The sequence below is a fragment of the Triplophysa rosa genome, linkage group LG16 (genome assembly GCF_024868665.1).
Source record: "Triplophysa rosa linkage group LG16, Trosa_1v2, whole genome shotgun sequence".
In the NCBI taxonomy this organism is placed as follows: domain Eukaryota; kingdom Metazoa; phylum Chordata; class Actinopteri; order Cypriniformes; family Nemacheilidae; genus Triplophysa; species Triplophysa rosa.
The window spans coordinates 14,532,818-14,812,773 of NC_079905.1; the positions used below are offsets into that span (position 1 = coordinate 14,532,818).

The 279,956-nt window shown below is 38.7% G+C and overlaps 15 protein-coding genes and 1 long non-coding RNA gene across 21 annotated transcripts; 10 read left to right on the plus strand and 6 right to left on the minus strand.

The window, feature by feature from the left end:
* The first annotated feature begins 20,415 nt into the window (after positions 1 to 20,415).
* Positions 20,416 to 23,628, plus strand: hey1 (hes-related family bHLH transcription factor with YRPW motif 1). The gene is made up of 5 exons (XM_057355097.1): positions 20,416 to 20,572; positions 20,840 to 20,915; positions 21,019 to 21,102; positions 21,228 to 21,309; positions 21,903 to 23,628. Exons 1-5 carry the CDS (start codon positions 20,436 to 20,438, stop codon positions 22,535 to 22,537), a joined length of 1,014 nt encoding a protein of 337 aa, XP_057211080.1. The 5' UTR covers positions 20,416 to 20,435; the 3' UTR covers positions 22,538 to 23,628.
* A 1,905-nt stretch (positions 23,629 to 25,533) lies between these two features.
* Positions 25,534 to 34,034, minus strand: stmn2b (stathmin 2b). The gene is made up of 5 exons (XM_057355098.1): positions 33,790 to 34,034; positions 28,330 to 28,425; positions 27,846 to 28,021; positions 27,452 to 27,643; positions 25,534 to 26,649 (listed from the first exon to the last, which is right to left on the minus strand). Exons 1-5 carry the CDS (start codon positions 33,806 to 33,808, stop codon positions 26,590 to 26,592), a joined length of 543 nt encoding a protein of 180 aa, XP_057211081.1. The 5' UTR covers positions 33,809 to 34,034; the 3' UTR covers positions 25,534 to 26,589.
* Positions 34,035 to 37,296: 3,262 nt separating this feature from the next.
* Positions 37,297 to 50,779, plus strand: si:dkeyp-120h9.1 (Y+L amino acid transporter 2-like). 3 transcript variants are annotated; one of them, XM_057354453.1, is made up of 10 exons: positions 37,298 to 37,401; positions 39,420 to 39,995; positions 42,441 to 42,566; positions 43,707 to 43,851; positions 44,232 to 44,355; positions 46,809 to 46,912; positions 47,003 to 47,099; positions 47,199 to 47,348; positions 48,218 to 48,401; positions 50,218 to 50,777. In XM_057354453.1, exons 2-10 carry the CDS (start codon positions 39,560 to 39,562, stop codon positions 50,313 to 50,315), a joined length of 1,464 nt encoding a protein of 487 aa, XP_057210436.1. In that variant the 5' UTR covers positions 37,298 to 37,401; positions 39,420 to 39,559; the 3' UTR covers positions 50,316 to 50,777. The 3 variants fall into 3 exon arrangements, with proteins under 3 accessions (XP_057210438.1, XP_057210436.1, XP_057210437.1); XM_057354454.1 differs by lacking the exon at positions 37,298 to 37,401 and adding an exon at positions 37,497 to 37,752; XM_057354455.1 differs by lacking the exon at positions 47,199 to 47,348 and having other exon boundaries at positions 37,297 to 37,401; positions 50,218 to 50,779.
* Positions 50,780 to 71,987: 21,208 nt separating this feature from the next.
* ripor2 (RHO family interacting cell polarization regulator 2) lies at positions 71,988 to 120,405 on the plus strand. Of its 3 annotated transcripts, none has more exons than XM_057354966.1 (23): positions 71,988 to 72,194; positions 98,073 to 98,193; positions 99,418 to 99,579; positions 99,695 to 99,773; positions 99,927 to 99,950; positions 100,326 to 100,379; positions 108,474 to 108,623; positions 108,976 to 109,039; positions 109,162 to 109,205; positions 109,522 to 109,647; positions 110,329 to 110,477; positions 110,675 to 110,804; positions 111,070 to 111,216; positions 113,263 to 113,916; positions 114,087 to 114,259; positions 114,617 to 114,782; positions 115,144 to 115,276; positions 116,201 to 116,356; positions 116,489 to 116,662; positions 116,740 to 116,942; positions 117,024 to 117,107; positions 117,203 to 117,293; positions 118,461 to 120,405. In XM_057354966.1, the coding sequence occupies exons 1-23, from the start codon at positions 72,119 to 72,121 to the stop codon at positions 118,559 to 118,561; spliced, it is 3,261 nt and encodes a 1,086-aa protein (XP_057210949.1). In that variant the 5' UTR covers positions 71,988 to 72,118; the 3' UTR covers positions 118,562 to 120,405. The 3 variants fall into 3 exon arrangements, with proteins under 3 accessions (XP_057210949.1, XP_057210951.1, XP_057210950.1); XM_057354967.1 differs by lacking the exon at positions 71,988 to 72,194 and adding an exon at positions 81,153 to 81,369; XM_057354968.1 differs by lacking the exon at positions 111,070 to 111,216 and having other exon boundaries at positions 71,989 to 72,194.
* Positions 120,406 to 121,298: 893 nt separating this feature from the next.
* On the minus strand, positions 121,299 to 126,179 carry gmnn (geminin DNA replication inhibitor). The gene is made up of 7 exons (XM_057354963.1): positions 126,097 to 126,179; positions 125,507 to 125,568; positions 122,567 to 122,650; positions 122,325 to 122,481; positions 122,129 to 122,211; positions 121,870 to 121,980; positions 121,299 to 121,770 (listed from the first exon to the last, which is right to left on the minus strand). Exons 2-7 carry the CDS (start codon positions 125,558 to 125,560, stop codon positions 121,519 to 121,521), a joined length of 741 nt encoding a protein of 246 aa, XP_057210946.1. The 5' UTR covers positions 125,561 to 125,568; positions 126,097 to 126,179; the 3' UTR covers positions 121,299 to 121,518.
* A 550-nt stretch (positions 126,180 to 126,729) lies between these two features.
* Positions 126,730 to 130,711, plus strand: lg16h6orf62 (linkage group 16 C6orf62 homolog). The gene is made up of 5 exons (XM_057354964.1): positions 126,730 to 128,263; positions 128,349 to 128,525; positions 128,651 to 128,776; positions 129,239 to 129,373; positions 129,456 to 130,711. Exons 1-5 carry the CDS (start codon positions 128,135 to 128,137, stop codon positions 129,579 to 129,581), a joined length of 693 nt encoding a protein of 230 aa, XP_057210947.1. The 5' UTR covers positions 126,730 to 128,134; the 3' UTR covers positions 129,582 to 130,711.
* Positions 130,712 to 130,755: 44 nt separating this feature from the next.
* On the minus strand, positions 130,756 to 131,492 carry acot13 (acyl-CoA thioesterase 13). Its single transcript, XM_057354965.1, has 3 exons — positions 131,324 to 131,492; positions 131,029 to 131,213; positions 130,756 to 130,948 (listed from the first exon to the last, which is right to left on the minus strand). Exons 1-3 carry the CDS (start codon positions 131,405 to 131,407, stop codon positions 130,792 to 130,794), a joined length of 426 nt encoding a protein of 141 aa, XP_057210948.1. The 5' UTR covers positions 131,408 to 131,492; the 3' UTR covers positions 130,756 to 130,791.
* Positions 131,493 to 131,899: 407 nt separating this feature from the next.
* Positions 131,900 to 134,744, plus strand: tdp2b (tyrosyl-DNA phosphodiesterase 2b). The gene is made up of 7 exons (XM_057354962.1): positions 131,900 to 132,119; positions 132,263 to 132,426; positions 132,542 to 132,733; positions 132,822 to 132,913; positions 133,385 to 133,503; positions 133,755 to 133,925; positions 134,038 to 134,744. Exons 1-7 carry the CDS (start codon positions 131,964 to 131,966, stop codon positions 134,311 to 134,313), a joined length of 1,170 nt encoding a protein of 389 aa, XP_057210945.1. The 5' UTR covers positions 131,900 to 131,963; the 3' UTR covers positions 134,314 to 134,744.
* Positions 134,745 to 135,404: 660 nt separating this feature from the next.
* On the plus strand, positions 135,405 to 141,594 carry LOC130567168 (uncharacterized). 2 transcript variants are annotated; one of them, XR_008964550.1, is made up of 9 exons: positions 135,405 to 135,581; positions 135,691 to 135,755; positions 135,936 to 136,010; positions 136,110 to 136,169; positions 136,268 to 136,382; positions 136,510 to 136,562; positions 136,682 to 136,738; positions 136,850 to 136,949; positions 138,034 to 141,594. It is a non-coding gene; the product is annotated as an uncharacterized LOC130567168 (long non-coding RNA). The 2 variants fall into 2 exon arrangements; XR_008964551.1 differs by having other exon boundaries at positions 136,271 to 136,382.
* A 309-nt stretch (positions 141,595 to 141,903) lies between these two features.
* LOC130567317 (transmembrane protein 64-like) lies at positions 141,904 to 155,068 on the minus strand. Its single transcript, XM_057355327.1, has 3 exons — positions 153,732 to 155,068; positions 147,951 to 148,106; positions 141,904 to 146,747 (listed from the first exon to the last, which is right to left on the minus strand). The coding sequence occupies exons 1-3, from the start codon at positions 154,425 to 154,427 to the stop codon at positions 146,562 to 146,564; spliced, it is 1,038 nt and encodes a 345-aa protein (XP_057211310.1). The 5' UTR covers positions 154,428 to 155,068; the 3' UTR covers positions 141,904 to 146,561.
* A 5,188-nt stretch (positions 155,069 to 160,256) lies between these two features.
* Positions 160,257 to 161,920, minus strand: LOC130567178 (transmembrane protein 64-like). The gene has a single exon (XM_057355126.1). The coding sequence runs from the start codon at positions 161,273 to 161,275 to the stop codon at positions 160,493 to 160,495; it is 783 nt and encodes a 260-aa protein (XP_057211109.1). The 5' UTR covers positions 161,276 to 161,920; the 3' UTR covers positions 160,257 to 160,492.
* A 4,140-nt stretch (positions 161,921 to 166,060) lies between these two features.
* necab1 (N-terminal EF-hand calcium binding protein 1) lies at positions 166,061 to 193,928 on the plus strand. Its single transcript, XM_057354767.1, has 13 exons — positions 166,061 to 166,280; positions 167,246 to 167,270; positions 168,813 to 168,921; positions 171,488 to 171,513; positions 172,188 to 172,285; positions 177,888 to 178,024; positions 185,086 to 185,207; positions 185,435 to 185,578; positions 188,908 to 188,927; positions 189,057 to 189,169; positions 191,497 to 191,574; positions 191,686 to 191,777; positions 192,635 to 193,928. Exons 1-13 carry the CDS (start codon positions 166,194 to 166,196, stop codon positions 192,664 to 192,666), a joined length of 1,083 nt encoding a protein of 360 aa, XP_057210750.1. The 5' UTR covers positions 166,061 to 166,193; the 3' UTR covers positions 192,667 to 193,928.
* Positions 193,929 to 194,366: 438 nt separating this feature from the next.
* pip4p2 (phosphatidylinositol-4,5-bisphosphate 4-phosphatase 2) lies at positions 194,367 to 209,299 on the minus strand. Its single transcript, XM_057355321.1, has 7 exons — positions 208,978 to 209,299; positions 203,475 to 203,632; positions 202,190 to 202,296; positions 200,127 to 200,250; positions 198,757 to 198,809; positions 197,658 to 197,748; positions 194,367 to 195,579 (listed from the first exon to the last, which is right to left on the minus strand). The coding sequence occupies exons 1-7, from the start codon at positions 209,081 to 209,083 to the stop codon at positions 195,436 to 195,438; spliced, it is 783 nt and encodes a 260-aa protein (XP_057211304.1). The 5' UTR covers positions 209,084 to 209,299; the 3' UTR covers positions 194,367 to 195,435.
* A 606-nt stretch (positions 209,300 to 209,905) lies between these two features.
* tmem106bb (transmembrane protein 106Bb) lies at positions 209,906 to 216,433 on the plus strand. Its single transcript, XM_057355530.1, has 8 exons — positions 209,906 to 209,995; positions 210,338 to 210,544; positions 210,682 to 210,745; positions 211,008 to 211,167; positions 213,756 to 213,896; positions 213,992 to 214,041; positions 214,122 to 214,175; positions 214,460 to 216,433. The coding sequence occupies exons 2-8, from the start codon at positions 210,346 to 210,348 to the stop codon at positions 214,587 to 214,589; spliced, it is 798 nt and encodes a 265-aa protein (XP_057211513.1). The 5' UTR covers positions 209,906 to 209,995; positions 210,338 to 210,345; the 3' UTR covers positions 214,590 to 216,433.
* A 3,687-nt stretch (positions 216,434 to 220,120) lies between these two features.
* Positions 220,121 to 232,116, plus strand: scin (scinderin). The gene is made up of 16 exons (XM_057355039.1): positions 220,121 to 220,407; positions 224,872 to 225,026; positions 226,625 to 226,786; positions 227,506 to 227,655; positions 227,826 to 227,918; positions 228,404 to 228,536; positions 228,879 to 228,967; positions 229,049 to 229,264; positions 229,478 to 229,611; positions 229,721 to 229,811; positions 230,311 to 230,481; positions 230,558 to 230,735; positions 230,804 to 230,925; positions 231,122 to 231,199; positions 231,386 to 231,446; positions 231,527 to 232,116. The coding sequence occupies exons 1-16, from the start codon at positions 220,215 to 220,217 to the stop codon at positions 231,694 to 231,696; spliced, it is 2,196 nt and encodes a 731-aa protein (XP_057211022.1). The 5' UTR covers positions 220,121 to 220,214; the 3' UTR covers positions 231,697 to 232,116.
* A 1,416-nt stretch (positions 232,117 to 233,532) lies between these two features.
* Positions 233,533 to 236,034, plus strand: arl4ab (ADP-ribosylation factor-like 4ab). Its single transcript, XM_057354662.1, has 2 exons — positions 233,533 to 233,696; positions 234,330 to 236,034. The coding sequence occupies exon 2, from the start codon at positions 234,433 to 234,435 to the stop codon at positions 235,036 to 235,038; it is 606 nt and encodes a 201-aa protein (XP_057210645.1). The 5' UTR covers positions 233,533 to 233,696; positions 234,330 to 234,432; the 3' UTR covers positions 235,039 to 236,034.
* The last annotated feature ends 43,922 nt before the right edge of the window (positions 236,035 to 279,956 follow it).

Consider the following 279,956-nt stretch of genomic DNA (forward strand, 5'->3'; position numbering starts at 1 on the left):
CAGCCCTACGATGATCCCTCCAGCGACTACCCCTTCCATCCATCTTCATTGAGTCAGGTTGAAAATAATTTATCACCTTCACAGAAACGTAGGTTAAGAAGAAAGAAGGCGTCAGAGTCAGCTGCAGCCTTCCCCATGCCGGCCTCCGAGTCAGCTGCAGCCTTCCCCATGCTGGCCTCCGAGTCAGCTGCAGCCTTCCCCATGCTGGCCTCCGAGTCAGCTGCAGCCTTCCCCATGCTGGCCTCCGAGTCAGCTGCAGCCTTCCCCATGCCGGCCTCCGAGTCAGCTGCAGCCTCCCCCATGCCGGCCTCCGAGTCAGCTGCAGCCTCCCCCAAGCCGGCTTCCTCAGTTGCGTCCCTAGGGCCAGGAGGCCCTCAGTCAGCGGCTGCTTCCCCCGAGCCGGCCACAGACTCTGCTGCAGCTTCCTCTGCTCCCATGTCCGAGTCAGCTGCAGTTTTCCCCAAGCCGGCTTCCCTAGCGGCGCTCCCAGGGCCAGGAGGTCCTCAGTCAGCGGCTGCTATCCCAGAGCCGGCCACAGAGTCTGCTGCAGCGTCCACTGCTCCCAAGTCAGCTGCAGTCTCCCCCATGCCGGTGTCCAAGTCATGCTCCCATGCCCACGCCAGAGTCATCTACGGCCTCTCCCATGCCCACGCCAGAGTAATCTACGGCCTCTCCCATGCCCACGCCAGAGTCAGCTACGGCCTCTCCCATGCCCACGCCAGAGTCAGCTACGGCCTCTCCCATGCCCCCTCGTCCTTTGCCCAGTCATGGCCTCCCAGTTTCAGTTTTGCCCCCATTACCTCACCACAGGTTGGTCCCCCTACCTGTCCTTCCCAGTTGTGGTCACATAGTCCAAACCTTGCCCCTTCTGCCTTACCACAGGCTGGTCCCTCTACCTGTCCTTCCCAGCCTTGGTCAACTAGCTCCAACCTTGCCCCTTCTGCCTCACCACAGGCTGGTTTCCCTTCCTACCCGTCATCTCAGCCATGGCCACCTAGTTCCGGTCTTGCCCCCTTTACCTACCCTCCTCCCCACCCCAGTCCTGGTTCCCCAGCTTTCCCCAGTGCCCTTTGTTTCCCCCTCCCCCCCTCCTTGTTGTGCCCTGGTGGTCAGTGCCCCCTTCCTTCCCCCCATGTCCTTTTGTTCTGTGTTCCCTCCCCTGGCAATCTTGTCTAGTCCCACCCCTTCTTGATCTTGTCTTTTGGTTTCGCAATTGAATCCATGTGTTTCACATTCCTGACAGGTTGGATTTAAACAAACCGTATGGTACATTGTCATTTTACGGTTGAGCTTGGTTTCGGAGTCTAATTCAAAATGTTGGAGAGACAAGTTTAGCCAAGTAACAGTTCTTCTCGGTTTCTTTGGATTGTTATCAGAAATAATTTACAGGCACTCTTTGTGAATGTGTACCTGAAGTTTATTTGGGGTCACAAAAGTGCGCATGCGCAGTAACATTTATGTTGTTAATATGAAACCATCAGAAAAATGATGTGATGCTTTAAATTGTCTTTCTAAAGCATAACCATGTTCGCATTCATGTGCTTGGCCTGCCATCCACACTAACAGAGCCGTGTGATCTTAGAGAAGTTTATAACTCTCAGCAGTTCACATGAAGTTTTTTTTTAAGAGATCAAGGCTGAGACCACTGTGTTTTTAGTTGAGGCCCCGTTCTTTACTGTGGCCCGGCTGCATGTGTGGTGCGGTTCAGGCCTGAGAATGACAGAGGACAACAAGATTCTCCAATTAGCTTTTTTCTACTTTCGTTCTGTCTGGGTCTTTGTACCCACATTCTTTCTCTGTTGGTTAGGGTGTGGTCAGGGGGGAATCTTTTCTGTCGCCTGCCAGTACGTCTGGACCATTGAGGAGCAGTTTGATTATTCTTGGCTTTGTCATCGGAACACGATTTAAAACCACTAGTATTTCTCTTCATTTTTTCACAGGGATGTTTTTGAAAACCCCTACCACATCAAACAGAGCTGTCCAGAAATCCACTTTGTGCTCAGCATGCCATTATAGTGGATTATAGTGGAACAGCGACGATTCTTGTTCTCCAAAAACATAAATTCCTGACTATAAGCAGATGAGGGTTAAATCGGATTTCATAATTTCAATATTTAATGAAGAGGTACCTGTTGCTACGGCGACAAGAAGTCACAGGTCGCTTTGACATACTGCTCTTGGAAGCACATTTGGTCATGTATTCTTTTCATTCAGAGCTGCTTTACAGCAAACAATGACTCAAAGGTTTATGTGTCAGGCGTTGCAGGCCATTGTATACAGTGAATGAGTCTGTTCCCAGTCTGGACAATCACAGAGTGTGATGCAATGAGAAAAGCAGGTTCTGTCAGGACGGTCTGGACTCCGGCGCCTGACCCGTCAGGGATGACATCTTGGCTTTGACCAACACACTGAGTTGTGAGGAGGACAGCATAGGTTTGGATTCTCTTTCTCCATCATCAATATTAATCTTCTTCAAACCCTTTATTACTGGCGTAACTTTGTTTTAAAAGTGGTGGGGAGCACTGGGGACAAAGACGACAAAAACAATACTTTAATAAATTGTTTCTGTAACAACACGTTTGGAATATTTATTATATATAGTGGGCAGTCCGTCCATTGGCTACTGTCATGATCCCTGTCTGTTTTTCCCCGATTATTGTGGACTTTTAGTTTGTATGCCTTAGTTCCTGTTTCCTGTCTAGTGTTGTAGTTCTTTGTAGTTCCTTTTTCTATTGGTTCTGTGTCATAATCTGTTTCAGGTGTGTCTTGTTAGCCCTCTCTTTACCCTCTGTTTTTAAGCTCTTGTGTTTCCTTTGTCTGGTGTCTGTCGTTGTCGGAGGTTTGTTGTTATGTCACTTGTTTTCAGTTGGTTTTTGGCTCTTTTGTTATGTTTCTACTTTGTTTACATTTATTAAAATCTTTACTGCATGTGGATCCGCGTTCCTGCCTGGTTACTCCTGTTACATCTACTCCGCTTCTTGACTCCAGCTCTCACAGTATGTGTGGTTCCCAAACTGTCATTTGGGGAATGTCACTTAGATGTTGTGGTGCTTTACACTTAAAAACTGTTTATTCCTATGACTAAAAATGTCACTTGTTTATTGGTTTATGCATTTTTGTGCTGGACAGTGGATGCACAAGGAAGCGCTGCGAGCGCGGATGATGTACGCATTTCATACTGGCCGCCGTATCTGGAGTTGCGGCTCTCCAGGGGCGGACTGGCCATCTGGCTTACCGGGTGTTTTCCCGGTGGGCTGCTAACGTATGGGGCCGTAATGGATGCGTTTGCCGCTAACGTATGGGGCCATAATGGAGGCGTTGGCCACTTAGACGGACGTATTATAAATGCGCATGCACGCAACGCGAATGCAAAAGACACGTATGCGTGCGTGCATACGCATGCCCCCGTCGACAGATTCGGTGGAGGGCCGATGTTGGCCTAAAAATGCCAGGGCTGATTTTTCTTCCCGGTCCAGCCCTGCGGCTCTCTGTCTTATTATTATTATGCAAATATAACTTACGAGTGTGAGCAATGGGAGATTGTGAGAAAGCTGCACATCTTGCATTTTCAACAAGTTTTAGATGTTAGTGGCACCTTGAATTTAAATTATATTATTTTTATGTTTGTTATATTAAACTGGCTTGATCTAATTTTGTTTATTTTTTTTTTTTTTTATACTAAAGTTTTTCAATGGAATGTTTTACTGTGTGGTTACTAACAGTGGCGGCACTAGGGGTGGGCTTAGGGGGCTGAAGCCCCGAAAGTTTTATTACCGTGCCGTGTACGAATCACTTAGGGGCCGTTTACATTTTGTGACTTTTGCACGCCTACCCATGGGTAAATGTGAGTGGGTCCTTCTCTGTAAAAAGTCTAAAAATAACACCACTTTCCCAGCAGCTTCTGTGGCGTAGTGAGTAAGACACGTCACGAGTAGTATTGATGCTGCATATGAATGCAAGATGGAATCCAACTTTTGCCGAAATACATCCATATCACATATTAGATCATACAATCATTTATTTTCAACAAAATGAAGAAAATATTTGAAAATGGAAAATGGGTGTTTAATAATAAAGTGTATGTTTTAGGTTAAGGGTAGTAGAGAGTTCGATATTGTCCCAATTAGAACAATAAAATGTAATAATTTGAATACATTTAGGGGCGGTTTCCCAGACTGGGCTTAAACCTAGTCCCAGACTAACTAAATGTTAGAAGTGTCTTGATCGAAAACAACTTGTACTGACATATATTAAAATATATCAATGAGATTGTTTTGTCTCTAGATACACACCAGTAATGTTTTTTTAAAAAGACTTAAATATCCTAATTTTTCTAAGGCATAGTCCTTGTGGTGTTGTCACATTAATGTACCGCTAGGTGGCATCCTCTATTTGAGTTGCATAGAGATGCAGAGAGAGAGAGAGAAGAAGAAGTAGAGATACGGAGCGTCTGCCTGCATGCTAAGCTGACTGCTAGATTGGTGAATAAAAGTTACTGAAAGGAATCTACGGTCTCCAGCTTCTTGTCTGCAATAAGACATAACAGTCCTGTTTTAAGATAATCCCTGTCTGGGAAACCGCCCCATAATCATTTACACTCTTCTTATTATAGTATAATGTACAACATTACTTTGTTTACCTCGCTGTGTCGAAACGGAATGAAGTTTAATTTACTCTGAATGAGCTCATCAATATCAATCTAATTGAGGTGGCCAAACAAATGAAGGCGGGATTTGCAATGGATGGACAGAAGCCGAGGTTAAGGTCCGCTAACTGTGAAAGAGCCAGAACGATGTAAGTAGCTAAATGTTTAATGTTTGTGGCACACTCGTGTCAAAAACAGGAGAGCACACCTCAAAGTTCCAGCAAACAGACTTTAATAAAGAGTCCGGGAAAACAAAAACGGGGAAAAAACAGGTATCCACAAAAAGCAGGTAACTCCAGACCGGGCATCAAACATACGCAAAAAGAACCATATAGATAATAATACTAGACATAGAACAAGACATAACACAGGGTATAAATAGTGTCCAGGGAATGATCATCAGGTGCGGGTGCAACAAACGAGGTGGAGGTGAGGGATCGTGGCAAAATATATTCCAAGGGAAAAAACGGAGAAAACTAAACAGGGAAACAGACATAGATGTGAACACCCCCTCTCCGGAAGGCGCGACCTAACACCGTAGAACAACAGAGGAGGCGGGGTGGGACCTCAGGCAGTAGATGAGGGGTTGCCAAAGGGAAGAAGGCAGGAGGTGGTCCATAAGGCTGGGGAGGTGTCCAGAGCAGAGACAGGATGAGGACCCAAAAGGTAGCCAGAAGGAGGTTCCAGGGTGGCGTCGAGGAAGGGAGGAGCTATGGTGGAGAGCAGGCTGACGAGACCTTGGTGACGAGAGACAGAGACGACACCGGAGGAGTCCAGGGTGTAGCCACGCAGATGGAGAGCCCAGGTGACACCGAAGGTCTGAAGGTCCGAGGCGAAGCCAACAGCTCAGGCGACCAAGGCGAAGTTGTGGCCAAGGCAGACCGCGGCGGAGCCAGTGCGACTGAGGACTGAGGATGAGCCGAGGTGAAGGAGGAGCCTGACAACGCAGAAGGGGCGTAGAGACTAGGCGTAGCCAGAGGAGTGGAGCCCCGAGGTGGCGGATGGTTGATGACTGACCAAGGCGGAGCCGGAGGGACGAGGGAGCCTGGTGAAGCCAGTAGGATGCCGGGACATGGTGGAGACGAGGGAGCTGTGAGCGGAGGTGTAGCCGCTGTGTCGGAGGGCCGAGGTGGAGTCTGGGCCTCAAAGGCTGAAGGCGGAGACATGGATGAGTTCAGTTCAGGGGTCAACTGGTCGAGGGCTGACTCACAGACTGATGAAGGCAGAGGAGGCAAAGGGAGGGAGGGTGGGAGCTTGGGAACTGGCGAGGGAGAGTTGGCTGTCGAGGGCAGGCTGGGCGGGACCAGCAGGGAATGGAGCAGCCAAAAATCAAAGTCCAGCATTTCAGAGGCGCCTTGTAGCTCACCCTCAGCAGCGGAAGCATGAATGGGGCTTCCCTCGCAGTCTGCGTAGTCCACCAGAACTCCCACGGCGATGCAAGGTGTAGCCGGCTCACACACTTGGTCAGACGCATCTCGGGGCTCATGCTCCAGGACGAACTCAGGCTCAGTCGCAAGGTCACATGCTGGCTTCGTCATCGCGGTGGGCTTGGGCTCTCCGTCGGCAGTGAGGTCTGGTGAGGTCTTTGTGCTGGAGGATGGGGGGTGGATGGCCTCTGGTTCGGGGCAGGGTCCAGGGGTGTTGGAAAGCACTTGGAGGCTGGACGGGACCGGCTCGAAGGCGTCTGGAAGGCCGGATGGAACCAGCTCGAAGGTCTCTAGAAGGCCGGACGGGACCAGCTTGAAGGCCTCTGGAAGGTCGGATGGGACTGGCTTGAAGGCCTCTGGAAGGCCGGATGAGACCAGCTTGAAGGCCTCTGGAAGGCCGGACGAGGCCGGCTCGTTGCGGCACCCACGCCGTTTCCTACAGCGGAGAGGCTTAGCCGGTTGGGCAGCGTGTTAAGGGAACCCTGGATTACCGCAGGAATTAACATTGGTGGAGAACTTCGGGTTGATGGTGAGGTGAGCTGGGTCCCCCAGCGCGTGGTTCAATGGAATCAGATGAGGATCGATCCTATCCGGGATGGTCTCGCTCACACATAGGCGAGAGCCCATTATCCACCGGATAAGATCGATAAACTCCCTTACGGGTCTGTCCCTGAACTCGGGCGCCAGACACCGAAGGGAGTCCTCATCCAACCCCATAATAAAACACATTGAGAGACTGGTCATCTATACTCACCTCACGGCTCAGTGCAATGAAGTCCTCCACATATCTCTCCAGAGGACGGCCATCCTGGCTGAGATGGTATCTCAGATTGTCCTCTGGAGAAATGTTGAGCTGCAGGTAATCCATGTTAGTCCATCTGGAACTCTGAGGTGTGGTCAAATTTGTTAGGTCTAGTATTCTGTCACACTAAGGGTCAAAAAACAGGAGAGCACACCTCAAAGTTCCAGCAAACAGACTTTAATTAATAGTCCGTGAAAACAAAAACGGGGAAAAAACAGGTATCCATAAAAATGGGGAAAAAACAGGTATCCACAAAAAGCAGGTAACTCCAGACCGGGCATCAAACATACACAAAAATAACCATATAGACAATAATACTAGACATAGAACAAGACAAAACACAGGGTATAAATAGTGTCCAGGGAATGATCATCAGTTGCGGGTGCAACAAACGAGGTGGAGGTGAGGGATTGTGGCAAAATATATTCCAAGGGAAAAACGTAGAAAACTAAACAGGGAATCAGACAAAGATGTGACAGTTTGACTTTCATATAAATGTTAGGGCTGTTCACAAAATCGTGTAAAAACTAGGGCTGTCAAACGATTAATCGTGATTAATCACATTCAGAATAAAAGTTTGTGTTTACTTAATATGTGTCCATGTATTGTGCATATTAATTTTTTATTTATAAATACAAAAACATACACATAAATGTATATATATTTAATACAATTTTGAGATGTATTATTTATATTTACCAATAACTTAAATGACATATAAACGTTTATTAATTTTTATATTTTTCTTAAATATATGCATGTATGTGTATGTGTTTATAAACACAACGTTAATATGCACAGTACACAGACATGTATTATGTAAACACAAACTTTTATTCTGGATGCGATTAATCGCGATTAATCGTTTGACAGCCCTAAAAACACATTCAAAACGCTGGCTGCGTTGCTTTTTCCCTCTTTCTGGCGCTTGGGAGTTTGAGCTCCTTGGGGTCTGCCTTTACTATTTGAGCACGATTGTCGTGCATCAACATTTAAATAACAAACCTGAGTAAACAACCGATATCCAGTAATGCGCAACGCGGTCGCGAACAGACGGAGGTGGCGCGTAAAAAGGTTTTTGCACATGGGCCTGGACCTGACTTGCATTATTAGAACACATGTGGAGGTCTCTGGGCTAAGCCCCAGATATCCACTCACCTTAGTGAAGCTCCACCCCTAACCCCGCCCCTAAGATCACACGAATGAGCCACCTCATAAAATAATTACGAATTGCCATAAGTTTGTGCCTGGACACAAATGACCCAGCAAACAGTTACAGGATATTCTGAATTTTGGCTAATGTTAAAGTTCTCTCAAAGTTCACAAATAATATTCTTGCAGTAACATTAACAGAGTATTTCATCAACACCTCAGCATTATAAAGAACATTATTCTTACATTGAAATATTTAAAAACATTTAGAAGTAAAGTTTAAAGTTTAACTTAATAGGAATGCTCTTAGAGCATATCGTTGATGTGGGGCAGAAACTCCATGTCTCCAAAACCTTTACTTTTCAGGAAATGGAAAAACACAATATTGTTTTATTTAATAATTAGACACTGTGTTGTGCAAGTTGATGAGATGTTTTCAATACTTTTCATCGATTAAATATTTATAAAACCCACAGAGAAACATGAAGTGTGGCCAATAGTAATGATTTATGGTAAAATCACGAAATATAGAAGGTTACTGTCTGACAGCAACATTATTTTTGTTTGAGATCCTAAATTGTGTGGTTTATCAAAGTGTGCTATTTTCTACAAAGGGATTTACAGTTTTCACAGTGAACAAAAGTAAAGTTGGGGAAAACTCCCATAGATTTACTTTTGAAAAGGGACCATAGTCACATTATACACATCAGAATACCATAGAAACTTGAGGATGATTTTTATCACATTCAATATTTACTTATTAATCCTATAACATCCATGCAGTGGCATGTTTTCCACAGTCACGACTCACATTTTCCTCAGAAAATGTTTCATTCTTTCCCATCATATCCCATTCAGATGTTTCCGTGCATCCTTCTCCTGCTCTTCCCAGCTCATTCAGAACTACATAGAAAGTTCTCAGGACTTTGAGACCCTGCACAGGTGCCAAGAAGAACATCTGTACAGATACACTGGCTACCAAAACAGAAGAGCTGGATAGATTCATCTCTCCTCTGCTGATAATTACACTTGAGATGGATCTGCATCTGGCTTTCCCACACACACAATCACCTGTACTGAACCTCAAAGGAACATGCCTGGGAGTGATATTTAAATTCATGACACTTGCCGTGTGTATTGAGACCCTATGAGCTTTCCATCTTGTTTTTCTACGTCTACGGAGTATTACCTCACAGCTCAACCATGTGCTAGAACAGCTGGATCCTGCTGCGGCCAACGGCTGCTCTCTTTGATTACAGCGGAGGAAGTGACATCATCGGCCCAAGACAACAATAAAGGAGACAACATCGCAGCAGCTGAGTGGGACGCATCCGTTTTTTCAACCGAATTTACCCAGCAGATTCAGAGGATGTCATTGGTCGTTCAGATGCACGGATTCGAGGATACAAGACGTTTCATGTCTGTGAATGACGTCAGCGGGTGGGCTCATGAGAGATGATTTCCGTGTAATAAATACAATTTACTTTGGGTTGGCTGTCAACATTCTTCAAAATATCTTCTTTTGTGTTCTGGAGAAGAAAGAAAGTCATACGTTTGAATAAATGATGAAAGAATTGTATTTTTAATTTTTGGGGGTATCCTTTATATGTCCACATACCCTGTATATGGAATACAACATTAAAGCAGATGTCATTTTACTGTATGTACGAGACTGAGCACATGTGTGAGGGGAAGGACCTCACTGACTGTCTCACTAGGGGATATTACCTCTTTTATGAGGCAGTCTGTGATTGTCCTTAGTTCCTGTTGTTCTATTTCTGACTCCGTGGTCGTCTCAAAGGTTTCCCACCAGATCAGATTGCTGCAGCGCACAGCCTAGACAAAACTCCATTCAGGTCCTTACCAGGCCAGCTTCTCCCTCTCTCACCAACCTCTTTCCTGTAACCCTTCCCCGGTCGGGACCCAGCTGGAGAACAATGCGCCGCTACCTACAGAGCAGTGTGACTGGGTGAGACAGAAACCAAACCGCCCCAAAACTGCCTGGGAATTGGCTCCTCAAGGGACAAAGGAAGCGTGTGTGTCTCTGTGTGTGTGTGCGTGTGTGTGTGTGTGTGTGTGCGTGCGTGCGTGCGTGTGTGTGTGTGTGTTTGTGTGCGTGTTTGTGTGCATGTGAGACAGTAGGAGAAAGAGTATTGAATGCGTTTATGCATAATGGTAAATCACAGTTTTACAACAACAGGCCTTTTATAAGAGACAGGGGTACTGTTATGTTATACAAGACCTGTTTTGGGTCCTGGTCCATGGATTCTTCCTTCATGTTTGGTTCAGGAGTTTATGTTATTTGGATGAATATTATAATAATTTAGAATAAACCACCAGCTAAAATTGCTTGGACTAAATAAATGAAAAGCACTTTGATGTATGGTCCTTTGCTATTCTCTAACTCTTGAAACTGCTAATTGGAAATTGGAGAATACAAATGATTAGATTATATTGATGCATTTGTCAGATGCTATTATCCAAAGCAACCTACAGTTTTCAAGAGATAGGCTATATTTTGTTTTAAATCAGTATTTGTGTTCCCCGGGGTTCAAACCCATGACCTTTACATTGCTAAAACAGGAACATCATACATGAATTGTAAATAAAAAACATTCATTATGGCTTATATAGTATGTTGAGGTTTGTTGAATATTTTATGTTTTGGTTTGTTTGGTTTGTTTTTGTTTGGTTTGGTTGTTTTGGTTTTAATAACTACTATTTTTTTAAATGACGGAAAAATATAAATAATAAAGAATGTTCAGGCATCGGTTTGGAAAAAATGTAAAAACTAAACTTACTCAAAACAAGAAATCAGCCAATGAGGTAATAAAAATCAACTTAAATTAAGTTTCACATCTTTAATAAGTATTTAAATGCAGTAATAATAATTTGTTTATTATTATTATTGTTAGTCGTATTATATAATTGTATTATTTGTATTATTTGTATATAATTGTTTAATAGCAATAATAATAATAATAGTCCTAATAATTGTTATTTATTATTGGTTTATTAGTTATTATTAGTTCATTTTTCTTATCCAATTGGCACATATTCTTTTAGGAAATTTTCTTCTGAAAACGAAACTTCATTTTGCTTTTCAAGTAAATGTTTCTCATATTCTTGTATCTCAAATTTTTAGATATTCACATGGAAAACATACTGGATATTCACTTTGAAAAAATGAAAACCAATATTAAGCAGGATATCATTGTTTGCTGTGTTCTGACTTGTATATCAAATTATTGTAAATTAAAGTATCATAGTAATACCATCTGATACCATCACGGTTCATGGTATGAGGGCCCCATATTACCAAGAGTTGAGTATGTTGCTTCTTTCTACAGTCGACAGGCTTCACTCTACCAAGGAAACTTGCTTCCTTGTCTTGTCCCAGTTCAGGAAAATAAATAAAACCAACTTCTTCGCAGGTTAAACACAGTTTGGGAATGTGCAGGAACTGTGTAAGCTATTTTCACATGGCGTAAATCAACAGCCAGCTTCCATAAATAAGCAACACAATGGTATGAAAATAAAGTCTCAAAAAGAAAAGCGTTGGCTTTCCTCTTTTTGCTTGAGCTCACATTCCTAGAAAAGAAGAACTTAAAGCCTAGTCTGCGTATTTCTCAGCCTCCTTGAGTAGTCACTACCAAACTCGCTGCCCACTTCCCGTCAGGATGGTGGTGCACTTCTACTTATTGCTACAACTGGTGGCATATGCAGAAGAGATCTTGGTAACACTTTACATTAAGGTACCCTTTATAAAGCATTTATAAATGTGTTCATTATTGATTAATAAGTCATTTACAAATGCATTATGAAGCAGTTATAACTGCATGAATAAAAAGAGGGATTCTAACGAAATACCTGCCAAATAGTGAGCCATTTTTAACTCACATGTTATAAATGCTTAATAAATGTATTTATTCATTATTTATTTGACTCGAAAGCAGATTCATAATTATCTTGATGTTGTTTGCAATATAGGCTGTCAGACTGGACACTGTAGGGTGTTATGTTGTTTTTCTTAAACCTGCTCACTATTTGGCAGGTATTTCGTTAGAATCCCCCTTTTTATTCATGCATTTATAACTGCTTTATAATGCATTTGTAAATGACTTATTAATCATTAATGAACACATTTATAAATACTTCATAAAGGGTACCTTAATATAAAGTGTTACCGAGATCTTTAAAGTGCGCTAACCTCTGTTATTTACTCACAAGTATAAATATAAAGTATAAGTACAGTAAGTGATATATGTTTAGCGATTAGCATTACAGTACCCTAAATATGAGCAATAACAAGAGTGACATCAATAAATGAATGTTTTTGTAGAGAAGGGGGATGCAAAAGAGATGTATATTGGCACACTTGGCTTGGTATGCACGTTCAAGGACACACACACCACACTCGCTTAAACTGATGGCAGACACCAATCACAGTTTTCTCTGATCAGAGGTGCCTCAGGGCGGGTGTTGGGGGTATGTGTTTTGTAAGTACAGGATGGGTGTGTGGTGGCTGTAATCCCTGACCCCCTCCCTCTGTTCCTCTCCTGGCCTGGGAAGCAGCATCGGGGGGGTCTCACACACAGGGTCATCGTACGCAGACAGCTGCGGGGCTGCCTGTAAGCAGCCGTTACTGCGGCCCTGTCTGCGCCCAATCTGAGCCTGATCCGCACAAGCTGTCTGACAGACATCAGGCCTGATGGAGGGATGAGGGGGTATGCAGACTACACTTGTTTGTGTGTTTTTGTGTGTGTGCGAGTTTATTTAAGTCAAAAATCAATTACATCAAATTACTTGAGAAGTGATTGAATATCAAACCAAAATTCACAATATTATTGCGATATCTTTTGAAATATAAATGAATGAAAAATCTAAAAATCAGTCAAATCATCTTTGTCATCTCTGTTATACTTTTCTGGTAAGAAACTTCCTACCAACAGTGTGAGTAAATGATAACAGAACTTTAACTTCTGTTTGAACACATTTCAGCCTGTAGATCCAAAGCATGGCTATAAAAAGAGGACCTTTGCCTTCCCAAAACTCATCTTTCTGTTATAACACGGGCAGACAGTGAACAACGTCTTCTTGTGCTCACATGTAACAGGAACTTCATAGCTGAGGTTTCAGGGCCTGGTGGAAGTGGTTGGCATGAAACCCCCATGTTTGTGTTTCTGAGCCAGAGGGACCTTTAGAAAACAGTCTGTCAGAGTTGAGAAGCGGCGGTCGAGCAGGGTGTCGCGGTAATGACTGCATAAACACCAATCAGACTATCTAAATCTTACCTTCAAGACCTCTGTAGGTTCACACGTAACTCAAAACTTCTGAAGCGCTTCAGATTAACGTAACAAAAGAGTGTTTCAGAAGAGTTTCAGAAACTTTTTCTCAAAACCCAAAAGTTAGGGGTGAATAATAGCTTTGACAATGCAATGAAATGGAGAATAAATAGAGACTTTGCTTCTCGTATTTTTCTCCTTAGAAAAACTGTAATCTCATGGCTTGTCACAAAGTATGCACAAATTTGTCAAGTCTGCAACCAAAATTCCAATATGACCCCAAACATTGCACATCAAATTCTTGCAAGACCAAACTATCTAAACCATTCACACAAATGTTTCAAGTTCTATGTCAACAATTGGCGCATATGTGTATGAGACCTTGCCTAAAGTAGTTTTGTGATTTACTGCTATATAAAATCATAATGGAAAGAACATTCTGAGAAAAGATATCCTTGATATCTTTAATATTGACTAATATTGAGTAACGCCATGTCAAAGATTCAAATCATAGTAAAATTTATGATTGAAATCAAACTTTGATGTCTTTAATCTCACAATTACACTGTGAAAACTGTTTACTGTGAATTTTGCCGTTTTTTACACATATTTTCGAAATAAGGTAAAAAAAATGTAATATTATGGAAAAACACTGCAAATTTACAAGAAAATTGTGACAAACTGTTATTTTACGGTATTTTACTGGCGCCAAAGCTGCCGGAAGATTGAGGTTTTATTTTTCACAGCCTGGATTTGACATTTTTCACATTTATTCTTACTCATAAATAATTCTAAAGATACTTACACGTAACATTACTAAGAACTCTATTATATTTTCTGTGCAACCTCAGAGCAAGATTTTTTTTCCTCTGAGACAGAATCTTGTAAAGCAGTCAATAATTTTACACGAGCCTGTTGATAGTACCAATGCTCAACTCAACTATTGTGTCAAATTGCAAACTGGGATATCACAGTGATACCTGTCAAACACAACAAAACCACAATCAGAAAGTTAAGATCACATTTCTTACGATCTCTACATAAAAACGGAGGTAGCGGGGCAAAGCCCCGAGCTTTAGAGATGTCACAGTTCCTGACCACTGACAGCTCTGTGATGTTTATGAGGCGTGTGTGACCCTGCAGCTGCTGTCAGCGATCAAGATCGAAACTCCACGACACTTAAACACATCAGGTTAAACACTTGCACTGTTAAATAAGCAGCTTGTGTATCTGGCGAAAGCCTAGACTGTATTGACAACACCTGTCCAGGAACATTAAAAAGGTCAGAAGCAGCAAAAAGAGTGTGTGAATGAAACTTACAAAATATAAGAAGGTGAAATACTAAACATTTGTGTATAAAGACATAAAATAGATTTGATCATTTTCTCTCTTGTCACTTTCTTTCTTCTGCAGAACACAAAAGAAGATATTTTGAAGAGTGTTGGTAACCGAACAAAATGGACCTTCATTGAATGACATGATGGTAAATAAATGATGAAAGAGTTTTGGACGAACTATCAGAGGTATATAACAAATCATTTTAGCATTATTTGTTTATTCATTACTATTAGCTGTAATAAAACGATTTTTCAAAATGGCAAAAGAAACAGGGTGGGGGGGTGACTTTATGCATCTTAAAAGTCCTAAACGTATTTCCTTCATGCAAAAAAAATATTGTCTTACCCCTTCAGGTTTCACTCCCTGCTTCTAGACAGTATCGGGCCGTGTGCCGTTCCGCCGTGTGGGGCTTTTTCCGGTTGCGTCGGCTGCCCCGCCGCCGGCCCTGGGAGATTGATTTCACGGGCTCAGACAGGCCCTAGAGATCCCAAACAATATTGCTGTCAAACAGGCTGCCCTCTGACCCCGTGCATTATGCGGGTCACGGGGCGGCGCTCTCCCAGGCTGCCGCACAAAGGTCAACTACTTGCATGTTTTGATCATCGCTAGCTTCATCGAATTAGAAGCTACACGGGTAAAATGTGCTGTGCTTGTGTGTGAGTGTGTTTGAATATGTCTGTCTGGGTTTTTATCAAATCCTGGCACCTCTGAGCAAAGTGTGAGACATTATTGAGATGAAAGAAATCTTATAAGCAGATGATTCTCCCTTTAAAGGAATAGTTCACTCAGAAATGAAAATTCTTTCATCATTTATTCACCCTCATGTTGTTCAAAATCTGTATGACTCTTTCTTCTGCAGAGCACAGAAGAAGATATTTTGAAGAACGTTAGTAAACAAACACCTTTGGCCCCCATTGACTTTCAGTGTATGACAAAATTCTTTTGATTTCCAGCGAAAAAGGAGTCCCATACAGGTTTTGAGTGACATGATAGTGAATAAATAATGACAATATTTATATATTTTTGGGTAAACTATCCCATTAAGGTCATTGCTGTTTAGGAGAAGCAACTAAATAATGTAGATTGCATTTGTGATTTTCCACCCTATGTGGTTTATTATTTGTTTACATGCCATAGCCAGTATTTTTAACTTTCTGTGGTGTGTTTTATATCTGCCTGTCAAAGCTTGGCTATTTCTTGCTTACACGCGCTCACACACACTCACCGCTAACTATGCAGAAGGCAGAAGATGAAAGCATGAGAGTTCAGAGACCCCCTTTCCTCCCTGACCACAGTCCCGTGGCTGATGTGTTCATATGGATGACCACCCACCTCGAGTCACCCCAGCACTCAAAACACCTCATTACGAGCGACTGCGTCTCTCGTGTACTATAACAGCTCGAGCCAATATCAACTTCATATTAACTACATTACAAAAGAACATAAAACCCATCAGAAATCTTTTATATCACACCTAAAAATGATATTGCTCAGAAAGCCATGGGTTCGGTTCCCACATACCAATGGTTTCTACCATACTGATTGCTCAGATGTCAATATTTGGTGGTTACAATACCCATGTGAAGTCACCCTTAAAGTTTTTAAAGCACAGTTTTCCATAGTCAGGTAAGTGAATTGTAACATCCATAACCGAATGGTCACATGCATAACCGTCCATATTTTACATAAATGGGTATGTGAAAAAAACTATTTTATGTTCTATAAAGAGCCATCCCATCTCCATTTGTTGGGTATTATTGCTTCTGGTCAGAACATTTTAATTCACAGAAATCCTACAAAAATGTTGTCTCTCAAAAACATGCGTAGTTTTTGTCACATCCATAACCCATTCGTTTTCTTCTCTTTTAAAATCAAAAACACGTACATGGGTTGATATTTTTATGACGTCTGGCCTTTATCATTAGAGTTTAGTAAACTATAATCAGATGATTCAATATATTGGTAATAAATACAGAATTTACATTTCAAGTTTTGACTGCAAATGTCACATCCATAACACTTGAAATGCCTTTCTATATATTTTCTGTATATTTTTATTACTTCTACACATTTTAACCTTTTACACACTATTAATTCTTATTTTATATGTATTTTCTTAATATTATTTCTCTATTAAAGCTTTTTAATGCTGGCCTACAAATATAGGAGGAGACGTACAGCTAATCATTACAACACTTCCTCCGCAGACAAAAATACACAAACGCACGCATTACGCACACAACAGCGGTGCATTTCGCACAGATAGTACGTAATTTTGCTAGACGCGGAAGAGGAAAGGCCTAGCGATTAATGCTATAAGTTGGGGAACTACACAAACGCCAGACGTGGAAGAGGAAGGCCTTGCGATTCTTGCTTTAAGTTGGGGAACTACACAAACGCCAGACGCACACCCACGCGCATGCACAAATGGCACAATGCAAGGTGTCACACGTATCTCAGAAATAAGCTCTACATCCTCTCCCAGTGAAAGAAACAAAGCCGGCCTTCCTCTTCTGTGTGGATTGAATACATAGCTATTTATAAACAATAACACGTCCCCCTGCTGCTTCTCCTGAGGAGGACAGGATTGTTTAACGCATTGTTTCAGAAAAAGAACATCTGTCTGCGCGAGTCGCAGGACGCCACAGCACAGCGTGAGGCAGCGCTCCTCACTGCCAGGCCGTCTGCAGGAGCGCAAGTGCGATTTCATCATGTCATCAGTTACAGCCAATGAGACCTAATGCTATTTTTTTTGCTGCCTTGATGTTTGAAAGTACACAGGCTGTTTTGCCTCCTCTTATGTAATAGACACATCGATGCTTATATATTAGCTTTGGTAAACAATCTGAAAGACATAAACTCAAAAAGCTGTGTCTTCTTTAAACTCCCCGTCTGCCCTTCTTGTGTGGGTAGACGACGCTACTTGGCACGGACAAAAAGGGATTGGAATAAAAACATAGCGACATGGAGACCCACTCGGAGAAGCAAAAACCTCAAGCTTGGAATGAGAAGTGGTTCTGGCATGCTTTGTGGGGGGAAATACTGTTGTGCTGTGGGCCCACACCTTCAAAGGAGAGCACTAATCACAACATGTGATGAGACACAAGAACAAAGGCCAACGTCAGGAGAAAATAACAGCGTGGGAAACCTCGGCGAACTTGAGTTACAGCGACAAAAAAGAGCCACCCCTGTCCCCGAGCACATACAAAAACACACACCAACACACGGCGGCTCTCTGTCCACCCCATTCTCCCTGCCACCCCTGGCGGAGGCGAACACCAGGAAGTTCATCCATACTGCCGGGCCGAGGCTGGTAGCAATAAGTACGTGAAAACGGCCAGAGTGCTTCCTCTCATTCAAGTGTGCGGTACTGATGACAATTAGACACGATGTGCGCGGGCTGATAAGCATCCATAAGCAGCCTATCAGAGAGAACCATACAGTACATAGAGAATAATGGGTCAACACATGAAGACTCATGCTGATGTCAATGTGTGGTTATTTAATACTTTTAATTTAGATTACAGACTCACTTACTGAGTTAAAGTTGATTTGGCTGGTTACATATTTAGGGGTTTTGCTAAATTATTGAAGTATTTACTTAGCTACTGAACAACGTGTTAGAGTTTTTTTGGATTACAGTCCACATAGATTATCAGATGTATTCTTCTTCTTCAGTTGAAGCGCAATATTGGTGTTAATATAAATACACTGTAAAAATGATTTGTTGTTTTTTGTTGTTTCAACTTAAAGAAATAAGTTACCTTGTTGCCTTAAAATTTTAAGTTAGTTCAACTTAAAAATATTAGTCAACACAACGATTTTGCAACAAATTCATTAAGTGAACTAATATTTTTAAGTTTAACTAACTTAAAATTTTAAGGCAACAAGGTAACTTATTTTTTTAAGTTGAAACAACAAAAAAACAACAAATCATTTTTTACAGTGTAGTTATATATTCAATGTTTCATTTAAATTATAACTTATTGCATCTAATTATTTATGATTTCATATTAATAACTAATATTTGTACATCAAAAACTGGTCCAAGAGCGCATCAGGTACTTAAAACACAATACTACAAAAACTATGGGTGCTCCAGAAAGGGTGCTAACAAATTTGAAAAAGTGGATTCTTCCAAAAAAAAGCAAAGATATACCACATCCAGGCACGTGGATATTTAAAAAGCCTTCATTTACAGGCCTACATACTAAAAACACCCTGTAAATAAAGGCTTTTTAAAATATCTATGTGAGTGCCTGGATGTGGAATATCTTTGCATTTTTGGAGGTAAGAATCCACTTTTTCAAAACTAAAAACTAATAATTGATCAATAACATGAAACATGCAATATAACTTTTATAACATCATGACTGGAAATGTAAACTTTTATGTATAAAAATGTGTATATTCAAGTAGGTGCTATAACTGATCACCATTTAATCGCCTTTTAGCTTTAACCCTTCAGTCCTGCCAATTATTATTATATGTAAATATTCAGTGTGCTATTATTCGAAATGATATTTGTAGCGTTTGAAAAAAATGTAACACGTTTTTTTTTTAATAAATTGTGATTTTTTTGGCACAATAATTGGTGCCTATCATTCTGCATATATTCTGATAATTATTTTAATATGTATTGTTATTATACTTATTATGATATGTACATACACCGTAAAAAACAACTAGTAAGATTTACTTATATTTACTTAAAAAAACTGTGTCGAAAAGCTTGACACACACAAACAATTATTTAATTTAGTTTAAAACTGACAAAACATTTTAAAATCCTACTTACTTGTTTAGGGTAGCTTATGTGACATATGTGAGTGCCTTGTTTTTATTTATATTTGCTTTGTATAATTTGTTTAGTGAAATTGCTTGTTTCTCTTTTTTGTTTTTATCTGATTGTTTTTATCTTGTTGTTATTGATTTCTAGTATATGTTGAAATTTTTTTTGTCCCTCTATTTTTACTTATGTAAAGCGCTTTGAGATGCTACTTTTAAAGGCGCTATATAAAACAAAGTTATTCTTATTATTATTACTAGTTGTTTTTCAGTGTAGTTGTTATTTTAATGTGTCTACAATTATTTAAATATCTAATTAGTAAGAAGTCGAGTAATTATGCCGAATGGTCTAGTAAATAAAACTGCTGTACGAAATGCAACCCACTGACGCACCAACTGTGCAGTGCATTATGTTTAGCCACCTGTTAAGAACACGCAGTGATCGACGCATGCACAGTGACTTGCCCGTTTTGATCGTAATGTGCCTGAGGGAATGCCCTTAACACACGCTACATGCTGGAGATTCATGAAGTACATTTAGCCTCGGTGGCTTCCTCGTACACACTGCACTCCTTCGGATGAGTTAGTATTAGATTACAGGTTCACACGCTCAGTCGCAGACCGCCCGTCGCCCCAACCAATTGCCCCATTCATTCCAGCGCCGGAGACGGCCGTCGCCCCTGATTGGTTATCAGCGCTCTCCTAAGAAACTTTCCCACGGCTAACGCGTGCTGACAGCCGGCCAGCCACGCCCTTCAGCTGGGCCAGACAACACAAGCGCCGGCGGAACCGGGGGGCGGAGCTCCGCACTCACGGACGAACAGTCTATTGGCCATTTGTTGAGCGTATTAAAAATAGCGGGCGGGGTTAAGATGCGATTCAGTCAGCTGACCTGTCACTCAATCTCGATGATTGGCTACCTAAGCGCCTAGCCCCGCCTCTCTTGGCTTGCTGTAGCGTTGAAATGATACCGTGGGAAAGCTTGTCGGTTCATACGGATGAACTTCTGTCTCACGCTGAGGATACGACCCAGAAGACAACATCGCAAAATGAAGAGAAATCACGACTTTAGCTCCTCAGACAGTGAGCTTGACGAGAACATTGAAGTGGAGAAGGAGAGCGCCGATGAAAATGCGTAAGTTTTATTGATTCGTCTTAATTCAGCGGCCTATATTTAACACGAAACACACTGAAGAGGAATCTGAGCAAGCCTATAATTATAAAAATAATATTCGTTTATTTGTGTTGTCGTGCACATTTTCAACATTGAAAAATGTCAGACCAAATGTAAGATAAATACGTTAAATGTTGACATAACTAGAAAACTGTTGCTTTAAGATGTTTCTCACGCTTCTCTTTTTTAAAGAAGCTGTCTCTTATTTGCTTTGTTTTGTTTTTAAAGCGGCGTGAATTCTCCTCTTGGATCGATGTCTCCATCTACAACCTCTCAAGTACAAGCGAGAAAACGTCGCAGAGGGGTAAGTGCAAGTCTCCATGAAAAACCCTTGACTACAAGTGATCTTTAATGCAGAGTAATAATGTTGTTGCTTTGTAATAATGCTTTCACAATCCTTTCAACAGATCATTGAGAAACGCCGTAGAGACCGGATAAATAACAGTCTGTCTGAACTGCGCAGACTGGTGCCCAGCGCGTTTGAGAAACAGGTGAGTCTCAATCACTGCCACTGACTCACATCTCTAACATATCACCATCATACATACATACATGATCCGTTATTATTGAATAACCCATTCAAATGATTTAACCCACGATCTGTTTTCGTTCTCAGGGCTCTGCTAAATTGGAAAAAGCGGAGATTTTGCAGATGACCGTCGATCATTTAAAAATGCTGCATGCAGCCGGAGGAAAAGGTAATTTTTTAAAACCGCACCCAAGTTGGCATACCACGTCATAATAACTTGCATTGAGTATTATTAAGTATGAATATTACAAATGTTGCGCTTATAAAATATAGGCTACTTATATAAACAATCTAATAATAGGCTATTTTAAATTCTTCAAGAAGGCTCCAGTACATTCATATGAATATAAAATATATGGAAAATATAGATGCATCAAAGTTTCATTACACTTTATGGTTACATTAACTTATCCCCCTTTGAGCATTATAATGTGTGTCTTACAAAAACTTTCAAAAAGATACAACGAAGCTCTTAAAAAGCCCTTCATTACAAATCTTGCAAAGTTTGTTGTTGGATGCACCCTTGAATTAAGAGATCGTGTATAACTGGGGATTTCCCACAGTTCAAACAGTTACCACACAACTGAAACAGGTCAAACGTGTAAACTTTCTTTTAATCTCTGTTGTTTATCTAGTGGCAATTTGGTTTCATTCTCAACCACTCCCAGCATGATCCATTTCGGGCACAATAGTCTTTCCTTTCACAAGCTCAAATCATTATCTGATCAAATCCCTCAACAGCTTTCTCTCTCTCTCCTACAGGTTACTTTGATGCTCACGCATTGGCCATGGATTACCGTGGGCTGGGTTTCCGTGAGTGTCTGGCAGAGACGGCCCGTTACCTCAGTATCATCGAGGGACTGGACAACACTGACCCCCTCCGCATCCGTTTGGTTTCGCACCTGAACAGTTACGCCTCCCAGAGAGAAGCTCACTCCGGTTTGGGTCACCTGGCGTGGGGCTCTGCTTTCGGCAGTCCTCCCGGCCATCTGGCTCATCACCTTCTCCTGCAACAACAGCAGGGGGCGCCACTCCCACGCAGCAGCAGCAGCAGCCCTCCATCCTCCACTTCATCATCATCATCTTCCTCATCTCCATCTGCCCCATCCACAGAGCCACACGCCCCCAGCAGGCTGACTGGCACGGTGATTACCGAGGCAGGGCAGACGGGGCCGCTGAGGGTGCCGCCCAGTACCTCCCGGCCTCCCGGGCTTACGCCACCTTCAGTGTCCAAGCTGTCTCCGCCCCTCCTGACGTCACTTTCAAGCCTTTCCGCATTTCCCTTCCCGCTGAGCGCATTTCCTCTGCTGTCCCCGAGCTCACTGGGTCCTGCGACTCCCTCCAGCAGCCTGGGGAAACCCTACAGGCCCTGGAGCATGGAAATAGGGGCCTTCTGAACTCTAAATGAACATTAGACTCTGTCGACAGTCAAGACTTTCTCTTTATTAAGAGTGAAAAACGATGCAGAACTGATGTACATGTTTGAATTACGCTGCATCTCATGATCTGAGATGGGCTCAGGAGATGGTCAGGTTCTAGTAGTTCAGTACAAATCTAGTTCTTCCCTCAGAGGAGCAAGGTACTATTCAGTTACCTGCCTTACCTTCTTGTTGAAGTGAAGAGATAGATATAGAAATAGAAAGACAGCAAGAGAGAGAGAGGGAGAGGTCATTTGGAGCAAAAGCAATGGTGAGATGCATATAAATAATGTAAAAAATTCAAATTAAATGGAGTTTTAAGGAGTTTTAAAGATGTCCCCAGCGTTTTGATCACAAAAATAAGTCATTTGCATCCTCATCTCAACGTCCAAGAGACGTCTAGGCTTCAGAATGAAAGTATTGTTTAATTTAAAATAAAATAAAAATGTTCAGCATCATCCCTATTGTTCGTATTGAGAATCTATGCAATCCAGTTGTGTGACTGATCTTTTGCAACAAAAACCCTCTCCAAATATACAAGACCTATGCAAGCGAGCCTGTATTCCTCACCTGAACTTCATGAGCAATAATAGTACTTTATTTTTATAAAGATTTTAAATAATTCTGGTCAGTGACCTAAAATGTTTCTACTGTGTTTGTGTGTTAGAAATGTGTTGTTTGCAGGGAAATTTCCTTTTTAACAGTGACAATCTAGACGCTTTTTCACGAGTGACAATCTCTCAGAAATGCACTAATTTAATCATAATAAAAGTTTGTTATTAACAGACTTGTGTGTTCGTGCATACATGTTCATCCATCAGCCCAAAACATCTCTCTCTCTTTGTCTTGAGGAGTGTTATGGAAAAGATTCTTTTTAATAGGGAATTTGCACTGGCATATCAGATATTTCAGAGAGAGGAGAAGAGATATATTGACATTTATACATCTTTGGATGTTTGTTTCCCGAGAATCACACCTTGATAGCGCTACACATCACCAACGGAACTGTATACTGGAAGAGATGGTGTGGTACTGTGTCTGTCCCTCACTGACCTGTGTGACTTTCTTGTAATAAAATCATTTTATATTTATTTGTGTTTTGCCACATTTCCGTTTGTACTTTTTTAGTGATATTGCATAGACAATTACAGTATGTAGAGCGAAAGAGAGAGAGAGAGAGAATGTTTTAGGTTACAAGCACACAATTTTTATGCTCACAGTAAACTACATATTTTATCGTCTATAATTGTTGCCAAAATGTTCAGATCATACTGTCCTAACAGGTGCACGTATAAACACAAGCCTTAGATGTGATTTAATGGATTGAGATGAAAAGTTCCTTTCATGCCATTGAAATGAGGCACTGCACATTTCTATAGGCTTGAACCAGTGCCTGTATGCGTGCGTTTTGAACTGATATCAAACACGACCCAGGGCCTTTCTGTGGCCTCTCTATGTATCCAGGAAGCCATTAAGAGCCAAGGGATATCCTGGACAATGGCAGCCCGGCTGGCCCGGACTGTGAGAGGAGGAGAGGGAAGGATAGAGTGAGATGCGAGGGAAAGAGAGAGATGGAAATGTGGGAGGAGATGGGTGCACAGAGCAGCTTTGTCCCTGAGCAATCACAGCAGCCTGCTGAGCTCCTGGTGTGGTGAACTTCCACGCTAACACCGCTGGTGGTGTGACTACCAGCCAAAGCTTCTTTATTTCTCTCTCTTGCTTGCTTTAAATCTGTTTTAGAGACTTTTATCATGAATTCCCCCCTGGGAAGGACTGTTTGTGAGTTGCATTTGCAAAAACTGGAATTTTAAATAGATGGCTGTAGCTGCTAGTTTAGAAAAGCAGTCAAACTATTTCTGAAGTATGCACTATGCAAACTGAGAGGCTAGGCTATACACATTTTCGGTTTGTATAGCATAACTGAATGACCAACAATCGACCATACATTTATAATATACGATATACATGTCATACTAGTAACAGAGAAGTATGACAGACAGGTGTAATCCATAGGGAAGTAAGCTTTTGTCTGTGAATGTGCGAGACTTCCGGTTCATACGCGCTATAAATAACTAGAAGAATAACAAAGTAGTAAACAGTAATAATTGTGCTACAAATAAGTGTTTTTATCATTTTGACCATACATTAAAATAATATGGCAATAAATGCCAGTTTGTAGCACAACTAGCTGTTTACTGAAGCTAAAAAAAAAAACTCGAAGCAGATTACACCGGAAGTCAAATACAACGGCCGCAGCCACTTGCCATTAAATATTAGGTGGCAAAAAGGCAATATAAGTTAAAAGGTGGTTATAAGGCATAAAGACATTTGACAAAAAAATGAAAAACTCAATAAAGAAAGTAAACATTTAAAACGATATTTCACCAACTTTCATTAAATAAGCAGCGTAATAAGGTCACGTGGCATCAGTCGCCACTGTTGAAAACATCCACGGCTTGAGTATGAGATATGAGATACTACTTTTTATACATTTGTAAACAATGTATAGTCTGTAGCTCTGTACTGTACCTACAGTTATTTTTATTTCCGAACATTTCCAACAACATTGCTGTCAATGCCATTATTATTTATAGGGCTGTAGGCTATGGTCACACAGCAGATGGTCAATTACTGCCACCTGTTGGTAAGTGGTGGCGTTACACTTCAGATTCTTACATTCAAGGTAACAAATCGTCGATGTCCTTCTGAAACCTAAAAATGGTCCAAATTCACTGTTTTTAGTAAATGGAAAAACACCTCAGTTTTTAAAGGATTAAATACTCTGTTGTCGAAGTTGACAAGCACTTTTTAAATACTTTTAAATAGTTCTATTTTAAAAACCCAGTGACAAACATGGGTGACTGATAATGATGATTGTTGGCAACATTTTAAAATCATAATGTACAAAAGTACAATTATGTTTCAAAATTAAATGAAGTAAAAGTAAGAAGCCAAAGACAAAGACAGATATTCTCATTCAAAGAACCCCAAGCCTTTATTTACCAGTTTGCTTCCAAAGTTACAGATGTGAAGGGAATAAAACACACAGCTGGAAGAGAAAGATGTAGGTGGGCAGATCTGTGACATTAAAGCTACTCATACAAGAGCAATGACATGTTCTAACGCTGTCTGCCCACATTGCTTTCGACACACACACATACACACATAACACACAGCATCTTGTTGTGTCCACTATCTCCTTTAAAACCAAACATATTTAAAGCTATAGGTTCTCTATGGCACACTTTGATTAGAATTAGAGAACTACGAGCAATCTCACATTTCCCAAGGACAAAAGGAGAAGGTTAGTTGAAGTTGCTGTTGTGCAGTCAGCATGATTGCAACCCAGACTATGGTCAAACATGGGTCAAGAGACATCACATGATCTCAGCATGGCTCAAACCACAGATTTAGCAAGTTCCTATATTTCATTTTCACTAAATCAGGCTGAGCTTAGACTGTATAAGTGTGTGTGTGTGTGTATGCGTGTGACTCTATACCAGATGATTGACTAAAGAGTGAGAGATGTCTTGACCGGTAAGAGCTGCTTGTACTGTGGCGGCTTTACTCTCTCCAAATGGATATAGAGACAACATGATCATTGGGTTTAGAGAAGACATTGCGAATGTCAGCTACCCAGCAAACTCACAAACACGAAACCCTGGCACAAGAGAAACTATAGCAGATTTGAGAGAGAGAAACAAGTACATCCACTAAAAGAGAAAGAAACAGAGAGAAAAACTTATAAAATGGCACACCGCAAAACTTTTCATTGTCTCATATAAAACAAATAGTATTTACAAAAAAACGACACTTTCACTTCGGTTTCAAATTGAGCAAAAACATTTCATTTCTCAGGACTTTTTTCTGAACTATCAGGAGAGGATGCTGTTGGTGAGGGGGCAGGATCGATTCCTGCAGGGTGTATGAGGGTCTTCTCTACGTGGGGCTGCATTGGTGGGGTGACGGCGGACAGAGGGTCACAGGTATAGGGGTTGTTTGTGGGGGTGATGAGTCTGAGGAGCTTGTGTTCATGCTGTCAATTCTTCCCTTATCTCTTTGTTTCTACGCACCTCCTCAGCGTGCCTCTCCTGAAACAAAAACAACAAATGATGATAACAAATATTGCAATTTATAATATATATGTATATATATATATATATATATATATCTTTGCTCCAGTGCTTGCAGCTTTCGTAATAAAAATATTTAACAGTATTTTAGTGCCCGCTTGTGAGACAGAATAAGACCAAACTATATATCTTTCAAATAGTCTTTTTTTATTTATTTGATGCCTTCCAATAAAATTATCATTCATGTTTGAAAAAAAAGAGAATAAGAACCAACAATTTTTCCCCCAATTTTATTTAATTTTTTTTCAATTTATAACTAATTTGATACCTTCCAATAATACAAAAACATTTATGTTTAAAAAAATTGTCTTTGCTCTAGTGCTGCAGCGTAAAAAATATATTTTTTAATTTCTTATAAATTGATTAACCAATTTGATGTCTTCCAATAAAAAATATCATTTTGGAAACAAAAGAGAGAATAATAACCAACCAAAATTTTCCTTTTTTTTTAAATAGTCTTTTCTCTAATGCTGCAGCTTTTGTAATTAACATATTTTACGGTATTTTAGTGCCCTCTAGTGAGACTGAATAAGAACCAACTATATTTCTTTCAAATTTTCATTTATTTCAATTTAAACATATTTCTTATTACAATTCTTTGCGAGAGAGAATATTTTTCACATTTAAAATGTTTAAATATGTGCAAATATTTTCCAAATATATATATATTTCCAGGGTAAAACATGTCGTTGTGATGCTATGGTGGTTGCTATGGTGTTGCTAAGGTCTTTTGAGTATTTTTAGCATGTTGAGTCCTTACCTTCTCATGCAGTCGCTCCATCAAGGATGCAATGTAGGCGTCACGGTTTTCCTTAATCTGCTCCATCTTCATGTTGAGTTTCTCCTCGGCCATCCTGCTGAAGTTGCTGTTCTCCTCCATGGCCCTCAGCAGGACGTCCCGCTCGTGCTCCCGTTTCTCTGCCAGGGCTCTCAGAATGTCAGCCTCCAGAGACTAGACAGAGAGAGAGGGAGGGGTACAATGAAAGAGAGCGAGCGAATGGAGATGTTATTACCAGCTGACTCGGTGGTCTTAGCCCCAGGAATCTTTTTATTAATTCACAAGGTGAACATTTTAGATCAACAATCAATATCTCATTGCCTACAGAACAGACCAACAGCTTAAAAATCAGATGACTTTCCTACAGGATACTTACTTTCCTCCTGTCCTCTGCGGCCTCCAGCTTCTTCTGAATGTCCTCCAGGGACAGGTCCCTCTTCTTGGGAGGGGACGTGATGCTGTAGTTTCCATCAGCCGTGGGAGAGAGTGGCTTCAGGATGACCTCGAAGGCCTGGCCAGAAGCCCGCTTGTTAATGGGCTTCACCTCCATATCTGAGAACACACGACACAAAGATTTGTCTTTTAGACGCAGCAGGAACCTAAGATTTATCTGAGCATTGCTGGGATTCGAGTCCACAGCCATGCAGTAAAACACACAAATGGTCTTCATCTTATGAAATGAGCTTGTATAACTTTGCAATAACAGACATTTATTGAACCATAGTAGCTATGAAGAAGTCTAATAAACTTCTCACACTGCCAGTACACATACAGGCCAATAAAGACTTTTATAATGAAGCTCAGGTGAAGCGAGCACCTCAAAGCCAAGAACATCTCATTACGGGAATATAATATTTTACCTTCGAACTCTGCCATGAGGGTGTTGCGTGCCTCTGGATAGAGACAGGAGCAGATGAGGGACACGAGGGACAGCTCCTTCATCTTCTCTTTGTAGGCTGTAAGGAAACACATCACATCAAAGAAATCTTTTGACCCAGATTCTCTCATGCAAATACTGAACGGTTTTTCACACATGCATTTGTAATGATGCAGAAAATAACCAAATCCATCTACAGGGTATCAAGCTGGGGAGGGGCCGTGGACCCCTGGGGGTTCATGATGGTACTGCAGAGGGGTCTGTGTACTGATATAAAGCAAAATATGTTTTTTAATGTGTAAATATTAGATATATTTTATTTTATTTGAAATCTTCATTTCAAAAAGCCTTTCAATTTTATATTATGAATGAATGATGGTGGATCTGGGGTCGGTTCGTGTCCTCTATACAGGTTCACAGGACAAACGTAAATCTCAGATTTATATTACAAATATTAAATTTATACATTTGAATATTTAATGGATAATACAGTGGTACAGTGAAGGCAAAATGATGAAAACACTACAGTAATTCAGCACAATGTCAATCTTCTCAAAATCCAGCCTTAAGAAGGGCTTGTTGAGAGTCTGGGTGGGGCTCCAGAAAAGATCATTTCTTTAAAATAAAATAATAAAAAAATTGCTTTCCAAGAACAAACCAGCATCCGTGTCCTCACTTGCTCTGATTCCTAAAAGACAATGTTCACCAGAAGATCCACCCTTCCCCCAGCCATCAGCTTGTGTTACATTATTTATTGGAATCCATTTTTACTCAGACTTCAGTATGTAGTGTGTGCAGAAGAGTGAGGGAGCAAGATCACAGCAGACACGAGGCCAGACGCATATACAGATGGCTCTTTATAATACACAGATTTTACTATAATTAATTCATATGCACAATTTCAGCATCATTTTTCTGTTTTACTGTATTGCACCCAGCAATAAATGCTTAGTACAAATTGGTATACGAGGTTCATTTCTTAAGGGGGGAGGGGTGTTAATAGCGGCACTGAAACCTTATGGCATATGGGACGTTACAGTATTTTATTGTGTATTGTGCCTTTAGTGATGAGGTTTTGGTTAAAGGAGCAATGTGGAAATTTTAGCGGCATCTAGCTGTGAGGTTGAGAAATTGCAACCAACGACTCACTCCATCCCTCCCTTTTGAAGCACTACGGTGGCTGACACAGAACCAGGGGCAGTTCCAGGGTGACTGGATATCCGGGGCTTGTACACATTTGGCATCTAAAAACGTGTGGGAGACGTGAGCCCGCCACTTTCTCGTGTTTTCAAAGCGCTCAGGAGCTTGCGCTGTTGCTGTTCCGTCTGCTGTTTCTAAGCAACCATTAGTTGCGTTCGTTGTGAAGGTCCAGCAATGGATAGATTTTCAGCACTGATGCGCTAGGAATAAAGAGCGTGCCGCACCACACGGCACGGTGATCGGGTTGCTCTCTATTTGAGCGCTTGCAGCACATCTACGTTTAAAATAACGAACTTTCGCATGCAAAGTACGCAAAATGTAAACGCCACCTAAGTTATTCATACAGGGCATGGTTATAAAAACATTCGGGGCTTTACTGAAAATGTTCAGGGCTTCAGCCCCCTTAGCCACCCCTAGCGCTGCCCCTGCACAAAGATGTCGTCACGTTTTCGCTTCTTTGTCGAAGGAGATAATGTATTTACTAAACGCGCTCTGTAGAGCAGTTTGTCCGTTTTGGGCTACTGTAGAAACAACATGGTGAATGAAATGCAATGTAAGGGGACCCGCGGTTTATGTAGATAGAAATAGCTCAATCTAATGTAATAAAATCATAACGTTTTATTATGTAAGGTCTTTATACACCTCTGAACACATAGTTATGTATATTATATTGGATTTCTGTCATCCTCCGAAAAACTACACACTGAACCTTTAAGCACGATGCACAGTATACCTAAAAACAAATATAATTTTTCTTTTAAATACCTGCCACTGCTTAAATGCATTATTGCATTATTATAGACGGTTTCATCGGACATGACACGAAGTCTTCCTGTCTGGGTTTGGCTATAATATCATAATTTATTTTATATTTAATTTATATTCATATTTTATTGTATATTCATTATATTAAAATAAAACTACTCAACAGTTATTGATTCTTTGTGGAGGTCTACCGGAAGTTAAGTTTGGGCCACATAACGTTTGTTTATGTTGTTGCCGCTGAAACCATAGTGGTATGTTTTTGTGGTCAATTATGACTTTTATGCTCCTTAAGAAAAACAGATTTCACTTTTTTAAGGGTTCAAATAGAAGTTTTGAGGGCGCGGGAGACAAGGACAGAATGATCAAGCAAATGAACAGTTTTCTGTCAATTGCGAATAATTGATTTCTGCCACAACATTACAGACAAACACTAATCATTTAGCTAAGCAACAAAACGTATAAGCTATAAATCAATATCCCGAAAGCGCTACTGTGCCGATGCTCTCAACCGCTCCGAGAAGTTTCTCAGACTGCCATCATGCAATGCCAACCTGCCTCCTCCAACTGCTTTCCACCCAAAGGATGCCCGGAATGATCTGATCAACTCGCCCTTGCTTACCGAGAAGCTTATTAACAAATACAGGGTAGCGAAAACAGGGAAGGAAAGATAAGAGAATCACAGCTCACTCCTGCTAGGATGAAAAGCCCTCCGGCAGGCAGCGTTTGGCGTGGGGGGCTTTAATTAGTGATTACTGAAGTGAACCGTTCCTGCCGAAACACTGAGGGGGTGGTGATGGAGATTCAACGCTGTGATATTATCATATGGAGTGCTCAGCTAACATTCTCCCTACTGCTCTCTGTCAATAGGCACAGTAAGATAAGGAGACAGCTCGGTGAAGCAGGTAATTCATGTCAACTGGCCGGTGGATGGATGAAAGGGTTTCAGACAGATGACCTGTACGCTTGCAGCATTCCGATTTAAGTATTGAATTTCCGTCAGAGGCGTCGGAGAACTGGGAAAGAGTAGTCATTGTGGGCCACCCCTCGGGGACCACGCCCTTGGCTAAAGGAGTAGCTATAGCTGTAATAACTACTGATGTAATCATGAAACGACAAATAGTATCACAAATTGTTGCGTTTGTTACATTGCGTAATTCAGTCTTGTTCGCTGCATTTTCTCCAGACATTATCATTATACTGATTCTTAACATGTCAAGCATGCACTCTAGCTACAAAGATGAATACAAAGCAAAGAAAATGCACATTCACAGTCAACCAATATAACCCAATCGACAAGGGAACTGTATACCCTTTGTGTGGTTTCTTTGATAATGCATCAGTATGCCCACCCGGGAAATCAATAATGGCCCCTCCCGCCCCTCTTTCTCTCTCACACACACATGCTCTGTCCACTGCAGCTGGGCAGATGCCCCCAGATGGTTAGCAGTCCATCATGACATCCATCCAGCAATTGATTTAAATACAGTTAAACTGACTTTGAACAATATGGAACGTTTAATTGACCTTAATTATGCCAACGCATTAACACTTTAAATGAAACACGGTCATCATATAGCGACATCAAACTAAGGGGTTCACAAAACAATGGCTGGTCCCACCCCACCCCACTCCTTTGCATTATAGCTGAATGTGTATATTTAAGCACAAATTGTTTCACTTACTTCCTGTTAAGACATGGGGTTTAATTGGATTAGAAATACATATCCAGTCATCTTAAATTGGTGATATGGGTGGGGCAGGGTTGCATAGAGATCTATAAAGTGTATACAGGACAAAGCCCTTAAAGTTAAAGCTTTTGATGGAATGCGATTCTTACAGGCGGATACAATCGAGCCCAATTAACCAATAAAAATGCTCGATTAATTGTCTCACTAGGTCAGGTCATCATTGTGACATCTTAATGAAAAATCTGATTCTGCGCAAACACACAATCTTGCACAGCACAGCTTGATCTGCTTTTAATCTGCATTGCTTTACATAGGTTTGATGCTGACCCAAGCACAAAGATCTTTCCGACAGGATCTTAAAGCCCAATAAATATTCAGCTGTAATTGATTATATTGATCGACATCCTCTTACGTATTAGTGGGAGCATTCACCACAGGCCTGTCAGACCATTTCTTGTGTTCTGTGAAATAAAATTGAACATATTCACTGCCCCATGTAATTGAATCGAAAGGCACAATTAAGTGCACAAATTGGGTTTTCTAAACACCTCTCTCATGGAGGTAACTTTTCAAGTGACATGGCAACCAGAAAAGAGGACTGCTGCCCTGCAGACGACACGAAGTTGTGCGATCAACGCAAACACGCGCCTTGTGTATAAAGTGCCCCACTTTGGCCCCCAACAACATCATCTAAAATCACAACAGTGCTGAGATACTGGTGAGACAACCTCAGTCCTGACACACTTTCATTTAAACATCGATCATTTCCTTCTGCAATCTGCCTTTCAGCGCCCTAGAGCACGTATAGAAGCTGTGAGAATAAAAGCATCCACAGTTTCACATATAAAATGTGTTTCATTAGCAATGAGGTTGTTTAAATGGTGAATTGGGATATACTGGCTAATTGAAGACATCTGGCCTGAAAGACTGCATAAAGCAAGAATGCATCAAATAATTCCCATTATTTGTCAATTCTAAAAGAGGTGAAATAAAATAAAAAGGATCCCAGTGTGTAGTGAGAAACCCACCAGCTAAATGAGTCATTCTCCAAATCAGTGTAAACCATGGACACCAAACTCATTAATCATCCCATCATTTCTGTTAATTGACCTAAATTAAAGTATTCTGACGATTTAAATCCGCATAAACAAAAACCATCGTTTATCATCGTTTCGTTTCATGTCTGTACCACTAGAACTATACAGCTTTGTTTGGCAATACATATATGAGCCACACCTAATTTAATAGCCCACCCTATGAAGATCCATCATGAGGATTCAAATGTTGTGTCCGGCCCATGCCAAAAGCTTTACACTGCTCTCAGATCGACACTGCCAAGCTTTATTGGATTTTCCTAAGGCTGAAACACAGAGCTTGATCTTGGGTGGGGTCCCTTTCTGCATTATGCTGGAGATGCGTGAGCCGGCAGGTGCGCTCTCACCATCCAAAAATCATTTCAAGGCTTTAAAAAACATTTCTGAGAGACATGCATTAGAATCACACACAATTCAATCTCGTTTCCCATGATCATTATTAAGTCTGCCACTGCAAAAAGTGGCTCGCAGCTTGCGAGTACCCCAAAACGCCCAGCCATATTTGAAAATAAAACATAGTTCTCAAAAAAGCAGAGCTAGATTCCTTTAGTAATTCGTAAAGTCCTTCCTGCATGCCGTAGATTTATTGTTTTTCTCCATCATCGTCTCTTCTGTGCGCATCGCCAGCATCCCTCAGCATCCCTGTATCAAGGAAAAACGGTCCAGTGAGCAAAGCGACAGAAAGGTTTGTCTTACCGATTGCAGTTTTGGCCATGGCTGGAGTTGTTGCGGTCACTGGTGCGTCTCAGCTCTGTTCGGTGGCGATGAACCGGTTCGCTTTAATAAGGCACTGAGTCAGCAGATCGGCGCGAGAGCGGGTTCGGGAATGACGCGCGTGCGTGTGTTCAATCAGACTGGCTGCTGTTTGCTCCTTAACGCGCGCGGTGACAAGCGGTTAAGCGCGCACCCACCGGTCTATGTACAGGAGGTTGTCAGTGGTGTGTAGCTTACAAGGTGACTAATTGTGTGTCCCCCTCCTTTTCGGGAGTGGTACTGTCCGTTCATGCAGTTTTCATTGAGTTACATTCATTTATATGGACGCTGGAAGGGATCAAAGGCTGTCATTATTGGAAAGACAGTTTGCAATGCGCATAATATGCTTCATGGCTTTTTATAGAGTAGGAAAATAGTCGTTATATCATTACGTGTTACTCATTTGATCTAAACAGCTGGTTGTCTTTTGTTGTCACACAATACAGGAAGGTCTTGTTCCATTAAGAGTATTTTATAAAATCGAGATGGTTGTATTTAATATTTGATTTACTGTAAAAATAGGATTTAGGGATTTTTTGCGAGCAGCACGAATAGGCAGCTGCACTCAGACCCAAGGTGCCCCTCCCAGCAACACCCAGGGTCCCTTGAGATGAAATGCCTGTTTTGTGATTCAGTGTTGGACCTTCATGTGTACCTCATATTTCTAATGTATTTCAACTTATCATTTGTCAAAAAATGTTTTAGATATTGCGCAGTAAAAATAAAATGCTATCAATTTGGTAGATATATAAAATTGATTGAATACGTTACATGCATATGACACATGGTAATTCTTGGTGTAGCAAAGATACGCTCTGAACATAAAATTATGTTGTCACACCCATCCATCCACTCCCCAAACCTGCTTGTCCTTTGCAGGATTGCCGGAATACTGAAGCCTATACACAGCACATACTACTTTATCTAATAAATGCATGTGTTTAGTCAAATTCCACCATACTTTATCACTACATGCACACCAGTACATGAACATGCACTAGCTTCCTCATGACAGACTACACCAGTATGTTCAACATCAATTATGAAGGAAGTGCTGTCTTCAGAGTGAATAATAAAACTTCTGCTGTTTCAACAAAGTGGCCATCACAGTATGTGAATGATAACATGCCTAGTATCATTTTAAGTCTATATCATTGTTGTTAAAAAAGGAAACGCCTTGTAAATGTTTACAATGCATTTGTTTGTAGGCCTACACCAACTAATTTACTTTATAAGCGAATTGTATTACGTGTCATTATATACCTTAACATTGTATTTTCTTTTCAGAGGACTATAAATTGAAAGAAAATATTGTTAATGTAACAGGTATAGCGTATGTTAACTCATGTCACACCTATAGATCAAAAGAGCACTGCGTTTTCATTTGCATCCACTAGGAGGCGTAATTTTCTTTTTCATGAATCGTCAGAACTGATTATGGCCAAATGGAAATCTTCGTTTTCCACACATTTAAAAATTTACATTGGAGAAATGTATGGTAACGATGGGAATATTCAGAGGACAGATCACTTTATTACTGCAACGCTAATTAAATATAACAGCTGTTGCCTGTGGTGGATTAACTAAACATTAAAAGGACAAAGTTAGTGAAATGGACATCTGGATGCCTTTAATGAATTTAAAACAAGTTTTGCATTGAATGACATTTCTGATTTCATGTCTGCATGGTAGGCTATTTAAATATGGTTTGAGAAATTTCACTTAAGAGCAAAGCAAAGGTCTGTTTTAAATGGGGGCGAAATAGCTCCACTAATGTAGATGACTATAGTCATTAACTAAAGCCCTCCGAGAGCCCTGCTGAAGGACTAGGGGACCATTATCTATCCAAAATGGCAACAGTCAAGTGTGCATCATTTAATATGTTAAGATACCCAGAACATAATAGCCATGGTTACAGGTAGGGCTGATTATGAATTTTTTGGAGTCGATTCCGGTTCCAATTCTTGGTTTGGGAATCAAAAGAATCGATTCCATGAATCGATTCCTAGCTGCTGTTTTCGATTCCTGCTCAATTCCCTGTTTTACTACAGATTTTTTTATTATTATTGAAAAAATTACACATTTTTTATGCAATACAATTTAAGGTGTCACTTTTTAACGTTATTAATTGTTTATTGTTTCTATAAGAAAAACTTTAACCTGCAATTCCAATGTGTCATTAATAATATTATTACAAATCTAATTTATTAGCTGTTTTCAGAATAAAGCACAGGTTAAATTACTATGAACTATTTTTAAAGTTATTCAGCAGTGTACACAAAAGTAATTGAGGAATATAGATAGACAGATCGATAAGCAGTAAATTGTATTAAAAATATGTAAGAATACTGTGCAGATTCTGTAAGTGTAAATGTGAGACAGATCTCTAGAAATCAGGTACAAAGTAGCTCCTCTTTACTGACTGATAGACTCACACACGTTTTTTGCTAGTGCTCTTTCTAATCTTCTCATTTAATGTGTTTAAACAGTTCAGCTCTAACAGCTTTAAACAATTGTCCAAATAAATATGTTGTGAGACATTGCTTTATACATATACTTATCTTCATGCACAAACTGCTCATCGGTAGAGAGTGAGAGAAGACGGTCCGTTTAAAGTCCGTCTGAAAAGACAAACATACTTACATGATTTGTTAAATGTGTGGATACATGTAAATATATCTGCTGTGTGCAAACAAGCTTTTGCTTTTACGCATGCAGAATATTTTATGTCATTCCACAGCTCTAGACGTGATCCATCAGTTTTTTTCTGAAGTCTCTACTGTTTTAGACAAGAAACTAATGTGATTAAATTGACCGATGACATCCGCTAAGGGGCGGGGCTTGTTCTTATGAAGGCTCTTAAAGAGGAATCGATTCATTTAATTCAATCAACCTTTGGAATCGACTCTCAATTCTCAACGCCTTGGAATCTTGGAATCGATTCTCAGCCCTAGTTACAGGAGGTCTGTCTGCTGAGTTATTGTAGTTTGGTTTTAATAAAAGGAACAAAACGTAACATAAACTTGAAAATAATTTGTAGGCTTAGGCTATCTTGAGCAGCTATAATTCGTGTAATTACTTAAATATATATGAAGAGTTTGGCTTAAAAAAAATCGTGTTTTTTTAATGTTATCATGTTTGTATTGTGTTTTATTGTATTAGTTAGCTGTATTTTTTGTTATTGTGTCTTAAAACAAAACAAACCAACTGCAGTTTCATTTATATTAATTGGAATGCACAATAAAAAAACATATCATTATTAAACATTATCTCGTTTTGGAACCAAACTCTTCATATATACTGTATATAATTGGCTTTTAAGACATTTAGTTTTTATTAATCCTGATGGTTTTACAGATTATGGTGCACCAGAAAACTAGTCAAATATGTAATCCTGTAAACAGTATTCAAATAAAACACTTCACCTCAGGGTTTGGCCTAAATGTACTAGAGAAGGGAAGGCTGTAGTAGTTCTGAAGGATGTCACGAGTCTCCTCCTCCCGACTCGAGTCATCACCAGCACTGCGACTCCACGTACACGGTTTGCGATATGAGGTGAGATATTGCCATAAAATAAATTAAACGTCATATTTTACATTTCAGCTCCAATCCACCTCCACTGGTGTTAGCTAGTAGTGTTAGCTCAGATGTGCCTGGACTGTAGCAGCGCTATGTGATACAGCTAACACGGCAGTGGATGGTCATAGAGTTTGACGGTCATAGAGTTTGACACGAGTTTTCATATCGTGTTCAAATATATATGGTAGATGACTTAATATCGGCTTTGAGGCGAAAGTCGTTAAGATGCGGAAACTTGGGCAGGAAATTATTATGAGGTTCTTTTGAGACGAACCCTGTAAAACGTGTAACTTCCTTGAACGTTCGCGCTGGAACAATGTTAAGCGGGTATGTGATAAATGCACGTGTTTTACAAACATATTTTAAGATAAAGGACGCATCAACAAGCAGCAAATGGAGATTGTTTTCAGTTTTATCGTTTGATATAAAGTGAAGGATGTTTTGTGTTGGCGCGAATGTTTTATTTAAACCCGGGCTCGTGTTTGACAGCGTGGACGCGCAATGCACTTTACATATTAGCAGAGTATTGAAATAAATAAATGAAATGTTAACGTTTTAGTCTCACGTTATTATGCGTTGCGTGGGGGTTTCTATTTGTTTGACTTTATTGACTGTGACAAGGTGTAAATGAGGAAATGATACTGTAACTATTGTGTGTTTACAGCCAACATGATATTACTGATAAGCGCGATTTTACGTACAGGTGTCAAAGTGACTGTAAAATATGATTTCTCTTTTTAATAGTTATATTCCTACCAATTAAAAACTGAACTTATAAGTGTACAAAAGCCAGTTTCTTAAAATGTTTTGCATTTGATTTTTTTCTGTAGGGCACCTTTAGGATATATATATATATATATATATATTTATTTATTGTATATATCAAGTTACACGTGACACCAGCATAACAGGAACAGAACACGAATGGAAATTGGTTTTGTATTAAGGATATTTTGTAGTTTACTTGCAAAATGGATGGATTTCAGGTCCATTATCTCTGAAAGCAGCTGGTTTAGATGACACCACCTAGGTCTGTGTGATTGTTCTTTACTGGCTCACTACAGTATTTCTGTAGATTTCTGAACAGCAGATGTGGATTCAATAAAGAACTAGTTTCCTTAACTAAACTTAACTTGAGATGAGGCTAATCTTGCTTTGTAAATGGACAATTCCATGAAAAGGTCAACTTACCATGAAAACATTTTACCAAAGGTTTTTACCATCCTTATAGCTGATGTAAATATTTGGTGGTTTAAAACCCCTAAAAGCTTTTTTAAGCACGGTTTCTTATAGTCAGGTAAATTTAAGAATCGTCACATCCATAACGGTCCATATTCGTCATAAATGGGCACATGAAAATTAAAACATCAACCATTTTATGTTCTATGAAGTGTCATCTCTTCTCTATCTGTTGGGTATATTTGCTTCTGGTTTGTACATTTTAAGTCACAGAAATCCTAGAGACATGTCGTTTTTGGCACATCCATAACACGTGTTTATTTACCTTTTTCTAAATAAAAAACATCTATAGACTGATTTTTTGTGATGTCTGGACTGGGTTTAGGGAAATATAAACGGATGCAACCTACAACATTTTGATAATAAATACATTCTCTGAGAGTTTGTATTTCAAGATCGACTGCAAATGTCACATCTACAACCCTGGAATTGCCCAAATGTGCATATGTTTGTATTTGCTAATTTTATCTTAAAAAATTGATCAAAATTGATCTAAAAACAGGTGATCTTTTTGTTAGTGATTGGTGGAAAAATACAACAGTCAATAGTTCTTATCAAACTTTGCTGAACACTGATATATACGATGTGAAGCAAAAACACAAGACCATGAGTGCTCCGGCTGTGTATTAAAATATTTGAGATGTTATACTGCACGTTTTCACTTGGAAATGAAACCTGTCACAACATTTAAAGCTTTCAAAGCCTTAAAGTTGTGCATGTGTCCTAATATATATATATATTTTTGACCTTTTTAGATTTGGTGGTGAACGTCATGGATGAGTCTCAACTGAAACTTCAAGCTTGACGTTAACAAGTCCACTCCACCCCCAGACTTCTCATCTCTCCACCTGCCTCTCTTGACTTCATCCCTCTGCTCTTGATCTTTCCGTTCATCATGGGAGACTCTGGTTCCACCAGCTCCATGCGTCTAAAGCAGGAGATCTCCCTCCTGCATGGTGTCTGCCTCATTGTGGGCAACATGATCGGATCGGGCATCTTTGTATCACCCATAGGTGTCCTTCAACACACAGGCTCTTATGGTCTATCGCTAGTGATTTGGGCTGTTGGAGGGATCTTCTCTGTGTTCGGTGCCTTGTGCTACGCTGAGCTGGGCACCACCATCCGCAAGTCGGGAGCCAGTTACGCATACATCCTGGAGTCCTTTGGAGGCTTCCTGGCGTTTATCCGTCTGTGGACGTCGCTGATGATCGTGGAACCGGCCTGCCAGGCGGTCATTGCTCTTACGTTTTCCAATTATTTAGTTAAACCGTTCTTTCCCACCTGCCCGGCACCGTATGAAGCTGTACGGATCATTGCAGCTGTTATTATAGGTGAGTGCTACTCCGTTCATGCATGCATAGGAGAACATTTGATAATATTGCAACAGTCACAGCGTAAAAGTGTACATGGTGGCATAATATAAGCAGGCTTTGAAAGACAATCACTAGTGTTTACTGTTCACACAGAGTGATTTTAAGCAGAATAACATGAAGGGGGCAGTTAATGTCTGAATGGTTGGATATAGATAACGCAAAGATTTACTGCCGGGAAGAGCATGGCACTTTGTATATTTAGAAATAATACCGTATGTAATGGAAAAGATTCCATTCAGTCTAAAATCAGTATATAGATTTTTAGAGATGCACCGATACCAAATTTCTTCAGAGTGATTCCAATTCTGAAGATTCAATTAATATTTCTTAACTTTATGAATTTTATTAATTCGTAATAACGACTATTAATTTTGAACATAAAACTGGTGAGGTTTCTTAACATTTTCTATATACGGAGCAAAAATGAATTGGATTTTCCTGTCCTTATTTGATTGACTGCATATATCGGCCCTGATCATCGGCTGTTTTCAAACTATCGGCAAGTAGACCGATACCGATTTTTGGTCGATAAATTGGTGCATCTCTACTAGGGGTGGGAATCACAGGGTACCTCACGATACGATACGATTCACGAGACATGGCTCACGATAACGATAAAATCATGATGCAGCGATACTATGATAATCGTGTATGGTTTGGCAATTCTATAACGATACATCACGATATCTGCTTAACTATGAAAACAAAATGCCCAGGAAAAGGTTAAGTGCAACATTTGTCTCTTTGTTCAATTCCACAAAACATTTTTCAGTAGGTAAATTAATAACATATTATCAACATGAGTAACATTTCAAGTAAATTAAACATTTTTATCCGCTGAGATCTGCAGGTGAGCGTTCCGTGGATTTTAGGCAAGCATACACGCACAACGTGAGCGCATTAGGAATGGATGCGCTGTTTGCTGTGACGGATTGTTTAGTCTCCGGACAAATGATTTGAGACGTTTAAAACGAAACTAACTGCAGAGGAGTTCAGGAAACATAATTTAGCTGAACCATTGCCATGGCAGTACTACACGTGTGTTGTGTTGACACGCCGGACGGAAGGGGGTGGGGTTCGCTCATTATCATTTACATGCACCAAAACGGGCTGCTGTGAGCATAGCTGATTTTGACGAGGCAAAAGGGTTTTGTTTACACAGCTATTAAGTGTTTTTAAGCAAAATATGTTCCAGACATTTCATGAAGACCCTAATAAATCATACCAACTTGTTGAAAGTGCTCATTCAATGAGTCCTTTAAGCAAATTTGCCCTTTTTTGGTTTCAGCATTTGGCATACTGGAAGTGACATTTGCATTTTACTCCTTCCTTTTTGGTGTAATTTTTAACATCACACCGATCTCAAAAGCATGATCGTAACTTATGCTAACACAATTTCCTTAGCTTGTATTTTACAGTAATTTTTCTGAATATAATGAAAATTGTGTCTAATCTCCAGATCTTTCAGAATATGCTGTTTTAAGTACTATATGTGTTTGCTCCGCTTCTGATTCCACTGTGACTGCCATTCACGTCAGAGATTGTTGGCATTAATCAGGTTTTTAGTCATGTCAGCGACAACCTTTGACTTTGAGAACCGGCCAACTTTCATGTGAAGGTTGCCAGACTCTGTCCTTGAGTGTTTGTTTAAATTCAAGGATTGTTTTAACTTCTTGTCACCTGTGGCAAGTTTAGTTACGGCATACTGTATGTCAAAGTCCACTCAAGCACTTTGAGAAACACAAAGCTATAATCCGAACAGTAAGCTCCTTTTAATGACCATAACTTAATAAAGCAGTAAGGAATTTATTGTCATATAACTTAATATACCTTGTGTAGACGTTGTACACTGAGAATACAAAAGGTACAGGAATGTCTTTATTATAGGACTTGATAAGTCTACATAGAATCACAGTTTCAGGGTGTTCTAGTCTTTAGGGCAGATGGAGGCACAAGATGATGCCGTTTAGTGATATGGCAGCTCACCAAATTGATCCAAGCGTTCAGGATTACTTAACACCTGAGATCTATAGGCAGGTGTATTTGAAACTTTGCATGACTGTGACCCTCCTAAAGTAGGATGGAACATCTACAATGAAATCCACAGGGATGTTAGGGAATTACTGTCAGAATCAGGATCATTCAGTCCTGTTTTGTGGAAGAAACCAGATGCCTGTTGTGCCATATGCTCACCGCATAATTGAATGAACGGTAGAGCTTGATCTACCAGTGGGTGATGAAGCGGCATTTGATGGTTGACTCATGTTGGCTGAACCTCAAAAACAGTCAATATGTAGTTGCGTGAAAAATAACAATGCACAGTAATAACAAATGCTAATATGTGCCTGTGAATAATAAAACAAAGTGTGCCAGGTTTTTATACAGTCATGTCTCTGCCTGCAGGTCTTCTGACGTTTGTGAACTGTATGAAGGTGAAGTGGGGGGCCATTCTTCAGGTCATCTCTACTGTGGCTAAAGTCCTGGCTCTCATAGTCATCATCATCGCTGGAATGATAGTTCTGGCTGAAGGTATGAACCTAGTGACATTAAAATATGCTTGGTATCATCTACACGCTTTGTTTAGTCAGTTTATAGTCTTCTTTATTGTTGTCTTTAAATAAACGTCTTGTGGCATTCATTGTTTTGAAAATGCTGTTGCGTAATGCTGGTACAGAGGAATGTTAAGCACTTCCAGATCTGCTTTGCGTTTGAACCGAGCACACTTGCCATGGGACGCCTATGTACCAATTTCACAGTATAAGTTAAGTTGTTAACACTGTTTACAATAGGAATGTAAATTCAGTAAAAATGAATGCATTTTTTTCCATTAACTAGGGCTGCCCCCGACTAGAGATTTTTGTAGCGGACTCGTAGTTGTTCATTTAGACCATTAGTTGACTATTCGCATGTTTATGATATAACTTAAATGATTTAATATACATTGGGGAATGGGGATATCGGATGATGGCTTGAGCTTCATGGATGAGAAAGATGTTTTATGTAACATTGCTAACATTGTTCTATATTACAGAGATATACAAAACAATGGTAATGAGCCTTAAAATATAAATTAAGTGCTCAAGCGCATGCATAATGCAATCCGCTGTGACACCGCCACAAGTTGTGATTATACGTCTCAATATAATATTTCGCAATACAAAAAAAAGATGGATTAAATATCTATTTTAGTCAAACGAACCACAACAGTAAACTAAAATATTAGTGCAAAAAATAAAAAGGCCTACAAATACATAACGTAACCTTTAATGAAACAAAAAAACAAGTCTTTTCTTCAAAATTCTATATTAAATATAAAATAAATTGTAAATAAACAAATAAATTAAAATACAGCAAACTTAACCACTTAAGTCAAAATATCAGTGGAAATAATCGAGCCGACGGCGTTAACACCGAAAGAAAACTCCAAGGTCAGAACGCAAGAAATAGGATACATTACATAAATGAATAAATAAATATAAAGCAGTAACTAAACACTACAACAATATAGATCATTATCTTAACTCGCCTCACTTTGTCCTTCGATTTCCGCCTCTTCCTAAAGACGGCCGCACCGGTTTCACAGAGGACACAGAGCTTTACTTTTACATCGCTGCGAGTGATCTATATTTGTGTCTGATATTTAACCACATTTGCATGGTTATGCAACAGGGAAGACGAGCAACTTTCAGGATTCATTTGAGAACTCAAAGCTGAATGCGGGAGACATGGCTCTGGCTCTCTACGCAGCTCTCTATTCATATTCTGGCTGGGACACCCTGAACTTCATCACAGAGGAGATTAAAAACCCAGAGAGGTTCACTTGTACACATTTTTTCCTTTAACATATACAGTAAATATGGGTCGTTGACATGAATCAAGTAAAGTTGACATGTTTTGTGATGCGACCTTCTTTATAGTGATTGTGCAGTACGCTTTTGTTCAATCTTTGGAGAGACTTTGTGGAATATTTGTATTTTTAAACGAACATTTGTCACCTGAGATCTTGATTATAACGTAGTAAGGGATGTGAATGCTCAGAAAATTATCATAAGTAATTGTGACATTCTTAATGTATGTCAACTACCCACATAGGAATACTATTTTAAGATGAATTTAACATTTGAAAGACATCAGTTTAGATGGAAACGTTGAATGGTCATGTAATCGAGCTAAACCTCAAGTTTTCTTCTAAAGGAACCTGCCATTGTCAATAGCCATCTCCATGCCCATTGTCACAGTAATCTACATCCTGACTAACATCGCCTACTATGCTGTTCTGGATAAAACATCACTACTGAACAGTGAAGCCGTGGCTGTGGTAAGATCAGTATTTCTTAGTTCATTAAACTGTTGTAAATACATTACAGCAATAAATACAGCGTATCTTTGATGATAACAGCAGGACATTTCAAGCTACTGTAGCACAACTTATCTTCAATCCGCACGTGCTTACACAACACATGGCGGTTAATTGACAGTGTCTGTTTAGTGTAATTGTTCCAGATTTGATCATGTTTTTATCTCCTGTTACACTGATCTAGTTTGCAGCGAGCAGCCTGAAGCAGCGCTCTCTCTCTAGAGATGCTCTATGACATTAACCGCAGATGCGCTGTTGCCTGGTAATGAGACTAGTGTGCTGCTCAGAGCTTTAATAGCCTATTTATGTCCCACAAACTGTGTTTACAAGTTTCTGAAGAGAGTCTGCTTGGCTGTTGTTTTCAGATGGGAAATAAGTGAACGGGAATAAATAATGTTGCAGGACATTTTGATTTAAAGGAACAATACGGGGTTTTTAGGAGGATCTAGTGACAGAAATGCAATATAATATACAGAACTATTTCTTCAGAGGTGTATAAAGACCTTACGTAATGAACCGTTATGTTTCTAATACCTTAGAATAAGCTGTTTATATCTACATACAGAGCGGCCCTACATACATTGAATTCTCCGCCATGTTTTGTACAGCAGCCCTAAACGGACAAACAACTCTACAACGCGCGTTTCCTCTCCCTCTCCGCTGCGGTATCGTGGTGAAACGGATCGTGCATGCGACCCGCGGATTAAATGTAAGTTTATTCATCATTGAGTTAAGGTCTTTGCACATACAATCCAAAATTTTCATATACGTTATTTCGTCATCCTAAAAATTCGTCACGGACAGAAACCTTGCACACTGAGTCCGATGCGTATTTATTAATCCGTTGCGAAAAAAACCGCAAAACAATACAAAATGGAGTCTTCAAGCAGTGATGACGATTTTGTTGTCCTCTCTCTTCTTAAAAAGAGAAAAATAAAGAGGAAATATTGAGTCCATCCAGTCCGGTTTGCGTAATGAGGAAGGAGAGTTCCACCTCCTTATCATGGAACTGCGGGATTATCCTGACCGATTTCAAATTTACTTCAGGATGTCAGTTGCTCAGTTTGATGCTTTGCTAGTGATACTGAAGCCACATATTAAAAAGAAGACCACCAATTTCTGTGAACCAATTGATCCTGAACAGAGACTGGCGGTATGTCTAAGGTGTGGACACACACGCGTGCGCACACACTCGCACCAAACTGTGGCATCGGATGAGTTTTACATTAGGGACAATAGCCAAAACACCTTTGAAAACGATTCCTACGGATGCGAAAAACGCAGAAAATCGAACCCGGTCCGAATTTTTTATGACGGACGAAAATATCGGAGGCAGTGTGTAAATGTGACTGACACAACGTGAGGTCGTATTTATTTTTTAACGTGCGGAAATTTCGGACGAAAATTTCGGACTCAATGTGCAATGGGCTTAAGAGAGTAAAACGCACTCTCTCTACAGTTTTAGCGTCACACAGCTAATATTAGAACAAAAACAACGACATATCTTGGTTCAAACAAACAGAAAAACCAATGTTACTCACATACTGATCCGAATCAAAGCATCCTCGGGGGTGATTTTGAGACGATCTTTCTCTCCAACGTCTCTCTGCTGGAAAGTATCTCCATAGATATCTGTGAGTATATCTGCTAAAAGCCTTAGTACCGCGGGTCCTAATGCATCTCTGCTGGAAAGTCTTTATAATATTAACACAGGTCCTAGCTCCTGCCTGACTTATCCTTCTTTTTATACTTAAAATCCACAGACCTTTTATTTTATGTAATACATAAGACATCGCTCTTTCTACAGCCTTTCTAATGCCTGCTTGATCTCTTCCCTGCGTCAACATGAGAACGACATTTTTTTGTACTATGGTGGCCACCGTTGTGTTTGGACTGAGCGATTCGTGGGCAAATCTACGTATAATACAACGCTAGTGGCCGCTGTACATCAAAAACTGCGCCTTTAAAGGGACAGTTCACCCAAAAATTCTGTCTTCATTGGCTTACCCTCGAGTTGTTCCAAATCTGTATAAATTTCTTTGTTTTGATGAACACAGAGAAAGATATTTGGAAGAATGCTTGTAACCAAACAGTTCTTGGCCACCATTGACAACCACAGTAGGCAAAATGACAATGGTAGTCAATAGTGCCCCAGAACTGTTTGCTTTCCTACATTCTTCAAAATATCTTCTTTTGTGTTCAACAGTACAAAGAAATTTTTCTTCTATGGTTGTCAATTGTGGCCAAGAACGGTTTGGTTACAAGCATTCTTCCAAATATCTTTCTCTGTGTTCTTTAAGCAAAGACATTTTGAGGATGAGTAAATGATGACAGATTTTTCATTTTTGGGTGAACTGTCCCTTTAAGAAGAAACCCCAGTTGTGACCGACTTGATGCTTTTGTATCTCATACAGACGTTTGCCGATCATGTGTTGAGTTATGCAAGCTGGCTCATCCCACTGTCTGTGGCTATCTCTTGTTATGGAGGTCTAAATTCTTCTATCATAGCCGCTTCCAGGTAAACGTTTGATAATCTGCTTTAGTTAAATAAGCCTGTGTCTGCTGATAAGCGTTCTGTTGAGTCTGAAAACCTTTTTTGCTCTTTTAGATTATTCTTCGTGGGATCACGTGAGGGTCATTTACCCAACGTCCTTTGCATGATCCACGTAAAGCGCTACACACCGATCCCAGCCCTGCTCTTTAATGTAAGAATTCATAGGCATGCTCTAACACGTATTATGTAGCATATCCATTATATCAGCATTTCTCAATGCGTGTCTGTTTTTCTTCTGTTTCCCCTTCAGGGCGGCATGTCCCTCATATTCCTGTGTGTAAAAGATGTCTTCCAGCTGATTAATTACTTTAGTTTCAATTACTGGCTGTTCATCGGCCTTTCCATTGGCAGTCTGATCTACCTGCGTATTAAAGCACCTGAGTTGCCCCGTCCTGTTAAGGTGAAACAGTAGATTCGTTTAAAACTTCATCCCAACACTAAATAATAAGGAAGGAGATCCCACAATGCATTGTGACAAGCTCAGAGATTAAATAAATCAAGGCAAGATAAATAAACGTATATACTGGATGCCATTCCATAATCCCAACTATTTAATAAAGCTGTAAAGGCCAAAAAAAGATTTAAAGGGATAGTTCACCTTCAAAATGAAAATTCTGTCATTATTTACTCGCCCTCTTGTCATTTCAAACCTGTATGACTTTCTTTCTTCTGCAGAACACAAAAGAAGATATTTTGAAGAATGTTAGTAACAGAAAACCGTTGGTCCCCATTGACTTGCATTGGTTTTGTGTCCATACAATAGAAGTCAATGGTGACCGACAGGTTTTAGTTACAAACTATTTTCATAGTATCTTTTGTGTTCTGCAGAAGAAAGAAAATCACACGGTTGAAAATTACAACAGGGTGAGTAAATGAGAACAGAATTTTCATTTTGAAGGTGAACTATTTCTTGAACGGTTTGCAATTATATGGATATATTTATTTTACATTCAAATAAACTACATGACGTATGTTTAAAATATGTTTTAAATAAATTACAAAGTATAATAACAATGATATCTCTCAACCTATCTGCAATATCATTGCAATGCATTCTGGGATTGCTACTTTAAGAATACATGTCTTTAAATTTGGCCATGAGAAAATATATAACCTTAGAAGGAAGTGGAAAGTGTTTAGTGTTTAGCTTTAGTGTTGCTGCCTTAAAAATGCTTTCTATACCTAACATCAGACTTATTTGTTCATTATTTTCCAGTGTCTGACACAATTATTTGATTCTGATGTTTCTGTTGGTGTGTGTTTGTGTAGTTGAGTCTGTTCTTCCCTATAGTGTACTGCATTTGCACCGTGTTTCTGGTGGTGGTGCCGCTCTACAGTGACACCATAAACTCTTTGGTGGGGATCTTCGTAGCCCTCTCTGGGGCTCCGGTGTACTTCATATGCGTGCACCTCCCACCCAGCTCCAGACCCGCCTTTCTGGGACAGATGCTTGGTGAGTTGAACACAAACACAGGATTTATGTTTCTATTAGTTCAGGGCACCAGATCACCGCTGCAGGCAGTAGAAGCTGTTTTTGTACATTCTTGCGTGTGCTACACCCAGGTTTGGTTTGCCTTGTAGGGTTTTTGGCTTCATAAGTGTACAAATGTTGCGGGGTGGCACTGGCAACGCAACAGCGGTCCCGTCTGGTGTACACATGGGCTAAAGGCTGCGTCAGAATCTGTCAGGCAGCGCATCAGTATTAACTTCTCTTTTGTGCTTGAATGAACAAAAACACACAAGATTATGCCAGAAAGCACATTTTGTCTAGTATTTTCGCAAGCACAGTCTTCAACGAGTTAAATAAAGTCTTAAATTAATGCAAAGAGTAGTGAAGATAGGAAGCACATTAGACCTGCTTAGAGCGGCAGCTCTTAAAGGGGCCGCGTTCTTAAACGTGCTGCTGTGACTCCTGTCACTAATGTTAATCAACGATCAAAAGGAAAGAAGAAATCAATGTGATTTTGTAGCTTTAATGAGGATTCTTCTGTATTTCATGTATTTAGCAGTAAAGACTGTAATGTGTTTGATAACTTGATTTATTTTCTGTATATTTCCTACCTGTAAGACAGGTAGGAAGGGCACACTTATTATAATGGGTTTGATTAGTAGAAAAAATTATATATTTAATAAAAACAATTTTAGAATGTTGGCTTTCATTCATAAAATGATGCTGTTAAAGAAATGTTGTTTTTACATTAATTTTGAGATAAAATGTGAAATTATTAGAATGTAAAAGTATATTTAAAAACACAAAAGCTGTGTGTGATTTTTAATCGATTGACAGCACTAAAATAAACATGTTAAACAAAATAAATAGTGTATGTTTAATTTCACTATACGTTTAATCGCACGAAAAGGGTGCGATTAATCACGATTAAAATTTTAAATCTATTGACAGCCCTAATATAAACATTGATTGATTTTTATATTTTGTGTTTTTCTTAAATAATATATGTCTGTGTGTATTTATAAATACATACATAAATGCTTATATGTAAACACAGACTTTTATTTTGGATGTGATTAATCGCGATTAATCGTTTGACAGCCCTAATATGTTGTCATATTTATTTTTTTTGTCTACCAAAATCGTTTAAAACTTTTAGGTTTAGACCTTAAAATGAAAAGATTTAGAAACATTTTAGTCAAGAATAACTAATGCAGTGGAATGCGTTTAATGCACATTAAATGGATTTAATTATGAAATGGGAGGATTGTAGCCACATAATAATCCATATATTCTCTATATATTATGCACTGTAAGCGATTTACCATGAACAATGTCTCCACTGTATCCATTCATCTGAGACTGAACTGGTGTTATGAATTCAAAGTACATTACAGAGAAAAGAACAGAAATAAGTATAAACCCATTGAGAAGTTTTTAAAGGAATAGTTCACCCAAAAATGAAAGTTCTGTCATTATTTACTCACCCTCAGGTTGTTTCAAACCTGTATACATTTCTTTGTTCTGTTGAACACAAAGAAATATATTTGCCAGAATGTTAGCAATGTTCAGTTCTGGGACATCCACTACCATAGTAGAAAAAAATATTGTATATTTTCTTCCAAATATCTTTCTGTGTGTTCATGAGAACAAAGTAATTTATACAGGTTTGAAACAACCTGAGGGTGAGTAAATGATGACAGAATTCTCATTTTTGGGTGAATTGTCCCTTTATGTACACTTTATGGACTCTTTTTGCATACTTTGAAGCACATTCGACACCTTTTGTCACCCTTTGTAATGATTTATTCTTTTTCAGATATGATCTCATTAAACACACAGAAGCTGTGTTTTTGCTGTATTGCTGAACCCGGTTTGGACCTTGACAATCCGCCTGAAGTGGACAAAAAGGACTAAACACAGACTCCAAAGGAAGTTAAACCAAGGAAGCCGGCTCATCCAGACTTCTTGAATAAGCCAAAACTCAAGCCAGAACCTCATGTTTGTGTCAATTTGAGCGTGCAAGGAACCGAAATGGATATGTAGGACGATCGTTCAACTGAACACAAACACACCCTGTGCCTCTAATGCCTCAGGTCTCTGTGTCCTGTCTGCTGTGGGTCACACACCTGCAAAGCATGATATCAGTCCAGTGGACCAAAGCTAGATTAATATGATTCAAACCGTTCAGTCAGATGTAGATTAAGGCGATTGTGAAAGTGATTGTAATTTAGTGCTTTCTTACGACCACCGCAGATGTTTGGATATGTTCTCCTTTGCTGATGATAATGGAGTTCCCTTTCTGTCGGTCTCTCGACGTTGTGTCGAACCGACAGATGGGGTTCGTCCCTGAGAACCAATCGTTTCCGACTGCTTAGAAAAGGCCAATGAAAATTGGCAAATAAAATTTGCATGCCGGACTCCGCCCCGGACATCCGGGTATAAAAGGGAGACGGCGTGCATCATTCATTCACCTTTTGTTCTTCGGAGTCTTCGGTTATGAAGATCTTCTCTTGCTGCTTAGCAAAAATTCTACATTGCCGGTTCTACGACGTGGTGCAGCGGACTGTCCCTTCCTGCAGCGACTTCCCCTGGGCATCTCGGCGGTTCCAGAGGTGTTCGAGCCTGCAGACGGTGACTCACCGTCTGCGTTCTAAAAGAGCTAATTTCTCCAGCGTGGCATGTCCCGCTGTTCTCTTGGGTGCGGTGTCCTCATCGAGGATGGGGACAAGCACGATGTCTGTGTCAGGTGTTTGGGGGTCCAACATGCTGAGACAGCTTTGGTGGACTCATCTTGCCCGCACTGCGGGCAGATGGTCATAGAGACGTTGCGGTCACGGGTGGCTGTTTTCTCCCGAGAATCAGCCACCACCTCGCATGCTTCCCGGGCTGTGACGAGGATGGCTAAGGCCATTCCGTTCGCCAAGGCGAGCGGCGAGGGTGATATGGGGATTTCTGCGAGCGCTAATCTCGCCTCATTGTTCCCTAGCTGGCGGTGCCACACCGTCAGCGTCCTCCTTCACGCAGTCGGACACGATGCGTGATGAGGATGAGATGTCCATCGCAGCATCGGAGAGCGAATTGCTGGCATCCGATCCCGACGACTCTCTGCAGTTCCCCCCTAGGGGGGGACGAGCTCAGGAGGAGGCGGATGTCGAGATGTCGGCCATGCTTTCCCGGGCCGCCGTGTGCATTGGGTTAGAGTGTACTCCGGTGCCTCTCCCCCAGCGCTCACGGTTGGATACATGGTTCTTGGGCTCTGAGCGCGACTCCAAGCCGCGCCCAACCCCGGTTCCATTTTTCCCGGAGGTGCATGAGGAACTGGCGAAGACGTGGAACGCCCCCTTTTCGGCGCGTACACGTCAAACCGGTTCCGTCGCTCTCTCTTCCCTCGATGGTGGGGCGGCTAGGGGTTACGTCGACGTGCCCCAGGTGGAACATGCAGTCGCGGTGCACCTGTGCCCGCAGGCGGCGTCCACCTGGAGAGGTTGACCGAAACTCCCGTCCAAAGCATGTAGGACTTCGGCATCGCTGGTGTCGAAGGCCTACACTGCCGCGGGCCAAGCTGCCTCCTCTCTCCACGCCATGGCCATCCTGCAGGTCCATCAGGCCAAGGCGTTGAAAGAGATCCACGAGGGTAAGACCGACCCGGGGTTAATGCAGGAACACCGCCACCGACCTCGCTCTAAGGGCGACCAAGGTGACCGTGCGGGCCCTGGGTCGGGCGATGTCCACCATGGTGGTCCAGGAGAGGCATCTCTGGCTCAACCTTGCGCAGATGAGCGACGCCGAGGAAGTCCGCTTTCTCGACGCGCCCATTGCGCAGGGTGGGCTGTTTGGTGACACTGTCGAGGACTTCGCCCAGCAGTTCTCGACGGTGAAGAAGCAGACGGAGGTGATTAGCCATATTCTTCCCCGCCGAGACTCGGCCGCCCGTAGGCCTTCGAGTTCCCATGCGGCCTCTGCTTCCCAGCAGCCCCGGCCCCCTTCGAGGCCAGCTCCAGTTCCAGCGCTCCCTACCCAGGCGGCATCCCGGAAGAGGGCGGCGAAGGGGAGACCACCACCCCGTCAACAACCTTCGAGGAAGAAGCATTCCTGACGGGAAGACCCCAGGGAGGTTAACACCATCGGGCCCGTATCCAGCCATGACATCGCTGGACAGTCGATCCGGGACGGTTCCTGCCCGTTCCTACATCAGCTAGGCACGGGGGCCTAGCGCCCACTTTTTCACAAAAAGAGTTTCCTATCTCCCTGGGTGTTCTTCACAGCCGCTCTCACCCTCTGTCAGACGGTGTTCGGCCACTCGACGTTGCGTCTTGGCGAGGCGCAACATCGTATGTATTTTGCAGCCCTCAGCACTCTCAAATTGACGGTGCGGGGGCCTGCATCGCCAGGCAGGCAAACCAGCAGAGCCAGTCTTCTTCCCGGGGGCTCCCCGGCGAGAGACCCGCACTGCCAGCCATCGAACCACCCCCCGGGGGGTCGATGAAGCAGATCGTTCCCTTAGTCCCCCTGTCACGGTCCCTGGGAGCTTGGCTCAAGCTTCCCACACCGTCACGGTGGCTGAGAAGGACGATCCGTCTCGGCTACGCAATCCAGTTCGCCAGAAACCCGCCCAAGTTTCGGGGCATCCTCGTCACCTCGGTCAGAGGCCGGGATGCTCCCGTACTACGGAGCGAGGTCGCCACCCTTCTGGCGAAGGGTGCGATCGAGTCCGTCCCCTTAGCCGAGATGTCCAAGGGGTTTTACAGCCCTTACTTCATCGTCCCCAAAAAAGGCGGGGGGGTGCGCCCCATCCTAGATCTGCGTACCCTGAACAGACACCTGCACAAGCTGCCGTTCAGGATGCTCACGCAGAAGCGCATCCTGGCATCCGTCAGATGTCAGGATTGGTTCATGGCAATCGACCTGAAGGACGCTTACTTTCATGTCTCGATTCTCCCTCGTCATCGCCCGTTCCTACGGTTCGCTTTCGAGGGTCGGGCATATCAGTACAGAGTCCTCCCCTTCGGTCTGTCTCTGTCTCCACGAGTCTTTACGAAGATCGTGGAGGCCGCCCTCTCTCCCCTCAGGGAGAGAGGTGTGCGGGTACTCAACTATCTCGACGACTGGCTTATCTTGGCTCACTCGCGAGATCTGTTGTGTGCACACAGGGACCTGGTGCTCCGGCACCTAGATCGATTGGGACTACAGGTCAACCGAGAGAAGAGCATGCTCTCCCCTGTGCAGAGCATCCTCTATCTTGGTATGGAACTCAACTCTGTCACCATGACAGCGCGACTGTCCGCAGTACGCGCCCAGTCGGTGTTGAACTGCCTGGATCATTTCACGCAGTCGGCGGTTCCCCTGAAACTATTTCAGAGGCTCCTGGGACACATGGCATCCTCGGCGGCGGTGATACCCCTCGGGTTGATGCACATGAGGCCGCTTCAACACTGGCTCCTGAGTCGAGTTCCTTGGGGAGCGTGGCACACCGGCAGCAGGCAGATGGTGATTACGCCTCGCTGCCGACGCACCCTAACCCCGTGGTCTTCCATGGCCTTCCTTCGGGCAGGGGTACCCCTAGGGCAGGTTACGAGGCATGTCGTGGTGACAACAGACGCCTCCCTGCAGGGTTGGGGTGCAGTGTGCAACGGGCACGCAGTGTCGGGGCTTTGGACGGGCCCCCGCCTGCGCTGGCATATCAATTGCCTAGAGTTGTGGGCTGTGCTACTTGCACTGAAGAGGCTGCAGCCTCTCGTGCAGGGCAAGCACGTGCTGGTCCGGTCGGACAGCACTACTGCAGTAGCGTATATCAATCGTCAGGGTGGCGTTCGCTCACTGCAGTTAACACGACTTGCCCGACGCCTCCTCCGGTGGAGTCAGCAGGTGATCCGCTCCCTGCGTGCCACGTATATCCCAGGCGACCTGAACCAGACAGCCGACGCGCTCTCTCGTCAGTCTACGCCTCGCGGAGAGTGGCGACTCCACCCCCGCGCAGTCCAGCTCATTTGGGTGCAGTTCGGGCAGGCCCAGGTGGACCTGTTTGCCTCCCTCGAAACCACCCATTGCCCGCTTTGGTACTCTCTGACCGAGGGACCCCTCGGCACGGATGCCCTAGCGCACAGCTGGCCGCGGGACAAGCGGAAGTACGCCTTCCCCCCAGTGAGCCTCATTGCACAGACCCTGTGCAAGGTCAGGGAAGAGGAGCATCAAGTGTTACTCGTTGCGCCACACTGGCCCAACCGGACTTGGTTCTCGGAGCTAATGCTCTTGATGACAGCTCCCCCCTGGCCGATTCCCATATATCCCATACCATTTCTCAGGCTAGGGCACCTGCCACTAGGCGACTATTTTCTCTTCAGCCGCACTTCTTCCCATGAGTTCTTCCCCATCGGTGAGACCATGTTGGTATCTCCACTATTCTCCTCCCAGCGGTAGGAAGTGGTCTCTGTAGTGCATCCCCCACTTGAGGAAGTAGCACTTACCCAGTGCCTTACGGTTCCGGGCGGCTTCTCGCTGTTAGAGAAACAAGGCCGCCGCCTGTGAGGCCGAAGGTAGGGGCCTTCCCATCTTTCAAGAAAGCTCTGGGACCCCCTACCTACCCACTGGTAGGTTACAATTTCGCGGTAGCGTTCACGGCTGACACGCCCAGGCCAGTCACCGTCGCTTCGTTGAGATTATGACAGGGCATCGTGTTATGGCGTTTTCCATTGGAACCCCATCTGTCGGTTCGACACAACGTCGAGAGACCGACAGAAAGGGAACGTCTCGGTTACGTTTGTAACCTCAGTTCCCTGATGGAGGGAACGAGACGTTGTGTCCTCTTGCCACAACACGTGCTGTCCTCTGCAGCAGTCGTGAGAGGTCTCACGCTCCTCAGAACTAAGGTGAATGAATGATGCATGCCGTCTCCCTTTTATACCCGGATGTCCGGGGAGGAGTCCGGCATGCAAATTTCATTTGCCAATTTTCATTGGCCTTTCCTAAGCAGTCGGAAACGATTGGTTCTCAGGGACGAACCCCATCTGTCGGTTTGACACAACGTCTCGTTCCCTCCATCAGGGAACCGAGGTTACAAACGTAACCGAGACGTTTTGTTAAGACTTTTGTATTGTTTACAGATTCTGGGAGAAATGTTTGCTTGCCTCATTGCCACACCAGACTTGAAAGACCCATTTTTTTTTACATCCAGTTTCTTATGTGGACCTAATCCTGCTTTTAAAAGCTTGTATCTGCTATTGCAAATGTCCTGTTTTAAAATGTGTTTTATTTGTATTTTTTATGCAACCCTGATATTGTTTTAGTTTTAAATGCTTTTAGTATTAGTGACTTGTGTACTTGCATTTTAATATAATGACTATTAACATTTACAGTTAATTTCATGCTGGACCATTTTTCTAGGCCTCAGAAATGACACAAGGTAATGTACATTCTCTGTGCAGAAACCGTAAAGCACTGTTAAATAAGACCACTGTGACTGCAGGAATGAAAACAAAATGTGTTATACAGGGCAAGTTATGTACTGAATCTGCATTGAGTTTATGGGCAATGAGGCAATGGTCAGTATCCAAATTAAATGTTGACACCGAAATGAATTCAGTTTATATGATGTGTATTTATCAGTGCACAGATATCTCTGTAAGCGGCTGGAGGTTTTCAATATTTTCAGTGTGCTGATCATTCTCTGATTTTCCTCAGAATCCTTCCGAATATGACACCAAAGAATATCACATGAGCACCAGGTCGAAGATATCAGAACTTCAATGTCTTAAAGCTGCTGTATAGCAGTACCTCCTGCCATTACTCCATGTTTTTATATTGTTTTTAAGTACAGCATTCTTGTTCATTTTTCCTTTTGTTAAACCAAAGTTGTTTTGGACTAAAAACTGAAGCCTCAATATGTTTAAACAAAATTGTACACTTTCTTATTCAGGTGTGTTCATATCTACTTTCTTCTCTTAAGTACTGTGCCATATCCAATTGTGATTTGTAGGGACATATAGATCAATATTTTGTGCAGGACAATCAAATATTCATGTGTGTTAGGGTGTCAACAAATGTTAGAAACCTCATATGCTATATGTTATTTTCATAGGAGGATGTTTTACTGTGATAGTTTATTATTTATTCACTGATGCAGATTTGAACCCACCAAATGATAATAAACATAATACAAAAAGAAATGTATGGTCACCTTCCTATGTTTAAGTAAACCATCACATTACATTTATAAGTGATGGATAGAATGTGCAGCTGTAGTGTGAACTGTTTTTTAAATACCAAAAGGTTTCTTAACCACTGGGAACATAATTGTAGTGGCAAATTCTACACAATTTAGTTCCTCATATAGCTCTAAGAACATGTTGAAAATGGTTAATGAAAATTCCACAAGGGGGCATCATAAGACTACTTTATTCTTTTAATTTGTAAAAACAGCTTTTCAATGTTTAATTCAGTTGAATTTGTTTTTACATTAAATGTTCCCTGCCCCTATTTCTCCAGTTTTCATTTTCTGCAAATAAATTCAAATAGAAACAATATTTTTATTTGAAATTTGGGAGAAATATTGTTAGTAGTTCACAGAATTAAACAAAAATGATAATTTTACCTAAACACATACTTTACATGGTAAATTCAGACAAACTTAAAATATTTTGAAACTGTCTCTTAATTGTTTCTGTGGTTGTATATACTGTCGAATACTGTAGAATGTTTAACTTAGTCTATGTATCTCTAGTAGGGTTGGGAATCGTTTTTATTTTATCGATTCCAATTTCGATTCTTCTTATCGATTTCGATTCTTACCGATTCCCAGTTTCAATTCCACAGTTGAAGTAAAACATTTAGATATCAACCTGTATGGTCATTTAGCCTGCTTATTGACTTGTTTGCAAAAAATATATATATATATTTATGAGTACCGTTATGTGTAAATACACAGAACCATGTTTGTTCTAATTTATTACAATTTGTTTTATTACAGTTGAACTACATCATGGTTAAACTGTAGTAACTATAATGAAACTATGGTTAATTTGTGGTTCCTGTGCTTTAATGCCAATACTGTAGTTAAACTATGGCTACTATTGTAAAAATAATGTTAATTTTCATAAGGGCTTTTATTGAGATATCAGCAGATCACGCAACGCGTGTACTTTTCTAAAAATATGCACACAGGAATTGATAAGAGGAATTCATATTTAATTTCAAGTATCCGATTCCTTTCCATTCCGATCCGATTCCTAGCCTTTCGATTCTGATTCCAAATTGGAATTGATCTTCGATTCCCAACCCTAATGGTACATATGACTTAAAGTGCATTTACTAATCAGTATTTAAAACAAATATAGGTCTATACTAAATATTTTCCTTATTACTAGTTAGTATTTTATTTGGGTTTGTTTATGTTTTCAATGAAACATGACCCCGAAAGTTCCCTTCCAACACATAGTTAAAGGGATATTTCAGAGGCAAAACAAAATTTCCCATGTTTTACTCACCCTCAAGGCATTCTGACTGAATATGACTTTCTTCTTGAAGAATAATGCAGTCAGAGTTATAATACCACATATTGTTTTTCTTTCAAGAGGTAGAATGGGAGCAGAGCGGAGCGTGCGAAATATAGTCGGAGCGCGCGAAATATAGTCGGAGCGCGGAGCGGGTTTTTATCCAAAGGCCGGAGCAATCGCTCAGTCTCGCTCCGGTTCCGCTCCGATACCGCTCACACCACGAGTCTAGGGCATGCACAAATCCACCCAGAATTCACCTGTACCTTCAACAATTAACAAAACTGTCAGCCTACACTTCAAGAATCGTTTGTTGTGAAGGAGAGATATCTGGTGTAAACACAAGCATAGACTAGAATGACCGCGATCAGTTCCGGTAGCCGCGTCGGAGCCGTAACGTGCCGCAGATGTGTGCGGTGTAAACGAGGGGTAACGCTTCGGTTGAAAACGGCAGGTGTTAGGCATACAGAGGAATTTTACATTTGAGCGAGTGTGGAGCGATTTCACCGGATCGGGATGAAATTGTAGGTGAGCGGGGAGCGGAATTGAGCGGAGCGGTGTGGTGCGACTTTGAGCGGTGAAGCGGGGGGGGGAAGCGGACACCCACGTGAGCATGGAGCGGAAATTCTCACCGCTCAGCTCCGCTCACATGTTCTGAATGGGAGTGAATGGGGGGGAATTTTTTGAAGCTCCAAAAAGTGTATATGCATATCCATATTGACAGCGCAATTAACGTTAATGTCTAACTGTCGTTATTCACGCTGCGCGTGAACCTCAGGCTTGCTTTTCCGGCAAAAGAAGCAGACGTGTCGTAAGTTCCAGTGACGAACGCACACACTTTTTGGAGCTTTCAAAAAATGCCCCCCCCCCATTCACTCCCATTCTACCACTTGGAAGAAAAATGATACGTGGGATTATAAATCCGACTGCATTATTCTTCAAGATGAAAGTCATATGCAGTCAAGTAAAACACGGGGAAATTTAGTTTTGCCTCTGAAATATCGCTTTAAGATGTAAGAATGAGATATAATGTAAAATCCCACAAGCATCAATAAAAACACATCAGCAAAATGTCAAAGAGTCAAACATGTGTCGTTTTGAGTGTGTTCCTGTCTGGTATCTAATCCCTTTTGTCCAGAAGATGAGTGGAGTCACGTTTCAGTCGTGTGTGTGTGTGTGTGTGTGTGTGTGTGCGCGTGTGTGTGTGTGTGTGTGTGTGTGTGTGTGTGTGTGTGTGTGTGTGTGTGTGTGTGTGTGCGTGTGTGTGATGTGTGTGTGCGTATTCATATACTCGTCATGGATAGGTGCTGTTCTCTGGATCAGGACAAGATCGGTGCTATCTGTGTGTCAGAGCCGCAGAGGGAGTTGGGTGTCTCTTGACTCATGCATAAAACATGGGTCTCAGTCAATGCGAACAGACGTGTTGAGACAGGACACACACATCCACGTCCACTCTGAAAACTGGACGGAGACCCATAAAGGGCCAGATCTTGCCCTGGATATGAGCTCATGGTTGGGGAACGAGAGGAAAAGTTTCGGCTGACGCTGGTCCATGACTTCCCGTGGGCACACTCTGGCGCACTACAATGGAACTGTCACGAAGGCTGCACTGGATCCGCAACCGACCCTGGAGGGCCCGAGCACGTCACAGAAAGTTCAGCAGTGAGTGTGAAATGTTTATGTGTATGTGTGAAAAAAATACCAAGAGAGGGAAAAAATGTTACCTTGACCAAGCTTTGGTGATGTCACTCCAAACGGCCTCATGCTTCTTGCTTAGTCATCCATCCACAGTGTTTTTATATTTCAGTTCAGTTAAATATTCTGTAGGTGGGATCGAGTGTCTGTGTGTTCACATTTGTGTATGAACAGAAGGGAAAGCGTGATGGAGGTGTGAATGTACATAATGTGCACAATAGCTTCTCTTCCAGTCGGAGATAAACACTATGGGTGTCCGGGATCGAGTGTTGGTCATGCTCTGACTCGTGCTTTGCTCTGATTGGCTGAGAGCCAGTGATGCTGATTGGTGATGTGAGGAAGTGACCCTAGACGTATTCTTCAGATTCATGGCGGACATTGTTGCGTTCCAAACCTGTTCGAAATTCTTGAAGGTGAACTGTTGGCGCATGCTGCTGGCTATTATTTAAGAATGTAAATAAATTGCTGTACTTACTTATTTCTTTGCTTGCATTGGAATTTAGTGCTTTGTCCAATTATATTCTTGGCTGTAATAGTACATTTTGGTTAAATAGTAATATTTGGATTAGCATTATTACAACAGTGTATCTCCTTTACACAGACTTGGTTAGGTTTTATCTGAACAAGTTTTATTGGTCTCATGCACAGCCAGGGTTAGTGGATATTTTTATAACAATAATCGGTCTGGTGTCGAAAATTTGCTTGTTATGTAAACAATGGAAGTCTATGCGACCTCCCTAATACAGTAAAGCTTGAAACCTTACTGTCTGCGAGGGAAGATGAGAGAATGCAGAAGAGATCATATGATAGCCCAGCGCTCAGCATGTCTGCTTTAGTCTGAACCCACTGACATTTAATGTTTAAAAAGAGCTCACAAGAAATGATGCCGTTTATTCCACCTGTTCTGCTTTTTACATGAACAGCTAAATATATGCAAACATGGCCAAGAAGCTTAAAAATGCATTAACCTGTCTTGATAACTGCAGACCAGTTGTCTGTCTTAACCTGCGCTGCAGTTCTTTAACTGGAGATGCTGTCCTCATTCTCTCTGGTTTGGCACGGAGCATTGCCACAAAATAAAAAAGCAGTCATGACTTGGCTCAGAGGAGATCAACCCTGTGAAATGAATCAGATGTTTATTAAATAGGGCATGATGCTGATTTGCTGTTCGCTGTTACACCCCCGTGTCCGAAAGACTACAGCGAGAGTGAAAAACAGAGCAGGATGAAATCCCGTTTTACATGTGACACAAAAGATTTGGTTCAGGCTCATCAGTCGAATGTCCCGTGACAGTGGAGGGGACCTGTGGACTCAGAAAGCCGTACTGTTGTTAATTAACCAAAGCCTTGCTTTAGATTTGGAGCCCATTCATGTCTCTACAAATCGAAGGATAAATGCCTCATTTGTTGTTTTGGGAGTGTTGACCATGTGACGTGAATTCCAACTCATTTACTCCAAGATCTGAACTATATAAATTAGTTTCTGCCTGTTTCTTATTGGACACAAGTTTCAAACCTGAAGGGGGTGTCCCGATATCTTTGTCCATCTAAACACCTGGATGTGAATCACATTAGGTCCCTTTGCATAAAGGTTGTATCAGGCGCTTGTTAAAGCTCTGCAACACATGTTGAAATGCATCATAGGAGTCTTAAAATAATCACAGATCCATCCGTGAAACGGCGGCGCGGCTCTATTCCCCTTTGTGTCTGAGAAAAGTGTGACGGCTCTCTGTAGATTGTAGATAAAAAGATAATCTGCGTGAATTGAACTCCACTCCGCCCGTATTAAAATTAATTGTCAGGAACGCCCCACGGTTTTTTGAAGGCTGCACACACACGCAGAGCTCTGGGGGGGCTTATTTAATTTCAAAGACCGCTTTTATCTCAGTGAAGAGCATGTCTGTACCATTACATCAAGACGCACATATAGACACGGTAGAGATGTGTTTGTTCCAGCCAGACAAAAGGAACGGCAGCATGGGGAATGAGGGCTCGATCCTCTCCACATGAGGGGTGGGAAGGACCCCAGAGCTCTAGACTGTATCATCTCTGGGGTACGAGCTGTCTGACACCAGACGTCTTACCTGCAGAGTCTTTGAAGAGCACGAGAGGACGGTGGAGAAAAAAACCAGAAGAGGATAATGGAAGAAACACCAACAGAGCATCTGACTATATAGAATCTATTGATGCTGAAGTTGAAGAGATTTGGTTGCCTCCAATTTCCTCCGAGGCTTTTGTTGAAGATTTGGGGAGATGAAAGTATTGATCTAAGCCTTTGTGTGCTGTAAGCTATCTGACAAGACACTCCGGGTACATCCTCAAAGAGATGCTTGATGATAGTGATTTATCAGATGTGCTCAACATCGATTTGTGCCTTGCATGGTTGACCCCAGAGATTTTTCAAGGTCTTGATTGGTCAGAATGCATTTTGGCTGTTTGTTAACATGACAACAGCTTGTATCTTTTATGCTTAAAGGTGGTCTGTGTAATTTTTGGGAGGATCTATTGACAGAAATGCAACATAACATACATACAGCGTTGCTGTAATTTTGCAGCAGGTATGCCAGCAAATTTACTGTAAATTTGATTACTACTTAATATTTTCCTATCAGTACTGTTTTAAATTTAAAATAAAACACTTTGACTTTTGAAATTCAAGAAGATACTGGTCTCATTATGTTTGTATCTCCTCTTTGCCCCGCCTCTCTGAAAAGCGCAGATTTTTTACAAAGCTCATCGCTCTGAAAAGCGAGGTGTGCTATGATTGGCCAGTTATTCAGTGCGTAGTAATTGGTCGAATACTGCAAGAGTGGAAATGTAACGCCTCTTACCATATTTGGAACAGGTTCCAAAGCAATTGTACAGACAGGTACGCCTACATTACTTGAGTATACATTTGGGCAGTCTTAGTCAAATCATACCACGAACTGACGTGGATTTGTGGGGGTGTGGTTACACGAGGCTTCTTGCATCTTGCATCTTTTGTCCCGACACTTTAATTTTTGCAATTTTACCTGTCTAATACATGCATGGGCAACTGGAAAAACACGTGTTCGCGGCATATGACCCCTTTAAGTTATTACAGTTTATTCATGATAGAGTACATTTTACTCTATAGCATTCACAAAACAACATGTGCTTGGGACTGTTAAACTTCTATACAGTTTGTAAACAATTCTTTGTCTGTAGTTCCGGATAAAGAACTGGTGCATTGCTCCCTCTGCTTCTTGTAGCATTGACATCTGTGACAAATCACTGATGAAACTTAGATGCCAAAAATAGTCCTCTTTCTTTTTTGATAACCCCGTACCCTTCTGAGGAGTCTAAAGCAGACATTGTTATTCTTAGAGTCTGTCTTGTCAACAATCAGACAGATTAACACTATGATCAGAGCCTGAAGCCCATTTCCACCCACAGAAACACTCGGGAGAGTGAAGCATGTCCACCCACTGAGACTAGAGCTCGTGCCATGGCAGCAGGATGCAAAGTGCCCATACATTATCCTCATATACTGTAAACCGGATTGAAAATCATTTGATTTTGGAAAGGTTTTATTTGTTTTTGTCAGCTCTACCATTTTAGCCACACACATACACAGACACACAAGTCTTTTCTATTTTAGGCAGGTCCATTAAGATAAGACTAGCATGTTGCCACACACCAACAATGACTGTTACTTAATATTGCCATCTGAGAACTCACAATGAGGCACAAGAACCCCCTAGAGAGAGGACGGGTGAACATTAAACATACGGCAGGAGTCTGTGGTGTTGCTAAGTTGCATTTGTTTTCAGATCAATATTTAAAGTTTACAGGAACATTTTGGCATACACGTTTGTTAGCATTGTTAGTTAGCATGACCAGTTTTTATTTCTGACTGATGAATCTGTAAGGTTTAGAAAAAGTGTTTTCCAAAATGAATGTTGCGCTTTAGTGCCCTTCAAAAACCATCAGTGTTCATTGAGGAAATGAAAACGGTTACTACTGTATTTTTACCATAAAGGGGTCAAATTTTACTGACTAAAACGTGACACCCTGAGGTGAAGTAATGTTGAGTGCATTGACCCAACCACTGTAATAAAATAAACACTTTTTCTCAATTAAAGGAACAGTTCCCCATAAAGTAGGCTACATTCATCCAGGCTACATTAAAGTAACCCCAAATTTCCCAGTGAGTTAATAAATGCCAAAAAAATGAAACGATAAATTTGTGAGAGAAAATCGTTAATACTTTGAGCTATTAATCATTTTAAATAAGAAGATCTGAGCACCAAATTCAAACGTTTCAGCACATCAATAAAACTGTAGTTCAGTCCTCAATTCTGATTGGTCAATAGCTTTATTCATGATAAAACACAGCTATGACACTACGCACCCTTAGCAACCACCTTTAGCAACGTAATTGAAATATTCTGTCACTGTTGGAGTCAATCAGGGACTATTTTTAAGTGATTTTTATTCATGAAAGTTGCATTGATAGATATTTTTGGCTTTAATATTTCTATTGTGTGGAGGTAACCGTTTTATAAAAGCAATAAGGTGCTTGGGGCTAGTGGGTTAAAACCCCGCCCTTCACCCGTGACTTATTTACGATAAAGAACAGCCTCTCGTACCTTATTGCTTACTTCAATCTCATTGGTTCTTGTGTGTCTTGTGACAAAACACACACAGTATGACAAATAGTCACGAAACATGTGCGACTCAATGAGATTTGACGTAACTGACACTCCGCCATATTTGATTTATGCACTCAGATCTGCTTATTTCAAAATTTTATTTGGATTACTCTCAGCATTTTGAGAAACATTTTGAGAAACACATAAAATAAAATTATTTGTTTGTTCACCTGATGGATATACATCTATGATGACATGTGGGTTAGTAAATTATGAGAGAATTAAGATTTTTTAGGGTAAACTATTCCTTTAAGTGTTCTGTACATACTGTACTTTAAATGAATTGTTCAAACAGGGTTGTCAAATCCACAGTCCACAAAGGGCTACTTTTGCATTGATTCGGCAGGTTGTTTTTTATTTGAAAATTTGACATATTCATACATTTTAGTTGACTTAAATGCATGTATTGATTTTATTTACTTTACCAAATTAGTATTAAAATTAAGAATAATAAAACTCAGGCGCTATATGATTCTAACTGAGTGAGCACATTTTTGTCAGAGAGGTTATCATTTCTGTGGTAACAGATTGGCGATACGCATCATGATAGTAAATAATAATTTGGTTCATCAGCTGTAAATCTGAAGGTAAGATGATTTTATTGATGCAAATATGTCAATAAGTACAACCACAGTGTAAATGATTTTCATTAAAGTGGCTATTGCATAACAGTGACTGTAAAATAAGTATTTTAGGTAAGAGAGTGGCATATTTTGAGTTGTGGTGTTTGGGTTTTTTTGGCGCTAGTGTGATTAGCCATTGGGCTAGTTTTGGGCTCGTCTTGACTGGCCATTGGGCAGGTTTTGTTACGAAAATCTGGCAACCTTGTGTTAAAATCTCTTGCTTTCCTTTTGACTTTTAGTATCTCAGCTCATGCATTTTTTTTACCTTAAGCTATGAAGAGGTTGTTTTCAAAGAACGAAGATGATGCTTTATATAGAAACAGCTTGAGGAGCTTAAAGACAGCATCATTAAACTGATGGATCATCTCATACTGTTGTGTGTATTGAAGCTCTGCATTTGTTCTCATATTATCATACGCATCAGGCTTTTCTTTCTTTCTCTGCATTTATTGTTTAAACCAGATTTACTATGAGCGTTACAGGCAGAACATCATCTTCCCGCTCCATGGCAACACGCCTCTCCAGAGCTAATACAGGATTCTTAATATGGAGGTTAAGCACCTCCAGAGAGGTTCGGGTTACAGCGGTGTGATTCATTTCACTGTTTCATTTCCCTCTGTTCCTTCAACCCTCTCGCTGTATCTATCGATCTTTTCTTGTTTGAGTGAAATATATTGTTTTAAAGCATGAGGTATTGGATATCCACGGTTATGTAACTGATAATGACTCAAGCTCATGATGGCAAAACGTCCCTGGTATTATAAAAGAATAGGGGCCATTTAAAAAGAGCAATGCAGGTAAGGCCCCTGAACCCGGGCAAGTATACATCAAGCGTAGCAGACCTCTCAGGATTGAACAAACTCACGGTCTTTGATCACAATGTCACTAATCCTGAATGGCCCCTGCTGGAAAGGAATTTATGTGCCCCCTTATGAGCGCACCACACGTTCTCCACCGTTTTAGAGCACAGTAGGACATTTTTTACCGTGTTTACCGTACATTCTTGTTAATGTTCTTTTATCGCTTACTCTCCCTCTTGTCATTTCAAACCTGTATGACTTACTATTTTGCAGAACGTAACCAAACATTAGCCACCATTGACTTCCATTGTATGGACACAAAACAACAGACATTTCTCAAAATACCTTCTTTTGTGTTCTACAAAAAGAACGAAAGAGTCATATACTGAACGACATGAGGGTGAATAAAGGATGAAAGAATGTTTATTTTTGGGTGAACTGTCTCTTTAAGCACATGATGCATATTGGATATTTATTAGTAATAACCTTATTTGCCAGACAACAGATGGGAGAAAGCTGAGGCTTTATCAGTTTCATTCTGTCTTCAAAAATCCGACAGATTTATAAATGACTCATTCCAATAAATTCAGTCCAGGCCTCCAGGAACGATTGCAAAACAACTCTGATGCTCATAAATCATTCTGAAGGTGACAAAACATCATTAAACAAAAGTAGCCACACAACAGGTACACACTGCGAAGGCACAAAAACACGACTAAATGGGCTTTTAAGAGGTCTCTGGTTTGTGGCTCAGTGGCCCAGGGTTTGGGCATGCGATTCCTGTTGATGAATTCTGGGATGTTTCCATGGCTAAAAGTGCAGGATGTGGGCCCATTGAGGAATGCCAGGATGCTTTGGTTGGCTTGGGTGAATGAGCAGAGGGTGACAGCCTCGGCGGGCACGCTGGGAAAGAACATTCTCATGCAGATAGACTGGAAAAGAGCTCCTTGTCTGGAGTCCTGGAACGCCATGGGAATCTCATAAAAAGTAGGGAGTCGGAAATCGAAGAGCTCAGTACCAGGCGACTCTCAGCATGCTCGGGGGTAGAGAGCATTTCATTTTTCAAAATACAATAAATCACACATCAGTTATCTAGGCCTGTTAAAGGAGTAGTTCACCTTCAAAATGAAAATTCTGTCATAAGTTCAAGTTCAAAGTTTATTCGTCACAAAACCATACATAGTACGACATGCAGTGAAATGCTTTTTCGACTGTCCGAATAGAGTAGAAAGGAGATAGGAAAGGAAGGAAGGTTAAACTATATATGAACAATATATAAATATGAATAGTGTAGGGGAGTGGGGAAGTGTCCATATAAAGTGCAGGTGCTGTGCAATATATGTATATACTGTATATCTGTAGTATACAATTGTACAATGTGAAATGTATGCATATGTGTGTGCAAAAACATTCCTGTTCTCGTATGAGTGTGTTACGCAGGAGAGTTCTGGTTGAGGGCCCAGATAGCATGAGGGAAGGTCCTCCTCCTCATTCGGAGACGCTTTCCTGACCGCAACAGAGAGAACAGTCCTCAATTAACGTACCCTCTTCTCATTTCAAACCTGTATGACTTTCTTTCTTCCGCAGAACGCAAAAGAAGATATTTTGTAGAATGTTGTTAACAACCCCCCATTTTACTTGCATTGGTTATAATAGAAGTGAACGGGGGCTGTGCTGTTCTATTACTGACATTTTTCAAAATATCTTCTTTTGTGTTCTGCGGAAGAAAGAAAGTCATACAGGTTTAAAATGACAAGAGGACGTGTAAATGATGAGAATTTTCATTTTGAAGGTGAACTACTCCTTTAACGTTTGAGGCTTCTGGGAAGGTGTCAGTGAGGCTATGGAAATTATATTTGTATATTGATGTTCTTGAATCACCCTATTTCCTTAACCAGCCATTTTTTGGCTGTTCTATCATTGCATGTTCACTATTGCTTGTTGGCAGGAATTGACAAAAGTTTGACCTTTTGGCACAAGGCGTAACTAATAATGCTCTCAACCCACACCCTCATGCTTCGAGATGCATCAGGGCGGTACGACACATTTTCCTTCCCGTTTTCTTTCTCTCTCCTCCCACTGTTGCATAAGCATGCTTCTCTCTAGTCACCTGTTTGTATGGGAACGGATGCAATACAAACCACTGATTCTCCACCCAGCTCATAAAATCTGTGTTATAATGTTGGTTATGTGCCCCTTTAATTATCCACTAACCAGAATCTTGACCAGAATCACAACAAATTGTGACTGGAATCATCTTACTTCACACTTCCATAAAAACTTCATCTTATACCAAAATATGGCGATAAAATGTGCATTTAACTTCATATGTCTAGATGAAAAATGCCCCTTTGATACTTGAGTGGCACAATTCTCCTCCAAATACGTTGGTTTCACATACAAGGCTTAAGGCTAGTCTCAGACTAAAATGAACGTTTGACCTTCTTGAATATAACTCGCCCTGAAATATCTTAAAATATATCCGTTTGTTTTGTCTCAAGATGCACACCAGTAATGTAATCTTCTAAGGCATTTTTATAAAAGCGACATAAATACCTTAATTCAACTAAGGCATAGTCCTGGCTTAAAGCTAAGCCGTGTCTGTAAAACCGGGCCTAAATGGAATGAATACTTGATTTTTTATAACTCTCTCACTTGAGTAAATTCGTCCCTCAAAGCCCACGGGATATGAAAAACAGTTTAGCGGTAAAACAGAAGTTATAGTGAAACATGGCATGGGTGTGGCACTCTCTCTCATCCTGTTTGTAACAGTATGCCCTGTTTCTCATGCCTTCTTAGTAAACAAAGACTGCAAAACCCATATATTTTAGGATGGACATTTTAACAGAAATGAAAAGACCACACCTCTTACACTGAAAACACAGCACATGTATGTAACGAAAATATGACAAAAATAGTCATATTCAAAATAAACAAAAGCATAATTAAATCTGTTCATTTTGTATGGTTTTATAACGGTAAGCTCTAAAACGCTTTTCACAATCAATATGGTTGTAAAACTTTACAGAGAATAGCGACTTAAAACTGTGTCAGACACCTGGGGAGGAACTAGGATTGAGATGGGGAAGCCATACATTAGTACATATACAGCAGTACACAAATGTAATCACATGTAATTCGGACACATTCTGTTTTATGAGAATTTCCTCATCTTATTTTAACATCCTTGTTCTTCTCTTTCAGTCTTTCATAAGTGTGTTACATCATGAGGTTATGATTTAAGCCTTCATGCAGTTTCCCGCTCTGTTACCCACATCAGAACACTGATTCACATCGCTGTGAATTAACAGCTGGATCCAGAATCTTTTTCCTCGAACTATTTATAAAAGCATAACACACTGTCTCGTGCTATGGTGTGAGTTTGGGGTGGGGTTATCTGATCACTTATAATGAAACCTGCTCGCAAACATCATTTTTGTTTATTTCTGCTATCGAAAAAACACAATGTTCACCTTTAAAATATATACAAAATGAAGTAACAGGAATCCGCAACACAATCTCGTGGCAATTCGTATCTTTTTATTTTTCTTTACGTGGTGGCTATATGTAAGACATTATCAGTTGTGGTGGGATCTGCTTTTTTCAGACAGCTTTGTAAATCTGGACAAGATTGAATGGTAATGAGTGTTTGGAAGGTAAAAAAATGCAGCGTTAACCTGTTTCCGAACTGTCAATGTTTGTGGATAGATATTATGCAGATTATAGTCCTTTCTGAAGGCTTTTATACATTTTTTTGTCATTTAGTGTGTAACAAGTTGTACCTATGCCGTCTGTGGTGTGTGGGATGTGTTGATAACAGCAGGTGTGCGTGTGGTCATGTGTGCGTGCATGTGTGTGTGTGCTTGTTTGGTGTATGATTGCTGTTCATTTTCAGCGGTATGACTAATATCTAATAAAACTAATAGTCTCTGACAGCAGGAAAAACCACTGATGACCACTGCCCTGAAATACTTTACAACAGTTAAAATATTAACACACTGACATCATGTTATTTTGACCTAGATTTTGCATTTAAAGGTCCAGTGTGTAATATTTAGGAGGATCTGTTGACAGAAATGCAATATTACATACATAACTATGTCTTCAGAGGTGTATAAAGACCTTACATATGAAGCATTATGTTTTTATTATCTTAGAATGAGCATTTTCTGTCCGCCGCGGGTCCCCTTACATGGAATTCATGTTGTTTCTACAGTAGCCCTAAACGGACAAGCTGCTCTACAGAGCGCGTTTCGTAAATACGTTATCTCCTTCGGCAAAGAAGTGAAAATATGACGACATCTTAGTCCTGTGTCAGCCACCGTAGTGCTTCGAAAGGGAGGGTGAGCCGTTGGTTGCAATTCACAACCTCACAGCTAGATGTTGCTAAATTTCATACATTGGACCTTTAACTGTCACCAATCTAAATGTAATTGTTATGTATGGTCACTGTCATTCTAAAACCTTGAATGTCGAAATTCAGTTTTTCAGGAAATGGAGAAAACACTGTGCTTTTTAAATGATTAATACTGTGTTCTCAAGGTTGAAAAGCATTTTTTAATACTTTTAATTGGTTAGATATTTGCAAAACCCAGTGGCAAAAAATAAGGATTTATGGCAAAAATTTTAAATCATGAAATATGGAGATACGAAGTTTCATAAAAACTGCAGCGATATGAAGCATATGAAGGGATCTAATATAGCATAAATACAGGATAGGCTACTGTTTTTAAAAGGAATTAGAAAGCACCAATTATATAAATAAATATGGTTTAAAACAAACGTTCAGCAATTCCTATCATGAAGACAAAAGCATTTCATGCAACTACTCCTATATTTGCATATTCCATTTGCAATCTAAATAAGAAAGCTTTTTGCATAAGGATGTTCAGAGGCACTAGAATTGTAGCCAGACTTATTTTGCATAGTTCCTCATGGCTACCTCAGGGGTCTTATTACTGTCCGTCCTTCATTATTCATGTGTACAGACCTGTGTGGTTACACGAGGCGTTTCAGGCAGGTCTGGGTGAGCATTCGCTTTTAGATAGAATGCATCTTTTGTTCTGACACTTTAATTTTTGCAATTTTACGTGTCTAATACATGCATGGGCAACTTATAACACACCAAAGACACAGAAAAACACGTATTCGTGCCATATGACCCCTTTAAAAGGCGTAAAGAGATACTTTAACCCAAAATAAAAATTCTGTCATCATTATTCATCAGAACCTTCAGAATGACTCTTTACGTTGTTGAACACAAAAAAAGATATTTTGAGAAATGTCTCAGTGGTTTTGTGTTCATGCAATGGACGTCAATGAGGACGGATGTTGTTTGGTTATCAATATTCTTATTTTCTTTTGTGTTCTGCAAAAAATAAATAATTATATTTTGTTGGGCGAACTATCCCTTCATTCATTATACAAACACTTGATAAGTGATCTGCATGATTGGTTGCTAGGTGGCTGCTCACCAATCCTATGTCTCTGTGATGTTTTAGTCTTTAGATATGACTCAAGTAGGCCTACCTCTTTCAAATGCATAACCATGAGCAATAATAGTGTTACCTGCCTTTTCAACGCCACCAAAAATGTGAAAGATGGAGCAGTCGCACACAAAAAAAAGAAAAGTTTGAAAACGTGACTGCTTTGGGTGGTTCTATTTTAGTACCTCTATTCAGGGCATGTTTTTGAAAGAGTCCTGAGGTGAATAATTGCTGTTATATGACTGTGGATGTGTGAGTCTGTCCCTCCGTTAATGAGATTATGGTTAGGTCTATTCCACAGAGCTTTGAAGAAGCCAAAATTAAAACAAATGTCTCGACCTCACTCAAAATCCAGCTGCGTTATTTCTTCACATCTGAAGAACTCACCGTTTTACATCACAAAAAGAAACGTGTTGTTTAAAGCCTTTCTGTGTTAGTGTACAAGGTGATTCACCTCATGTACCCTCAGTGAACTGAGACAAAACCCGTGATGCGTGAACTGGGCTGAAGCAAAAATAGCAGAAAACCCTGCAGACCTTCTCTGTCATCAGCCACGGACAGATTTACATCTCACAGAATGCCTGCTGCCGTGCCGTCCATGATACGGATAGCATTTGGCTCGCACAAAAATCATTCGGCCTGACTCGACATATCACGCTTAGCATATTTACCACTTACACACTCCAAGCACACTCTCCATCTCACTTTGACACACAAAGACACACACACGGGAGATTATGAAATCATCGTGTTGATGAAATTGGCCTGGATGGTGTGGGCTCCCACACACCCACACTCGCGCTCGCCTTGTTCAAGCGAGTGGAACTCAGAACGGTCTCTGTCTCTCAAGCTGACAGGGGGCTTCACGGTCGCCCAGGGGGGTAAATGCGATCCAAACGCAATTTTACAGTATAGTTACCATACAGCAGTGAAGCAAGCGAAGAACACGACCAATGGCCTTTTGTGACATCACAGAGAAGGACCTGAACGGACTGATACGTGAGGAGGCGGAGGACGTCTTTGATGATGGTAGGGTCATGCTGAGGGGTTGAGCCCGAAAGAGTGGAAACGTGAATGTTACATTGTTATACTGAATATGCGATATGTGTCGTCTCTTATCAAACAGTATATTACGTCTGAGCATGTTACTGTATAGCTGCACCTGTAAAACTGAAATAACACGGCTCAATTGGATTTTAAAGCATGAGATATCCGCTGTTTCATTTCTCAAGTGCTGTATTTGCCAAGACGTGAGTACAGGAAGCTTAAGTTTAAGCAATTTCCCGTTGTTGAAACTACATAGGTGTTATCGTTTCACTGTATGTACACTGTAAACATTCTGCATGGATTTTATGGTGCTTGTGGTAACTCTCAAATGACTCCGAACCGACTGTAAAGTGAGGTAATCATTGCGTCTTTTTCTGTGAATGACATTTGAGGCAGATTCGCAGATTCGCTTAATAGGACTAGGTGTTATAATCCCACTATTTTCAGCACAGTTGAATTGCCCGATAGGACATTTCTCACGCCTTATGCATGACAGGGGGAAGCAGTCAAGAATATGAATAGAGGAAAGGAGGTCTGAGGTTTTACTGGTTCGTCGGGTAGGCATCATCTGTGGTTGGGGGATAAATGATTATAGAAATACATAGCATACTTAGCTTTCCTTGCCAGAGAGACATCTCATGAGTTGTGTGTCCCACTTTCCTCACATCCATTATCCTGGGTGAAAGATGCCTTTTGGTGAGGTGCTGCTGATAATGCCCTTTGTATGGTTCCCATCAATGCGACACATCATCAGTTGTGCACCTCAGCCTCATTGGGTGTTTCGGCCCTTCATCACGAGACACCCTCAGATAAATAAAATGTTGAATCAAAGTGCATGAGAATATAGGAAATGTAGACAAAAGAAAAATGTGTGATTCAACAGAAATACAAATTCTCTCATAATTGCTTACCCTCATGCCATTCCAGATGTACAGTACGCTGTTGTTTAGTTGAACACGGGTGGATAGTTTTATATTGAAATGGCATCATGTTATCTTCTTGTGATGCTTAGGATGTTGAAGCTAAGAAAAAGTACATTGCATGAGGGTCGGTATAACAAAAGGTCTGGACTTTTCATCCATAAGCACGACAGCACTAGATTTAGTATCTGCAGAAACCCCGATACCGGCTTTCTCTCTAGTTTGGTAAAGGATGTGAGATCCACAGTGTCTATGGATGAGAACAGAGATAGCGAGAGTCTGAAATCTGGACGTGATTATTTAAGGCATCTCTGACTTTATATTATGACCAAGGTTTTTATTTTAGAACTGAAGAACTGAAGAAACACCATGGCTGAGTTTATCCGGATTCAGTGCAAATGTGTTGCTGTGTCTATTAATAGGCTGTGATTGTGTGATCACATGATGCTTTCACAAGCTTTTAATGATCAGTGTTTATCATATGAAAAAGCATTACTCTCTAAATTGAAAACCACGCAGACAGACAGAACATTTCCCATGCAATACAACCGTAAAAGGTGATTAAACTCTATATAAAAACATACAAATAGCGAGTGCAAAGCTAATTCATCCTAACTCTATTCACATCGAAAACCTTTATAGTTGTTAAACTTTTATAGCCATTGAAACTTCTTTAACGTAATTCGTGTAAGAGTAAGCCAAGAGTGTAAGAGAGCCACTTTATGGAAAAAACTACACACTTGTGTGCTTTTGCATGCGCTTCATGGTGTGCTTTTGCATGCGCTTCATGAGTTATTTAAAAAGAATAATGAGTTTTTCAGTAGAGAGTGAACTTTGTTTTCTGACCCTAAAGGAACAGCATGAGCACCATGAGAGTCCTGGTAAACAGAATTGATAAAAGACTGCATGGGTTCATCTTTCATTAGTGCCCAAAGCACATAATGTAAATCTAACAGATGAGGATGGATTATACAATCGAAACAGTCATGTGCTATAGCTACAAGCTCAAGCATTGGTTCAACTCTTCCTTCTGGAAACTATGGCCACTATTTGGAAACTATTGCCAGATGCTATACTTCTGGGTCAAATATCACTCTACAAAGCATCCATTATTTCACTTTTATATTTGTGAACACATATTTATCACTATGTCATGGATAACCTTCAGGCACACATTCAGGGGCCGCATGGGTTATTAACATCAACAAATACTATTAGACTTGGTATTATTGATTTTGCAATATTGCTTGCCAATATTCCCCTTAGTGTTGCAAAGCAAAGTGTAAAACGAATTAGTTGAGACAGCAACTTTGGTTTAGCTGTATTTTCATTTAAAGACCCCATTCAATTGCTTGATGAACGAGCGGTTTTATGTGACGTATCTCCTTTTAAAACACCATTATTATAAAAAGGAAATACACACAAGCCTTTAGTTTCGACATAACTATGAACCATCATTTGCTAATTACCAGTTGTAGGTGGTATTGGGGGCGGGACATTCTCATTCTAAAGATCATCTGATTGGACCAAAATCTTTTGTAGCGCAGCATGAGTCATCAATATTTTTTGCATACAGATGACCCCAACGCTTACGTACATGGACTAAAAAAGAATTTTTGAAGGTCTTTTCAGAACTTGTAGAGTTTTTCAGAATACTCAGGCAATCCAGTAATACTACTGCAAAGGGACTGAGGTGTCAAAAAGCAGATGCATGTCTAAGAACAGCATTTAAACTAGAATTTGGTCATGCTGCCTGTCAATCAAATCCACTATCGTACAAAATCCAGAGTCAGATTTCAACAAGCCATTTGTGCGGTCCGTGATCTGGACTTGTATCAGACAGCCTGGCTGGGGAAACCAAATCCTCTCAGGGGCATTGGTTTCAAAGCTGACACGCTCCACATATTGATTCATAGAGGATGGTGGAGCCAAAGGAGAGATTTACGGGGGTAGTCTGGCTTGGGCAGGGCCATTTGCAGTGATGTTATCTGAAAGCCTGTGGATATGAACTGGCACGGCGATATGCCACACTCGCTCGGCAGAGCGAGCTATACAATGTGCTCGGTCATCATGCTGCGCTTTGTGTCCAAGGCTACCAATGAATGCCTATGATGTCAGTGTCTATGTCAGCAAAGTGGGACAATCGCAGCTGTGAATGGTTGGATGACTCAAATCCAACCAATGGCTTACCATTGTAAAATGATAATTCTTTACAGAATAACGAGAGTGATGCAGCATTGATGATTTCATGCAGCTGTATATCTATCTATCACACTACAATAAAACCTCTTTGAATGTCATCACGTCATCAACACAAAGTGATTAACACAATTTATAAAATATCTGTATTTTTGTAGCTCACATAGAATAACGTTAGCAGCACTAAGTTCATGGTTTCGATTTCCAGAGAACACACATTGTACTGTATAATAAAATGTATAGCTTGAATACACTGCAAGTTGCATGGGTCAAAAGTGTTTGTCAAATGCGTTAAAAAATGAATGATCCATCTACGATATGGCTGCAAAACTGGCAAAAAACACACAACACAACAACTTATAAAATAAGGATGTGAATTAAATTTCATATTAAAGGCACAGTATGTAATTTTCGACGCTAGAGGTCGCAAAGCAACAAAGGCGTAGCTTGATGACGCAGTGAAGTTTTCTGCTTCACCTCCACTGTCGATGGAAATCAATCTGACAAGACTCACAAATTTTATTATAACGTAGACACTATTACTACCTGCATTTTTCATGAGACTCACTGTTTTGCCATGAGGTGTGTTCGACTGCAGATCAATCACGTGTGAAAAGGAATTGTAAGAGCGATTCGAAAGCTGAGAATAACATGACGCCATTGACAAGAGACACAAAGAGGAGAAATGTTAAACTGGTTAAAATACACAGTGAACAAATATGTAAAACTGAACTAGAGGTTTTTGGATATTTTACTTGGGAAATCCAACATACTTACTGTGCCTTTCATCCACCAAGTTTGCATACTTTACAATATTATAAAGCATATATCTTACTTTTACTTCACTACATTTCATAACTAAAAAACGATTTTTTTAACCTTTGATACTGAAGTAGAATAAAAACTAATACTTTCTTACTTTTACACAAGTATTTTAACTCGAAACATTTACTTGAGCAAAAGTAAGAAAGTACTTGTGTATAAGTAAGAATGCATTTATGTTTATGTTTATATATTTATGCATTTATGCATTTATGAAATGTAGTGGAGTAAATATAATGATATTTGCTTTATGATGTAGTGATGTCATTTTGTTCTGAGGTTAAAACACTCTGATAAAGTACAGATACTTGAAAAATGTACTCGAGTAGAGTAGAAATACTTCTGTTCAGGGTGTTCAATGATTAATCGTGATTAATTGCATCCAGAATACAAGTTTGTGTTTGCATAATATATGCCTGTGTACTGTGGATATCATTTTTGTATTTACAAACACATATGCATACATGTAAAGAAAGAAAAATAAAAAATATTAAAATTAATACATTTTACATATAACTTAATCTAAATTAAATATTAAATACTTCTTAATTATATGCATGTATATGTATGTGTTTATAAATACAAAACAAATATGCACAGTGCACAGACATATATTATGTAAACACAAACTTTTATTCTGGATGTGATTAATCACGATTAATCGAACAGTCCTACTTCTGTTTATGTGATACTTTTATAATATTGCTGTTGCCAACATTTTATGAAAGCAAGCCACTTTATGCCTTGTGTTACACTGATTTTACCACAGAGCACATGAACAAGCCAAATCTGAAATCCTTTATTGAGATCATAAAGCCATACTATAATGTTAACTTTGTGTTTTGTTTCTATACGAGAGTGTACTAAACCAGCCAATCACCCGCTTAGAACAGCGACCATGCTCTAAAACACAGTTACTGGTTTATGCTTGATTTTCCAGCAGGGAAAGTGTGCTAGTGGCAAATGTGTCAGAAGGAGGCAGTCATGACCTGGTCACATCGACTCAGGACACAAGCCTTCAAGCGCACAGAACAAACTGCTCAGCCTCAGGGTTAAGAGAGAAAAAGCAAACAAGAGTACAGGGAATTGCTGATGGCTGTTCTCTTGCGGTGCCCTAAACATTATTCACTGTAGTGTTTTTTCTTAGAAGTCTACAAGGTTTCATGTGCACAACGCTTGTTTGGTGGAGGGCTGTGCATTTCTGTGTTTTTTTGTCTCAACACCACAAGACAGAGGCCTCCATTGACCCACTTTAGACCCAAGCAGAGCTTTCCATAAACACGAGACCATGATTGTATCTACAGGCTACGCGGTGGGTGAAAAGACACAATACAGCATGGTAAAATGTTATCAGGGCCATTGACAGATGAGCGGAGCAGCTTCCTGGTTTGCTCTGAAGCTCCTGGTCCTACAGAGAACCACCATTTAGAAAATGTGATCCGCTGATCTGGGTCCAACACTGAGTTTTTATATGTCTGTCATTTACCATGTCAAAACTTATTTTAGCCCTACAGTACACCTTTTGCCGTGATGTCGGTGAACACCTGGAAGCCGGTGGTCTGCAGACATCTGTGCGAGTTGGCGGCGTGGGCTGCTACCTGCATCAGAGCCTGTCATTAAGACCAAAGGCAGGAGATTAGCCACAGGGCTCGAAAGCCTATAATCTCAAACCGCATCAAATGCCTTCAAACGCCAGTTTTAAAATATAAATTGCCACAGCAATTTCAAAGCGTTAAAAATTTACAGCTTTTAACTAGACTGTTGCATTTTCTAAAGACTTACCATCACTATGCAAGGTGCTATGCAGCCGCTAAGGCGCTCTGAGTGGTTTATAAAACATTGCCCTCCATTGTTAGTGGAATTAATTAATGGAATTATTTTAATCTTTCGACAGGTGAAAATCAACATTTGATGGCAATTTGAAAAGTAATAGCACGCCACTCAGCACAATTTAAAGGGATAGTTCTCCCAAAATGAAAATGTGTTCATCATTTATTTAAACTCTTGTCATTCCAAACCTGTATGACTTTCTTTCTTCTGCAGAAAACAAAAGAAGATATTTTGAAGAACGTTGGTAACCAAACAACAGTGACCCCCATAGACTCCCATTATATGGACACAAACCCATTGAGACATTTCTCAAAATATCTTCTTTTGTGCTAAAAGAAGAAAGAGTCATATACAAGTTTTGTATATATTTGTAAATATGGGTGAACTATCCCTTTAAGGTATTAAGCATGTCTATAGCACAAACAGTTTAGTAAGTATTAGGAATAATAATAGCGACATTTGCCTTAGCAAGAACCAGTAATTCACATTCATGTATTTGGTAGACACTTTCATCCAAAGCGACATAAAGTGCATTCAACCTAAACATTTGACGTTTATTTTTTTATACTGTACATTTAATGTTTGTACCCTGCCTGGGACTCAAACCCATGACTTTGCACTGCAATGCAACATTCTTCTAACTGAGCCACTGAACTTGCATATTTACCCTCTGTGAACTTTCCTGTCCACATATTTCTGTATTGTTAAACACAACTTTCTTTCGACGTCTTCACACATATTTGTTCTCCGCCGTGTTTGTCTGGCAGCTTTTGGTAACCCTTTTGACCTCCGTTGGGATGTGTTAACCTATTTCTGCTCGTCTCTCTCAATGGAGGTGTTCACAATGTCCTGAGGCAGGACGTGTTTGTTAAACCTCAGTGTACAAACATGTTCGAATGACTCCTGGTTGGTATGTGTGTTTACGAGGCGCGGGAAAACTGCTTTACATTCCACGACCGAAGAAATGGTGACGGCCATGCTGGATGTCAGTGTTTGTTTAAGCTAAATGCTATCGACAACAGCCAACAGTATGCATGTACAGCAGAACAGTAATGTTCAAGGGACATCTTTCGCTGTTCCAGATGATAATGATCAGAATATGTCCTAAATCAGTTTGAGTGTTTTGATTTGTATTTTTTAGGCTAGCCGGTTACATAACACATAGGAGTGAATGGAAAAGGGCTCCTTTAAGGCTTGTCACTGTTTGTACAGCTCCAGTAAATATAGCTTCTCGTCGGGGGCTGCTGATGACAGCCATAATTACAGGATGAGCCGAGCAGCAGCTGAGAGAGAGAGAGAGAGAGAGAGAGAGAATGCACGTGGAGGTGTCTGTGCTGTACTGTCCAAGTCTGCTTCTGTGGCTATTATACAGCACATCACACCAACACGTGAGCAATGTGCCAAGGTCGGGTTAAACCACAGGAAGACCAGGAGAACGAGACATGATGTAAAGTGGCTTTTGCGGTAACAGTACCTAAATCAGGTGCTCAAACTTTAATGTGCTCATACTGTTTCTGCTATACATGCAGTGCCTGCCAAGCAGGTGAGTTTCCACCTAGTGCAAAAGCTTGGTGAATGCATTTGTGTTTTGCAGATGAAAAGAGACAGATCAATGGTGAGAATACAGTATTAGTTCTTGCATTTGACACATAGAAATACAGACAGTATAGCGCTCAATTTGTTTAGATTCATTTGAATACAAATAAAACTTGATTTCCCCTCCACTGAGAAGCTGTGTTCCTACTTTACAGGCCCTTTTCAAAATGACGTCACTTAACTTCTGCCTTTTCGCAAAGCAGTGTATCATAACATCTGTCTTGCAACAAACAAGAAGAAGAACTTCCATTTTGCCGTCGCGCTGGAATTTAACAACAGTGAAAAAAAACTGACAGAACACAAATTCAAGTACTTATCCTAGCACCCTCGCTAACACAAAAAGAAAACAAAACGTGTACCTTCATAATCAAACAGGTACTGTTCAACGGAGAATTTGTATCCTTTCTCTAGCTTTGATCTTGTCGTTAGCAAAAATTTGTCTGCTAGATGTTGTATACATCATCTAGCCGTATTTGTGGACTATGCAAGGGACTTGATAAACTCCATTCTGATGCGCTTGCGGAAGTAATGATACACTGCTTCACGGCAGAACGGAAGATGCGTGACGTCATGTGAAAAGGGCCTCGAACATCTGAAAATAGTGCAGTGATTATGTATAATAGGCAATGCTTTAAAGTCTATGTTAACACGCACGTACACAACGGGAAGCTTATCTATTCAGCTTTCAGATGATGTATACATCTCAATTTCCAGAAATTGATCCATAAGACTGGTTTTGTTGTACAGGGTCACAAATAATAAATATATGAATATAAAACTTACAATGAAGATCAATCTCTCTTATGCTATTTTGTATTATAAATAAAAAACATTACTAATATAAAATATTATATATACAGTTTGCTTTCAAAATACAGTTTGTTTTGCTGTCACACCATAGGACACATTTATGGTTTATTTGTCAGCCACACGTATAAATGATTTTTATTAAATGTGTCCCCCAAAACTAAAAATGCGCTCTAATAAATTCAAAGGGTCATTTTTGTTATCAGGTGGACTTTAACTGTATAACAGGTTCATAGACTTCACGACTGAAGAGAGAAATAACAAAATGTAACAACATGTATTCAGTATTTCAACATAATACACGACTGTATATTATAATCACTATGTAATGAATATGTACACACATATTTTTAAGCGTGACACTCAGACCCAATTCTGTTTATAAGAAGTTAAACCTTGGTATTGAAGCACATACACTAGACAGTGGTGTGCAGCTTGCACTAGTTTCTACAGTGTGCAGGTTTCATGTAGCCTACAGGCACACTGAGCTATTTTTGCATTTGCAAAACTCCTGCAGACACACAGTTTGCGAGGCATTTGTTACAGTAGAGCAGCAATAATATTTTAGTCAGATCCAGTGTGACAGCTGAGTACATACCCTTTTAATGCCACACCACAATGTGTTTTTAGACAAGCCTTGAGCGCTCTAGGGTGAATATATCCTGTGGGTTGACGAAACAGCAGACTCCGCCCACTACAACAACGCTGCCCGCTGATTGGTCCGTAAACGTTGCGAGGGAGCGCTACAAATCTGAGTGTGTACTACATATTGATTCCTTGCTGTCGTGATGGACGGTATCACTCGGGGAGCTTAATATACTGTCATTCAACGTTTTATCTTGAAGTAGTTTTGTTGTGCGCACATCAGTAATCGAGCACAAATTAGCCAGTGGGAGATGTAGTGATGTTTTGTTCGCATAGATGGAAGTGCGCCACAACTCGATTAAATAACGTTCACTTGGAATAAGTTGTCTCTCTCAGCGGTGAGTACGGTTTATCAGGATGCACTTTGCCGAAAACAAAGCAATTTAGTCTTTACACTGAACTGCAGCGATGTGTTGTTCATGTTGTTATGTGGTGACGAGACGGATCTTTACCAGAATGCCTATTTAATGGGGAACATCAAGGCATTGTTGTGGTTGACCACTAACTGCCGCTTATTTGATGCGTTTTGTGATAAACTGATCAACTGCAACTCAACATCAGAGAGTACAACACTACCGGTTTCCTTTGATTTCATTCAGTTGATTTATTTCAATTAATGAAGATATTTATATCCATGTTTAACAAACAATGTTTATTTAAGAGTGATGTTGATTTTAAAGCTTTCTGTTTTTTTTTTGTGTAAGCCGTATGTATTATTCACACCAGCACGTAAGAACAGAGTCTAACTTAAGCGCTCGATCCAGAGCTGCACTTTTTTGGTTCTTGTGGGTGTGATTAAATAAAAGAGTGTGACACAAATTGAGACAAACTGTGATCCCAATACCGGACTTCTGTTTGAGCCCGCTGATCGTGATATAGACGTTGGCAGCCCTCAGTCAAGTATATTTCATTAGCTCTTATGGATGACAGAGTGCCATATGTTTATTTCCAAGGTGCAACATACGCTCCATGAGGATTTTGTTAAAAGATAAACGTGATGTGATTTAGCTAATAAAGGTCGTCATACTTTTTACCTACATTTTCGAAACATAATTATTTTATGTGTATACAATAGATAGTTAAGTTGTATTCGTATGGTTTTAATGGTGAATCTGACGCCCTGTGGGTGGCAGAAGGGGCTGGCAGTTGACGTCACTAAGAGTAGCGCGTAGTAGTTAACAATGTTTCTAAAGTAAAAATTACAATAACTTTATTCTGAAAAATGGCCGTTTTAATGATTATGTATACCGCCATGAGCTCAACACTCTGAAGTTGTGATCAATTCTTCTGTAGATGCCGAAAGGCAGTGTGCTGTGGTGTGTTCTCAACTTCAAGATGATTGTAAAATTTCCATAAAGTCCTACATTACCCATAATTCCAAAAAGAACCACCAATCATGTTTACACTGCTTCCATGTTATTTTGTGTCTTGAACCCGTTACATGTCGCAATAACGAATGCTTGACTTAAGGGCGATTAATGGTTCTGCATCTAACCTACGGCGTAGCCTGATATGCACCTCTCAGCGATAGCATCGCGTTTACTCAAACGCATTTCCAAATGAATTATCTTAGTAAATTATTTTGTTCTATATTTAACAACTGAAGCTGCAACAAAAGTGATTGTTTACTTGCCGCTATCACTGCTTAAAAGCTTCTCCAACAACAAGCTGCTTCTTCTTCGGCTCTTGTCTTGGTTACACAAGCAACACGCCTGTGGACACTGACAGCTAGGGGTAGACGCGTATGGGAGGCAAATCGTGCCAAATTTAAATAAATAAATTAAACGATGAAAATGAAACCCAGATTAGCAATTTCATTATACACAGCTGCGTGCACAATATGTGCCAAAATGAAAAATAAAATGAAATTATTTTATTTTCATTTTCATTTTTACACTGACAATGCGTTGTCCCTGTCAAATTGAAAAAGAAAATACAATTGGTGATTTGACATTTCATTTTCACTAAAATCTCGAGGCAAGACTGCCAATATGAAAATGAAAAGGCAAATGTGAAAAAGAAATTGTAAAAACATTTTTTTACAAAGGTTTTAATGTTCACGCAATAATACTGACACAATTCAAATTAAAATATAAACTTTGATTTTCATTTTATTTTATTTTCTCTTTTATTTTATTTTCGTTTTCATTTACGTTTTCATTTTCTTGTTCACGGTCGTGCAAATTACATGTTAATTAGTGGGTGTGGACGAGCGTGTGCATTACTGGGAACGCCCACAATAACGTCATATCCGTTTATTCGAACGAACGTGTGTAGACCTTGTCAGGCACTTGGCCTTAGCGCTTTGTAATGATGACGATGACTGTGCCTGGTGCAATACCGAAAATTGTTGTGTGGTGTTCTGCATCTCTGATAAGTTAACAGACGAACAAACTAAAGCATTGGAGAGCCCGTATCTCTAGCGTGCCCTGAAACATGCCGGAGTGCGATTGTCCCCACTCCGCCGCTGACCTGCGCTCACACTGTACATTACCATCCGCACCCGAGCACGCTATCATCATTACACTGTGACTGCTTTTAAGAAAACATAAACAAAGCGATCTTTCTCAGCACAATAGAATCCATCGTAATGTTCGGTTTGAGGTTGATAAGGTGTGTTTAACCTCACGCGCGCGGTGCGCAGACCAATTCGCTTATGGTATCACGAGAGCGGCTCATATGTGTTTAAATCAGCCCCCCGTACTTCATTCATTATGATTATGAGCCAATCGTTATACGAAGCGCTGCACTATATTATGAATGCATGTTTTAAATGATGCGCCTGTTTAAATTCCTTGAAGTTCAGCTGTCATACCAAAAAAACATCATAGACGCAGACAACAATGCACAAATATAAACAAAAACCAATGCGCTGCGTAGAGGCTATGGCGTAGGCCCGACGCAGAACCATAAATCGTCCTTTAAGCTGCAACAAAAGTGATGGTTTACTTGCCGCTATCACTCCCAATGCTTCTTCATTATCGTACACTAGAGCTGCATAACGATTAATCGTTTGCAGAATATACGTTTTTGTGTAATAAATATGTATATATAAATACACAGACATGCATGTATAATTTTGAGAAAGAAATATATTTATAAATAATATAATTTATATATAAATATAAAAATGTATGTACACATGTAAATATTTCTTGAATACCCTTGCATGTCGACGCGGACAACAATGCAGAAGTATAAACAAAAACTGATGCGTTGCCTATGGCTTAAGGGCTACAACGTAGATCTGGCACAGAAGTAAAAAAAACACCTTTGTACATGTACACGTTTCTCAGACTTACTTGAAGGAAGCAAGCATTACACCGTGTCTACATCGGATGCGAAAAAAGACAATAGAATCCATTATCATTTAAAATTTTGTCCACACTGGATGCAGCGTCCACTGGATGCACACATCAAACCCATTAAAGAGTACATAACATGAGATCATGAAAATTACATTTCATGCAGTGTGTAATGTTGGCGTGTTTGACAGTAAGCAGTCTGTCAAGTTGCAAATCCGAAGGTGAATGAATAACAAAGTTATTGGCTTGGAAAAAAGGGAGTCGACTCTGAATCACGCAAACGAGTCGTCCCTAGTCCGATTCGCGAACCGCCACGGATTTACATCACTACATACAGTATAGTCCCTCAAACACTGTAGCTCGTGAGCCTCATTCGCGGTAGACCAATGACGGCAGACTAGACCATCTGACCAATCACGTCAGACTAGGCTAGTGGAAAGGAGGGGATTAGACAGATGAATCGCAGAACGAATCATTTGCGAGTCAGTCAAGAAGTAAGGTAAGAATAACTGCCTATTATTATGAATGAATAGTGTTTTTACACCTTCTATGTACATAAACTTGTTGTTGGACAATATGGACACTCCATAAACCAAAGTAGGACCTTAAAAATCCCTAGTTATGTACTCTTTAAGAACAAGCCGACTGTCATGTTGCGTTGTGCCGGTTGCGTCTGGTGTAGACATGGTGTTAGCTGCTGAAAAGCAGTCACTGTTACTCTAAATTGTTGGGCGGCCAGACTATAGAGCTTTCAAACGAATGACCAATCACCCTTTCTCAGAACTCAAGATTTTTCTCAGAAGAAACCCACCTTGTCCGTCCCTTTCACGACAGCCTGCACCAGCCTTTCTCTTTCGCTCTTATCTCTTTAATCTTGGAAGAAAATTTACTCCATATTGCATCACTTTATGCTAACTGTTCTCTGTTTGACATTCCTAAGCAAAGATTCAGAAGTTAATCATTTTTGTCTGCTGAGCCAGTGGGTTATAGTAACTTGATTTGTTAGGCAATATCATTTTGCTTGTTCGACGAATTCAATACATTACTGCTTATTATTTGTTACAATGGGCCGTTATGACAATCCAGACTGTTGTGGATGTCTTTATGCTCAAGAGTAAGAATAAATGCTGGTGTCTGGTTTATTTTGTTCTGTATTGCAAAGAAGGAATATGTTTGGCTTTAGGGCATACTTGAGGGCAAACGCTGTCTTCAGCAGTGCATGTTATTTCTTATTCTTAAAATCACTGGATCAAGCTCAGTGAAACTTGGCAGGGACTCAGTAAGATGGGGCCGCTTTACTGCAGGCTCTTCAGAAACATAAGGTCTTCTCTGGAGCCGCTATGCGATATGAGATGTTGATATGAGATGTTAAGCTGTTTACGGTAATGTTAAGTCTTACTGTTTTCCTTTAGGCTTGAGTGGTTTGAGTTTTCAGAGCTGATAATCACTGAATGCTTCTCTCTTGGTGGCCATCATCCTAATCCTACTTCTTCACCCCTTGAAAAAGCAAATGGTGTGTAAAGTTACAAAGCATTTGCTTGTTTTTTACTGACTCATACACATCATAAATATTCTCATAAGATGCACAACACTGATGTACCTCAAGCAGATGTACTAATTTGTGCCTATAAAGCATCTCTCTCTCTTTGTAGTGATGTTATATTGACAAATCCCACTGACCCTATGGGCCTAAGGAGGGTTATTTGAAGAAGGAGGGGAGGGAGGAAAAGGAAAGGTGGATGAAAGATAAAGATAGGATAGTGATGAAAGAGCTTTTGAGAGATCTGGATTGTATCTGCTGTCATTCTGTGATTGTGACAGGGGCCAGTAAGAGGCTTCGTCCCATGTCACAGTCATAAGGGTAGCTAAATCAAATCAGCTCGGTCAGTAAGAGGCCATCTCACCGTCATTGTTTCTATAGAATCTGTGTTCATTGAGCTGTGCTTTCTTTTGTCAGCCAAAACTGATCGAACAGTGTTCACACAGCACTATATATACAACGCTGAATGGTTATTACCGCATGCATTTAGGTTTTAGGGGTCACATGTGGGCATCTACAGGTTTTCTTGATACCTATGATCATGGAAGGCTTGTGTTCAAGATATCAGCAATGTGGCTATGATGCCTTAAAGCCACAATATGGAATATTTAGACCGCTAGATGGCGCACTTTCGAAACAACAACAAAAGGCGAAGCTAAATGATGTTATGTAGGAGAGTGGAATTATGGGACATGTCGTTTTCACCATCCAGAGGCGTATGGAGATCGCCCATCATGTTCACGGATGAGGTAATGAATGAATTTTATTTTATGTCATCGTAATGAATTAGCTTGCAAGAAACGTGGAATGTAATGCTACGTTAGCCCGCGACTGATATTGGACTTTGTCAACTGATTTGGTAGCGTAATGCTACACAGTTTTACGTGTTTAAAACAGTCATACAGTCGTCGTTTAAAAAGTAAATTTGAACGAACCCACAGTATTTACAAGAAACGTTACTGGCTACATATTTTTGTGCGACATATACTGTATTTCATAGGGTAACTGCATTCATAACTATTCAAATAATCTGCGCATGAGTATTTTGTGTACAATAACATTTTCTTTGCTTACCTGTCTATTAAAACACATCTCTCCATTTAGAAAACGCCACGCCGATATTAATCCTTGTTTTATTTCTTCATTTGTCCATAAGCCTGCTTGCCTCATTTGGCCTACGTTTACGCTTTTTTGGGTTTCCTTTACTCGCCAAAGAGTAATCGTGATCCATAATAACAGCACAACAGATGCTGCGTCCCAGATGCTGTACAACCACTTCCGCATTTGCGTGTTGCCTTAGTTTCTACAACCGGAAACGGGTAGTGCGGAGCACCGGAAAATTAATTCACTGATATGCGACAAATACAAGGGATTGGCCATTATTTTAAATAGGAATTTCTCTGGATTTGCACATTCTTGAGAACATTTGGGATAATCTAAGTACACAACTGCATGAAATATATCACACTGTGCAAGTGATTTTTGGATATTTCATAACAAAATTATTTCATATTGTGGCTTTAAAGGGGAACATGTCTTAAAAATAATCTTGCACCATTTACTCGCCCTCATGTCATTCCAAACCTGCATGACCTTTTTTTCTCTGAAGAGCACAAAGAGAAGATATTTTGACGAACGTTGGTAACCAAACAACATTGGGCCCCATTGACTTCCATTCTATAAACGTAAAACTACAGAGACATATCTCAAAATATCTTCTTTGTGTTCTACAAAAGAGTCATGTACAAGTTTAAACAACGTGGAGGTGCATAAATGATGACAGAATTGTAATTTTTGGGTGAACTATCACTTTAAAATGCTGTCTAGGTAGGCGGCTCGCTAGGTATTGAAACAGCGCTTGAGTGGTTACTGTTCTTTTTCTGAATGAGGCGAATTCAAGCGATGCGTGAACAAGCAAGAGTTGAGTCTGGGAAATCTTTCTCTTTTGTTCACTCTCTCTCTTCATGAACAGATGATGTGTGTTTAGCTCTGATCAGTGGGGTGCTATCCCATAATCCCCCCTGATTAACATTCTATTTGAATCCGGCCACGCAGCACCCACTCTGCTGTTATCGCATGGTTCATACATTCCATTGCTTTCTGCTTTAAGTATTACAACTGTTTATCCTTCAGACATAAGCTGATGATGTCAGTGTTTTTGTTTGTTTAGTGGGTAGCAGGTTTGACAGGAAGATGATTGGCTGTAAGGGTTTCTATCTGAAATACCATTGGCTGATTAAATTGAGGTCATTGGATGTTGTCATGTATTTTCCCTCTTTGATGAAATCTGTTTTTCCTTAGATTTGGTCGGATGTGACATGTAATCTGCTTCGTAAACCCAATCTGAATGCGTTTTAAAGGGTGATGTCATCCTCCGGGGCCTTTCGTGACATACAGCTGCACGCTGACAGAGATGAAATGTACTTCCTTCTGTCAAACCCAGAAGCAATGCAGATATCAAGGCAGGGCCATCATAAACATGAGCTGATTTTAAAGGCTTTTTTTTTCATTTTCCGAAATGAAAAAAGAAGTGAAAAAAACTAGCTGCATGGTGTGGTTGCATTATTAAGGGGGTTGTTAGCATGGGGTTGTTTTGGGACACTAGGATGTTTCTTGGGCATTTTAGATAATCAGCAGTTATTTTAACACATTTTCAAGTCTTACAAAAATGATAGTTAATAGGGGTGGGAATCACAGGGTACCTCACGATACGATACGATTCACGAGACATGGCTCACGATACCAATAATATCACGATGGAGTGATACTACGATATTCGATATATTGTTTGGCGATTCTATAACGATACATCACGACATCTGCCTAACTATGAAAACAAAATGCCCATGAAAAGGTTAAGTACAACATTTGTCTCTTTATTCAAGTCCACAAACCTTTTTCAGTAGGTAAATAAATAACATATTACCAACATGAGTAACATTTTCAAGTAAATTAAACATTTTATGCTTAAATTAAAAGCTTATCTTTGTAAACTGACACATTTAAAAATTTGTATACTGGCATTTCTAAATTTAACAGCCACTTATTTAAACCTGGGAACATCTTAGTGTTCTTTTTAATTTCAAAGACAAGTTTCAGCATTTCATCTATGTGTGCATGTCACAATTGAAGACATCTTTGGCATCTTTTTTAAGCGAGATGTTCTAGTTATGTCCAGTTAGTCTTTCTTTGTGTGTTAGTCGCACGCAGACATACTCACACATTCCACTGATTTTACCTGCAGGTATCCTTTTTCTCTGAGATGTCAGCATGGGTCACTACAGGCATGAATAATTCTGTTCATTTTGAGATATTCATTTCAGTTGCTTCACAAATATTGCTCTGGCATAGCCCCTCAGTATATATGACAAATTCAGAATTTGATATTTTACAATATAAATATGATGATTTATGACAGTTCTTGAATCACAGTTTCTACTGTTTTTTAAGGAATAAGGATTAGGTCATCCTGTCATTGTTGTCTAATCCTCATGTCATTCCCGAAAACCTGATTTTCTTTACAAAAACCCAGATTGTTTTTTTTTATGTGCTAATTTAATACACACGACTTTATTGCACACTTCATGTCTCTTTCTGTTCTTAGTATTTTCTTAATATTTGATATATGTATATGCTCATACTGTAGCTTTACCAATATACAGTATATTTTCTGTTTATTTATTGTATTTCATCTAAGTTCCATGAACATGTAAACCCACGGTACTTGGCAATAGTGGTTCTGGAGGTGCATCCCAAATCGCGCACTATTCTACGCCATTTTGTAGTATAAATAGTGTGAGTAATGTGTTCACATTGAAAATTCTCAAAAAAGTAGTGCACTTTAAGTACCCGGACGATGCACTCACTCAACCGAAAATATGAAGTATGGAAGTGTGGACATTAAATGTACAATGCACAGATTGATTTTTATTCACACGCATTGTGCCGTGCGGTTGACGTCATTTGCGCTCGTCTGAGAAACCGATATACTTCCGGTTAGTATAAAACCGTTTAGTATTCCATTTGGGACGATACTACTCTTCTGAAATTCATATACTAGATGGTTGAGTGCATAGTTTAAGTGCATAGTGTATAGTATGTCATTTGGGACACAGCTTGGTTATGATTGACTTCTGTGTAGCACAAAAAAGTTAGCTAGCAATATGCTAATGCTAATAATTTCTCCTACAATTACTGAATGACTAGTAAAATGCACTACAATTTCCAAATACAACTACCAAATAAAGCTGCAAGTTACTGTATTCAAAGTCTTTTGAAGTCATATAATAGCTTTGTGTGAAGAACTGACTTAAATTTGATTCTGCCGTTATTTGTTTTTCCACATAAAATCCAATCTCTCCAACAACAGAAAATAAACGGAAAGATATTTCTGTTTTTGGGCTGCTGTGGGAGAGGGAGGATGATTTTTTCCCGTCATATCACTACTGACATTTGATCTGGATTTGTTTAGATTAAAACTAGTTTTAGCCTGATCTTTTCTGTTATTCTCAGACACACACAGTATTTTCCTACAGCCTCAATGTCTCCATCATGTCTCCTTATTTATTCAAATGTTTATCATTAGCAGTGCTTTCTAAAGCGCTATTGCTGATACTTTGGGTCCTATATACTTTTATTGAATATCGTAGAGACTTATGGGTGGCCTAGTAAGCAAACGCCAGTGTTAGGTTAGTTACTCTGAAAAAGTAATTAATTACTAGTTACGAATTACATAATCCGTAGAGTAATTAGATTACTGTACAAATTACTCTCTCCAAAAAGTATTTAATTACCTATTACTAATTACTTTCTATATCCTACAGTATATCAACCTTGATTAGTTAAGTGATTCAAATGTAGACATGAAACGGCTCTTTTAATTCATTCAAATAAATAATATAAAACTACATGAAGTAGTATTATTAACTTATGCATTTAAAAGTTAGACTTTGAATTTTAATGTCAATTCCAGTATTGTATTTAGTTCAATTACATCTAAGTAACTGTAATTAAATTACAGAAATAATAAGAGTAATCCCTTATTTGACTTTTTAAGGGAAAAGTAATTAAATTACAGTAACTAATTACTTAGTAACTAGTGACACCCAACACTGGCAAACACCCTCAACATCCTAGCGTTGCGGCAGTGACTTGCAGCAGCATTCTCATGTATTTATGTTCTGTAAATATTAGTGAGTGTCCAGTATGGTACCAGATCAATGTGTCACTCACTGGATGCAAATTGTCAATCCTCTACATTCAAGCTTAGTTCATCACACTTCACACTTTCATCATACATTCAAGCTTAGTTCATCACACTTCACACTTTCATCATACATTCAAGCTTAGTTCATCACACTTCAGAGATGTGTTTGTTCCTCTTTGCTATCTCTAAGAACACAAGGCAACTCTGACAAGCATCATCCACCACAGCTGGAGTCATTGCCACCCTCCCTCACTGCAACATTGCAACAGTATATTTCCTCTATTTTAACTCTCCATTGCAGTAAAAAGTGTCAAAGCGAGTGGTTTCTAAAAGAACAACTAATATTTAGGTGTAATTTGTGTAGCTTGTGTTGTTATATTTACATAATGTCCTCATAAGGCTAAATTTGAGTTTACAAACATTTAATGTGCCTTTGGATTTAAGAGGTTACCGGGTTCAAGTGTGAATCAGGTATCCTGAAATAGTTTTCAGTAACAAGATATTTTGATAACAGTCATGTGCTCTGCAGCAACTGAATTAAATCCTAAATAAATAATCTATTAATGGTAGATATGGGTCAAATACTCCTGCTGAACACAGATATTTGATTGAACGTTTAGTAATAAATTAACAGACGCTTGTTTTTATCATGAGTATTATGTTCAAACCTTGCATGATTTCACTGTAAAAAATTATTCTGTGGCGTAGTAGATTTAAAATCTCGAAATTCTAAATTGACAAATTATTGAGTGAATTCAACTTAATTTGATCCTGTTCAACCCACTAAAACTTGTAAAGGGGATCTTTATTTCATTATTTTGTGATGGGCAAAATAACTAAGCAGTGAATTTTAGAGTTCACAGAATGCTTTGCATGCAACAGCATTAGGCCGTGTTCAGACTTGACTTCTTTTTTGACAAGAAAAAGTGGACAAAGGCACTTTTTTAGCAAAAAAAAAAACGCTGGCCGCGTTTGCTTACAAATAGCAGCCGAACGCCATGACTTCTGTGCCTGTGCAGCGTCTGTGCACGAAGGCAGCCCAGAGAAACAGATAGGCAGCGTAACAGAAGTCTATTAGAATTATAAACAGAGAGCGTCTTTGCAATAACTAATCATGTTAGTTAAAAACTACAATACTAATTTCTTGCTAGAAATGCAATCAGAAGTTGTTGAAAGTGAAAATTAAACTTACATTTATACAAAACTATCCTCCAACGGGCGTTTCGGTCGCCATTTTTTCGAGCTTGAGCCTTCTCGACCAATCACGTTCCTCGCATGTTTTTATGGAAACGACAGGTCTCTGTCATTGGTTAGCTGTTAAAAAGGAGCTTGATGTAGGGCGTTTTTTTTTTTTGAAATGTTGAACTTTTTTCAACCTCATAAGATGCTCTGAGCTGCCGAAAAAGACGCCAGCGCTGGCGTTTAAAAAAGCGCTCAGGACATTTTTTGAAAATATGGTTTACTCCGTGTTGGAGAGAGCTACATGGGAGAGCTCATGATGTGTGTTTCTTCACTCCGTGAACAGTAATGGTGCTAATGGAAGTACTGAGACAACTCTCAGCTTACTTGTACATCATATATGCTGTAAACAATATTACATGTTAAAAAAGATCAAGAAGTTAACTCCTATGCTCAAATTAGTATTTTTTGTTCCTGATTTTTTTTAAGTTTATCATGTGACATGTGCTTGAATTATTTAGGTTATTTTACTTGATTTATTCATGGAATATTGCATTAAAAATATAATTTAGAGTACTTAAAAATATTTTGTGTAATATTGTTACCATCATTTTTTTTTAACTAACTATCAGTGTCATTTTTTACAGTGTTGGTTAAATATAAGCTATTATTATGGATCACAGATCAGAGTTGCTGAATGACTCCATGCCTTTGATGGACATTATAAATATGTTATAAAGCTACACACTCTTATGAGGATGATAAAAATGTAACAGCCTAACACATCAGATGGATGTGTTAAGCTGTCATCATCTCCTTTAACATTTTAACATCTTCCAACCTTTACGTTGATGACCTATGTTGACTTTTGACCTATAAGAAGGACAAATGCCATCTGCTGCGTTCTATTCAAAAATGGAGAACATGCAGCATATGATGAATTATTTTTTCGGTTTCCTTTCTTTAAGAAACATTTCTTTCTAACTTAATAGTCTGAAGTATGCTTTTCCACTACAAATAACCTTTTGTGAAACAAAGATTCAGAACCATTTAGCTAAATGTGGTGTGAAGGAAGAGTGTCTCCACTAACCTTTGCTAAACAGATTTTTTATTATGTAATATCGAAACTGTAAATTATTGATGCGTTTTATTTGCTCCAAAATGTTTATTACTGATTGTGTACATTGCCCTGGGCAGCATCTTGTTTGCGTGGTGTCATAAACTCAAGGCTGAAGAATTCTGCCTATTTACTGAGTTGGAAGTTTATGGTGAATTGGTTTTCTATTTTACAAGTGACTTGCAGATTCTGACTTTCCAAAGTGAGGGGAATGGAACTTTACTGAGCCAAGTTTCAACTCCGAGGGAGTGTTTTTTATATTTCCTTATACATTCTTGTCTAACTAACATCTGAGCTGGTTGGAGATACAGTAGATTAAAGGGATAGTTCACCCAAAAAATGAACATTTTGTCATCATTTACTCACCCTTTTGTCATTTTAAACCTGTATGACTTTCTTCTGCAGAACACAAAAGAAGATATTTTGAAGAATGTTGATAACCGAACCCATTGACTTGCATTGGGTTTTGTGTCCATACAATAGAAGTGAATGGTACTGCCGTTGTTTGGTTACCAAACACTAAACTCTCTCCAACTCTATCACACTTCTCTGGTTTGAAGTTTTGTGTCCATTGGCTGTTTGCTTCTCTGTCACACACATTACTAAGACATGAGTGGAACAGGGTCAGTCGGTCACTGCCAGATGGTTGACATTAGTTCTCTGACCTGGCATGAAGGCCAACACTGTTAGATAATCCAGGGCGGGGTGGATTGCAAGTGTCAACGTGGAGTAAGACTATGGCTAAACTGAGTGTTGGACAACTGCTGGGATTGTAGCTGGGCGGTTTGAACTCCTACCTATGTACAGAAGATGGCATACAGAGGAAGACAACAGGGCCTCAGAGAGCAGAATGATGGGAGGAGGCCTGTGGTGGGGTGGGGTCTGTAATAGCAATGTTATTGTACTGAACACATTGTGCATTGTCTATTGTTACTATAGAAACTATAATTTATACAGGCATTAGGAAACATGCTGCGGTTAAAGTGCTGAGTGGGCTGAGATTGATGATGTACATGCATGCAGCGAGTGTCCGCTTGGGCATGTGTGCATGTAAACGTGCACCAATATTGTTTTGAAGAACATTGGTAACCAAACAACTTTGGCACCCATTGACTTCGATTGTGTGGACACAAAAATCAAAGTGACATTTCTCAAAATATCTTCTCTTGTGTTCCACCGAAGAAAGAGATATATGCAGGTTATGAGCAACATTAGGGTGAATAAATGATGAGAGAATTTTCATTTTTGGGTGAACTATCCCTTTAAGAGTTATCATTGTTCAGCACAGCTTAACCCTACTCCATCAAAACTGACTGACTGTTTTTCTTCCGTTAAAGCTCTCAGGGTTTTTCAAGAAGAGAGGCACCATGTTGTGTCCGATTCATCCGTTTGTCATCTTTGCATTGTGTTGGGTCAGACAGACATCAAGAATTCATAATGTGGGACACTGCTTGAGCGGAATTGAGGGACTTTTGTCACAAGTTGCTCAGGACGTCTTCATTCAATATTACGCCAGCCGTATTTCAAGACCCCCTACACCCTCAATAACAGGCCTGACAAAACGCGGTCCCTGCTGGAGGAGGCAAATTAATGAAGCCCCCCTCCCTTGTTCTTTGCTCTCCATCATCCGTCTCTCACGGTGAAGAGTTCATAGTTGGGTGCCAGGCGGCTGTACTCAGAATACTCATGAGAATACTCAAGACGGCAGGCCTGAATAGAATGAGTGGAACAATCCCAGCATGCACCTGGTGGCACAGTATTGCTTTGTGTTCTTGAAACGCATCGGGAGACTGAAGTAGATCCTTTCGTTTGTTATGTTGAGCTATTGGTTATAGGTTTCCTTGTGTTGACTTCTGTCATTCTAAACAGAAAATATTTTTTTATTAGACTATTTTTGTACGAGACTAATTTGATTTATTTATTAAAGGTTTTATTACATGCATCCAGACATCCACAATTAGTGTTTTGGGATTGTAAAAGTATAAATAGTTGCAAAGTGGTGATATTGTTTGGCAGAGTTTGCAGTTTTAGACTTTTATGAGTTTAACAAGTGCAATTTGTCTTTTTATACATTTTATTTGTTATGTGTTTAAAGCTGCAATCTGTTACTTTATTGTTTAAAATAAACAAGAATCAGGTATTGAGCAAGTAGATAGACCACTTTAGAAGACGTAAACAACGCTGGTTCAACGCTGGTCCAGAAGAACCTGTTTCAGTTCAAACACTACACAAACGTCTGAACAAAATACAACCAATAGAACATTTATTACCGAATCAAAATGTTAAACAAATATCTAAGATTGAGTTATACATGTAAAATAAAAAGATTAAAAAAAAGAAACCGAAAGTTCTGCTTGGACCAGTTTCTACGTCTTTCAAAGTGGTTCATAAAAACCCTATCCCAAATTACAATATCATAAAGATTTAGAAGTATACCTGTTGGGTACGATTTAATGGGAAATGTGATTTGACGTCATTTCATTTGACGCATAAAATTATGTAAAGTAATCAGAAATGTTATGTTTCAAACAGAGATGATGGCGATAGAGCGGCTATTCCCTTATTGGGACATCCTGCCTCCCAATTCGCATAATATCCGTCCTAAATAGTATTCGAAATCAGAATTAGTATGTCCTTCCCAAACCATAGGGTGTTAAAATTAGTATTCTTAAAGTACATTTACATTTAGTCATTTAGCAGACGCTTTTATCCAAAGCGACTTACAGAGAGTTCAGGGAGCAATACAGCGATATGTCATACAGGAGCAATAATACAATAGGTGCTAATACAAAGTTACTAGTTTCAACAATAGCCTGAACAATACCTGTTGAGAGAGATGTTTTTTTTTCAGAAGTACACTTTTCATAACACACTTTTTAGGGTGTAGTATAAGTAGTCGTATGGAATATAGCAACAGGTTGTAACTTTAATGTTCTTTTTCAATGAATTGCATGCACTTGAAGTACTCAACCTATTAATAGCTTTTGTTATCGGAATAACCAAACTATTTGTCAGTAAAATAAAGTACAGCAAGGTACAAAAGTCCACGTTGTAAAGTCAAAGCAGCCAATGTTACAGTGCCTATAAATAGCCTGGTACATGTCATAACAAGGGTCTTTTGTCTTTCCCTTGCAAAACAAGACGGATCACAGTGCCCCGTTGCTTTTGTGTAGCTCCATCCCAGCAATTATGTGTCTATGATAATCCGCTGCTCAAAGCAGAGACCCAGAGGTGTATGGTTACCCCGGCACACCACCCCTATATGCAGCGTAACCTCCGCCATACCATATACTAACTATTCAAATATACACAAACAGATCTGAAGGGAAGGTTCATATCTGTCTACTTAGTAGATGCATACTCTAACCTAGATTTGGTTTTATGCTCTAGATCACAGTGCCAGGAGGGGTTGTGATGGTTATATTATGTAGAGAATCATTGCTTCTCTCACATCACTGATCTCATTGCTTCATTAACCTCAAATCATTGACATCATCCTGCTTTGCTCTGATGTATTATGGGAGTTTGGAGATCAGCTGTAACTAAGGACAAGGTTGGGTGTAACTAGTTACTAAGTAATTAGTTACTGTAATTTAATTACTTTTCCCTTGGAAAAAGTAAAGTAAGGGATTACTCTTATTTTTCTGTAATTTAATTACAGTTACTTCTGATGTAATTAAACTAAATACTTTGTGTAATATGTGTGTGTGTAATAGTGGAATTGACATCAAAATTCAAAGTCTAACTTTAAAATCCGTATTTATTTAATGTATAATTCTCACATTTGTAATACTTTGGTCAGTTAATAAGAGTACTTTATGTAGTTTAATATTATTTATTTGAATCAATTAAAAGAGCCGTTTCATGCCCTTGAATCACTTAACTAATCAAGGTTGATGTAGGATATAGAAAGTAATTAGTAATAAGTAACTATATACTTTTTGGAGAGAGTAATTTGTACAGTAATCTAATTACACTATTGAATATGTAATTAGTAACTAGAAATTAATTACTTTTTGAGAGTAACTTACCCAACACTGACTAAGGAGATCAGGAATTAGCTTGAAGGCTTTATTGTATGACAGGTTTTTTTTGCTATTTTGATTCTTGCCTTTCGTTTGAAATGAGTGATGATGTTGAGGTTTCTAGAGTCCATTAGACTGTTAGGTTTCTAAGTGCCTCTTTTTGTGTCTTAAACTGCTGCGGGCTCAGGTGGCATTGAGCAGTTTATAAACCTGCGAATGTGCACCGTATGGGGTCTTCTCAATGCGTATTGCTATTTTTACATCTCTGTGTACACAAGAGAGTAAGTGAGCTTTTGTTTATGTAGCAAGAGATTAAGTTATAAAACGAAAACTCTTTTTGCATAATGCATCGTATCCATTTGTCTTCAATTCTTAGTATTACCCTAAAAAATGCTCATCTACACGGGTTCTTTAAAAATCAAATAGAAACAACGTAGCATCCGAACAACTTTGGCATGCTATTTTCAACACACTGCTACAGTGTGCAATAGTTTGGTCCCCAATCATAACATTTGGATTTGGATTTCGAAATGAGCATTTCCTCAACAGAACAGTTGCAAGCTGAAAAATAAGCTAAAAAACCAAATACACTCATTTCCACGTAGCACGTCCCTCTTATCCGTGCAGCTGACCTCGCTCTTACCCATAATCCTCTCTTCCCCCCTGCAGGAGTGTCATCCCGCTTCCCAGACATCATGGCTGCTGGCACTCACTCTCCTGGAGGGCCCAATGGAATCATCCGGAGTCAGTCGTTTGCTGGATTCAGCACCCTGCAGGAGAGACGCTCACGGTGAGGTCACATGTGCTGTCAGAGGATTAAAGACTCCATTATAAGCGAAATATTTCCTGGATAAATATAAAACCTCACGGACACCTAGTATGGCAAAATTGCATTTTGTGCATTTTATATGAACTACATCTGCATTTAAACAGGTGTTATAAGGATTTGCAGGGAAGGGAGATCTTAGATGTGTGTACAAAGTGTTTGAATTACAATAACTATGCATCCAAAGCGCTGCAGTAATAATCATCACATTAGATCAGCGGTTCTCAAGGGGGCCTCAGAATGACTAATAATTTAAAACGTTTTAAAATATCAAGCCCTGAAATATTTTATTGGGTTGAAATGTTGAGATTTATGTGAGTGGGAACGGGGCATTTGAATATTGTTGAATACAGTGGGGGGCCTTTTTCCTACCATGGTAGTCAGTGGGGGTTATAAGCATTCTTCCAAATATATTTCTCTTTGTTCATCAGAACAAAGAAATTTGTACAGATTTTGAACAACTCGAAGGTGAGGAAATGTAGAGAGAATTTTCATTTTTGGGTGAAGTATCCCTTTAACGCGTCCATATTTTCAAGTCGTAAAAAAAGAGAGTCAATCTAGTCTATTGACACAATCTTTAGCAAAGTTAATAGGCCAATGTAAAAGTCATTAAAATCATAAACAGTGCAAATAAATCTAATTAAATATGACGTCTCTGGGCATTAAACCAAGAATGGAGTGTGAAACCGTGAAAGCATTACTATTAAAGAGCGCGTGTGTTTTAAAATGATTGTGTGCATCGTGAATGACCCGCAGGCAACAGCACGTGCTAAACAGTGGCCTAGATTTACCGCAGTCAAACCTCCAGTGCTCTTCGCCTGCATGTGACAAGTTCAGACATGTCAAACCACCAACTGCCATTGTGACATTAAGAAATAAGAATACGGGATATTATTAGATGTGGCGACGGCTGTCACATCAGAGCCGAGCTAATAAGCAGCCTGCATTTAGACAGAAGTATTAAATATCAAGAAGCATAGAGGAAGAGTGACATTACAAACAGAGCATTACCAGCTTTAGTCCGGGTTTTGGAAGGCATCTTTAAAGGCTTTAGCAATTAATAAAGGTTATTATTTATATGCATATGCATAAACGAGGGCCAACGTGAACCACTGAGACAACAAGTCTCATTCTCCTCTGAAGTAATATTTGACCAGAATGTGTTCTCATGCGTCTGTATGTTCTCAGGTGTAACTCCTTCATTGGAAACTCAGCCGTGCAGAAGAAGCCCATCTCAAAGCCCAGGAAGCCCCATCTGTCCGGCCACAAGTCCAGCAGCAGCAGCAGCTCACGAGATCCACAGCCCAAAAGAGTGGAAGAAGTTTACGGAGCCCTCAAACAAGGCCTGGAGTGAGTCACAGTTTTCTCCTTTTCCAGACAGTCGCATTCTCTGTTCGCACATTTACTAGACGAATCGCTGTTCCTCACAAAGAGTGGTGTTAATGTCCTCTTTTCTTTTTGTCAGTGAGTATCTGGAGGTGCATCAGACGGAGTTGGAGAAACTCACCTCCCTCATGAAGGACATGAAGAGGAACTCTAGGCTGGTGAGACAGGATGTGACATCGTCAGGGTGTCTATTGAAACGGATTGAAATTTATGTAACGGGATGTAGTGCAAATGAACGTTTTAAAATAACAACAGTGATTTGTTGATTTTCAAGTATTTCCACTGATTTTACCTTTCTATGTGTTTTTTAGGGTGTGCTGTATGATCTGGACAAGGTAGGGTCCCTAAACGCACACTTTTATAGGGACAGTTCACCCAAAAATAAAACCTCTTACGTCATTTATTTATCCTCATGTCAAAACCTGTGTATGACTGTGGAACACAAAAGAAGATGGTTTGAGAAATGTCTCGGGGGTTTGTGTCCATACAATGGAAGTCAGTGGGGCTCGGTGTTGTTTGGTTATCAATGTGCTGCAGAAGAAAGAAAGTCATACAGGTTTGAAATGACATGAGGGTGAGTAAACAATGACATCGTTTTCATTTTTGGGTGAACTATCTTTTAAAGGTCTTAAGAGAAGTTAACTTGTCTTAACCTGTTTATTAAAAGGAAACGGCATTCTTGTTTTTTTTGTCCTCTTTCTCTCTGGCAGCAAATTAAGACTATAGAGCGATACATGCGACGACTGGAGTTCCACATGAGCAAGGTGAATTATATACTCTTTATATTTTATGTGTACTTGGCTTGAATATGTTTTTCTGAATATGTCAGTGCATTACACTAATTGAAATGTCCAAGTTACTGTACTTGCATTGTACTGCGGTGCAACGTTTTGTCATCAGGACACGGCCGCTCTGTGTTTCTAATGTCCTGAGTCACTTTGAGTCACCTGGTTTGGCATTCTCCATTCCTCGGAGTCATGCTGTGTTCGGAGGGTTTTAGTGATACGCAGGTGTCAGGTGGGTGTCTGCAGTGAACAGGAGTAGCGGTTTGCTCAGCAGCACGTCTTATCTCAGGGTAGCTATGGCAACTTGATGATGGGAGCTTTGAGGCTGTTGAAGAGCAATTCTTAGCTCAAATTAGCCTTACACGCTTGAAATTAGCCTCCACGTTCAGCTTGCCCACAGGAACACTTGAAACTGTGTGGTATTATAAGGCCAAAGAGACTATTGATTGTAAAACATTTTTGTTTACATTTTAGCAGTTAGAACATTTTGTGCCTGACTTGAGGTAATTTGCAGAAGTGCTGTTTTCTCCTGGGTTTCATGCTGTTTAAGATTGGCACTGGATGTAGGTCAAAGCAATTCCCTTTAGTGATGAACAAACCTCTGATGACTGAAGCCAGGGTGTTAATGTGCACATGCATGTCTAAGAGAAGTACTCTGTGTTTTATCTGTGATTTTAGTGTAACTATTTGAGAAATGTTAAAAAGGTGAGCTGTGCTGCCACTTCTTATAAAGTCACAAAGAAGACCACTGTGCAAAGAAAATATATGTTTATATCCATTAACTGTCAATATGTTCATTTAGTATATACACTGTATGGGTAGTTGACAAATAAACTGTAAATGTGTCCTATGGTGTGACAGCCAAAATTCATAAAACAAACTGTTAATAATATTTTATATTGTATTTATAATATAAAATAGCATAAGAGAGAGTTATCGTCGTTGTTAGTTTTTTCTAAATTTTTGCTGTGACACCATAGGACACATGTAAGATTTATTTGTCAGCTACCCATGTTCAAAAATATATAGAATAATACTTATATGTGTTCATATATTATATTATTACATTATATATAAGGAATTTCTGCTTTTCATATATATTGAAAAATATTAGCACTTGGTTCCAATATGAAATGTTTTATTTTTATTTTCTAGTATAATGTCTAAGTACATTTTTGACAATCACAAATCAAATCTTAGAAATTTAAAATTTTCTTCTAGACAGCACTGAGATTAAAACTGAGAAAATATTTTTTGTCTTGTTTTTCAGTACCAAATGTCTAAAAATTCAAAATAATTTAGCTAATTAGAAGTTAATTGACTTATGATGTTAAAATGGGGTAAGAGTAAAGTTTGGATGTGCTTTGTTTGTTTTAAGCATCAACTCAACTTAATTTTGATATTTTATCAGATGAACAAGACTTATTTACTATGACATTTTGCTTCTCAAGTATTTTTTTGACATTTTGGCAGTGTACTCAGATTTGTCAAGATACCGAAATATGCAAATCAGAGTTTACCAAATAATTTAAGTTGTATTATCCACAGTATTTTGTTACCACTATATATTGTGTGGCAACATTCTTTCGATTTGTTTCTATTTGATATATATTCTATATAGATCTATTCTATCCTGAAGAATTTTAAAGGAAAACGTTGATACATAAATATAAATAAAAAAACAACTGAGATCCCTATCGATGGAGGAGCCATTAATTAAGTTATGCTTCGCTTGGGCTTTGGGTTTGATTGGCCTGGGAGTTGTACTAAATTTAAGTTAGGTTTAACTAGTTTTAAACTGAACCTGTGCACATCTGAGGAACTTTATGCAGAAAGATAAAATCAAAGTCTTTTCAGTTATTAGCTGTCCTGTTTAAGCAGTTTTCCATGGCTTGATGAATAAGGAAAATGAAATATCGATGCGCATACAAGGATTTACTACAAATGACCCTGATGCTGTTGTTTTGTTTCATAGCCTCTGTTTAACACAGTCAGCAGAAAGAAACACATTGATCCCTGTAAGTGCTGTGGGTAAATAAACCAGTGATGAATTAAGGCAATCGATATCTATGTTTCTGTCATGACGAGACTATAGTTATGTGCCTCTCACAGAAAAAAAGCTGTATTAACTTCCCCATCACACATAGATATATATAACTAGATGCCGCATTCAAGCCCTCCAGGCACGTAGACGTGTCCGCCATCTTGGAACAGTCCACTGACATCACTCACAGTTGACTAGAATGCCCCAACACAAGCCATGGCTGTGGAAACCATGGGGATTTAAATTCCTGAAAATGGGATACCCTTTCGTTGTTGTCATGTGTTAGTGTAGCAGATATAATGTTTGAGCTTACGCAACAATAAATATGTTTTCATAATCATACACAGTAAGCTTGATTTTGAGTGTTAACGGACTTGCTCGCACCGTTCCAATATAGCTGACGACCTACGGATAGCGGCCCACAGAAACAGATGCTAGCATCTAGTTATTTATATCTATGCCCATTGCAGCCCTTTTTTCTCACATGCCTACAGGAAGTTAAGCAATGCCAACAGGAAGTTTTACAACAGGTTGGGCAGGTGTCATCTCAGAAGTAGATCATGCTCGATCTTGCAGACGAGTTCCAGCTAATTCTTGCAAAGTCTGTACGAACTGAGATGTCCTCATGATAGATATCTTCTGTTATCATCCATATTCTCTGATCGGGGCCCTAAAGAGTGTTTAATGTGAGTGAATTTAATCTTTGTTTAGTCAGGCATTGGTTTATTTTGTTTGGGTAGGGGGGGTCTGAATCCATAAACACCCATGACTTAAGAGGATTTTCCACCCGCCAGATGACTTAGTTCTTTTAAAATACCGCCATCGTACTGTGCGCATGTTTTCGTGGTGTATTTGGACCAGCTGTGTGCTTTTGGCTTGTTTTTTGACTCGGTAGGCCTAATCCGAACCCTCACACTTGCGATGGACACTATGCTGCCCAACAGCTGTTCGCACATGCATGGGTGGGTCGAGGCGCGCCTCGGACCTCTGCTGTCATCTAAAATGAAACCTGTGCCCAGAAATGCTCCCAGCGGTTTGCAGAAATTCGAATCTGGGTGTGTGTGATTCAATCTGCCCCAGATGCCTAATCCTTCAGAACACAACACTAGTATAGTGACACACATTTTGTGTCTGACACATTTTTTGCGACAATTTTTGGGGGAAATGGGTAAGATTTAAGCATTTCGGCTCTGTCTGTGACTTTAACACAATGAAAAGTGAAGCAGATCACTGCTTGGCTTGTTGTGCCAACTTCTCTTGCTCAGAGGAAGTGGGCACTTGTGTTTGGTCGCTGCCGGTCTGTTTCACCCACTTCCAGCGTCGCCTCTAAGAACAAATGCTTTGGGCACAGCAGATGAAATCGCAAATCGGTCTTTTAGCGGACATGAATATTTAACAGTGGCAATATAAGTTTGGCAGAGTGTGTAAGAGAGGCTGTGCTTCTTTCTGCTGCGTCCGTTTCCATAAATGTTGTTCGAACAAACACAAAAGGCTGCCGGACCCTGTGCAGCCAACCTGAGCTACCCACAATCCTGCTTGTCGCGACTCCTGTTTAGACTAATTCTGTACATGCCTTTGGGAATGTTTGGGATGTCATTTGGGAGTGTGAGGATTGGCATGCTAACATGCGTACGGATATACCGCAACATATTTCTACACCACATATGCCATTGCTGTTTAAAATAGGAATCATCATGTGCTTCTGAAACCTCGGATGTCCAAATTCACTGTTTTACAGGAGATGGAAAAAACCACTGTACTGAAATGATACTGTGTTGTCAAAGCATTGAAAGCACTTTTTAAAACTTTTTATTGGTTTGTTAGTTGCAAAATACAGTAACAAACATAAAGGGTGACTAATAATAATGATTTATGACCAAAAATATAAATGACGAAATATGGAGATACAAGGTTTCAGAAGGACAGCATTGACAGTTCCGTGATCTTTTGAAATGAGCTAAAAATAAGGTGCCGTGCAAACACCCTGTAAATTTTAGAACTCCAAACCTCTTCGGTCTTGATCTTTTGAGTCTGAGCTAAACATTCCTAAACATTCCTGTGTGTAGCACGTGTCTGCATCTCCAAACAAAAGTGTCTGATAATATCAGAATGTAATGCAAAATCTGAAAAGAGGCTGTTATTTGAAGTTTTTTTACCCAGTCAGTGAATACTATGAAGCCCATTTCACATTCAAAGAACTGTGTTTTCTAGGAGTCTTAAGGGACAGTTCACCCTAAAATGAAAATTCTGTCTTTATTTACTTACCCTCGAGTTGTTCCAAATCTGTATAAATGTCTTTGTTCTGATGAACACAGAGAAAGATATTTGGAAGAATGCTTGCATCCAAACAGTTCTTGGCCACCATTGACTACCATGGTAACAAACATTTCTTTTAAGATTTCTTTGTTCTGTTGAACACAAAAGAAGATATTTTGAAGAATGTAGGAAAGCAGCAGTTTTGGGGCGCTTTTGACTACCATTGTCATTTTTCCTACCATGGCAGTCAATGGTGGCCAAGAACTGTTACAATCATTCTTCCAAATATCTTTCTCTGTGTTCTTCAGAAATTTATACAGATTTAGAACAATTTGAGAGTGGGTAAATGATTACTGAATTTTCATTTTTGGGTGAACTGTCCCTTTAAGGCAGTGGTCTTCAACTACTTTTCTTTGAGGGTCAGATTCTAAGAGTATAAATATGATATGGGCCAGTTTTTTTTACCATATCCTCATTTCGACTGTTATTTTGTATTTCTGTTATTTATTGCATTTTGTTCCTTTTATACTGTTGTTTTTGCTATACATATACTGTAGGTGATATATTAAAACATGCACACAAATAATGCATCCAGTATTTGTGCATTTTCACGATATTTTATTAAAGGGGATATTGTCTTTTTAATTGTATTTTATATTCCTTAATGCGTTGGTTTATCCAAAAATGAAATTGCTTTTAATTTACTCAACCCCAGTCCCCAGTACTTTCAAGATGTAGGTGGCAGAAGATATTTATGAAGATATTTGGTTGAATTAATGAAAGTCAAATCAATAAAAGTCAAAAACGCCAAAACATTCAGCACAAAAGTAATGCCTGCCCCTCGACGTTAAACTGCAGTCTTATAAAGCTAATCAATTGGTCTATGCAAGAAACTGAACGCTATTATCGTATCATGTGCCCACGCACATAGAAGGGCAGATCCTTTGAAGTGCAAGTTCTGGAGGGAGATGAACAGTTGTTTTCGTAAATCTACATTTATTCATTTGGCAGATGCTTTTATCCAAAGCTACTTACAAGTAGGAGAGCATATAAACTTTTTGTCAACACGCTAAACAGTACCGTTAGTTTACAAGCCCATGCTACTAGGAGGATTAAAGCTGGAGTAAGCCAAGGAGAGAACGGACAACAATTTTTTTATGTTTTTTTAGACCCAAGACATAGACAGTTATTGGTTAGTCAAATAAATGCTGAACAGTTATGTTTTGAGCTGTTTTTTGAAAGTTGTGAAGGATGCTGCAGTTCTTAAAGTCTCTCCACTTATTTGAAATGTTAAGGCGGGCCAGGTAAAGATGATTGGCGGGCTTCATTTGGCCCGCAGGCCGCCAGTTGACTAGCCCTGCTTTAAGGCCGCCAAAAATAAAAACATTTCACATTTAATTCCAGTCCTAAGACAGAAGGAGTCTTTATATGTTGTTAAAAAACAATTATGACACAATATAACTACATAAATAATTTAAGTAACCATTTCTGCACCTCAGGACCAAAAATTCCCCTTTATATGTAGATGCTGTTTTTCTGTAGACTTGTGTTTTACCAAAATGCAACTCATCAAAATTCACTCATCAGACAGGACGCACCGGGCCCGGGGCGGCCGTGGTGATTCATTTCCCATGCTCCTTAGCTGCTAGAATTCAGACGAGGGGAGTTTATGTAGTCAAATAAACGGGCAGCTGTGTACCACAGCAAGGCAGCGATTGGTGACGGTACGCCTGTGTATGTGTGTGGTACGGTGGGATTACAGTATGTGGTGGAGTTCTCCAGACTTGGGTGGGGTTTTTTCACCCAGCGTAATTAAACCCACAGGACCACCGTCCAGACACTCTATCCACACACACACAGTTTCTCTAGTGTATGCCATTTTTCATAAACCACCCCCACACATCGCACAACACACATCCATCATACACACAGATGATAAACTCTAACCAAAGACAGGAATTAGCCCAGATTGTTTCTTTTCTCACCCTCACCCCCTAATGAGCCACATCAAAAAAGCCACGCATCAATATTTCACAGCCCTTCGCTGCATGCGTTTCAATATTTCCATTCGAGTTAGCATCTGGCAAATTTTGCATCGCCCTAAGAAAAACAGTACATTACAAAAGGATCTTCAAACTAAATGACTCACTATGGAAAACTTTTATGTGTATTTTGTTTGTGTGTTTTTTTTGCTCTGTCCGTGATTGCACGCACTTAGTGTTAAATGTGTTGAACCCGTACCTTCATGCTACTAAAGGAGGAGTTTACCCAAAAATGAAAATTCTCTCATATTTACCCACATGCCATCCCAGACGTCATTTTCTCAGTCCATCACAAATGATTTTCTATTAAAATGCTGTCATATTATGGTTCATATTTTCATGTTTCATCACAAAACCCATAAGATCCAATGAGATTTAAGGTTATTGATGTGACGCCATTTTGAAACCTATGGCTTGGATCTGTTCACGTGTCAATTTTCCTAAATTTGCTCAAAATATACATTTTTTACAAGTGTTTTTACTGCTCTAAATTTGACTTAGAATTACACTGGCTGTACAAGTCATTTAGTTCACATTTAAAAACGTGTAAATGTATATGTATTATTTCAACTTAGCAGAATATGTTAAACAATTTTGACATACAAAAATAAGTTTCGGCAACTAACCACTGGTCAAAATTTTAAATGGTAAATTGATATGACTTGTTAATCCAATTTGATTGGATTTCAAATTACAAGTCGTCATGAAACTGAAGTAGCGATTGTCTTCTTTTCCGTATCGTGACGTATATCCGAGTGAACAACTTCTAAAAATGAGAAAAAAATGTAGGGCGGGACTTGATTTCGCCCATCCAGAACTGATTGGCGCATTGTCAATTGCTACTATCTTTCCTAGCAGAAACAGTTTCCGATAGCCCCGCCCCCACGCCATTACACGTGACAGGAAGTGAAGAGGTCGTTTTAATGAGGGAGGAACTTAACATTTTTTATTAAAGATTATATAGTTATAAGTTATTAAAGGCACATGAATTAAAATAATGATGTTTGGGGAAAGTGTTCCTTTGAATTGTGCTGTTGGAATCATTCTAAAGCAATCGCACGAATCATCGTTGTGATTCATATTCTGAATCAGTTTGGCTGAGATGATTCGCATAATCACTGTGTATATTTAACATTTTGTTTGTCTGTGGTGCTGCAAGAATGATGATGGCAAAAATTCACTATTAATTCTTTGGTTTAGCTTCGATCTCCTCTGTTTTTCTCCACCATCACTCTTTTCTCCTGCTGCCCCTTATGCCTCACTTGTTCTGTCACTTGCGTTCTATGTGCTCACCCCCATTTCTCTCTCTCTCTCTCTCTCTGGTAGGATTAGCATAGCTAATTTGAGCCGCCCAGTGTTCAGTGAGTTGGGAATGTGCTAAATGTGCATTTCCATGATAAAGGCCGTGGCTACGAGGCCGCTCGTCCGTCACGGCGGTACGGCGTATGCAGTTGTCCTGAGGACTGTTGAGACATCATTGTGCGTTTGCTTTTGAAGTGTTCAAATTCATTTTTCAACACCGAATACAGTATAACACTCCATTGTACCGGCAGAACATTACAGTAGATTGTATAAGCCGTGTTTTGTGGGCTGAATAGGGCAACGTAATAGCACACGTCAGCGCTTTAGAAATCAAAGGAAGCGTTCGTGCAATCTTTAGTTGCCGCCACATGCGTACGTGTGCGTTTGTGTAATTTCTCTGGTCCATTATTGTGCGTTTGTGTTTTACAGGTTGATGAGCTGTATGAGGGTTTCTGCATTCAGAGGCGGTTGCGTGACGGCGCTTGTAAGATGAAACAGGCCTTCACGGCTTCTCCCTCCACCAAAGGCACACGTGAGAGCTTGGCCGAGGTCAGCCGCAGATATAAAGAGTATACTGAGGTACATCATGCACACGACTTGTCTTGTCTATGTGTAAATCTGCTTACACTGCAGCGGAAAACTGTTGTCACTCCGGTTTGGATGGTTACATATCTTTATAAAAGAACTTTTACCTAAAATAAAATGTATAGTTTATCTCTAATGCTGAAAGGTCCACGTGGCAACACATATGAGGTCAATTCTTCACATTTGGCTGCCAAAATGTGAGGACCTCTACAACACGAGGAACAAAATCGCACTTGTGTGACGGGTGCAGTTTTACAGAGAGACGAACACCGGCTGATCTCATATAAGACGCCACAACGGCTGATGCGGTTTGTTTTTTTGTGAACGTCTGTGTTTTGTTCCTCAGAACATGAGCACCTTTGAGGCCGAGCTGGAGAACCTGCTGGGAGAGTTTCATATCAAAATGAAAGGTACAAGATTGTCGTGAAAATAATCACTCCCTTTTGACGTTTTGATATTTTGCTCCCGTTTTGGAAAGCTTCCAATTATTTGTTTTGATTAAAAGCACTTTATTCAATTCCTTTCGTCTCAGGATTGGCTGGTTTTGCCAGGCTTTGTCCCGGTGATCAATATGAGGTAAGTCAGTTAGAAAATCGTGAAATGTCATGATTTTTTCCCCCAGTAATAAACCCATGCATCTGTCTTCTACCGAATGACTAAACGGCTGTTGTAATTGCCCGCTGTTATGCCAAGTACATCAAGTACATCCATAATCACAGTTCTCCCAGCAACGTTTTCTCTTCTGACTGTACGCACCCTCCCAACCTGATGAGATTTAGTCAAACCAAAAACCGAAACTCCCTTTTCTTTACTGCTCTGACAAAATAACTGCACATTTCTGTAAATGTTGCCCCCAGACTCACAAATGTTTATATGTCTCTCCTCCCGACAGATTTTCATGAGATACGGTCGACAGCGGTGGAAGTTGAAGGGAAAGATCGAAGCAAACTCAAAGCAGAGCTGGGATGGAGAAGAGATGGTTTTCACGCCCCTCATTACAGATCTCATCAACATCAAGGTGGGCTGCAGTCCGCTGTGAACTTGATTCCTGCAGTGTGATTGGTTGATTGAAAGGTTGTTCCAGAACCCAAGCCACACTTTGTCGCTTACTACGTTTTTTTTTATTATTATTTCTAACTTGTGCTTCTGTATCGCAATCTCAAAAATTTGAGGTTCCCTATGTATTTATATTTGCATGGGTTAAAGGGACAGTTCACCCATAATTGAAAATTCTGTCATCATTTACTCACCCTCAGATTGTTCCAAACCCGTATACATTTCTTTGTTTTGCTGAACACACAGGAAGAAATTTAGAAGAATGTCAGATCTCGCCCCCCATTGACTCCCATGGTATTGTTTTTCCCTACAATGGGAGTCAATGAGGGTTTGGAACAATCTGAGGGTGAGTAAATATGACGGAATTTTCATTTTGGGTGAACTATCCCTTTAAGTCAAATGTCGTCAAACCGATGCCACCCACAATTCTTTGCGTAAAACTTACAAATCATTATTATAAATTTACCGTTTTGAATCAGCGCTAAGTTCTGAGCGCTGCTTTTGTATGTACTTGCTCAGTAACTGACTTCTATTGATTACTGACTTTATTTTTATTTGCTAGTGTATTGGTAAAGCAGTGTTTAAACAGTTAAACTCCCCTTTTCCAATTTGACCTGGGACATTTGTGCTGACCATCCACCAGGTGACGGAGTTGAAGGGCTTGGCTACCCATATTCTTGTGGGCAGTGTGATCTGTGAAACCAAGGACCTTTTCACCGCAATGCCTCAAGTGGTAGCTGTGGACGTCAATGACCTGGGTACCATTAAACTAAACCTGGAGGTCGCCTGGTTGTAAGTGACCGTTATCTATTAAAACATGATAAAAAAAGCTTTTAATGTGTAGCGTTTCACCACAATGTTGATGTATGCTGCCCTCTTTTGGACGATCAAGGAAGTGACGCTAAATTACATGAGATGACTTCATGCTTACTAATTCTTAAAAATATTGTTTTATATTCTACGTGAACATGTATTTCTTTTTGTTACAGTCCATTTGATGTCGAGGATCTTGCCCTGTCCTCTGGAAACATAAGCAAGGCCACCGCCCTGCAGCGACGGGTGTCTGTGTATAGCCAGGGAACACCCGAGACGCCCACTTTCCAGGACACCTCTTTCTTTGTGAGTGCCATGTAAAACTACACAGTGTAGTTCATTTACAAGTATTTTATCACCATAAGCTGTATTTGCAGGAATGCATTGGACTTTGGCATACATGTGACTTACAAGCTTGGCTGCAGTTTTCTTATGTCCCCTAACCCAACCATTAAAGTAGCTGTTGAATAATACAATGCCTGAAGCTTGTATGCTTCTGTCGAGTTTAAACTCTTGTGACTAATGAATTGTAACCACTCTTGTGACACGCATGCGTGCATCGATGCCAAAGAAGTGGCAGCCGCGGCGGTGGCAGGGCCAGCGGCTCTCGTTCTTGCACGCGCTCCGAGAAACGCTCATAGAGAAACTAAGACGCAGTCGCTCTTTTGGCGACCTGGCAGTCCTGCGACCTCGCTCAAGGTCCAGTCTGGAAGTATATGTGAGTCAGGTGACGGTGTGTCCGGCCGTTCTGTGTGAGCGTGTGCGTGTGGCTTTTCAATTTGCATCTTTTCTTAGCTTGCTTCTTTGTTTTGATATACTCTTGTTTTTACTTCCCCACCAACATTCACACCATTTCTTCTCACTCTTGTTCACGCAGACCTTTTTTCAGCTATGATGTGAACTATTTCATACTTTGCATGCAACCAAGTGTGCTGTAGTTTGATCTATATGAATATACTGTACATGTATTGCATCTGTTCAGCTTGGGAGGTTCAAACCTATTTGTTAAATAGCCTTTTTTTGAAAAGTTAATTTGCAAAAACAGATAACTCAGTTTAAAAAAATCTAAATCATGTTTTTTTATTGTGCATTCCAAGTAATAACCAAAACAACCCAACTGCAGTTTGATTGATAAGTAATAATAACTCAAACAAATACAACTAACACAAAAAAAAATGGTGCTTATATGGTGCTTTTTTTGTTTTTACAAACAAACTCTTCATTTATATTTTAGATTTAAGATTGTTTTCATACGGAACAATATAAAAACTGTATTTAATGTCATATATTTATTAAATATTTATTATTGCATTTATTTATGCAAATTTGAATATTTACTAAAATATTTTAAAACTCTGAACATGTTTAAGTGAGGATGTGAACAACACTTTAAATAAACAGTTTAAACAAACCGATAGGGGTGTAACACACAATTCGATACAAAACACAATATTCGGTCCGCAAAGTAAAAATATCACAATATTTAATTCAAATTAATTTCAAACTGATTTTTAACATATCATTAAGAAAGGAAAAAATGACAAAAAAAACACGAAAACGTACACAAAATTGGATTATTATTAATACACACAAATATGAATACACAAAAATTACACACGTTGACGCAGGTCACATTTGGGCAGCTCAACTAATAGGTTTAAACGGAGGGCAACAGAGGGTCATAGGGTAAAAAAACACGATAGCTCGATAATACATGATATATTACATTACAAAAGAAATGTGTTGTGTCATGATATTGTTACACCCCTACAAACTGACTTATAATATTTAATCTGTCCAAATCTACTGGCTTATTATAAGGGCTGACAGGAAAATGGCATGGTCATTATTAATTATATCAATTATAAATGTTAAATAATACCACGTATCGTTTTTCTTCCAATCGGTAGAATGGGAGTGAATGGGGGGCAGTTTTTTGAAGCTCCAAAAAGTGCATCTATCGATCAAAGAACTGCTCGACTCAGCTCCTTGGTCTTAACAAAGGTCTTCTGAAGCGAATCGATGCGTTTGTTTAAGAGAAATATCCATATTGACAGTGCTATTAACGTTAATGTCTAGCTTCCGTTATCCCTCGGCTGCGCGTGAACCAGAGGCTTGTTTTTCTGGCAAATGACGCAGGCGGTGCGTCAGTTCTGGTGATGAACGCTGCATTTTTCGTTTTGTTCCAATAGGATGCTGTCTCCTATGTGCGGGAGCTTTCGTCACCGTCATTTGCCAGAAAAACAAGCCTCAGGTTCACGTGCAGCCGAGGGATAATGGAAGTATGTTAATAGCGCTGTCAATATGGATATTTCTCTGAAACAAACGCATCGATTCGCTTCAGAAAATGGCCCCCCATTCACTCCCATTCTACCGCTTTTTTTTTGTAACTCCGACTGCATTATTCTTCAAGAAGAAAGTCATATTCATATTCAGGATGCCTTGAGGGGAAATTTAGTTTTACCTCTGAAATATCCCTTTAAAGTGAATCTCCTAGGTCTCGGTCAGACCACAGGGTTTTCCAAAGTTGAAGGGATAGTTCACCCAAAATAAAAATTCTGTCATCATGTACTTACCTACTGCAAATGACTGTATGACTTTCTACTGCAAAACACAAAAGAAGTCATACAGGTTTGAAACGACGTGAGGGTAAGTACATGATGACAGAATTTTCATTTTTTTTGGGTGAACTATCCCTTTAATAAATGACACGAGGAGCCACGTTGATCTTCCTGTTATTTCTTTCTTCCTCTTTCCCTCACAGTCAACTTTACCGGATGACGACTTCGAGAATGGAGGCTGCGGTGTGGCGGAGTGCAAACGTCTGTCCTTCACCTTTTCAGACACGCCCACCCCAAGCCCCGCCCCCACCCAGTCAAATCCTGAGATCATGGTTACTCCCCCTGAGACTGAGCCGCCCTCTCAGCCTGCCCCCCCCTCAGAAAACCATCCAGCTGAAGAAGACGGAGGTGAGGATGGGGATGAGAACGGCAGCGTGTGTGCCAGTGTGGCCAGTGAAGCAGACCTGGAGTGGGATCAGGTTGAGGGCCAGGCATCCGTCACAGGCTCGGGGGCGGTCTCTCTGTGCTCTGAGAGTCAGCTGTCTGTGGTGGGACCAGAGGACGTGGTGTTCCTCGAGTCGAATGTGTCTGATGAAGCATTGGAGCTGAAGCCGGTAGAGCTTGATGGGGAGGAAGGTAGTCTGACCAGGCAGCTGGTGAGGAGGTTGACTTCGTCTGATGTACTGCCTGAAGCCAGTGTGACGAGCTGGGCTGGAGAGGGTAGCAGGACTTTCCTGGAGAGCAGTCTGGAGGAGGCTATCCAGTCCTTGCTCCTGCGACTGGAGAGCCTGGGTCAACGCTGTGTCGAGCTACAGGACTTGGAGCAGGAAGTCATGAGACTCGAAGACCTGCTCAAGGTGAGCAGATAAGATGAGGTTTCTTGTGTCATTCCAAACCTGCGTGACTTCTTTCTTCTGAATGTTGGTAACCAAGCAACGTCGACCCCCATTGACATAAATATTTCATTGTCTGGACACAAAACCACCGAGACGTTTCTCAAAATGTTTTGTTTGTTGTTTCTCCTCAGTGTCGGGTGCCGGCTCACAGGAGCCGTTCTTCAAGTCTCAGTTTGACGGTGGAGAGTGCTCTGGAGAGCTTCGACTTCCTCAACACATCTGACTTTGACGACGACGACACGGGAGATGATGCTGGAACTCTCTCACGCTCGGTCTTCTTTGACATGGAGTCTGAAAGAATCGGGTGAGTTCTGTTATTGTCGCGTTGATGTCACATTGATGTTGAAATCGTTTGTTTACGCGGCTTGTTGGAATGCTTGATTCTGATTGGACAGTCGCGACATGTAAGGGATAATGTACAGGCAGCCGGTTGCTATCGCAGAAATAAGCCCCGACAGTGTGATCAGGACCCGACGCGAAGTGGACCTGGCCAATCAGAATCAAGGATTCCAACGAGCTGTGTAATAATGCGAAATAAGTCCCTTCAGTGTGATACAAGCTGGTCACACTGTCGGGGCTTATTTCTGCGATAACAACCGGCTGTCAATACTATACCTTACTTACAATATGGTGGTGACATTATATATTGCGCGTCCAACAGATCAGGTCAACATCCGGAAGCGAGAGGCCACCTGAGTGAAGCCTTGACGGAAGACACCGGGGTGGGGAACAGTGTTGCCGGCAGCCCCCTGCCCCTCACCACAGGGAACGAAAACCTGGATGTTGCCATTGTTGTTCATCTACAATACTGCAATCATCTCATTCAGGTGATTGGTTTGTTTTCACCTCTGCAATGTTCATCCATGATGTTGGGTGGTTGATTGTAAATATATATTTTCAGTGGTGAAAGGTAGCATTAGATCTTCGTTCCATCAGACTGAATTACATGTAAGAGTTAGTCTCTTGTGTGCTTTGTGAGAAAGAGTAGTTGTGTGGTGCATGTATGCTTCTTCTGTTATTAACTGTCATTTCTGTGTTGCTGATGTATAAAGCAGGGAATCTTACTTGGATTTGCAGGATTTGGTTTTCTATAACCACAAACATCATTTGGCAGTAGTCAACAGATTGTTAAAAGATGATGGTGCGTTTTGTTGATTCTAAAATACTAAGATCGATCTGTGGATGTAGCTTTTGACCTCAGGCGGAAGCCAGGGGAAGCAGAAGACATACCTGCACAAACTATCAACCCAAACACTGCTGCTGGAAGAGCTCAGTGAGAAGAACTTTGACGGACCGGGCAGCTTCACCGTGGGATCTGATGGTAAGAACAGCAAGTGCTGTTTTAGATATTTAGTTTCTGTGCCAGAGACATTTACATGAATGCAGTCGTCAGATACTTTTATCCACAGCGACTTGAAGTGTATTCAAAGTCCTATCAGTATTCGTGTTTACAAAGGATTTTTCTCTTGTGCAAGTACAAATATCTAGACCCATTTTCTTAAGACCTAAGATGTTGTATCAAGACATCAAAATTGAGTTTTTCTTAAAACAAGCAAAAAAATCGCCCAATGGGGTAATAAAAGCGTAACTTTTCCAAATTATTTACCACTTTATTTGCTAAACTTTATTAAGTTTAGTTTTACACCCTGTTGGTAGATTTTTAAGCCTAAACTGACAGAAGACAAATTTACCAAAATGATCTTGTAGCTTATCATTTAGCTTTTTTTTTTAGAAGATATTTTAACTGGATAAAAGACTAAAATGCTAAGACATGTATTTTTTTTGCTGTGTGCATATTGCTATACACTGCAATTTTTTTTTTTTTCAAGATTCATTTTTATGAGCAAAATTACTTGTTAATATCTGTCAATGTGGTAAGAAAGAAAACTTGAATTTTTTGGCAGATATTTTTGCTCGATTTAAACTAAAAACTTGCTTTTATTTTAATTTTCAAATTTTTAGGAAAACAAGACTTATTATCTTAAATACTAAAACATTATTATTAGTCCCCCTTTATGGTTGTCACTGGATTTTGCAGATATCTAACCAATAAAAAGTATTAAAAAGTGCTTGTCAACTATGACAACACAGTGTTTAATCATTTAAAAAGCACAGTATTTTCTATTTACTGGACAACAGCAAAGTTGGACATTCGGGTTTCAGAAGGACAGTGACAATATTATAGATTTCAGCGTTTTTGCACAAATTAAGACATCAAGATCTCAACTTTAAATGTCTTAAACAGTGTTGCCTGATTTGGGGGAGTGGCCGGCGCTGATGTCTCTGTGGTCAGAGTGCAGTGGAGGTATGTTTCATACTACACTGGACCGAGTGTTAAAGCACATGCATCTGAGCTTTGCCTCACCGCTGCGAGACATTCTGCCTCATTCTGTGGACTCAGGTAAACAGAGCTCATAACCTTACCTTTTGAGGTCGTTACTTCTGTTAAACCATAATGACACAATATGTATTAGCTGAACAAGACTGTGGTAGCTCCATCTGCATTCATCTCTGTGTGTTTTCTTGTGTCCAGTGATAAGGACTGTGGTGAGTGAGATGGCGGACAGGAGCGAGCTAGCCTCGTCCTCGTGTCCTTCACCTTCATCTCTTGCTCACGACGTCATCACCGTATTTCAGTTTCACAGCTATGCCGTTGAACACAATATCACAGACATGGAGCAACATCTCCTGGATTTAGCCAAAGAGAGTAAGAGACCGTTTGGAACTGATAGATTGTTGAATTGAAATAGCAACATGTTGAATTTCTCTTTGTGTCCAAATCAGTTGCATTCGCAGAGGCTCTGAGCGGTGGGGATACAGAACGCGCCCTTACGCAACTACAGGAAGTGTCCGTCACCTCTCTCCAGCCCCGCGCTCAAGCGCTGTGGGCCGTTGCTGGGCTGCTGACCTCCGATGACCCCGAACTGAGCAAGGCCGCTGGTGCCTTCCTCTCCACCGCTGCCTCACACAAACCCTTCAGGTCAATGGTCAGTATTGAGGACACCAGACTGTGAAGCCCGTAATTGGGGTTATTTCATTGGTTAACTGGTTTCTTGCGTGTCGTACAGGCTGTGGATTGTTACACACAAGGATTGTCCGAAACAGGGTCACACAAACCAAAAGATGCATGTGCTGCTCTGAGCTGCTTACAGGTCAGTTTGAGACGTTGATTTCAGTTGCTTTTAATGGAGGCGATGTATTTATGATTGGACTGACCTCTCTCTCCTCATCTCTTGGTTAATTATAGGCTGTGGAGAGCATCGACGCCGTGGTGTCACTGTGTGACTCGACTGATGAAGAACTTCATCAGGTCGCCATAGAAACCCTCCTCACTTTTGGTAATCCATTCAGTGTGAATACAATTCATATGCACTGATCTAATTATTAGTCGAATTCCAGTGTTATGGATGTGATATTTTCAGTCAAACTTAAAATATAAATTCTCAGAGAATGTATTTATTACCAATCTATTGAAACATCTGTTTATATTTTACTAAATTTGACTAATGGTAGTATCAGTCTGTGCACAGGTTTTCTATGAAAAAAATCAATGCGTTACGTATGTGACAAAAAAGGTGCACGTTATTGAGAGACAACATGCTTTGTAGGATTTCTGTGAATAAAAATGTACAAACTAATAGCAATAAAACCCAACAAATGGAGAAAGGATGGCTCTCTATAGAACATAAAATAGTTCTTTTCACATACCCATTTATAAGAAATATAGACGGTTATGCATGTGACAGTTCAAATTCACTTACCTGGCTATGGAAAACTATGCTTTAAAACACAAAAAGTGCTTTAAAACTTTAAGAGAGACTCAGTATGGTGAAAACCTTTGGTAAAAACCTGATTTTATTCGTCTTAAAGGAGTCATATGACAGGGCTAAAACTAATATTATCGTTTGTTTTACGTGTAATGTAATGTGTATACACGATTTAAAGTTTAAAAAACGCTGTATTTTCCAGATACGTGCATGTTTGTATCTCCTCTTTGCCCCGCCTCTCTGAAACGCGCTGATTTTTTACAAAGCTCATCGCTCTGAAAAGCGAGGTGTGCTATGATTGGCCAGTTCACCAGTGCGTAGTGATTGGTCGAATATTGCAAGCGTGTGACGCAAATGTAACTCCTCTTACCATATTGGGAACATCAGGTTCCAGAGCAATTGTACTGATAGGTACGCCCACCTTACTTGAGTATACATTTGGGCGGTCTTAGTCAAATCATACCACCAACTGACATAGATTTGTGGGGGTGTGGTTACACGAGGCGTTTCAGGCAGGTCTGGGTGAGCATTCGCTTTTAGATAGAATGCATCTTTTGTTCCCACACTTTAATGTTTGCAATTTTACGTGTCTAATACATGCATGGGCAACTTATACCACACCAAAGACACAGAAAAACACGTATTCGCGCCATATGACCCCTTTAAGGTTGATATTTGCATGGAATTGCCCGTTATAGGTTATTGAGTCTTACTTGTCTTGTGTGTTTTTGTTCTCAGGTGAAGAGGGGCGACTGGCATACGAGCAGTTGGACACAGTACCGAGGGAGATGGTGCGTCTGGGTACTCGCCGCGGAAACGCTGTTACCACAACATTTTAGAAAAACGGTTATTACCCCTGCATCCTTTATAACGAACATTACATCGCTCACAGTCGTAAAAGTGAAAAAGGGCTTTAATTCTGGCCCTTGATGTCAAACACCTCTGATTCCACCAGATATTTTCACGCGGATTGTTTGTTTTACAGCCGTTACAGAAGATATTGTTGCTGTTTGAACAATAAGTATGTTTAATTCTTGAGTTCTTTACAGATCATTTGTATATTATGCAGGAGCAAATCTTAAATTGAATAGTTTTGTTTCCTCCGTACATGCCGTTCGTTTCAGGGATTATAAGGGACCATTTCGAAGCTCTCCACACATTCACATTTTTGCCTAGACGAAGTGATGCTTCTGAACCTCTTGGAAAGGATTTCAAGTACTTCTGGACTGGTGAACGACCAGTGAGAACACAGGACCACTGATTTGTGTGCTTGCTTTTCACTGGTCATGTAGTTTCTTCGTATAACTGTGGAGCAGGTGAATGCACATCTAGCAAGTATTGTATCAATTGTATTTAATACACTACTAATAATGTGTACGTTAGGGCTGTCAAGAAGACCGAGCCCTTACGAAGTATCTGAAAATGCACTTTCTATGCTACAGTGAGAGAGGAGATGATGCATTACTGTGAATTTTGGATGAGGATCGAAGTATAGTGCTCTGCAATCCAACTCGCTTCTGTGCCTATTGTTACTGTACTACTGAGTCATGTGACTGTGTTGAGTAATATCATTTATTTTATTTATTTTTTTAAGTTGTCTTCAATTTAAACAAATATTTTAAACAGTGCTGATATTTTCAATGTTCTCTTTATAATACTGAGAACAGATTGTATTAAAGACTAAGCAAGTTTATGATTTGTTCTTTGTGCATTTACAATTGGCTATTATTGAGGGGCTAGTCTTCATAAAAGATTAACGCAGAGTGCAAGTAATGCTTTTTTACATATAGAAAGATGTTTTATTGCTCAGAATCGTTTAAGTCTACATGTGAACGTTATACAGTATTTGTTTTCTCCGTATGCTTCTTAAATAAGAAAACGCTCTTTGCTTGTCATGCTCCGCTGCTTACACACCCCAGTGTTTCAAAAGCTCTCAAATGTGAACTTCTGTTTGTATGACAGTGATTAACACATGATTTTGCAGACGCCCATTTTCACAACAACCATTTTTCTATTAACAATAGTTGCAATTTGGGCTTGAATCCGTTTATCAAGAGCACATTTACAGGAATGTACATCAAAGTTACTGTACGCCTCGAAAGCACAACTGAAATATTTCGGCGAGTTGTTACCTGACATGTTAAACATGTTACGTGGCATCAACTGCACACTGTCCTGAAGCCATAATGATACAAAGTCAATATATTTAAGGCTGTTTTGTTGTTTATATTTATCAGAGTTATCTATAACAGATATTCAAGTTTTCTTTTAATAAGTCACTGACAATGTTACCCCTTTGTGTGTCCGTTTAAAAACCACTGTTACAGTATTTGGACCCTGAACATTGGTGGTCCCGCAAGTCTTTTTCTTTCTTTGCACAGAGATTTAATAAAAAGGTTCAGTTAAGATGTTTATTCACGTTAGAAAGAAGCTCAGTGAAATCTAACTTTTTCTGCCCTTGTAAACCTCAGTAAATTGTAAATTAACGTCTTGATAGGAAAAGTATTGTTATGGTTTTGTGAGCGGGTTGAAGGCTTAAGGACAGCGCTTGTAGTGAATGAATGCAGTTTCAATACTTCACTTGTCATAATGACTTTGCTAATGTTCCCTAATGTTTGTGTATTTTTTTACTGTATTTCTTCGGTCTGTTAAAAGTGGCAATAAAATTTTATTTTTGCATAATTACCAGATATGACGTTGTGGTTTTTTTCATCGCATTGCAGATGAGCTTAATTTAGACACCTTCAACTTTTCATTGTGATTCAGATATAGTGACTAGCTGAACAGTGAACTTGTTTTTGTAAAGATTTGTGCACTTTTCCACAAGAAATTAACCAAATGATATAGAACCAATCTTAAAGCGAGACCAAATTCTCCGTTTTTATGACAGACTCCCACATGTTTGGGCTCACTGAAACTGAAGTCAGAACACCGAGCTGCCGATGGAAAACAAAGTGAATACATCTTGTGACCTTGCTACATAGTGAAAACTTTATATCTAGATATGTAAACTTTGGTCCAGTAGCATTTACAGATTTATTCTGACATAAATACCCATTTACCTTTTTAAGTCGGTTACAAATGTTCTATTGGTTAAATTTTGTTCAGTGTGCAGTGTTAAAACACTGAAACAGTCCATTTTTGTGCTTCCCAACCAGTTAATGTCAATAGCTTCCATTGAGATTACTAGAAAAGTAGAACTTCAGCATAATAGGCTGTGGATAACTTTGGTTGCTGTAATACAGAATATCTACCCAAGTATACATTATCAAACAAATGTTTTACATTTCGTGAAATTAACTTCTGCATCATTTAGCCATTGCACATTTGGTCGTGTAATGACCTTGTCCCACCCATCCTGCACTGCGATTGGGCGCTGAGTAATAAATGACATCTAGAGCAGCATCTAGTCGTGAAAACTAAATCGTCTTCAAATGTGGGCTCTGCTACTTCCACACCACAAATCAAGTAAGGCACAAACTCTTGGTTTGGATGACATCTAAGAACAATGACTGCAGGTTCACACTCTTCAGCATGCACACCAGAAAACCTGACTAGTTACAGTTAAAAGCATGTACAAAAACGTAACGTTTATTTCTGTTGTATGCACAATTTTACATATATACACTTGTGGCGAAAATGAACAAAAACGATATTGAAAATAAAAGCCCATTAACAGCAAATAAAATGAAGTTTAAACAAAATGTGCATGTCTGTTCTGAAAAGCAGCTAACAGCAAAAAGAATCACTCAAGACCAAACCAGTGGTCCAAACACAGTTTTTCAGCTAAATATTTTCATGAGACCTCACTTAAGCTGTCTTCTGTGGCAGACTCATCCTTTTGATGCACATCACAATCGTCTGTTTGCGTGAAGCACGTTTCTACAGTATCCTCACTAGAATCATCTCCTCTGTGATCTTCATCCTCTTCAGTAGAGTCTTCATCTTGATCCTCAAGACAGTCTTCATCATCTTCATCCTCATCCTCTGCATCGAAGGCGATCTCTCGCAGCTCCTCTAGATTGTCTGGACTCTTACCGGTTAGTCTCTGAAGGAACAGAAAAGTGACTTAACTGCAAGGCCATGACAAACAATGAATTGTAAGGGTCAGGTCACAAATCAACGCCCCACAGAGAAAAGCATTTACTTCAATCATGTCAGCCATGTGTTGTACATGCTGTGCCAGCTCCTGCAATTCTTCATTCTCGCTCTTCAGCTGAGCGATCTGTTCGTCTTTAGCTTCGATGTCTTTGTGCAACTGAGAAGTTTATGGAAAACAAATGGACAGTTAACATCCAATTCAACCACACACATTAAAGTCCTTCAGACGGTAGAGAATCAAGGCTAAAGCAATAAGGAGCAGGGCAGTTAAACATTAGCAAAGCAACTTTTGGTGATTAACTAACCTTCTCATTCTCCTGGAGAACTTTGAACAGGGCTTTGCGCCTTTCTTCTGCTACTTCCTTCCAATACGAAGACCCGGGAGTTTCTGAAGAGGAACAGAAGCAATTTCTCTTTACTGTCATTACAAAAACCTCCTAACCACCATATCGTCAAATAACACCCAATAACTTGCATCTATTACCCAATTTATGTGCTTACCTTTGATCATGAGCTCATAGGCCTCTTGACTAACATCCTGAGGCTGGTTTTTGTTTTCTGGACTTGTGGTTTTTATTGCAACTTCCGCTTTGACCCTCTTGGAGCCTCTCACTTGCGCAGCGCTCCACATCTTTCTTTTAGGAACAGCTTTGCCATTCTAAAGCGGGCAAAAAGAGTTTTAACATTAGTATGAATGAAAACCTCTACCTAATGAGAAGTCATTATGGACCACTGCAGTGTACCTCAATATTTACAGAAGAAGGTTGAAGGACCTGAAGCGTCCTCCTCCCTGAATCACTTCCAGAACTTGGTGCAACAAGGAACCTCTGAGAAACAGAAGAAATAATTATATAAAATATATACAGACAATCATATAGAAATTCTATGCAAAGTATGCACTGCAGATTTGGGGCAGTGGTATGATAGTATGTCATACGCAAAACTACACAGCAACGTTCATATTTATAAAAACGGTCTTTGATGTGGAAGTGCCTAGCGTTTTGTCAGGGTCCAAGCAGACGTCCGCACTTTTGCTTCTCAGAGTGCTGCAGGTTTTGGAAATACAAGTCATTCTTGCCGCTTGTAAAAGATTTGGACGTTGACAGGCTCTCTTTCATATATCAAATCACATTAATTAGACATTGTTTAAAGACGGAGATCTGAAACCGTTAAGCTGCGCGCAATTTCCTGACAATTTGCGATTTATAGATTTCACATCTGAGAGAGGCGTATATGCGTTTCCTGTGCATACATTCATTTTATGAATCACACGTATGCAGTTTGAGAAATGATCATAATCAAATTTAGGACAGCTTCCTAGCAACATTTATAAATGAGGCCCACTAATACCAACAACAAAGGAAGCAAGCAAGAAATTCTTTTGTGTGACAAGCAAATGTCAAAAGCATAAAGTAGCACAGCGCCACCTTGTGTAACAGGTTTTCGTTTTTTCATTAAAGCAGCAATCCACAATATTTGGGCATAAAAATAATCAGAAATCAATCGAGTAAATACATAGACAGATCAGTGTTCAAAACGATTGTCTTATTTTACCCGGATTCACAACGGTAAACTTATGAATTATAATTTGTGCTGTCGGGTCACCACATGCAGGAAATTTGAATCTGGAGAGTACCTCTTTGGGTAATTACATCACATTCGCAAACACAAATGAGAGGAACCGGCTAGTTTATCACATGTGGATGGTGCTGCAGCGGTGACAGTGTTGTTCATTCTTTTAACAGTCACTTAGAATTTAAATAATCATCTAGATGGCTGCGTTTAAAAGCAATCATCTGGGGAATGTCATGTAAACATTTTAATTTAAGTTTTGATGCTGATTACATCTGGGGAATCCTCTGTTGTTAATAAAGTAACCTCGCGCTCCAGAGCCAAAGTGACAGCTTCAAGCTAACATCGAAAGGGGTTTTGAGAGTTGGCACTGACATCTGAAAGGATTGCATTAGCAGGTAAGACGTCACTAGTGATTTTTTTAAAGTCTTAGTTTCATGTAGTCAGAAAAGCGACAGACATGGTATGCGTTCATACGTCATATTTCAGATACATTACTTGTAGAACGTACAGTAGGTGGTATTTTCCATGTTAATTTATTAGTCATTAGTTTGTCTACATCAGGCGTGACAAACGCTACTATTGATTCTATATTAGTGATGTTTTTAAACGTTTTGCGTTGTATCTGGTATAGACACGGTCACATGTTGCTGTAACGATGTACAGATATGCGCTGATGCAGTCAGTCATTTATAGGGATGTAACGATTCACTCAGCTCACGATGCACGATTCTGATCTCACGATGCGATTTACTCACGATTTATTTTTAAAAAATGAGTTTGAAACAAATTAGAAATGAACAACTTCCCTTGCATCATTTCTTAAATGCTTCACATTTCTTTGCATAATAAAATAAATGTTTTATTTCAAATAACAAAAGTAAACTGCGATTTTATAACAAATTAATAATAGAAAAAGTCTCTTTAATATAAACGAACTAATACTGTCTGTGCTTTTCTTGGATTTTTTGCATTTAAGAAATATCAGCATCCACGTTTAGGTTTGCAGTGAAAATAGCGGCCCCTGCTGTTCAAAAAATGTATTGCGATTCAGTTCAAGCCTCAACCGAATTGAATCGTCACTCATTATAACCGATTTTCAACCGGCTCACGGTGAATCGTTACATCCCTAGTCATTTAGCACAGCTCGAATTCATCCGCGCAGAGCAGCAGTGCCAAAGCACAACCCATGTAAAGAATATAACTCCGCATACAACTGACATTTTGTATTTCAAACAGAGATGGCGACAAAGAGGCCAAAGTTAAGGACTGCAGATTTAAGCGCCATCTATGTCAGGGAGTGAACTTGCATCGTCGCCAGTGAAGATCGCTTGGGTATGAACGTCAAAAAATGCTGTCGATAAGCACGTGCGATTATAGTCTCCGTGTGTACAAGCCTTTAGGTGTCATGTCAGAGTTTAGAAGGTAAAGGTTGTGACAAAACAAAACTTAATCTGCTCCATCCAAGCACACAGTAACATGCTCCATTCACCTGCCTCAACAGTCACTCTTCTCCATTTACTTACACTCCCTAATCCGTCAATATGAGATGGCAACAAGTAAGGTCTCCTAGCATGTCGACTAGCAAGCGTGGGAAAGAGGCAGGTCACACGTGAGCTGCATGAGGTGAACACCTCCGATTCCCACGGGCAGCGATTGGGCCCTTCACATTATTATCGTACTGCAACACTCTTTAACCTGTAATTACCGTGGGAACTGGCCACAGAAGTCTCTTTATGACCAACCGCAAGTTTGGAATTGGTTAATATTTTCACTGACAATACAGTGGCAGAGAACCACGGTTACTGAATTTCAACAGGAAGCGCACAAAAAGGCTTAGAAAGACCGGCAATGATTAATTCAGAGGCAGATCAAGGTCTTGAGTCAGATTGTCCACGATGGGAAAACTAGTTTTAAAAGCCTCTATACCCCCCCAGTAGTTAGCAATTATAAATCAATATAAAGCAGAGTATGGGGATTCTTTTAAAAGACTCCCACTAATCCAATCTCCTCAAGGATCTCATAAGGTCATTAAACTCAACTATTAAGTGGTTTAAAGTGATGCAATTTTTAAACTTATTCATGGTTTATTCAGAAGACGGGTCACATACCTTGATGTTTTCAGAGGCATTCTCTGCATGCTTGATTCTTCTGATAGAACTCATGCTTTCACCTAAAAAAAAAAAAAAGTTCAATAGTATGCAATAATGTTTAAAGACACCAGAATCAGGACCGCGTTCAAATTACGTCACTCACGACGTATGTTACGTTTTCACGACATTAAAAACGGATTTTAATCCGTATTTATTTGTAGGGTCATGTTGAATGTTATTAACTTAGCTTACTCCACATAAACCCAACTAAACGAGTTCATAGACCAAAATAAAAGGCAATTCAATGACATAAACATGCGTTAAAAATCTGATTTAGACAGAAAATACAGACTTCGGGCGGTCCCCTCTTATTTTTTTAAGAAACAACCATAAACTAGGTAACGAGTATGACTAATTTAGGCCTTTTAATTTAGCTGTGCCCTAAAACACGGAATCAAACTACGTGGAGCCAAAAAGCTGAACAACAACAACGACGAAACACATTCAACTTCGCTTGTAAAATAACTAACATTACCACTGCAATTATTAATCATTACCAAAATGTAATAGTTTAAGACATAAAGAAAACCAAAATCCAAACTACTCACAGTCTGCGCCACAACCGTCACAGAAAACTCAGTAACACTCGTACAACGAAACGTATGTGCAAGGAGCGCGCCAATGGCTTAAGTACTGCCTTTGTAACACCACGTGACTTCAGAATTCGCGCGGATTGAGACACGGGGTGACATAAACATACACAACACGACCTATCGGGTTTCAATGGGTATTTACTATTTAATCTTAGTCACGTCTCAGACGATTGAGTGGGTGCATATAATTTAGATCTAAAATTCAATAATAAAAATATTCCTGTGCCTCCTTTTGTTTTTTTCCACCTGGTAGACTAAACAACGGTACCATGACAGTATGGAATTTATAAAGAACACGTGACACAGAAAAAGTGAGTTGAAGACGTGGTACCATTGTATTTTTATACAGGTCAAGGCAGTACCATGGTTTGGGCACGTGCCGTGGAAAATACGCTAATAAATAAATATTCGTTAACGTGCTATATCAAAGCTGTAATTTATCCCTGTACAATCGTGACAGTTTTTGTAAGGGGAGATAAAAATGTACTGTGTGTATGCTTTTTGTATGTAGGTAAATACAACTGACAGGGGTGACGCGAAAGCAACCCCCCCCCCTCGTCACATGCGCCCAGCTGCGTGACGCGAATCGGCCATTTTGAGTTGTTTGTTCAGCGAGGTGCGCTTGTTATTTTCCAGACGAACGCAGATCGAGGGCCCAAACAATCGAAAGAAACGCTCGAAAGACATTTTACCCCTTCCCTCCATCATTATGGGTCCACCGCGATGCAGATCCCGCCGTCTGTTACCTGAGAGAACGGAGGATTTCGGTCGGTTTGTCAGTTTATCTTGACATGGCATACGGTCGTGTGACGACTGTGGAAAAGCTCAAAAACATTTGGAGACCATCAAGCTAAACCTCCGCTGAGGATAGATCGATCGATCCAGAGCGGGTTTTACACTCAGATTGGTATATTGAGACGTGGGTTTTCATGTTAAGATTGTTTTCGGTACTTGCTCGGATCGCACCGGGCTTGGCAGAGAATTCGAGAAAATGAGAAGAAACAATAGAACTTAGCCAGTTAACCAGCCACGCACGAAAGCTAACGTTAGTCCTTGCTAACATCGAAATAACCAAAACAGGCGAAAACAAAATGTAAACCTCGGCTCGTTGATAAATATTAGTTTGTCTGCTCTTAGATACGTAAGGATATAAAGGAGATATGTAGCTCACTTCAACCAGGTTATTAGTTGGTGGCGAAAGTGTGTTTTCTGCTTAGCTAGCATTAGTTTGCTAGCCAGCCACAAAAAGCCTCACAATGAAACTCAACCGTGGCAGGAGAGTTCATGGGCCAATTTCATGCCCTTAAACCTTAAGATGTCCAGCAAACTCCGTGTTGTTACTCAGTGCCAAGATCTCATGGCATCTGCATTTCTCCGCTGTGGTTGTCTTTCTCACGTGTCATTCAGGTGTGCTTTTATGAGACGGTTTATACCAAGACATGGATACAAACCAGAATCGTCAATCCCGGAAGAGGCTCTCCAAAGTCCGCAATAATAGTCAAGTCTCTTGGTCAGCTTTTTAGATAACGTTTTAAGCTTCATTTATCTAAAACGTGGGATTTGTCCCCTTTCACATACAAATATATACACAAAACTGTCGGTATGGATTTTCGGTGAAGCAGGCATTTGTGTTACCTGTTCTTTTTTCAGTGATTAAAATAAAGTTAACAACTTAATAGTGGATTGGGTTGAAGAAGTTGGTTTCGTTTAGTTCAAAGGCTTTGTTGTTTGTCTTAAAATGGTGTGAGACATCAAAACATAGACACGCAAGAATACAAATTTACTTGGCCCAGGTGCGCTATCCATATTGATTTGAAAATGACTTGATTGAATTTTGTTAAGTTTATTCTGCAATTGCAATTGGTATACAGGTAGTGCTTTGGTTGTAGATTTTAGTTTTTATTAAAAAGATTTTGAAAAGAAAACTAGTATTCTGTCAAGGAAACACACAAAAAAAGAAAGTGCATAGGGAAAATTATTACTGTCAGTTACAATGGGTGACCCAAATTCTCGCCGAAATCAAACGAGAAACCGACTTCGTGCCCAGCTACGAAAGAAAAGAGAATCTCTGGCCGATCAGTTTGACTTCAAGATCTACATTGCCTTCGTATTTAAGGAAAAGGTAAGTGAAAACATCTGCTCACTTTGCATTTTTGGGAGTACAACTGTGTGTAATGGTTCTAATGTGCATTTTTAACCCTTTATAGAAAAAGAAGTCGGCACTCTTTGAAGTAGCTGAGGTGGTACCTGTGATGACCAACAACTATGAGGAAAATATCCTTAAAGGCGTGAAGGATACGAGCTACTCCTTAGAGAGTTCTTTAGAGCTTCTACAGAAAGATGTTGTGCAGTTGCATGCACCTCGGTACCAGTCGATGCGTAGAGTAAGTATTACAACACACAACAGGTTCTGCAGTGTCAGAATCAACTGCGTTGCAATCGTAATGTTCTGTCTGGTCTGGAAATTCTTGTCATATTTTTTATCTTACACGTTTCTGTATCTGTAAAGGATGTGATAGGTTGTACCCAGGAAATGGACTTCATCCTTTGGCCCCGCAACGATATTGAGAAGATTGTCTGTCTCCTGTTCTCCAGATGGAAAGGGGCGGAACATGAACCATTCAGGCCTGTTCAGGTATGAATGAAAACACAATAAGTTGTTTAGAACAAGGGTTTCCAAACTTTTGGACTAGGACACCCCTAGACAGGACCTCTACACATTCATTCTCATATAGAGAAGTGAAGATCTTTTCATTATATGACATTATAATACAAAAATGTTACTCATAGTACTTACAGTGATAGTTCACCCAAAAATGAAAATTCTGTCATGATTCACTCAAGCTCAGATTGTTCCAAACCTGTATAAATGTCTTTGTTCTGCTAAACACAAAGGAAGATATTTGTAAGAATGTCAGTAACCGAGCAGATTTGGCCCCCCCATTTACTGCCATAGTAGGGAAAATAAATACTATGGGAGTCAATAGGGGATGCGATCTGTTTGGTTTGGAACAATCTGAGGGTGAGTGAATTATGACCAATTTTCATTTTTGGGTGAACTATCCCTTTAAATTACTTGTGTTGTGTATGTTCACAGGCCAAGTTCGAATTTCATCACGGAGACTATGAGAAGCAGTTTTTGCATGCTGTTGGTCGGAAGGACAAGGCTGGGATGGTTATAAACAACCCCAATCAGTCTGTCTTTCTCTTCATGGACAGACAGCACTTACAGGTTGGTTCAACACAACAGGAAAAATGAAACTGCACAGATTGTACACTATAACCCCTAATGTTTGCTGTTTCTTCCTCCACAGACTCCCAAAACCAAGCTCACAGTTTTCAAGTTGTGCAGTCTCTGTCTCTACCTGCCACAGGATCAGCTCACTTGTTGGGGGGTTGGAGACATCGAGGACCACCTCCGTCCATACATGCCTGACTAGGAGAAACGTACAGAAGACACCCCTCAAGGCCTCGAAGCAAGTTGTCCTTATCTACACGTCCCTCAGTTGAATAGAATCGAACTCGTGCTTGGAACTCTCCTTTTTGTTAACCACTCATTTTCATCTCGATTAATTTAGCGCTTTGTTTTTTTTATCCCTCCTTCAACCAGTTTTGGTTTGGTTCATCCCATCTACCTTCTCCTTGATCAGTTTTTATTTGAACCTGCATGAACATTGATTTTGAGTGGTTGTTCTCTTGGAGCCGCACCGTCAACAATACCAGTCACCGAAGGAACTCTTTACGTTAAGAAAAAAACAAAATGACGGAAAATACCGGAATCAATAACAGAGGTCTCTCAGATGTGGTCCTCTAGTGTTGGACTGGGTTTAACATCAGTGTTGTGAGGGATAGTTAACTCTGATATTGGGGAAATGAGAGTAGGGATTTCATGAGTATTGACAATCAGCGATAGAGGACAAAAGAGCTCGGGTAGTCTTCCAACAAAGGCGAACGATACGTGTTCAAATTCATTTGGTGTAGGCATTGCTTCTCATTCTGTTACTGCCTTAGTTTTTGCTGGACATTTTAATTAGTGTCATTCCTTGCCTATAATATGACGAACCTTATTTCATGTTTTATAATTTCTAGAGGAGGAGTGGGGCCTGAACGGGACGGAGGTGTGGGATGTGACGTATATCAAAGAATGTTGACAAACTGTTGTGTCTGTTATAGAAATTCAGATGTTTTTCTTTTTTGGGGGACTGGGTTTGGGTAATTGTCACCAATCGAGCAGATCACACACTATATACATACAAGCTACTGTTAGCAAATTTAACCGGTGGTGGTGGGTATGTGATGGGAGACTTGTGTTCAAGCTCATATGCCTAAAGAGAAATGTTGAGGAGACGGATAGTATTTGATTTTCTTTATAGGCAAACCTGTTCTGAGTACTAATAATGGCAGTGATTGGAAACTGGTATCTGTATGCCACCTTTGTTATCATATGGCATACCAATCATTACGTGATCCCCTCTTGCGTTCACAGAAAATGGTAAGCTGGATCTGTCTTTATTGATGTACCCTTGTTTGAATAATTCTCTTGAAATAAAAACTGCAGAACATATCCTAACACAGTGCGAACATTCAATTTTTATGGAGTTTATTATACCACAAAGAAAATGTAACATTGTTTACGGTACACATACACAATCAACTACCAAGGTGCTTGGTGTGTCTTCCTTGAGCAATGAGTTTTCCATTTGCCTTGTTTGTGAGATCAACTGTTGCAAAAGCCAAAGTTCTTCCTTGTTTCAAAACCTGAGCCGTGATTAATACGTCTTCTCCAACTTTAGCAGCATTCATGTATCTGTTTAGAAGTAACAAGTGTTATTGAGAGTCGGTTACACATTTTAGCGTTACATAAACATATACCCCTTAAAAACTCACGTTATATTCATGTCTACGCTGACTCCAGGTGCTCCTCTCTCACTGTACATAATGGCAGTGGTGGAGATCACGTCAATCAGCGTGGCCGTCAGTCCTCCGTGAAGAGTTCCGACTCTGTTCGTGTGTTCTTCCGCAACTCTTATCTCACACACAACTCTCCCCGGTGTTGCAGACAAGATTTCAACCTGAGCACAATATGTCTTTACGTTATGACACTTTCAATTTGGTCATTTAGATTACCAAAGAGATGCGCAGACATGGAACAAGGTTGCGCAGATTTCAATGTATCACTCACCTTATTTAAAACCCGGTCAAAACCAGGACTATCCACCATCGCTCGCATGATTTGCTTTAATGAATTTAGAGACTGGGAAACCATTGTTGATATTGATGACACCAAAAATACAACGAAGGACAAGTTAGGCTAGGAACTAATTGAACGGTGGTCCAAATGTAAGAGTCCCAGGAAAGGTCCATTTTAAATTCTTTAAACAACATATGCGTCTCATCACAAACTAAAAAGAACCACAGGTAACGTATATTATTGAAACATTACTTTTAGGCAAAGTATATCAATATCTTTAATCTATAAATACATTTTAAATTGACGGTTGTCATGTGGGGACTTTTATTGTGAAATCAATAGAGGCTCAGTTTAAGACTCCTCGGAAAGCCACAAGTCAGTCAAACAACAGTTCCATATTTAAATTGGCAGTTCTGTGTGTACATTTATCGTGAAAATTAAACTACAAATACTTTAAGTTCACGAATGTCTGTATATAATAGTTTTTATACCCATAAACAAGCATGTGCTAATAATGATATGATGATATTCTTCGTTTCTTTTCTCATCCTGTGTTCCGTCCGGAAGATTTTAGTCCCTGGACCTATTTACTTGCGCATGGCCCGCCGTTATTTATTTTTAAACTGTGGACATGTCCAATACTGTCATGTCAGGTGGCCACATCGATAAACAAATGTCTGACCTGGAGGAAACGAGGAGGAATCTTTGCGATCAGTTTGCCTTCGTCTCTGGATCGGATAGTGCTGTGGCTCAGTGTTATCTAGCGGAAAATGACTGGGACATGGAGGTAACTTATGTCTGAATGTTAAGTTTGAACCAAACGTATTATTTATTATTTATCTTAAGGAAAACATGGAAAGTCATTTTGAAACTCATTAATGCACATTTTCCCGTTTGTTCTTATAAAAAGCGTATTTTTGTTTATGATAGAGAGCGCTGAACTCTTTCTTTGAGGCTCATATGGATTCCGAATTTGATGTTCAGGATGCCGAGGAAACAAAAAATGAGTCTGGGACAAAAAGAAAGAAATTGGATTCTCCTGCCACAGCTGATACATCAGGAACAAAGAAATTGAAGTCTGGCAAAGTGAATTGGTAATGTTCTCTCTATATTACTCTATATTTGTGTATTCAGCCATAGAGAAGTGGATTCTTAATGTGCTTTATCAATTCTTCAAATTAATACTAACAATTGTTTGAAATTTTGCAGTATTGACTTAACTGCAGATGAACCGTCCTGTTCCAGAAATGTGAACTCAAAGGAAAGTCAAGCTGAAAGTAACAGCGGATCCCAATCTGATGATGGAGATAGCAAGTTGTCTGTCATCAGCTGGAATGTAGACGGTCTGGACACATTAAATCTTGCAGAGCGTGCCAGAGGCTTGTGCTCATATCTAGCTCTGTGAGTTATTTAGAGTCTTCTGTTTGTTCCCTAATTCATGCATTATGTGACAAAAAGTAAATTTTCTTTTTGTCTGATTATTTTGTAGCTATACCCCAGATGTTGTTTTTCTTCAAGAACTCATTCCAGCCTATATTCAATATCTTAAGAAACGTGCTGTCAGCTACTTGTTTGTAGAGGGTAAGAGACTCATCTCTGTGCTAGGCATGGGCCGGTATGAGATTTTGACTGTATTATAACCTTAAGCAAAAAAAAACAGTTTCACAGTGTGTATTGCAATTACAGCACTAAAATGTGTTATTTTCAAATGTCTACATATACGAACAACAACTTTCAACTGGACACAATGCATTTTATTTTTAAGCAACACATAGAACATGTACAGTATGTCAGCAAAAAATAAAGCCTTTAAAATACAATATTCTTTCAAAAAAATATTTTTGTAATATAAAATAAACTTAAACATCAAACATTGAATTACATGATTTAATTAATTTTGTGTAAACACAGCTCATACCTTAGAAACGGTGTCACAGAAAATGTTAGTGGTTTTGAAACCTTGACCCTTTCAAACCGGTAACTGGCCCATGCCTACTCTGTGCACATTAAAGTGTTTATTTTACTGATAAATTAATTTCTTTGTCTCTATAGGGAGTGATGATGGATACTTCACAGGGATAATGCTGAAGAAATCAAGAGTAAAACTTTTGGAAAGTGAGATCATTTCTTATCCTACAACACAGATGATGAGGAATCTGATAGTTGCTAAGGTGAGTTTGTTGTTTATAAAAATCATCCGTCTGTATGGTTTTGGAGTTGTAAAGTAGCGAAAGTTTGGGCTTGTCACAGAAACGTTATTATTATGAGATATTTCCCCAGTAATATTCATTCCGTCACTTCAGATAAAAGTATCGGTGAAATAAATTCTCATGGCTTCTTCTTGATGGCTTACTTGTACCTTTTGAACAAGAGGTGTGTCTCTTGAATTCCTCTTTTGACTTTTTTTGTTTTGTTTTCTAAGGTCACCTTCTTGGGTCAGAAGCTATACTTGATGACATCACACCTGGAAAGCTGTAAGAACCAATCAGAGGAGAGAATGAAACAGCTGCGGGTTGTGCTTCAAAAGATAAGAGACGCACCAGATGATGTCACTGTCCTTTTTGGCGGAGACACCAATCTCAGAGACAGCGAGGTAAATTAAATTTTTTAAAATTCAAAACATGATTCACAATATGTCTCCAGGTATGCAGTGATAAAAGCAAACGTGATGTAGCGTAGCTAAAGAATGTAAATTGTCTGTGTAGGTGGTAAAGGTTGGAGGTTTGCCTCAAGGTGTGTGTGACTTGTGGGAACAGCTGGGCAAACAGGAACACTGCAGATACACCTGGGACACAAAAGCAAACAGCAATAAGACCCTGCCTTACGTCAGCAGATGCCGCTTCGACCGCATCTACCTTAGGTCTGCTAAAACCGGGCCCAAATTTATTCCTGACCACATGGTCCTGGTTGGAATGGAAAAACTGGACTGTAGCCGTTACACAAGCGATCACTGGGGGATTTACTGCACTTTCAATACGTGATTTCTGTTTACTAAAGAGCACATGAGCCACTAACAGACCTTTAGGAATGAACAAAATTATGAGTTCCTACATAATTTCATTTGTTAGGAAATGTAGGTGGGTATAAAGCAGACGATTTAATTGTGTGTTTTTTTTCTTTATACACCAGGAATTGCTCACTACAGTGGTTTATTATGTATCTGTATCCCATGATTTTAGTCAATCTTGTACTCCCATATACTCTGTGTCCTAAATGTAATACGAGTTCTCGTTTTGCCTTATTTTTTGGTGTTTTAAAATTTTGAAAGTGTTATCTTTATTTCATTAAATAAGAACTTATACATTTCACCACAAGTGATCAGTATTTGTCAACCTTCATGGACCAACAGTATTGGTGTACAGTATTACTTGCTAAAACTACAAATTGTCATGTACGTACACACACACACACATATATATATGAAAAAAGGTATATCAGAAAGTGTATATCATATATCCTCTTTTAACTCTTAAAATCTGTGGAAACAGACCGTCAGCATCCCTTAATATGTATTTGTAGAGCTTGTTTATTTGTTTTTATTAAAATCACTTAAGTAATAATACAATAAAAACACAACTAAACAGTCTCAACAAATATATTTATAAATCGATTAAATTAAATACTTTCCTTGTCACCAACGATCTGTGACTTACGATTCAGACCAGTGACCGATTGCGGATAAGTTTAGCTTCAAAACGATCGCGAATTAGTTTGGTCAAGTGGAAAACGTTTTGCAGAGCAGAATCTGCGTAAGATTTGAGGAAAACTGAATGAATGGGGCATTTATACAGCGCTTTATTGTGTATTTGTTTAGAACAGAATATACTATGATTTATAATATAAAAAATCCCGAAACAAGCCAGGTTCAAGTTACAATGTGCAAAATAATGTGTTTAGGCTAAATGTCCGAAATGCAGGGGAACATATTCAAAACACAAGCCACAAATAGTCAAATGAATGGACATTTTCCTTAAACAAAGCTGTGCACTTACTAGATCAGATCTTGCTTCAAAACTATTTTCAAATTTTTTTTTTATTATTTATTTTTTTTTTACAAACGGGAATACAACATATTCATTACCAATGATCTACCACAACCTTTCTCCATGTCGGGAAATATATTCCAGTTGGAGTAGAAGACCTGTCCTGCTGCCGCATAACTGGATGACAAAGGACACTGATGCATTATTGGCCCTGCACCAACCACCTAGTTCCGAGATGATGCCCGTGGACTCCCCAAACCAAAACGGTGAGCTTGTAAAACCAATATTAAAGTCAGAATATAAACTAACCTTTTACTATAAAAAACACCTGAGTGTGAAGTAAAATACAGATTTAATAAATCTGATGTTATGCAGATGTTGCATTCCCAAACCCACCATCAGGGAGGCGTGAGTATCGCAAACTCTATAAAGAACAGAAGGTGAGTACACCATGTATCATATCAGTATGGTGTTTATTTGTATAGCCACAAGGATTACATACAAATATCCAAACTGTTTTTGATATGTTCTGTATAAAAGTAGGATGCTCGTGGTAATTCAACACATTAAACGGCTGCGTTGTGTTTTGTTATGTGCTAATGCACTTCTGTATGTACCAGGACAAGCCTTTAGTACACCAGGACACATTTTCCACCTGGTGTCGAGCGCTACCTAAACTGAGGCGTGACAAAGATGTACGAATTTGTATTTTATTCATTTTTACATACATTTTTTTATTCCAACATAACAAATTATGATATAAACAAATCATTGTTTTCTATTGTCTACACCAGGGCAATGATGTTAGTTGGACAACATATCCCAAACTTCCGTAAATCCAGAAGAAAAAGGATGTAAGAATATTTATTTTGTTCATTATGAACATTTGGAATATGCTTTTGATGAGTGACAGATGTCAGAGCTTTTCTAAGGTTCTTTTTTAATTTGTCAGCAGGGTATGAGCAGTCAGCCAGAGGAAAAGGTTGATAAAATTCAGAGCTTTTTCGCTGACGTTCTGAAAAGGAAGCAGGGGGCCACAGACGTCACAAAGTCTCCGGAACACCGAGGTGAGCAAGATGACCCCATGTGCTACATTCTCATTTTGATGAAAATATCATTGCTTGTATGTAAAGTAATACATAAGCGTCCTTCATGCGAACTGTATTAACATTAAATATGTCGACTCCCTGACAGAACTGGAAAATGATGACACCGAGGATGCCAGTTTTAGCAGACATCCCGCAGAGGTATGAACATATGTTTATTCAGGATAGACTTTTTCAATTCATTTTCTATTCTAACAAATCATATGTCTTGTAAAATTGTATTCAACCTTTTCTGTTGTTCCTGCTTTCCTTTTGTACAGGGATGTTGGTGTCTCCAGAATTATATTTCAGACGTTAAAGCTCTTGATATGCCATATGTAAGTGAACGCTGCTTAAACTTGCTTGAATATGAACATTTGTATCAAGTCTGTTTAGTGGCATGAAATGTCTGAGCTCTTCTAACAGCCTCTTTGTTTCATTGACAACAGGAATCGAGCAATATACTGTAGATCAAATAGCTTTCTGAGGAAACTTTGGCACCGTTGAGAGTCCTTGCTCATTGAAAACTTTCATTGAGAAAAGAAAAGCGTAAGAGATTTTTCATCATTGTGTATACAGTATAGGACACTTGTTAGGGCGTTAGACTCTCATGTCAGTTTTAGATTAATCAGCGGTTTGAACCCTGCTCAGAGCAGTTTTGGGTAGGAACGGCTGCACGTCAAAATGAATTGTTTTATTACCTTTATCGCTTCATTTCTGCATTTGTCTGTATTTATTCATTTCTTTATTCATGCACTTTATTTACACACTTTAATAAGTAATTTCTTATCCTCCATAGAAGGATATGTAAGGGAAAGAATATGCATTGATGTACAGTAATACACGGCCACGATGGCTGATGTTATTGATGTAAGGAGGAATGAGATATGTTTTGATATATCCAATTCACTGTAAAGAAAAATAGTACATGGAAATGACAAAATTCCACTCGGGTCCTAAATTGCTCTCCTGAAATCAAAGAACATCCATATGAATTAATGCAGCCTCTTCACATACAGGATCCTCTATAAAAGCACATATGACATTTTAGTCACTGAGATGGTCTCTGTGTGATCAAAATGTGTGCCATGAATGACTGTATTAATGAATGAATGAATGAATGGGGTTAGTTTAGCGCACGTGACACAGCACCGCTTCTGCGGTCAGGGTTCCTGTTTAGTGTGTCTTTGTTTCCTCTCTAATGTTGATGTTTTGTTTCTTTCGAGCACATGGTGTGGTTGACAGCCTGCCATGTGCTTTCTCGTAATTGTGTGGTGTGACCCCGCCCCCTCGTTACCCTGTTTATCTCCTCATTATTGTTTCATTCTCACCTGCTCTAATCTTTGTCTCATCTCTCTCCTCTCCTGTCTCTTGTTTTCTTCACGATGTTCACCTGCTCTGCTCATTGTCTTCTCTCTCTCCCCTCCTGTTTCTCATTTAGGTTCTGATTTCCTTCCCTTTATATTCCCTTCTGTTCTACTGTCCTGTGTCAGATCATTGTGTGTGTGTGTTATTCTGTGTTCTTTCACCCGTACTGACTGCCTTAGCCACAGTATCCCTTAGCCGTGTTTATCCACCTTGCCTTTGTGTTTTTAGTTTTGCCTTTTTCACTGTTTTTGTTTTTCTACCCCAGTGCCCCAGTTCCGGTTAGCTTTTTCCCTGGCCAGCTATTCCCGTTGGCATCCCGGACTGCTCTCCGACCACCAGGCACCACCTCGGCACAGGACTATTCCCCTGACGTGGGCTGAACTCTTACTTTCTTCGTGAGTTGTCGGGTCGAGTGTTCTCCCCGCACCGAGATCTCTGTGGTTCCCGATCTCTCTCAGACGAGGGTGTCTGCTCTTCGTCGGGTTTAGTCTCTCCTCGCCGATCTCGGACTGTTTTTTGAACTGTTTGTTTATTATTATTAAATAAATATCTTTGTTTTTCCCGCATCTGAGTCCGCCACCTTGCTATATTTTTTCAATTTCAAGGTACTTAATTGTATTGCTATATATTGCTATATCATGACAGAACGATTTGACCACAAATTGGACTCAGCGGGCATCTTTGTTGGTCACATTGCCTCCAGGCCCTGACACCATGCTGTCGACACCACCCAGCTATGAGCCCGAGCCCCACGTCCTCGACCCACAGCCCTACGATGATCCTGACAGAATGAGTATCAGAATCCTGCCTCCTGCTAATGCCCGTGAAAGACGGACCCGCCATCTTGGTCTTACTGCCCTTCGGCAACTGGGCTTGGATGTGGGGGCTTTTGCACAATTGTTTTGGACAATGGCTATAGGGCTAGATTATGATGACGCTTCCCTCAAGGACATCTTTAATACTTGTTTAGATGATTCGTTGCTTAAATGGGAGATGGATGCTCTCAAGATTCTGGATTTTGGGGCTTCTCCAGATACCTCGGCCATCGTACCCAGTGGAAGACGCCTCGCATATCAGAGTGTGCCTGCAGCGACTACCCCGTCCATCCATCTTCATCGAGTCAGGTTGAAAATATTTTTTTAACACCTTCACAGAAACAAAGGTTAAGAAGGAAGAAGGCGTCTGTGTCAGCTGCAGCCTCCCCTAAACCGGCTTCCGCGGCTGCGCCTCTAGGGCCAGGAGGCCCTAAGTCAGTGGCCGCTTTCCCCGAGCCAGCCACCGAGTCTTGTATGATGTATATTTCTATAGGTAGATGAGGATCAGCTGATGCAAGCTGAACTCACGTGACCTGTCAGAACTACTGTTATATACTTGAATTGTAACATTACCAGTGAATACCAGTATGAGACTATAGCCCCTTTCACACAGTAATCCTGGAAAATGTAAAAAAAATACCAGAATGACCAGTCTTGAGAAGTAGCTAACTACAAAAAGTGATTTTTAAACCGTGTAGCTTATTCAGTAGCAGTGTAGTGCCACAAAAAGCTACATTACGTTTGCTGTTTCAGAAACGCTCAAGCATGCGCTTTCCTGCTAGTTTTAAATGGCCTTGGGCTTGTTTTATTACACAAGTGGCGATGTAGATAGCAAACTGACATAGAATCAATGTCTTTCACGGCATCGAAACGGCATTGCGTGTCTGACAGAGGAGTTTACATCGGAGATCATTCAAAACAAACGGACAATTAACGCAATTGATATACTTACCTAATATGTGTTGGAGAGAACCAACACATATTCAGTACGAAATCGACGCACCGATTCGCTTACATGCATCGTTGAAGCGATGTTAATTTCAGTTCTGTAAAATTACCTAATGCAATATACATTTAACATAATTAACATAAAAATTTAACATTAACAATCTTAAAATACTTAATGCTAGTGCTGTGTTCGAAATATAGATACCGTGATACATCGTCATGAGCTCGGTACAACTGCCTCCATATTGATTCTGCCGCACTTTTGAAATCAGCCAATTCTGTGTCAAATATTTTGTAACAGTTATTAGTGGTGTAAAGGTATCTGATCGTAGTTTATCCCTACGGGGTTTATCCCCACGATTATGAATGCATGTGACCCCAGGATTGACTGCAAAGTTTCACCTTCTTAAAGTAAAAATTTAGGCACCCACTCTCACTCTTTGCATCCGTGAAAGCAGTCAACATTAAAGTGCCTTCTCGTGTCATTCACTTAAACGGTTGCGTATAAGGCAAGTTTTAACGTTAGGGTTGTGTAGGCGCTAATTCAACACACATTATCTGCATTATCCATTATGAAACTGTTTCATGTGATTAAAATCAATGAAAGCCCGCCGCTTGAAAAGTAAGACAAGAAAGAGCCTCTGTAAATGTGCGTGTAAAGTGAAGAGCAAAGACATTCAAATCTCAGGGCACCTGTCACATTTATAATCTTACCTCTAAAAATCCAATGTCATCCATTTCAATTCAAGACAATTCTATTTCAAGCGAATCTATTTACTCTGACTATTTTAAACAACTGGTGAACATTGTTTTGATAAGTGGTTATGAATGGCAAGTTTCTGCAAGTTTTGCTCTAAATCTGTGTTATGATCTGAGCCTAGAGTCTGTAATTCAAAACAATTCATCATTTTGCATATGAAAAACACAATTTTTATTCAATTATCGCAGTTGTTTTAAGACTCGTTATTCCAAAACTGATCATATTGTTACTAAATTCTGCTCAAAAGAAATATTCACCCGTATCGTGATATGTATCAGACAGGGACATTATATCGTGACACGTATCGTGATACACAGCCCTACTTAATACTAATAAATAGCCAGCGTATTATCAATTTATTAAACATCACATTCAGTGTTTATTACACAAAATAGACATTCACAAATACATCTTTAGAACACACAAACCTTATTTAAGACTAATATACTGTAGTTTTCATTTAGCCTCAGACATAATTCACTATTATTGCTTCTTTTCTATAAACTCAAATAAAGTAATGCATACCTGAATATAAGGCGTCATTTTATACCCCCATTAACAAAGATGTATCAATTATAAATTACTATATATGAAATGAATGGTATAGTTATTAGGATTGATGTGGTGTGGAATTGCTAAAATGTGCTTAGAAAAAAATATGTGATCAGAATATCGACATACATAATTATTCTTCACACAGTGTGTTATATATTATTGTATTATTGTAGCAAAAATCAACACCTGTGATGGGGGAATATGTAGAGAATATTTGAGTCATAGAGAAACTGTTTTAGGATTTGTGCACCTCCAATTAATACTTTGAAAACGGTGAAACTGTTGTGTTGTGAGGGAGAGAGAAGGAGAGATAAACCCAACTCATAATAAAACCTTTTCTCAGTTACTTTATTTACTGATACACATGTGTGACTGTACAACTTTAATAACACTTCTAATAACAGCTGTCTTCATCTTAGTCTCACAGAAAAACATTACAATTCATACTCATTACAAAGTGTCTAAAAGAGTATTCACATAACTGTACCAACACAACAATTCTTGTAACAATTAACTCTTCAGTTAAAAGAATATTTTGGATTCAATACAAAAATACATTTTAAAGAAAAAAAAGAAAAAGAAAATTTCCTATTTGTGGCATTGACTGTGAAAACCCAGCTAAAGTACTTTTTGTGATTTACTGGTTTCTACATAAAATAATTCTACATATTGCAGTTAGGTCATAATTTCGGCTTAATTTCTCATCATTTTGACTTCTTGACTTCTTTTCTCATAATTTCAACTTCATTTCTCATAAGTTTGACTTTATATTCTATAATTTCGTCTACATTTCTCATAAATTTGACTTTTTGTCTCATAATTATGACTATTTCTCATAAGTTTGTCTTTTTGTCTCATAATTATGACTTTATTTCTCATAAGTTTGACTTTATGTTCAAATTTCAATTTTATTTCTAATAATTTCAACTTTTTATTTTATCATTTCAATTTTTCATTTCACTATTTCTCATAATTTTCACTTTTTGATCTCATAATTATGACTGTTTCTCATAATTTTGACTTTTTATCTCATTATTTAAACTTTTTATTTCATAATTATGACTTAATTTTCCATAATTCTGACTTTTTATTTTATATTATAACTTTATCTCAGAATTTCGCCTTTTAAGAGTATGATTTAAAATAAATTATATGGCATAAATGGGCTTTGATACAGCAATGTGTAAAGCACAGCTTGCGTAGCAACAAGCATTTGCATTTGTGTATTTGCCACACACAGATACCAATATTTATATTAGAAATTAAAAATAACATATTGCCTTGCAGGCACTGCTAAAAATAGACCATTTAGTTTGCCATTTGTTGTAAAACACAGTAAAGTCATGTACACTCTGCACTATAAAATCGCAGTCTCACTCGAGCAAACAAATTTGTGATGGACCCTGTGACCAACAATTTATGTTGAATCAATGTCAGTTTGCTATCTGGGGCACAAGACAACCTTGAAAATCACGCTACCGCCAAGACTAATAAACATTTTGTACGGTCAGATGTGTAAATAGTAGCTAGATCTAAACCAGGTCAAACTGCTAACTGCCAAAGGTTTCAGAACAGATCTGCCCTCGGGATCCATACGACTGGCTCACAGAGTTCTGCTCTAAAACACAGCTTGTAGCACAAACATGCTCTCTCCTTGCTCCTCTGTCACAGATAAAGGTCACTGCCACTTCATATTTGAAGGGCCAGGGATAATATACCACCAAAAAAATACAAATTCTGTCATCATTTATTCACCCTCATGTTAAAACCTGTAAATGACTTCTTTTTTTCTGCGGAACACAAAATGAGATATTTTGAGAAATGTCTCAGTGGTTTTGTGTCCACACAATGGAAGTTAATGGGGGAAACGTATAGTCTGGTTACTACTAGTCCTCAAAATGTTGTCTTTTGTGTTCTGCACTGACTTGAGGGTGAATAAATGATGACCGAATTTTAATTTTTGGGCGAACTATCCCTTAAGCTAACGGTAGACCTTGAGTTTAGACACCTCCAGCTGATCTACCCTCCTGATCTTCTCAAATAAGAGATTTTAGAGCTTTCTAGTCATCACTCCACCACATTGAACTGAGAGCTCGTGCCGTTTCAGTGTAGAAGACTAGTGGGGCTTTTAAATCGTTTTTTTCATTTCTATAATAGAATAGGAAAAGTCAATATACCAAATCATATATGCAACATGTGTCTGCGCACTTTCAGGCCATTTCCACTTATCAGTGTTAGTGGCAAGCAGTCAAGGTTATATTAGCACCAGGATCTTATTCATGGAAGGTTTCATATTGCAGCCTTTCTAGATAATGGTGTAGTTTGTACCATGTCACTGTAACCCCAGAGATAACTAATGGAACTATGTGAAGAACATTGTGGTGTGAGATAGCACTGTAAATCTGTAACTAAACTGCATTTATCAGCAAACAAAGCATCTTTAGTTTTACAAGACGCGCCCCTATTAAGACACAAACACTGGTGCTATTTATATAGATAGCAAGGCATAGAAAAACTCAAGCGTCTTAATTTTAAACATTTTTTATTTCATAAATAACACTGAACAGGCATGGTACAGCGATAAATATTCATTTACACTTTGCAAAATTCTCTGTATTACAAAATACAATGCAAAATGCACTTGTAAAATGGGAGGTTTCAGTATAGTACCTGATGTGCCTTAATCTGAAATTACATTTGTATCTTTTTTTAAATAATGTGCTGTGGTTATAGCCTGTAATATCAGATTAAGGTTCGCCTTCTCCCCACCATATATAGATTTGCATTGTTGCATATTTCACTGTCGTTCGATAAATAAAAAATAAGACAAAGCACTAATATGCATCCCCAATTTGTTATTTATTTCTCTTTTTGTGAACGCAACCATTAAAATCTGTATAACTTACATTTTTTGCATTGACATCTTAAGGGAATTCAAAGTCGGTTCACACTGCAGGCTTGTGTCATGTTTCAATGTCTTAGGCAGCAAGAGGTACAAGGCAGATTGACATCGTAACACAAGACCAGGATTGTTGGATCTCTCCAGCGTAACTCAGAAAGCGAGTCCGCTTGTTCAGCTTTTATTGCTAAATACAGAAAACAGAGGGGCCATTTTCTTTTCTTGAAATCCAGAAACATCCAAACCACCGAACCGTTTCTTAAGATAAGGAATGTGTCCAGTTGTGCACATCTGCACTTTTCAAAAAAATGTAACAACGCGTTGGAAAATCTCGTCCTGTCTGTTTGCACAGACTCCCTATGTAGGAAAACCGAGATGGCATGTCACGTTGTAATAAAGTTGCAATATTAGTGCGAGCCCTTGTCAGCATTTCACTCAGACGCTAGCGTCCAAGTAGCAGCATCACTATGACTGAAGACAAATACAAACTAAAAAGGTGAGATTTAAAGGGATAGTTCACCCAAACATATAAATTCTGTCTCGCGTCATTCAAAACCTGTATATGACCCTTTCTTCTCTGTAGAACACAAAGATGATATTTTGAGAAATGTCTCAGTGGTTTTGTGTTTATACAATGGAAGCCAATGGGGGCCAGTTTTGTTTGGTTACCAACGTTCTTTAAAATATCTTCAGAAGAAACTCATACAGGTTTGGAACGACATGAGAATGAGTAAATTATGAAAACATTTTTATTTTGGGGTGAACTATCACTTTAACATCAGCAACAAGCCAATGTTCACAAACCCTATGATTGTCAGATTACAGTAATGTGTTAGTGTTGCTGTAAACCAAACTGTAAGTGTCGATGTGTCAGACGATACTTGGATCGAAGTCACCGAGTCTACATTTCCGTTTCTGAGAACAACTGCTGCTCAACAGAATGTATGTGAAACATTAGAAAAGAATTCACACCGCTAACAGAAAATACTATACTGCAAAAGCGTAACAACATTCGCATTTAGCACTACAGTGTAGCGGGAATGTAGTGAGAGGCATACGACAAGACAAAACAAAAACAAACCAGGCACCCGGATTATGTGAAATTCTAGGCAATGAGGGATTTAATGTTTTCCGTAGGTCTGTCGGCACAGGAGATACCTGGGCTCCGAGCTCATTACCAGAACCCTGTAGTAAATGATATAGGCAGAAATACGTCACTCAATGCTCAGGAGTCTTTTGTTTCTAACTAGAAGAATCTCTACGGAGGGAATGACGGTTATTATCATGCATCGAAGTAAAATGTGGCATAATATTCCAGGTCTAATTTGATCTGTGTGATGGAGGGCTTGTGCTGAATTTAAGCATTTGAGAAACAAGGAAAAACGATGGATCTTAGGAAACTGCGAGCCATTTTTTGCACAACACCAACAACCCATTAAAGTGTGTGACTCTTGTGTTGACTATTTTGTAATTGTAATAATAATAATGTCATTGTCACAAATATGTATATTTACTTTCAACATTTAGTCTTTATCTTAAATATACAAAATTGTTAAAGAAATAGTTCACCTTCAAAATGAAAATTCTGTCACCATTTACTCGCCCTGTTGTCATTTTAAACCCGTGTGATTTTCTTTCTTCCGCAAAACACAAAAGAAGATATTTTGAAAAATGTCCGTAAAAGAAAACCGTTGGTCCCCATTGACTTGCATTGGCTTTGTGTCCATACAATAGAAGTCAATGGGGACCAACGGTTTTCTGGTACGAACATTTTTCAAAATATCTCCTTTTGTGTTCTGCAGAAGAAAGTCAGTCATACAGGTTTGAAATGACAACAGGGCTTGTAAACAATGACAGAATTTTCATTTTGAAGGCGAACTATTCCTTTAAAGAAGCCCATGTGTGAAATATTTCTGAATGATACCATGCTAACAATGAATAAATTAACAAACGTGATATTGTAAAATGCTAACAGCCCTATAATATAGCATTTGGTTAAATCATACAAGGCAGAATAAATTTCAGTCCTCTCAATATGAGAATGAGATATTGAACACGTACGCTCATACCGCCGAGCTGATCATGCACTACTAAAGATTTCAGTTCTTAAATATCCAGCTAAGAAAAGGTCCTTCCCTCAAAAAACTGCCGAGAGGCAGAAGTGTACCCTGTCTGGCGAATGCCACAATTTCATCCAGGTGGGACTTTTCTCTTCTAACATTTTATAAAAGAAACAATCTGTCAAGCAATACTTGGTTAATTTCTGAAATGTATAAAAAATGAACATAATTGTTCATCTATACCAAATGACAGCATATATATATATATATAGAACAAAATAAACTTAAGCATAATAACCTGATATATTAGTTGGGCCCTCCGCGACATCTAAAGTAACTACAAATCTAACACTCCTCAAGTTACTCACTCATGCTTTAGACATCCTATAAACTTTTATATAATTTATATTAGTATAAAACAGGAAGGAAACGTACCACAAAAACTTCATATCAATCAATTTCATTGACTCATTAAAGAATACTGGCCCAGGGTCCCAATCTTTGGGCAATGTTTCCATCAAAGGCTGACAGTCCCCGATGGGCAGCTCCTCAGCTTTGAGCCTATTCACAGTTCGACCTTTATCATAACCACAACAGCTGGCAAGGGCCACAGTCGCTCAGATGGCAGCGAGATCCCAGACTACCTATCACTGCCTTCAGACACATCTCCGCTCTGCATTCAGGCCAGGGCAGCTCAACTGGATGGTGGGGGTGGTTGACGTGTGTCCCTTGAAGGAGAAATGTTGAAGTTAGCCGTCAGACTATGTTGATTCCTCCTCCTGCCGCAGCTCTTTTGCTGCAGTAGCTCGGACCACTGTGATTGGCCGCGTTGCCGTTTGTGTACGATGTCTTCAGTTCCATCTGGCAGGCGGCGATGGCGGCGTTCAGTTCCACCTGTGCTCGATGTACGACGTAAAACATCAAGCCGATACTGATGAAGATCTGGTGAGAGAAACGGAGAAAGCGATTCATGTTAAGGCTTAAGATGCTGTGACTTAAATGAAATCTAAGACTGAAAGGCATAGTTCTGCCAAAAATAAAAAAAATCTGTCATGTTTTTGAAATGTATATAAAGATATTTTGAGAAATGTCTCAGTGGTTTTGTCAATGGGGGCCGATGTTGTCAGGTTCTTTAAAATATCTTCTTTTGTGTTCTGCAGAAGAAATAAAGTCATATAGGTTTGGAATTAATTAGTAAATGAAAGGATTTTCAGTTCGGGGTTGAACTATCCCTTTGAAGCAACGTGTCATTCTGTTCGAAAAGCCTGCTTCAGTCAAAAATCCATTACTGGCATTCAACATGTAATTTCACAATCTCAGGGGAATATGAAAAAGCGAACTTGTGCAATATCTTCACAACACAGACAAAGCAGATGTAAAATGGGCACATTTTTTGGCAAAGCACTATAATTATGGTTTACTAGAAATTCCACAAGAATTTTCAACAAGAGAAAGATGCTACGTGGAAGCCCTTGAGCTGCATTAAAGGAACAGTTCACCCAAAAATGAAAATTCTGTCATCAAGTTGTTTCAAAACTGTATAAAATTCTTTATTCTGCTGAACACAAAAGAAGATATTTTGAAGAATGTGGGAAACTGAACAGTTCTGGGGCACCACTGACTGTCCCCTACTATGGAAGTCAATAGTGCCCCAGAACTGTTTGGTTTCAAACATTCTTCTAAATATCGTTCTTTGTGTTCAGCAGAACAATTTACACAGGATTAGAACAATTTGAGGGTGTGTAAATGATGACAGAATTTTCATTTTTGGGTGAACTACCCCTTTAAATGAACGGACATGTATTCTACTAGACAAAAACCTGAAATGATACCAATTATTCTAATCAATAGTGCAAACTGTACAAATTTGCATTATTATGCATTTAAACGATAATCTAAAAATATTGCAAGGCTGCTAAAATAAATAAAAAGGAATATTCAGCAGATTTTGCAATAGATCTGTGTTCCTGTAGTTCTCCTGGGTTCAGTTTCCAGGAAACACACGTTTTTAAAACATGCTGATAAAATGTATCATTTTGGATAAAAGCTAAATGAAGAAATGTCAAGTATGAGTATGACCTTTATACACGGTCCACCCTACACGTTTTTCCCTTGCTGATAAGACTTGGGAGTTGTTGATCTCACCTGCAGACTGAATACAAAATATCCACTGATGCTCTGCTCCGCAATCACGTCTTCCATTGTGCGCAGGGTGGTGCCCAGATAGGAGTTGAGCAGCTGTGTTGGAAGAAGTCCCACTGAGGAAGCCACTAAATAGTTTGGCAAGGACACATCTGTGATCTGTCAAAGAGAACCAAAAGATAACTCATGAAGTTGGTCAAGATGAATGAGTCGTTGACTTTACTTCGCTGGATCACTGATCACTACACGTGAACAGTTCATTCTCAGCATTCAAGCTTTGAACATAAAACAGGCATACCGTGTTTTAGAAGGTTGTTTGTTTTAGAACTCAATCCAAAAGTATGAACATTTGAAATTTTTATTCATGCATTTATTTATTTTTTATTTTAGTCATGCATTTATTTATTTTTTGTTTGCTTTTATTACATTTATATGTATTTCTTTTTTATTCACACATTATATTTTTCATATTTTTTGTTTGTTTTTCATTCTTTTATGCATGAATTCACTTTTTACACATCCTTACACATCCTTCTACACATCCTTGCTACTATACATTCCCCAAACAAAACACTCCCAACGTTTAGTCTTTAAATACACAAATGAAAGGTTTGCGTAACTGAATTTTGAACTAAATGACATATTCTTACTTCAAATAGGTTTCTCATTCTAAATGGCTGTCCAGCATTATTTTTGTCTAACTGTGCAGACCTGTGCACTGTGTTGGGTTACCTATATAACCCACTGCAATCTTCTTCAGCAAAAAACACAGGGCACATTGTAATACAGCCCTTCTATATGACGTGCTTACTATGAGTATGTGAAACATAATTCCTGTGTGACCTCTTAAGTACCGACGTGCATCATACCCTTGATCTCCAATTTCTCTAGTATGTCAAAGCAGAAGACTTTCACAATACTGTTCTATTTGTTAACATCACTTATGCATTAGCTAACATGACAAATTTGTTTATGGTAATTATATCATTCTGTAATATCAACATGATTGTTCGTGTTATTTCATTGTGCATTAACTAATGCCAGTATTTAATGATGGCATTAACTTTACAGATATTTTTATTTTAAATCATATTACATTAAAATGCAAAACACAATGGGGCCCCAGCTTACTTCCAAGGGGGCCTCAAGATGACTAATATTTTAAAATCAGACAAAATGAACATTGAAATACACAAACAAAAAACAAGATAAGACTTTTTCTTATTATTCTATTTTTCCAGTTAATGTCAAGCACTGAATGTCCTTGTGCATATTTAAACATATATAAACAGTATCTGACACTTTCGTTAGCTGTTCAGTGCTAATTTCTTGTTAGAAAATGCCTGGATTCCTCGATTCCGTCCGCATTTTCTGCATTGCGGAAATCATAGGGCTCTATGTATGTCACGTGAGGTATCGGTCTTTGTTAGCGGTGTGTCATTACGAGTACGAGTACATGAGCTGGTATCGGGCCGATACCCGGGCGTTTTAGGGAGTGTCCCTATGGAAACGCCGCGCTTTTAAAAGCCATCAAGCTGAGAGAGAGAGAGAGAGAGAGAGAGAGATAGAGAGAGAGAGAGAGAGAGAGAGAGAGAGAGAGAGAGAGAGAGAAGAGAGGGTGTTTTGTTGTAGGGGTACAGAGTAACTTACATTACATTCTTTTAGCAGTCAGTTATAGGCCTAATTAATAGGCTATTCGATGAAGGGAGAGGGCTCAATTTTTTGTTTGAATTTACTTTGTTTTGCTCAATTTTATATTAAGTTGTATTGTATTTTATTGAAAAGCAAGACAAATTATAAAAAGCACATTTTGACTATTCAGTTTGTGCAAAGTGAAAAAAATGCTTAATAAATAGAAGAAATGCAAAAAACCATTTCGGTGTTCGGTATTATTGGCCCAAGTGTTTCAATCATGTTCGGCTTCGGCCAAGAATTTTCATTTCGGTGCATCCCTAGATGTTGACTCACTTATTTCTATATTTTTCACGCTCAGCCGGCGTTCGAGCGAGCGCCCCGAGTTGAAAAAGCTAACTTTGAGCGAACGCTCGCCTCGCAGGGGCGTTTTCAGCCAACAGCTCCTGCCGTTTTCAGCCGCGTAAATGCGCCTACCTAGGTGGACCACAGCCCCTTAGTCTCGCGTAACTTATCGCCGCTTTCTTTGGCCAAGGCCCGCCCAAGAGGCCATATGACTGACAGGTAAAGCAACCAATCACGTTTCGTTTTGTGCCGATCATGTTAGAGGCGTGGAAATGTCCCGCAGTAACAGACCGTGTAATTCACGAACGTGTCAAAGTTAACAGAAACAAATGATTATAAGTTATGCCTGAACCTCGCATACTTTTAAGAATTAAGCGTTTAGTCGATCGTGATGAATTCTTATAGCAACCGTTGTAAACACAACAGCTTACTTCTTAGATCAGACGGCTTCGTGTTGTTTCCAGGCGGACCGTTAAAGAACCGACACGCACGTCTCCCGGAAATCCTGTGAAATTCAACCAATCAGATGACGACTTCTGAACGTGCTGAAGTGTTTCCAGAAAAGTGTGCCTTATGCATCAGACGTTTAGCCAACGGTCCGTGGGTCTGAGGCTGAGACCAAGACACTAGGGATGGGCGATATGGCCCTAAAACTCTATCACGATAATTCCTTGGTATTTCTTGCGATAACGATAAAAATGACGATATATCCATAACGCCATCCATCCGCTGTTTTTTGCATCAAGTGATAGTAGCTGCATGTAGTCTAGACCCTCAGAAAAACAAATATTATCAAAAAGTAAAACTTACCCCAAATCAAACAGCTCCTAAAATATACCTACAGTATTTTTGTAAATATAAAATATAATAGTGAGATTCGACTTCAAAAGGTTGTAGTAAAGAAAGTTAAATGAACTAAAGCTCAATAAACACATCATGTCATACCTAAAACTGTATATATTCTATTGTTGGGTGGAAACGATCGATCGCATCACGCTGTCAATCACTCTCTCTTGAACTGTGTGAACCTTCTCTTCTCACAGCAACATACACTGAATCTGTCTATGACTCGCGCTACAGAAAGAGAACAGAAAAATGCGGATAAAAGAAATCTAATTAAATAATCCATGCTTTTATACGCTCATAAACGTATTTAAAATAACGTAATACAAACTCGCATTTGTACTGTATGTAAACAGGCAGCAGTGCTGTGCGCGCTGTGTCGCTATGAAAGCACATGTGGGCGCGAGCTGCGCACGGGACGCTCCGTTCATCCTGTATATAACAGGCAAGAAATCATATAAACAATTTGCGCACGCGCGCATAACATCTAACGAATGTTTAAATAAATACTTTTAGCCAAACTAAATGTTGTGGTGTAACGCATTATGACTATCAACGAATACTTAACAAACGAATTAAATAAAACGAAAGTGAAACTAAACATTAACTCGGATGCATCTACAGTGCCAAACTAAACGAGATTTAGAGCTCGTCTTTTAGTGCAAACTCTTTCTCAGCTTCACGTCCGCCCTCCGCTATACCCGTTTTCACTTCACATATGAGCTGTGAATGGGTCTCACAAAGAAATACGTCATCAACTAGAATTTATCGTTTATATCGCGGGAAGATTAATTCCTATCGTGTGGGGAATTTCTACCGGTATATCGCAAACGATATAATATCGCCCATCCCTACCAAGAACCCCTGGTCTGTACAACGAGGTGACTCACACTATCAGGTTCAACCACAGGTAAACCCAATGCTCGGTCACTGTTGTGTCCTTGAGCAAGCCCGTTCAATTATGAGAATGACCCTTGCACTAATGTTATGAAGATCGCTTTCAACTTGAGGTGACTTCTGAACAAAAGAACACTTAAAAATTAAACAAAGCTAGGTTTGTCAATATTAGCCTAGCTGTTAATTTTCAACACATCAAAACCTTTAGAGAAACACTCATGTACAGATGAACGACCACTCGCTATAAGCCAAACAAACTTGTATTGTCAAGTGGAAGCAGGGAAAATCATTCAACCTGGACCAAGAGGTCAAGACAGAAAGATAACTTTTAAAGAGCTGGAAGAAATTAACATTAGAATCATCCAGTGAATAAATTATTCAAGCATTGAACAACAGTCAAATATGCTCCAAGCATGCAGACTATAGCCTAAAGGTTCTAAGAGTTAAACCAATAACCAAACCAAACATTTCCTAAAGAACGAAAAGAGTTTTAACTATAAATAGGATTTAAACTATTGACATAATACACTTTTAAAGTAGTTACTTTAAATATAATAAAATCACATTTACCCTTCAACATGATGTAAAACACATACAAGTACACACATGTCTGAATATCACCATGCATTTTTAACTTCAGGTTAAAGCAACTGTGTCATTAATAATTCATTTAAAGCTGAGTAAGGATAAAATGCGAAGATGAACACCTGACACTGCAGTTAAGTGTATATCACTGTTCTTTCATTGCTTATTCTTAATATAGTTGCAGTTTTCCTCTCCTGTGCTGGCTAATAAAAAAGCATTATATGTTTTGCAGTGCAAAGCTTCTGAAGATAAAATGACAATGTATTGTGAGACTGTCTTTACTCTCTGATCCTGCATGAAAAGCAGCTGTGTTTGATTTAAATCTGGCTGAGCAGGATTGACTTTATTGTTCCAAAACTAGATAAAGGCCCCTGGATGTTAAAGATTAACAGACGCTTTAATGAAATTAATTAGAGACCTTTGTGCTCAGGGTCAGTACGTTTGAAAAGATAGAAATTACAAAAGGTACAACATATTTTGTAATATGTATATTGCAATGGTTTGCAAAAACGTAATGATTATAATACTACAGAAAGTTATCAGAAAGAAAGAAGAACATGTAAGCAGTACATGTAATATAGTTCAAACTGGTTTTAAATGGCATTATAGTATTGCAAATCATATTATTAAGTCAGCTATTGTATATCACATTTTAACACGTTAATTGTTGTGTGATTTATTACACGTGTGATTTATTTAATGTGATTTAAACAGTTGTTTAAATTTAAATACCACTTCAGATGCAATTTCGAAAGAAGAAAATGTACTTGTAGCTACTTTTTTATTGTCAATTCAGTGCTTTTCTCATCTAACACAATAATGATCTTAAATGATCTTTTGGGGGTCATTTCTCAGCCCGAACTGTTATGCGATTAATTGTGAATAATTTGATTAATCGGCACATCATGCAATTAACTGGATGAACGTTTTAATCTTGATACTAAAAATCATAAAGTAATAAAAATAAATAAAACACATAAAAAGTATAGTATAATATAGAAATGCATAAAGTGATATATTTTACATACAAATATGTAAATTTAGAGAAAATTCAAGAAAGCAATCCACATATTTCAAAATGTTTTTGAATAGTTTTATTTTAAAATAATGTAATGAAAACAATTGTTTTAATTTCAATGCCACTTCAGATAGAGTTTCTAAAGAAAACATGTCATTGTAGTCTAGGTGGGTGTCCTATGTTTGAAAAAATAATACAAATGTTACGCGATTAATTGTGAATAATTCGATTACTCGCCACATCGCGCAATTAACTAGATTAAAGTTTTAATCGACTGACACTAAAATAAAAGTAATAAAAACGAATAAAACACACAGAAATATAGTAAGAAATAAATGTATAAAAGAGATATATTTTACAAATACTTTTACAAAATTTCAAGAAAGCAATCCCCATTTCCATAAATGAACACATGTTATGCATATCACATTTTCAAGAAGTAAAATCGAAGTCATAACACTTACCGAGAAGACCGCGTTCTGGAGACCGAAGGGAATCGGCGTGAGTCTCGCTAAGGCCACAACTTTGAGTCCACTTCCACCCTCCACGACCCGAATAACAGCACTGAGCTGTTCACTGCTGCCGATCTTACTCAAAACCCAATTCGTCAGTAATCTTTTACACACCACATGAGCTATGAAAGTCCCGATCAAAACCCCAACCATCACCAGACCCATTCCCAACACGAACCCATACAAATACCCCGCGGCGACGTTCAACACGATATAACCCCAACCGCAGGGAAAAGACACCGTGATCAATCCCACTATAAAGAGCATGGCTCCAACAAGGCTGTCCAAACTTTCCACCCATAATAACGCGTCCTTCAGGTACTGGCGCGCCAGTGCCACCGATGAGAAGCACACAGCTGTCAGGATGCAGGCCAGCAGGGCGCTTTTACAGCAACAGGTGGTTATACAACACGGATATCTGAATTCGGGGGTGAAGGACACACCGGCGTCGGTCAAGCTCTCGGGGTCCGACTCTGACTTCCCACCGTTTGCTCTCTCATCAAAGACGTTGCAGATCAAGATGTCAATCTTGTCGCAGTCCAGCGACTCCGGGGTTCGATGCACCCAGCGGCTCAGCTGGATTTGACCTTTACCAGCCGTGTGCTTTAGGGCTTTCAGTAAACCGTGCACTGGCCCTGAGCTCCACATGTTTATTATACCTTCATATGACCGACTGGACTACTAGTCCGATATAATGACCCTTGACTTTCCACGTTGCCTGGAAGCGATGATCACTTAGATAAAGGCGTGGGGAAAACCGACAAGCAACAAATACACAAGAGGAAAAGGAGTTGAAATAGTCAATTTATCTCGGAAGAACCGATGCGAAATCGGACCATTTTAAGGACTTAAAATCCAAGCGTGTCAGCTGCTGGTCGCTCACGAATGCCATGATCTCCCACCGTCCAATCACCGCCTTGATGACATCGGGAATAACATCCCCCCCAGACATCCCTGTCGACCAGACCCCTGCGAGAGATTTTCAGACGTGTTCAGATTTATCGCGTCTAGTTTATAGATCACAGACACGTTTAACTTTCCAGACTCCAGGGATAACCACAGACCACTGCGGTTACGTTATCATTCGGGCTCCAGCCGCTCGTACGGTTTAAAACGTCACATCGCTCGTCGTAAATAGTCATAACAATGAAAAACTGCGGAAACGCGCTCGTTACTTCAGACGAAGGAGTTGTTTTCTTGTCCTGCAAAGTCTTCAGCAAGCGTCAGTAATCGATGTTTACGCCGAGCTTTATCCCGACCACTGTGTTTGTTTCCCAGTATTCCATGCGACGACGTCACGTGATCTGCCCCTTCAGTGCGCACACGTCACAGTACCGCGAGAACAGCGTGTCGGTACACGATCCGGGATGCCTGCACGATCCGTTCTGCGCATGCGCATAATGACGTAGTAAACAACGTCACGGTTTCCCTACACTATAGGTATCAAGCATGCGATGAAACACTTGACGGCCAGACGGCACAACTGGCGGCATATTTTTGTAGGCTACATTGTGTTTTTCATTTAACAGTTCATGGCGGGTCTATTTTGATGTTTTAAAATGTAGCTTACGCTATGCATTACGATGTGTTTACGTGGTTGCCAATCCAAAATAATCAGAAGAATCAGAATCAGAAGAGCTTTATTGCCAAGTGTGCTTGCACACACAAGGAATTTTCATTGGTGTTGGAAGCTTCTAGTACAGACATTCAACACAATGACAATACAATATAATACGATTTACAGTCTAAAAGATTCTAAATTGTGCATATATAAAATAAAGACTATTTTACAGAAAATGGGGGATAATAACATATAAGAGACATTGTACAGGGTAGTATATAGTAGAATAAACATATTAACAGATTGTATGTACACTTGTGCAAATGGATAATTTAGTAAGTAGAGGTAGTGTTATATACATGTATACATAAGCTGTAGATATAATAAGGCACTATAGTGCACACTATAGGAGTAGTGGAAGTGGAATATTGCTCTTAAGGAGCAGTTATCTGTTTAGGAGGGAGATTGCCTGGGGGAAGAAGCTGCTTCTGTGTCTGGAAGTCCTGGGCCCGGTTGCATAAAGCACCTTAAGTGTAATTTTCCCTTAAGTGTGTCCTTAAGTATACCTTAAGTTTTACTTAAGTTATTCTCCTATTGTCTTTGGTAAAGGAAAATCACCCCTTAAGTGTCATAATTAAGGGAAAAACTTAAGGTGCTTTATGCAACCGGGGCCTGGTGTTTGGTGCTCTAAAGCGCCGGCCAGAGGGCAGCAGATCAAAGAGTTTTGTATAACAAAACTAATAAAGGAGTTGTTACATGAACATACACGATTTTGGTTACATGTGGAATAAAGTCTGAGTCTTGAGAGTCTGTCACTGCAAACCTTCAGTTTCCTCCATACTCCCCTTTGCGATTCATTGCTGCATGGCATTAGGCCTACTTAACTTGCAGTGTTTCGATCTGAGGTCAGTAGTATTGTCAAAGACGGTTTTTATTAAAAGCTGCTAATATTAGTTAACTTTAAATCGACTCATTTTGTATTAGTATGGGTCTATATATAGGCTAATATATCTATCTATATAATCTAAATGAGGAATAATCCCTTCAATGGTGTTTACAGAACACAATAAGGAACATAATATGCATTTCCGCCTAGACTATCTGCACTTACAAGAAGAAAGAACTACAAACAAGTCTGGGGAAACGTTACAGAGTATTTCAACGCATAGTGTGCGCACAGAAGTGACAAGAGACCAGAGGTGGACAGTAGTGAAAGTCGCGGTACAAAGGTGCTCAAGCGTGGAACAGATCGTGCAGTGTCGTCGCTAAACAGAATTATCTACTACGTCATTATGCGCATGCGCGGACGGATCGTACAGGCATCCCGGATCGTGTACCGACATACTGGTCTATGGAAAGCTGCGATTTCATCCCACAGATTTATACACACCGTAATAATAAAAATACCAGAATTGTGTTGCTTTATGAAAGTTTATTACGTTTACATGAAAATATGAGGTTTATATGAACGTTTTATATTTACCTGATCTAAAAATAAAACCATGCTTTTCTTTTGTACGCAAAAATATGTTTATTTCACTTCTTTAAACGAATCGTCGTTACTGTGTCATACAATGTTACTATAGCCTTGTTAAACTAAACTTAAAATAAATTAATCTGATATAGCAACATTAAAAATAAACAAATAAGAAGTAATAAAATAATTATTAACAAAAAATTAAACATATGAAAAAAAAGCAAATTCAAAACATGTATAAAACAACAATAAAACTGAAACAAACTAGTCTATATCACTGCATTATCATATTTGACAAATTAATGAAAATGTTCATGTTTTCAGTCTGTGGGTTGATGTGGCTGACCTAGCTGATATCAGTCACCGCTAAACATATTTAAAGTCTAATATTTCTATTGTTTGGGAGGGTTTTGACTTATTCTGTAGTGTAATTCTTAACATGCCACCTAAGTTTAATTTTCTCAACTCAATTTCCAGTTCCCCTTTTTATATCAACACAAGCAAACTAAATTTAATTTGGTACAGAGAATCTACAGAGAGAATGACAGAAACACTTATAATATATACTCATATTTTTAATTTCTTTATTTAGCAAACACATTTATCCAAAGTGACTTAAAACTANAGAGAGAGAGAGAGAGAGAGAGAGAGAGAGAGAGAGAGAGAGAGAGGGGTGTTTTGTTGTAGGGGTACAGAGTAACTTACATTACATTCTTTTAGCAGTCAGTTATAGGCCTAATTATAGGCTATTCATGAAGGGAGAGGGCTCAATCTTTTGTTTGAATTTGCTTTGTTTTGCTCAATTTTATATTAAGTTGTATAGTATTTTATTGAAAAGCAAGACAAATTATAAAAAGCACATTTTGACTATTCAGTTTGTGCAATAGTGAAAAAAATGGCTTAATAAATAGAAGAAATGCAAAAAACCATGTTCGGTGTTCAGTATTATTCGGCCAAGTGTTTCACATGTTCGGCCAAGAATTTTCGTTTCGGTGCATCCCTAGTTTTTTTCCACGCTCTGCGCTGGTGCTATACATTTTTTTCACGCTCAGCGCCGGCGTTCGACCGAGCGCCCCGAGTTGAAAAATGCTCAACTTTGAGCAGAACGCTGCGCCTGCAGCGGGCGTTTTCAGCCAAGCTCCTGCCGTTTTCAGCCGCGTAAATGCGCCTACCTAGGTGGACACAGCCCCTTAGTCTCGCGTATTTATCTCCGCTTTCTTTGGCCTAGGCCCGCATAAGAGGCCATATGACTGACAGGTAAAGCAACCAATCACGTTTCGTCATGTTTAGAGGCGTGAAAATGTCCCCGTAGTAACATACCGGAGTAAATTCACGAACATGTCAGAAGTTAACAGCAACAAAATGATATACGTTTATGCCGTGAACCTCGCATACTTTTAAGAATTAAGCGTTTAGTCGATCGTGATGAATTCCTATAGCAACCGTTGTAAACACGACCGCTTACTACTTAGATCAGACGGCTTTGTGTTGTTTCCAGGCGGACCGTTAAAGAACACGACACGCCCGTCTCCTGGAAATCCTGTCAAATTGAACCAATCAGATGACGACTTCAAATGTGCTGAAGTGTTTCCAGAAAAGTGTGCCGTATGCATCAGACGTTTAGCCAATGGTCCGGTCCATCTGAGGCTGAGACCAAGAACCCCTGGTCTGTACAACGAGGTGACTCACACTATCAGGTTCAACCACAGGTAAACCCAATGCTCGGTCACTGTTGTGTCCTTGAGCAAGCCCGTTCAATTATGAGAATGACCCTTGCACTAATGTTATGAAGATCGCTTTCAACTTGAGGTGACTTCTGAACAAAAGAACACTTAAAAATTAAACAAAGCTAGGTTTGTCAATATTAGCCTAGCTGTTAATTTTCAACACATCAAAACCTTTAGAGAAACACTCATGTACAGATGAACGACCACTCGCTATAAGCCAAACAAACTTGTTTTGTCAAGTGGAAGCAGGGAAAATCATTCAACCTGGACCAAGAGGTCAAGACAGAAAGATAACTTTTAAAGAGCTGGAAGAAATTAACATTAGAATCATCCAGTGAATAAATTATTCAAGCATTGAACAACAGTCAAATATGCTCCAAGCATGCAGACTATAGCCTAAAGGTTCTTAGAGTTAAACCAATAACCAAACCAAACATTTCCTAAAGAACGAAAAGCGTTTTAACTATAAATAGGATTTAAACTATTGACATAATACACTTTTAAAGTAGTTACTTTAAATATAATAAAATCACATTTACCCTTCAACATGATGTAAAACACATACAAGTACACACATGTCTGAATATCACCATGCATTTTTAACTTCAGGTTAAAGCAACTGTGTCATTAATAATTCATTTAAAGCTGAGTAAGGATAAAATGCGAAGATGAACACCTGACACTGCAGTTAAGTGTATATCACTGTTCTTTCTTTGCTTATTCTTAATATAGTTGCAGTTTTCCTCTCCTGTGCTGGCTAATAAAAAAGCATTATATGTTTTGCAGTGCAAAGCTTCTGAAGATAAAATGACAATGTATTGTGAGACTGTCTTTACTCTCTGATCCTGCATGAAAAGCAGCTGTGTTTGATTTAAATCTGGCTGAGCAGGATTGACTTTATTGTTCCAAAACTAGATAAAGGCCCCTGGATGTTAAAGATTAACAGACGCTTTAATGAAATTAATTAGAGACCTTTGTGCTCAGGGTCAGTACGTTTGAAAAGATAGAAATTACAAAAGGTACAACATATTTTGTAATATGTATATTGCAATGGTTTGCAAAAACGTAATGATTTTAATACTTCAGAAAGTTATCAGAAAGAAAGAAGAACATGTAAGCAGTACATGTAATATAGTTCAAACTGGTTTTAAATGGCATTATTGTATTGCAAATCATATTATTAAGTCAGCTATTGTATATCACATTTTAACACGTTAATTGTTGTGTGATTTATTACACGTGTGATTTATTTAATGTGATTTAAACAGTTGTTTAAATTTAAATACCACTTCAGATGCAATTTCGAAAGAAGAAAATGTACTTGTAGCTACTTTTTTATTGTCAATTCAGTGCTTTTCTCATCTAACACAATAATGATCTTAAATGATCTTTTGGGGTCATTTCTCAGCCCGAACTGTTATGCGATTAATTGTGAATAATTTGATTAATCGGCACATCATGCAATTAACTGGATGAACGTTTTAATCTTGATACTAAAAATCATAAAGTAATAAAAATAAATAAAACACATAAAAAGTATAGTATAATATAGAAATGCATAAAGTGATATATTTTACATACAAATATGTAAATTTAGAGAAAATTCAAGAAAGCAATCCACATATTTCAAAATGTTTTTGAATAGTTTTATTTTAAAATAATGTAATGAAAACAATTGTTTTAATTTCAATGCCACTTCAGATAGAGTTTCTAAAGAAAACATGTCATTGTAGTCTAGGTGGGTGTCCTATGTTTGAAAAAATAATACAAATGTTACGCGATTAATTGTGAATAATTCGATTACTCGCCACATCGCGCAATTAACTAGATTAAAGTTTTAATCGACTGACACTAAAATAAAAGTAATAAAAACGAATAAAACACACAGAAATATAGTAAGAAATAAATGTATAAAAGAGATATATTTTACAAATACTTTTACAAAATTTCAAGAAAGCAATCCCCATTTCCATAAATGAACACATGTTATGCATATCACATTTTCAAGAAGTAAAATCGAAGTCATAACACTTACCGAGAAGACCGCGTTCTGGAGACCGAAGGGAATCGGCGTGAGTCTCGCTAAGGCCACAACTTTGAGTCCACTTCCACCCTCCACGACCCGAATAACAGCACTGAGCTGTTCACTGCTGCCGATCTTACTCAAAACCCAATTCGTCAGTAATCTTTTACACACCACATGAGCTATGAAAGTCCCGATCAAAACCCCAACCATCACCAGACCCATTCCCAACACGAACCCATACAAATACCCCGCGGCGACGTTCAACACGATATAACCCCAACCGCAGGGAAAAGACACCGTGATCAATCCCACTATAAAGAGCATGGCTCCAACAAGGCTGTCCAAACTTTCCACCCATAATAACGCGTCCTTCAGGTACTGGCGCGCCAGTGCCACCGATGAGAAGCACACAGCTGTCAGGATGCAGGCCAGCAGGGCGCTTTTACAGCAACAGGTGGTTATACAACACGGATATCTGAATTCGGGGGTGAAGGACACACCGGCGTCGGTCAAGCTCTCGGGGTCCGACTCTGACTTCCCACCGTTTGCTCTCTCATCAAAGACGTTGCAGATCAAGATGTCAATCTTGTCGCAGTCCAGCGACTCCGGGGTTCGATGCACCCAGCGGCTCAGCTGGATTTGACCTTTACCAGCCGTGTGCTTTAGGGCTTTCAGTAAACCGTGCACTGGCCCTGAGCTCCACATGTTTATTATACCTTCATATGACCGACTGGACTACTAGTCCGATATAATGACCCTTGACTTTCCACGTTGCCTGGAAGCGATGATCACTTAGATAAAGGCGTGGGGAAAACCGACAAGCAACAAATACGCAAGAGGAAAAGGAGTTGAAATAGTCAATTTATCTCGGAAGAACCGATGCGAAATCGGACCATTTTAAGGACTTAAAATCCAAGCGTGTCAGCTGCTGGTCGCTCACGAATGCCATGATCTCCCACCGTCCAATCACCGCCTTGATGACATCGGGAATAACATCCCCCCCAGACATCCCTGTCGACCAGACCCCTGCGAGAGATTTTCAGACGTGTTCAGATTTATCGCGTCTAGTTTATAGATCACAGACACGTTTAACTTTCCAGACTCCAGGGATAACCACAGACCACTGCGGTTACGTTATCATTCGGGCTCCAGCCGCTCGTACGGTTTAAAACGTCACATCGCTCGTCGTAAATAGTCATAACAATGAAAAACTGCGGAAACGCGCTCGTTACTTCAGACGAAGGAGTTGTTTTCTTGTCCTGCAAAGTCTTCAGCAAGCGTCAGTAATCGATGTTTACGCCGAGCTTTATCCCGACCACTGTGTTTGTTTCCCAGTATTCCATGCGACGACGTCACGTGATCTGCCCCTTCAGTGCGCACACGTCACAGTACCGCGAGAACAGCGTGTCGGTACACGATCCGGGATGCCTGCACGATCCGTTCTGCGCATGCGCATAATGACGTAGTAAACAACGTCACGGTTTCCCTACACTATTGGTATCAAGCATGCGATGAAACACTTGACGGCCAGACGGCACAACTGGCGGCTTATTTTTGTAGGCTACATTGTGTTTTTCATTTAACAGTTCATGGCGGGTCTATTTTGATGTTTTAAAATGTATCTTACGCTATGCATTACGATGTGTTTACGTGGTTGCCAATCCAAAATAATCAGAAGAATCAGAATCAGAAGAGCTTTATTGCCAAGTGTGCTTGCACACACAAGGAATTTTCTTTGGTGTTGGAAGCTTCTAGTACAGACATTCAACACAATGACAATACAATATAATACGATTTACAGTCTAAAAGATTCTAAATTGTGCATATATAAAATAAAGACTATTTTACAGAAAATGGGGGATAATAACATATAAGAGACATTGTACAGGGTAGTATATAGTAGAATAAACATATTAACAGATTGTATGTACACTTGTGCAAATGGATAATTTAGTAAGTAGAGGTAGTGTTATATACATGTATACATAAGCTGTAGATATAATAAGGCACTATAGTGCACACTATAGGAGTAGTGGAAGTGGAATATTGCTCTTAAGGAGCAGTTATCTGTTTAGGAGGGAGATTGCCTGGGGGAAGAAGCTGCTTCTGTGTCTGGAAGTCCTGGGCCCGGTTGCATAAAGCACCTTAAGTGTAATTTTCCCTTAAGTGTGTCCTTAAGTATACCTTAAGTTTTACTTAAGTTATTCTCCTATTGTCTTTGGTAAAGGAAAATCACCCCTTAAGTGTCATAATTAAGGGAAAAACTTAAGGTGCTTTATGCAACCGGGGCCTGGTGTTTGGTGCTCTAAAGCGCCGGCCAGAGGGCAGCAGATCAAAGAGTTTTGTATAACAAAACTAATAAAGGAGTTGTTACATGAACATACACGATTTTGGTTACATGTGGAATAAAGTCTGAGTCTTGAGAGTCTGTCACTGCAAACCTTCAGTTTCCTCCATACTCCCCTTTGCGATTCATTGCTGCATGGCATTAGGCCTACTTAACTTGCTGTGTTTCGATCTGAGGTCAGTAGTATTGTCAAAGACGGTTTTTATTAAAAGCTGCTAATATTAGTTAACTTTAAATCGACTCATTTTGTATTAGTATGGGTCTATATATAGGCTAATATATCTATCTATATAATCTAAATGAGGAATAATCCCTTCAATGGTGTTTACAGAACACAATAAGGAACATAATATGCATTTCCGCCTAGACTATCTGCACTTACACGAAGAAAGAACTACAAACAAGTCTGGGGAAACGTTACAGAGTATTTCAACGCATAGTGTGCGCACAGAAGTGACAAGAGACCAGAGGTGGACAGTAGTGAAAGTCGCGGTACAAAGTTGCTCAAGCGTGGAACAGATCGTGCAGTGTCGTCGCTAAACAGAATTATCTACTACGTCATTATGCGCATGCGCGGACGGATCGTTCAGGCATCCCGGATCGTGTACCGACATACTGGTCTTTGGAAAGCTGCGATTTCATCCCACAGATTTATACACACCGTAATAATAAAAATACCAGAATTGTGTTGCTTTATGAAAGTTTATTACGTTTACATGAAAATATGAGGTTTATATGAACGTTTTATATTTACCTGATCTAAAAATAAAACCATGCTTTTCTTTTGTACGCAAAAATATGTTTATTTCACTTCTTTAAACGAATCGTCGTTACTGTGTCATACAATGTTACTATAGCCTTGTTAAACTAAACTTAAAATAAATTAATCTGATATAGCAACATTAAAAATAAACAAATAAGAAGTAATAAAATAATTATTAACAAAAAATTAAACATATGAAAAAAAAGCAAATTCAAAACATGTATAAAACAACAATAAAACTGAAACAAACTAGTCTATATCACTGCATTATCATATTTGACAAATTAATGAAAATGTTCATGTTTTCAGTCTGTGGGTTGATGTGGCTGACCTAGCTGATATCAGTCACCGCTAAACATATTTAAAGTCTAATATTTCTATTGTTTGGGAGGGTTTTGACTTATTCTGTAGTGTAATTCTTAACATGCCACCTAAGTTTAATTTTCTCAACTCAATTTCCAGTTCCCCTTTTTATATCAACACAAGCAAACTAAATTTAATTTGGTACAGAGAATCTACAGAGAGAATGACAGAAACACTTATAATATATACTCATATTTTTAATTTCTTTATTTAGCAAACACATTTATCCAAAGTGACTTAAAACTAAAGTATGGCGCAATAAACATTTTGCCTTAAAGGGACAGTTCACCCAAAAATAAAAATCTGTCATCATTTACTCACCCTCAAGTTGTTCCATCTGTATAAATTATTGTTCCAAATATGTGTAAATATCTTCATGTACTTACCCTCAAGTTGTACGAAATCTGTATAAATTTCTTTGTTCTGATGAACACAGAGAAAGATTTTGGGAAGAGTGCTTGAAACCAAACAGTGCTTGGCCACCATTGACTACCATAGTATGAAAAATTGCCTGATAAATTTCTTTGTTCTGTTGAAAACACACAAAAATATATTTTGAAGAATGTAGCAAACAGTTCTGCATGGGGCACTTTTGACCAGCATTGTCATTTTCCCTACGATGGTAGTCAATGTTACTGTTTGGTTACAAACATTCTTCCAAATATCTTTCTCTGTGTTGATCAGAACTAAGTAATGTATACAGATTTAGAACAACTTGGGTGAATGGAGACATCATTTTCATTTTTGGGTGAACTGTTCCTTTAAGGTCTAACACTAACTATAATCATAGAACGCAAAGCTTCATATAAATAAACTTTTCAACTCATCCTTGCCTTAAGGGCAGTCTATTGAAATGCTCTCACACACATTCCTCACTGTGTGTATTAACCTTACACAATTATTCAACGGTGATAAGATAAACATCGGGTTGTTTAGCAGACGACCATAAAGTTTATCATCTAAGGATCATACCATAGGAGCAGGAATACATTGGACTTCACTATGCATACATGAAAGCACTTTTAAATGAGTTTATCAGTATTGATGGGGTCATTATCAGCATGGAATATGGGAATGCATTGAGAAAACAGTGTATGCATCAAGGTGCACCAAGTAAAACTGTCTTATTACAACATCGAGATGATCAGAAATAATGATTGCTCAGCCCATTGTAAAGTCCTCACGGTTGGTTAAGGGTCTGGAGATCTTTTGACTTTGTTTTAAATTTAAAAATCTGATGTTGTTGCTCTAAGGTGTTGCTTTTGTCTCATTATAGCAAACTGTAAGTCTGTGTGCATTGTTCAAAGACCAGCTCAGCAGGCACATTTTAAGAGGCCTATCACTGACAACGAAACGTGTCATAAAAATATTGTTAATTTTTATGGTTGCGTTTTGTGGCATTTTACAAATGTCTAAATAAGTTCATTGATAGTACAGATTCAACTTGAGGTTGAAAGGTAGTGATTTGTTGATTATTAGATACTTAGAAGACTCAACTTGCAGTAACGCGACGTTTGCTATAGACATGTTTTACCACAAGATGTCGCTGCTGTTTTATTTTAAAGTCAAGGTTTTGCGCATTATCAAACTCGAAAGAATGTCGTGTTAAGTGTTTTTTAAACGTGGTTCAAACTATTCAACGTATTTTTTTTATCTGTATGCAGTCTATAATGTGAACTGTGTGAACGTAATCGCTCCTAGTGTAGGAAGGCATTTGAAATGCATTTCGACCCTACTACGATATAAATATTATTTCACATTATTCGTATACCTTTACATTTACGCATTTTAGCTTTTACAATAGTTACAATACTTGCAACTTCATCATGCATTTACTGTCGATGAAATAAAACAATAAAAAGCCAAATTTCCTTTATTTTCCCCATTAGTATCCTAACAAACATGAAGACACGGTTGGTAATAGAGTGAAAATTGTTTATGAGGGTTTAATGAGGATTTAATGATGTGCGTTACAGTACATACATCACAGCGCATGTCATTGGTGCGCTGAGCGCAGCATCAGGACCTGTGGCTCACTCGAGTATAGCGGGATACACATCAGGACTCCAGCATTCATTTTGGCTGCACTCGCAATCGTGTGAGTTTATTTAAGCAAAAAAGCAATTTATTATTCATCAAAAAGGATAAATATGGATTGTTCTGAAGAGGCGCAGTCACTCTCAGATGAAGCCTCCACTCCAATGGAGTTAAAAAAGGGAATGTCAATATTTTTGGATGTAAGTATTTTCTTACTTGGTCTGACAATAAAAGATCAAATCTGACAAAGGTAAAACGTTAAGTGAATTAAATAAATGTTTATACGAACCTGTTGATGGATGACTTGGCGATGGCAGTCACACTTATCAACCAGAATCTCATTTAAGGTTCTCCATATTGTATTTTTGTCTAGGTATTTTTATGATCTAAACATTAACTATGCATTTATTCTGTCTATTACGTTTTATATTATCCATCAGTCCGTATGTTGTTCCCCAGACCCATAGAAGTAAATGGAATCTGATCATTCATAAATAAGTGGATTTATATTTTTTCCATAGATGTTAGACAATCTTGTCTGATAAATACATCTGTGTTTTATATTTTTTAAACCGATTTCACGTCCTCAGGCAGGATCTTGAGGTGATGTTAATATAATAAGAAAACGTCAAATTTAATGTATTCACTGTGATAATGGCACTCATGGATTTGCAAAATGCATATTTGCAACTGTTGTGAAATTATATTCATATTTAGTTCATTTGTTTGTGTTGAGATGGGATTATTCAATTTGAATATTAAGTTTTGCATTGAACGGTGATTGCCGGAGTTTCACTGGATACATGAGGTGTGTATATTGTTCATTATCATCCAGGAATAAGGAAGCACCAGTCCCTGAAAGACTCATGGCATAGTTTTTTCACTTCTCTAAGAAGGAGGCTAATTTCAGCAGTTTGGGCATGCCAGAGGACCATATTTAGAGTGTGAACATTCTAGCTGTGAATTGGGACTGCCACAGCATGCCTGAGCTTAGAGACCTGGTGTTCAAAGTCTACACAGTCAACATCACTTTATCTTTCATCTCTGCTCTTTGTAGGACTCGACCTAAATAATTTACAGCACTATAGCATCCCTTTGCATTATCAACACGGCTGGATTTTTCCAAGGCTGTTGGTTATGCTGATATTCTCCTTTTTACTTTCAGATATTGAGAAGAGCTGACAAAAATGGTAAGACATTGTTTTCCTTTCCTGTATGGAAGTGTGTATGTTGTTGCGTGATCAACTTATTATAAACTTGTGAATATTACTCATATGGCACATCCGTATGTTTTATTGGCTGTCCCTTCCCAGCCGATGCTGGTGCTCTGTTGTCATGGAAACACGCTTCTTAATGATAGTCATTTTAATACAGCGACACCACACAAATTTTATGTGCTCCTCCCCACCAGCTTTATTGAACTTTCATTCAAGATCATCTTGTGCCTTATAAACTTGGATTTAATGCTTTTGTGATTTCTTAAATACAAACATCACTGAAACATTTGTACTTTACCTGAATTGTAAAATGTATCTAATTCTATATGGCAGAAATCAGTTTTACAATGTAATATGACTTTTCAATATTTTTAGAGCAGACATAGATGTTTGTTTATGTATTAAAACATCATGTTTTACAATGATTATAGAAACAAAGATCAGTTTTAGGCTACATCACAGGTGAATGTATAATGTTTAATTCTAAGAATAGGTGCCTGTAATATACAGTATTGACCAAATGTGATGTCCAACATTGGTCAATTGACATCTTTGCTCTTTGTTCAAGCATTTTATTATAGATAAAATGATAGATAAACTTGTAGGCATATTGGAGCATAAACCGAACCTCAGCTTTGAGAAATTACACACAAAACATGTACAAAGTTTACAAAGACAGCTCAGAAGCATGATGACAAAATATTACCACAAGAGAGGATCAACTAATAACAGATAAAATTGTAGTTAATGTATGCATTTTGTCCTGTGAGCTTTCTATGCATCTTTTGGTATATTAGCCAATATACTGTACACCAATACCTTAAAAGTTTGTACCATACACTGCATATATTGATAAAAATCTAACCTAAAAGGGCATTAAAAAGCAAATGAAGAGTTTGGTTCCAAAATGAGATAACTCTGTTTTTAGAAATGTTCAAAAATCATTTTTTTTAATTTTGCATTCCAATATCAATCAAACTGCAGTTGGTTTGTTTTGATTAAAGCCATAATTACAAAAAAATACAGCTAACTAACACAATAAAAACATGATAACATTATAAAAACATTATTTGATTTTTTTTTAAACGGAGTAATCTCATTTTGGAACCAAACTCTTCAAATATTGGACAAATATGCAGTCCATCCTCTTGCACATTACTCAGGACAGGTGTGTATAATGTATGCATGAACACATATGCAAATATTCACCTTCATTTGGTGTCTTTCCCTCTTGCCACATTGTTTTCTCTGCACATTGTGAGTTGGTGTGTAGCACACAGCATGTGCAGCGTTACATTTATTCTATTTTCAGTATAGCCTGGCATGACTCACCTGTCACTGTTTATTTCAAAACCTCTCGCACACAAACCCTGTCCCCATCGCGAGCGTTATCTTCTGTCATAGGTTGCTCAAGCACCTGAAATCTGCACATCTAAATGTCACATTTTAAAGCAATGAACTTGTCGTCATTCTACAAATCTAATATGAATGTTTTGTATGTTTTTCTCTCTAAAGATGATGGGAAATTGTCATTTGACGAGTTCAAGGCTTATTTCTCTGACGGCGTTCTGTCAGGAGATGAATTGAAGGAGCTCTTCCATACGATTGATACTCATAACACGGAGTAAGCATTGCTGTGGATCACTCACTTACGTTTTTACTCACATATTTATGAAAATAGTACATCCCTGCATTTTCAATATACAAAAATCAAGATGTGTAAGACACAGATTTTGAGACACACAGGGAGCTGAAAGCAACTCCAGTTTCTGGCCTGTCTGTTAGTTTGAATTATGAAAGTTCACAGGTCATTGAACGTTCCTGGCTCTGACTTACCCAGCAGCCACTCTGTTCTGATGATGTCATAACAAAAGACTTTATCATGAGGAACATCCATAGAGGGCGAGGACAGGGTTCTTATCAGAGACTGATGTCAAGCTGATGCTTGTCTTGCTTCTGGCTTGTCAAACACACACACATCAACGGTCCATGTTGGCGTGTGAGTGTGTGTTTGTGCGGGGGGATAAAGAAGGAAACGTAACGTTTAAGTTGGTCTTTAATATGTGCGTGTCTGTGATAAAAAATGAAAGAGTTTAAGACTGTGTTATATGTAAGGGATAATCCACGGCTAGCCGTGCGACATAGAGGCGAAGAAGCACCCGATGCCTTTTAATTGACATGATTTCAGATTGACGTGAGTGACTAGAAGCGTATGTTATCAGCAGTAGATCTGTTCCTGCTCTCACCTCCTCACAGACTGATTCCATGTCACCAAAGTCATCTTGGTTTCCATAGCAGCAGCTCTCCTGGCTCATGCATGGTCCCTTTGTAGTAGGTGTTTGATGAGAAAGTGCTTCTGATTTGATTTTTCATTCATTGTGTGGCTGTTGCAGATTTGGTTTTGATGTGGTATTTCAAAGAAAAATCACTATCCTGTGTCCAGATAATGATCGGCTCTTTCCTTTACCACAAACTTAATGTTGTTTTGGGCCAAGCATCAATTATTCATTTGATGGAAAGATATTGAGAACAAGATACAAACCTATTTCTCAAAATATTCTCGAAAGAAAAAGTAGTTATAAGAGATGGAAATGAAAAACTGTGACCATGTACCTAAATAAATATGAATGTGTGTAAAATGATTTTTTAAATGCATTGTAACCCAGCACTTTTCTCTATGTATGACTTTTTTTAGATTTGAAGTCATACATCGAGAAAAGTGCTGGGTTACAATTCTTTACATTTACATTAAATTAAATTCAATTAAATTCAATTTTAATTTATTTGTATTTACTTTTTACATGGTTGCAAAGCAGCTTTACAGAAAATACATTTTAGCAGAAGGGGCAGTAAAACATTAAGAAAATAAGTTAAGATATATATATATATATATATATATATATACAGTATATATATATATATAAGTAAATGAAATGATGAAATACACGATTAACTGTTATACACTATTAAAAACTGTAATTTTACACTATTTTACTGTTTTATTTGACAAAATTTTCATTTATTTATGAAATGTGGTAACACTCCAAATGTACAAGTAGGGTGTAAAATAATACGAAAAACCATGTAACTTTACTTCACAAAAATGGTATTTTACAGTTTTTTTCTGGCGCCCCAGCTGCCGGAATATTTGTTACAGTGCTATTCATTGCATTAGCTATAAGATTGGTCTTGTTGTGAAATGTCTTCATATGAGAGGAGATATGAATATTATTGACCTAAAGAGCTGGTGGTTTCTATGCCCTTATTGATCTCATCCACTCAGTGTATTTGTTGAAGACTTTACCTCCTGCTACGAGGTCTAGCCCGGTCAGTTAGCAGTTCAGCCGTGACTCACAGCCCCCCGTGACTATGTTTTATCATGTAGTTCCCGCACTCTTCTATCATACTCCGGAGTCTAGACAACCAATGAATGCATATACAAACAAATGTCAGATATTGACAATCTAGTTGTCACACATGGGTTGTCAGTAGGGCTATACATCTCAGTTATGTTTTTGATCTTAAAGTCTTAAACTTAAACATGGATTTTCTTCTTCATAAATTTTAGGGTTGTTTAGGGCAGGTTGTTACTGTACATTTATATCAAAGACATTTTTATCACTTATTTTATGTCTGAATGTAATTCACATTAATTTCATGCTTTGTGAGACAAACAAAGATTACTCTTTTTGTATGATTTTTTTGAAGTTTCATTATTTATTTGTGCTTCAGTTGTTTAAATAAAACCCACTAAAACCCTACTACTAAAAGTAGTTCTGGGCAATAACTGTTAGTTTTATTGTATCCAATGCTCAAAGATATGTGCCTAAGAAGAAATTAAATTCCAAAATGAAACGTGTACACTGAGAAATATTCCCTGGACTCAGATGCACCATTTGTATACATCACATTTCTTTATTTTCAGAGTATAATGTGACTGTTTCTCCCATGGCACTGAGTTTCTACCCGTAGAATAGCTGTTGGGTTTTAATATAGGGTGAGCTGTCTGAGGAAAACCCTCTCTCATTAGGAGCATATCACATTCCCAAATGACCCTCCATTGAGCAAGATCCCGTCTGCATAGCTCACAATCACCACACACCATTACATTACCTTCAAATAAAACTTGCATGCATGCTGTGATATTCATGCAAAAGAAATTAACATGCCTGAATGTGGTTTGCTTTCAGCAATGTGGACACGGATGAGCTCTGTGGTGAGTTAATACTCATTATTATTACGTATTATTACTGGAAAGTTTTGGGCTGTGGTACCGTAAAAAATCTAATAATTCTGGATGTAGGATTTGAGTTTCCTCAGATCAGCTGGTGGAACCATTTGAAGCACAATGGGAAACTTTTGAAACCCAAAGTTTTTTGGGGGAAAGAACTGGAAAGATTTTCAGTTTGAAAAGTTTTGAGAAACTTGTTGAGTAAACAAGGCAAACAAATAATAGGGATACATACAACAGATATTTTTTGAAAGGGCTAGTTAAAGTTCTCCAAAAGGTTCGACCAGTGAAGTCTCACAATGCCCAATTGCAAAGTTGTGCTTGCTTGTAATATTATATTTAAATGTTAATGTTAATATTTCATTGTAATATTTAAGTATATTGTGCAACAATACAAATGTGTCACTTGTTAATAGTGACAATAGAGACTAAAATGTTAATACTGGTGCAAAGATATAAAGGTTCACCTAAAAATGAAAATTCTAAAATCCACCCAAAAAATACAGGTTTCAACATGAAGATAACTAAATAACAACAGAATTTTCATGCTGAACTTTTCCTTAAAGACTGGACTCTTATTATTTCATAACAAAACATAAAGTCACTTTAAATAATATGATGCAATTAATCATTGATCATTTCCAACGGTTTTCCTTAAGAATACTTCTCTCAGCACCTTGGAGAATATGAAAATGTTCTTGCTGCCTTGGAGGACCTAAACACCTCCATACTGAAAGCCATGGACAAAACCAAGAAGGTCAGTTGTTATCAGTTATCAGAACTTAAGACCTTTGTGTAGAAGTTTGGATAGATGATATACAGTATGTGATACCTGTTTGTTTTACCATCGCTTCCTTGAGGCTCTTAGTGCCTTTTTTAATCACTCACAGCATGTTTCTCAGCTCCTACTGTCAACATACGATGCATCATTTTAGTAAAATCTCAGGGTGGATAAAGACGGATCTTCACTAGCTCAAACTCACATCTGTCAGAAAGCATGTTCACACCTAAGCTAACATTCTGCAGTTGAGATAACACGTTTCAGATAATATTCATTTTCATCTTTAAATGCACCTTAATTACTCATTAATACGTAATAAATTGCTTAAAGGGCCCAAAAATTAAAATTCTTCCATCATTTGATTTTCTTCTGCAGAACACAAAAGAAGATATTTTGATGTTGGTAACCGAACAACATTGTCCCTCATTGACTTCCATTGTGTGAAAACAACAAAATATATTTCTCAAAATATCTTCTTTTTTGCATAATAGATATTATTACAGTATCTTCAAAATGTAATATACTGTAATTTACCCCTAACGCTAAACCCACGCTAGTCATATAGACCATTTCATCAGATGTGTGCGCCCGGACTGCAACTAACCTCCCGTCTGTGTTTGTGTTTATTGGTCTGGCTCGTGTTTAATAATATAACTATTTATATTTTATTCAATTTATGTTAATGTTAATTTATATTATTATTTTATTGTATAATAATTGTATTAAATAAACAATTTGTTTAATGGGTCCTGTAGTTTTGCCGTATTTAAAGAAACCTGTAGGGGACATTGACATCTAGCGGTTGAGCTTGGTATCGTAACTTCGAAATATTGGAGAGACAAGTTTAGCCAAGTAACGGTTCTTCTCGGTTTCTTTTGTTTGTTATCAGAAAAAATTGCGAATGTGTACCAGAAGTTAAGGGCAGTCCACGAATGCGCGCATGCGCAGTTACGTTTGTTTATATTGTTGCTTTGAAACCGTCTATAAAGCAGCTGTAGTAGTACACTCAGTGACTGTCATCACTGACATTCTGGTCTGAGCGACAGCATTTATTCCCCCACATCACTATTATTAGTCTAGTCCACACTGACCCTCAGAAGGGCACACAGTCACACGCTTCGTGCTTCAGTACCCGCAGACATGCTTAACTGTGCCTGTCTGCCGTTTCACACTGATAATGAATAGCCAAACCAGACACCAGACACCAGACCAAGTACACTTTATGCATATGAGCGCTTCAGAAATGGAGTCGTCTGAATGAGAGGCAGCGCTGTGCCATTTCATTATATCCTCTTAATGAATGAGAAATCTGAAACCCAATTAATGTCTTAGTGGAAGTATATTGGCATAGCCCTGCTTAGTCCATCGGCATATCGTTCAATGTGAAGTGAGAGGGTGGGGTGGTTGATTTGGAAAGGCTAACTTTAGCCTGCTAGCACTGACATTATAATCCCACCCTCTATGTGATTCGCAGTCCAAAACCACACCTCCTCCGAACACATGAATGTATTTCGTAAATCCACGTAACGAACTACAAACTAAATCCCTTAAATTCTTCTTAAAGCATGTACTGTACATACCTGTCCAAATGAAAGATCGTCTTTCAGACCCTTTGCCTGTCGGAGCTGTCTCCATCGTGTAAAAGCTGAACCGATGTTAATTTGAGTTTTTCCTCTTTCATGATCCAATCGTTTTTTCGTCACTGCTTTTTCAAAAACTGGTTTTCGTTTTGTAGATTTACTTGTTGTCGTTTCCGCAGGAAAGTTTGATTGTTGCTAATTGTCCGCCGTTCTCCCTACATTGACACAGCGGACGTGAGCACGCCGATGACGCATGATGTCTACGTAAACAGGGTGCGCAGTGGTATGCAACATACGTTGGCTGAAAATGTACACATGACCAGTCACAGCGTTCGGCCAGAAGGTTTTGATTGGGCGAACGTTTTTTGGTCCTACGCCTTTCACAGACGATATATAATTATAAAAATATATTTGACCACTATACTTCTTGATTGCTATCAGGATGTAAAGAGATTTCCAACCAACATGACAAAAAATGTTTCTGGACAGGATCACCTATTCTGTCTTTAATGCATTAGGTAACATGAACAAACAATACTTATACAGTATTTATTAATCTTAGTTCATGATAATTTCTGCATTTACTAAATACTTTTTAAATTAAAAGTTGTATCTGTTAACATTAGTTAATGCACAGTAAATTGGCATTAACGAACATTAACAAAGATTAATAAATGCGAAGAACTACTGCTCAGCTAATGCATTTACTAAGGTTAACAAATACAACCTCATTGTAATGTGTTACCATTCCTTCTTTAAAATGCTTTGTTATCCACTTTTGAAAAGTGTGTCAAACAATAGAAATGCATTCTACATATTTCATTCAAAAGGTACACAGAGGCTGATAACATTGTTAGTATTGAACTGTGAAGAATGCACAATAACTAAGGACTTAAATAAATGATGAGGTGCTGTTTGTCTGTGATCTCTTCCTTCACACCATGTGGTAATCAGGGTTGTGTGTATTGTATGAGTGGGTGGGTAAACCAGCTGCTGTGATGCCCTCAGGAGATCATCATCTCAACATCATGGTCTCAGCCCATATTTCTTCCCTTTAGTTTGCAGATCAAGTTACAATGATAAATGATGTTTTAATGAAGTTCTTGAAGATGTGCATACTGTATTTCAGCATTCATAACACAGAAACACATTATGTTGCAACACCTGTGAAATCCTCTATTTAAGTGCAACAAACAGTAGCCTAAGACTACACATAGATAAAACAGTAACATTACCCAGATAGCACAATCCATCTTGTTTACGTCTATTTGACGTCTGCATTTACATCTGCAAGACATCTGCAAAACATAGTTTGCTCATCTGCAATATGTCTCGGGGACGTCTGAACGTCTGTAATACGTCTGCTAAAGATCTGGAGATCTGCTGCATAAAAACATCTGCTAAACATCTTAGAAAGAGCTGCTTTACATCCATTCTAAATCATAAACATCTTACAGACATCTTCTAGATGTCTATGTGACGTCTGACAGCAGACGTCTCTGAGACGTATTGCAGATGAGCAAACGATGTATTGTAGATGTCTTGCAGATGTAAATGCAGACGTCAAATAGACGTAAACCAGATGCATGTGTGCTATCAGGTTCAATAAATAGACATTAGTTTATACAATGAAACAATAAACCATACATTTGCAGCATTTTACTTTAATAAATCTTTAATGAATCCTTAATGTTAAGAACCATATATACATACATCAGGATTTAGGTATTTCAATTTAAATAAATGAACAATAGTTGATGTATGATATTATGATTTATGATATATGAAAGGTCCAGTTTGTGAAATATAACAGCATCTAATGGTGAGGTTTCGTGTAGTTTCAGCTGTTTACTGTTTGAAATGGATAAAAAATACGACAGATGGACCGACGACGAGGTTCAGGCTTTATTAAGTGTTTTTGCTGAGGATGAAATCCAATGGGAATTGGAAACGATGACCTGCAATGAAAAGGTATACTTAAAAATATCGAGTCGATTATACAAGCTGCGCATTGTCGCACAAAAAAATGACGAGTGTCCGTCGCTTTATGTGATGTCATCGTTGTTCGACATTACCGCCCCCTCCTGGACTGGGAGGAGCAGTCACATGCAGACCTACGTCACAGGACTGATTTGCCTAATCTTTTCGGTACTTTAGACCGCTATGGAAACGCAGACAGCAACAGGTCTGGGGAGAAAAATGTTCCTGGGGAAAAAGTTCCCGGGACAAACTGTTCCAGGTAATTTCGGTGGAAATGTGCCATTTGATGTCGCCACGTTTTCGCTTCTTTGGCGAAGCAAAAAACGTATTTACGAAACATGCTCTGAGCAGTTTGTTCTTTTAGGTCTTCTGTAGAAACAACATGGTGAATTCCACATAAGGGGACTTGCGGTGTATGTAGATAGAATAGCTCATTCTAAGATAATAAAAACATAACGCTTCATTATGTAAGGTCTTCATACACCTCTGAACACATAGTTATGTATGTATATTATGTTGCATTTCTGTCAATAGATCGTCCAAAATATTACACATCGCACCTTTAACAATAGTATATTTATAAATGAACAGCGACCTGTAAAATCTGTTCACAAAACTTAATGTATTACCTATTCGTAATGGATTGAATCTTGTGTAACAGGATAAAACAAGTGCGTATAGTTGAGAGCCGCAATGAATACGATTATTCTGATTCAGTCAGTTGTGATATATGGTTAGTCCAATCTCTGGGTCAACAAAGCACTACGGCACTATTTGCATGCTGCAGATAGTTTGCATGCTGAAGTCAGTGCCACATTTGACTATAAATTGCTGAAAATACAGAGCGAGCAAACACCAGGTTTATAAGGAAAGTGTGAGGCTTTTAAAGTTTAATAGTGACCTTGTTTGCTATGACTCATGGTTCATTGTAAAGGATCCATGTGTTGCTGGATGGGTTGGATCTCACTGATTCATCTTGTGACTGATCTTGAACATGTTCATAATGACGACGCAGCACCTGTTTCATTACAGAATGCTTTGAAAAATGATTTGTCCTGTTTGCTGAGGGATGTTCTCAGATTTAATAACAGCTTTTGTTAGTGACAGAACACGGTTGCTTCAGCGTGCGACGTAATTATACAGGCGGCCGTTGAATCTTAAAGCTGAATAACCGACATACAAGCTTTGAGACCGCAAGCGTTAAACTTCTGCCAAAACAACGTTAGAAGCTTTGTTGTGTGTTCACTTAAGATACATATATGTTTGATCTGACAGATTACTTTAAATAAAAACCATGAAGGACAAAATGTTTAGATTATTAGTATATCATAGATTAAAGATACAGACCTTCAATCTGATTGGACAAGCAATGCAGAGCACTCAGCAGTGTTGGGTGTAACTAGTTACTAAGTAATTAGTTACTGTAATTTAATTACTTTCCCCTTGGAAAAGTAACGTAATGGATTACTCTTATTTTTCTGTAATTTAATTACAGTTACTTTTGATGTAATTAAACTAAATACTTTGTGTAATATGTGTGTGCAATAGTGGAATTGAAATCAAAATTCAAAGTCTAACTTTAAAATCTGTGCTTTAATGTATAATTCTCACATTTGTAATACGTTGGTCAGTTAATAAGAGTACTTTATGTAGTTTAATATTATTTATTTAAAATGAATTAAAAGAGCTGTTTCATGCCCTTGAATCACTAAACTAATCAAGGTTGATATAGGATATAGAAAGTAATTAGTAATAAGTAACTAAATACTTTTTGGAGAGAGTAATTTGTACAGTAATCTAATTACACTATTGAATATGTAATTAGTAACTAGTAATTAATTACTTTTTGAGAGTAACTTACCCAACACTGGCACTCAGCAGATTTTTTTAATCAGGAGTGATCCAGTCAGTTTCATTTATTTCAGGGTACCTCTGTATTAGATCACATTTTTGTGGCCAGTATATGAAGTAGCCCTGATTTTCGCTAAAAATATAAACTTGTCATATTTTACCTGCAGGAGTACCAGGAGGCCACACACCTTGAGCAGTTTGTGACGCGTTTTCTGCTGAAGGAGACCACCAGTCAGCTGCAGTCTCTTCAGAGCTCACTGGAGTGTGCCATGAAGACCACAGCTGAGCAGACCCGACAAGAGAGGCAAGAAGCTTTCCATTTTCTTTTACATTTTGCTAAACATTTCAATTTTACATTCAAAATGCCTTTAGATGTTAGCACTGAAGTATTTAGGAACTGCTTATTGAACTGGCCTTTTTAATGGAATTGGAATTGAACATCCATAAGACTTCATTTTAATTAAAGGAAAAGTTCACCCAAAAATAAAAATTCATTTATTCACCCTCTGTCATTCAAAATCTGTTCATGGTGCTTTTTTAGACAAAAGAAATATAAAATAATATAATATGAAAATATAATTTAATATAAATTCACCCTCAAGTTGTTCCAATCCTGTGTGAATTTCTTTGTTCGGTTGAACACAAAGAAAGATATTTATATCTTATAAGTGTACATTTCCTACCATAGTAGGAAAAATTATGTTATAAAAGGTCAGTTCTGGTCCTTGATTCTGATTGGCTGAGCCGAGTTCTAAGCCGTTATAAAATACCCCGATTTATAACGGCTGACTCCCTTACATAGCCTAAATATCATTTTTTTACTTTACCTTGCTAAGCATATGGAATAACCGTTTTATAAAAGCAATAAGCCCCGCGAAGCACTGGGTTACACTGCATTTTATAACAGCCAAGGAGGTTTTAGGCACTCCGCGAACAACGCCCTTAGCTGTTATAAAATGCATTGTAACCCACTGCTTCGCGGGGCTTATTGCTTTAGTATAATTCTTTTTGTTCTGTTGAACACAAAAGAAGAGGAATTTAGCAAAGCAAACAGTTCTTGGACACCTTTAGACTGCCATTTTAATTTTTTCTATGCAGTGGTGACCCAGAACTGTCAGTTGCTAACATTCTTCCAAATATCTTTCTCTGTGTTGAACCACACAAATAAATCTATACAGGTCTGTAACAACTAGAGGGTGAGTAATTCAAGACTTTTAAAATTAACATATCATATGCCTCCTGTCTATTTTCATGTCAAAAGCAAGGATTCCAGGCAATCTATTGCACTGTAGAGCATAATCTGCATTAGTTACATTAATAGACCAGGAGACCAGCAGTCCGTTGTGATTATGCAGAAATCAAATGAATGGCACTTTGAAACAGTCAGAATGAAAACATTCTGTGTGTGTGTGCGTGTGTGTGTGTGTGTGTGTGTGTGTGTGTGTGTGTGTGCATGCATGTGTTTTGCATGTTTGGCGGCTCATTTTCAGAGCTCACAAGGACTGCCAGCATCTCTGCTGTAGCTAACTGCATTTCTGTGTGGAGATGGGTCTGGGTTGAGCTTCTTATAGAGCCCAAAATTTAGAATGGAAAATGAACTGTTTTGTTCCAGCACCTGGATGATTGCATGCTACATGTATGCGTAGTGTGCCCACTACCTCTCCTGGCTCTCAATGTGCAGCCGCTGTACTGCTTAGATCACCTAACACTCTTATGAAACACGCTGGAGGAGCTGGGCTAGGGAAATGATGGATGTTCATTTTAATCGCAAAGGAGGTGCTTCATTATCTTTTTCTGTTTGTTCTCTAACATACAAAGTCTGACTTTAATATACAAGTTGCATCCATTTGAATTGCTTCCGTATTATCTATGCAGGTTATACAATACAATACCATACCATAAATACAGTGAAATATATTGCATTTATTGTAGCTGTTTGTTCAAATTGCTTTACTTAATTGATTAGTTCACCCAAAAATAAAATTCTGTCATCAGTTATTCACCTTCATGTTGTTCAAAACCCATATGTGACTCTTTCTTCAGTGGAACACAAAAGAAGATATTTTGAGAAATCTCTCAGTGGTTTTGAACACAGACAATGGAAGTCAATGGGGGCCAATGTTGTTTGGTTACAAACATTCTTCAAAATATCTTTTATTTATATTTTGTGTCAAACAGGTTTTGAATGACACGAGGGTGAATAAATGACGAAAATGTTTTCAATTTTGTCAAAACTATCCCTTGAAGGGGATTCAGTACCTTTGAATAGGTACTGAACTACTTGTGTTTCTGGAGTCGTATTTGATGAACAGCTGTCCTTCAATGATCCCTTTGCAAATATAACGCAGTCATGCCGATATGCCTTATTCAACATTAGAAAGGTTAGAGCCTATCTCACTGAGCATGCGGCACAACTCCTTGTCCAGGCCCTGGTCATCTCAAGGTTGGACTACTGCAATGCTCTCCTTGCTGGTCTTCCTGCAAAGGCTATCAAACGGGTTGGTTCCAGCTGGTTCAGAACGCAGCAGCACGCCTCGTCTTCCAACAGCCCAAAAGGGCTCATGTGACGCCCCTTTTCATCTCTCTCCACTGGCTACCGGTTGAAGCCCGTATCAGATTCAAGTCACTAATGCTTGCCTACAGGACTATCACTGGATCTGCACCGGCATACTTTCACACCCTCCTACACTCCTACACCCCATCAAGAACTCTGCGTTCAGCAAACCAGCGGCGTCTTGTACTGCCTTCCCATAAGGGCAGTAAATCGCTTTCCTGCTCATTCTCCTTCACAACTCCTTCCTGGTGGAACATTCTTCCTAACTCGGTCCGGTCAACCACATCTCTCACAACATTCAAAAACTACTTAAAACCCATCTCTTACTTGACAGACAAATGAAAAAAAACACGACAAATGAAAAAAAACACACACTAACCTTCTCTCTTCCTCTCAACAGGTAGTGGTCTAGCTTTTGTTGAAACTAGTAACTTTGTATTAGCATCTATTGCATTATTGCTCCTGTATGACATATCGCGTATTGCTCCCTGAACTCTTTGTAAGTCGCTTTGGATAAAAGCGTCTGCTGAATGACTAAATGTAAATGTAAATGTGAATAGATTGTGTCCCAGGGTATTTCTCGTGAATTCTCCACATTAGTTATTAAAATGTTTTTTTTCAGCGATGAAGCCTGACATACATTGCAAATTTGCCAAACACTGTTTGGGCTGCTACATATAGATCTCAGATATATTCAATTTACTTACTTCTAAAACAACACATAGGACATACATAAAAACATAGAAAAATACCAAAAAACAATAAAATAATTTCCATGCAAAAAACCCACATTGGCCCTTAAAGAAACAGTTTTTTAATTCTATCATCATTTACTCTACCTTGGGCTGTTTCAAATCTGTATACATTTCTTGGTTTTGTTGAACACAGAGACAGAAATTTGGAAGAATGCTTATAACCAAACAGTTCTTGGCCCCCATTGACTACCACAGTAGGAAAAATTGTTCTCAGGAACTGTTTTCTTTCCTACATTCTTCGAAATACCTTATTTTATGAACAAAGACATTTATAAAGCAATTTTTCTACTATGGTAGTCAATTTTTGGGTGAACAATCCCTTTAAATGTAATTGTACACTTTTCTTGTAGTGTCAATCAAAACCAACTCTACAGAGAATAAAAATGTAAATGCAAATCTGAATATTATATTTACAGTAGCAAGATAAACAGATAAATAATTTGGAACACCACATAGCAGTCGCAAAAAGGCGTCTGCTCTCCATCCCTCACAACTCTTTATCAGACGGCCTATCACAGACCTTTGCGCTGACCAATGCGGCTGTATCACGTCTGTAGCCTCTCTCATAATCCCACGGGCGCGCTCAAAATATCTTAGATGCGCTCCGTTGCTTTTCCACTCTGACCTTCAACTTGGTTGGAGGGATGTTGACAGTACACTCTTCATCATATTGTCAAGACGATAAAATTAAAAAGAGCAAACCTGTGCACAACATCATATGGATACACACGTGTAGCCTTTTACATCACCATATTGACAATGTGCCTTCAAGGTTTACCTCTATAGGATGAGCTCATTGTATGCTCAACTACTCACTGCTGGTCTATAGGGTTTGCTTGATTCAGTGTTGGATGTGTTGAAAGTGGCTGGTGGCCAAAGCAAATTGAAACGGTGTGGTCCATTCTCTATTCTGTCTGAAGCGTTGAGTCTCTGAGGAGCAGCGCCGCACACAGGCATGAAACAGAGATGAGCTCAAATCTGAGAGCAGACCTCTCTGGAGTGCTCACCACAGTCATTGCTTTCATCTGTGTGTGCAAAGAGCACCATTAGCAGCTATTAGAAAACAACACAGATACTTTATTTTTGTGTTTCACAAGGGGTCATTTATATTTTATGCCTTATATAAGAGGGACTACAGTAGTTCATCCAATTGTCAACACCCAAAAAGGAAAATTCGTTCATCATTTACTCATCCTCTTGTCATTTCAAACCGGTATGACTTTCTTTCTTCTGCAGAAGATCTTTTAAGGAACATTGGTAACCAAATAACATCGGTCCCCATTGACTTCCATTGTATGGACACAAAACAACGGCGACATTTCTCAAAATATCTTCATTTGTGTTCGACTGAAGAAAGAGTCATATGCATGTTTTGAATGACATGAGACAACAATGACAAAATGATAGTTTTGGGTGAACTGTCCCTTAAAGAAGCCAGGCCAAGCATACCAGCATCCCATTTTGGGCAAACACTTTTTTCAACAGAGGACATTTCTGTGAACTTTGACTCTTCCTCCATAGTGGTCTGTCAGAGCATATTCATTCAGTGACAGATGAGGGGTTCAGGTGCAGGCGTGGGGTTCTGTCTTCAGCTGGGTTTTAATAACCCGTGTGTCCCAGCGGTCCGGCTGATTCATTTGCCGCTCATCCTGGCATTCTGCAGTTTTTAGCCGTGGAGGGTGTGCTTCCCTCAGGACGTGCATTACGCAACAGTGTCTTTAAGGATAATGAGGAACCAACCAAGCCGTAATTTCGACACCTGCCTGCCTCTATTTATTTCATTGTGTCGAGGTTAAAATAGACACGGCATTCCTCTGCTTCTCGGGAACAGCTGAACAATACCTTGAATAGATAGAAAAAAAATGTGGAATTCAGATGCAGTACACAGAATATCAGTTGGATTGGTCATCGTATGAATAATTGAACCGAAATTAATGATTATTTACACATCTAAAAGGGTTATCTTTTAGGTGACCCTATCATGCTCTGATAGAATTTAGTAAGTGTAAAAGAAGATTGTTGTATTTTGAACACTTGGACTTAGGACAGAATGATCTCGTGCAGTCAAAGAGGCATCAGCGTAGTGTTGTTAATGTTTGAAAACTACATTTGCATGATGGCTGAAAATGTTGACACATAATTTGCATGTGTTTCTACTCTAATGCTAATTAGATGCAGTGAATTAATGATATTGGCATGGGCATTTTAGTGTTTTCCAGAGCGACAATGTCTGCTTTTGTGTCTTCAGTACATGACAAACTATCCTTTGATATGTTTGTGAGATTTCCTCTTAAGCTATGATATTTATGTATTGACCGTTTCATCGCCTGACCCCCAGTTAACTTGTTAAGTGTCTAATAATAGAACTATTTATATTTTATTTATTAATATTAATTTGCATTATTATTTAACTGTATAATAAATGTATTGAATAAACAATTTGTTGAATTTTGTTGTATGTTCATTTTATAAAAAAACAATTTGTTGAATGGGTCCCGTATTTGGTTGCATTTAAACAAATCGTATGGTACATTGACATCTAGCGGTTGAGCTTCGTAGTCTAATTCAAAATATTGGAGTTTAGCCAAGTAACGCTTCTTCTCGGTTTCTTTTGATTGTTATCCGAAATAATCTACAGGCACTCTATTTTCTGTGAATGTGTACCGGAAGTTAAGTTGGGGTCACAAAAGTGCGCACGTGCAATAACGTTTGTTTATGTTGTTAAGGTGAAACGGTCTATAAAGGTGCTACACAAGTAAACGTCAACACAAATATTTCAACAAAATACAACCAACAAAACATTTATAACCAAATCAAAATGTTAAACAAATATTTTTTTAATTTAACTAAAATAATAAAGTAAAATAATGAAACCGGAAGTGCTTCTGGACTAGTGTTTACATCTTGCAAAGTGGTCTATAGAGGGTATGCATTGAAGTCACTTTCCCACGTGAACACGCCCCCTTGAGTGGAAAAGCACGCAGCAAAATGGCTGCTTTTAACAGGAGAAACAAAGAAACCAGGACTAAAACATGCAATTATTTGCTGACATTGACTATAGGAACCAGGTGTCCTTGGACACTGAAATTTCGCACGGAATTGCGTTTCCTAATATTTATTTTGTACCTGATTTCAACGTGGGGACACAAAGCTAAGCCTTAACCGTTTACTTAAGTAGTAAACAATTACTACCCGAGCAAAACACGTTTAGCAGTTTAACAAACAGAATTGTGCAAGATTTACATTGCTCTTCTAAATGTTTACGGTGTTCAGGTGTTGACAATATGTTAATCTTTAAGTTTGAATGAAATACATCTGCTTTGTGTTTATCTAAAGTTACAAAACGCTGGGAAAACTTCACATTTAGGCAATTATAAAGTTGTAGAAAGTAGGTGTATGGTATGGTTCAACAAAAACAACTTACCTGAGAGTCCGATGAAATGGCTTACGAACATGCACGTTTCAGTATTCCATTTGTTTCAGCAAATTGCAGCGATTCACTTTTTTTGTCTTTCGACAGTCTTCAAAAAGAAATCTCAGATTTCGTGCTCAATCTGTTTGTACGATCAATCGCACAACAACTTTTTTACAGATAGCAATGAACGCTGCTTCATTCAGTCTTTCTGCCCCTCAATGGGCTTGACTTTCGTGTGTACGATGACGTCACATGCATACCCTCTATAGAAACCCCTAAATCACCTAACATCTTAGGTACTGCATAGCAACGCCCTGGCAACCATCGGTGTGTTTTACATATATATTTGTTACAAACAATTTGATTGTTTATACTTTATTGTGTCTACAGACCTTGATTGTTTTTTTACAGGCTATAACATTAATTCACCATTGGCTACGTTGCATATTATCATCTCTGATAAGTGTTAAATTCCCAGGGGAAATTTGTCAGTCTGTGATATTGGTGGTTATTTTTGGCATCTTGTGCCCAGGGCAGAATAATCAGATGCTAATAATGAGATGCAAATAAACGAACACATTCCTGAGCAGCTGCCTTGTGTTTCCGTCTGTTTCTCGGGTGTGTGTGTGTCTCAATCACAGACAGGCACCCGTGAAGCCCGAGGTTCTGTCCATTCAGTGGTCGGGAAGAAGATCTAACCGAAGACTTCAAAGGAATAACAGCTTGTCTCCAAACAACCCTCTACTGAACCTTGTCAATTCAGGTGATTACTCCAAGAAACTAGGCACACATACTGAGCTGAGCATTTCATTTTATGAAAACAGTCAATTCCCCTATTCAGTGGGCATTGTTTTGATGTGATGATTAGATGGCCATGCTGCTAAAATCCAATAAAGTCCATTTGGTACAGACATTTAATGACACTAGATCAGAGCCAGTGCTGAAGAAAGAGAGAAAGCCACATCTGAGTATCGATGTGTTTGTCTGCAGGTTTGTTTGAAGAAGACAACCAATGGATGACTCAAATCAACAGACTGCAAAAGCTGATTGACCGTCTTGAAAAAAAGGCAAGACTCAACTCTCAACTCAACTTTATACAGCACTTTTTACACTTTACATTGTTACAAAGCAGCTGTACATGAAACATTTGACTATAAGCAAAACATTAAAACATTAACATTAAAGATGTTACGGGTGATTTGGGGGTTTATGCCAGGCGGTTTTATAAAATAGCACACATAGACATGATCCCACAGTCTTTATTACATTCTCATGAATCACATAATAAGACATAAGAAACTATATTTTGCTTAAAGAAAAGAAAGTCTATTTTTTCAGCCCCAATTATTTTCATGATCATTTTCAGCATCCTATTTCTTATTACCGTAATGCAAATAAATACAATACAGAAAACAAAAAATTGTAAAGTATTTTGTGTCTATAATTTATTATGATTTGAATGACTAAACTAATATTCCTGTAGCTGGTGCGGCAGAAAAAAAAACTAAAATACAATTTTAAAAATTGGTCAAAATGACACGTTTTTCATGTGATTTTACACCCAACTTGTAAATTTGCAGTCCATTTCTGTAATTTGTGTTATTTTAACTGCATTTCAAAAACGCATAACAATTCTGTAAAATGAAACAGTAAAATTCCATAAAATGATGGTTGTTTTTACAGTGTACAGTGGTAGAGAATCACCATTGAGAATATAATAATGTTATTACCCATTTGTTTTAACTGGTATGTTCATGTTTTTTATATCTATAGACCTTATGTGAAGTGAAGTGAAAGTGAAGTGAAGTGAAAGTGAAGTGAAAGTGACCTATTAGTCAGATATGGTGACCCATACCCGAAATGTGACCTCTGCTTTTAACCCATCCAGAGAGTAGTGAACACACGCACAGCAAGTGGTGAACACACGTACACCCGGAGCAGTGGGCAGCTATCGCTGCAGCGCCCGGGGAGCAAGTAGGGGTAAGGTGCCTTGCTCAAGGGCACCTCAGTCGTTACCCGCCGGCCCTGGGAATCAAACTGGCAACCTTCTGGTCACGAGTCCGACTCTCTAACCATTAGGCCACGACTGCCCCAATTTTTTTTTTTTTTTTTTTTTTTTTTTTTTTTTTTTTTTTAAGATATGCTTTTTATATAAGTAATAACTGTAGTTCATAGTGAGTTGACAGCAAAAATATGATCATTCTTGCTTTATTTTTTGGTGTTTTTTTATTTTGTGTTAGTATGAAAACTAAGCATATTTTGGTTGAGATGTATATAATATTGTTGAAGCGGCTACGTTCTCTCTTAAGGACTGCGTCTGAACCTGTTGAGGGGAAGAGGTGGTTATGAAAGTACACCTAATAGTTAAGTACATTTAACGCTCTCTCATCTCACTGTGATTCGACGACCTTGTGTGCCTAGGACAAGTGAGTCGAACTGTTAGGCTTTCATCCCGTACTATGATACATCCTGTTAGCCATGTTTGGCACGAACTATTGCAGGCGTTGAGCCGTACTTTACAAGCTCTGTCAGATAGTTAAAGTGGAGGTCCATGTCAGTCAGTCTGTCATTGCAGTCGTTATGTCGAAGAGTCGATCATGTAAGTGCTCAGACCGTGCCCTATGTAACAGATGGATGGGCTGCCAACAAGTACTATAAGTACTCTGATTTTACAATATTCCTACAGTATGAATCACAATTATACACATAAGACGTTGAACATACATTAAATAATGTACTCTACAGAATGTCTGGACAACCGTGCTTCAACTGTGATGCTGGTAATTCAAATCAGAATCAGAATCAGAATCAGAAGAGCTTTATTGCCAAGTGTGCTTGCACACACAAGGAATTTTCTTTGGTGTTGGAAGCTTCTAGTACAGACATTAACACAATGACAATACAATATAATACGATTTACAGTCTAAAAGATTCTAAATTGTGCATATATAAAATAAAGACTATTTTACAGAAAATGGGGGATAATAACATATAAGAGACATTGTACGGGTAGTATATAGTAGAATAAACATATTAACAGATTGTATGTACACTTGTGCAAATGGATAATTTAGTAAGTAGAGGTAGTGTTATATACATGTATACATAAGATGTAGATATAATAAGGCACTATAGTGCACACTATAGGAGTAGTGGAAGTGGAATATTGCTCTTAAGGAGCAGTTATCTGTTTAGGAGGGAGATTGCCTGGGGGAAGAAGCTGCTTCTGTGTCTGGAAGTCCTGGTGTTTGGTGCTCTAAAGCGCCGGCCAGAGGGCAGCAGATCAAAGAGTTTGTGTGCTGGGTGTGTGGAGTCAATGATGATTTTTCTTGCCCTGTTTTTCACTCTGGAATCGTACAGGTCCTGAAGTGTGGGCAGAGGAGCACCAATAATTTTCTCAGCACTACGAACTGTCCGTTGTAGTCTTCGTAGGTCTGATTTGGTGGCCGACCCAAATGCTCAATGCTGAAATGCTCATCTGTCTTCCAAACATACCAATGAGTTTTGAAACGACACACAAAATGTTAGTTTTCATTTTAGGGTTTTTTAAGGATGTGATTTGTATGCCACTGAGAGAAAGGCTCTCTGAACTCAGATAGTTCTGAAATAACTCGCCACTTGTAGAGTCAGTTCCTACCTACTTCAGCTTAATCCACAGTCCTTCAAAAGAGTCAAATCTCTCTAAGACCAGTGGTTCTCAAACTGGGGGCCCCCAAGATGGATCCAGGGGGCCACAGATTTTGTGGCATTTTATGAAATATAGAAATTTATCATAGATTTTATGCAATCAAACATCATAAAAATGACACCACCAACCAAAAGAATTGAGGTTCCAGCATTGTATAACTGAATGTTTTTGGTTTAATAAAAATTCGAAGTTTAAGATTATACGTCTTTATATGGGGGGCCGCAAAGCGATGCACTTAACACAAAGGGGGCCTTACAACGAAAAAGTTTGAGAACCACTGGTCTAACCATCCCAGTTTTATTGAAAGCAACCGTTATGACATGCTTCTTTATGGCTTTACCTGACGCTTGAGTCCTGAGTGATTTATCACAGTTTCCACAAATAGTCACAGCAGCATAGGTGAAAATTGCGTGTTTTAGTCGAGAAATGACAGGCTGCTCTTCACATTCATTGAACTACCGACAGATTTATCATCCTCATTTCATTTCTGGATCGGGACCGCACACTAAAAAGTGAAAATGTACAGATTTACCTTCAAGTCAAAGTGAAACTGATTATTAACATTAGTTTTATTGGCGTTACCTAATGTTGTTGATTCAAAGTCCTTTATTTCTTGGTTAAACCGAAAAATTTTAATTTTAATTCACATTTTTAGATTTTTTATTTTTCTTCTTCTTGTGACTTCTTGTGAATTTCCTCATAATACATGTCCTTTTAACCTTACTTTTTAGACACATTTGTCTCCTCTCTCTTAAAGCCATTTATCTTTATTGAGACTCTTATCATAAGCATGAGGTCAGTGCATGATCCAGACACTGATCTAGGAACAGTTTTGCACACTTTCATAAATAGCCATGCTTCTGAATCCAATGATTTCTGACTGTTGTTCTCTCATGACCTCTCTCTCTCTCTCTCTTGTTCCAGCACATTCTGATCGTCCAGCGGCAGCTCTCCGTGCTGGAGGAAGAATTGGAAGAGTTTCGTTTGGCTCTCCAGCAGTACATCGACTGCGCGCGCGCTCAGACAGGTTGCCTCCAGTGAGTTCACACCAGTATACTCTATCAGTGTAAAGCTCTATGCCAAAACTAGGCCAGTACTTTTAAGTGTAACTTTTAAAGTTCATTACAAAATTCTTTCCTAGCCAGTGACAGATCTTGGCATAGATGCCACGTACTCATTTTTCTGTGCCCCGTTCCAGCACAATTATTTCAGATGCGTGCTAAATTTCTGCATTATACTTATCTGTGGCTTGTAGGGGTGTCACAATAAATCAGTATTGATATTAAAACCCACGATTATCGGTATTGTGTTAATTCACACAACATTGTATCGTAAACTATTCAGCGCATATTTATAAATCCAAAGAGTCACAAAAGGACCCTAAACCCTCTCTTTACAATTGTATTTTAAGTGTTATTCAATGACCAATTGAAACACAAAATAAACTAAATTAAAAATGAATGGGCTGATAGCATAATTTATTTATAAAAGAACTGTGAATTATTTTGGCCATGATAACTGCATAGTGAAAATCTGATATTGTGACAGCCCCAGTTGCTCGCTCTCTTTAAATCAGTAAAATCATGATATAAAAAGTAACCAAATGAGGGCCTGCTGCTGATATACATCTAATGACTAACACTGTAAAAATCCTGTAAGAGAAATGAACGTTTTCTGGCAGCTGGGGCACCAGAAATATACCGTTATAAATATCAGTGTTTTCCTGTAAAATTACATATTTTTCATGTTTTTCTTGTAAATTTGCAGTCTTTCTGTAATTTGACGTTTTTTACTGTATTTAAATAATAGGCTATATAAAACTTTTGCCATAGCTGGGGCACCAGAAATATACATAAATAAACATATATATATATTTCTTTCCCAGTAAAATTACATGTTTTTCTTGTAAATTGTCAGTCTTTTTCTGTAATTTGAAGGTTTTTGAATCTGTAAAAAATGGTAAAATTCTAGAAAAATTAGTCTTTTTTTAAAATCTGTAAAAAATAACAGTAAAATTTACAGTGTGCTGTTATAACAGGTTTTGATGGTATAAAGTCAGCTCTGTGTGTCTGTATTTAATTTATATACCATAATATCATATGCAATAATAACAATAATATACACTCTAAAATGTGTATTATCAAACCAGCGTTTGGGGCAAATTAACCCATCAGATGGTTTATATTTGACACGATGTGCTAAAACAATGCAGCATAAATTAATTTACAACCCAAAAAGGATTTGGCCCTTTATGACCCAACAAGGGGTTAAAAATAACCCAGCATTTTTTATAGCGTACTGTTGTAACGTCCACCCAATCGGCCCCGACCACACCCACCGCATCATCTCTCTTCCCCAACGTTTCACGCTCACAATCCCCGGACTATTGATTCACTGGACGCCATTACCCATAATGCATCACATCCCAGCAGCCATCTTGATTGTTCCGCCACCTGTCACCCATTACCCGGACAATATTTAAATGCACACCTCACTTGTAGTTTTGTCAGATCTGGTTGTTTCTTTGTTGGATTGCCACCGTGGTTTCTATCTTCTTGCCTCTGGTTTTCGGAAGTTATACCTTGTGTTTATCAAGCGGATTATACCTCTCTCCTTGGATGTTTTTTTGACCTTTATAGTTACTGTTTGCCTGTTAGAAATAAATCTCACTTTGAACAGGGATTTGGTAGAGTGGCATCATTCTTCAGGGTGAACCCCTTACAACTGTAGCTTTAATTGTTGTAAACTCCAATAAAAAAAAACCATAATTAAATCCACACTAATTAAACCTGTTAATGCTTGGAAATACGTTAAGATGATACATCCGGTCGCTCACATGGCTTTACCGTGTGAGACGGCTTACAGCAGAATGAATTACTGCACGCCGCGCGGATGACCCGTGTGTCTACAAGCCCTCAGTCTAGGTTTGACTTTTAACAGATATAACAGAAATGTCAGTCATCACATTAGGATACACGCGACTTCTCGGAGACGTTGCACATTTCTTTAAAGTACTGGAGGAGGTCTTTCATTGGTTATAGGCTCTTTTGGACAATTAGCTGTAACAGGAATGGCTTAGATGAAGAGATCTGCCTTAAATCAGAAGATAATTGACAAGCTCCAGGGCTTTCACGACTCACTCATGTCAAGAAACTTGACTGAAGGATTTGATGACCTCCTGATATTTTCAATCTCCAAAAAACATCCCAAAACTCTTTAACTCATTGGTATACCATAATGGACTATTGAGAATTGGTTCCCCATCATGTAAATACTTTTACAAGCTTCATTTAAAAAACTACAAGAATCATTTTATCCAGACATGTTTGATGGTATTCTTACACTGGTTTTAACCTGCCGACAGTGTTGCAGTTCAGAGGCTTGCGAATGAATCCCGCTTCATACTGTATGAGTTCTGGGAGCAAAGCAACGTGTGGAAGAAGTATGTCATAGAATTGCTTTTAAAAACAATTGTAAAAACAAATAATATTCATATTGTAGTATAACTGCCTGTAAGCATATCAAAAGTAATGTATTGTCTGTCTGTCTACAGTCACCTCCAGACCAACTACAGCAAAACCTTCCAGAGAGGCAACGTGGATTTTTTGGAGACTCCAGAGATTATGACAACTATGCTGGTTCCAGGTGAACTTGTCTAGTGTTATGGATGTGACATTTTTAGTCGCTTGACATAATCAGAGAATGTATATATTGCCAATTTAACCATCTGACTATACTAAACCCCTGATGATAGAGTCAGGACATACAAAGTTTGTATTTTGAAAGAGGGACAAATGAATGTGTTATGGATGTGACATGTTTTTGAGAGACAACGTACTTTATAGGATTTCTGTGAAATAAAGTGTACAAACCAAAAGCAATATTACCCAACAAATGGAGAAGAGATGGCTCTTTATAGACCAGAAAATAGTCATTTTTATGTTAATTTTCATGCGCCTTTTTATGAGGAATATGGATTGTTATGGATGTGACAGTTCACTTACATGACGATGTAAAACTATGTTTCAAAACACACACAATTATAAAAACAAGTTTTTAAAATGCTTTAAAGACTTTAAGAAATACTTCATGTGGGTATTTAAACCATCAAATTGTGACATCTGACCTATCAGTACATTGAAAACCGTTGGTAAAAACCAAAGACCTTTGGATTTTTGATCTTAAGGTTGACATTTGCATGGACTTGGCCAAGTAAGTTTCTGATTTATAACATACTTTGAAATCCTGGTTACAATATATATAGATACTGTATATGAATTATCCAGAAGCTTCTGTTTGATATTACAACTCATATTTGGGGTAAGTTGTAACAGTAAAACCTGCCATTAAACAGCCTAGTATAACAAAATCGAACAGAAAAACAATGATGAATCACCATAAAATATCCTAACAAACGTATTTTATATATACAATATATTGTAATCGTGTATGATGAAAGATGTCTATAAAATTATTCTCCTCTCTTCTGTTATCTTTCACAGCATCTTGGTGGGTCCTTAACAACAACAACTAGTTTCTCACTCCAGTTTGGTGATGCCAGAAATGACAAGTACCACACAAGTTATGATTGACATCTCTCTCCCTCTGTAAACAGGAGCTGACCTCTTGTGTTCACACGTGCTGTATGGTCAGGGTGACTAGCACTTTCCATGTTGTTCCATTCTTAGCTCTAGACAATATTAAATAAAACAATGAAGTCGTTTTCTGATGATAGCACTCAACCACCTTATAGATGTTTCCTATTGTTCATCTGTGACGGGACAGTAGTGATGTGTGCTGATTCAGTTTGTCTTTATAGAACGCGACTGTGATGTCATAATTCCTGATCCTATCAGAGTTCCTGACATGATCATTTCTATGAAAATATATACACTTAGGTTGTTGTATATTATGTAGTTTGTCAGCTCTGAATGAATAAAAATATTCAAATATTCATTTTTTTCCTCAAATTTTGCCAAGCAGATGTTTCAAAGCTACAGCTCCTGATGTTAACAGCACACAAATCCTCATTTTTGTCTGCTTATAAGAGTGCTGATCGTGCGAGACCTCCCAGAGCTACAGATGACTCATAGAGAGTTGTGTTTTTGAAGACCCAACACTGCCATCCTGTGGTTATGTTTTTATGAGCACAAGCTTCAATCATTTGTCACAAACTAAAACCAAGTCTCAAAAATTGGTTATCCGAACATGTCATCCAAACAGGATTCACAGACAGTAAACTCATCTGAACAGAACATATTTACTGAAAAATAAACAGATACCGTTGACTAAATAATGAAGAAAGAGCAGCCAATAAGAGCACAGAACAGATGGGAACTCCTTTAAAATGGTTTAAAAAGCATTTTAGGACAGACCTCAAGAAGCTGCTTGATTAAAAGTCAAAAACATTTCTGCAAAGTCTAGTCAAAAGGTGACTACACGGATCATAAAATATTAATATTTTTATTTTAGTTACAACATAATTCCCATAGTTCCCTTTGTTTTATTTCATAATTTTGATAAGTTTGTTATAATTCTAATATGTGGAAAAATATGAACACATAAGTGTACCAAAACCTTTGACTGGTAGTGTATATGTATAGGCCTATATGAATCTCACAAAATCTGGAAGAATGTATGCAGCTTATATAAAACCCCAAACTCTACAGAATAAAATCTTATTTGAAAAAAAATGAAATGGTGGAAAAGGCTGTAAACAGAGGTAATATTTGTTGTACAAATCAGGAAACAGTATACGGCACTGAGAATGAGATGCTTTTCACTAGTAATGAGAATTTGAGGAAAATGTTCTTAATTATAATAAAAAAGTAAAAAATCGAATGACTTTACACTTTCTTGTCTTCAAAAACTTTTGTAATTTTAATATATTATAATTTTAAGATGTATTATATATTGAACATTTGGACATTTCTTCACGAGATTTAACTAGAAAAGAAGCCATTTAATCCGTACATGTCTGAATAATGAGTGTATTACTGTAATGACAGTCTGACCTTTGAGAGACGGTATATGCTGTTAGGCTTTCACTGAGTTGTCATCCGCCTGCATTATCACAACATGTTATAAGGTCTTCCATATTAATGAACAGGTCTGTTCGACAGTGGAGACAAGAATTCTCTTAGCAAAAACACTAATAATGTCACCTGGTACAAAGCAGAGATCAGACGGCCTATTGGCTAATAAACCAAATGAAATACTGTTGTGAAATGCTAAATAATACCAAGTCACGCAGACAATATTTTGACGTTTTATTGAGAAATTATTATTGTTTTAAAAAGACCCAAGCCATATTCCAACTACAGACTTTGTGTGCGGAGTCACATTCAGAACGAGTTTAGATAGGATAGTTATCTCCATAGTTTTGACAAAATACAGAACTACTGTAAATGTACTGTAAGCTACAGCAATACTAGCGATGTTTTACTGAGTTCTGGTATTAGTAGCAGGACATTTACATTCTACACAAAGGAAGGAGCTGTAGACACATGGCGTAACACTTCCACTGTGCCCTTCAGTAACAGACTAATAAAACACTGTTTCTCAGTACAAAAGAAGCAAATTAAAATCATGCACGTCAAATTTTCCGTTCGGTCGTTATTACTGATCAATGAGGGAAACTAAGAGGTACAGTGTTCATGCTTGTTTCTTTATAAAGCCACACAAATGTATGATTATTGCTCACAGTGAGTTTGAGCAGCCAAAACAGATTTAAAATACTCCTAAATTATCATCAGAGAGGCATCCACCGCGGACACTCGAACGGAAATGTTGGCACAGGGTTGAATGAGGAGTTAAATATCTCTGAACCTTGTAAATGACAGACGGTAGACGATGGCAGGCCTCCTTAAAATCTCAGCTCAATACAGCTTTAACAACTAGCAGCGACAAAACAGAATTGCATAAAATCGTAGTGCAACGAGCAAATAGTTTGTAAAAGATCAACTGTTTTGGTCAACTTGTTAACAAAATGCAGTACTTAAAATGTGTACGATGTCCACCCATCATGACAAATCCAAGAGGAGTACCAAGACTGGATTATTCACATAATTTAAATTGACCACATTTCACTTTAATATCTCTAATTATCTCAAATGAGTTTTAAATCATTTAGAGAAACATCAGATCCGATCAATAACTCGATGGAAGAGACGCATTGACTAGTATCCTCTGGATTTTTAAACTCTGGTGTTTGTTACAGGAATACTCATTCAACTATTAACCTGGTAAAATCAGGATAAATCAAATACTGTAAGAACTCTTTAAAGGATGGGCGACTTTTTGTCTATGCAAAGGTGTTCTCTGGATAGCTAACTTTAATAGCTCCCCAGTAGCAGGCCCGTACCAGACAGATAAGACCCAGGAGATATGCGAAGGCCCAGGACACGTAAGAAGCATGGTAACGCCTAGCAAAGTCCTGAGTGCCCACCTGTGAGGAAAAACCAAATATTGAAGTTACACAAAAAATAGGTTCATACACTGTAACACCATGTCTACACCGAACGCGCCGCATCCGGTGTGGACAAAATGTAAAATTATAATAGGTTCATATGCGTTTGATTGTCTTTTTGACACGGTGTAAAAGAAAATTCTGATTAAAATTTTTAGGTCCAATCAAATTGGCTTTACAAGTCAATAGTTATCTACTATTTTCAATTTTTAATTGGCTACTTCAACTCATCAAAATAAATTAAGCAATTTTTATAACTTAAAGTTTTTAACTATTTAAAACTTTTCTACATTACTCATCAAAATAAGGCAAGCAGTTTCAACTTATTTTTATAACCTACAGCAGCTCACAGCAAAAGTCAATTAAAATGACCTGTAAAGTCAACTTGACCTCGTTATAATCGCACTTTTAAAATTTAAGCAAGAAAAATATTTTACATGAAATCTTCATTAATTTTATTTACTTTAAAATGTATATTTTAGGTCTATTTTCAAACAATATATTGGGGTACCTGTATAAAAAAACATGCTTATATTTTGTAGAAGTTTGCTATAAAAAACCTTGCACCCCCAAAAAACAAAATCTTGCACCATGTCTACACCAGACGCGGAGCGGTGTGACGCAACACGATAAAAGACAATAGAACGCATTAGAACTCATTTTAATTTTACATTTTGTCACAAATGTGGATGCGGCACGATGTGACACGTCAAATGTCAGTCTGTGTGTTAGTGTTGTGGAGATTTTTCAATGATTTCAGTGCAGTTTACATAGTTACATAGCAGGTGGCGGCAAGGGACTTTTATGAGTAAGTCTGTCAGTCAGCAGACTATTCAACCATTTCAGTCCAAAAGTCTGCTTTATTCAGGAACTAACTAGGGCTATCAACATGTAAATCATAGCTATTTCAAGAGTGAATCCCGCATTAATATGCCGATGTAATTCCCAAAACTTTGCAGCGTGTATGTGGTCTGAGCAGCATGAAAAACAAGTTTTATACAATTCTGAAGGGATTATATATAACGTTAGCACAGAAACCGCACAACGAGCACTCCCTTTATAATTACTAAAAAGCTGTCACTCATCTTCATCGAGATCTCTAGGACCCCAGAACCAGGCCTAATAATAATTTACGCAAGGCATACAAAAGCCCTGACATGGAGTTGATAAATATAGTGGAAAGATATAGAGAGAGAAAATTACCCCTCAAAAAAGTTCAAGCTTCCTCTTCCCGACTGCGAGTGGAGGTTTATTATTCTGCATCTTTTAGCTGAAGTTAGCTTCACCGGAGTGGCGCCAATCAAGCAGTCATGTAAGCGATGTCCTGCGCTTAGCGGTCTTTAGACGTGGGGCGGGGCGTTTCAAATTTGAAGAGACATGACAACTAGCCCATAAACAAACTCAATATAAATGATTGTAAATAATTAATTCACGAAATTTGCCGTATCCATTGCATTAATTTAATCACATTTGTCATTATCATTTTTACTCAAATAAAAATATCCGAGGGACCCCCATAAGTCTATTTTTTACTTCTTATGGGGGGTCCCTAATGCCTTATGGGGGGTCCCGGATCCCCCCAGCCCCCCTTCAATTCGAGCACTGCGTCGCGTCATGCCCGGTGTAGACACGGTGTTAGTATTTGGTATACTTTAAAGATTTTAAGAGATCTTATTTGCTTTAAAAGCATTAAAATTATTTCTAGGTTTAAACTGAAAAGAAATCCCAGATATTCAGTATGGTCTTAAGACGTTTGGTCAACCCTTAAACTTTTGTTTTAGTTTTTTCAATTGAATGCATCATCATTTGTGACCCAGTATGTGAAAACCCTAAAGTCATTGTTTTGTGATTGACTGTTTTCTATATATCATTCAAAAAAGGTAAAGAACACTGTGAAAATAAACTTAGATATCTTTAATACTGACTGTGTCAAACATTGGAGTCATAGTGTTGAAATCAAAAGTTGTTTATTGATTTGTCAAAATTTGATTTTGAGACTTTAACCTGGTTTTCCCAGACTGTTTCACAACTTTGTTTAGACTATGAACAATACTCACCGTTAAACCTATACCGATGAAAATGCAGATCATTCCTACTGTAATGTAGGCACAGCAGCGCCTTCTGGGTAGGGCACTTCCTACAGAAGATCTGAGGACAAAGATGACATTCATGTGATGCTATTAGTAACACCGTGGCACTGCCCCTTTAAATGGACCAAAGAAAGACTAAAAGCATGTGTTCTATTGCTGGGTTTACTCCTCCGCTAAGCTGTATCCGCCTTTCATTTATTTCACTTGTTGCAGGATTAGTTTCACTGCCTACATTCTGTATTACTCAAATACACTTAAAAATCTTTAGAAACATTACCTATTGCCATAATTCATTTATAACTATATAGTTTTGCAACAAATACCATGGTTATAAATCATGGTTATTGTGGCAAGAGTAAATCTGTGGTTACTATGGTTTTACTACAAAAAAAACCCCAAAATTACTTTAGTTCATTTTTGTATGGAAAGCTAGACTGAGGTGAAGCTACCAGACCCTTCAGAGAAAAATCTGACCTCCCTCGCTTAAGCACAGTTTACTGGGAAAACAGGCTGACCGCCTTACAAATGTTCGTAGTCGACATAGATGGGTCACATGTTCCACTTCTTTCCAAGTTTGAGACCCTTAAAGGCTTATTATAACCCCTCACATGCCTCTCATGTGATGGGGATTTTGAAACATTCTTCTGGAATCACAACAAAGCTTAATTTCTCTCTTTCTTTCGTTATCTGCCGTATCTGTCATACACTCGTACTGCGGGCAGTGCTCATGTTACAGTATGTCAGCATGATATGGTCTGTCACTACTCTCTCCGACAGACTGGCATCACTTTACCCCCACTCACCGGTACCACGACTAGCCAACGTTTATTTATTTATACTTCTACAAAATGCCCTGTACAAGTCGGACCTCAGGCCAGCAATGCACGTCACGCATTTAGATTTATGAGGCATGACATCAGTGGCGTACGAGCACACAAGCTCAAGTCACTTTGTTTGAGTTGTGATACTGCAGAGAGAACACAGTGTTAGTTTTTTCCTGTAGCTCAACTGGTGAAGCGTAGAGCAAAATGCATGAATGTAAGTATATGGCATAATAGCAACTCACATTTTTTTGCAATGTGGGCACTTGGCCAATGTATTGAATCGGAGCTCCATCCACTGTGGACAGAAAACAGAGGAAGTTAAAAAGGAAGTTACTTATGCAAGACGATTCTTTTGACTAATCTTCATTTGACTACGTTGATTTCAGGGGTCAGCGCATGATATTCAATGACACTTTGTTTAAAAAGCTACTAAAACATGATATCAAACAATTAGCCAAATCTTTTGGAGTTGATTTCGGCGAACACATTCATATAAATGAGAAGAAAAAATGAAGGGATTTAACGAAAGGAAGTTCCTGTATATTGCCTATGAAGGTCACAGAGGGTCATGTTTGTATCTGCAATGTACAATGTATCCGAAATAGATTTGCTGAAGGAAATGCCAGTGTCTGCAAGGCAAAACAAACAGTGTTGTTTTAAAGAAAAGAATAGTTTGAAATTCAAATGTATATGGGTAGTTGACAAATGTACTGTAAATGTGTCCTACGGTGTGATAGCAAACTAGCGATGAAGATAAATCTCTCTTATGCTGTTTTATAGATGGTTTCAGTGGTAACAACATAAACAAACGTTATGTGTCCCAAACTTAACTTGCGGTAGATCTCCGCAAAGAATCAATAACTGTTGAGTAGTTTTACTTTAATTTAATACAATTAATATACAATAAAATATTAATATAAATTTAATGTAAAATAAATTGTTATATTATAGCCAAACACAGACGGAAGTTACCTTCGGGCCAGGTGTGTGCGCCCGATGAAACCATCTATATTATTAATATACGTACATATATTTTAAATGATATTTTATTAACAGTTTGTTTTCTAAATTTTGGTTGTCACACCATAGGACACATATATAACTACCCTTATATAGAGACAGAGATTGATAGCAATACAGAATATAGATAAATAAATAGGTCCATATCTGTGACCACAATATACAGACCAGTGGTTCGTGCCGAATAAGACATTTTAATACTTTATTGACTGCAGGCCAGAATGTTTAAGGAATGTTAATACAATGCTGCCTTGCAAACTCTGTCATTACTTCTAATTATTTTGCCATTATATTCAATGAGAGGGCGCTGGTAAGGGCATTAGGACCTTGAAGACCGCAGAGGAATCGCCAATAGCCAGACTTGAGGCAGACTCATCATCACTGCCCTACACAGCAGGAGCATCACAGGACACTAAGAACACATGTACTGTACCAGAAAAACTCTAGAGTTTTTTTTCTCTACATATAAATACATTTACAGTTTTGGCTTTGTCTTAGCTTTGTTTATAAACGGACATTAAATGTTTAAAAGTGGTACATTCAGCAAGAAATAATATTTAATTCCAAAGATGAAATATTACAAAGATCGTACAAGGAATGTGTTTCCGCAGTGGCCGCAGACCACACGCATGCCCTCGGGCTGGACAGGTAGAGCTGGCTGAGCTGGCTGCTCTTCTGGGATCACCATCACAGGACTCAGATTGATGATGCGTCTGCTGGCGGCCAATAAAAACACAATGATTTCAGTACTTACGTCCTTGTGTTTTCAAAGTATTCAGTTATTATTAACAGCTTTCCTTCACAGACGGTTTTTGAACATGTACAAGGATAACAAGAGTTATAAGGATTTTTACAACAATGAGTTATCCCACAAAAACAAGTGTATCCAATAGACCGTTTCATCGGAAGAGCGTGCCTGGACTGCAGTTAACTTCCGGTCTGTGTTTGGCTAGTGTCTAATAATAACTATTTATATGTTATTTAATTTATGTTCAAATTTATTTATATTATTATTTTATTGTTTAATAATTGCATTAAGTTAATGATTTGTTGAATATTGTTGTATGTTAATTTTATTAAATAAACAATTTGTTGAATGGGTCCTGTAGTTTTGTCGCATTTAAAAAAAACGTGTGAGACATTGACATCTAGCGGTTGAGCTTGGTATCGCAGTCTAAATACAAAATATTGGAGGGGCAAGTAACGTTCTTCTCAGTTTTTTTTATTGTTATCAGAAATAAAACCAGAGGATAAGGGCAGTCCACGAACACACGTCTATAGGTGGATTAAGCGGTAACAACATAAACAAATGTGGCGCAAACTTAACTTCCGGTAGACCTCCACAAAGAATCAATAACCTTTGAGTAGTTTTAATTTAATACAATATACAATACAATATTAATAATATTAATATAAAATAAATATTTATATTACTAGCCACTAGCCAGCCTGTGCATTTCCCGGACAACGACATAACTCGCTGGTTAACCACCATAGTACGATGCATGGATATAGCGGGATCGCTGCAATAAATGTCTCCCCACCTGGGGAACCAGAACCGTTAATGATACGTAACAGGATTAAATTAAATGATCCGTCAGATACAGGCAGATATGGAGGAGATGGGGATGGAGGTGGGTTTTGAGGTTCAGCACGATCAAGCGGCTGATAAGGAGCAAAGAAATGCAACTTAAATAGGACGCAGTCTAGTGTGTGTTGTATGACTATTGGTTAACATTGATTAGCTGCATCTGATGTGATCGGATGATGCAAGCCACTGTAGACTCACGTGACCTGCCAGAACTAACGCTACACTTGATTTTCTTGACAAACTAAATGATGTAAAATTTAATTTGTATATATTTAGAATGATGGATATGGAATGCACTGCGTGTGGCTTTCTTACTTTGATCAAAAGCTTGATGCATGTAAGTCCACATGTCATAATAATAAGGAACGATGCTTCTAACCGCAGCTCTAGACCTGTAGTTCCAACCACGCAACTTTGCGATGCTGCTTGCGATTGATCGTTGGAACGATGGTTTTGGGAAACACTTAAATCGTTAAATTATGCTGGAAAGATGGAACTTGCGACCATAGTTGGCTAACTATGCTTTTGGGAAATGCACCCAGACCGATAACCAAACACAGAGTGGGAGTTAACTTCGGGCCAGGCGCAAACGTCCGATGAAACCATCAATTCCACCAACACTGCCAATACACAAAATAAATGACATAAATCGAATTCAAATATAAAAATGTAAATAATTAAAAATAATAAATATATTCAACTAACTTGAATTAAACTAACCTAACCTAATCTAACCCACAGTGCTTAATGTTTACAGTTACAATTAAAATATCAAGTTACATCAGAAACATTGAATGTTTTGAAACATATGCATGCTTTTATTGTTAAAAATACTACCGTACAAACTTAAATTGTGAACTGTTAACTCTTTTTCTGTGAATATTTTGATATATGAATGTGTGGATCACTTTGTGAAAGAAACATTGTGACGTGCAAATCCTTTGGCAGTGCTAATTTTAAAGCACTTGTCACATTTACAGTGATAAACTGTGGCAGTTATAATATCATAACACATATCCGCTGCGCTGAATGACTGCCCACTAAAGTGTGCATTTAACACTTACCAGTTGGGTCGGGGGCATCCTATCCTCCTAGATGTGTCTTTACAGATTAGCAGGCAGTTGCAAGGACATCTAACATACTTCTTTCCTGTGGGCGGGTTTTTTATAGGCTGTAAAAATATATACAGATGATGTTTTAAAGGAAAGCTACAAAACATACAATATACAAGATCCAACACATAGATTTATGATCTAAGGGAGGTGATAATAAAACTTTTATAAATGTAATGAACAGAATGAAGTGGTACATCTGTGAAAAGAACATAGTGATCAACTCTGATTCATTTCAAAGCAGTAATGTTGCTGAGAAAATGGTGTTATGCATTTGAGGTTTACAGTACTTTTTTTTACTCACTTTCTCTAAGCATGTTTAACCAATAGCGCCTGAATAATTCCACTATTGTTGAGACTAGTGAAAATCTGGATTTCTGGCTGGACTAACTCATGAATATTGCATGTGATCTGTAAACAGAGAGCCCTCTCATTAGACAGGGCACCTCCAAACTGAATCTGCTAATACCCTGCACTGAGGTCACATGTGAAGTTTATGAAATATCTGAACCAGAACTGAGCTCTACATGTGCAACCATTTGATTCTGCTCCACTAGCAAAAGTTCATAAAATAATAGATTTAAACATAGTAGGAAAGACATTTACTGCATAATCTCAGTGTTAAATATCTGCTGTCCTTCCAAAATCTTGTATGTCAAAATTCGTTGTTTTTAAGGAAATGGGAAAAACACTGAATGATTTAGCAATGTGTTGTCAAAGTTGACACGCACACTTTAATACATTTTATTGGTTAGATATTTGCAAAACCCCGTGACAAACATAGAGGGTGACTAATAATAATGATTTATGACAAAAAAAAAAACACGGAATATGGAGATACAAGGTTTCAGAAGGACAATAGCGATGCGTTTTGTTTAGTAACTTGTTTGGAGATAAACAAAAACCAAAACACAGAAAAAAGCAAAATTGTATTATTCATGTAATATTTCTTTGTACTAACTTTGCTGTCACGTTTATCATGTCACGTCGCACCTTAAAATATCCATCCACCCATAGACCTGTCACTGTTCATATTCATTCAAACGTTTCTCATGCAGACAATCCAATTACACACGCTTGCACACAGCGCTTGGGAGCTGTTGAGAATATCACACACTATCAACACAGCTTTTGTGTTTTAACCTGTTCGCTGATTTACACTGAATATTTAGACAGATAAGTGACTGTTTATAAGTTGTGGATGAGTAAGCATTAACCACAAATGGACGTGTCTTACCGTGGCCTCATTGCAGACGGTGCACTTCACCACGTGCTGATGGAGCTTCCCATCAACATTTATAAGAGCCTGGCACACTCGACAGTTAATGACAGGAACTCCGCCCACATCTGGACTGGCGATGGCAGTGTAGGGAGGAGGTAATTCAGCTGTAGGAACTTAGGAAGAGAGACACATAGTCTGTCTATAACTTAGGTCCAGCATTCACATATATTTTAGCGATGATGGGCTTTTATGTTACTGGTACTATGTTAATTTAGTTTTCTCTAATGCATAATGTTATAAGTCCATTTAACTTATGCTACTATAGTTTATGATTTAAAGGAATGCTTCACCCAAAAATGGTCCCTATTGACTTGACCATAGTCATTTTTATTCATTTAGATTAAATTGACATTTATAGTCATTTAGCAGACGCTTTTATCCAAAGCCACTTACAAATGAGGCATATTTCTACTTTGCAAAGTCAATAAGGACCATTTTTTGTTTGAACTATTCCTTTAAAGGGCTATTTCACCAGCAAATAAAAATGTCCCCATGTTTTACTCACCCTCAAGGCATCCTAACTGAATATGGTTTTCTTCTTGAAGAATAATGCAGTCGAAGTTATAATACCACGTACCCTTTTACTTCCAAGCGGTAGAATGGGAGTGAATGGGTGTCGACTTTTTGAAGCTCCAAAAAGTGCATCCACAGATGAAAAAGAACTGCTCAACACGGCTCCATGGTCTTAACAAAGGTCTTCTGAAGCGAATTGATGCGTTTGTTTAAGAGGAATATCCATATTGACCGTGCTATTAACGTTGATGTCTAGCTTCCGTTATCCCATGGCTATCCTTTTTCGTAAGTTCTGGACATGGATTTTTCGTTTTGATCCAATAGGATACAATCATCTCTGCGCGGGAGCTTTCGTCACTGTCATTTACCAGAAAAACAAGCCTCAGTTTCACGTGTAGCCGAGGGATAACGGAAGCTAGACATCAACGTTAATAGCACCGTCAATATGGATATTTCTCTTAAACAAACGCATCGATTCACTTCAGAAGACCTTTGTTAAGACCACGGAGCTGTGTCGAGCAGTTCTTTGATCGATAGATGCACTTTTTGGAGCTTCAAAAAGTCGACGCCCATTCACTCCCATTCTACCGCTTGGAAGTAAAAGGATACGTGGTATTATTACTCCAACTGCATTATTCTTCAAGAAGAAAGTCATATTCAGTTAGGATGCCTTGAGGGTGAGTAAAACATGGGGACATTTTTATTTGCTGGTGAAATAGCCCTTTAAGGTGGTCAAATTTGACTTCACCTTAAAGACTTCATTGTGTGTTGCTGGTTATGTATGGAAACAAAATTATGTAGTTTGTTGCTGCTGATCTTACAAATGTATACAAACACTGACGCTATGACTTCTTCAGAGTCTGGAATCACATTGTCAAGGCCTGTGGTGAATATGAATCCCCTGTTAACCTTTACTAACCTAAGGACCCCACACCGAGACTCTGAGGGTGTTTGTTAAACAAAATGTTATCTCTGCTATTCATTCAGACCCCCAACAGAGGTCACAGGTAAATCCTAATTATGATCCTCTCACATCTGAGGCACCATCAGTCTAGGCCATTATGAACACTTATACAAAAATTCTGTCTTATATTTTTTTTACTCATTTTCAAAAATCATGTTTTTTATTGTGGATTCCATTTAATATCAATCAAACTGCGGTTGGGTTGTTTTGATTAAGTAATAACTCAAAAAATATATATCTAACTAACACAATAAAAAACACGATAACATAATCAAAAACATGATTTTTGAACATTTTTAAAACCGGAGTTATCAATGTTTGCAAATAAACTCTTCACGTGTTTCTTCCACGGCCGGTCACTTCTCTTTCTGAGATCAGATCACGCTTGCCAACAACAACAGTCATAGTGCAGCCATGTTGAACATGTGACTCCTCAGCAAAACCATCTGACAGAAACTCTGACCCCATAATCTCACTCAGCTGTCAGGATTAATACATCTCTCTAATAGGTCCAAAAAGTAAGATCTTATACCATTGTAATAAAGCTACAATATTTTTCTCAAAATGGGTCAAACAGTAAAACTCGTCCTTGGAGATTAATCGAGTTTACCAATCTTGTGTACCATCATTTTACATACAGTACATCTACTGTAATTGTTGGGTAAGACTTAATTTTTCTATTATCTTCATGTAATTATATTTTCCTTATTTCTTTTAGCGTAACTGACCTGTACTGACCAATTATTCTAATGGGCTAGTTGCACAAGATGGCGCTGGTAAGTTTTTGCGACGCCAGGGTCGGCAGACTAATTTCCGGTCATTTAACACTATCTAGTTGTTTTGGCTTAACGAGGTGCTCAGCAATGTAAAGAGGATCTGTCATATCGCTGATGTATTACTCTTTTTTTATCTAAAAAACAACCATATTTGCCGGCCAGAAATCCTCCTTTTCCCATACAATATTACCGGAAATCAGTCTGCCGACCCTGGGGTGCCAAAAGCTCACCGGCGCCATTTTGTGAAACTAGCGAATTAAAAGCAAAAATCAAACATTGTATTTGCTACTAAAATATTCAGCACAAATATTCACAATATTGCTCCACTCCCAATGGCCCTTGTCTTGCATTGGTCAGACACACAGCTGGTCCAACCCCAATCTCACACCATTATTAAAGTCAAACTAGCTCTTGTATCTCGTGTTTGAATGGACTATTGGCATCAGATAAAGCAACTCTGTCAGACAAACAAGGGTCCCGATGGATTCATAATCCTTTTTGGATTCTCTGGCCATCTTTCGAGACAACATAAGGTTTAGCTGCCATCTAACACGTGTTTGCATTAATGCAGCTGTGTATTTTGTAAAACAATGAGAGGTTTAAAAACACCTTACACACTAATTTCTTGATCACCAGCCCGCACCACATGTAAGATGAGAGGCCTTTTCCCAGCCCTACAGCCAGCTGTTGTCCTTCTCTCTATCATGTGTCATATCTGAGAGATCTGAGCGATCCACGTGTAAGGAACATTGATTTAGCATTAGCATTAGCATGCATTGACAATAGCATGAGTGTAGATTACTCATGCTTATTCCTTGAACGTGAATTGAATATACAGATAAACTAAAAGAGACATTAGAGACACATGCAGAACTTCTCCTGCAACAAAAAATGTGCAGAAGAGAATGTTGACAAACACAAGCATATCAGTACTGATTCCTAAATAGGGGTGTACGATACGCTCAGCTCACGATTCGATATGATACACGATACTGGGTAAACGGTTACGGTTGTATCACGGTATTTGGACAACATTACGAAAATGAAACTGACACTCAAATGACAGATTTTCAGTTATTTTGTTAAAGAATTGATAACATTCCAGATTTAATTAATGGCTTTCCTGTGGCTCAGTGGTAAGAGCATGGCGTTAGCAACGCCAAGGTCATGGGTTTGCACATACTAACAAATGTATAGTATAACGCAATGTAAATCGCTTTGGACAAATGCATACAAATGTAAAAAACAAAACTGAATTTTAACATAAAAAGATATATTTTATTAAAAAATGTATTGTTATAGCTCTACGATACATATCTTAAGTTATTTTGTAACGCGATATACGATACTTTGATATAGGCTATTGTTACACTCCTATTCCTAAACATTATTTGGAAATCTAAATTCTTATCAAATTGATTATTTTCTATTTATTCCACTCAACTGCAAAGTCATCTGGTTTATGGTCTGAAGGTGAATGCTAGACACGTATTGGTAGCTGAAAGTAATAAATAAGTCAATGTATTACATTTTTGAGAACTGTATGAGTAAGGGCTGTCAAAATTCTTCAAATATCAGATTCAGTGTGAGTCAAATCTACAATACCTAACCTTCGAGTGTGTCAATTCAAGCCCATTCACGGAATGTCGAACAAGGTCAAATCTGTTTCATATCCTTTTACAGTTTCTCACCCAGACCTTTACCATGATAGATTATTAAGACAGCACCTGCCTCTCCCTCAATTCTATACATTGTAGTGCTGTACACACACACACACACACACACACACACACACACACACACACACACACATATACACACACACAGGCACACAAATAAATTCAGCTTCGGCTTAAAACTGCAGTTTAACTGCAAGAAACAACAATCTCAGCAAGCTAAACAGTGTTGTGCATTACAGCCAGGTTCAGCAGTTCCTCCCTCAACAGGCAAAACTAATCTAATACAGTCAAAAACAGTGAAAGAAATCCAGGGATTTGAAATACCAGGCCAGGTAATAACACTAAAGCAAACCAACACATATACCATAATCTCACCACGGTATGGTAATACAGCCATCACGCATAAAGATGAAAATCTGATTACTACAGTAAAAATGTAAATCTACAGATGCTAACCAGGAAGTGAAACATGGGAGGTTTATAAAAAGGGAAAATGGGTTGACAGATTTGAATGTTTCGTTTTTCTGTATGAAATCTGGATCTTAAAACAGAAGGACATTCTTGAAGGGATAGTTCGCCCAAAAATAAAAATGCTTTCATCATTTACTCACACTCAAGTTGTTCCAAATGTGTATAAATTGCTTTGTTCTGTTGAACAAGAAGAAAGATATTTTGAAGAATAAGGGAAACCAAGCAGTTCTGGGCCACCATTGACTATAATATTGTTTGTTTTCTACAATAGGAGTCAATAGTGCCCCAGAACAGTTTGATTACAAACATTCAGACAGATTTCTTTATGTTCTGGAGAACAATGACATTTGTATAGGTTTGGAACAACTTGAGGGTGAGTAAATGATGACCGAACTTGGACCTGATTACATTCTTCAGCCTAAAAACAAGCGATTTAATCTTGTTAATTTAAATTTGAGAATCGGCAATTGAAAAGCGCATATAGGGTAGGGCAGCATTCTTATCATCTATATCTATCAATGTCAATGGTACGGTGTAGTTTTGACCCTGCCAACAATATATTCATATTGTGACACTGAACATTGTATTTCATCCTTTGTTTGTGCACTTGTACATGCGTAATATGTTTACAGACCCACTATAGGCCTGTGTGATGAATACTGGTCTCATCCATATGAGAGCAGAACATCTCAAACAGCAAATGAAATGTCACTTGCTCCAGCAACCACAAAAAACTGATAACAATCTGATATCTAGCATGCGGGCTGGACCATATCCAGCAGCAATATAAATGTCCAACCTATTGCATAGGCTACCTAGTTTACAATACCCGACACATTATGTTCATGGAATAAAACATTTTGCCCCCATAGATCGATAAAGAAATCCGATGTGGATCGAGGCCCGACAGGACCGACCTCGTCTGAGCTGATATTCCTTGTCTAGAGACAATGTATGGCATAAACAGGCTGTGGGCTGCAACAGATCACTGCTCAGTGCTCACTACTGTCCGCCCTAAATGATTCAGCACAGTCAATCACAATCCACGCATTTACCTCTCGAGCTCGCGTCCTGCAGGTACGGCGGAGCTGTGGGCGTGACATTCCCCGAGGTCGGTGCTGACAGCAGCGGAGAACGTTCATCCATACCGTCGGAGGCCATTATATGAGCAGAACAGCCGACAGCACGGAAAAACAACAACAACAGCGGCGACGAATGGTAGTCTCCGTCCGCTGCTCTGGAGAGGGGGCAACGGGATTGAGCAGTAGGCTGTGACAGTGATGAGGCGGAGTCAAAGACGCAAACTGGGAGGATGCGAAAATGCTGTGGGGTGGGACGGGATCTCCCTCTGACCCTCCGGTATCCTCTGTAAATATCGCACATTAGTTTTTCAGACCTGCAAATAATTCGACCTTGCCCTATACATTTACTCAGCAAGCGGGAAATACAATAAATGTATTGTATTCCTGTGCGTTTCCGGTACTGTAACGTTACGTCACGACAGAAAATGCAATTTATCACAGCCGATCTAGACGTCTTGCGTTTTATTTGAATTTTATACATTTTCAAATGCATGTTTTTTAATTTGTAAATATTTACAAATTTCTTTATAAATTATTAGACATACTTGTCCTATGCGTGCTTAAACAAACGATTACTCAACGAACTATTACCTCAAATAGATGACCTTAAATTTGAACTATTTTTCAGGAGTTGCATGTGCACAAGTAAGCAGTAATTTGCATACGATCATACTGTAACAGAAAACAGCTCATGCGCTCCGTTAATCCTACCATTGCGAAGGTTTTGCTAATGAATATTAATTACGTTTCGTGACGTTGCCCAGTTGGCCTTACCTGATTTGCCGAAATAAAGACGGCGATATGTGGGCGTTGTCGCCGTATTACATGATTAGTTACTGATTGAACGTTACCAAGGATACCGTAATTAATATTCATAAGGTTAGCCTTCGCCGTAGTATGTCGTCTACAGACCGTTAAAGCGCATGTCAGGCTAAAAGATAAACGAGATTTGCATGACCACCGAGGCTCTCGGATAAGCTAATTCTGCCAGGTAAAAACAACATATCTTACGTATTTCTTTTGCGGTTTGACATGAGGTAAATCCACTGTCGTCTTAAGTGTTGGTTTATCTAAGTTAACTTACTGGTTCCGAATGAAACTAGTCGGTTTCGTTCATATTTTAGCTTTGTTTTTAGCCACCGGTGGGCAGCAGAGCAGCGAGGCGCATGCATGTAGGCTATGGGTTAATGAAACGTCAAGGCCTACGAATAGACGTTTATGTTTTTTCGTGTTTATTTCTATAGGCTGTAGTATTTTTGTCTGTTATTGTGTGATTTCTGCTAAAAACATTAATCCCGAATACGTAAAACCTGGCTGTTTACGTTACCTCCAGGTCTAAATATGGGGAAGGCTCTTTCCCACCTGCCTAAGCACAGCTGTCATGATGACTGTCAGGATCTAACCTCATCACCAGGCTACAGTACAATGCCAAATGACGACGTCAAGAATGGAGATGTGTCCCAGTTCCCTTACGTGGAGTTCACTGGGCGAGACAGCGTTACCTGCCCCACATGCCAAGGCACTGGGAGGATCCCGCGAGGTACGGGTTTACATTGGTGATGCTTAGTGGCTGAAATGGATCTAATCAAATTACAAAAGTGAGGAAGATATCATAATATAAAATGTCCCCTCTCACAAAACATTTCACAGTGTTTTTTTTTAATATTTTTTATACAGGTCAAGAGAATCAGCTGGTGGCCCTGATCCCATACAGTGACCAGAGGCTGAGACCAAGAAGAACGTAAGAGAGAGAGTTTAAGATTGTTATGCATTTTGCTTTACCAGTCCACATTCTTTCAATTTTTTTGAAGACATGTTTTGACATATTAAAATAGCAAACACTCTCTCACATGCTATTATTATTTTTCACATCTGAAATTATGGGTACATAGAGCTAATTCTTGACATTATATTATAGTATAGTTATGACACTTTGGTTTGTTTAAAGGCACATAAAAAATAATTGTTGCTTCATTCACTTTGATGTTTTGTATGTTTAACAGCAAGCTGTATGTGACTGCTTCCGTCATTGTGTGCCTGCTGCTCTCCAGTTTGGCCGTTTTCTTCCTTTTCCCACGTTCCATTGATGTGAACTATGTGGGAGTGAAGTCTGTATACGTGTCCTATGACCAGGCCAAACGCATTGTGTATCTCAATGTTACCGTAAGTTCCTCCAGAGCAGTTGTCCCTTTGCAGACATCAAACACAAGTTTAATGATATCCTGAGAGCTTTTAAAACATATCCGCTTCAGAAAGTGTATCTAAAAATAGAAATTCCGCTTGCATTTCATTTTAAAACCCATATATCGCTGTTGTCCTTTGGAAACCTCGTATCTCCATAATTTGTGATTTTTTTGCTATAAATCATTATTATTAGTCACGCTTTATGTTTGTCACTGGGTTTTGCAAATATCTAATCAATAAAAGGAATAAAGGAGTAGTTCACTTCAAAATTTGCCCCCATTGACTTTCCATAGTAGGAATAAAAATTACTATGGGAAGTGAGTGGGGGCAAATTTTGAAGTGAACTACTCCTTTAAAAAGAGCTTCAGGGTTTTTCCTGGCTCAAAATGAGGCGGAGGTGGTGCCATCCTGATCTTGTACACACACACGTAGGCCTACCGTACCTTTAAGTGGCTTAACCAAAGTGACTTTGAGTTTGACATATTAAAAGTTCTAATAAAATTAGATAAAAATGACAATTATGAAGTTATATAAAACATTACTTTTATTCACCAAACAGAATTTTTTTTATTATCAAATAAAGCTTTTTTTTTTATCATTTTCAACTAACTTTTCAGCCCACAATAGCCAACTGAATTAGTGAAAGTGAACTATTAGTCAGATATGGTGACCCATACCTGAAATGTGACAATTTCATAGAGAGTAGTGAACACACGCACAGCAAGTGGTGAACACACGTACACCCGGAGCAGTGGGCTGTCACTGCAGCGCCCGGGGAGCAAGTAGGGGTAAGGTGCCTTGCTCAAGGCCCTGGGAATCGAACCGGCAACCTTCTGGTCACGAGTCCGACTCTGTCCCTTGGTTAGTTATTAACCAGTCTTTCTAAATGAGCAAAGCTTCAAAGCAAAGCTTCTAAATGAGCAAAGGTTCACTTTAAATGATTCAATGACCTCTTATATTCGCTAGTGACTGGAAAGTTCAATAGTTTAAATGAATCGGTTCAAATGAGTCATTCGTGTGCGAGTCGTTCTGAACGCAATGTGCGTTCATACTGGCGAACTCGCTGTGTACAGTATACGCTGATTCAACGATCCGACTGCACAGCTAAAGACATTACAATGATGTACGTCATGTTAATTTAATAAATTTCAAGAAACTAAACGTACTTGGATGCAAAACAAACAGCCGTGAAACACAGGCTGGCTCTTGTTCTGTCCTCAGTGTGCTGATAATGAAACAGCGCCTCCACTGTGGCGTAATGCAGCAACTGCAGTTACAAATGACAGTCTGTTAAATGCACGCAGCATTTCTTGTGAAGACTCGCAACATAATTTTGGCGAGAGCCTGAGGCGGCACGACATTTGACGGAGGCGGCCGCCTCCAATTTCTCTATGCAGGAAAAACCCTGAGCTTGTCAACTTTGACAACACAGTATTTAATCATTTAAAAAGAACAGTGTTTTCCCATTTACAAAAAAAACGGCGAATTTGGACAAATAAGGTTTCGGAAGGACAGCGATGATGTTTTTTTCAGACTGTGAAAGTCACAAGAGGTATTTGATAGCACCGATGTGTAGGGCTGTCACGATTATGAAATTTGACTGCCGATTAATTGTCTAATAAATCATTGCGATTATGACGATTAATTGTCTGTTTTAGGGCTTTGGCGATTATGACGATTAATTGTCTGTTTTTGAGCTTTGACATTTAATTCTCATACATTTTTGACTCAGCGATTGAAACGACCATATTGTTCTGAATTTCCAAGGTTTTTTTCTTGGAAATACATCGGAAAAAATTGGGTCATCATATATTTAAGGTTTAGGCTTTTACCTGTCAATCATACAACCGCCAAATACTTGTAAATTAAGTAAATTGATCAGGTGTGAATTGAAGCCACCATTAAAATACTATCAGTCATAGAAAAGCTTCTAGTCTGTTTTTTTCTCAGTTGCAAGACTACAATACAATTTTACTTGTGTGTTAATGAAATTTTGGTAGACTGCTTTTCACACTTAAATAATATTAAATTGTACTGCAGGTAATTTGTATATGTTTTAGTGTTTTTTTTAAGTGATTGTGTTGTGGTGGTACATTTTACAAGTATTACCATGCTTTAGTAACAATATATACACTAAAATGTGCAATATGCAGATGCACTACAGCTCCCCCTAGTGTCTTCTATAGAAATGTGCAATAATTGCGATGATCTGAAACCATCGCGATGAGGTCAAACAATCGCGATGAGACGATTATTTCATAATCGTGACAGCCCTACCGATGTGTAAAACACGTCATTGTTAAAAAATGCCTGACCTGAATATAAACAGGCGGGACACTTGCTCCTTTATAAAAAGTGCATTTCTGAAACTGATGTGAGCTGCCAGCTGCTCATTTCTGAAATTCCCATAAACAATTGCCCGTTTCTCCTGTGCATTTATGTGAGAACACAATTTCATCACCTTTGTTCTTTCTGACAGATGATGATTCTGTCTGACAGCCGTATAGGCGCACAGCCTGAGGTGTTTATTTCGTTCTGTTTAAATGTGTGTCTTTGTTTTTTCGAAGAACTCGCTGAATATAACAAACAACAACTATTACTCTGTGGATGTGGCCAACATCACAGCCCAAGTGCAGTTTTCCAAGACTGTAATTGGTAAAACTCGTATTAGCAACATCACCACTATTGGCCCGCTGGACATGAAGCAGGTGGAGTATTACCCTAATCTGGCACTTTTTAGTTATTTTCATATTTTTACAGCATAAATGAAATTCATTCATATTTACAATGATTTGATTTGCAGATTGACTACATGGTGCCAACCACCATAGCAGATGAAATGAGTTACATGTAGTAAGTACACATCTTTTCAACATAAAAGCATGTAACATTTTGTTTTCATCTAGCAGACCTAATCTCTCTCTGATTTTCAGTGACTACTGTACCCTGCAGAGCATCAAAGTGCACAACATTGTGGTTATGATGCAGTAAGTATTGCAGAAACGCAGCAAAAAGTTAAAAACATTTTTTTGTGATATGAGAGGAACTGATCTTGGTACCTTTCAAACATCTGATTAAACACAATATTTTTAAATGTTAGTTTTCAGAACAAATTTTGCACTATATTTTGTTATTTGGTGATGTAGAGGTTAGTGCACATGCTCTTGATACGTAAGCACATGGTACTCATGATAGCAAGTATAGATCAATGTGCAATAAGTTAAATATGTTTGATGATTATTTATGACTAATTTCGCTGCTTCTTTTCCAGGATTACTGTTACCACTGTGTATTTTGGCCACGCTGAGCAGGTGTCTCAGGAGATGTACCAGTATGTGGATTGTGGAGGGAACACTACATCCTTGCATGAGTATAACCTGAACACCCCTTGGACAGGCTAGAGAAGAGCCTGTTAGTGTATTGCATCACCTTGTCCCTCACCTCTGTGTCGTTGTTTCAGCAAAATTAGTTGAGGGTGTGTTACATTTCTCTGTCTATTAACCACCAGAATATACCAAGGGTGTTGCAAGTCACAAATGATGCACTTTAGTTTCCATGCTCTCCAAGCAATATGATGATAATGAGGTCTGTGCAGCTCTCATTTCCGTTCACTTTGCCAAACTAAACCCTTATTGTAAATTCCCTATGTCACAAACATACCTATTTAAAACCCCTTTGAAATGAAATGATGTATTTGAAACGTATTCCTGGTTCATATATTATTTTAATTGTTTTGTAGCCTGATGTTCATTACACTTCTTAGCGATGGGATAAGATACAATAATGAGCCCTGCGTGCTTTGGGATCTTTAAATTGAGGTGAGATGCGCCATGTGGTGTTTATTTAAATGGAAATATTAAGAATGGGTCACCTCAAATTACCTCTCATACCTTTATTTCACAGGGGTTGGTACAGTCTCACTCCATTATTGTTCTTTGTGATGGTGTGCACTATAATCTTAAATTGCTCTTAGTGTGTCATACAAAAGAATCAGAGGGAACTGAGGGAACATCACTGTAGATATCACCAGTGTTGGGAAGGTTACTTTGGAAATGTAATTGGTTACAGATTACAAGTTACCCTATTTAAAATGTAATGAGTAGTGTAACTATTTTTAGTAATGTAATTTTAACTGATTACATTTGATTACTTCTCTAAATTTCATTCATGGTGTTGTTTTTTAAATATAAAGTTATATTCCGCCTAAAATAGGAAGGAGGGGAGTTTGTTGGTGCCCTGAACTTTACAACTCAATGTTATGAAAGAATTTTAATAGCTGGCAAACGAGATTCCAATTCAAACAAGAACCAATCAAAACCATTAGAAAAGCATTTGTTTACTAAACGGCCTTGGCAGGAGGCATCTATGCACAACAGACAAAGCAACAAATTAATATTATTGAACATATCCTTGCTTTTTATTAAAATATTTAGATGTAATCCTATTTGTGATCATTAACATTTTAATAAGTAACTAAATTAATTACACATTTTTTCTTAGTAACTGTAACGAAGTACAGTTACTTTTATTTTGTAATTAAATTACGCAACGCCACTACATGTAACTAGTTACTCCCCAACACTGGATATCACACAAGCTGCTGTGAAAAAAAGCTTTTAAAAGATTTATTTATTGTGTATTGCACTTTGATGGCAAAGTTTCTGACTGTCGGCGTTTAAGAGATGTGAAACTCTCAAGTGCAGATTGACAGATTAAACACTACTGTTAAACAATAATCACTAATCTGAGAGCATCATGCTGCTTGTGTTTGTTGTTGTCAATTTTGATCATGAAATAAAAATTCTCTCAGATTCTCTGTGTTATAATAACAGCGAATTCACTCATGATCATTTCAAGTATGATCATGAATACTAGATGTAACTATTTAGAGGGAGAGAAACTTTGATAATTTAACACATTTTTACATTCTTAAAAAAGACTTAACATTTTTAGACATTTTAATTTTGTTTGTAAAAAAGGCTTATAGATGGTCTGTCGATTCTGTAATAGATGTGGCTACTAACGTGACATGACATTTTCATATTTTGTAACAATCATTTGCTTGATGTATTTGTTTGTATGTAGCCCTTTTGATTTTTGAAAAACAGGTTTGGACTGCTTTAATGACACTGAATTAACATGTTAAAGGCTTTCACAGTCTGGTATATAAAACCATTAAATATATGTTTTGAATCCTCTGTTCGTTCTTTCTCTTGATGTAATAAATAGTTTGATCTAAGTGTTATTTCTTGAGTATAGGGAACAATAAATATATGATTCAACTTTTTATTTATTAATAATAATTAATAATTCTAGTGTTTTAGGAATAGTACACTGTTCCTACATGCAAAGGAGCAAATTATTTTACCTCTATGCTTTTTGGTAATTTATTGAATGAATAAAAATGTGAAGACATTCATCTCTTGTGATGAACTTTGGATTCGCTGTCCACTGAAACTGGCTTAAATGGCTTTTTACCTAAATAAAGAGGAAATAAAATAAAATTACTATTGAAAGGCAAGCAATGAGGCTATAGTCTTGTAAGACATGAGGAGTAATGGCTTACATTCCCTTTCATTTCATTAAAAACGGTCTTATACATAAACATATTTGATGATATTTCACAAAAATAAAGTTAGAAATATATACAAAAAAGAGATATACTGTAAATGACAGAAGAACATAAAAGTGTTTCTAGATGATGAAAAACTATAGTTGTTCAACTGAGACCATGTATTAAACTCAACAATTAGAGTAACAATAAGTTTAGATGAGCAAATCTAAATGAACGATTGCACAGTTTCATTCAGAGACATCAGAGAGTCGCAGTGTTCATCATAAAACAATAATGCGATCTTGTAAAATGAGATATTACTCCATCTAATCAGTGTTATTTCATAACCCACAACACCTTAATATCCTCCAGTGCCAACAGATCAAACTGAGAGCACGGATAGGCACAAATTAACTGGCAACAAAGCAATGCATCTAGGGAACATACAAATCACACAATGGTTGTCATGGGGACAGAACCAGTGGTAAGAGAGATCATATCCATTTTCTCAGATGCTATAATTATGATGTTACACACTGTCTTGTTCTTCAGTAGAGGTTCTTCAAAGCTATTTGTTTAGAGGAGCATGCAGTTTCATTTTTAAAGGGATTCACCATGTTTTAACAATTGTTAAATGTTTAAAAAGCAACTACATAAAATGAAGAATTAGACTACACATTTACAGCAGTGAATCAGTGATCATTACATTCAATGACGGTAGGTCTCGGCAACATAAACGAATGGTTTTCAGATTTGCCACTAGAGGGTACTATGACTACGTCTCCATCCGCTCGACCTGATTTTGCCAAGTGGTTGATGTCCTCCGAGAATTTGCATTATGCACAGCTGAGTTCATTGCAAATGATAAAAATTTAAGTTGACTGATGCTGTCTTGGTTTATCATTCATAAAGTAGGTTAACAGAATCACAGATATGTCCAATGCACAGCTCATTATTAGCCATGTTTCTAATATTTAGGCCAAGGCCAGATGCATTTTTGCTCTGTTGTTTGCGGGTAGATTAAAGGGAAAGTTCACCCAAAAATGAAAATGGTGCCATTATTTACTCACACACTTGTCATTTTAAACCTGTATGACTTTCTTTTTTTTGCAGAACACAAAAGAAGATATTTTGAAGAATGTTCTTAACTGGCACCCATTGACTTGCATTGGTTTTGTGTCCATACAACAGTAGTGAATGGGTGCCGGCGCTGTTTGGTTTAACAACTTCCTTTAACATATCTTTTGTGTTCGGCAAGAAAGAAAGAAAGTCATACAGGTTTGAAATGACAAGAGGGTGAGTAAATGATGGCAGAATTTTCATTTTTGGGTGAACTATCACTTTCAGTAGAACAACAGCCTTGTACACACTCCCCTCAAAATCAGAGGAAAGTGATCATGAAGTGTTTTACATTCCTTAAATGTCGCATTTTAACTGTCTCTCTTACTTCGTCGAACTTATCACCAGTTAAACCAATTGTCTGCAAGTCTCTTTTGGATCTAGATATGTCAAATGGTCCCTTTTGTTGGAAAAAAGTAAGTTAAAAGTAGGGTTGCTTCATTGTTTGCACACCATAACATATGTAGTTTTCTGTGCGTTTGTGATTTGACAAAACAAATCATATTACTCAGTCTTATTACTCTGAATATCGTGTCATGGCAAAGCTCTGAATTTTACATAACCAAACTTGCCGGAGGCTGTGATAGGTGTAGTTTTTCAGGTTTTGATGTCACAAGTGCAGTACATACTGAAGTGTGTACCCTTGACTTCCTGAAAGATGTTGAACTACCAAACAATTTGGTTTCCTTCTGCAGTATGTGACACTTTCTATGTGGCGGTAGCATGGTGTCACAGCTTGCTTCTTGAATGGAGTTATTATTTATTTCAGTCTTTATTACAGTAAGGTCCTTCATCCAAGACTGTTTACCTAACTGCTATTTTTTTCCAATGCTTCCATCATTTTTCTTCCTACCCTAAGCTTAACCCCACCCATTTTGTTGAATCAGAGGATTAGCTGTAACTCTTTCCCACATTTTGTTCCAGTAACTTCCACACGTGGCATCAATTATTGCGATTGTCTTTACGATAGAGCGAATTGCATTATTCTCATTAACAGTGATTGACATCTCATGGGGTCAGTACCCAGATACTTTATTGATAAATGGCTTTGATAAATGGTGAAAGGCTTTTTGTCTTCCACCAAAGTGAACTTCCCTGTACCAAAGAAAAACTTCAGTATATTTATTAAACACAATCTATTTTTGTGGTCATAAACACACATAATCCTCTTTCTTTAAATACAGTAATAATATACCTCCTGCTTCACCTTTTAAAATGATGTTTATGTCAGAATACGTCATTTTCTTTTTTTTCTTCAGACCTGTCAAATGAACCCTTTCATGCATATGTGTGTGTGTATGTGTGGTCCTGGTACAGTTATAGTAATACGACAGTAATCCCAGTAATTTTGGCCTTGTGGTGACATGTCCTCCCCATGAGGACTACATCTTATAAATCAAAACTAAATGATGTTCATTCGAAAGGGTTTGGGGATAGAATATACAGTTTGTACAGTATAAAATCATTATGCCTTATGTTGTCGACCGAACAGCGATAGCAGCCATTCACTTGCATTGGTTTTGCGTCCATGTGGAAGTCAACGGGTGCCACCGCTGTCCGGTTATGAACATTCTTCAAAATATTTTCTTTTGTGTTCCACAGAAGAAAGAAAGTCATGCAGGTTTGAAATGACAAGAGGGTGAGTAAATGATGACAGAACTTTCATTTTTGGGTAAACTATCCCTTTAATCAGTGTGAATTAGCCTTTTGTGTGAAAGGGTTAATGGTTGAAAGCAAGCACTTTGTCCTTCCATTTAATGTGTTTGTTCTGCGTTTAAAGCATTATGAGCTTGTGGAAAAGCGGTACCGTATATACAATGCACAAAGCATCTGTCTAATGCAGGGTCTTTTGTTTGTTTGATTTCCTGAGAATTTGTATTTCTTGTCATTGTCCTTTGCCTGTTTACATGAAAATCAGTTAATGTTGCCTTGTGAAACAAAACTTTTCAAAAAGACACCAACACCCAAATGAAAGCAATAACAAAACTGTTCCAAAGTTAAACTGGACTACTTTTCAACATTCTAAATATTCAGAATTCCACCTTACAGCAAAACATTCAGAATTCCACCTTACAGCAAAACATTCAGAATTCCACCTTACAGCAAAATATTCAGAATTCCACCTTACAGCAAAATATTCAGAATTCCACCTTACAGCAAAATATTCAGAATTCCACCTTGCAGCATCTCCCTCCGTGTACACTTTGCCATGTTTCTGAACACGCCCACTTCGTGTGCGAGTGCAGACATCTGCACACTGCTGTTATTGATTCATTGCTGTCAGGCTACAGTAGCTGACTGTCTGCCTCTCACACTTCATCATCTCACCTCATCTCGCACCACTCGCTCAACCATGGGTCTCCACCACAAAGAGTTCGAGAAAGCTGGTAAGGTTGCTGGTCTCCAGATATGGAGAATCGAAAAGATGGAGCTGGCTCCAGTGCCTGCCAACCTACACGGGAGCTTTTATGTTGGTGATGCCTACCTGGTGCTTCACACCGTCAAACAGAAGAACTCGTGTTTTTATGATCTGCACTACTGGCTGGGTAAGCAACAGTTCTTTACTTAAAATGACCTGTGAGTGAAATCAACTGTTGAAGTAACATTAATATTACAATGGATTGTTTCCTCAAATATATATGCTACATATTTGTATAGTTTATACTGTAGAATATCTTCTGCCTGAACTTTACTGAACCATGCACGTTGGCCTGAAATATAAAACATTCTCAAGACACATTGTGTGTGCAATGTTTAAGAGGGTATCAGTAAGGTCAAACTGTAGCGTGTGCACCAACGTCTGCCAATGAGAATTTATATAATGAATTAAAAAATGAGCCGTCGCTATTTAACAGGTTGATGAAAGACAAACGAAAATTCACTTGACTTTCAGATAAAAAAGTTCTAAATAATCCAACATAATATCCAAAATGCATATCTTACATATATGGCCCCATAAAACGCAACATCCCATCTGTAGTGAAGGTTGTAAAGTTGTAACGATATTATAACTGGACTTTCATCTGTAACAAAATAAATGACACACAGTTACTGTATGTGGGAAAACTGCACAATCAAATGCAGACGAGGAGCTGCTTTGGCTGACGTGTTCAGTGTTGAGTGAACAAGGTTTTACTGTGCAAATAAGTTGTCAGATGATCACAATGTTGTGAATGTTGATGAGCTTGTGTAGCGCTTTGGTGCTCTCAGGTTTTGTGTTTTTAACACATTAATAGGTGTTGCCCTAGGGAGGAGACGTTTCTGTTTCACAGATATTTTAGGAACATAAAATGTGAAGTTGCAAAACAGCAAAAAAAACAGGAAGTGGGTGGCTGACAAATAAACCGCACATGTGTCCTGTCTGTGTGGTAGCAAAAATTCTGCAAACAAACTGCTATTAATATATTCTTTTATATTATTAATAGGGTTGGGTATCGTTTGAATTTTATCGATTCCGATTCTGCTTATTGATTTAGATTCTTTTCGATTCCTAGTTTCGATTCCAAAGTTAAAGGGGTCATATGGCGCGAATACGTGTTTTTCTGTGTCTTTGGTGTGTTATAAGTTGCCCATGCATGTATTAGACACGTAAAATTGCAAAAATTAAAGTGTCGGAAGAAAAGATGCATTCTATCTAAAAGCGAATGCTCACCCAGACCTGCCTGAAACTCCTCGTGTAACCACACCCCCACAAATCTACGTCAGTTTTTGGTATGATTTGACTAAGACCGCCCAAATGTAAACGCAAGTAATGTGGGCGTACCTGTCTGTGCAATTGCTTTGGAACCTGATGTTCCAAATATGGTAAGAGGTGTTACATTTCCATCACACTCTTGCAGTATTCGACCAATCACTACGCACTGATTAACTGGCCAATCATAGCACACCTCGCTTTTCAGAGCCATGAGCTTTGTAAAAAATCTGCGCGTTTCAGAGAGGCGGGGCAAAGAGGAGATACAAACATGCACGGTATTTTAAAAATACAGCTTTATGAACCTTAAATCGTTTATACACATTGCATTACATCTAAAACAAACCATAATATTTGTTTTAGCCGTGTCATATGACTCCTTTAAATTAAAACATTTAGATATAAACCTGTATAGTCATTTAGCCTGCTTATTGACTGGTTTGCAAAAAATATATATTTATGAGCACCGTTTTGTGTATATACACTGCGTTCCAAATTATTATGCAAATTGGATTTAAGTGTCGTAAACATTTAATTTTATATTGTTCAATTAAACTTATGGATGGTATTGTGTCTCAGTGCTCTTTGGATCACTGAAATCAATCTCAGACACCTGTGATAAGTAGTTTGCCAGGTGAGCCCAATTAAAGGAAAACTACTTAAGAAGGACGTTCCACATTATTAAGCAGGCCACAGGTTTCAAGCAATATGGGAAAGAAAAAGGATCTGTCTGCTGCCGAAAAGCGTCAAATAGTGCAATGTCTTGGACAAGGTATGAAAACATTAGATATTTCACGAAAACTTAAGCGAGATCATCGTACTGTGAAGAGATTTGTGGCTGATTCAGAGCACAGAAGGGTTCGTGCAGATAAAGGCAGAATGAGGAAGGTTTCTTCCAGACAAATTCATCGGATTAAGAGAGCAGCTGCAAAAATGCCATTGCAAAGCAGCAAACAGGTATTTGAAGCTGCTGGTGCCTCGGGAGTCCCGAAAACCTCAAGGTGTAGGATCCTCCAGATGCTTGCAGTTGTGCATAAACCTACTATTCGGCCACCCCTAACCAATGCTCACAAGCAGAAACGGTTGCAGTGGGCCCACACATACATGAAGACTAATTTTCAAACAGTCTTGTTTACTGATGAGTGCCGTGCAACCCTGGATGGTCCAGATGGATGGAGTAGTGGATGGTTGGTGGATGGCCACCATGTCCCAACAAGGCTGCGACGTCAGCAAGGAGGTGGCGGAGTCATGTTTTGGGCTGGAATCATGGGGAGACAGCTGGTGGGCCCCTTTAGGGTCCCTGAAGGTGTGAAAATGAACTCTGCAAGGTATGTAGAGTTTCTGACTGAGCACTTTCTTCCATGGTACAAAAAGAAGAACCATGCCTTCCGTAGCAAAATCATCTTCATGCATGACAATGCACCATCTCATGCTGCAAAGAATACCTCTGTGTCATTGGCTGCTATGGGCATAAAAGGAGAGAAACTCATGGTGTGGCCACCATCCTCCCCTGACCTCAACCCTATTGAGAACCTTTGGGGCATCCTCAAGCGAAAGATCTATGATGGTGGGAGGCAGTTAGCATCAAAACAGCAGCTCTGGGAGGCTATTCTGACATCCTGCAAAGAAATTCAATCAGAAACTATCCAAAAACTCACAAGTTCAATGGATGCAAGAATTGTGAAGGTGATATCAAAGAAGGGGTCCTATGTTAACATGTAACTTGCCCTGTTAGGATGTTTTTGATTGAAATAGCTTTTGATTTCAGTAAATATGACCTCCTAATGCTGCAAATTCAACAATTGACCATTTTCAGTTTTTTACAACCTATGAAATGTTTTCAAACTCTGTTGTGCATAATAATTTGGAACAGTGCATTTTGAGTTTTTCATTTTTTAAATAAATACTGTTGTCAGTGGGAGGTTTATTCAATAAAATTCCAAATGTACCCTAACTGTTGATTACTTGAAAATTATACTGACTGTCATTTGCATCGACAAATTAGGAAAACCAGAGAAAGATATCATTTGCATAATAATTTGGAACCCAGTGTATACACATATATATATACCCATAGCAACCATGTTTTGTCTGATTTATTACAATTTGTATTACCATAATTTAACAACATGGTTAAACTGTAGTTACTATAATGAATCTATGGTACATTTGTGGTTTCTGTGATTTGCTGCAAATAGTACAGTTAAACTATGCTTATAGTAAAAATACGGTTAATTTTTATAAAGGCTTTTATTGAGATATCAGCAGATCACAAGTTAACATATACGGATTTCTGAAAATATGCACACAGGAATTGATAAGAGGAATTGAAATTCTAATTTCAAGTCTCCGATTCCTATTCCTTTAGATTCCGTTCCGATTGCAAAACTTTAGATTTCGGTTCCAAATTGGAATTGATTTTCTATTCCCAACCCTAATTTTTAATATATAATATAAATGACCATAAGTGAGATTTATATATATGTTTTTTTTATTTTGCCATGTCACACCATAGGACACGTGCGGTTTATTTGTCCATAAATGACAGTAAATAATGATCAATACAATGTTGCACTCTAAAGGAGTAAACGTAAACAGCACCAGTGTAAATGTAACAGTTTCTTAAACATTAAAATGTTTTATAAAACAGCAAAATAAATATATGATGGATAATCAACCAGCTAGAATCCATATACAGACAAGAGCCACTTAATACAGTTTCCTTTTTCCGCTGAGTGCAAGCACTCTCTTCACTCCATTAGATGCTTTAGACAAGTCAATAGCACTAAGATGTTCTGGCCTTGGCTTGTCTCTTTGTTTTAACTCTGCCTCAAACAGCACAAAAAAGGCTCCATTATGAGTCATTGAGCACAGTGTAAATAGATTCCTGAATGAGCTTTCTGCCCATCATGTCTTCTTTGCCAAGATGTACGCCTGTAAAGCTCATCTTGAAATGGACAGCATTTAACAGAGTGCTTTGCAGATACTTTGCAGTCTCATCCTCGTACGATACATCCATGGTCACTGCATCAGCTTGTCTTTAAGTGTGAAGTTTGATGCTTGGTGAGAGAAAGAATTTGAAGGTGAGAAAGCAGATGTTCTGTAGTCTGTATGCTGAATAATGACTATTGTTGTGGGTGTTGCTGTTCCTTCTTTCTCATTTCCTCTTTATTGTTTCAATCATAAGTAATGCAGAAATGAGTATAATGTAATATGTACACTGGCCAGCTAAAAGAAACCAAGGCAAGGCAAACACAGCTGACAGACTGCATGTGCATATGCAAACTAACACAATCACACATCGCTTCTGTCTCTGTAGGTAAAGAATGCACGCAGGATGAAAGTACAGCGGCTGCCATCTTTACAGTTCAGCTGGATGACTACCTGGGAGGGAAACCGGTTCAGTATCGTGAACTCCAGGGTTTTGAGTCCACCAGCTTCACCAGCTACTTTAAAGGAGGAATCACATACAAGGTCTAACAAGACAGTTATTATTAGAGATGCACCAATATATCGGCCAATAAAAGCAATTTTTCTCACTAACGGCTTTCGACCGATAGTTTAAAAACAACCGATGACCAGGGCCGATATATTCTGTTAATCAAACGAGGACAGGGAAATGTAATGAATTTGTGCTCTGTATATAGAAAAAGTTAAGAAATATCACCAGTTTGATGTTCAATATTAATAGTCATTGTATCAATTAACAACATTCAGAAAGTTAAGAAATATCATTTTATCTTCAAAATCGGCATCTCTCTGACTAAAGACAAACATAAAGCCATCCTTTAGTCTAATGGAAAGACTGACAGTTATTGTGAGGTTACAGTGGCTCTGTATGGGGTGTGGTGAAAACTTTCCCAAAAGAACCCACACATACCTTCCTACCCAAGACCTTCCGTTTCACTTATACCCTTACAAAAAGTGTACTCGTAGTTTTCTTTAAACTACAAACAAGAAAGTATACTTTCTGTCTTTTTATGTATATGAATATTCTTTATGTTTTTTTTAAAAACATAATTAATATTAGGCCTATATGGTTAAGTATGTTTGACTTATGCTTCTACTCATATAACAATCAAAAGATTAACACTTGGCTTATAATTGTGTTTAGCTAATAATGGCTGATAACATAACTATTTATATTTAATTTATATTCATATTTTATTGTATAAAACCTTTATTAAATATATATACTTTTGAATATTATTGAATGGGTCGTGACTCGTGCCACTTTGTCGCATTTAAGTTTAGCCAAGTAACTGTTGCAGGTCACCCAAAATAATACTGGCTAGACATACTAATGTAAGTTACTTGTTATTTATTTTGCTTGATATGAGAAATATACTACAGGCTGATTTTATTCTTTAGGGATGTGTCCCGAAAGTTAAGCTTGGGCCACAAGAGCGCTTGTGTGCAGTAACGTTTGTTTCTGTTGTTGCTTTGAAACAGTCTATACCAATATATTATAAACAATATATTAATAATAAACTATAAAAGAGAAGTTAAAAGTATACTTTCAGTATGAAAACTACAAAATTTGTGAGATTTACTGAGAGTACTTTCCACCAAAAAATTAAAAAAAGAAAATGTATTGTACTAGTAAATCAGTATAGCTATAAGTTCATTTATAGCTATAGTTGTAGCATAAACAAAAATGAAGCTGCGAACTGCTTGTGTACTCAAAGTTTACTACTGTTAGACATACTGTGTACTGTATAAGAACAATCTTACAAACTATAAAGTGGGCCAATTTGGTCCCAAGTAGTACTGAAATAATACACTTAAAAGTTACTATACATTGATAGTAAACTTACTACATTGTATACTTTAAACATACTTAATAAACTTGAAGTATATTTTTTGTAAGGGAATTACAAACTTGCACAACGTGAGGGATGTGGTGTTATACACGTGTTCAGGAACACACAGCCCCCCTCTGCTGTATTTGGCCACAGACTAAAAGTGACTCATGGGCTTAAAATAGAGTGCGTTTAAAAAAGAGGGATAAAATACAAGATTAAAAAGCAGAGGAATTTTTAGAATGACCCTTATTTTCTTTGACGTTTTAGTCGGGAGGTGTGGCATCAGGATTTCAGCATGTGGTCACCAATGATCTTACTGCCCAGCGACTCTTCCACATCAAGGGCAGACGCACCGTCAGGGCCACAGAAGTGCCTCTCACCTGGGCGAGCTTCAATAAGGGCGACTGCTTCATAGCGGATCTGGGCGCGGTGAGACCTGGCAAAAGCACAGATCATGATGGAGTTAGAAAGAAAAGAAATGAAAATGATGTCCTCATTTTCATGACACTTGAAACCTGTGTGATTGCTTTAGTCAGAGTCACTCACTAAAGATTCAAAGATCTATAAAATATAGAGAAATGCAATGTAATTTTGCAGTTATCCTTTGTTATTGTTATACAGAAAAGGCAGATTCACACTTAATATCGTCACTGTGTGTATTTTGGTTGGGTTAAATACTCGGATTACCATACAAATACTTTGACAGTCAACATAAGATCTTAAGTAAATAGTATGAGAGTTCAAGGGGCAGAAACACAGGTTTACACTGAACAACAGATGTATACACTAAGTTACTAAGAAGTGACTTGTGCTGACCATCGGATGCGTGGGACTGTTTGCAGGAAGATTAACTCTATACTTGTTTGACAGCATACTTTTCCTCATCTTTCTAATGTAACATACAGACCATAGTATAAAATAAACCGCACAAACACCATTCCATATTGACAGTTTAGCAAGAATATGCTTTCTGAAGAAGGACCGAAAAATACACACAATTAAAACCTTATCCCCAAGATAATAACCAAAAATGAATTTTGAGAATGTCTTCCTGTGAATTTTAACAGTATTGCAAAAAGAAATATGAGCACGCAATAACCAAGAATGAAACATGAACACAGATTTCTGACCACTTGTTGTGTTCCCAGGTAATCTATCAATGGTGCGGGTCAATGTGTAATAAGTTTGAGCGTGTGAAAGCTGCACAGGTGGCCGCCGGCATCCGAGACAACGAGAGGAATGGAAGAGCCCAGCTCGTGGTTGTAGAAGAAGGACAGGAGCCTCCTCAGATGAGCGAGGTAACTAATAAAATGTCCAATCACAGGTTTGGAGGAATTTGCATGCAACCAACTTTAAGCATCTGGTGGAACGTGTACACCTTTTTGCAGTTAAATCAATATTTGCAAAAGGCAACTTGATATCTGATAGGGTTGACACAGTTTTAATTCTTTGTTTTTGCACATCACAGGTTCTCGGTAAGAAGCCTGACCTCCCTGAAGGTGATGATAATGATGACATGGTTGCGGACATTTCAAACAGAAAATCTGCCAAACTTTACATGGTAAAGAAGTTTTGATTTTAATTCACTTACAGTTGTGGCCAAAAGTGATACATTTGTACCATATTTGCTTTCAATTCCACCTCAAGGTGTAGACCATCAAATACGTGGAGTATACAAACTCTTAACTTTTAAGGAATGTATTATTATTCAATATATTTATAATTCACTATATATACTGTATATTAACGATTATATTTATTATTTAACATTTTGCAGTCATTTTCGTATGTCTTTATAAACTTTGCATGTGTTGTGTGTCATTTTTTGCGTCCTTTAATTTTTTCAATGATGAGCTTCAGTTTACACCCCAAACACACCAATGCAACATGGATACAAATTTAATAAAATATTTGAATAAAAGCAAATATGTCAATTGTACAAAGTCACTTTTGGCCACTATACTGTAATGTATACAGAATGCATGTCTAAATTCCATAGATTTACATACCAGAAAAAGAATACCAGAATCCCATTGCACCTCACAGGTATCTGATGCTACTGGGAAAATGCAAGTGTCAATGGTGTCACAAGAGAATCCATTCAACCAGACTGACTTGCTGTCGGACGAATGCTTCATTCTTGACCACGGAAAAAACAGGAAAATCTTTGTCTGGAAAGGTACGCCCGCTTTATTGCCCCAAGATTGAGCCGAGATCAAGTTTTGCATTGGCATTCGCTTCTTATTGATTTGCATGACCCGTATGGCTTTCTTTCTTCTGCGGAAGATATTTTGAAGAATAATTGTAACCGAACAACTGCGGGTCCAAATGACTTGCAGTGGTTTTGTGTCCATTACACAATAGAAGCGAATGGGTACCGTCGTTGTCCGGCTACCAACGTTCTTCAAAATATCTTCTTTTGTGTTCTGCAGAAGTCGTTCAGGTTTGAAATGACAAGAGGGTGAGTAAACGATGACAACATTTTCATTGTTGGGTGATGCCTTGTACGTTTATGATCTAGGCCGCAACGCAAATCCCAGCGAGAGGAAGGAGGCCATGAAAACAGCCGAGGGCTTCATCAAACAGATGGGCTATCCAGCGAACACACAGGTTTACTCTCAAACCTTACACTTCTGCATATGCTTCATTACATTCTCTGCATATTTATTCTTTTGTCCATTCTTTACACAGATCCAGGTGCTTCCGGAGGGTGGAGAAACGCCCATCTTTAAGCAGTTCTTTAAAGGTTGGAAAGAGAAGGACCAGGCCGAGGGTCTCGGGAGAGTATACGTCACGGAGCGGATCGCCAAGATCCAGCAAGTCCAGTTTGACGCTTCAAAGCTCCACGAGTCACATCAGATGGCTGCTCAATACAACATGGTTGATAACGGCTCTGGGAAAACGCAGGTCACAATTTGCATACAAAACATCAGTGATTGCACAAGCTAAAGTGTGCTTGTGTATGAATTATGACATTTGAATACCTAGAACAAGCAGATAGACTAGAACATTACAGTCATGTCGCTGTATGGACAAGATATTGATGCTCTTGATGATAACCGTTTGGAAATTTCAAACAAAGAAATGAAAATAATGAATATATCTTGTGCTGTTTGACAGATTTGGAGGGTAGAGTGTGGTAATAAAGTCGAAACCAAAGTTCCCGTTGACCCCAATGCATACGGGCAGTTCTATGGAGGCGACTGTTATATAATATTATATTCCTACCCCAGGGGAGAGATTATCTACACTTGGTAAGCTTTGTAGATACAAACAGTTTGTAACTTAAGTCAGTGCCTGGAGGGAGTGTAATCGTGGGCGATAAAACAAATAAGGCTGTATGCTGTGTTCTCACACTAACAGGCAGGGGTCCAGCAGCACGATCGATGAGCTGACAGCATCTGCCTTTCTCACTGTTGAACTGGACCGTTCGCTGGGTGGAAACGCCGTTCAGGTAAAAGGAATTTTATGTATGTATTGATTAAAACAGGGCTGGACTGGCTTTCGATGGCTCGAAGCTAAAATAGAAGTTGACGACTAGGACCCCCGGGCATCTTAAAGGAACAGTTCACCCAAAAATGTAAATTCTGACCTCTTTACTCACCCTCAAGTCGTTTCAAATCTATATACAGTACATTTCTTTGTTCTGATGAACGCCGAGAAGGATTTTGGAAGAATGCCTGTAACCAAACAGTTCTTGGCCACCACTGCCTACCATAGAAGGAAAAATGACAACGGTAGTCAAAAGTGCCCCAGAACTGTTTGCTGTCCTACATTCTTCCAAGAATCTTCTATTGTGTTCAAAAGCAAATTTTCCTACTTTGGTAGTCAATGGTGGCCAAGAACCGTTTGGTTACATTACTATAGTGAATACTAAATATAGGAACCTTATTACGATACTGTTCCATGTCAACTCGGACAAGACCTAATCCGATTGGTTCGTCACCATGTAGGTCCGCGTGACTCAAGGAAAGGAACCGCCACACCTGCTGAGTCTCTTCAAAAACAAGCCTCTCATTGTGTATAAGGACGGTACCTCTAGACAGGGAGGACAGGCACCTGCACCCCCAACCCGCCTCTTTCAAGTGCGCAGGAACCTCTGCACCATAACACGCATTTGCGAGGTGAGTCCAGAATATGAACTCGGAGTAACTTTGATGCATATATGTGCTTTGAGCTTGCTGCGTTGTGGTCTGACAGGTTGAAGTGACGGCGTCCAGTTTGAATACCAACGATGCCTACCTCCTGAAGTTGCCTCAGGGGAATGGGTACGTGTGGAAGGGGAAGGGGGCCAGTGAGGAGGAAGAACAAGGGGCAAAGTATCTGAGCGAGAAACTGAAGTGCAAAACCAAGCTTATTAATGAAGGACAAGAGCCAGGTAAGACAATCTGACGCATAAATAACTATACGAGTATTTACACACTCATACTCATTGCTTGTTCAAAGAGGACTTTTGGAAAGCTCTGGGTGGAAAGGCCGAGTATCAAAAATCTAAGATGTTGGAGAGTGAAACGACAGCACATCCTCCTCGACTGTTCGCATGCTCCAACAAAACCGGACGCTTCATTGTGAGTTTGAACTGATGAAAATAATACAAATTTACATACATTTCTTGAACTCATTATCTGGGTGTTGCAAGCTTCATGATCGACCAGATGAGTCAAGGAACTGGACATGAGGACATGCTTTCATGAACCATGATAATGTTACATGATGGCTATTTTATAGCGAATATGTGTTAACAATTCATTTTTAAAATCGTAGATTGAGGAGGTACCTGGTGAGTTTAACCAAGATGATCTGGCAGAAGATGATGTCATGTTATTGGATGGCTGGGATCAGGTTAGATCTCTTTTCATCATCTCCTCGAACGCTTTGCACTGCAAACGTAATAAATCTCTCTCTCAGATCTGAAGGACAACAAATTGCCTCTGATTAAAGTGTCAGATAATCTATTCAAAGATAAATCTTCACTTTCTTTGGGTCTGGGTATCAATGCACCACTGATCCCCTGATTTCATTGCTTAGGTGTTTGTGTGGATTGGAAACGATGCTAATGAGGTGGAGAGGACTGAGTCTGTAAAATCTGGTAAGATCCCCTGAAGCATGAAGTAGATTGAACAGCAAATTTACTGCCTGTGACTTTTACATCGTGTATTACACTTACAGCAAAGACATACATTGAGACAGACCCATCGGGACGGGACAAGGGGGCGCCTGTGGTGGTGGTGAAGCAGGGACACGAGCCCCCCACCTTTACCGGCTGGTTCCTGGGGTGGGATGCTTCTCGATGGGACGGCACTGTTGTGGCCGGAGTGAAATCACTGCAGGTTAACTGAGGACTGCAGTTATGCAAATGATGAACTCTGGAAAGATGAAAGAGATTGTTGGCTACTGAGGCATGATGAACTAGCTTGAACTATTTCATTTACATTATACAGAAGTTCTACACAGTAAAAAGTAGCTAAGAAAAAATATAGCTAATCTGGCTTTCAAAAAAACGGCATGTTACACATATTAATGTTAAGTTTATAAAAGCATGGTTTCCAAAGACAACCCAATTCAAAAATTACAGAAGAAATTCTTTTTTGTAATTTTATCTTGGTTTTTTAAAAGCACACAAGAGCCCTCTAGCGGTGATCTGTGAATTGCAACGCTTGAAGGTACAGTAAATGAACGTTACAATTTTACAGACAGATTAAAATGTATTTGTTTGTAATGTTGTACAATTGCTTACACAGATATTGCCATTTTAAACATTTAAATAATAAAAGAAAGAGAAAAAGGCATAAAATGTACATGCGTCTGTATGGTTCACCATTTAATGTGGGAAATAATGTCAAGAGAATTCATAACATTCAGCTTCCAATTTCACTCGTGACTAAAATGTAAATTATTTTGTGTCTATTAAAATGCATTTAAACAAACTCATACACAAGATGATCCCAGCCCTACCACTTGATTAAATAATATTTGTATAAATGGCTGTTAACCCAAACATTTGCTAAATCAGATTCAGTATTTGGTAGGTCACAACAATGTTTTTAAATAACGGACTAGAGTAAGCAAACAAGGATTTTTATGTTACTTAGTGTTGAAACAAAGAGCATTGTATGGTGATGATGGCATTGCACGATTCAATATGCTTTGGTAAACATGGCATTCAAATGTATAATTAAACATGTGGATAAAAAATAACTAAAAGAGACGGAAAGGAACACGTTGCCCTCAAAGGTCAAAGGTAAATCCGTTCATAATCTCGCTTGTATTTATTTATTTAACCACAAGATGGCGCACAATTGAAAGAGAAAATAAAATCAGACTTTCGATGGCATCGACATAACACGTACGATAAACCTGCCGTTGTAAAAACCTGTACATTATTTTGTAACAGCAAGGTGTTAAATATGCTAAAATTATATAATAAAACAACAAACGTAAACAGTAACGACATAAAACTCTAGTTGAATTACAAAATAAGTTGATATGACTCATCACATTGTTGTTGTACTTTTTTTAAAACCCCTCTAAACTCACACCATGGACTCTATTTAGACTTTGCTGAATATGCATCTTTCATTGAACGTGTGAATGAAGTAAATCCGGAATAAATTATTTTAGAAGTGACAGACCAATTAACCGGTACTAAATAAACTTTGCGATTTAATATGAAGCTCAGACGACCGATTGTTTGACGACGAGCAATCAGTCAGAAGGGTATTCTGTTATCAGATCTCCGCTGTATGAATGGCAGCGTGCTGTACGTGACAGCCAGGCCCATCAAATCACGATTGATCATTGATAGCAGTGCTAATTGTTTTGACACTCCTATACAACTCCCCTATTTATCCGGGTGTTAGGAAACTATCAAAGCCCAAACTCACTTGACTCAGTGTTTTCTTTCTTTTTATTTACCCTCCGTAACGTAATGTACATATAAAACAATATTTAGAAAACTAGAGAATACAAACGACACTTACGCACTTTTTCTCTATTACCGCGTCTCTCAAACTTCTAACGCCTGAGCGACTTGAACAGGTGGTGGATGCGTTTGTCCAAAGGACGATGGGCTTGACTTCTCACCAATCAGACTCCTAGAGAAAGTGCACGCGCCCAAGGTGACGGACCAATCAGTGCGCGTTCTGCGTTGTGGGCGGAGCTAACTGAGCTAGAATGAACCGGGAGGCGGCTCGCGACAGAGCCAGTGGAACGGACGCTGTTACCGGGTGAGGATCCACTTGTCGGCTCTGCTAACTGAATGGCTGCAATATTTTGGAAATAGTCGTAAACATTGGATTCTACCTACGTGACGTGTATCGCAAAGGTCGCGCTACATGAGGTGAGTGGCGAACGGGATTTTATTTTCATGCACAACGCTTAAAAAATACAAAATGTGTATGTATAGAATAAGTTATTATTATGGATGTAACAGTTACTGAAGCATTCAGTTGTTTTCCTCTAAACGCTGTTAGAATAGATCTCATGTTGAATCACTTGTTGGGGGCAAATGATGAGAGGAATGCATGGCTGTATTTATGAGATGTGCCCCTCCTCAAGCGCTTTTTCTCAGATGGCTATAAAGATCTGCGACAGACTCGTGTTTTCCACATTTAGATAGGCCAAACTATACTTTCTCTTTTTGAACAACCCCTATACACGAATAACACGCCACGAATAGGAGAACGGCAGCTTTTGCGCACTAGGTTTTCTACCGATGCGTTACCGCTTCTGAATCGAAATGAAATCCTGGTGCCCCTGTGGCGCTACATGTGCAAATGGACTTCCTGCTGTTGCATCCCTCATTCACCATCACTGGCACTGAATGACACCAGGCTGCCTTAAATCTGTGTGCTTTCAGAATGACAAAAAGACAACCGCGCTTGCTTCGAATGAACAGTCATGTAAAGGGGAGCTATAAAACTCTGTGTCGTGCTGCTGGTCTCATTGCATCATGTTCTTCATTTGGTTTCAGGTTATAGCAGCATTCTCGAGGGAACGAGAGAAGCCCCGTGAATATTTGCAAGAGAAAACACCTGGTCTCCCGAGTCCCTGCCTTTCATCCTTTCCTGAGCAAGATGGGGAATGGATTATCGGAGCCCCATGCCATCTTTCCCTGTTTGCCGTCGTTTCAAGCCCTGCACATTGTTATTCTCGGGCTGGACTGTGCTGGTAAGACCACCGTGCTGTACCGGCTGCGTTTCAATGAGTTTGTGAACACCGTTCCCACCAAAGGCTTTAACACGGAGAAGATCAAAGTCACTCTTGGTGGAAAAAGCCGGACGGCGACTTTTCATTTCTGGGACGTCGGCGGTCAGGAGAAGCTCCGGCCACTTTGGAGGTCCTACACGCGGTGCGCCGATGGTCTCGTGTTCGTGGTGGACTCGGTAGACGCCGAGCGCATGGAGGAGGCCAAGACAGAGCTGCACAAGATCACAAGGCTCCAGGAGAACCAGGGGGTGCCGGTTTTAGTGGTGGCTAACAAGCAGGACCTTCGCAACGCGCTGCCTCTGTGCGTGGTGGAGCAGATGCTGGCGCTGAATGAGCTCGGCTCTCACACTCCCTGGCACCTCCAACCCGCATGTGCCATCATTGGAGAAGGTCTACAAGAAGGCCTAGAGCGGCTGCATTCCATGATCATCAAGAGGAGAAAGACGATGAGGCACCAGAAGAGAAAAAGATGACTTTATTGATGTATTGTGTGCGGGACGTGATGGTTGCCTCTGTGATGGCTCTGCTGATGCGCTGGGGGCCTGCGTGGCCCTACGCTTCTGGAATTATCATCAGACTGAGTTTTATCAGTCAGGTGGTGCAGGGTAAATACAGTTCAGAGACACGCGATCTGTGTGTCCAGCAGCAAGAGGACAATATTGATTTAACACGTTGGATTGTAGCGGCGATGGGACAACACATGTGGGACGTTTATGTCAACACGGTGTTACGCAATGTCGTTGGGTCTGTGGTACACGGAGCCTATACTTACAAATGAGAAAGACTGGATACTGAGTTAGTCTGTGTGTTACGCATCTACAAGCATCATTTTAAAAACAATGTAAAGTCATGAAATGGGAGGATTGATTACCAAAGCTGCCATGGACGTAAATGTTCTTGAAACTCTCATTGGTTTGATTTCATATTGATGGCCAGTGCTTGTTGTCTTGGTGGTCAGGGGAACAACAATAAGCTTTATGGATCACTTGTTTGGGAATGCACAAATGTTTAAACAGTGTCACAGGGTATCTATACACTCTGACTTTAGTTCAGAAGTGATAATTGTTAAGATTTGTTTAATGTTATGGACGTACCGTCCCTCTTGTTGGCTGATGTGCATTAGGCCTTCTCCTAAACTTACTCCTAAAATATTTTTAAAGAAGATGATTACTGGTGTAACTTTTTGCTGTACCCACATTGTGTACTTCCCTGAACGACAAGAGATGTTTAAATGCACTTTAGCGATTCCCTTTTTCTAATCCATGAACTCGGATCATTCATGTTTTGTAAAGAATTTCATAGAATCATAATACAGAAAAGTAATGTATTGCTTCAAATGGAGCGTTTTTTAATATTCATTGTTCCACATTCAGACGCGTCAACCTGTCACTCCGTGCTTGTGAGTTCAGGGATGTTCATATTTATGTGTCAGAATTTGTACACTTTGAATAAATCCACAGCTACACGAAACACATAAACATGTCGAGTCCTCATTACAACACTTGTGCTTGACGCACTTCTCAACGAAATTATTAAGATTGTGACGTAGTACCAGAGCTCATTGTTACTGACAACATTTATAAGTACATTTGTTTTATCTGATAATGGTTTGACACACTGTACAGATGACTCCGTAGAGGTTGTTCCTTTACTGGGCCATTGAGACGTGCGAAACGGGTGACGTGAACTTTATGCGCCCAATTCTTGGAATGTTTCCAGACAGTGTGTATTTTGTACTTGGGGTGTAGTTTGTTGCCAAACAGCTGTTTAAATGTTAGCAGTAGTACATTAATCCAGTTCATTTGTCTTCATATCGAATGGGAAGACTTAAAATGGATGATTAAGGGTTGCATTTCGTAACTCTGGACTCGACTGTGAATGCCAAAACCAGGTGGACAACATTTGCGCTATTAAGTCTCTCCCTTTAAGGTTTGCTAGGCTTTTATTAAAAAGGGTTGCATAACAAATGGTTAGTAATAGTGTAGCCTACTTCACCCAAAAAAATGAAGTTTATGTTATTATACACGCACACGCACACACACACACACACACACACACACCCCCTAATGTTGTTGGAAAACAGTAGATGTTTGGTAGAATGTTAAAGGCAAAGTTCACCCCAAAATAAAATTGTGTCGTCATGTTTCACTCTCATGTAGTTCAAATCCTGTATGACTCTTCTGTGGAACACAGAAGATATTTTGAGAAATGTCTTGGTGGTTTTGTGTCCATTCAATGGAAGTCAATGGAGGTTAATGTTGTTTGGTTACCGGCGTTCTTCAAAATATCTTCTTTTGTGTTGCCATACTGGTTTGAAATGACATAAGTAAAAAATCATCTGTCATCATTTACTCACCCTCATGTAGTTTCAAATCTGTACTTAAATCTTTGCTCTGTTTAACACAAAAGAAGATAATTTAAAGAATGTTCTGGGACACCATTAACTCCCATAATAGTTTTTCTCTACTAAGTCTATAGTGCCCCAGATCTGTTTGGTTACAAACATTCTTCCCAATATCTTTCCTTGTGCTCGGCAGAACAACAAATTTACTCCGGTGTGGGACAACTCGAGGGTGAGGAAATTATGACAGAATTGTCATTTTTGGGTGTACTATAACTTTAAGTTTCATTGTATTAGATGAAAACATGACAAAAGTTATTTTAAGGGTGAATAGTCCGTTTCATTAAGCACGACTCAAATGATTACACAAGTAGAATTTGTTCTTTTAAATGTGAAGGCATGAACACAATTTGAGATATAATTATTTTTGAGCACAGCTGGTTTATCCTGGACCTCCCACAGGCGTGTATTGTGTTTGGAGAGGATCTGGCACGGCCGGTTCTAGGACAAAAAGCTGTCTCGGAACAATGAGACCTCAACACGGTCAGAGGGGCTTTTGCACAAGCTGACCAATTCAGGGTCCCGTCGCTGGCCCTGTTCATGGCAGCTGGCATGACTACAGACACAGACTAAAACAAACTAAAACAGGTCACATAATGCTGCACCTATAGATCTGAGAGGCCTTCGGGTTTCAAAGAGAACAGAGGGAAGACAGACGTCTAACTGCCTCAAATGATAAAATATGCAAACGTTCATTCTCAGCAGGAGCCACTGCGTGATGCTCCATGGAAGACCTTGTGTTTTGGTGCACATGGAGTTACGAGCACCTCAAAGAGAATTTACAATTTAGCATCTTAAAGCATATAATATTTTGTAGCGCAACAACATCAATGCTCTGAAATACGGCTTGCCCGGCCACGAGGCTTCTGAGAAAGATGTGATCTTGCTGTCTGGCTGCCTGCTTTGATTTGTTTGACAACAGCAATTGTGAATTATACCTGACAACCTCGACTTCACAAACCTACGTGGATGAGCTGAAGAATTTTAATGAACCGGCGTCCTGCTTTTGTCTCTGTGTGAAAGTTCAGAGCACTTGTATTAGTAGTATAAGCTGGTTCTGAGAGGCACCGTGGCATTATGCCCAGCGCCCTGTGGTTTGTTAGACTAAAACATCATTTAAGGAGGTTAAGCTTGCATGCACATGGCTCCTTAACAAAATAAGCCGCGTTTATCAGAATCATGCTAAGGATACGAAGTTAGCCGTTCCCATACTCCCAGTAACTCCCTGACCCTTCCTGTACCCTGTTATGACCCAGTTAGGGCCCCTTTCCTTTTGATCCTGTGATGTAAATACCATGGGATTTGAGGGACCGGTGTTGGCAGAGGGGATCAGAAATCAGAACAGGTTTCCTGTTCGCTACACCCAGAACATGCTGACTTGAAACTTCCTCTGCCAAATGTCCTGCGTGCTACCGCACTATTGCTCGTCATAAAAGAGCCACTTACGGTTGTAAAACTGAAGCTTACCGTCATAAAATGTGCTCCATCATCAGGGTCAGCCATTAGGGTATGTGAAATCATTCTGGAACTTTTATATTTACAGCAGATGTTTACTGTAATTTGGTGTGCTCGTGACTCGAGTCGAGTTTCCAAACAGGCAGCTTACACATTTCTAATGACTGCATGTTGATGAGAAAAATGAGTTGAAATATGAAATCGACATATAAAAAATGTATACAGTACAAAGGCCAGCTTATCGCAGCTCTCCTTCTAAGACCTTGTCTCTCCATATTGTATGACTTTTATTTTTTGACATAATTTATTATTATTAGTCACCCATTATGTTTGTCACTGGGTTTTGGAAATATCTTAAAAAAAATAAAGTCAACTTCAACAACAGTATTTAATCACTTAAAGTGATATAAAAAATTATAATTCTTATTTTTTAATGAAATATTGCAGGGTTTTATAAATAGCTTATCAATGTGGGTCATTTTCTTTTTTAAATTAATGTACACTCATAATCTTCAGTTAAAATCTGAAAATGCACTTTCTTCCTGTCATGACTATCCAATGACGTATGTTAGACGGCTTGGGCGGAGCATCTGTTAACTCCTCCCCTTCAACTGTCAGTCTGCTGCTAGTTCCATTTCAAAATGCAACAGCTGTATTTACACATCCAATCAATTTGCAGTAAAAAACCCAAGTAACGCCCACTAATTTTCTCCTTTGAAATTCCTTTTCACTCGGAAATGCGTCAGAATACAGAAGCAAAAATGATCGCAACTTCCGGTTCACGGGGACTTTAAGAGTACAGAAAAACTGTGAATTTGGACAGCAACGACATGTATTTCCAGTGACTGCTTCTAATCTCTGATTAGGTTTTAACGCAAAATGTTAATTAAAAAAATGCATTAATAAATGAGAAATTATACCATAAGAAAAAAAGAGGAAAAATATGAGCTTCAGAATTTATTAGTATTCGCTTGAATGACTACATGCAACTAACAATATGTTATTCCACGCGGAATTCAGTGGAAGCTAAATATTTCTACTTTCTTGCTTTTGAATTGAGATTTTATTCAAAAAATCTAAAGTATTCTGTTCACTTGAAAAGGAATGGTTCATCCAAACAGGACATTTAAGCCGTCATTTACTCACTCTCATTTCATCTCATGGGCTGCCGTGTGTCTTGTGGCCACAAGAACCAAAGAGATTCTAAGTTGTGATTTGTGAAGCCTGTGTGCAGCCATTTTGTGTGTCCAATGATGTTTACATCCAAACGTGACTAAATAAGCTCAAAATATTCATTGTTTTTACTCCGAAACATATTGTTTCGATTTATAAGACCCATGGAGCCGCGTTGATTACTTGTATGATGTTGTTCCTGTAGCTCAGTTGGTAGCGCATTGCACTAATAATGCAACGGTTATGGGTTTGATTCTACATAAGGATAAAAATGTATACCTTGTAGTGCACTGTAAGTCATTTGGAAGAACGAAAGATAAAGGAAGTCATGTACAGCTAGGAAATGCATTAAATGTCATTTTTGGGTGAACTATTACTCCTATTAACTACTTATTTACTTAGTTAGGCAAAGTTAACAAAAAGTTAGTTATTTGAGCATGCAGCTGTATTAACTGAGCCCTACATGCTTCACAGGCTCTACAAATACAGGTTTGACTATAACAGACATGGTTTGAATAATCAAAAAAACTGCAAATCCACATTTGGTGCTGACCACTTAATTCAGATCGTTCGAAACAGATGTTAATACCAAGTGTAAATGGGGTCAAAGAAATCCTTCAAACAGCTTTTTGTAATCATCACTTTAATTGGTCTCTGTTTTTTTAGATGACAGAGATGTTTGTTAACCTTCAGGTCCTTTGTTGGTTGCCTTTAACTGTCTGTCTCATTCCGAAAGGGAGAGTCGGTCTTGGTTTCTGATTAACATATGTTTGAAGTGCATTTATCTCAGATGTCTGACTGCAGTAGTGAGGTGTGAATGTCTGCGCACAGGATAGAGTGTGGTGTGAACGGGCGGGGTGCAGAACGATAGGCCCGTGAGAGAGGGGATAGCAGAGAAAGATAAGTGCTCTACCACTCCCTGCCTTTCCTGAGAAGTCCAGTGACTCCCGGCACCCTTCAGCACACACGCCGGCCATGACATCACAACTTGAATTAAATCATTAAATTCTCTACAGTTTAATGTTTTTACAATACATTCTTCCTCCAGTAAATTAAATCATGGACGATTTATTTTTATTGCCTTGCTGAACAATTTTGCTCTGAGCATAATTATTCTGAAAAATATGAGGGCAGCCAGTTGTAAAATAATAATAATAATACTAAAATATTGACATTGAGAAATAAAAAATATTTTATTTTATTTATTTATTCATTTAAATGACATCTTTTTATTGTCATTTCTGGTATATTCCTTTAATTGTATTAATAACAAAATTATAGACTTTGCTTTGTCTTGTGTTTCATATGGCACTGTGTGCAGTATACAATCATGTTGATTGACAATTGGTTGAGAGGGTAATTTGCGTCCATAAGGCTTCATTTATAAAAATAAGTGTTTTTAGTATAAACCCAGCAATTGCATGCAGTTATACAGTTATAAGAGTTACATCATGTTTCTCATACTGCACCACCCAACTACCCCCCCATGATTCATGCAAATTCAATTTGCATAAACTTTTCTTTCTCAAAACGTTGTTAATAATATGTACAGTATATACTTGCATACACAAACAAAAACATTTACACAATAAAGTAAGAGTTTACATGATTTGTGTCTCTCTGTCACACACTCAAATATAAACACATACACACTTTTAAATGCTTAAACTAATAAGGAATGTAAAAAAACGAACAAAATAAAATGTCTCTCACATTATGTCACATATTTGACCTTATCTTGACATTTTATTGATCATAAGCTTCTCCAAATAAGGGTCAAAGTATTTAGAGTTCTGTGAGTCCTGATAGTTTTACCAGTTTTTGCATGTACTCTGAGACTTAAAGGTCAGACAGGATGGCAAAAAAATGTTTGTGTGCCGTTTGCATAAGTTTCCTCTTCATTATCCTCTGGGTCTCTATACAGAGCATTGTTTATAAAATACTTTTCGTTTAAACATCTTCATTCTATATTGAACAACAAGTCTAAATTCAAATACACTGTTATATGTGAGCATGCGAGAGAGAGAACAAAACAGAGAAAGGGAGAAATGAAGGATACGGGTGTACGTGAGAATCCCTCAGTGCATCTGACAGTTCAAAGCAGAGCTGAGCTTTAAACAATCTCTGTAGACTTGTGTTAGTATTCAATTTAAAGGTGCTTTTTTAAACTCTCCTTCAAATGAGGTGTGCCGAACTTGACAAACGTCGTTATTAATTTATCCCAGAGCCTGGTGAGGATGAACCTGACCTCTTGAATAAAGCAATACAGTATGTAAAAATCAAGTCAAAACCTTTTCTTCTGAACCACATATCTCACTTTAAAGGTCCAGTGTATGAAATTTAGTGACATCTAGTGGTGAATTTGTGAATTGCAACCAATGGCTTACTCTACCTCTCCCCCTCCCTTTCAAGGCACGACGGTGGCTGACACAGAACTAAGATGTTGTCACGTTTTCACTTCTTTGCTGAAGGAGATAACGTATTTACGAAACGTGCTCTGAGCAGTTTGTCCGTTTAGGCCTACTGTAGAAACAACATGAATTCCATGTAAGGGGACCCACGAGTATGTAGATAGAAATAGCTCATTCTAAGACACATAACGCTTCATTAAGGTCTTTATACACCTCTGAAGACATGGTTATGTATATTATATTGCATTTCTGTCAATAGATCCTCTAAAAATTACGTATTGGATCTTTAACCTCTTAAACTCTGCGGACCTGGTACGTGTGACATCATCAAGATATTATTTTAATTTTTAAAGAATTATTTATATTATAATTTCCATACTTACTTTCTTAAATTATCTTATTTTAGCAAGAACTGTCATTATTTATCCATACCAGAAAATCTGTGTACCCTGTATTTGCTTTAGAAATAAACATGACAAAAAATAGAAACAAAGTCATAAAGCAACATAATGGTCATGATATTTCTCCGGGCTGCATTGTTTAGTGTAAACCGTGTATAAATATAAATCACCCTTTTTGTTTAAAGTTGTATAAATTGTAGTATTTGGAGGGGCACAGGGTTGGAGGGTCCGTGGTGGGTTCAGATGGGTGGAGGAGGATGAGAGGGCAGCAGCACTGAACACAGGAACTAGACTGTTCTGTTTTGTCTAGAAAGCTTTTGTTAACTCAGAGGGTGGAGATGTCCAGGGCTTCCTGTCATGGTCTTGGAGGTCTGTGTAGGGCCAGTGGAGATAAGAGGCTGACTTTTACTCAAACGGGTGGAAGACTTCAGAGTGCCTCATCCATCAAACATTTGCGAATACGATTTGGCTCCAAAATCAACTTTAGTTGAACTCCTCTGGTTGCTGAGCTGAATCGGTGATAGTAAGATAGTTTAGGCCCCATTCAACCAGTTTATGATCAGCTGGAAACCATCTAGCATGTTTCAACATCATACAAACTACCAGCTTAAGCTACATGTTCCACTACAGATCTTCTCTATTATTCATTCAGACATTGAAATAAACACCTCAGCCCCTACGTCACAAAGCCACTCTTGTCTGAGAGCATTTCAATGTCCGTGCTCTCCGTTCATCTGCCCTCGCCGCTTGCGTGTCAACGTTTTCCAAAACGCCTCAAAGCAGCCGCACGGTTCTGCCCAACAACAGCCGTGTCTGGAAATGATTTAACGTTTCAGTTCCCATGCACTTCGCCCGGGAGAGAAACAAACGGTTTGTCAATGCATTAGGCTGAAATGGAGTTATGCAACTGTTGGCACGGCGGTTCGGCTGACCGCTGTGAAAATACACGGTGTGGAGATAACGCTTAAATCTGTGAGTCAGGCAGCTTCATCACAGCCACTGTAAACAAACCAAGAATTTCAGCGCTTCTTTCAACCTCGATGTAGATACAACCTCGAGTCGTGGTGAACCGAGCGACGAGTGATTGACAGCTGTCAAGAACAGGGATGTGTGGAGAGCTGCGTTTGAGCGTGAGAACGGCGTGTGGTGGATGTTTACTTGAGGGAACCGACGCGATTATATGCCCAGCAGGTTAGGGTCCCAGATCGCCGGCTCAATATCGTCTCTGATTGGCACGAGGAAACGAGGCATTGTGAAACCGCAGACCTCAGATAGAATGCAGTAAAATATTCTAGTCTGTTTACACCTGGTGTTAGGATCTGTTTTTGGATGATCTGTAATGGACAGCACTGAATACAGGTGTAAATGGGTTCCAAAATGTTCGGATGAACTTCTGTTGGAGTTGAAGTGCTAGTTCACCCAAAAAATGAAAAATATGTCATCATTTACTCATTCTTTTGTCATTTCAAACCTGGTCGGATTTCTTTCTTCTGCAGAGCACAAAAGAAGACATTTCGAAGAAAGTTGTTGAAGAAAGTTGTTAAGCGTCACTCAGGGGCGCCACTGCACATTTTCTGAGGGGTATCCCTGATAGCATCTGGCATACATCTATTTGATGTCTGCATTTTCACCTGCGAGACATCTGGCAGATGCTGTTTGCTCATCTGCCCTACATCTCTGAGACGTCTGCTGTCAGATGTCATATAGACCTCTAGAAGATGTCTGTAAGATGTGTATGATTTAGAATGGATGTACAACAGCTCTTTCTAAAATGTTTAGCAGATGTTATTACGCTGCAGATATTTTCCAGATCTTTAGCAGACATCTTAGATGTACCTGTACATCTGGGATGCGAGATCAGTTTTGGCGAGATTTGTTTTTTTCCCACTTACTTTAAAACGAATGCTAGTTTGTGGTTCATTTAACATTTAATGAAAACACAACAATAAAATAGTAGCCTATGTTAAACATTCTTTTACTGAATAACTATTTATATTTTATTTTATTTTATTTATGTTAATATTCATTTTATTAATATTTTACTGTATGCTAAATGTATTAAATAAACGATTTGGTGAATTTTGTTGTATGTTCATTTTATTAAAAAAACAATTTGTTGAATAGGTCCTGTAGTTCGGTCGCATTTAAGCAAACCGTATGGTACACTTACATCTAGCGGTTGAGCTTGGTATCGCAGTCTGAATTCAAAATATTGAAGACACAAGTTTAGCCAAGTAACGGTTCTTCCCGAGGGCTGTTCCATAAAACAAGATTACGAAATAAGCCAGGCTTATTTTGGTAAATCAGATTTATTGTCGGGCGATTCAGTTTCATAAAGCTAACTTAAAATAGTACAAACTCAGTTACTATGGCAACTTATGCTGGGAAACTAGCCTGGGGTCTCATTTATAAAACTGTGCGTAGGATCCTTACTAAAAGTGTACGTGCGCACGAAAGCCAAAAACAGCGTACGCCAAAAAATATTCAGACTTACAAAACCTGTAAGCAATATTCACTTTATAAATCACAGATCACCTGCAAGTGTGCATACGTGAATCAGCCTCATATCCCGCCCTATACACGCCCATTTTCACCCATAAATAGTCAATGCAAAGCACCTCATGAATACTGATTTGTATTTTAATGAGCCTGGCATCCAATCCACTTTGTTGAGCCTGACGTCACGCGCCATAATGGGCATATTTAGTTTCCGGGTCCAACCGCTATCAGATGCCATAGAAAAATAACAAAACATGATGTAAAACTGCTGAAAACCCCCGATCCCATCCTTGAGATTCACTACGATTTACAAATTGATAATTTAATAATTATCAATAATAATTATTTTAATAATTATATTACAGCCAAAGAAGGTCTCTGCAGTCTTTATGTTTTTACAGCATTTAGACTGATCATTAACACCTCATAAAAATCACATCATTAATTAATGTTGTCCTTCACCTGAGATAACATTTGAAGACATAATTGTAAAAGACGAATGTTTCTTCATTCCGGTTTTGTTATGAACATAATTAGGACTGATACGAGAACATAAAGAGAAACGATTGTGCGAGAGCTTAATGGCTGTATTTCCAGACTTTGACATTTGATGATTAGCCTATGTACAGTATTTAAGGAAAATCATGTATTTAGTTATTTATTTACACTGTGTTCTGCAATTATGGTATTTGATGCTGTCCTGTATTCCATGCAGTCGGATCATCTCCTCCTCATGCACTCATAGTGTGATGGTGAGACAGCGCTGATTAAATATTTAGATTGAATTTTTATTTAAGATTAGAGTTGGATTTTACAAGAAGGTGCATGAAACAATTATCACTCAATTCAAGCGCAAATAACTCTGCAGATTTAATCTTCGTGATAATGTGGATCTTTAACGGATATGAGGTGAAATTAAATGTGTGTGAGGCATAAATGCTTATAATAGTTTTTATCACACCTTTGCACATACAGTCCGAAATTTTCGTATGTGTTTTTTCATATTTGGCTCTCGTTTTTACGGTGTCTCTGAATTGTTAAAAAAGGCTAACAGATCAAAACTTTTGCGTGGAAAGTGGCGTACGCACGTCTACAACCCCATTTTGTGCGCAACGTTTATAAATGAGACCCCTGGGTCCAGGGCAGGCTAGTCTCAGCCTCAGACGTGACGTCACGCCCACGGATCGTTGGCTAAACGTCTGATGCATAAGGCACACTTTTCTGGAAACTCTTCAGCATGCTCGAAGTCGTCATCTTATTGGTTGAATTTCACAGGATTTCCGGGGGACGTGCTTGTCGCATTCTTTAACGGTCCCCTGGAAACAACACAAAGCCATCTGATCTAAGAAGTAAGCTGTCATGTTTACAACGGTTGCTATAATAATTAATCACGATTGACTGAATGATTAATTCTTAAAAGTATGCGAGATTCGCAGCATAAACTTATAATCATTTTGTTGCTCTTAACTTTTGTGAATGTACACCGGTCTGTTACTGCGGGGACATTTCCACGCCTCTAAACATGACGCGGCACAAAATGAAACGTGATTGGTTGCTTTACCTGTCAGTCATATGGCCTCTTGGATGGGCCTTGGCCAAAGAAAGCCGCGATACGCGACACTAGGGGTAGGCTAAAGGGCTCAGCATACTACATTCGAAATCGAAAAACGACCGTCTGTGACCTGATTTCGAACAAAATCTGGTCCAAACGACAATTCGTTTCACTAGTTCGCAGCAGCAAACCAAACAGAACTCTCCTGCGAAGTTCGTGTTGGCCGGTAAACACCCTCGAGCCACCATTGGTCCATGGCCATTACGTAATAGGTGGGTGTGTTGTTTGTGTGGCCACGTGTGCAGAGGCTATTGGGATACGTCATGTAAACCCCTCCTCCAGAAACAAAGGGGTGTTGGATTGTTCGGAAACACTATACCGTCTCTCAACGTTTTTGAGCTTCGTTTTACCCCAAAACGCAGAACGAAAGCGCAATTCGCCTGGACTATGCTGAGCCCTTTACTGTCAGGCTAGGCCTTAGTTGTTGCTTAACTAGAGGTCAGTAAACATTGTCCCGCCGGCAGAGATGGGAAGTAACGAAGTACAAATACTTCGTTACTGTACTTAAGTAGATTTTTCTGGTATCTGTACTTTACTCCACTATTTATTTTTCTGACGACTTTTTACTTTCTACTTCTTACATTTTCAAACCAGGCTCGTTACTTTAGTTTTAATCTGTATTTGATGCACAATCAATATTATTTCTTGTCATTGCGTGACTTTTTCAACCTAATGATAGGTCTGCCTAAAAGCCGAAGCGCTGTGTGAGGTGGCCACTAGCCAATCAAATGTAAGAAGGCGGGAGTTACTGTTTACAGAGCAAAGCGGTGACCAATCAAATCAAAGAAGACGGAGTAACTGTTCTCAGATCTCGAGCGTGATATTCTGCATCATGTGGTGACTCGTGAATGGTAGGGTTTTTTAGCGCTAAAGGACCAGATTTTAAATATGTAATTTAGCTATTCGCATGTTCTACAAACATATACTTCACGAAAGATGTACTGTAGTTCTTTCAGAAGTTAAGGCAGCTCGTTAAGGTAAGCGCACTATTGTTGCTGTTGTTCATTAGTATGTATGAATTGCATGTTTTTTGCTATCGTGGTGTGTGCGTTAAGTTCATGAACGAGTGAAAAATACCTGCTCATTGCGTTGCTTTCGATGAACTAATTATAGTGGGCACTTTTGCACAAAAATGCGCTAATTTCCTGATTGCCATTTGAAGTGGTTTCTGGACATATCCTATTAGTCTTATTTTCTAATTTTCTTAATGCATTTGCCTTGTTTGATCTGTTTGATCTATTTTCCTGATTTGTATTATATTTTTTCATCTTTTCATGATTAAAATTATAAGGAAATAAAAAACGATCCTTATCAACGTTGATTGACATTGCAATAAAATACTATCACATTATTTTGGAAGTTAAAATTGTGGGCTGGTTTTTGTTGTTTTAGTGAGCCTTTGGGCTGGAAATCATCCACCTAATCTAGCAACGCTGACATCAGTTTTAATGTTGAACGAGTGTAACGTACAATGTAAGAGGCTAAACATTTAATATTTTAAAGCGAGGCATAATTTCAAGAAATGTGTTTAACCAATCGAGAAAAACAGTAATGGTTACCAAGTAAATTGACTTGCCTAATTAATTATCTCTTTATTTCTCAGTTTTCTCTTTTTGACAAGATCTCCCAAGTGTCTACAACCTTTGTATAATGATATGTCCATGAATGGTCTGTGCTTAAAATTTAAAGGGACAGTTAATCTAAAATTGAAAGCAGTGAAATTCTGTTATAAAATGTTTTGACAATCACAGTACCAAACAGTCATTTCCTGGCTATTACGCATCGCAGACATAGGCTAGTAGTCTAAGAAGCTGCCACGGACCAAGGCGGAAGGCAACACAAAGAATAGCTCAAATTATGGTTGAGAACTTGAGACAAAGGGAATTCTGTCACAATTATTATCAATACGCTTGTCCTTTACACTCTTATCTTACATCATAATTGTATTATACATTTGTGTTTTTTTCCACTAGGTAGTGGCAAATAGATTTATTCCATCAGTCTTTTTTATGCTTGTGTAGTTGTGAGGTACGAGCGTGACTCTAAAACAGGTAGTAGTATTGGCTACTTTTTACTTAAGTACATTTTAGAGCCCATACTTTATACTTTTACTTGAGTAAACAAGTTTAGTCAGTACTTCAACTTTTACTTGAGTAAACAAGTTTAGTCAGTACTTCAACTTTTACTTGAGTAAACAAGTTTAGTCAGTACTTCAACTTTTACTTGAGTACTTTTAAACATGAGTATCTGTACTTCTACTTAAGTAAAGGATGTGTGTACTTTTGCCATCTCTGCCCGCCGGTAATATGATGATTTTCCACTGATTCTCATGATGCAATATTATATCACTTTATTGAACATTATAAATACAATTTTTAAGAATTTAATCAATTAAATTATAGACCACAATAATAAATGAATATACTGTTGTCATACATCTGCGTTAGATTATATTAATTTGATATTAAATGTTTAAACTTTTGATTGATATCATATCAAATAATCTACAGGCACTCTATTGTTTGTGAATGTGTATCAGAAGTTCAGTTGGGGGTCACAAAGTGCGCATGCGCAGTAACGTTTGTTTATGTTAAGATATACCCGTCTATATGAAGAACACGGGCCTGACGTTCAAACTACACAGCTCGCGTCGTGTGGGGAAGATGCCTCTGACGTTTAATGAAGAGCCTGTCACGTTTCTCGGGTGAGAGACAAAGATACACGGACAGAGGACCCAAGTGCAGACAGGAGGTAAGGGGTAAAACTAGACTTTAATAATAATAAAACAAAGTCAAAACAAAAACCCACGATGGGGAACATAACAAAACACAGCAACGAGGACAGAGACTAACTAGACTAGAAATAATAATAACAACACTTGACATAACCACAATAAACTAAGCTGACTACAGAACAGGAACTCACCACAATGACATAAACACGACAACAGTATGATGATCCAGCACAAGACAGAGGACACAGGGGCATTAAATAAGGGGACAAATCAAGAGGGAACAGGTGTGGGGCATGAAACCAATAACAAGCAATTAAGGAGACGAAATGGCGGGAACAGAGACGTGACACCGGAGAGAAAGAGAATGTGGAAGGCCAAGTGGGCCAAAACTTCTCTCTCCACGTAAAACAAGAGGTTCTGTCATAGTTCTGCCACTAGGTCAAGAAAAGCAAGACAAGATGGGGCAGAACCATGACAGAGCCCGTCAACTAGCTTAAATGCATGATAGTGGGAGACTTAACAGCTTTTACAACCTTCTCAGACTCTCCCTAATGTAATTATAAAGCTCATTCACAAACATAGATTTATTTTATGAGCAACAGAGATATGTGGAGGTGAACTGTTTTAACGTTAATATATCATATATTATAATATGAACTACCTCTCAGGTAACGTTAAATAACGTGGCTAATTTTGGCTAATTTGTACGATCTCATTTGTATATTTTAGTGCGATTTGCTTTCGCGCCAGTGACGTTAGGTGTAGGGGTGGGGCTTCTGTTTTGCTTTTTCTAGCAATCATTCGTTTTTGAGCGATTCGCAACATACAAATTCATACGAATTAGCCACCTAGTAAAATAGTTAGGTACGACTTAAAAAAACAAAAAATTCTGTCATTATTTATTCACCTTCATGACGTTCAAAACCGTTAAACACAAAAGAAGATATTTTGAGAAATGTTTCAGTGGTTTACAATGGAAGTCAATGGGGGTCAATATCGTTTGGTTACCAACATTCTTCAAAATATCTTCTTTTGTGTTCTGCAGAAGAAAGAAAGTCCTACAGGTTTGGAATGACATGAAGGTGCGTAAATGGTGAAATAATTCTCATTTTGGGGTGAACTGTCCCTTTAAATAGCTTTTTCCCACATTGACAACATGCAGTAACACAGTGACGCGTGCACATTACATCCAAACGTGCGACAGCGATGAGCCTCGGCTGATGGCTGGCTCCCCAAATGGATGTTAATAGCAGGTCCAAGCACAGCTTAATGGTGCTTATTCACATACTTTAGACTAAACAAAGTTTGCAAACTGATTAAACAAAAGAAGATGGGAAAGGAGATTGTGTTTATTCAGTGGCATCTCTACAACTTTTTAAATGTCAACAGCTGTTCTGGAAGACTCACGGTTTTGTGTCTATGCCAAGCTCCATTAAATAAAATAATAACACCCAATGAAACATTCATCTTTTAAAAACAATTACACAGTTTACGATCAATCTGAGGACGAGGCTTATGGTCAGCCATGTTTTATTAGCAATCCATTTCTCACAGGTTACACAAGCGTTGATTTTCTTGTGTGGCCATGTGTCCTGTTCTAGATGAAACCTTAAATTGGCTCCAGGAATAGCCACCTGTGCTTCTGTATGGCACAAAGACACATTTCGTCCTTGCTCTTTAACCACAATGCACCAGTAATGCATTTAAGCCCATGGGGACTGTCACAGTCGCCCACAATCGTGTTCGGGATTAAACTGGCCATGAACATTCAGGCGCAGTGACAAAAAACTGTGCTTAACTGTGTTGATTACATAAGCCAGAGACATACAGTATGTCCTCTGGTAATGTCTGTACTGATGTACTAAAGTTTTGATGAACTACATTGAGAATATATATACATACTTGAGCTGTTTATTAATAAATCTTCTTTTCACGCATTCATAAATAATATATGAAGGGTCTGTTTCTCATTCCCCGATCCAGTGTTAATATATTCACGAAGCGTTTGATATCTAAAAATAGCGTGCATGCAACCATGAGTTGAATGGGTAACAGCTTATGCAAAGTGTGCTAGACTTTGGCACATTGTTTGAATAACACATTCCACTCATAATAACTGAGCTTGTTTGAGATGTGTAAGGTCTGCCTCGATCTTTGTCACCATTATGTCAAAAGGAGTAATGTGAATTTTCCCTGATCTATGTCAATACACCTAAGTTGATATAGCACTGTTCATCATACTTTGACTTTTTCCTGTGTTATCTACGCATCTCCTACATCTGCCCTTTCCTGCAGTCTCATTTTCCATCCTCATGCCTTTTCCCTGTTTCCTCTGGGCTGTCATTTGCTGTCCTTTCTGAACTTTGTACACACACCTCCTCATCTCGCCAATGCTTGTCGTGTTTCCTTAGTTTCCTGAACACTTTTCCAGCCTTCCTCCCATTGCACACCCAACTTCTTTCATTTTCGCAGTTTTGAGTACTTCAATGACATCATTCTTTTGCGCAAACACAGATGTTGTTGCGTAATGTTTTTATACTGAGCTAATGCTTTAGCAGTCACTAACCCTGCCCATGAACCTAACCATAACAGACACCTTATTGCAGTTTGATATTTTAATTAAAACATAATAGTATGTTTATTAATTTGTTACAAGGAGAAATTACAAGGAGAGTTAAGGTCCTCTCCATGTGGAAAATGTCAAGATTTTCCACTTTAGGAATTCATTGCTGTAATATAGGTCAAAATAAAAGGGAGACAAAATATTTAAAAAATATGAACAATAATTTAAATTAAAAAATAAGTGTCTGTAAAATAAACAATCACATTTGAGAGTCTGTCAAAGTGTTTGTGTAGTGCCAGTAGTACAACATTAAAATAAATAATAATAATAATACAATATATAAAATTAAATGTGAGATTATGCACTGTAAAATTACGGAATTTTACTGGTTTATTTCACAGAATTTTCATGTTTGAAATGCGGTTAAAATGCTAATTAAACAGCATATTTACAAGTTTGGTGTAAAATAATGTGAAAAACATTTTACTTAATACAAATTTTATTTTTATGTTTGTCATGTGCCCCAGCTGCCGGAATATAATCATTGTTTTATGATTTTTTATAGTGTGATAAAGTATTTTAGTTTAGCCTGCCCTTCACCATTCTTGCTCACTTAAGCTCTATGTTGAAAGATGAATCTTAAACAGTTTTTACCACCTCTGGAAGTCTTGTTGATATGAGGTTAATTGGCCTGTGGGTGTAGGAACAATAACAGGACAAAGCTTGACTTCCCTCTGTTTAAAGCACACAGCAGGCGGAGGATGTTACTGGGGTCCCAAAGCTGATGGTCAATAGGTGAATTTGCAATGGTGACCAGCAGAAAGACTTCTCAGTGTGACTCTGTAACTCATTTATTAACAGAGAAGCTAGACACCTTATCAAATAAAGTGATCTTACTGCTGGAAATGGGTATGCAGGTCTGAGCAAAGTACAATAGAAACAGCAAGCAAAAGCGAAAAAAAGTGAGCATGACCGATCGGCTGAGCTTTTGTTGAAATGAATATTTTGTAAAGCTCACTAAACACATCTGAAAAGCTAAATCTGTTTAGTATTATATTTTCTGAAAGACTCGGTCTAACGGTTTCTCTTCCTCTGGCTGTAATAAGTGAACTGTTGAACTTTATCTTTTACGCTTGTTTTGGACCAGATGAGATCACTGGAGTCGTCACTTGTGGTGGCGTAACCAAACATCTGTGATTCCAGCCAAACCTTTAAGCACACACTGTGGAGAACAGAAAGAATGAGCATCTGGATAGAGGATGGGCGCTCAAGATCTGGCAATTCTCACTTATACGTTACTATTTTCCCAGCATTCATTTTTTACACCACTATTTCCCAGTATTAATTTCATACGCCACCATTTTGCAGTATATCTTGCTGTGCAAGCTCACACATTGTTTACTTGTATTATGGCATTTACGGTTAAAAATAAAAATCTTGGCCAAAGTACTAAGCACTCATTACTAAATATTACTCCCAGAAAGTTCTGTACCAGTCAAATTGAGGACTGAGTATGATAAGAAAGAAAAATTCAAGAAAATTCTGTCATTTATTCACCCTTGAGTTGTTCCGAACCTGTTTAAATTTCTTTGCTCTGTTGAACACAAAGAAAGATATTTAGAAGAATGTTAGCAACTGACATTTCTGGGACATCACTGACTGTAGTAGAAAAAAGTAAAATGTAGTCAAAGGTGCCCCAGAACTGTTTACTTCCCTAAACTCCTCAAAATATCTTGTGTTCAACAAAACAAAAAAATGACACGATAATTTGGTAGTCAATGGTGCCTCAGAATTATCGGCTGCTAACATTCTTCCAAATATCTTTTTTTTGTGTGTTCAACAGAACAAAGAAATTTGTACAGGTTTGGAACAACTAATTCATGACAGAATTTTCATTTTTGGGTGAACTATCCCCTTAAATGTATGACAATCTAGACTATTTTACCTATACTTTTTAACACTTGTCTCACTTGTGTTTTTATTTCTGTTAGGAGACACATCTGAGTTGTCCTTAAATGAAACCTCAATAAAAGCAATAAAATTATCCTCTGGGATAATCTTTCCGGGGTTTTATAGACTGGTCTGGTACTATGTGCATAATGAGCAGTCTGTGGGTGTGTCCGTGACTAGCAATTTAGCATTTACTAATTTAGGCCATTTAGCAAATACATTTTTAGGCCATTTACAGTAGAAGACACATTTATTCAAAACAACTTGACGTATGCTACTTCTATGCCTGCCTGTCCTTGTTAAAGTGCTAAAGTGAAGTAAATGTTATGTTCTATAAAGGGAATTTCGGGAACTTGCCAGATTGTGGGTCACCACACATGGATGTGAATGCGTGGGAACATGTGACCATTGTTCTTCTAACCCAGATCTGTAAACACAGCTCCACCACCCAAACCCCAGCACAGCTGATTGTGTATTTTATATGAACATGAGCTCAGCTCTCTGTAGATTCCAAATATAAAGGCTGACCAGAAACATACTAGCAATTGTGTATTCTCTTGATCTTACTCCTCTGTCTGGGATCTATAGCAATTATCAAATGGTTATCAAAGTCAAACCCTTCTGTCTCCTCGTTTTATAACTGATAAGGCTATGTGAGGATGTTTGGGCTATATTGGCACGGTAATAAAGCTGTAGATAAAAGCAGACACACCCTCGTCTCCCCAGTGATAAGATCAGTCTTTCCCATCTGATCAACAAGACCTCTCTCAGCTGTATCATGAACACCCGATGGCTGCAGGAGTGTGTTGCAGGAGCAGAGAAAGGCAGTGTGTTTGTGATGGAGAGAGACGATGTAAACTGCCAGGGCTGGATTGGCCATCGGGCATACCGGGCATTTTCCCGGTGGGCCGATGTACTTTTTGGGCCGAAACGGACGCTAGGGTAGAGAGACAGACGGATTAGAAGCGTTAATCGGGCGCGTATGCACGGAATGCGAATGCAATTGCGAATCAGACATGTATGCAGGAAAGGCAATGACAGCAGCACAACCTATCCGTAAGCGACCTTGAGCTATGGAAAGGCGCTATATAAATAAAACTTCTTCTACCACTCGCACTAAAACAACCCATCCCCCCTCCCCCCCCTCGACAAAAGTGGTAGAGGGCCGAAGCTGGTCAAAAATGCCAGGGCCGAATTAACGTACCAGTCCAGTCCTGGTGCCTGCACAAAAAACACGTACAAGTTCAGATAATGTGTGTTTGAACATCAAGCATGTGTTGTGTGATGTGAATTTATGCGAGGGATGTTTTATGATTATATCAACCATTATGTAAGATTGATGTCACACACCCTGAACCCTGGAGAGGGCCGGCCCAATCTAACACCACGCTATTCTCAGGAGAGGAGGAGAACTGCGTTGCTCAGATGGACACCTTATAGAAACAAATGAGGCATTGTTCTACATATAATAATTTCATACTACAAATCAGAGCACATTGACATCTCGTATGAGACTCAAGAGACCTGATTTTTTTACTTTAATCATGCTCACCCTTTATGTTTGTCTGTATTAAAAAGTACTTGTCAACTTTGACAACACTGTGTTTAATTGTTGTTAAAGCTATTGAAATGCTGTTTTCTTCATTAACTAAAACGTGGTAGTTTTGGAGATACAAGCTTTCAGTCCGACGGCTTCGATATGAGATTACTGGGGGCCGTTTCTCACAAGAATAATCTGAGAAGCAGACAATCCAAGCAAAGGTCTCAAAATGTATCTTTTTTTATCTCATTGCTGTCAAGAAACAGTTGACATACTGTATGTGAAAACACACTTTAAGTCTTTTTTTGTGACTTACTGTTTTCTATCAAAACAAATCATCCTACACGATGTAACGAACAGTCTGTGAAAACATAACTTTGATATCTTTAATATTGACTGAGTAAGGCCATGTCAAACTCTGAAATCATAGTGAGATTAATGGTTGAAATGTGCTTGTTATCTCAGAATCTGAGAATTTGGGTAACATATTACATGCAGAGAGCTTTGTGTTTTTCTTCCTTATTATTTTGTCGCTGTGTATGTAGTTAAAAACAACAGGCACATTGACACATCACATTACGTAATAACAAGTAATTGTGAATATGAAGTATTATTATTATTTTGCATCGCATTTTATATTCTAGATTACAATTATCAAATGACATGAAAGCTTTACATCTTAGAGCACTAGAATGTCATAATAACCCAGTGCTTGAGCTCTAAGTCCAACATTATCGTGTGCTGTATCTGTATTCAAGTGCTACGTGGTTTGATGCGATCCTTCTTACAATTATTATCATTAAATTAAGAGTTAATAAAATCACTTTATTGAAATAAAGGGTGCGTCCTAGTCAAAGGTCTGCTCGTGACTAGGCACACTTACAATGCAGACCCTGCCTACATGATGTAATAAAGCCTCACATACTTTATAAACGCTATAAAAGTGTACAATCACAAACACATGTTTTAAGCATGCCAAGTAATAAAAACGATACGTTTCTAAAGTACCATAATGCTGAACGTATCCCTCGTTATTATTTTTCAATTAGAAACATGAGTAACTTTAATGAGCCATTAATCTCAACAGCTGCTCTCGATGGAGTTACACCTCCACCCATTTTCGGCGTCAACCATCCCGGTGCTGATTTGACCCTTTTAATTTCCTATCTTGAGCTAACAGAGTCATCTCTGGCTCAGTATCCCATAACGCCTTTAAGAAACATGTGCTTCTCAGCTCCAGAGCACAGATTAGCAGCTACTGCCTTAAAGAGAACCCAGCGGGTTTACCCAGAGAGAGTCATTTCTCTTCGGCCGGCCGTGATGAGCCAAATCTCAATCAGGGTGAATCCTTTTAAAGGATTTCCAAGAATGTGAGCACGCATCTAAAATAATCACAACTAAAATATCTCATCAACTCGTAGCCACAGATATATTTAAACAGTATGTACTTCACACCTCATATGTGTGTGTGTGTGTGTGTGGGAAGGGTAAACCCTATGGTATGGGGACAAAATGTCCCCACAAAGATGGCAATATCCAAAATCCTTGTCCTTGTGGGGACATTTTTTGGTCCCCATGAGGAAACAAGCTTATAAATCATACAGAATTAACTTTTTTGAAAATCTAAAAGAGCAGACAATTTTGTGTGATTGTTAGGTTTAGGGGTAGGGAATATGATATACAGTTTGTACAGTATAAAAAACATTGCGTCTATGGAATGTCCCCATAAAACATTGAAACCCAACATGTATGTGCGTCTGTGCGTGCGTGCGTGCGTGTGTGTGTTCATGTTTGTATATCCCGGTGGGGACCTAAACCTGAATACACACCAACACATGGGGACTCGTGTCACTGTGGGGACCAAAATTGAGGTCCTCATGGGCACAAAAGCTTATAAATTGTACAGAACAATATTTTTTGAAAATCTAAAAATGCAAAAAGTGTTCTATGATCTTTAGGTTTAGGGATAGGGTTAGGGATAGGGGATAAAATATACAGTTTGTACAGTATAAAAAACATTACGCCTATGGACTGTCCCCACGGAGATAGTCAACCAGACATGTGTGTGCGTGTGTGTGTGCATGTATGCAGTATATTCTGTGCGTAATTTACAGTGTCAATATTTCAATCGGTCTTTCTAAAAAGAACACTTCATGGGAAATAAAGTATTTGTTGATGTTACTGAAGCCTGGGGTTAGACTGTGACCCAGTAAAGCGATGTGGTTTGTTTTGGGCCTGCATCTGTTCTTGAGTGCCCCACCTTGCTGAAAATTTGTCCTTAATTAATTTCATGCTCAATCTGCTTTGCATTATTCAAATCACTCTTATACAATTGTACAGACTCGCTTTTCTTCTCTGTTACTTAACACATAACACCCACAGCCACAATTAGATTCAAATGACCCGTAGTTACGCAAAATGGCTTTTACATAAAGACTGCTGAGGCGGTTTAGAATATGACATTTGTATGGGTGAAGGGTTTGACATGAGACGAATAGACATGAATGCTTCTGGTTTCATCTATTCAAAGCATCTGTGACATAACATCCCTCAGTTTAAAAACAGTAACATTCATAATAGAAGAATATGGGGCAAGACATTCTTAAAGGGTTTAATGCGTAAACTGATACAAGTGCAGCTTTATTTTCATTTTAGTTAAACCACTTAATGTGTGTATTTATTTATTTGACAAAAGTGCGGGCAAATTCAGGTAAAAAGTGGAACAATGCCTGTAAGTGGAGTTTCCTCTGTGTGTTAACTCTGCCTAAATATACAGACACGGAAAAATGAAGAGACCATCCCAAATGTTCATTTGATCGTCATTTCTAGATGTGCTGTGACCATTCCAGTCCAGTGTCTGTTGAAGTTTTACTAAATTAAACCTCAGGAGTGACACAAAGCAATGTGAAAGACATGACAAAACACATGAAAACTGTGATAAAAATCAAGGTTATCACATAAAACTATCTTTGATTTTTTTCAGACTTTTCGTAAATACAAATGTAACTGTTGTATTGCTTACAAGTGAATATGAACTTGTTTTCTTTTCAGTATTTGAAATCTGAACATATACAGAGCATTTTTTTTGTTATTTTGACCAGTTTCTCCAGTTTTCCTTTTTTGCATTTAAATGCAAATAGAAATGTGAACTTTATTTGAAATTTGAGAGAAATATTATTAGTCACAGAATGAAACAAAAATGATAATTTTACCTAAACACTACCTATAAATAGTAAATTCAAAAGGTTAAAAAGGGTTCTTTCGGTTATTTTTAGATAATAAAAATGAAAGAAAGAAATTTCCTGTGGCTCAGTGTTTAGATCATGGCAATGCCAAGGTCATGGGTTCGATCCCAGGGGATTGTATATAGTCAGAAACAAATGTATAATATACAATGCAATGCAAGTCGCTTTGGATAAAACCGTCTGCCAAATAAATAAATAAAAATAAAATAAAATAAAATGGTTCTCATAAGAACATTTGAGGTTATTTAGGAAACCAAAACATTTTCATGTCATAGGTTTACAGTAAGCATTTCTTAAATTACTCAGCTTTGTTTTTGACAGTGAAAGACCAATGATATAATACCACAAACAGAATGTGCTGAATGGTCTTAATTTAGATCAACCGCTTTTGGGTTTATCTTCAACCACGCATTCGCAAAATCCCACAAACACACCCCATTCACAGATATCAGCTGCATCTAATTTAAAACAATTTCTTGAGATCTGCACCACAAATCTGTCATCCAGATGGACCATTTAAATAGCGCCACACAATGTCTCAACTATGCTTCAAGAGTCGGCTTCGTTGCAACAGATTTTTTAATGTAAGAAAAGCAAAGAACATTTTAAACAAGACCAACAGAGTGAAACTCACAACTATTTTTTTTCCATTGCAACATTATTTTCATAACACCCTTAACACCCAGAGTTTCTATTAATTTATAAAAGTAAAATGTATTTTTTCAAAATAAATGTTTAAAAGACAAGATATTAATTTACAAACAAAAATATTGGACTCTAAAGTTCCTCTATGTGTTAGGCTTTTATCAAACCCCTCTTATACATCTCGTGCATACATATAAGGATAAAAGCAGAATATAGTAAACCAGAGATGGATGCTTTTCCATAAATATCCCATATAAAAAAGGAGGCTTTCATCTACCGGCTATTAATGGTGGGACTGCTACACTGAATTTCTCTTCCACGCCTGCTCTAAATCACCAGCTCATTAATCTTCAGATGAATACATCACCCCGTTCTGTCCCCTCCGCCCGCACTGCTCTACAGGCCTCTTACATGAATGATACTCCATCATTTCTCTCATCTTTAATTTTGTTGCCAGGCTCATCACCGGCTTCATCACAATTTCTCAGATTAAATGGACCACACAGTTTGGAATCTGAAAAAAAGGCTTATTTGGTTGTAATTTTCAGGTGTGAAGCGAAGAAGTATTTTTCCAAAATTTTATCTGTGTACTTCAACAAAACTGTTTACAACAGTTCTCCCGAACACTCCCCCGACTTCCATTGTTTGGATAAACACCTAGCCATACATGTTGAGTCAATGTTGATGTGTTGGGCTGGTCGAGATACTTAAACAAAGTGATTATTTAAAAGCCTAAAAGATTTATTTAAAGCGATATTATTTAATGTGTTATTTGTATTATTTAATAATTAAATAATACATACTGGAACCAAGAGCTTATATTTTTCAATATCTAAAAAGCATAAATTCTTATATATTATTCAATATATTGAAATATTGTAATATATTATAAATGGATTATTCTATATATTTTCAAATATATATTAAATAATTTAATATATTAACAGTAATAACTGTTTTATATGCCATATACATCAATCACTTATATTTTTCTTTTTTTTGGGACAGAAGAAAAAACATAAAACAACGTTTTTTTTCCCAATAAATGAGTGCATTCTTCACTACCATTCAATCTTCTTCCTGTTGTTTGAGTTAACACATACTTGAGTCACGCTGGCAAATATCCACATGCTCGCTACGAAGGACAGAACAGCAGGTACACCAGGCAATCACACCAAAGTACACACTTTACAGGACATAGCGGGAAAATATGTTTCAGCCCATCTGGGTAAAATTGCACATAAACACGATTCCACATACAAACAGTCAAAGAGAGTTGATTCCATCACCGACAATCTCGGCGCAATTACTGTCTTTAACAAACACTTTCACGACTGTTTGATGGAAAAGGGTGAGAGACAGAGAGAGAGAATGATTGATGATAATGCTTTATAAAACTAATTAAAGAAGAAGGCTATGACCCGTTATCAGTCATCACAGCGAGAGTCACTCACCCATTTATACATCAAACAGAAGTTGGTGCAGTTCAACTTTCCTGCTGTCTTACAAAGCGAGCCAGATCTGCTGAACGTCTTTTGATGTCAATGAAACCCTGCGCGTCGCTAAATGGCAGATTAAACCCCAAACAAACCTCGTTCCTAACCTAATTAGTTTTTCGTTTGAACACATGCGCACACCTTACTTACATTTTTCACATAAAAATGTCTATTCAAGGATGAAAAGAACAAGTCGTTTTTCAGAGTTTTGCACCGCTAGCGTTAACTAAACGTCAGTTGTTGTCACGTGAAATACCTCAGATAGAATAAAGAGTGATGACACTCTTAATCCAGATCTGATATCCATGACCTTTGCTTGACCCTTGACCTCATATAGCGCTGAATACTCAAGATGTGTCAGTGTGAAGGTTGTGTGTGTGTAAGCGCAGCGTTCAGACGGAGAAACAAAGCCACGGGTGACGTGTTCCAACGATGCAATCTGACAGCATCAGTATATAATGTTTGTACCCGGCAGTCCAGTGGCCTGGTCAGTTCTCCTCTTGGTCAAGTTTGGAGACCTTGTTCTATCACTTTCAAACACAAAAATCTCTGCAGTGTTTGCCTTTGCAACAGTGGTGACGGTACATTTACGTTTATGCATTTGACGCATTTATCCAAAGCGACTTCAACGTATAGATTTTGTCACTATGCTCCATGGTTCAACCAACGACGTTTGTGCCGCTAACGTCATGCTTTGACTGTTGATTTCATACTTGTTGAAAATATGTTACTAGAGCTAAACTTATTTAAACAACTAAATACATGAAATAACTGATGCAAGTAAATAACTAAACATATTTACTCGCATCACATTTTTAGACCGTAGCATTATCATATTTGTGTCCAGACATCTGTTTATGTGTGGATTTAGCATTAGTGTTCAAGTCTTTTCACTGCTGTTCAGACACAATAGTCTGTCAGGTGAGGGGAAGAACCGCTAGATGAACGAAAGGAAGAGTGGAGTGGAGACAGGAAGCCCACCAGTCTGAGGAAACATGCTGAAATATTATCCTTTCTCCACACAAACACACGCCTCAGTCCCCACGCTGTCCTGTAGACACGAGTTCACATACACATGCAAAAATCTCTTCTTTTGAGAAATGTCGCGGTGGTTTTGTGTCCAAACAATAGAAGTCATTGGGGGTCAGTGTTGTTCGGTTACCAACGTTCTTCAAAATATCTTCACTTGTGTTCTGCAGTAGAAAGAAAGTCATACAGGTTTGGAATGGCATGACAATGTTTTGTTTTCAATAAACTATCTCACATCGCCACAGCTGATGCAGCTCTGGATACCCTTCAAAACAGACAGATCTTTGAAGAACTTGAATGTGGAGCCCAAGTTCCTATATAAGAACACCAAAGGACTTCTCCTACTCCAAACATTTATTCTCACTGACATTAAACTTTTATGATCTCATGAGATCAAACGCTGCAAAACCTCTGCAGATGGTGTTATGTTACACAAATATCCAGAATCAATGATGGCCTGCGCCAGTGTAAGTTTCAAGGGCTTAGCTTATGTGTGTGTGAAAGCGAAAACCCCTCTAGTGACAGTAAACCGGGTAGTTAACCCAAAATGGAAAATTCTGTCATCATTTACTCACCCTCTTGTCGTTTCAAACCTGTATGACTTTCTTTCTTTCGCAGAACACGAAAGAAGATATTTTGAAGAACATTGGTACCCAAACAACATTGACCCCTTTTGGAAGCAAAACCACAGAGACATTTCTCGAAACATCTTCGTTTGTGTTTCACAGAAGAAAGAAGCATACAGGTTTCAAGCAAGATGAGTGTGAATCAATAATGACAGATATTTATTTTTGGGTGAACTATCCCTTTTCTACGGAACATTTTTTTCAACAACCTCATTCAAACAGGTGCTGAAAATATAAATCTGATACATTTTCTGTTTGGAAGATCGATACGACTCATATCATCATGAGTGTTTAAAAATAAAGATTCTCTTAAACATGCTTAAGGATTTGTGTGTACAAGGGTGTGTCTGTATAGGACAGGAAAAACAGGGTGTCGAGCACTGTGCTGTCACATCGAGTGTGTGTCTGCAGACGGTTGAAATGTGCATGCGTGTATGTCGTACGTGTAAGTAGAACAGACATGTCAAAGGAATGGGAGCAGACAGACAGACAGACAGACAGACACATCTCATGCACTACAAGGCCTTTGTGAAGGTTACTTAAAGAACACAGGCAGGGTACATGCAAGGTTAATCTCAATCGACAGAAGCTACCAGACCCTCGTACAAATATTGGGTCACAGCTAGGCAGTATACACCAGCTGTAAGAGGATGAGTGCCTTTCATTTCTTAGTATAAATATCATCGTTGTAATGTAAGATGGTGATTACCCGGTGCTGAAAGGAAATTGACATTTTAAGCATTAAAAATTCAGTAATATTATCCAATCAGCATTTAAATCATGTTGGAAAAATAACATTCCTTACACCTGTCTGAATCTACATTAAGTTTAGAGGATTATACGTTAATATTATGAGGGACAATGTCACATAATGCATACCGTATATTTAACATATGGCAGTAAAAGTGGAGTGTTACCTTAACAAATGGTAGTTTAATGATCTGTGCAAGATATTTATGTGCGTATAGTCTGGTTTAAAAACAGACATTCAATAAGTGGGTCATGGCCTTTTCTTGTCGTACTGAGTTCCTGTTCTGTCAGCAGTTTAATGGTGAAGAGCTCTCACTGTATCACTGTGGTAAAAATGCTTATGAATATCTCTCTCTGTGTGTCGCTGTCCAGGCTATTAATAGGAATGACAGCGAATGCTCTGCTCAGTGATGTAAACCCAGATACCTGATACAGAGCCACACATCCAAGTCAGCAGGTAAATGCATGCCGTGGCAGCAGACTTCAATTTAACACATTCCTTTCTAAATATGTGATCCACTGCAAATGTTACAAAATTATACATTTAGAATAAAATATGTATCATTTGATGTGACTTAATCAAGAAGGCTAAAATATCTGATCAAGTGGGGTTCAAATTTCTGAGACCACTATGAAAAATATCTTTTTTTTCTCTATGAAGTTGACCTCAACTTGGTTTTAGTCTACATTCCTTCACCTCCTACAACTACACCTGTATATGTTAGGAATTTGTATGTAATCATGCGTCATGAAAAAGATAATGTTATATATTTACTTTTTATTTACTTATTATACTTTTCTTTGTTTATGTTTCTTTGTTTATTACAGATCTTAAATATTTTTTGTTACATTCTCAACATAATCTTAAACATTTTGACAACATAGGGTTGTCACAATACCGTATCTTGCGATACTGTACTAGCTGAAGTATCGCGCTTAGTATCATGATCCAGTACAATGCTGTGATAATTCATAATTCAGATATACAACATGAACCAAAATATTGATGAAAACAATCCCAATTTTGAATAATTTTTTCACGGAACTGCTATTTAATAATGAAGACCAATCATATGGGATGAAGGAATCCACCTGAAAAAGCATTGTACTATACTTTAGTAGGCTATTTACTATAGTAAACTGTAGTACACTGTAGTAACATATTACAGCATTAATTAATTTATTTAAAATGGAATACTTTATTATTGACTGTGGTAAGGGTAAAAAACTTTTTTTTACTTCATTTTACTATAGTGAACGATAAAGTATACTGACATTTTTTTCATGTAAACACCGATATTGTTTTTAATGTGAAGCTAAAATGGCCAGTAGGTGGCGGCATTTTTTCTCTGAGGTCACTGAGTAATTCAACCAATTCGTTAAAAACAGCTGATTTAGTCAAGAACGAACCAAATGTCTTAATTAAAAACAGTAGCTGCGTTTCCATTACCCTTCAAAATGCGCAAATTGAAATGGCGCATTAAAAATACGCCCAATGGAAACACGTCAATTTCACAAAAACGGTATGTTTGGGAAGAACATTTAGAAAGATAGGATGTAAGGAATTCATATTAAGTAACATCTTATATGATGGCCCAAATGCAGGAAAACGAATGCGTGCAGTATGGAGATCTATTAGCCAAAGTGAGTTAATATAAAAATATATGGGGAAATATAGACATTTCTCTTTACTCCTTCATCAAGTTGGTTCGCAACCTGCTATAAAACCTAAAACAAATTGTCAGAATGACTTATCACGAAAAGAAAAGAATTACACTTCAGTCGCATAACATAGTTTAATAGAAACGTTGTCATTTCGCAATATTTTTTAATTGACAAGTTTTGCACAAATCTATAATGGAAACCTGGCTATTGACTCGTCCAAATCGTTCAAAGCACGGATTAGGAATGAAACAGCATGTTGCTTTATTAAAAGGCTCAACAGAATGGCGAAGACACTGAAGATGGCTTTTTTACATGCATTTGCAAACGTAAATGTTCAAATGATTATTAATGCGCATATGCAACATTATGGTACGATACTACCATATGAAAAATAGAGAGGTATTGCCAGTATTTGTAAGGTTTTAGCTTTGCGATGCTGTCAAAGGACCACTGTACATCTTGTGAAACAGACACTATGGGCCCTATTTTCATGATCTAAGCGCATGGTTTAAAGCGCACGGCGCAGGTACACTCAGGGCGTGTCCGAATCCACTTTTGCGTTGCGCCGGGTGTACAATAGGGCCCCATGTGTTGAAACTGAAATCACTGTAGTAAACCAAATAAAAATTTCAACCTTCATATTTCAAACGTCTCTACCTGGCTGTCATTTCTGTGGCAGCTCAGTAAGTTTAAAGAGTTTTTACTAAGGCACACAGAATATTTGAGAGCAAACATCGTGAGTCAGGAGGGTTTTGTGGACCTGCATATCTGGATTGTTATGTGTGTTTACTGAAATCCCTCCAAGGAAATTTCTCTTACGCTAAAGTCAGGTTCAGTATTGGTCAGGACATGGCTTGGGAAATGCCGGAGATGGATGAATTCTGTAATCCAACACTATATGTAACTAAGCCGATGTCTGCTTGTGGAATCGTGCCTAGGTACATATTTATCCATGATCTCATCTCGATCACTCGATATATGACTATCTGCTGCGGCCCCCTGCCAAAAAAGAAATGATGTACAGTACACACACTGTTGCTTCCACATAATTGGTTTAACCTATTCAAATGCTTGACATTTAGATGATTACCATCAATCAAAGAATATATCTCACATACTAGTGAAAAATGGTAATACAACGAAGAGAAAACAAGAGAATGTTAACTCATTTTAATAATATGCCATATTAGTCACCAAGCCTGTTTAATGTCAACGAATGGGAAAAAATGACAAAAGTCTGGCACTGCATATTTGTTGAAAGATGAAATGTGGAGAGATTTGCTGATGCTCACTCCAGAACTCCTGCTGAGAGACAGCTGAGATTTCATTGCTCTCTCGCTCTGTCTCTCTCGCTAAGAGGAACAGTTCATTGCTCAGATGCTTCTCTTATAGCTCAGTTATGTTTTCTATAATTTCTGAAAATAAATCTTAAAAGGATTAAAAAGACAGAAGTAAAAACTTTGTTCAATGTTGACATACAGAAAGAATACACTTAAAAATAAAGGTGCTTGAAAGGTTCTTCACGCAGCAATGCCATAGAAGAACCATTTTTGGTTCCACAAAGAACCATTCAGTCAAAGGTTCCTTAAAGAACCATCTCACTTACTTTTTACAATCTGAAGAATCTTTTTTGCCAAAAAGAACCTTTTGTGAGATAGAACGGTTCTTCGGATTTTAAAGGTTCTTCATGAAACCATTTAGACAAAAAAGGTTCTTTGTGGCATGAAGCACCTTTGTTTTTAAGAGTGTAGAGTTGCAAATTAATATTTTTTAGGATTTTTTTGGATCAGAAATTTGAAATATTAAAATGAGTGGCTTTAATAACAACCCTTTCTCACTCCCGACTGCGTTGCTGTTTTCTAAATGCTCCAGACCGAGATGCGTGCAATTCTTAGCATTTCATAATTATTTATGGTTTTAATATTTTGAAGCACCTAACCCCAACCTCACCCTAACCCTAACCACTTCTCAGCCAGATAAAACACAGCACGCGAATAAAAGTACAGTCACGGGTATTTATTGCACAAACTGACCAAAAGCATTACAAAATAACAAACAACTCGTAAGACCTTTTTGCACCAAAGCCGTAAGACAACTTTACATGAAGATGCCGTGTGTGTCTGTGAATGCATGAGGTCGGCACCCATTTAAAGATAAACCGGAACAGCTAGATGCAGTCGGTCGCGGGAGCCAATACCGTTTTTTTTTAACGACATTGTGACTGCTTGTATTATGTGTTTTGTATTAGGATAAATAAACTGTTACATTACTTGCTCAAACTGTGAAACTGTCATGTAAACGCAATTATCCTGGCCATTAAACTTAAATTAAACCCCGAAACATCATCATTGCAAATTATATCTAATATGCATTTTCATAATGTCGGTGAAATTCGCGTGCCCTTCACAAAGGGGTCCCTGCGCGTTCAAAAGTGACGCTGAAGGGCGCAGACCGAGCGTAAATATGTGACGAGTCGGGAGTGAGAATGTGTTGCAAATAACAAAGTTGATAACAGTTCTGAGACAAGAGGAGACACATGTGAGATCACTCAAATCTGTTTTAGAAGAACGAAATGGAAGACCAGAAAGGTTTCATTTGCCTCTCAGTTTAAGAATCAACCGAGATATAAATACGATTTTTGTTCTTGTCTATATTCTCTCTCTCTCTCTAATGACTTAAAGACAGTGTTTAGTAATTCTGTTTAATAATGACAAAAACGTAATAGATTTTAATTATTATAAAGCAATGAACGATATTGTTTGAATCGATTTGTTGTTTTAAAACAAGTCTTCTGTGGGAAGCTGTCCCTCTGGGATTTTTCTTATTAAAGCTTGACTCAACTGATGGCTGGAATGGGAAAATGGTGTATTGTAATAAAAGTGTTTTGAAAATCTCTCTCTCTCATCACGTCCTCTTCCTTATCTCCCTCTGAAAGATGTGTGGGATGCAGCTTTGGAAGTAGGTCAATTCTGCGCTGGAAAACAGTGATTCTGGCAGCCAAAACTGGCTCAGTAGTGTGTGTTCTATTTACCTCCTTGCCTCAAACAGAAAGGCAAAGACCATCAAGCCAATCACAACTTTCAATCACTTACATGGAAACACTATTTAAGTGGTATACACCTGGGTGCAACAAAGTAATAAGTGACAAGAACATCTATCAAATGAGATGATGACAGTTCACAATGAAACGGGAGAGCTTACTAGATACAAATAGGACCTTGACTTTATGTGTGTATGTGTGTGTGTGTGTGAGAGAGTGAGTGTTAGAAACAGTATGAACAGATGACCAGAGAAAGCTCTGGCTCAAAGCTGCATTCATGGTCCTCCTGAGTTGTCATGGAAACACTATCGCCTGAGCGTTGTGGACCAGTCCTTAGCTTGTGTTGTATTCTTGCTCCGTGTTTGGACCAATCAGGGAGGATGTGATCCTGTGACGTGATCATAAGCATCCTTTTATCTTTTTCCTGATTCACTTGCTAATTGTATTGCATTTATATCAATGTAAAGGAGTGATTTGAGGAAGATGTTTTTTTTGCGGTGAACAGTGAAATGTTCCAGTGGTGTTGAAATTGCCACACTTTTGGAACGTTGCTTGTCGAAACAAATTAGAGGACTGAAATGAACTCTTATGAGACTCAACTCTTTGTTAAGAGTGTGTTGAGTGAAAAAGGTAAATAGATTGAAAGGTTGAAGGAAATAAAACGAATTTGAGGAAAAGACAACAAATCTCTAATGACTAAAAATAAAATAAGGACAGACGCTTAAGCCAAAGTCAAGGCACATCTAAAAGTAATAATACACACATAGTGAAATCTTGTGAGATCAAAATAAAAGCATGCCCTTGTTGTGTTAAAGCAGTTCAGTCTTTGCCCCAGGCAGTGTCTGATCCTCGGCCAGAATGTTGTTATTTTTCATGCACCAGGAGGGACATGTGGGGTTACTGCACGTTCAGCTGAACTTCTCACTTGTTCATTGATGTACTGTTACAAACAGAAAGCAGACAGACATCTCCACAGATCTGCTGTTTAAATTCACTACGAATAAATGTATATTTGTCTTTATTAACTTCACTTTCAAATTGTAAACATGCTCCATCCCTGAAACTTTGTACTGTATTTCTAGCTTTTTATTTCAACTTATGTCAGATATGCATGCAAGGTAATTTGATTAGCAGGTTTTTAGGCATTGTTTATGCCTCTGTTGAGAGTAATGCATCTAATTTATCAATAGTTTATGTGTTCATTTAATGTTGATTATGTAATAAAGTATTAATGTAATGAAGTTAGCAAAAAAGACAATTCTGATACGAAGTGTCCATTACATTGTAAAACATTGCTTCTGTCCTTCTGAAACCTCGTATCTCCATTTTTCATTACTCATGTTTTCTGCCATAAATCATTATTATGAGTCTTTCTTTATGTTTGTCACTGGGTACTGCAAATATCTAACCAATAAAAAGTATCGTTTTTCCATTTCCTGAAAAAATGGACATTCTAGAATTTGGAAGTTTTAAGGTTAACTAAATGAGTTAGAAATGCTGTATTCTGTTGATTGTAAGTACTGCAAACCAGCAACATCTCATCATTAAACACAGAACATTTCAGGCCTCTGTTTAAAATGTTGTAGTGTTTTGTAACTTTAAGGAACTGCCTATTGTGACCATTTGCAATTGTGCCAATTAACCAGTAAACTAAAATGAAGGCCTCATTTTTTTAAGTGAGCAAACAAACATAACATATAATATAATCTTGAAGGAGCAATGTGGAGATTTTAGTGGCATCTAGTGGTGAGATTGCGAATTGCAGCCAATGGCTCACTCCACCTCTCCCTTTCAAAGCACTACGGAGGCTAACACAGAACTAAGACGTCGTCACGTTTTCTCTTCTTTACCGAAGGAGATAACATATTTACAAAACGTGTTCTGTAGAAAACAACATGGGGAATTCCATGTAAGGGGACCCGTGGTGTATGTAGTTAGAAATAGCTTGTTCTAAGATAATAAAAACATAACACTTCGTTATGTAAGGTCTTTATACACCTCTGAACACATAGTTATGTATGTTTACCGTATTGCATTTCTGTCAATAGATCCCCGGAAAAAGAAATTACACACCGGACCTTTAAAATACCTTAGAATAAAAGCCTTATGTGTCCCTTCATGATGAGGCAGGTGAGAACATACGGACTCTGTGTGATGTTTGGGTAAAATAGTTTCAGGACTGATCTGACCCTTTCTGTCATGATTCTGCCCTCTCTTGTCACGCTTTTTGAGCCTTCAGGCAGAATCATGACAGACCCACGTGTTTAATGTGGAGAGAGGCATTCTTGGCCCTTATGGCTTGTAATACACTCTCTCCGGTCTCGTCTCTGTTCCTGCCCTCTTGTCTCCTCATTATTGCTCGTTTATTGTTTCATGCCCCACAGCTGTCCCCCTCTTGATTTGATCCCTTTATAATGCCCTTGTGTTTTCTGTCCTGTGCTGGTTCATTTTGATTCGTGTGGTGTAAGTTCTCATCCTCGGTCATGACACCTTCAGCCCTTTAATGACGGGATTTTCCATACGTTTTACTCTCTTTGTTAAAATGAAATGCCTTGAAAACACAAAGTGTGCCTACTCCCCATTTGTCACACCCTAAATCCTATTTAAAGACACCATGATCTGACCATGATCTTCCAAAAAGATCATAAACAGCTCATTGTGTGATAAAACAATAGAATAAATGAATGATTATTACTCGCTCCATTGTTTCAAATGCAATATATGTTTGCAATAATTGAATTTTTGCTTAAATCTGTTCAGCTTTAAAGGGACATTTAGCGAATTATGCCACAACATATTTTGTGACCAAGGTATTCAAATACGTCAAAACATTTAGAAAGAGTAGGCTGTAAACTACAAAAGCAAGGACACATTAGATGGCCTTGCAAAAACTGAAAGCCATCATAACTTGTCAGTGAATAACACCCCCCCACACACACACGTTGAGGAGCATTAAAGCACTTCATTTAGGCCACCAGTGGACACAAAATAAAACGTCTGTGAATATTTAGTTTGCCAGGCCACCCACGCTGACTGTGGCTTCCCTCCCAGTACTGTATACCAGCAGTCACGATCTGCTCAGAACCGGCGTGTCACGCTTGACTCAGACAAAACCGCCGAGTCCTTGATACCCACACAGACTGTAATGTGTGTAGCAGTAAACACAGAGATTAGAGCTTGATGTCACTTTGAATTTTGCAACTTTGTGTACTGTGCGGATGGGTTAAAACTATCAGTTCAGACCCTTCTTACACCGATATAACCTAGATATATCTTTAATAACAGTTCCTTACCTTGTTGTGTTTTAGCCCTCTTAGTATTTTTTTTGAAAACCCATGTCTAGCATGCTTCACTTATCCTCCATCAAAAACATCTGTGTTCACGGGATAAGATTATATCTCTATGGGGAACAATTTAAGAGCCCGAGGTGTATTCAGAAATGGTTTGTGTTTTAAAAATGGATTTGCGTTTGAGTCCTTCGTCTCCCCGGCACCTGATTAAATAAAGTCAGTTTAAATTAAAGTGCCAAGTGCTCCGAAAGGAGGAACAAAACATCCAGGTGCGCTCTCCTGGTGAGCTTCTGTTCTGTATTATGTCACAGAGCTCGCTGTTCTGGCTCTGATCTGAGCTGGTACGCTTTAATGAATATCTGTGTGCTGTAGCCAAAATGAATCTGAGACAAAACAATTATTATGGTGTTCAGGAGTGCTTTGAATAGTCAACAATCTCTTTTTTGCCCACACACAGTTTCTCCAGTGCGTGCAATCAGTGTGAAAAGATTTGATATGGAAATCAAAGTTGTTCCCTCCTCCATTACACAACGCTTTACAAAGGAACAGACATGCACATCCAAAACATCCTGTACCCTACAAATATGGATGAGTCACATATGTGGCCCTGTTTTTAACACTGTCATGCAAGTAAATGTACATAAAACTTTAAATATCAGAATAAATGATTTTGTGATGTCATATCAATCCCAGTAAATACGTGTTGAATATAAAGTGTGAAAAATAGCAAACTTTATGTAGTTACAATGCAAAATATTGTGTTGTACAACCCTTGAAGTTAAAGCGATTGTTCATCTGTAAAAAAATCTGTCATAATTTATTCACCTTCATGTCGTTCAAAACCTGTATTTGACTCTTTCTTCTGTGAAACACAAAGGAAGATATTTTGTGAAATGTTTTGTGTCCAAATGGAATACTGTAAAAAACTGAAAAATTCTACAAAATTGTACCGATTTTATAGATTTTTCATGTATTTGTGAAATAGAAAAAGCAAATTTACAAGATAAACATGTCATTTTACAAAAAAACATTTTTTACTGTATTTTTGTCATCTAAAAAACTGTAAATTCTACAAAATTGTGCCGTTTTTACAGATTTCTCATGTATTTGTGAAAAAGAAAACGTAGTTTTACATGAAAAACTGTTGTTTTACTGGTGCCCCAGCTGGGTGTGCTGAAAAGTTCAATTTTTACTGGATTTTTCAGTGAAATACAGTAAAAAAATTCACATTGCCAAAAAGGCAGCAAATTTAAAAGAAAAACATGGAAAACATGTAATTTTACACAAAAAACAGTTTTTACTGTATATTTCTTGGCCCCATCTTCCAGTTTTTTGACAGGATTTTTTCACAGTGAAGTCAATGGGGTCCAATGCTGGTTGGTTACCAATGTACTTCAAATGATCTTATTTTGCGTTCGGCAGAAAGAAAGTCATGAGAGGACATTGGTTGAACTATCCTTTTGAGCAAAAATGCTTTTAAGCTTTGTCTAAATGAAAAACAAATTTCTGTACATTATGGTGTATAATGTCTTGTCACATAAAAAAGCAATAGTGAAGAGAAACAGTAAATCTTAACATCTGAAACAGAGGAACAATAATTTAAATAAAATTCCATTTCAAAAATTTGCTATAAAATGTCAGAATCACAACACCAACAACCGCTTCGAGCAATACCTTCCAGACAGTACAAGACTGTACAAATAGACTCGAGGTGTTATTTCTCTGAAATTCCAGAGATTATTTGAGTCTATAAAGCTTAAAGGACCGAACAGTAACCTCCAGTAACATTCTTTTCTAATATACTAAAAAAATGCAGTCCAGCCTTATCTAACTCGGACACAAACATTTCATTTAAAATTGTATAGTTGCATAACACTCCATTAAGTTTGCACAACAGCAAATGCCTGATTTATTGACGGTAAGAAGGTTAAACCCGCTTTGAAGCTGTCAGAATGTATTCTCAACACCTCTCCAGTCAGACACAGAGCGGATGGTTTGTCTAACCTCTGCCCCAAGGTAATCTTTCCATAATCTTCAGTGCCTGCTACCGACAATCCATGGTGTGCTTGTGTGTGTGTGAAAAGCTTGGTAGAGTGTGTGCGTGTGAGGGGGTTTAAGGGTCTCCGGTGGGGCAGATGTGCCCTTATCTCAACATCAAAACACACTGGAAGCGATGGGGCTTACAGAGATTAGAGGTGTGGAAAAGAAGAAGCGGCGTTCCTGCCACACGTCCCGCTGCTACTGCGCTGCTGATGGATGTGGGTGTGTCTGTGTTTGTTTGGGTGCGTGTGGGTGTTGCAATGGTGTTGTGTTTGCTTTTTGGGAACGCTAGGTTTTCACTTGCACAAGCGGGAGGCGAGAAAAACAGCATTAGGGTGGATGCTCACTAGGTTGTTTTCAGCCTCACAGCGTAGGAGTTTTACTCCAGGATTTCCTTCAGTCATCTGTATAGCCTCCACGCTCCGAGCGCCATGAGCTCAGGAGACCTCGTGTGAAGCCTGCGAAGATAGCACATGCGCTCTGAATTGACTCTGTTGTCAGTGTAACGCGGTGTTCTTTACTGAACCGTACCCTGCTCTGACACTCCCGAGCGTTTCATGAAGCACATGATTTGAGCTGTCTTTCCTACGCATGTGTTTTTGGATACAGCAAACATCAAGCACGCCTGTGTCTGTCTTTGAAATAGAAGTAAACAAAGTGGATGGCAGTTCTCTGGAGAATGTAGCAACACGTTTTAAATATTTTACCTCTTTACTTGTCATGGCTGTCCTCCCTTAGGACGATTTACCATGGTTTTATTATAGTAAAAGCGTAGTAGCCATTTTTTAGCGTAGTAGCCATCTGTGTTACCATAGTTTACCTTCAGTACATATTTTATAGTTTTACACCTCTTTTCTTTTTCTTCCTCTATATTTTTTACCATTGTTAAACTACAAATACCATGGTTAAACTATGGTGAATATATTTAGACTATGGTATTTTATCGCTCACACACACACACAAACATTAAAAAGGGCACTCTGTTAAAGTGATTTTACCGTTACCATCTTTCAGATCTACAAATTCTCGCTACAGATCCTCACTTGTGCCTGTAATGAAATAATAAAGGAACGCCGTAGTAACCTATTCTTGGAAAGTGCCTTATTACCTCATCTCATTCATGCCTCTTGTCCCGTTTCATCTTATTGTAGCTTCATCATCACCGCCTCTTGCTTTCTACCACAGAGACCCGGTATCCTGCTGGGATCTTTAATACGTGCTCCAGATAAGTCAAAGTCTCTCGTGCACAAGCAAAGTGAATGCAGAGGATGGATGGGAGCAAATAGACAGAAATAGAACAATGGACTTAAATACTGTTTTACACAATACGTCGCTGACACAATACGTACAAATACAAAGTTTGATAATCAAAATTAAATAAAAAACACCAATATCAAAATGAGTGAGATGCTACAGACAGAGTTAAATTATTTACGGAGTACATTACTAAATTAATGAATCCACTTAAAATGAAATTCAGGTATTCGGACCACGAAACAGGAACAATTGATCACAATAAACATGAGAATCATTGATGTCATTGACGTGTGTCTGTTTACTGGCTTGATGCGAGAGCTACTAGTGGAAGATTTTCATTGCAACCTAAATTTCAGTTTGTTCTTAAAGAAAAAAACGTGATTTAGAAGACCTGAAATATAGCACCTTACTTTCATTAGGCCTACAGCAAAAAGAGCAGACGGGACACCTTTACAAAAATGTATTATTATAGTAAAAGTGTATCAACCATTTTCCCCAGTTTGATTCACATTTGATACACAAACATTTTTGACAAAAAACATGACTAAACAAAGATTACTATTGAGTGGATACTTTGGTTTTACTACCATGGCTAATTTTCACAAGGGTTCTCTAATATTCACTTGTTCACAAGTCGCATATGTTAATTTCTCTGTTTTGTGTACATAAACTATTCCTTTAACTACTAAAACTGCCTTCCTTCCCCAGCAACCAGCTCTCCCAACCTGATTTCCAGTCCATCTCTTGCCGTGTTTCTTCCACAAAGCGCTTGCTTTCTCTCCCACACATGTAAGCCCTGAGGTAAGAACTCCATTTCATCCTACTTCATTGTTCTGTACCACCAGATAACAAGGTTGCCAGATATAGAGATGATACGTTTTTCGTAGTTTTAGTGCTGTGCTGTACATGTCCAGTGAAGCAAGTTTAAAAGTGTAAGATTTATCTTAAGGCTGTAGCTTTTATAACTCCTCTCATCTCTATCCTAGAACACTCATGCACTTCTTGGGTTCTTCGTATGGTGGTCTTTTTGTCATGACTACAGTGTTCTTTTAGATAGTCGTCTAAAGAGACACTCAATGGCATAATTCAAAGGACTGACATAAATTGGGACAGTTCATAAATTCCTTACGGCTAAAGTGTTTGCTATTGTGGCTTATTTTAAACAGCAGGGCAGAGGACTGCCATGCGGTACATGGTAGGCACATATAGATATTATTATAAATTATTTATAAGTTAAAATAGCCACATCCAGAAAGAAAGTTATGGTTTACCTCTACAACTATTGGAACGATATTTATTTTCAGTATTTAGCTTATAGTCAACACTACAACACTGCCACCAAGAAGCACTTTAGGTCAAATGGCGATCTTCAGTTGCCATAGTAATGACAGCAAATGATGGTAAATGACCAACCTGTTCCAATTAAATTGAAAAACCTTATATGTATGCATTAAATGATTGATGTATCGTCACATAACAAGGAATAAGTTACGTATTCTGAGCTTTTATTCATATTTTAGTTTTGTCCACACGAGGGCGCTATCTGCCTATGTTTTTTCTTTCAGCGCTTGAGCAATGATTTGCCAATTGTGAGCGTATCCTGAAAATGTCTTGACATTTTAAAACTTGCAAAGTTGCACTACACCGTCAAATGCAGTTGTTCAAAATAAAAAGGGTTTTATTTATTGTGTTTCCATTTCCATTTAATTTCCATTCTTCTATTTCATGTAGGCTTATAAGAAATGCAAGTATGAAAAAGTTTATGTTTCGAGTGACTTTTTGGATCGGTCAATTTTAATTTAAGTATTAATACATACATTCCACGAAAATGTGGCATGGCTCATTGGACTACTGTCAGTGTACTCGCAAATCATGACGTCACACAACTCATAATGTAGAGAGAGAGAGAGAGAGAGAGAGAGAGAGAGAGAGGGGTGAGTTTGAATAGACCCAGCCTGTGGTGAAGTCATGGGTCTCTCTCTCTCTCTCTCTCTCTCTCTCTCTCTCTCTTTCTGATGCAGTGCAGTTCTCCTCTCTTTGTTTTATCAGTGAACTTAAATTCCAAGCATGGGCAGTCAACACCTCAAAGAGTGTTTGGGTAGTGTAAAATCAGTGATTTGTTCCCTGTGTGACTGAAGGAATTTTAGTACTTTGTGGTGGAGCTCAAATGATGAAAGTCGAACATTCGGCCCCGTCATTTTTCACGGGTAAACAACCAGACGCAAATGTTGCCAGTCATGAGCAGCATGACTTGCCAGTCAGAGATCAACTCGTTTGATTGATCTGATGTACTGGAAGATCTCGGTGGTGAAACAGTTCCAGCTTTTCATTTCTAGTGGAAATCTGGCTCAGGTTTTGGGAGAAAGTTTTTGGATGCTATGCCTTTTGTTTGCTTGAGAACAGCAAGAATCCATTTTGGCGCTGAGAATGTGATCGTTTATATCACTAACAAACATAGGCTTGCCATAACGCTCTTTGGGAAACTGCAATGATGTTTGAGCTTGTATGTTTGTAGAAACAGATGCTTCAAGAAGTCCCCTAAGTGACATAAGTGTGTTGAGTAATTTGACATATTTTATGATGCTTGTTATGTATTTGAATTTCACCTTGCATGGCCTTGCTGCTCAACAGAGGCAAACCGCTGTTGAAAAAAAACAACAAAAACCATAAAAGAAATTCTATTGGTTTCCATTAAAATACCATTATAAATACCATTATATATTTTTCCCATTAAAACCATTAAAGTTTCATTTTGTAGTGTCTTGGGCATTATTCCAATATGATTTGTTGATCCCGTCTGCCAGATAACACCCCCAACAATAGAATCCATCACATAGGCCTAACAGTAGACACCATTATATTCTCCATTAAAACCAATACAATTCCCTTTTTAAAATGAATAATATTATATCCATTAAATTTCCTATTGTGTTTTTGGCTATGATGTTTGAACATAAAAGGTTTGAAGCATCAATTGCTTCGAGAATCAATAAAAGACAAAGGGGCGATTCACAGTTCGTGTCAAAAAATGTGTGGAAAAGTCGAGCCGCACTGCTTTCTCCTTTTTTGATTTTATTTTGCTACTAGATTTATTTATGCTGTGATGGTTCGTTGGTTCTTGTCACATGACCTGCGGTGCGCGTTCAAAAATGCTCTTGTTTAAATTAGATTTCCCATATTAAAAATAAACGGTAACACTTTAGAATAATGGTCCGTTGTTAACAAGTAACTATGCAGAAAGTAATAGGCAGTACTACATGAAATATATCTCTATGGATAGGCTATATATGTAGAATATATCCATTCATGTTTTGGTATTTGGCTTTTGGTATTTGTATTTATTCATAAATTAGTTTCCACAAACAACCTATTTTTTCACTTTATGTACGTTAATGTTGAGATTAGTAATTAATTGTTTTTTCTTTATTAATTGGTCATAGTTCGCAAGTAGTTGTCAATGATGGCATTTTTCTTTAGTAATTATCAAATACCAAATAAGGAACTACCTTTGTCCTAAATTAGCTATTACTTACTGCTTAGTTAATCTTGCTTCTATATTAGTTAATAGTATTAAGGTAAGTGTTAATGTAGTACTGCCTATTACTTTCTGCATAGTTACTTGTTAACAACGGACCATTATTCTAAAGTGTTACCCCCTAGTGTGCAGCTATGTTCATAATGGAATGGTTGCTTTCTACCAACCAGATAAACACTGTATACTGCTTACTAATTCTTAAAATGTAAGGGAGAAAATTTCAGAAGAAAGATTAAAATCAAAGCTGTTTTTATTTCCAGTTAATCACGTGGATGGTTGAGGTAAGGGCATTGTGAGATACAGCTTTCCAGTGTCTTCTGTTGTACAGTGCACAGGGCTTCCATATAGCACAAAATGTCATTTAGTATAGATTCCTAGGCCTAGCGAAGTCATTAACATGAACGAAATGCTGAAGGATTTTGTAAAAATACAGATATTTTAAAAAGTAAAATATTTTTTTGCATACAGTAAATGTGAATATGATGAACAGTATGCAATAGAGATGCACCGAAATATCGGCCTATAATCGCATTGGTTGATAAAAGCAAAACTATCGTCCAATAGTTTAAAAACAGGCAATGAACAGGCCGATATATCCTCAATCGAAAGAGGACAGGAAAATACAATGAATTTGTTCTCTGTGTATAGAACATGTTAAGACACATCACCAATTTGATGTTTAATAAAAATAGTCATTATATGAATTAATAACATTCAGAAAAATAAGAAATATTAATCCTCAGAATCGTATTTGTATGAGTATCGGAAGTTATCCCTCTGAATAATCGCCTTTTGGTATCGGTTGAGACATTTAGTATTGGTGCATTTCTAGTATGCATATATAGCAGTATAGAATACTATACTGCTATATATGCATACTGTTATGTGCATATAACCAAGCGTGCGTGTGTTACATGCTGAGAAGAGAAAAGCAACAAGCTCACAACAAAACCCAACAGAAAAAAATCCATAACCCTGTTATCTTGAAGGGCTGCGGTGCGACACGATTTACATAAACCTTCCCTTTCATCTGAGGAAGCAGGGGAAAAGTTTACTGATTTCCTTTGTATGTTTTCCATTTCAGTGTGCAAATTCACCCTCTCTCACTTTTATTTCGCTGTTTTCCCCCTTCTAAAAAACAATTGTTTCCCAGGAAACTAATGCACTTTTTTATGTAACACACCACCAACTGAGGCAAAGGGGATATCACGTTCAGACTCAGGGGACTCATTTCTATGAAATTGCTGGTAACTTTTGTTGCCCCACTCAGTTAGATTAAATGAGGAGACCAGAGCCATTTGTCAATGTTCTGTGGCATGGCTGGAGTGCGGCACCTGAGCCAGTCTGCTGATCCACCTCATTAGAACCGGGGTCGTGTTAAAGACGACACATGCAGAAATTTGGGCCAGCTCTTGTTGTGGAAAAATATCAGTCTTGTTGTTCAAAAAATCTCTCAGACAAAGAAGGTCCGGGTGTCAAGGAGTTAACTTTATTTGCTCGAGTCAAACAAAGTGAGATGTTCCAAGTCATCTAAAAACCAAGTGTTTTCCAGTCTACAGTTATAGTAAAACTTCTGAAAGGTGGTCCTTTCTAAAACCAATCAGGTAGATTCCTGTTATCTCTTATTTTTATTAACCAATTGTTGATTTTCTACCACCAATATATCCCAGGCAACAAGGTGCGTATCTATTCATGGTAGGCTGGCTATTACCTAATTTTTAAAATATATTTGTATATATCCTCGCCCACCACAATTATGTCATGGTCATCATGACCTGTTTCCTTTTCTTTACCTCCTCTTGTCTTTATCTGTGGCAAAACTGTGGCCTTGCTCAATGTAGATTGTAGTCATAGTAACGGGGCGGAACATGCCCAGATTTGGTCATACTGTAGGGTTGGGGCCGGAAAAAGTCCCCAGATTTCATAAACACTGCCAGACATCAAAAACACAGCTGTGCAGGGTGCTTTTCAGAATCTCATACAAATGTGTTTAAAACGAAGAGCAATACATAGTGAATAATGATCAAAAACATA

Bases quoted from the DNA above. Each gene is read 5' to 3' on its own strand.
- hey1 (XM_057355097.1), top strand. From the start codon at position 20,436: ATGAACTTCTGTCTCACGCTGAGGATACGACCCAGAAGACAACATCGC. The intron at 20,573-20,839 runs GTAAGTTTTATT...TTGTTTTTAAAG, and splicing joins GAGAGCGCCGATGAAAATGC to CGGCGTGAATTCTCCTCTTG. The intron at 21,310-21,902 runs GTAATTTTTTAA...TCTCTCCTACAG, and splicing joins GCATGCAGCCGGAGGAAAAG to GTTACTTTGATGCTCACGCA.
- stmn2b (XM_057355098.1), bottom strand. The intron at 28,022-28,329 runs GTAAAATATTAT...GTGTGTTCTCAG, and splicing joins CCTCATGGCAGAGTTCGAAG to ATATGGAGGTGAAGCCCATT. The intron at 27,644-27,845 runs GTAAGTATCCTG...CTCTCTGTCTAG, and splicing joins CCGCAGAGGACAGGAGGAAA to TCTCTGGAGGCTGACATTCT.
- si:dkeyp-120h9.1 (XM_057354453.1), top strand. From the start codon at position 39,560: ATGGGAGACTCTGGTTCCACCAGCTCCATGCGTCTAAAGCAGGAGATC. The intron at 43,852-44,231 runs GTTCACTTGTAC...TTTCTTCTAAAG, and splicing joins GAGATTAAAAACCCAGAGAG to GAACCTGCCATTGTCAATAG. The intron at 44,356-46,808 runs GTAAGATCAGTA...TATCTCATACAG, and splicing joins ACAGTGAAGCCGTGGCTGTG to ACGTTTGCCGATCATGTGTT.
- ripor2 (XM_057354966.1), top strand. From the start codon at position 72,119: ATGGCCTTTTGTGACATCACAGAGAAGGACCTGAACGGACTGATACGT. The intron at 110,478-110,674 runs GTAAGTGACCGT...TTTTTGTTACAG, and splicing joins AACCTGGAGGTCGCCTGGTT to TCCATTTGATGTCGAGGATC. The intron at 116,663-116,739 runs GTAAGAGACCGT...TGTCCAAATCAG, and splicing joins CCTGGATTTAGCCAAAGAGA to TTGCATTCGCAGAGGCTCTG.
- gmnn (XM_057354963.1), bottom strand. From the start codon at position 125,560: ATGAGTTCTATCAGAAGAATCAAGCATGCAGAGAATGCCTCTGAAAAC. The intron at 122,482-122,566 runs GTACACTGCAGT...TGCCCGCTTTAG, and splicing joins CTTCTTCTGTAAATATTGAG to AATGGCAAAGCTGTTCCTAA. The intron at 121,771-121,869 runs GTAAATGCTTTT...CTGTTCCTTCAG, and splicing joins ACATGGCTGACATGATTGAA to AGACTAACCGGTAAGAGTCC.
- lg16h6orf62 (XM_057354964.1), top strand. From the start codon at position 128,135: ATGGGTGACCCAAATTCTCGCCGAAATCAAACGAGAAACCGACTTCGT. The intron at 128,264-128,348 runs GTAAGTGAAAAC...AACCCTTTATAG, and splicing joins CCTTCGTATTTAAGGAAAAG to AAAAAGAAGTCGGCACTCTT. The intron at 128,526-128,650 runs GTAAGTATTACA...GTATCTGTAAAG, and splicing joins GGTACCAGTCGATGCGTAGA to GATGTGATAGGTTGTACCCA.
- acot13 (XM_057354965.1), bottom strand. From the start codon at position 131,407: ATGGTTTCCCAGTCTCTAAATTCATTAAAGCAAATCATGCGAGCGATG. The intron at 131,214-131,323 runs GTGAGTGATACA...TATTGTGCTCAG, and splicing joins TTGACCGGGTTTTAAATAAG to GTTGAAATCTTGTCTGCAAC. The intron at 130,949-131,028 runs GTGAGTTTTTAA...ACTTCTAAACAG, and splicing joins AGCGTAGACATGAATATAAC to ATACATGAATGCTGCTAAAG.
- tdp2b (XM_057354962.1), top strand. From the start codon at position 131,964: ATGTCCAATACTGTCATGTCAGGTGGCCACATCGATAAACAAATGTCT. The intron at 132,120-132,262 runs GTAACTTATGTC...TGTTTATGATAG, and splicing joins AAAATGACTGGGACATGGAG to AGAGCGCTGAACTCTTTCTT. The intron at 132,734-132,821 runs GTGAGTTATTTA...ATTATTTTGTAG, and splicing joins TTGTGCTCATATCTAGCTCT to CTATACCCCAGATGTTGTTT.
- LOC130567317 (XM_057355327.1), bottom strand. From the start codon at position 154,427: ATGTGGAGCTCAGGGCCAGTGCACGGTTTACTGAAAGCCCTAAAGCAC. The intron at 148,107-153,731 runs GTAAGTGTTATG...TCTCTTTGACAG, and splicing joins TCCAGAACGCGGTCTTCTCG to ATCACAGATGTGTCCTTGCC. The intron at 146,748-147,950 runs GTGAGATCAACA...TTCTCTCACCAG, and splicing joins ATTTTGTATTCAGTCTGCAG to ATCTTCATCAGTATCGGCTT.
- LOC130567178 (XM_057355126.1), bottom strand. From the start codon at position 161,275: ATGTGGAGCTCAGGGCCAGTGCACGGTTTACTGAAAGCCCTAAAGCAC.
- necab1 (XM_057354767.1), top strand. From the start codon at position 166,194: ATGGATTGTTCTGAAGAGGCGCAGTCACTCTCAGATGAAGCCTCCACT. The intron at 171,514-172,187 runs GTGAGTTAATAC...GTTTTCCTTAAG, and splicing joins GGACACGGATGAGCTCTGTG to AATACTTCTCTCAGCACCTT. The intron at 188,928-189,056 runs GTCAGTGCATGA...CTCTTGTTCCAG, and splicing joins ACTCTTATCATAAGCATGAG to CACATTCTGATCGTCCAGCG.
- pip4p2 (XM_057355321.1), bottom strand. From the start codon at position 209,083: ATGGCCTCCGACGGTATGGATGAACGTTCTCCGCTGCTGTCAGCACCG. The intron at 203,633-208,977 runs GTAAATGCGTGG...TCTCTTCCTAAG, and splicing joins GCAGGACGCGAGCTCGAGAG to TTCCTACAGCTGAATTACCT. The intron at 200,251-202,189 runs GTAAGTGTTAAA...ATTGGCCGCCAG, and splicing joins GGATGCCCCCGACCCAACTG to CAGACGCATCATCAATCTGA.
- tmem106bb (XM_057355530.1), top strand. From the start codon at position 210,346: ATGGGGAAGGCTCTTTCCCACCTGCCTAAGCACAGCTGTCATGATGAC. The intron at 213,897-213,991 runs GTGGAGTATTAC...TTTGATTTGCAG, and splicing joins GCCCGCTGGACATGAAGCAG to ATTGACTACATGGTGCCAAC. The intron at 214,176-214,459 runs GTAAGTATTGCA...CTTCTTTTCCAG, and splicing joins AACATTGTGGTTATGATGCA to GATTACTGTTACCACTGTGT.
- scin (XM_057355039.1), top strand. From the start codon at position 220,215: ATGGGTCTCCACCACAAAGAGTTCGAGAAAGCTGGTAAGGTTGCTGGT. The intron at 228,537-228,878 runs GTACGCCCGCTT...TTTATGATCTAG, and splicing joins GAAAATCTTTGTCTGGAAAG to GCCGCAACGCAAATCCCAGC. The intron at 230,482-230,557 runs GTGAGTCCAGAA...GTGGTCTGACAG, and splicing joins CCATAACACGCATTTGCGAG to GTTGAAGTGACGGCGTCCAG.
- arl4ab (XM_057354662.1), top strand. From the start codon at position 234,433: ATGGGGAATGGATTATCGGAGCCCCATGCCATCTTTCCCTGTTTGCCG.